General features: G+C 45.4%; 1 protein-coding gene across 1 annotated transcript; it reads left to right on the plus strand.

Annotated features, from left to right (window-relative positions):
* The first annotated feature begins 7,833 nt into the window (after window positions 1-7,833).
* ARL5A (ARF like GTPase 5A) lies at window positions 7,834-226,261 on the plus strand. Its single transcript, XM_078681746.1, has 6 exons — window positions 7,834-8,154; window positions 83,731-83,791; window positions 155,204-155,351; window positions 168,560-168,643; window positions 198,719-198,870; window positions 224,306-226,261. Exons 1-6 carry the CDS (start codon window positions 8,109-8,111, stop codon window positions 224,352-224,354), a joined length of 540 nt encoding a protein of 179 aa, XP_078537872.1. The 5' UTR covers window positions 7,834-8,108; the 3' UTR covers window positions 224,355-226,261.
* The last annotated feature ends 62,097 nt before the right edge of the window (window positions 226,262-288,358 follow it).

Below are 288,358 nucleotides of genomic sequence, written 5' to 3' on the forward strand. Positions count from 1 at the left end.
GTTCTGAACGTAATCCTAACAGAGTAACATAAAAGAGAGCTGAACCTGATGAAGACAAAGACATTGTGAAAATTATGATCAATGATTCAGTTGAGGATACTGAAAGTGAAACCGATGACAGTGCAGATGAAACTGCATTAAGAAAAAGCTCAAGGAAAAGAGCTTGGAGAGTGGAGCATACACAGTAGAGCCAAAGACTAAGAAAATCTGTAAAGGAGATAATTGGCCTAAAGAAACTGGTGGATTGAAATGTAAACTAGTGAACAGAGCAAAAGAACCAGAAGAGCAAGTGAATGAGATCACTAGCCAGAAAGAAACACTGGGAAAGAAAATAGAAATTTCCAAAGACCAAAAAGAGTAAGGCAACCAAACCAGAAGTATAAATCACCTGAGTGGACATATATTGTCCTACCACACATTGTTGAAGTTAATAGCAGCAAAAAAACCTGTACTAACCAAAGACGATTGGGAAAACTGAGTAAAGAAGTCAACTTAGGGAAAAGAGATAGGTGCTCAAAGTATATGATAATAAGTAAAAATTCTGAAGTCCTGTGAGACGGGTATTGTAGATATAGAAGAGGTCAGAGTTGATATAAGGTCGAAGAAAACCTGTTAGAAAAACTAACCATAGTGTAATTTAGAATAGAATTGACATAAGGTCGAAGAAAACCTGTTAGTGAATTGAGTGGTGTATAACTCATAAGGGACGCTAGGTCGAAGAAATTGTGTTAGAGTAAAATGGCTATCAGTAATCATAAAACAAAATGTTCTATTTTTAGAAAATGGTGTAGATGCTGCTCTATATACATGGGATTATTGATAATATTATGGGTAATTTTAGCTATTGTTCTTCCTTTCCAAGATAGTTTAACGAAATTGAAACCAAATGTGAGTTTAAATAAGCCAAGTGAGAAAGAAAAAGTTCATGAGATTCATGTGTATAAACCAGAGGTGCATCAGGATAAGTCAATCAGTGACTACACAAAGAATACATTTTCAAAGTTATTACTTGAGTATATTAAAACTATGAATGTTGATGATTGTTATGTTTGTGTAAAATTGCCAGCATCAGTGTCAGAAGGGGTGACCTATCACCACCTTCCTCTCACATATGGAGTGACTTGTAGTGTAATTGCAAGTTTGTTTTATCAGACTGGGAAATTGGAATATCATTATTCCAATGTAGATGAAATGTTTGCAAAATTAAAAATTGACAGTGCATTGAACAAAAGGAAACCTGCAAAAGAGATGGGGGAGTATTTCTTAGAATTAGATGAGTTGACACATGAATATGCTTTTAATAATAATTTGACATGTAAAATGAGAATTGAAGAGAAAACATTTCTGAATATGGTTGAAGAAAGAAGGGTTGCTTATAAACGAAGTGAGAAAGTAAAACATGCAATATCTAAATACTGGAAATTTAATGATGAGAATCTTGATGATAAAAATGTGAATGTGGCTATAAATATAGATACTCCAATGTTAGGGGGGAATGTTGTATTAGAAGAGACAATACTATGTATGATAATTATTTTGTGGGTGCAAGTTAATGTAAAGACACCTATAGAATTATAGGGGGTTGGGGATTTAAAGGAGGAGACGATCCTGTTTTTCCGGGAATATATTTCATCTGTGGGAATAGAGCTTACTATAGGTTACCTGACCATTGGTATGTCACCTGTTATGTGGGCTTGGTCTTTCCTAAAAATGTTCATGTAGATAGAGTTACTAATGGAAAGCATGAGATAGGTAAAGTCTTAAGTCGAAAAAGAAGAGAGAGTGTGATGGAAATAACAGGTGTCGTCTTCGGAGCACTGATACCAGCAGTGGGGATTTCGTTTAATGCAAATAGAATACGAAAATTGTCCACAATAGTTGATCGTTTGTCAACAGACACCGCAGGAGGATTCCTGATGGTTGATACTGAAATGGATGCTATGAGAGCTATGGTAATGCAAAATCGACTTGCCCTTGATATAATTTTAGCAAAAGAGGGAGGAGTCTGTGGAATATTAAAAGTGCAACATTGTTGTACTTATATTCCAGATAAAAGTCAAAATCTTGAGAAGTATATTACAAATATTACAGATTTACATAGAGAAATTGAACCACTGGAGGTGGAAGGTGTTCTCGAAAATTTGGGTAAAAGTTTTTCGGCAATTAAGCATTGGTTCCAAGAAATAGGTACTTCAATTATAGGTAAAATATTAATTACAATAACAATTTTAGTGGTAGGGATTTTCCTGATAAGATTATGCTGTATATGCAAAGGTAGGAGGGATTTTAGAAAGGCAATAAAAAAGACAATTCAAGAACGAAATGCAAGGGAAAGAGAAAAGAATGAAATAGAAATGGAAGAAATTAGAGAGAAGATTTTCAAAGAAACCAAGGAGAAAGTTACTAGAGTGTAGATTGTACTAATATGAAGAATTCGAAACATGTTCTGCTAAATTTTTCAAACTTTTGAGAGATGTTTGGTGATAAAATCACCAGATGAGGGTATTGATGGAGCAAGGTGGCAAAACAAAATTTTGTGTACCCCTTGTAAAGTCAATGTTCCATAACGTTAACAGTTACTAATGGTGTGTTGTGGTGAAATAATCAACAATAGTATAAGATGCACACAAATACACACGTGGGAATACTAATTTTGCTTGCATGAAGTAATATAATTAACTAATTTGTTTTGTTATTGTGATGTGAACTAATGCACAGCTTAAATATAAATTAGCGCAACATTAAATGTGCTTATTGTACACGTTATTGTGCCAGAAAGTCGTCGGATATGTAAGTATGAAACGCATTTATGTGGCTTACTTGCTAGGTAATAACTAATGGGGAAACATTAGTACGGTGGGAGGTAAACAGAAAGGCTTTAGTTCCATATTTAACATGAATTTGTGTTTGTTTCTATGATAGTTCCAAAAGTGGCCTCTGAGGCCTAGTAAAAACATGGCTGCTCTGGTAAACTGCGAGCAAATGCTGGACTGCGCAGGCGCGCCTAAAGCCTGCAAGTGAGAGTGAACTGCCTGTGCTCAGATGGGAAGTTCAAGGCTACAGTGCTCTGGAAGTCAGGATGATTGCCAAAACATGGACACTCGAGTGTTCTGAACGTGGGAAAGAAACGTAAAGTTACCAGTCAAGGAAGTGACTAGGCCACAGACTGTCCTAAACAATACCCTTTTATTAATTTGCTGATTCACCGTGAATATGATGTTGTAACGGTGAGGAGATGCTCACCCACCCCAAATGTGTCCAATCAGAACCCGAGTTGGTGATGTTAGATACTTTTTAGATAGATTAAGTTAGGAAATTAGTGTATAAAACCCCCTGATTTTGCTAAGAGGGGGGTCGCTCTTTCGATTTCATCTCGAAGTGCTGTCGGATTGCAGATCGATTCCTGGATGTAAGATACTTTGATTTATTTCTTGTTCTCTTTGCAGGACTGGAGGATAAGATGAGGGCGTTAGGGATGTTAGGAGAGAATTAATTTGGAACTATCTATTTTTTGCTAAACTTTCAACTGATTTCTAAAATAAATGACTATTTTCTGAGCTCTAAATAAAATGATATTTCTGAAATAAAGTTAAAGATTTTTACTGAATAAAGATTAATTAGTGCCTAAATGTCAGACATACTAAAAGTTTGCTTTTAATAAAAATTAGGAAAATGGAAAATTAAAGCTGGTCTTGTAATTTTTCCTACGCCTGATGTTCTTTCTAGCAGATCCATTGCCACTATGGTGGTGTTTCTGAATAAAATTCATGTTTGTTAAAACCATGGTAAATTGCTTAAAACTATAGATGTAAATAAATGACTAGTTCAATAGGTTTAGACACTCCGCCAATGTTACAGCATTACTCCTTTGTATTTCACCAATCCCTGAAGTCGAATTAAATGAGCAGAGAAAGTGTGCAGTGTTATGGGCCCCACTGGTGAATGAATGCATGTCCGGATATTTCAGGGAAATGGTGATGCTGATTTAGAATTTATTTTTGGAGTTCCGCTGTAGCACCTTCATGCACTATGTGTCCCTACCGGAAGCGCAGCGGACGAGCGCAGCGGGCGCGACGATTGTGCGCCGAATGCGCGCCTAAGGCAAGCCCGTCTGCGCCCGTCCGCGGCCGGTTGGGGCCTGGGACCTGTCATTCTGCTCAATTTACATCTTTTGCCCCTAGGGACTTGACCGCTCTACACACATTCTGGCCGCTGGAATCTTCCACTTACTCAAGATTACATCAATTAGGCATCTTTCAAGCCCGCAGCTCTTTTCCAGAGATTCGATTTGTCCCGTCTTCCCTCATCCCCGAGCACACAACCTCCTCCCTTCGTTCTAAACCCCTGTCTGTTCAAGTATCGGCCGATATGGAATTAGCAGTTACATACCTCAACACCAGGTCGATAGTCAGCCACCAATCTGATATATGCCACCTTCTGGACTTAGACCGACCCGATATTCTACTTCTAACGGAGACCTGGCTGACTGAGGACTCCCCCCCTGATATCCTTGCAGCTATCCCACCTGGGTATTATACACTCCAAGCCAACCGGCCAGCTGGGAAATCCGGTGGTGGCGTAGCCGCCATTATCAAACTCCCCCTTAGGTTCACTGCCCTCTCCCTACTCACTATTTCCCAGGTTGACTGCCTGGGAATTAGACTCGAATCCTCGGTATCTTCCCTCACCTGTGTCCTGGTGTACCGCCCTCCCCAACCTATGCCCAATTTCCCCTTGCTCTTCGGCGACCTACTCTCCCAGCTCACAATTAACAACTCCAAACTTTTGGTCCTGGGAGACTTCAACTATTGGCCGTCAGACGTACACGAAAGCTCTCACTCCCTGGCTTTCACAGACCTTTTAAGTGGGCTCAATGGCCTTCAACACATCCATATGGCCACTCATCTTAAGGGCCACATCTTAGATCAGGTTTGGACCTATAACCTTGAAATTAAGTCCCTTGTGATCTCACCTTGCCACTGGTCGGACCATTCCTTAATCTCCTTTCGTCTCCTGGTCCCCCCACCGCCCCCCGTATCCGAGGCCCTGGCCTCGTGGCCCGCAACTGGAACAAAGCAGACCTTGACTTATTTCTCACCTCTCTAACATCCTCGATTTTGCCCAGTCCCGGCTCCATCGACTCCCAGGAAACAGCACTTGTCAAATGGCTGGAATCCGCCAGCGACAAGGTCGCCTCCTTTAAGCTAGTTAGAACTAAACGTCCTCATGACGCACACCGATGGTTTTCCGACAGCCTTAAATCCTTAAAACTGGGACTCCGCCAAGCCGAGCGCCGCTGGCGTAGACACTACGACCCCTCGGAAAAATTACAATTATTAAAACTAGCTGGAGAATACAAACAGGCAATTTCAGCTGCCAAAACTGCCTACTTCTCCACAAAAATTCTTAACTCTGCGCAAAAATCTAAAGAAATTTTTGCCATTGTGGAGGAGCTTTCACACCCGGACAGGGTGACCATCAAACCCCTTCCATCTCAGGCACTATGTGACTCCCTCAATCAATTTTTCACAGATAAAATTAGCAAAATTAAAAACAGCATCTCCTTTGGGCCGCCCATGATGTCCCCCACAGACACTACCCCCTTTTTCAACCCTCACTCCCTGACCCAGCTCCCCCCTATACTAGAAGGAGACTTTCTTTCTTTGCTCAACGAAGTCTCATCTGGCTCCCCCACGGATTGTTGCCCTCCGTTGATCCTCCGTGCTGCCTTTTCGGCCTGCCCCTCCTCTGGCCCTTCTGAAATACTCCCTCCTACTCGGCGAGGTCCCCGGCCAGTTTAAGAACGCTGAGGTGGTTCCCATTTTTAAAAAACCCAACGCTGACCCGGCCGTCATGGGTAACTTCCGCCCCATTTCTCTTCTTCCTTATCTAAGCAAGATACTCGAATCACATGTAACCAGAGTCCTCAGTTCTTTCATTGAAGAGTCCAAATTCCTAGACCCTCAGCAAGCAGGGTTTAGACCTGCCCATTCTACGGAGGCGGTTATCCTCTCTGTCATGGAGGAACTCCGTAGAGGTGCCGACTCCAACACCAGTCAAGCCCTGATCCTCCTGGATCTGTCGGCGGCCTTTGACACGGTCGACCATACTATCTTAGTCGACCGTGTCAAGGAGGCGGGCATTAGTGGGACGGCCCTTAATTGGGTACACTCATTCTTGACGAACCGCCACCAATCTGTCCGACTTTCTCAGTTTTCGGCGGATAGGATGAAGCTTACCTGCGGTGTCAAGCAGGGTTCGTCCCTGTCACCACTTTTATTTAACTTGTACCTTGCCCCCCTGATCCGCTCCCTCCAGGGAAGGAATGTCACTGCATTTAACTATGCAGACGACATTCAGCTTGTTTTCAATCTCGACCCCTCCGACGATGCGATTCAGGACTTTCAGTCTACCCTCTGCCATATCAGTAATTGGATGAGTGCTCACCACCTTAAACTTAACCCCGACAAGACGGAGCTTGTTCTTGTCGGAGGCCCATCCAATCCCTGGAACTCCTCCTTTTGGCCCCTTTCCCTTGGCCCCTCTCCTTGTCCCGTGGACAAGGTGAAAAGTCTGGGAGTTTATATTTCCCATGATCTTTCAATGAAGCATCAGGTCAGTGCCACTGTTTCTTCCTGTTTTTTCCAGCTAAGGAAGCTCCGGAAAATAGCCCATTTTCTGACCACCGAAGCCCTTACTTTGGCACTGTTGGCATTAGTCATCTCTCGGATTGACTATGCCAATGCCCTATATGCAGGCATCCCACAATATCAAATTAACAGATTACAATTGGTACAGAATCAGGCAGCCCGCCTGATTTATCACCAACCCAAACATCACCACGTCCGCCCCCTGCTTAAAGACCTCCATTGGCTCCCTGTATCGGAGCGCTGCAAGTTCAAACTAGGCTGCCTGACCTATAAATCTCTGGCTGGCATCGGCCCTTCCTTTATCTCCTCTCTTTTATATCCTTATGTCCCCTCCAGGCACCTCCGATCCTCTAACCATGCGCTTCTTCAGATTCCTAGGTTTAAGCGCAAAAAACATGGAGGTCTCAGATTTTCCTTCCTGGCTTCCTCATTTTGGAACTCACTCCCATTAGAACGCAGACTCTCCCCCTCCTACCCTCACTTTAGGTCTCTTCTCAAAACTCACCTCTTCCGTTGTATTTACACATAGGCACTTTGCCCTTTCCTGTTGTGCCTCTCCCCCCAGCGCCAAGAAACCGTCCGGTGTTAGTTGCCCTCTACAAGAATTTTTTACATTACATTACTTTACATTACTATGTGGCTCATAGTCCTCCACCAGGTCCCCAACGAGCGTCTTCTGATATCTCCTGTCCTGCACACTGTCTCCACATAAGCAAAGTGTCCCAAGAAAAGCTAAGGGAGATTGGACAACCTATTTGGAAATAGCACCTTTCCGATATACATTACAACTACTGACAGACTTTATCGGCCCTTCGAACAAGTAACTATGTGCATCATTAAATCACCCCCTGTAACGACGGCCACGATAGCACTTCTTTGTAGAGCTTTTCGGTAGCGTGAAAGTTAAAGATCGAAGAGGCTCTCTTGGAACCTGAACATCTCATCATCTCATTTTTTAATGGTAATGCCTTAAGCAGTGACGTCTACAATGCATTTTTACTTCACAACAGTCTTAGTTCAACTAATAGCATTTTTAAAAATATGTTTATACGCGGCAAGACACTGCTGCTTCGGTAATTATCAGCTTATGCTTTATTTACCATACCCGTTATCGTACAAAAATACTGTCGTTACCAATGAAATGTATTTTTTCTATGTCTATCCTTAGGTGGCTTGCGCTTCCGGGTTCATGTCTTGTGGTTGCGTCATGGAGACGTCAGATTTGGGGGCCGTCGCGCCGGGTTTGGTAGTTTGCTACAGCTGGTGAGGGATGGGGCAGCGGGGGATGTGAGCAGGGCCCAGGCCTGAAGGGAGCCATGTCTGCGCTGCGGCCACGGACCAGCTGAGCGCGTCGCTCAGTGTCAGGCCGCCCAGCGCATGCCGAGGAAGTGACCGCAGCCACAGGGGCAGACAAACCAGGCAGCGGATACGTGCAACGGAGCAGCATACTCCTCCAGCATGGGCATCCTGTTCACCAAGATATGGAGGCTCTTCAACCACCAGGGTGAGCTTGCTCAGTGTCTGCAGCCACTGTCCTAGGTTGCAGAGAGCTTCGTCTGCAGAGGGTGCGAGAGAGAGGTAGAATGGGAGTCAGCTGTAAGTGCCACTGGATAGACTGCAGGGCTTGGCCCGTGGTCCTACTGTCCCTTCTTCCGGGGTGCTGATCTTACGTGTTGTCACCTATAGTGCGTTGTGTCCATCTTTGTCGCTTACGAGGACAGTCTGTGTCGCTGTGAGGTGTAGGAAGATAATTTTGGCACATGCAAGAACAATTCATCTTTTACAAGGGTTTTAAAATGTATATATGTGTACCACTTAATAATATACAAAACTCTGCAAGTTCCCCTTGCATGCATAACTCGTTTTGAATATAAGCATTTCGCACAGTGCGCTTTTACTGGTTGCAAAATTGACCTTAATTCCTATAAATCACCAATTTGCTTTGCGTACCGTACTTCGCAGGTGTACATCTAAGTGGATGCAAATGAGTACGGTCCCCCCAGATGCACTAATGATCCAGTGAATCCACCAATCAGCTACTCTCAGAGTGAGATACCTTACAGACCCCTCAGTATCATTTTACAAAATATATCAGCAAAACTCATACTTTAAGCTCTGGCTGCCAACCATCACTGCGATACACTGGTATCCCTTCCCCACCGAGGGTTATGAATTGCAGGCCACACTCTTGCCAGGCGTTGAAGCTCCACTGGGGAACTGGTTTCCTTAGGCACACACCTGTGGTACCTAATCCTATAAAACCTATTTTACAGAGGACCTTTATTCTTCGTCCCCTTAAATCCTCTGACCCCCCCCCCGCCTACCAACCTGCTGAACTTCCCTACCTGCAAGGCTGAGCCTAAAGTAATATACATATCTGGCAAGGGCATTGTAAACGTGTCAATAACGTTTTTTTCTTCCAGCTGCCTCCTCTTAGCCTAACTAACCTTTTGTGAGGTAACTAGCGTGGGCAACATTTTTTGGGTCAACCAGCTACTACACTGTGCAATGCCACCCCAACACGCCCCCAGTTTTGACGCCAAATTATGCAAAAGCGTTGCATAATTTGGCGTCAACACTGGGGGCGTGTTGGGGTGGCATTGCACAGCGTAGTAGCTAGTTTCCTGGTAACATAAATAGTATTGTCGCCATTTTTTGTGGTGGATGTTTCATGTCAGTGAATGCATGATCCCAAAACCAAGGTGTTGGACTGCCTTATCTCTTACTCCCCCTCAGGTGCTCCTCTCACCAATCTCAGCCTCCAACTCTTCTCCCCCACATACCGCTCTCTACCCCTTTTTTTATTTTTTTAATTTTTTTTTTTTTTAATTATTTATCTTTTCACTCTGTAAATATGTGATCTATACTTGTCCAAGCCGAATCGCTGGTAAAATGGAATCCTGAGAAAATCTACTATTTGCGTATATATATGTATATGGAGATAACTCTAACCACTAGTATATGTAGTAGACCTTTGTACTCACTACCATTCCTATGTGATTCTTAGAGTTTATCCATTTGTATCTCTTCCTTGAGTGACTTTACAACTTGTACATTTGCAATTTTTAGGTTTCGACCTGGCCGGAGCACTGCGAAGCAGTGCCCCGCCCAGGCGAAAGCTTTTGTTTACAGTATGGGGGACTTGAATTCGCCCCTTCTTCCATTGGCTAGCTCCATAAATGGAGGCTAGCCATTGGAAGAGAGTGGCTGTCAATCACGCTTTCCCCGTGAAAACGCGATTCGGGGGCGTTTCCGTGTCTTTTTTTAAGTACCGCCCTCTCCTCTTCCCATTGGCTGGAATTTTACCTTCCAGTCAATGGGAAGGGGAGAGGGCGAAAAACACGCCCCCGAATCCCTACAGCACTCCCATCCCACCCCCGTCCATTCATTCCCCTGTCCTCGCCCTCCCTCTCTCCCTTGTTTTTATTAGTCGTCTCTCTCCCGCCCGCCCACTGTCCGTGCCTCCTCCCTCCCGCCCGCCGTCCGTGTTCGATGCTGTCAGGGGAAGTCAGCGGAAAGTGTAAATGTAGTTTGTATTTGTAGTTTGTATTTGTACTCAAACACAAGTATAAACATGTATCGCGACATATGACAAATAATAACAATACGCTGTTACGATGTTATGATTGCTAAAACAGTCTTAAGATGGCCGCCGGAGGTGGGGCTCCGTGTCGCCCCGGTGTCTGGTGTCACAGGCCCCGCCCCCATGGCTGCCGCTGGACTGCATGGAATGCAGGAGATGGCGGCGGCGCAGCGGGCCACGGGCGGCTGGAGCGGCGTCAGAAAAGCTAGCCGGGGAGCACCTGGGGTGGAGGCGCAACTGGAGCCCACTGCCGACTCCTAACGGAGAGAAAAGGTCCGCACCGTGGAAGAGGTGGCGGCAAGGGACTAGTGCACTGGACTCGGGGACTGGAACCGCCAGCCTGCAGAGGCGACATGTACTTCTTGAGCGGGTGTCCCAAGCGGCTACTGTGCCCGCTAAGGAGCGTGGAGCAGCCTTTCCAGCTGCAGCCCAACCCGCAGCGCGCGCTCTGTGCCGTGATCTCCAGCAGCCAGCTGAGCGTCTGGAGCAGCCGGGTGAGTAGACAGTTCCGGTGTACACGCTCTACCTCTTTAGTGTCATTTGTAGGATTTGACGTTCGTTTTATATTCCCTTGCTGTGGCACAAAATGTCATCCAGTTTAACGTTCTGTTGTTACATTCAAGGTCGAACATTTTTGTGATGCTAGATGAACCTTATTGCAACTATGCAATAGTTACCAAGTAGAACATCGCCATATAGGTATTGGCACGCAGGGACATGTTATGTATAGCTACATAAGATGGACAATGGGTTCGTTGTAGCCGGATGTATTGTTCACATAGTATTGAGGGCATGTGTCAGTGTCTCAGATGGGCATCTGTGTACAAGCTGGGGTATTACTGTATAGCGCATGCAGGCGTAAGAGACAATGGCCATAGTGAAAACAAATGTGCGTGCTGTAAGCAAGCGCTAGATCTGAGTACCATGCTCCTTGTCATCTTTGCCTGTGACCAGGCCACGTTGTGGGTTGCCTTTTCTGTGCACGTGAGTGCTGTTTCGTTTGCTTGCAGTGTGAGGAACTGGATTTTTTAAATGTAAACTGTGCTTTCGCTAGTCTAAGCAGACGAATGCCACTTGTTTACTTTGCTTCACACGTCATGTGCCTGCAGTTTGACATACACTTTTTATTTGCATTTTTTATTTTCATAAGTAAATGCAATTTGGTCGTGATATGGCCTTAAACATATTCTGGAAATAACTATATTTGAACGCTGCCAGTTAAATTATGTGTACATTGATTCAATTGGAAGAAAGTGTTTATAGAAAGGGAGCATGGAATCCGAGAGAACTGACTTTTAACACATTTACAGAAGTGTGGCTGGGAGAGAAAGGTCTGCGTGATTTGCCATTTATTTATACACCCACTTCCTTTGTTTGACACTTTACTTGAAGTTTGAGAGTTGCACTGAATTTATTAGTGGATTCTGCGTGCTTCATCGTACCAGCAAGTGAAATGGAGGGCGTGGTTAAGGATCATCAATGTTTATTGATAGAAATGACGATTCACTTGTGCATACCAAGCTATCGAGATTGCGTCTAGGCCCAGAAGCCCAACCAGAGTTCATTAAAGGAAGGGTATAGCCTTCAGTGGCTTCATTAAGGTGGCATTTGTTGAAACTTATAAGAGCGGTGGTAGGCACTTTCAAGTAATTGGACCTTCCTGACTCCTTCATTCCACTCTTGCGCAACAGTGGAATCTGGGCTCTCATTACTGAGTAATGTTAGAGGGGTACATATATGAGGGCCGGTATTAATGGATCTTACAGCTTAGGTACTCTGTAAACTCAAACTCAAACTTTGCATTATGCGTGTCAGTTCAGATCTATTTTGTTCCACAATCTGTTGAAAGTGGATGTCTTAATCACCATTGGATATGGGACTGTATATTACGTTTGCCCTAGAGCAACGGGACTCACACTTTTTGTACATAAATACAAATTTTGTCATTTACAATGCCAATAGCTCTAACTTTTCTAAAGGCGAAACCGTTGCTTTGTAAATGCTTGTTTCTATTTGTATCTCTTCCCTGTGTGACTTTACAACTTCTACATTTTACATTTGCAATTTTTTTTCCTGTTTGTATCTTTTATGTAACTCATGTAATCCTAAGTTCTTATGTATCGCAACTGGTTCTTTTGTAAAGCGCTCTGACACCTTCGGGTAATGAACTACGACCAGCGATTGTGATTCTGAGCAAAAAAGTGTGTATTTGAAGCCGCACTGACAAGTCTTTGGATATTGTATCCATTCTGTTTGTACATACTATGTTTGGAGATTTAAAAAAAATGAATACAATACTATTGTCTCTACAAAAGAAACAAACTCCTTATAAAGTCGTCCTAGTTTGGACAATCTCTTGAACCTTACCCGAGTCTGCAAAATGGTGAAATAGATGATTGAAAGTCTTGCTGAGAATTTTATTATCTTCATATTTTTTTCTTCTAACCGCCGTTAACAGGGGTGTTCTTTTGAAGTGAGCATGTACGTCCTTAAGTTGTTTGTAGTTCTTTTTCCCCTGTGCCTAATTTGGTTTCATTTTGTTTGTTCTTTCTAGCCATTTTGTGTATCTTAAATTCCTCTTGGAGTAGTTTAGGGAGACATGAGTTTACGTTCACACACACACACACACACAAAGAGCTTCAGTTTCCCAAGTTTGGCAGAGTTATCTGATGAAAGAAAAATCCCTCCATGTTCCTATGGGTTGTGTCTCCCTCAAAATATAATGTAAAGTACTTCAATTGTGGTCCTATCGACCGTGATGTAATCGATTCTGGAATAACTCTGGTGTAGGGGGGAACAAAGTACATTCTCGCCTCAGAATTGAACAGCCTTAATAAATCTATCTTGGTGCGTACTTTGCACAGTACATTTTCTTGTGTGATCTGGAGAATCGAAATTCGCAGGAGTAATATTTGTCCATTGTTTATTCATAAGAATATTATAATCTTCCACAAGAAGGATACCTGTGTCACTAGGAATATCCACTATTTATTCATTCAGTGTCACTCAAATCTCTGACATCAGAAGTCAGGGCATAGATATGATTATGTTCAAATTCACCTAATGTTTGAGTAGCCTTGTAATGAGCTGCATACTTTGAGTCTCCCTGACTTTATCACCTCAAGTATGAAGCGATTGGGAAGCGGTTATTGCATTTTTTTTTCTTTCTGAGTTATGGTGAGCAGGTTATATCACGTATCCACTGTTTTATCAAACAATTTGCTTCTCCATTCCCAACTTTGTTTCTCGGAAAAACATACTATCACCTTTCAATTTATGACTAAGAATCTTCTTCTTTTCTCTGGACTGTTTTAACAGTGGCATTGAGTGATAGTTTTTTAATATTATCCATGCATTGTGTATGGGGTTGGGTCCTCAGAATGGCACAACAGTCCCAATAATCTATCTAGTATATCAGAACATGCCCATTTTCAAAGAGCACACCCACTTTGGAATCCATTTGAGTGCCTTTTTACGCTTGGTCAGTTAAAATCTTTGTGCCTCCGATCCGCTTTTCTACTGCCTTCAAAATTAGAATCTCGGGGTGGAATTTTAACATGTTTTTTTGCTGTCAACAATTGTTGTGGCCTAACTAATCCTGAAACGCTTTTGCAGTGCCTTATAATACATACATTAACATGATTATAAATCATAGCTCCACTCTTCTTGGGTGTTATGCTTTCAACATGGGGCAATGTTATACCGTCTGTGATATTGTTTGTGAGCTGTAGCTAAATTAACACAGGGCTGCAAAATGAACTTTTAAAATTTCAGGTAAGGAGATGTGATGGCAAGCTATCCATTAAAACACTTTTTAAAACTCGATTGGTCTTCCACTGTATTAAACTAATTCACATCACAGGCACTCCATCTTTACCAGATCTTTACTCCAAAGAAGTCTAGGCATTGTTGTGTGCATTAGTCTGTAAGCCGTTCAGGATAGTGTCCCGGTACATGGCTATAGGGTGTTTGTGCAGTCCAAGACTATCTTCCCAATGTAGTGCAATGCTTTCCGCCTGTATTCATGTGAGGAGAGATTGCTTCCAGTGTACAAATGGAGAGGATTCGGGTGATTTCGACAAACGAGTAATGAGACGTTTGGTGTCAGTAATCCCAGGTCTAGGAAACCGGAGGTAACTTTGTGTTTCTTGTCTCTGCGGTAGAGCCACAAGAGACTTGTTTGCCATTTGTGTAGTGCGTGATGCCTTGTGCAGGTTGGCAGTCTAGACAAGACACCTCGCCAGTAACGGAGAGATGGGCACTCCCATAGCAAGTGGTGCAGGTCCGCGTCTACCAAGCGACATCCGGGACATGCAGCATTTATACTGTGAAAGTAGTGAATGATATGGGCAAGGGTGAGGTAGGCCTTGTATACAATGTAGACTTGGATAACCAAAATCAAACGTTTTGCGGAATGTATGTGAGGCTTTCCAACAGAGCAGCCCATTTCTTGCCCGTGCCGGGGCGTGCCAATTCGCCCTCCCAGTGCCAGTGCAGGGCCGCAAGGCGTACCGCTGTGTGTGTTCGCTCTGACTCCTCAAACCAGTGTATTAAGCGTCGGCCAGGTCCCATAACATGCAGGTACTGTATGGTGAGATGAGTTGTATGCTCTTGTGTCATGTCCCCCCATATATTTGCCAATTACGTGAGTAGTGAGTTGTACAGTAAGAATGGTAAACCTGTGTCCTCCCTTAGCATCTCATATCGGATGAGAGCACTGTCTTGGTAGAGATCTCCCAAGGTATGTAGACCAGCTGCATGGCAAGTTGCTAGCTCTCGCGATAAGCTGAAGTTGCGGCTTCTAGGCGTACCTAATAGCGCTAGTGCCGGCGCATAAGGGGTTTACTTACTGTGTGAGATAAAGACTCTGGTGTTAGCAGAAGTATGCCACTCCAAGCAGCACTGAGTCAGGCGTTTTTGTGTGGGTACATGGGTGGAACAGGTGAAGGATCCTGGGCAACAATCAGACTGGTGATGTCGTGGCAGTGCTTGCTAGCAGTAGGCCAGTTACCCATTCAGCTTCCCATTGGAGTTGGGAAGGAAGGCATTATTGTTCTAAGTTCTGTAGAGCAAGCCCGCCCTGATTCGTGGATAAGAGGTGCTTCTCAAGTGCCAGCCTCTATCCTTATTGTTCCAGATGATTTCCCTTATGTGGTTTTCAAAAGAGCAAAGAAATGATGTTGGGAGATAAAGGGGTAAGTTAGCAAAGTAGTATAAGAGGTGGTGGAGAATCACCATTTTTAGGAGGGCTACACATCCCATCACCGATGGGGGTAATGTCCGCCAATAGGTCATCTGGGATCTTGGAGATGTGACCGCACGTATAAAGTTGCCATCAAGTAGGTCTGTTGGTGAATAATCTACTTGTATACCGAAATGCATTTCGCTGCCATGGTATGTGTATGCTGCTAAGGGAGAAGTCTGGGTTTGGCAACTCTGGTGTAAAGGAGGACAGACATGATTTTGCCTAATTACCTGTTAAACTGGACAGGGCAGTGAAGTGGTTGAGTGTCAGATTGATCATATCAGGGATGGTGTGCACGTCTCTGAGACATAATAGAAAATTGTCAGTCTAAAGGGAGATCCCATGAATGCCATCTTCTAGAGGAATGTCCCAGCCCCCACTTTGATTCCTATTGGCAATTGTGAGTGGTTCTGTTGCCAGGGAAATTGAGTAGTGGGGATAGTGGGCGGAGTTGGTGTTGGAAATGGCCCTTTTTGCAGGGTTATTCCCAAAGTTTTGCTTTTTCCTCCTATTTTTCCCTGACCTGTTTGTGTTGGTTTTAGTACTCTGGGCACTTTACCACTGCTATTCAGTCTGAAGTGCATATGCTCTCTGTGTAAACTGTGTTATGGGTTGGTATTTCCATGATTGTCTTATTTGATTTATGTGTCGGTCCCTAGTAAAGTGCACTGCGAGTGTCGGGGCCTATAAATCAAATGCTGTTGGTGGGCTACAGCACTGGATTGTGCCACCCATGCAAATAGCCCGTAAAGTGTAACTCTGGCCTGCTCTTGCAGAGCCTGTGTGCAGCCTGAGGATGCCATGTCGACTTGGGGAGTGCCCACGCCTGCCAGTCCCTAAACCTTCCCTTTTCTACATGTGAGTCACCCCTCAGGTAGGCCCAAGTTACCCCCATGGGCAGGGTGCATTGTATGTGAAAGGTAGGACATGCCCTAGTGTGTGTGGCATGTCCTAATAGTGAACTACAGCCTACTTAGTTTTTCACTATTGCAAGGCTACCTGTTCCCCATAGGCCAGAGTTGACAGTTTGATTATAACCTCCTTTAATCCTAACTGACTCAGGGAACATGGTAGAAATTCGAGTTTAGTATGCCTGAACTCAGAATGATAAAATACATCTTTTAGTGAAGATGGTTTTAACATTCTGTGTTTGAAAACACCACTTTTAGAAAGTACGTATGTTCTTACCTAACCATCCAGCCTGCCTCTGCTAGCTTGTCTATTGTCTATCACTCTATCTGGTTTGTGAGTGACGGGGTCTGGGGGAGACTCCAGGAGACAGGGTGAGTCAGCACGGGGCTGAATAGACATATCTGCACATAGATGGGTGGGAGGAGTCACACCTGGGTTTGAATAGGGCTGTGCCTGCCTTCCACAATGCTGGCTCCACCTTCTGTGGTGTGTCTGATGACCCTGGCCTACACTGACAAAGGAAGAAGGGGCCCACTGGCAGAATGCCCCCAGAACTGGTTTGAACTATGTACAGGACCCTCTGCCTTCAGTGGACAAAGGATTTGCAGGTATAAATATTGGGGCCCAGATCCCAGAACTTTAGATTACTTCTGAACTAAGGAACCTGCCAGGAAGAAGGACCGGGAAAGCTGGAGGAGGAGTGTAGGAAGGTGGATACCTGACTATGGTTACCCCAGATTTTTTGCCTTGTGTTTAGCTGGTTTTTCGACTTAGCCTGGGGCCCTGACTAGCAGGATCCCAGGCCAACTATCTGCTCTCTCTATAAAATGGACTCCATGTACCTTAGGTACATACCTAATTGTATATTGGGTCACCTTACGAGCCCCTGTATAGTGTACTATAGGTACCCAGGGCATAGGTGCATCCAAGGCCTACCAGGGGCTGCAGCACATCTTTTGCCAACCCTGGCTGGCCATCCAAACTGACACAACTGGCTGATCACTCAGCTGGGGCAAGGTCGTGTAATCACCCCTTGCTTAGATATAGTATACCTATGTCTAACCTTCTATCTGGACACATATACATCTATAAGTCACTCCTATGGCAGGCCTTAACAATCCTGAAGGCAGAGTGCGTGGTTTTATGTGAGATGGTGCTCTAGCATGAGCTGAGCCTGTCTGCAACTTTCGGAACCATGTCCTTATAGCTGTTGCAGGATATTGCCATACCATATACTCTTAAGTGCATTATGTACCTCGGGGTCAGATGCTAACTTTGGTTTGGCTTTATCAAAACATGTCGTGTAAGGTGTCATACGCTTTGGAATACTACCCCCATCGCCAATTCTGGCGATGGGGGTAGCATTCCACCCTTTTAGAGGGAGAAGACATGTTGCTTCCATTAATCCCGGTTAAAGTTAACCAGAGCCTCAGCATCACAAAATGGATGCTGCTGCCACAGACACAAGTCTGACCTCCTGCTGCTGGGAGTCCTTCCAGCGAGGGAGGCTTGGACAATAGGTTTCTGTCACAGGGAGATGCTAGCACCACCCCAGACAGGCGATGGTGTATTGGGGCAGGGAGGGCTGAATGAAAGGAGACACTGCCTGGGGCACACAAGGTGTCCCATGCATAGGCCAGTTCAAACCGGTGCTGGGGCACTCCAGCCCCAGCTCTGGCGCGAAACTGGACAAAGGGAAAGGGGTGTATAGGTAGGAGCTGAGTCCCAAGACTTTAGATAATCCTGACTGAAACTCTGATACGAAACTCTGGACCCTTCGACATCCTACTCGACGTAGAAGACTGAAGAATCTCCCTTGTGGTCAAGGAGTGACCACCCTGTGCAAGCAGGCACCATCAAGCGCTCAACGGTTTGCTTTGTCGTTGCTCCCGCCGGAGTTCGAACACAGAGCCTGACAAGAACCGGACTTCCAGACATCCAACAGCCCGATCCACAGTCACAGCAAAGCTGAGACCCATGGAGGCGACGAGCGACGTGGGACCGGCCTTCTTGGAAAGCCAGCATCGCTTTCCGTGCAACTTCTGAGTTACCCTCGAAGTTGTGCATTGGGGATTGAGAAACCCCAGCCCCGAGCACCAACTGCACCGAAGATCACCTCTCCACACTCACTGAGTGCTACGTGGGGCCCTTTTGCATTTTACTGCTCGACGCGTCTGTCCGGTCACTTGCCCGTTGACTAGTGGCCTCTGCGACGACGAAACCTTGAATTTCCAACGCTGGTCTGGTTGCTCGAGACTGGTCCTTGCTCCCCTGAAAAGGAGCAGCCCATCAGACCTTGCTGGTCTGATCCAGAAGCCATCTTCGATTCCTGGGTGGGTTGCATTTGCAGAGGCCTGTTGATTCTGAATCGAGAACCGACACCGCCAACAGCGAGAGCCTTCGTGGGACAGTCCGTGCCCAGCTCCTGGTCGTCGTCGACACCTCCGGGTCCACGTGGCAGCAGAGACAAGCTTCGCGACATCACCTGATTGCTCCCCGACATCGCCTGGTTCCTTCCTGGTTCCATCCTGGTCACTGGCTAGTGACCCAGACTCTGTCCCCTCTGCTTTCAGGTACTTTTCATCCTTGATCCGCCCTTGGATCCAACCGGACTCTTCTCTCCTGGTCGCCTGCAGCATCTTTACTCCAAGGCTCCATAGAACTACACGACGAAACCCGACACACTTTGACACCTATGCACCCGCTTCCTGTAGGTGAGGTAACGAGAGTACTGCGGTGCTCCTGTAAAGGTTTAAACTCCTAGTGTCCTAGTCTCAAGTGGTTAGCTTCTAGTCCAGTCGGAAGACTCCTAAAACTTTAACTTTCTAACTTTACACACCCATTGACTTCTATGTGTGCACGCGTGTGCATTTAGACACTGCACCCGCATCCCGTGGGCCTCCTGCTCCCTAACTATTGTTAGTCCAGTGTAGACCCAGCGATTCCCAAGGCCCTAGGCCTTACCATTGTTCGTGACGTGGTTCTTATACCACTATTTTAGTATATGGTTTAGTGGGCCACCAGGGCCTATCCATATTTGTGCAACTTTTATATGCCATATTAAGTTACTTGTTATGCGCTTGTGCTTCTGTGCTCATAAAGAGTTCAGGGGATTGATTTAGAAATAAATACATGTATATTTTGAATATATAACCGGTGTGGTGTCCTTTTCATTTGGTATTATAAGGATTGCATATGGTAAAACAGCTGGCTTCACATGCCCTCTTGAGTTTAGCCTAAGACTGCTTTTGTCCATGCTACCCTTAGGATAGCTGGTCTATAAGGTTGACTTACAACCATCACCATAAGGGTTGTTTGGACTGGTGCAAGGTGCTCACTAGAATAGTGAACATCATATACCAGGCCAACTTCTCACAAGGAGTACTGCCCCTATGCTGCCTGTTGAGGGGTTGGCCTGCAGTGGTTGCTTCTGTCTTGGGTAGGGAAAGGTGGACTGTGCTTTTATCATACTGCTGTTAAAGTTTTCTCCAAGGGCTTGAAGTAGAGCTTGCCTCCTGTTGGAAGTCTCAGGGATAGAAAAGACTTTGGAGAACACTTTTGGGATCAAGAAGACTGCCAAGAAGAAGAGCTGGAGAAGCTGTGAGGAGGAACTACCACTTTGCTGAGTGCTTTGCTGGGTTGGCATGCAGTGGCTGCTTCTGTCTTGGGCAGTAAAAGGACTGGACAGAACTTTCTGCAATCTACTTTTGTGAGTGTCTCCAAGGGCTTGAGGTAGAGCTTGCACCCTGTTCAAGAAGTCTCAGGAACAGCAAAGACTTTAAGCTCGACGATGTCTATGACGCTGCTGCCGACTCCGTGTCCTGAGGACGCCGCAGAGGGCACCGCTGCAACGCCGCACTGTGACCCTGGTCTCAGACAATGCCTGCTGATGCCACCACTGAGCCGCTGCTCGCATCGTGACCTGAGGGCGCCGCACCGCTGTACTTCACACCGCAGCACCCGACGCCTGCGGACGCCAGTGCTACTGACTTCACCAGAGAGGAGTTCGATCTGCAACACGTGTGACTTTGAGGGCCCGACGACTCCTGCACCGACCTCCGGGAACCGACGCCTGCGGATTCCGTTTTTTCGGAAGCTCAACGAGAGGTCATCGAAGCCTCATTTCTGAAAGGTATTGTTTGTGGGTCTTCCCGACAGCGTAGCTGCCCACGACGCCGCGGTCCGGCAGAACTGTTTGGTCACGACGCCGTGATAGCCTAGGACAGAGCTATCGACATCAAGGAACTGTGTTTCAACGTTATTTTGACAACTGAAGATATTTAAGTACTGTATGGTGGATTTTTACCGTTCTGGTCTTGTTTTAATTATATAAAAATATTGGATATTTTTCTAAACTAGTGTGGTGTCCTTTTGTAGTTCTTACACTGTATTACTGTTGGTTATGTGCAAATGCTTTACACACTGCCTCTAAGATAAGCCTGACTGCTCGTGCCAAGCTACCAAGAGGGTGAGCAGGGGTTATCTTAGGAGTGTAACTCCATTATCCTGACTAGGAAGAAGTGTCCCTTCTTGGACAAAGGTGCAAGCCCTTGCAACCAGAGACCCCCATTTCTAACAGTTGGCCTAACGGCTAGGGCGGTCGCCCTCTAATCTGGGGAACCTGGTCCGAGTCTCGGCAATGATGCTGAATATCCTGTGTTTCTGGGCAAATCACTTTATCTCCCCGTGCCTATCAAAAATGAAGGTGTCCTCATGTAATGCAACTGGTGCTATGTAAAGCACTCTGATACCCGATACCGGGTAAAGTTCACGCTATATAAAACTCCATAAAAATACATTTAAAAAACCTTGGCAGATATCTTTGTATATGTGGACCGGGTCCAAAATGCTACAGCCTGTCTTGACCCTGACCAGTGGTTGGGTATATAGTAGCTTACCCATTCAGAGAAGGCATTCTCCTACCTGTAACTTAGCAGCTGGTTGAACAAGAAGGCCCACTCTAGGGAATCAACGGCCTTCTCAAGGTCAAATACCATTCATCCTGTCCTGGGCCAATGCGGCGGGAAATATTTCGAGACACAGAAAAGTGGTCGCAAGTTTAATGAGGTGTTATGTGCTTGAACGAACCCATCTGGTCTGGGAGAACCAGTGTGTGGTCAGTGGGCTCTAATCAGTCTGCAAGGCTTTTGGCTAGGACTTTATTGTCCATGTTGAGTAAAGCCAGAGGCCTATATGATATCAACATGGTTAGGTCTCTGGCTGGTTTAGGGCGGGAGATAAGCAATGCTTCATGTTGTGATGCTGGGAGTTAGGAGGCTGAAAGAGTCTTCTCCTATAGAGTTTGTAGAGTGGGAGCGATGAGTGGGACGTTAGCTTTATGGAATTTGGCTGGCAGGTCATCTGGATATATTTTACGTTGGGTGTAAAGTAGTGTAGTCAGCAGCGGAACACAGTGCCAAGATAGGTTTACTTTGCTGGTCTTGGCGGATAAACCATGCCAATAACTGGCCAGGTTGATCGGAAGTGGCATGTGTTTGAGCTGAGTGGGCCGCTTAATTAAGACATTGCAGTCTCTCTAATAGTAAAGCATGTTCAAGATGTTTAACTGCTAATTGGCGAAGTTTGGCTAGGATGTGCGCCACTTGGATTTCACAGTCAATTGTGCATTCAATGTGGGAAATGCTATAGTCAAGGTGACGGAGCATGTTCTGTTGTGTCCCCAGACAGTGGCCCCTAATTGTCACCTCAAACGCGTCCCATTCAATCTACCTAGTGGAGGCTGTATTAGAGTTTTGTTTGAAGTAGTCGGCAATGGCGGTACCAAGTGAGGTGCTGAAGGGGGCGGTCTTCCAACACCTTCGTCTGCAGACGCCAAATGAGGATGGCAGTACGATGTGCATCCCATGCGAGTTGTACTTATCAGGGGTTGTGGTCTGAGTGGGTATGACCTACATAGTGGGGTGGACGGATGGAAGCAAATTGTCAGAGCCAAGCAGCCAGTCAACCCGGACATGTAGGTTATGTGGTGGAGAGAAATGCTCTCATGTTTTCATTGTGTAAACAGCAAATGTCCATAAAGTGCCAGTACTGGAGCCAGTCACGCAATGATTTCTAAGCGTTGGAGGTGGCTTGCGTGCCGAGTGCACGTCTGACTGCCCCTTCCGCCAGCCCGCCGTGTTCTCCTTCTCTCTTCTTTAAAATGAATTGGCTGAAACCAAACTTCTTTCTTTGATTAGTGTTTGGTTAATTCTTTATTCAGTGTGTGTCTCAAATACGCAATCTATGTAAAATGATACACTGCAGAGTCCCGCTCTATCCACAGATCCTGCTGTCAGCATGTGACGGTGTCGCACGGAAAGCCATTTGAATAGTAGCTAACAAACCTAGACTTCAGGAGCAATCAATATAAGTACAGACTTCTCTGCCTGCATCTCATTTATGCTAAAATGATTTTGTTTTCGTTTGGCAAGGCATTGAACGGCATAGGGGCAGCAGATATTTCTCCATCTTATGTGGCTCTAGTGACACGCTGCTCCATGCGCTGATGAAAAGGGTGAATGCTGTTTTCCCACTTGCACAGCCTTTGTCAGACTCATTCACCAGTGCAGTCTACATAACCTAAGGAAAAAAATAGAGCGCGATGCAGAGTCTATAGGGATTGAGAGGGTCTGTACCAAGATTTTTAGAAGAATGCCAGACTGCATTGTCTTCAGTGAAGCCGTCTGCATTTAAAAAGCCAAATCTAAAATGTTGGCATTTGTGTCGCTTTATTAGAACTGCTTTCTGAGGTCTCCGCTTGTTTGATAGTGAAACCTATGCCCCTGTTCGCGACGGTTCTCCTTCCGTCTGTGTACATGTCCATCCATCTGTTGACTGATTCTCATAAACACCTATTTGCCCATTCTCACTACCAGAGAGGGTTTTAGCACTTTATAAATGTTTGTTGTTCATAAGAAATGTAGCTGTCGTGAATTCATTTAATTAAGCATCTTGCACTATTTAGCAGTTCAGGTAGTGCTGCCCAACCATTTCCTTTGGAAACTTTCTTAATCAACTGAAATCTAAATAGAACTATTGTTGTCAGTTACAGTTAAATAACACTTTAATTTGTAGGTAAACACAGTAAGGATGACAAAAATGTGCATAATAGTGCTTGTATTCTAAGACTAACAACATTTCAGAGAAGATCTTTCTAAAAAGGATAAATGGCGTGTCCAATCAAATCCAATTTATACTGCAACATATTTTCTATTCAGTAGTTATTGGGACAATCTCACGCTAACATGATGTGTTGTTCCCATTAGCCTTGCTGCATTTCTTCCATGATGTTCGTTGCTTGTTGAGCCCCAAAGGGAACCTGTAAATGATAGTGATGTGTTCGCTGACAAGACAATGTGGTTTACTGTGTCCTGTAATGTGAAAGAGTATCCTTTGGTGTGAATTACCAATTGAAAAAATATCCGTTAATAAGTTAAGGGGCACATCTTACTAATGAAACACATTTTTATCTCCTCTATTCCTAGGGGATTTGGCTTTGTGTGCTAATAGTACAGGTGTCTGTAATTTCCACGTTTACAGCCTCATTTAGCTATGAGATAGTTTGTGTGCAGAAACAGATGAGGAGATGGTGGCAGTGTTGTTCTTTTTAGGTAAAAGCCTTCCCAGATAGCGCAGATGTCTTGTTGCAAAAACATATTGGGGATATGATCAATGCTCTCCTGAGAATGCATTTCGCCTTTTGCTTATTGGCTTTGTGTTTTGTCACTCACATTTGCTTGCTTTCTATTTGCTGGCTTTATTTGTTTTAGTCTGTACATGTTGTCTTTGTTCCTCCTGTGGAACATAGCCTGTTTACCATCTTCCTCATTAACTCCTTCTATTCTTCCATGAGTGCTCGTGCTTATGGATTTTTTTTATGTTTTTGTGTTTTTGAAGCACTTCATAAGTAAGCATGCGTTTTCCAGCCAATGTTTGTTGTGTGCTTTCCTCCTCCTACAAAGTCCTGTTTCTCCTGTGTTCTTGTTTTGCCAGCTGCGCTTCTCCTGCCCGCCCTAGCTGCATTTTCCTACACCCGCTCTCATGTTCTGATTTTTTTCCCACTCTCCTGTCACACTCCACCGCCCTTCCCTAAGATTAAAGTTATCTTCCGTTTTAATTTGATTATGCTTTTTTAAAGCATTACCACGATATTGACTTTGCCAAAAGGTCTTAGACACAACCAAAGCTTGTTTTATTTAGCCACTGTTTGGTGAAGTGGTATTTCCAGCACCATTGATGCTGCTTGTTACTCTCCCAAACAAGGTTTACCAATCTGTACTTCCAGGTGACAGTGCCAAGTAACTAACACTCACACTTCTACTCTGAGGTGAACATACATAAATAATCATGTATGGCTGATGAGCGCTTTTTACAGCACATGTGCAAACATTGGAACAAGTTTGAGCAAACGCCCAACCTCCAATGCTCGGAGGTAGTCGTCTTCCATGTCTGTTTTATGCAGACAACGTCCTTTGAATGAGCAAGACTAATCTAGCTTCACAGCATCCATTGAACTCTGTCTGCTGTCTATTAAATGACCTAGTACTAGTAAACCCTGGTAAAACTAAAGTCATGATTCTGGGAAACAAAATAAAGAAGCCCATTATCTGGGACCTTAGCGGCAGCCGAGTGCCAAGGGAAGCTGAATACAACTTCTTGGGCCTGCTCATCAACAACAAGGCATGTTCTTACCTGTTAGATCTGGCATCTTTTTGTGTGTTTCCCTGTCTTATTGCTTTCTGACCTCCCGGGTTTTGACTCTGTTTTTGCTGGTTTAGTGTCTCTGCTCACTTTCACACTGCTGTTCAATGTTAAAGTGCAAGCACTTCTGTCTAAATTGTATTCTAGATTGGTGTTTCCATGATCTGCATGTTTGATTTACTAGTAAAGTGCACTGAGAGTGCCAGGGCCTGTAAATTAAATGCTGCTAGTGGGTCTGCAAAAGAACAAGTGATCGACAGAATGTAGAACAATGCCATACATTCACCCAAAACAGAGATCTGGGCCTAACTCCTTTGTTGTATTGCTCCCCATGCCATTGCAGTTGAATCCAGCCATATGCAAATCAGTCTTGACCCTGTGCCCATTGGGAACAGTCCATCCCGAACTGCCAGGCCAGGTCCTCCCTGGACTGTAAACAAGCATCCTAGGACCGGTTTCAGTGTTTCACCCCTCATCAGCCAGGATAGCTTGACTCCAGTGGCATGGAGAGCACGGGACCCACGTCTGGGCATAGCCATCCCACTCGGGGTGACGAATGCAAAAAGAGCAATTGATGGACAGAATGTAGAACAATATCATCCATTTACCCCAGTACAGAGATCTGGGCCTGCAGCACAAGTTTTGCACCCACACAAGCAGCCTGTAAAGAATCCTCAGACCTGCCACTGCAGTGTCTGTGCGCAGTTTGTAACTGCCCTGTCGACCTTGCAAGAGCACCTGCTTGCCAAGCCCTTATGCTCCCTTTTCAAAACACACGTCACCCCTAAGGTAGGCCCAAGGCACCCATAGATGTGCTGTATATGTTAAAGGTAGGACATGTACTGGTGTGTGACATGTCCTGTAGTGAATTACTGTGTATTTTGTTTTTCACTATGGAAAGGTTACCTGCCCCATAGGATAGAATGGGAGTTTACATATAACCTCTTATAAGCATAACTTCCCATTGGGACCAGATAGGGAAATGGAGTTTAGTATGCCTGGATCAGAATGTAAAAATGCACCTTTTAGTAAAGATGATTTTTATGTTCTGTGTTTGTAAATACCACTTTTAGAAGGTAGGTATTTTCTTACTTAGCCATCCTGTGTGCCTCTGCTGGGCTTGTGTATTGACTGTCTGGCTTTGGAGTGACAGGGGCTAGAGATGTGCATTCTCTTCAGACAGCCACTGGGGGGTCGAGTGTGTCCTGCCTTTCGTGCATGAGTCAGGGGTGGGCTGAATAGACCTAGGCTGCATTTAGAGCAGTGGACAGGATATTTCCTTGCACCTGAATGAGCCTGGTCTGCCTTAGACAATACTGTCTCCTCCTCTTTCCGGGAAGCTGTGCCAGTGAGGACCAAACTGGATTGGACTAGGTACAGACACTCTCAGCCTAAGAGAACAAAGAGAAACTGAGTATAAATATTGGGGCCCAGACCCCAGAACTTTAGTACTCGCTGGAATCAAGGAAACCTGCCAGGAAAAAGAGGTGCCAGGAGGAGCACAGCCCCTTTGCTGTGTTGTTGCTTTGTTGGGTTGGTCTGCAGTTGCTGCTTCTGCCCTGGGCAGTGAAAGGACTGGACTGAACTTTCTAAACTTGTTGCTGAGTATCTCCATGGGCTTGAAGTAGAGCTTGCCTCCTGTTCTGAAGTCTCAGGGACCGCAAAGACTTCATCGCCTCTGGAACCGTGGTTTCAGTTGCCATAGAGGGGAGGGGGGGGGGGGGAGAGCAACCTTCACTGGCTCCTTGTCCTGAAGGCACCGCTGCATCTCTCACCGCATCCCTGGTCTCACCGATGATGACCGCCGCCATTGAGCCGCTGCTTGCACCATGACCTGTGGGTACCGCCTCACTTCACTTTGCTGCGTTGGTCTCGCTGTTGCTGCCTGCTGACTTCGACACCTGTGACCGCATCTTGCCTTGGGGGGCACAGCTCGTAGTCTCACAACGCACCACCCGGTTCCACACCGCAGTCGGACCGACCAACGCCAGCTCCCTGCAACCTGGTACAAAAGGGGGTGGTGATGGACGGAGCATCTGAACCAATCAAGCACTCACACCCAGTCAACAGATCTGGGTTTAATCCATCACCGTTCTTTAGCCCACTCTGCCACCCCAGTTCAGACATGGCCATATGCAAATCAGTCTGACCCTGTGCCTCATGGGAACAGTCCAGCCCGACCTGCCAAGCCATGCCGTCCCTGGACCGGAAACAAGCGTTCGAGGCATGTGGGCTGCTGAATTTATATCTATGCATAGATCGCCGCCTAGTGTTGGGTCCGGATGATTGCACATTGTTGTCGTGGAAGAGTCTTCGAAGTATCACGAGATAGGTGGCTTCTCCCCTGGACTACAGTGCGCATGGGCATCCCCTTCATGCTCAGATTGTTTTTTTCCGCCATTGGGTTCGGATGTACTTCTTGACTCACATTCGGAAACTTATCAAAGTTGCTTTTTTCGAGGCCAAAAGGCCTTAGGGGCGTCGGTATTGTCTTTCGTTCGGTGCCTTTTACCTTCCAGTTCTTTGAACTCGACGTCGGAAGACTTTTGACTTCGGCGCCACAGGCCCATCGACGATCGACGATGGAACGGAGCCCGTTGCAACTCGAAATATCCCCACATCGACGTACACCCGGTGTGCAACAAATGTCTCCCACCGGACCACGACGAGGCCAGCTGCATGGCCTGTTAAAAATTTCGATCCAAGAAAACTCTCCGTCTTCGGCGTGCTGCACGACAGTCGGCGCGGGAATCGGCACCGGACCCGGAAAACATCTTCGGTGGCGACGACGAAGACACTGTTCATGCAGAGTATCCGGAGCACTCTGATCCCGCTTCGGAGCCCGACTCCACCAACAACGAGGACGAGGAAGACCTCTACGTCCATGATGAAGACATCGTCGAGGTAGGGGACGACGTACAACCTACCGGAGCCGTCGACGACGACTCAGGTGGAGACCTAAGCCCAACCGCAGTTGCGGGGGCCCATAAAGACTCTTCCACGGCTCAGGTCGAGGCATCGCCGGCAGACCTTAGCCAAGATCTTCAACACCGTTCTCTAGTCCCGCTTCCGGGCCCGACTAAGAACATTTCCAAAGAGCCATTGGTCGATAGGCCCCACTCGGTGGAGATATCGAAAGAGAAACCAAAGGAAGCGAAATCGAAACCGAAACTGGTTAAAACACCCGTTGGCTCGAAGACTTCGGAACCTTCCAAGTCAAAGAGTGCGCTCAACACCTCAGGGTCGAAAGGGGGCGTCGAGCCGAAGATCGGATCGACTACGCCTGTGTCTGCTGTGAAGCGCGTCACGCTCCCGTCGACGTCGACTTCCAGCTCCAAAGATGGCGGCTCTTCCAAGGGACTCGAGGCCCAGCGGTCCATCGACCCCAAATTGAAGGAGCCGATGTTGGTCAAGGCCTTCGACCCGAAGCATAAAGTCGGATCGAAACACCCAGCCGCGTCGCAGCACGAAGGCGTTCCTGCAAAGCAACAACGGCTCGAATCGACGCACGGCCTCAAATGCGCTGAATCGTCGAAGTCGGTCGACTTGAAGAAACCGCCTCCGTCGAAAACCGCCAGTCCGTCGCCGATGCTCACGGCGCCGATTTAAAGTTCGGACTACACCCGACGGCGCGGCCTAAAACTGCTTAACATACTCTGACTACCGACTCTGCCAAGTCGACGTCCGGTGCCGCGACCACTCAGCCTCGGTCGGAAGACGTTGTATTCCAGCCACTGTCCACGACAACCAATCAAAACTCTACATCGACGCCGAATCAGGTCGACTCACTGTTTACCAGCGTAAAGTGAGGCCTGAGGCGCCTATGGAACATTATAGAATACCTCTGAAGAAAAAGAGGGACTCTTCTACCTCTCCTGTTCTTTTTGAGCCCACACCGTCATATGATCAGGGCTATACCTACTCTCCCACATATGCCACTGAGGATATGGAGGGGGGAGACAATAAGGACCAGTTCAATTATACCATGGATGCTGATCCAGATGAGTCCCAGACTTGGGCTGATTCTGTGGACCCTGACCCTCATGCCACTCCTGATACTCTTTCATTTGCTGTTAAGACTTCGCCTACTGAAGATACTGCTTCTTTCAACGCACTACTTGAGAGGGCAGCGCTTAACCATGACGTGGATATGCACACTGACCCCGTGGAGGAGGACTTTCTTTTTGATACATTCTCCACATCAGATAGGTCTATGAAAACTCTGCCTATGCTCAAAGGTGTGCTCAAACATGCCAGTGACATTTTTAAAGAGCCCACTAAAGCAAGGGTGGTGAACCCCCGAATTGAAAAAAAGTGCCGGCCTGCGCCCGTGGACCCTACCTACATCAAGGGCCAACTCCCGCTGGACTCCTTAGTGGTGGCTAATGCTCGCAAACGAGCAAACTCTCAGACGACTGGTGATGCTCCTCCTCCGGACAAAAAATCAAAGATCTTAGAAGCCTCTGGGAAACGTGTGGCAGCTCAAGCTGCTAATATTTGGAGGATCTCCAATACACAAGCCCTGTTAGCAAGATATGACAGGGCACACTATGACACGTTAGAGCAGCTCATGCAACACCTGCCTGATACTTATAAGGAGGGGGCAGAAATGCTTATACAGGAGGGGAAGTTGATCTCCAACGCGTCCATTAAGTGCGCGTTACATGCAGCCAACACAGCAGCAAGAGCCATAAACACTAGCGTTATGCTCCGGAGGCATGCCTGGCTCCGTATCTCTTGTTTTAAGGCTGAAATCCAGACTACTCTACTCAATCAGTCAGTTAACCCTAACTTCCTGTTCGTTCCAGAGGTCGACACCACTCTTGAGAAGATTAAGAAGGACACTGAAACTGCGAAATCCATGGGAGCTCTGCAGTCTCAGCAGTTCAGGGGCGGTTCCTTTCGTCGCTCCGGTAACAGGGGAGCTTCTAGAGGACAAGCGTCACAACAAGCACAGTACACCAAAAGTGGCACACAAACCACCTATAACAAGAACAATAGGGGTGGATATCGTGGAAACAGCACCAAGGGCAGAGGACGTGGAAATAATAATGCCAGATCCTCTGCCGCTAACAAGCAGTGACGCCTTGTCATTGCCCCCCGACCATATAACACCCGTCGGGGGGGAGACTCCAACAGTTCCTGCCAGTCTGGGAAAGCATTACCACGGACAGGTGGGTGAGACAACTTGTACAACACGGTTACTGTCTAGAACTAACCTTCACTCCACCCAACATTCCTCCAAGGCACCGTCCTATGTCCGCCGAGCACATGCACTTATTGCAGCAGGAAGTCTGTCCATGCTGCAAAAAGGGGCCATAGGACTCGTGCCTTTGGAACAACATGGACAAGGGGTGTATTCACTGTACTTCTTAGTCCCCAAAAAGGACGGGTCTCTCAGGCCCATTCTCGACCTGAGGCCTCTAAACGTACACATCCTGTCAGAACACTTTCACATGCTAACATTACAGCAGGTTCTCCCGTTGCTCAGTCAAGGAGATTTCTTAGCAACCCTGGATCTAAAGGATGCATACTTCCACATTCCCATTCACCCCAGTCACAGGAAATACCTCAGGTTCACCATCAACAACCAGCATTACCAGTTCAAGGTCTTGCCTTTCGGGTTCACTACAGCCCCCAGGGTGTTCACGAAGTGCTTAGCGACTGTGGCCGCGCATCTTCGGAGACAACACATCCATGTCTACCCGTATCTAGACGACTGGCTGGTGCAAGCAAAGTCGGCCCAGCAGTGTGCCAAACACGTCACGCACAATCCACCTCTTGCACAGTCTAGGATTTTTGCTCAATTACCAAAAGTCCCACCTTCAGCCCGCACAGGTACAACAATACCTAGGTGCGCAATAAACACGCTCGCTGCCACAGCGCAGCCAAACTCCGCGAGGGTCAACAGCATACACGTGCTGATTAAAAAATTCAAGCCACAACGCTCACTCCCGGCGCAGGTGTTCATGCAACTGATAGGCATGATGGCCTCCTGCATCTTTGTAGTCCAGCACGCGAGGCTACACATGCGTCCGCTTCAGGAATGCTTGGCACGCCAGTGGAACCAGGCTCAGGGGCACTTGAAAGACCTAGTGTTGGTGACCGGTCGTGCATACAACTCTCTGCATTGGTGGAACACACAAAACCTTTGCAGGGGCCGACCGTTCCAAGAGCCTGTACCACAGATAGTGCTGACAACGGACGCATCTCTCCAGGGCTGGGGAGCGCATGTCCTCCATTATACAGTGCAGGGACTATGGTCACCGCAACAGCAGAAGATGCACATCAACCTACTGGAACTGATGGCGATCTTCATGGCAATGAAGGCGTTCAAGTTGCATCTCTGCAACAAAGTCGTGCTGATCCGGACGGACAACATGACTGCAATGTATTACATCCAGAAACAGGGGGGGACACACTCTCCACAATTGTCGCACCTGGCACAGTGCATGTGGAAGTGGGCCATTCAGAGGAACATGTTTCTCATGGCGGAACACCTCCCAGGCAGGGACAACCAGATAGCGGACCTGCTCAGCAGGCACAGCCATCAGATGCACGAGTGGGAGATTCATCCCTCAGTGCTCCACCCATATTTCCAGCAGTGGGGTCATCCAGAGATCGACCTATTCGCCCCTCCCGAAAACGCAAAATGCCGCACCTTCGCCGCCTGGTTCCCACACCCACACCCGCATTCTCAGGGCAATGCGATATGGATGAACTGGTCGAACAGATTTGCGTACGCCTTTCCTCCAGCACCACTGATACCGCTGGTGGCACGCAAACTGAGACAACACTCCATGACGCTCATCCTGGTTGCTCCAACGTGGGCACGGCAGGCGTGGTACACCACGTTCCTAGAACTTTCCGTGGTTCCACACCAACGCCTTCGTCTCACTCCCAGTCTCCTCACGCAGAGCCATGGCGACATTCAGCACCCAGATCCGCAGCAGTTGAGCCTTGCAATATGGCTCCTAAGGTCATAGAGTTTGGCTACCTGAACCTGCCTCCTGACTGCATGGACATCATAAAGGAGGCTAGGCGACCTACCACCAGGGCCTGCTACGCGGCAAAATGGAAGCGTTTTGTTATCTATTGCTCCAATCATAACATAAATCCACTTGATGCTTCCACACAGAACATCATAGGTTACTTGCTGCACCTATACAAGTGTAACCTAGCGTATAGTTACATCAGGATACATTTAGCTGCAATGGCGGCTTATCTTCAAAATAGACAGCATCTGTCCCTTTTCAGAGTGCCAGCCATTAAAGCTTTCATTGAGGGATTGAAAAGGGTCATTCCTCCAAGACACCCGCCTTCGCCTGTCTGGAACCTCAACATAGTCCTCACCAGGCTCATGGGCCCACCATTTGAACCTCTTCACTTTGTGAGATACAATTTCTCACGTGGAAGGTGGCTTTTCTGGTGGCAATTACGTCGCTACGACGCGTTAGCGAGCTGCAAGCCCTTACTATTCAGGAACCTTTCATCCAAATTCATGCTAATAGGGTTGTGCTGCGCACCAACCCTAAATTTATGCCCAAGGTAGTGTCACAGTTCCACATTAACCAGACTATTGAACTACCTGTATTCTTCCCAAATCCTGATTCAGTAGCTGACAGAGCACTACACACACTTGATGTTAAACGAGCTCTGCTGTATTACATCGACAGGACTAAAGATTTCAGGAAAACTAAACAACTGTTTGCTGCCTTCTCTCCACAACACAAGGGCAACCCAATCTCTAAATCAGGTATAGCCAGATGGATTGTTTAGTGCATCCAAATCTGTTATCTAAAGGCTAAACGCACATTAACCATCCCCCCAAGAGCACATTCCACACGCAAGTTGGGGGCATCCATGGCTTTCCTAGGAAACATTCCTCTAGAGGACATATGTAGAGCAGCCACATGGACCACCATACACACATTCACCAAACACTACTGCGTGGATGGCAATCGAAACAGCAAGCTGCTGTAGGTCAGGCTGTTCTCAGGACTCTCTTTCAGACTGCTGCAGCTGGCATGGGCACCCGCCGCTAAGGAGGGTACTACTATTTATTCTATGCATAGATATAAATTCAGCAGCCCACATGCCTCGAACGGAATATGCTACTTACCAGTATGCATCTGTTCTTGGCATGTAGGGTTGCTGACATTTATATCGCCCGCCCTCCTCCCCGGTGCCTGTCGCAGCTGTAGCTCTCAGAATGTATTCACTTATTCTCATGCATGGTCATCACTTACTTTGTCACACTCCATCTCTGCCACAATGGCGAAAAACAATCTGAGCATGGAGGGGATGCCCATGCGCACTGTAGTCCAGGGGAGGAGCCACCTATCTCGTGATACTTCGAAGACTCTTCCAGAACAACAATGTGCAATCATCCGGACCCAACACTAGGCAGCGATCTATGCATAGATATAAATGTTAGCAGCCCTACATGCCAAGAACAGATGCATACTGGTAAGTAGCATATTCCTTCCGAGGACCGGTTTCTGGCATTTCAGCCGTCTTCAGCTATGCTTGCTTGAATTCAGTGGCAAAGTGAGCAAGGGACTCACGTCTGAGCATACCCTGCCAACTTATTGCGAACATGGCGAACAAAGTGGTACAAAAGGGGCCACTGGATTCAAGATAGCCTGGCTGATGAGGATTATGAATCCGAAACCGGTCCCAGGATGCTTGTTTCCGGTCCAGGGAAGACATGGCTTGGCAGTTCGGGCTGGACTGTTCCCATGAGGCACAGGGTCAGACTGATTTGCATATGGCCATGTCTGAACTGGGGTGGCAGAGTGGGCTAAAGAACGGTGATGGATTAAACCCAGATCTGTTGACTGGGTGTGAGTGTTTGATTGGTTCAGATGCTCCGTCCATCACCACCCCCTTTTGTACCAGGTTGCAGGGAGCTGGCGTCGGTCGGTCCGACTGAGGTGTGGGACTGGGTGGTGCGTTGTGAGACTACGAGCTGTGCCCCCCAAGGCAAGATGTCTGAACTGGGGTGGCTGAGTGAGCTAAAGAATGGTGATGGATTAAACCCAGATCAGTTGACTGGGGGTGAGTGTTTGATTTGCTCAAACGCTCCGTCCATCATCCCCTTTTGTATCGCTTTGTTCGCCCTAAGTGTGGCAGGGTATCACGGCCGGACTGAGAACAGAAACCGGCCCTGGCAAACTGCTCAGCTGACCCCCCCTGGGGTCAGGGGGAGTGCAGCTGAGCAGTTTCCGACGGCCGGTTTCGGCCGATTTTGTTACCAAGGGCTGACATTGCCGACCCCGGGTAACAAAAACGGCCCCCCAGGGACCCAAAACCGGCCCCCACCCTAGCGGCCTACCGGGGAAACGCCCGGTGCCCGCTATAGCCAGTCCGGCCCTGCAGGGTATGCTCAGACGTGAGTCCCTTGCTCACTTGGCCACTGGATTCAAGATAGCTTGGCTGATGAGGATTATGAATCCGAAACCGTTCCCAGGATGTTTGTTTCCGGTCCAGGGAAGACATGGCTTGGCAGTTCGGACTGGACTGTTCCCATGAGGCACAGGGTCAGACTGATTTGCATATGGCCATGTCTGAACTGGGGTGGCTGAGTGAGCTAAAGAATGGTGATGGATTAAACCCAGATCAGTTGACTGGAGGTGAGTGTTTGATTTGATCAAACGCTCCGTCCATCTTCCCCTTTTGTATCGCTTTGTTCGCCCTAAGTGTGGCAGGGTATGCTCAGACGTGAGTCCCTTGCTCACTTGGCCACTGGATTCAATATAGCCTGGCTGATGAGGATTATGAATCCGAAACCGGTCCCAGGATGCTTGTTTCTGGTCCAGGGAAGACATGGCTTGGCAGTTCGGGCTGGACTGTTCCCATGAGGCACAGGGTCAGACTGATTTGCATATGGCCATGTCTGAACTGGGGTGGCTGAGTGAGCTAAAGAATGGTGATGGATTAAACCCAGATCAGTTGACTGGAGGTGAGTGTTTGATTTGATCAAACGCTCCGTCCATCTTCCCCTTTTGTATAGCTCCCTGCAACCGGCACTGTCGCCTGCACCGTGATCTGTCAGCGCCGCAACGGGCACCGCCATCACTCCGCACCGCAACCCTCGTCTCACCGATGCCGCTGGACGTCTTTCACCAAGCCGCTGCCTGGACCGTGACTTGAGGGTACCGCACCGCTCCTCTTCACACCTCCACCGCAATGGCTGCCATGACCGACTCGCACCAACGTGATCGGCCACAACGAAAAGGTACTGTTTATGAGTCTGCTTACACCTCGACCGACGTTGTCAGAGGAAACAGTTGGATTCTGTTATTTTCATTATCGCGTTAGCACCGGACAGAGCTACAGACTCCAAGGAACCTCATTTTTAAGTTTATTCTTGCAAAGTGCATTTTTTTAAGTACTGTATGTTGCATTCTTATCGTTTTGGTCTTGTTTTAAATATATAAAGTATCAGATATTTTTCTAAACTGGTGTGGTGTCCTTTTGTAGTATTTTCACTGTATTGCTGTTGGTTATGTACAAATGCTTTACACACTGCTTCTGAGATAAGCCTGCATGCTTGAGCCAAGCAAGGTTATTTTAGTAGTGTAACTCCCTTACCTGTACTAGGAAGAAGAGTCCCTACTTGGACAATGGTGCAAACCTTTGCCAACTAGAGACCCCCATTTCTAACATTACACCACTAACGATGCATAAAAAATAAATCCTTGTCCCCGCTTTTCGCATTCTGCACACTCTAGAAACAATTACCAGGGCCTACAGTGGCTCCTGTGCTTAAAGTGATCCAGTAGAAATTACGCCCTACGCTTGCCTATAATACAGAAGCTCTGAGGGGAAGAAAGAGGAGAAATTGTTGACAATTTAACTCCAATAACTTTAAAAGTGTAGTTCATCTACCACATTATTCCTCCCCGGCACAACTCCGATTAGAATTTGGCTTAGGTAATGGTGCAATCAATCGTTCGCAGAGGTGCGTCCTCGAAATTGTGCATCAAAGTTTATCAAGCTCAGATGGTTGCGCTAGATCACTTGCTCAGGTGTGAAATTGAGACCTCAGGGGAGAAAATGTATATAAGCCGCTACCTACGTGCGTATTAGCTGATCTGCAAGCAGAAGGGCTATTGAATAACCCGTCACCTTTGACACTTTAAAAAAAACTTCTTTCCAGGAAAATCTGTATATTGTCACTGCTGGAAGACCAGCAGGAATTGTCAAAAAGTGCCCCCGCTTAACAGCTATTTGGTCCGCACCAGTCACGTTTATTTGAAAATGCCTTTAGGGAAAAATACAAAGCATAAACTTTTGTTACACCGCCTAGGAGGTCTTCCAACTCTAGATCGAACTCCAAAATGGCGTAATCCCAATATCTTGCAGCATTGTAGACTCAGATGTTATTTAAAGGAATCTATAGAGCACATTATGTGTGCCTGTTCCGCATCTACTCAAGAGAAAGGAGTATGGTTAAAAAAACAGTTCAAAATCAGATGGGGCTCAACTCGTGAAGACAGCCAGTTGTAGCCAAAATTCAAGTTGTGAACATTGAGCGCTCACTTTAAGTTCATGAACCTGGAAAAAAGTTTGGGTAAGCATGAAGCAAATTAATTACTCTGGTGTTCATCGTGTCTTTTTAACATGCATATTTATGAAGTTTTTGATTTAGTGTGTTGTATGCAGTGGTTTTAATTGACTGCCATAAATAACTACATTTGTAATTTTAATTTTATTTAGCTTGCTTACGAGCACTGAAAACAAAAGGCCTCGATGAAACAGTGCCATAGAGGGCTGTGTACATGTCCACATGCATCTATTCCAAGTACCACTTGATGGAGTGCCAATCTTTAGCAGCAAGTTAGTTGTCCTACCGATAATAGAAATTGCCTCAAATTTAATGGGCAACATGTTTTATCACATGCCAACAATACATTCAAGCTTAAAATGCCGCTTCACAACAAATGAGTGCAGTGCCCATCATTTTGAGGGCACAAAGCCGTGCTCTGAGGCAAACTCTTAGTATGCACATAAAATGTAGAAATACCACACAGCTATGTATGACCATGGATTATTGAAGGTGGGTACGCTGTACATTCGGCAGTGGCTCTTATCTGCGTGGACCTGCGGCAGACAGCAGTTGAAATTCAATTAGTCCTGCTTTTTCAGTGACTTGTTCGCCATAAGCACATGAGAATGCGACACTGAGAGCACATGCAGCTGGGAAGTGGAGATGTGCTTCTTTTGCGGGGGACACCATTTATCTAATGCACCCCTTTGCCTGCTGCTTCCGCATGGAATGATTATGCTGAACCTGACAGTAAAGTATGCTAAATGCTGTTATTCATTATTATAATAAGCCCTACACCGAACAGTGACCTTGTGGGCAGAGGTCAGTTGCGATGCAGCTTGGAAAAAGCCATTAGCTTAATGGTATTGCAATTGCATTTTTCAAGCTCAACCTAACCCTGAAAAGACATTGAAGCGCTTAAGGTAGAACGGTATACTACGGGGATGACCAGTTTCCTAATTCAATGCATACTATGCTGTGGGCTGATCCAAAATGTAATTGGCACTTCGTCAAAGAACTAGGTAATATTGTTTATTGCAAGTTAAAACTGTCATGCCATATCACAAATCTGTCCCACTCTTGACCTCCCTACAAAAGTTGCAGAAGTTTACAGTTTGTTGTTTGTATCCCCTTGAAGAGCAAGACGTTCAATAAACAGATGACTTGTTTATTGCATGTAAACTGGCATATCATTTACAGTGCTGCGTAAGTTACAACTTTGGCATAACTCTACAAGGGGTGCTTTTCTACACAAGGGTGGCACGGGTGACCTTGTTCAGTGCACCAGTAATGAATGTGAAAGACAAGTTATTGTAGCCCGCAAACAATACTCAATGTGTAATTGATATAGTGATATTGCTTTTAGGTTACTAACAATCCCATAAAGGGATTGGGGCACTGTGGTAACAGCAACAAATCATATTTCGTTATTCACAGTATCACACACATTGTACTAAGAAAAATGAACACTTAAGTCAAAGTATTACTACAGGAACATCTAAACATCAGTACATCTAAAACAACTACACAGAATATTATAAAAACAGCAATGAGAGATATTATCAATAACTGGGTATAAAATGAACATTGGTAGAATGTCATTAAAATTTCAGTTAGAGCCTAACACCCTAATGCCTACATCTATTCACTATACTATGAGAGCATGAAAAGCACAGCAACTTGCAGGCTAGAATTTCTTGGGGAGAAAAGACGACTGCATACCTTGTTGACAGCAAAGTCAATCTTTATCATTGAAAGCATGAAGACCTTGTACACTGCGAAGGGCAAATACCCACTGTGGTAGCAGTCAGTCGGTCTTCCTCTGGGACTTAGCTTTATCAACTTCGGTCTCTGGCGAGATGTATCCTCTGTGAAGTGTGCTGGGAGCAGGTGTGACCCTCTCTAGTATCAACGGTGATAATCTGGGCGAAGGGCCTCTCCTGACAAGTGCCCAAGTAGCCGAACTTATTTCCTACATTTGATCAGAAATTTGAATTTCTGACATAAGTTTAGGAGTGTCTGGCATGCATTATGTACATCAAGGTATGCATCCCAGACGTTTCCTTATGAAAAAGCAAGGTGAAAGGCTGCCTATTCAGACTACATTATTTTGGTAATATGTCTGTATGTGTTCCTATTTAACCTTGATATGGTGAGGAGGAGACAATTGACCCAGACGAATTTTGCAGGAGATGCTGTAGCTATGTCGTTAATCGAAGAACTTGACAATATCACAGATCCTAATATGATAAGGTCTGGCAACCTGTGTAAAAAGGCAGACATGACAATGATTCTGCAGAAATCAGGGAATACGGTTGTATCCATTGTCTAAGTTGAGGAAGATGGCAAATTCCATGGACTAAGATGAAGTCGACCTTAGCGACTTTGTCAACAGTCACAGTTCTAAGTAAATTATTGGTCCTGCTCCCAACACCACCCAGCTTGAGATTACTACTTTATGAGCAATAGGGGTCAGCAAGTGACAGCTCAGAGGCACTAAGTGCATGCATAACATGTCTTATCAAATAAAACATGTGATCTTTACTTGTCTTGAATCCTCTTGTTACCTTACAACTGAAGTGGAATTCAATGGATGAACAGAAGACTGCAGGGGAGTGTGCTACCATAATGCATTTCCCGTCATTAGGCGCATATGTCGAATGGCCTATTGGGTAGGTTGCAGAAGGGGTGATTTCTTACTGGTAAGCACATTTATATTGTGTAAAATATGAAGCCCATGAGTAGGCACGCACACCTACTACTACTACTACTCCTCCTCCTCCTCCTCTTCCTGGCTACCATCTCAAATAGCATCTCCAATGTGTCCACCAGTACTTCCACCACCGTGTTGACCCTACCTCAACTCCCAACTCCTCTTGGGTTCAGTCAATAGATACATTTGGAGCCCACGTCCTTCTATAGGTGCATGCATGCATGATCATTGCTCTTTTTGGCACAACCAAAGTTCTACAAGTCGAGACCTGCTGGCTTTGCCAATGTTTGTTGTTTGTAGCTGCTTTTAGAGTGTATCTTGACCTATAGACTTTCTTCCTTTTTTAAGTTTCAGACTTTTTATTAGGATGCATTGAGGCAGCAGAAACACAGATGCAGAAATGGACAGCTATGCAGATACACAAACACAATACAGAGTTGACAAATACCATGACCGTTAAAGATGAGTAACACTTAAATTGGAAAACTAAGTTAAAAGTTCCTATTTTCAAAATTCCAGTAGAAATCTTTTGTTCGAGCGCATAGCAAAAACAAGTGGACAGATTCACACCAAAGACGGCAAGAAGTTGGGGTACAGTCCACCATGAAATCCTTTAGTGGTCTTTTCTGAAATAATAAATACAAATAAATAGAGCTATTCTGACAGATTATTTAAAGAAGCGAAATTTGGATGATCAATCAAATGAGTTGCTAAAACCCCAAACGTCATTTCAGTTTGGAGAGTCCTGTACTATTTAATACTTTTTGCTTTAGTGACCATTGTAAGATTTGATAACCAGCTGGCTCAATTCCAGACTATGTTTCCTAGCAAAAACTACTGAGGCATGGGAGGTAAAAGCGAGAACACACCAACTTTAATTAAAACAGTTCTCCTCCTTGTGGGATGAATATGCCTTTTTGTCCACCAGCAAAACATTTAAAATAAAGATGTTACTCATGGGCAGGTAAGAGGTGCAGGTGAATGGGGGTTATTGATGGCACACCTCCGCCACAGGCAGGACAATGGCACTAAATAGGAACAGGAAAACTGATTCTCTCTGTTAAAACAATAGACTAAAGTTATGAAGTTTCAGAGCATGGATGGTGCTAGAGATCCGGTACTTCGTACTTCATGAACAAACATTGATGGGTGCAAAGGTCTGATCGTCAAATGATAATGTAAGGTTGTAGAAATAACCTCTGTAGCTAGATATCCTTGAACAAAAAAAGATGAAATGCAGCTGAACTTACCACTAATACTTGCCCTCATAGTTATTAGTTGTATTTAAAATGCCGTGGTTCTACTTTTGCCTTTCAAATGCCCTTACATATGTTACATACAGAAAAAATGAATTTTTATCCAGTTTTACCCAAATGATGCTAAAAAGAACAACTATTTGAAGAGTCATTGATGTTGTCGATGTCAATGGTGAAGTGTCACCTATGGCATTATTTATGAAGGTATGAGAAGTACACAGGTCAGGTCGTGTTTGCCTAGTTTACCATGACTTCGAAATTTCAGTTTTTGTTTAGTAATTTCAGCATTCTCGCCTTTCATGCAAGCGAGAAAATGAAGAAAGTGGCAATGCCTCCAACCCACCTGCACCGTAGATGATGAGAATAGCAACCATAGTAATGCTTCAATATTCTTTCGAAATCTTTAAATTACCATGGCTTGATATTCTTTCCAAAAGGTAGGCCTGTTATTTATCACTCAATTAACATAACAACTGATTACCATAAGACTTCATGTTACAAGGATACCACTTTCACAGTCCTAGGCTTTCCGTCTAAAAACCCTTATCATTGGGTGCAGGACCCCAATTGGTTTATTTAAGAGTCAAGACTACAACTCCTAGAATGTGCTGATTTATAAAAAGGTGAGTCGAGTACTAGACTAAGTGTTGTTGAGTAACCCTACTAATGATTATGCTTTGAAAAAGTCTTTCAGCATACATTTAATTCATACCTTGGTAAAAAAAAAAATGTATTTATTGAACAGCAGAGCGTTTATTCAGCTTCATAAATGTTTGCTATTGATACCCATATTAAGGCAAGATGGCGCTCGCACGGTCGGCTGTGTGAGCTGGCGTTCTCTCTGTAGTAATTGAGTCCACGCTTGTAGGAGGTTCTCAAGTAGATTTATTGAGCAGTTAGATTATGACAGGTAGAAGCTCAATAGGAGACCCCACCAGGAGCATCCATCTGGGTGCTCAGCCCATCCAACTGTCACTGCCTAGGCAGAACACCAACATTCTGACAGCTGCACTTATGAACATTCCATTGGTGGTAGAAAGGCATCACATTGAGAATAGCAGGATATTACATATCCCCTTATACAAAAAAACAAAAGCTAGAAACAGCATATAAGAACCAGAGAAGTAAAAGTAAGCAAAGTAAGCAAAAGCAGTAAAGAAACAGCGAAAATAGAACACCCGCAAAGCAAAGTAGCAAGAGAAGTAAGGAAACTCACCACAGCAAAAGAAATCAAGATTAAGAATAGAAGAATGGAATCAAACATATAGACCATCCCCTCTTCTTACACAACAGCAGAAAAGAATAGAAGAACGCACAAAGACATCTCCAAAACACACCTACTGGCCAGAACAGGAATGAATGAAGACTGAAAATTAGAAATTATAGAACACAGAAAAGCAGAAAAGGAAGAATAAAACAGAAAAGAAGATGAGGAATAATTAGGGAGAAACCTCATCAAAACACCATTAACCTTAAACAAAATACAAATTAATAATGCAAAGGTAACAGTGTGAGAAAAATTAATTAAAATACAATGAAAACAGAACATATTTAGCTATAAATGCATGAAAGCACTAAAATATAAATATAACGTAAGCTAAATATGAAAATAAGACAAATCTCAAACGTTGTGCACCATTTTAGAAACAGAACTTACTGGCGTTGTAAGTATTAAGACAAAACTGTGTGGAAAAACCACGTTGTGCACATTCTAAAATGCTAATTAACTAGCAAGTATGAGTAAAACTCCTGATAAGAGATGTAAAAGACTTTAAACTTTTCATAAATTCTTTCAATCTGGAATGAAAAGACACAGTATGGGTGGGAACCCATGTTACATAAAGGGAATTGCACCCTAATACAACTCCAAAATAGGAAGTGAAATACAAAATTAAGTATGAGTAGGAACCCATTACAATAATGTCAAGGGAGTGTATCCCAAGCATAAATCCTCGGAAGGAAACAAAATTCGCACCTACAAAATTTATGTGGGGTCCATGTGTGGACAACTAATATGGTGCTGTTAGAAACTAAAAGGACTATAATCCTTAGCAAAACACAGATAAACAAAAATTGATGAGATCTGTGTATAGACACTAGATGTGCAATTATAATCTAAAGGGAGTATAACCCTATGCGAAATACAGATAATAAAACTAGTGAGGTCTGTGTATGAATAACTGATGTGCACTATTGCAAACAAAAGGAACTAAAATCCTACGTAACACAGAAACAAAATTTTAGCGAGGTCTGTGTGTGCAAATGGAACCTAAAGGGACATACAGGGACCCTTAGTAAACAAGAACAACTTGCCCTCTCAAAATGACATGTAAAACAATGTGCACTATGAAAGAACACTACAAGGACAAATATATCTTCATGAGAGTAAGTACATAGAAACAATATTTTACCACGCTATAATACAATATTTTATGCTAAACCTAACTTACCAAAGTGGCATTAAACATGAACCTAGTAGGTATAGAAGGTACTAAACATGAACTTAGTAGGTTTAGAGTTGCCAATAATTAAGTTGATGTATGTGACATATAGGAATAAATCTTATTCAATTTGGCAATAGGTCACTAGATGGCAGTACAATAGTAAATAGAGGGATAAAAACAATAGCCAAAATAGATGCACGAAGGAACTGTGACTCTTTTTCATCAACTCGAGAATAAAAGATGAGTCTGAAAGTTTATTTTTCATTTCCCTGAACGGAGAAAAAAAAACAAAAGACTCCAGCATTTAAGAATGATGAACATAGTACCTTATTCGTACGGCAAAATGATTTCAGGTTGACATTATCAAGATGAGGGGTGTTAAGGTCCCGAACATAACACTGCTGAGATGTCTTGTACTTTTGTGATGATGAGCCGTCGAGAACAAAACTTTATTGATAGCTGAACATATGCCCAAAGAACACCGTGGTAGAACAATAAATCTTCACAGTGTTTCCCCGTGCCTGCTAACAAAATATAATTAAAATAATGAAGAGAATACTCCTCCACCTCCGGTGTTTCCAAAACATACTCAGTGTCTTTAGAAAATGTTGTTTTGACGTGGAAGTCACAGCCGTGGAAAACATCACAGGAATGTTTGGACAAAATTTTATAATCAAAATGGAGGCACGTGTAGTGACGCATAACCGGATGGCTCACGGCGTTTCCTTACATTTAGAATATCGGAAGAATCAGCAGGGAAAACAGCACAGGACGTCACAGGAGCCTCACCAAGGACAACAGGTGAGTGCGCACGCAGTAGAAAGCATGCGCTGCATTTTAAAATGGAAAGACAGTTGAACTTCCGATGTAGGGGCAAAATTGTTGATTAAAACTAAAATGTACTTACAAAATTTCGCCGAGTCTTCCTGAAGTCAAAAGCAAGCAATAGATTGACATGTGTGAGGGTCCCTACTGTGAAGATATGTATAGCGCTGTCTCTCACACAAAGTCGGGTAAACACAAACCTTCCCAATAAAGTATAGTTCAATGTACCAGGTCGCAGGTACTGCCATCTAGGTAGGTGCTGACAAGAAAATCCATAACACACTCCTTCATCAGGCAGTATGTAAAATTGTGAACTCAGACTCACCGGAAATTATGTGAACTAAGTCCTGCAAACTCTCTTGAAGTAAAAACATTGCATCAGAGCCCCAAAGACTTAACAGTTGTCAGGTTGAGGGCTGAAATAATCATCCAAAACAGTAGAAAGGCAGCCAGATAGATAGGCAGGTTGGCACTGATGCAGCAGACAGTCAACGATGCAGGGCTTCAGATGTGGGTGTTAGAAAGCCTGACAAAAAGAAAGGCTTGCTCACCAGACCCTCCAGACGCTTAAACAACTGGCAAACTGCTGTGGGCGATCGGTAGCAGGTCACTGGTGGGGTCACGATACCAGTTGGGGTACCTTGATTAAATTTCAGAAAATCTTGTGCCATTAACTTGCTTGTAGTCCTGTAGAGGTGACAGAAGTAGGTTCTTTCAGTATCGTCGCCAAAATAATGTGCCCACCAGGAGCATCCATCTGGGTGCTCAGCCCATCCAACTGTCACTGCCTAGGCAGAACACCAACATTCTGACAGCTGCACTTATGAACATTCCATTGGTGGTAGAAAGGCATCACATTGAGAATAGCAGGATATTACACTCTCACACAGACATCTCACCCGAGTTGTGATAGCATCCCAGGCGGCTTCTCCAGCTACTGTGTTTCGCTAAAAAAGGAGAAGATCTGAGGGAGAATATGGCTTCAATATATCGACTGACATGCTCAGATTAATTACCTGTTTACCGAGCTCTGGTTCCAGCAGTGGACATTGGCTGTTTCGCTCTACTACGTGGTGTGTGGTTTCGACCCTCCAGTGTTTCCACGTCGACGGCTGCAGCATGGCGCCAAAGGTCATTTCCAAAGCTGCATTAGCGGTGAGAGCGCGTTCCACGGCAGCTGCGGCCGCGGCATCCTTGAACGGCCGAGAGGCAGGGAGCGATTCAGGGAGCATTCACGAAGGGCGACCGGAGCAGCGAGGAAATGACCGGTTCGGCTCGCACTGGCACGAATTTCAACGGAAGTACGAAGACAGTACCTGCCTTATTTAATCAGGTAAACGCTAAGTCAAAAAACCCTGCTGTAGCAGCTAACCAAGCTCCTGAGGGCTCGCTGAAGGCTACTGAGGTGGAGACAGGGGGAGCACCGGCGATTCTGATTCCTGTGTCTGCATGTGTTGGCAATGATGGTAGTGTCCCCCTGACCCCCCCCCCCCACACCGCCCCCCCTTACAGGATAAAGGAAGATGTCTGTGGTGCCTGGACAGGGGACCTTGGTAGATAGCTTGGCGCAAAGCCCTCAGAGAGGATTCCAGTACCGACTTAAGTAACTCGGTGAATTGCATTCTGGGAAATGCAGTCCAGTCAGGAAATGAAGTGCTAGGCTTGGTATGCACGCCTGTAGCCAGTACACTTGTGGATAAATTAAGTGATATTACTAGTCAGGGTACTGACATTGCTAACCAGCTTTGCAAGGAACTTGAAGGCGAAATTTTTTTTTCTCTCTCAGAGCATACTGGGTCATCTCTGGATGGGGACGAGCTTGAACCTGACTGGACGGATGATGGTAGCTATAAAGGGGATTGGCGTCAGAATGATATCTTGAGCGGTGGTCTGGGCCCCCGGCATCCCCGGACAGTTCGAAAAGTGGACAGGCAGAAAACTCTGGGTCCTGTGAGAGAGGACTCCGAGACGTGCGGACTCTCATTTATGGATAATCCCCTAACCGATGGTTGTGACTCAGGGGAGGGCAAGTTAGTGGCAGTAACCACAACGCAGCTTCAAGAATCTGATCTACCACCCTCTGAGATCACGCTTACGCTTATTTATCAAACGATTATTGCGCATCGGGAGGAGTCACGCCAAGAGAATGTCCACACTCAAGGGGTCTGCCGTAGAGTCCAGAATTCCATCCGGAGAGTTGCAAAAACATGCACGGAAATAGCAGCTAGAATCGGGGAAGCGGAGGAAAGGATTTCCAACCTCGAAGATGCTCCTGCTGCGTAGAAGAGGGCAACTGATTTGATTGGGGCACAGAAAGAGAACATATTATGGAAATTAACTGACTTGGAAAACAGAGCGAGAAGTAATAATCTTAGGATTTTAGGGGTTCCAGAAGGCTGTGAAGGGGAAGACGTGAGACAATTCGTGGTGGAGCTTTTCCGAGAGGCATTTCCGGAAATTTTACAGTGGGACTGGCAGTTGGAGGTCCTTCGTGCTCATCGATTTCCTTTCAAACAGCGGCAAAAGACTGGGGATAAGCCCCGCGCAATCCTGATATGTCTCAATAACTTTTTAGCAAGGGAAAAGTTATATGATTTAGCAAGGCCGGATAGGAAAAGGCGTGCTAAGGGCTGTGATTTTTTTTGTTCGGCCGGATTTTTGCCCAGCAACAGTGGAGCGGAGGTGGCAGCCCGGCCAGCTGATCGCCCCCTTTCAGGCGAAAGGGGCACACAGGCTTTTTTAGTTTTCCCTTTTAAGTTGAAAGTTATTCAGCAAGGGCAGACACATTTTTTTTCGTCTGGGATACAGGCCAAGGAATTCCTTTCTACGATATAATTTCTGTAGTGGTATTGGGAGTAGCCGCCTTGGGGTGCTTAGTGTTTTTTAGGCAGAGCGGTAGGGTGAAGGGGCAAACACTAGTAGGATGATTGGATAATAATCCTCATGGTTTCTTTTTTGCTTTTTCTTTTTCTTTTCTGTCAAATCTTTTTTTAGTAGCTAGTGCACTTGTCTTTAGCCCTCCCTCTTTTTTCTCTCTTTTTGCTTTGACTGGGTGAAGGAACCCGTGTGGAAGTGGGTTACCAGCTCTTTCCATCACAAGGACATTAGTCCTATTGCCACATAAGGGTGTTGTAAGGGATGGGGTCTTGAAGGGGGGGGTGGGGCTGTTTGGGTGGGTGGGTAGGGGTAGGGAGGGGGGTTGCTGTTGGGGTGGTGAGGTAGGGACAAGGTTAAGCAGGGTTATGAAAGTCTGCACAAATGGCATTGAAGTTTGATCAAAATGATTATATGTTTATTTTTGATGCATTGGAAAGATTGGGAAAGTCACAAAGTAGGTCGAGCATGGATTGTTTAGATGGGGCAGGATAAACTTACTATAGGCACATGGAATGTATGTGGTCTCAATGATGCTACGAAGCGGGCCCTACTCTCTAAAATTGTAAAAACTATGCATCTTGACATTTTATGCATACAGGAGACGCACATACCTTGGGGGAGGCGGGATAGTCTGAAGCTGCCGGGGTTTGATTTAATAGTATGCTCTAAACAGTCCTCAATGATAAGAGGAGTGGCTATTCTTATGAAGCGGGGAGTAGGGGCCTGCAAAAAGGTCCGGGAAGATCGAATGGGGAGGTGGGCCATTGCTGAATTGTTATTTGGCGGTAGGTTATTAACGGTATGTACTGTCTATAGCTCTAACATAGATGATCCTGAGGTGGTTAAGCACTTACATGTTGAATTAGCTACTTGGCCTAGTCCACTCCTTTTATGTGGGGACATGAACATTAACATAGTAAGTGATTTTAATCTTGCAAAGGATGCTAATTATGTTGGTAGGAAGCCAAAAGTGTTTAATGCACTTCAGACTCTACTTCAAGAGCATGGGGCTATAGATATATGGTTTTTGAAAATAAATTGGATGATGGATACACATACTACTAGGCCCCTCACAATAAATACGTCGGGTTAGATTATGTTTTTCTCTCAGAGCAGGTGGCTGCTGTTTCTTCTATTATTTTCTCCTCCGCGGATCCTATCGGATCATAATCCATTGATAGCTGACTGCCCGTGGCCGCGGATTAGAAAACCTCCACGTGAGTGGACATTTGAAAGAATCTTATTATTTGATTAAGCTTATTGTGCTCCTATTAGGAAATGGATAGTCGAATTTTTGAATATTAATAGGGGCACTGCAATAGATCAGACCGTTTGGGACACTTTGAAAGCGGGTCTGCGTGGAGAGACCAAAAGCTTTTCCTCATACAGGTGGAAGACAGAGCAAGAGCAGATTAAGAGTCGAATGAAGGAGCTAAGGGATGCAGAAGTAAAACTCGCTCTTAAAATTAAGCATGGTTATAATATAGAGTCCGGTCAACAGGAGGTTGCAATAATCAAAGCCAGACTTTTGGAGTCTTTTGGACAGGACCTTGCCACAAAGTATCTTCAATATCGCACAGCGATGTTTGAGTTTGGCGAGAATTCTGGCAGGGGTCTTGCCAAGAGACTCCACCAGCGAAGTGTGCAGAGTCGTGTCATAAAAATTCAAGATCAAATGGGGGTAGTGCATGACACTCAGGAGGGCATAAATGAAGTGTTTTTAAATTACTATACCAACATGTATAAGGAGGATATTCTGAGGCCTCAGACAGAGATAGAAGCGGAGGAATTTTTTTCTGGGGTTGATACTCCCAAGCTGTCACAGGAGCAGTGTGAATTTTTGGTGGCTCCTATTCAATGGGATGAGGTGGAGCTTGCGGTGAAGTCCTTAGCTAATGGTAAGGCCTATGGCCCAGATGCCGTGCCTCTTGAGACTTATAAGACATTTTTGGGTGAGATTCGGCGGGACTTGCTGCTTAAAGTACTTAGGGCTGCGCAGAAGGGTATAGTGCCGGAATCTTGGCCAGACACAATTATAGTTTTGTTCAACAAGAAGGGCAAACCTGAGCTGCTGCCATCATCTTTTCGACCAATTTCACTAATAAATAGTGATTCTAAAATCTATTCGAAGATTGTGGCAGCCAGGCTAGCTCAGGTGATCATCCCCTTGGTCTCTTTGCGCCAGCACAGATTTATTCCGGACGGGACACGGCAGATCATGTTAGACGTGTCATAGCGTTATTAGATTGGGCACAGGTCATCCTGTTGGACGCTGAGAAGGCGTTCAACAGGGTCTCCTGGGGGATCTTGTGGGCCGTGCTCCAGTGGAAGGGATTCAGCACTGAATTTGTTCAGGTGATTCAGGTGTTGTATTCCTCCCCAAAAGCTGCACTTCGTATCTCTGGCCAACAGACTAGTTCTTTTTCTATAAGTAGGGGCACGCGGCAAGGGTGCCCGTGTTCACCCCTGCTGTTTGCCCTATATATTGATCCATTCCTGAGTAAGATAGAGGGTAACCAGGGCATAGCACCGATAAGGGCTGGCGATACTACGTATCGTACCTTAGCATACGCAGACGATATAGTCGTCTTAACATCTGATGTTTCTTCTGCATTTAGTGCGCTGAAGGTTTCGGCTGAGCAATTTGGGGCAGTGTCAGGGTACAAGTTAAATCTATCCAAAACGCAGGTAGTTCAGACACCTGATATGCCATTGTCAGATGCTCTAGTTGTCACAGAAGTCATGTATCTAGGGGTCCGAATAACTGCTGCAGTTGAAACCATTCCGGATTTAAACATCCTTCCGGTGGTAGACGCGGTTAATACTAAATTAGAGCAGTTAGACCATCTTCACCTTTCCCTTTATGGACGATGCAGTGTCCTTAAAATGTTAGTACTCCCAAAGTTTTTATATTTATTTAGGATGATTCCTTTAGAATTATCTCAAAGTAATTTGATTAAGGCGGATAGGATTTGTTATAGGTTTTTGTGGGGATATAGGCGCTCTTGCCGGGCAGCTAAGTGGATGTGCCTTCCCCGGGATCGTGGTGGCTGGTCAGTTCCAAATTTAGTATTGTATTACTGGGCAGTGATGGGTCAGTCGCTGGGAGTACCACTACTTGGAGATAAGGCTGTGGTGCCATTATGCAACCGTCCGACTATTTTTGAAATAGGCTTAGGTGCTGAGGCAAAGGGTATCCTGCTGGAGGTGCTGGAACCAAGTTATTATAAAAGAACTAGATTCAAGGTCGTTATAGCTATGTTTGCCATCTGGCAGAAAATAAGGCGAAAACTATGTATCCCTAATCTCAATATATATACCCCTTTTAAAACTGCTCGACTTCTGCCTGGTATATTTCAGGATCAAACAATGTTTAGATGGCAAGCGCAGGGAGTGCGGGTGATAGGGGATTTATTTGGGGATGGGCAATTGTTACCTTATGTTTTTATAAAGGACAAATTTCAGTTGTTATCACGTGATTTTTTAAAATATCTTCAGATTCAAAGCTTTCTTCATGAATACCTGAAGGGTGCACCCTCCATGTTAGACAAACTGCCTAGTATAGAATTCTTTTTTTTAATCAGTATTTACTGTCTGTTCTCCCTGATGATTTGCTGGCCCAAAGCACTAAATGGAAAGGTAAGCTTGGAAAGACAGGCATCGACTTAACACGAGGGCTGGAGCTTGCCAGTGAGGTGTTGGTTTCTGGAACCCTCAGAACCCAAAGCTATATGGCAATGCTGGATTTATATTATACACCGGCAAAAATTTCAAAATGGGGCAGTAGAAAGGGAGATTCTTGTGCAAGGTGTGGGCTATTTGCAGCTGATGTTATTCACATGTTTCATTCTTGCCCATCCCTTTCTGGTTTCTTGGCAGATATCGAGTGTTTTATTAATACTACGCTCAAGATTAGGTGTGCTCGAACTGGTGATATTTGGCTTTGATTCTGGGAATAATGAAGATGTTAGAAATACACAACATATATCAGCTTTTCTGTTTATAGCTATGTCCCAGATCCAGTTGTGTATAACTTCTCAATGGTTGTCCTCTAAAGCTCCCACCTTTACGAACTGGAGAGCTAGATTACTAGCTATCCATAGGCTTGAATTTTCAGTTTTCTCTTTAAAGAGTAGGAGGAGGAGGGATATGGCATCTAGGGTTTGGGCACTGGTTGAAGACTGGTTAATTGAAATGATAGAATATTTTATTTATGTTTCTCCATGCTCATTATTATTTTACTTGTTTTGAGAATTAGTATCTTTGTGCCTTTTTCCCGTTTCCTTTATATTCTTGCTTCGTCTTCCTTCAAGAAATGATCTTAATATTGATTGTTGTAATGAATTTAAACTTATTTTTTGATGTATTCCTGCCATGACTGCATTGCTTGGATGCAAATTTCTGTCCATAAAAAAAAAAAAAGAAAAAAAATTATACCCATATTAAATAGATGCAAATTGGACCAATATGTAAACCATAACTCAGAAACTTTGCTTATTGGTGTATGACATCAACCCCAACAGAATAATGACTATTATGAATTTTGTACCTGGAAGAATTTTGTAATTCTTCAAAAATATTTCTGTTTCAAGGTATAATGTCCATAATTGTACCTATTCTAATCAAAAGTCATAGGCAAGACAATATACCATTAGGTTAGCCTCACTATTGTATACCACAATTGTTGGTGAACACAGGCTCAGGGAGGACTATGACGAATGGAGAACAGGCAGGGAACAAAGGGGATATACTCAACAGGTCCTTCTCAAGCAAGAACTCTGCTCATTAGGACATATACCAGGGGGTGCGCACCAAGCTCCAAGGTGGCAGAAAAGGCCAAGGGCTTGGAGAGGAAAGTAGAGCATTGCACATCGTGGGTTGAGGCAGATTGCTGGGAAGTAGCGGTGAGGGAACAACAGAATGTCAGCAAGTTGAATCCATACTTGTACCAACATGATACGTCACTTTCGGACCTGGGTAATGCATGCGCTCACTGCTGTGCTATAGTGAGTGGAAGCTTCCCCTCATGTTACTCTGCCAAAGGGGTTGTTTTTTGTGTGTTTTTTTTGCACCTTGTAGTCACAACAGTGAGATTTCTAGTTTTCCCTTGCCCTGAATGTTAATATGTTGAATTTACCCTGACCAAGACTTGGAACATCTGATCACTTACCCCTAATTGTTTCTGGGAAATCAGCCACATAGTGATTAATTGTGACTGTGCTATTAACCTCAAACTTATAAAGGATAAACGTTGAAGTTTATTTGTTTGATGTGCCGTAATTAAATTAATAAAGAAAAATAATAAAACGAATTAATCGAAAAGTTTTTAAGGGCTAGTGTTAGAATTACTATCTGGCTAAAGGTAGGGCCATTCAATGAAAAATTTATTATTGTCGTTGGTGGGGTTTGGGTTCAGGTTTAGGGTTTGGGACAGCAATAATTGTAGGGAGGGTGTGTTTTTTTTCTTTTCTTTTGAAAATTAAAGTAGTTTATTTGATATAATTATTTGCATTATATTAAACATTGATTAATGTTTGACACATGATTAGCATTAGGGGTACCATAGGCTTCAAAAACGCATTTAAAATGATGTAGAAGGACTGGACTGAATTTTCTATGTATTTAGTGTATTGTATAATTACTGCCTCAGGCTCTGTTGGCCTCTGTCTTAGTGCGGTCCTTATTTTATACTGCACTGTAAAAATATGGACCAGTTCCCTGATTGTCCTACTGTACTGTACTGTCAGCACTGTGTTCTGTGTAATACCCTGTACACATTTTTACATGTATTTTTAAATATGATCATGCGACTATATGGCATAAAATATCTTGTAACCTATTATACTTTGTGGTTGCGAGTTCTTTTAATTGACTATATTCAGTATGAGTACGTGAGTGAATAATAGATCATGCAGGAGTTGGAGGGCTTTGTCAGACAGCACACCACTCTGGAACCCAAGGTAAGTGATAAATCCAGTGGTTACTGGTTATTGTTGGTATTGGGTCAAGCCTTGTTCTCTCAAGCAGACTATTCCATGCAGTTAGTCCAGTGACTTTGTGATTAATTACAATTATTATCTGTTAGGTACGATCATTAGTTGGATAAGCTGGGGTGTTCTCATGGAGATGGCTGGCTAGAGCAGATTATGCAGGACATGACTTTGTAAGAAGGAAAGGTTGTGATCTTTAGAAGATGAGGTGTGGCAATTTGCACAAATACAATACCAGATTATGGTAAATGTTCACATGATTTACAGTAGACTGTAATCAGGGGAGGAGGCATGCAGAGGAGCTCAAGTAAGGAAAGGGTCTTTCAAACAAAAAAGGGAGAGAAGATAATCCAACGTTTTAAGTCCAGGTCAAAATTTTCATTCTTGGTTTTAGGCACATATAGTAGACTTTTGAGAAAGCCTGCTTTGAAGATTCAAAACTGTAGAAAGAAATACTAATATTTACATGTAAGATAGTGTTATATTAGGCTCTTTTGATAGGCCCTTGAATCAGGTGAACAGCCAGTCCACTGCTAGGCTGTGGCTAGACCACTGCTTCTGCATAGACCGTTGAATAGCTATAGGGTTGGAAATGTGAAGTAATGGCTAGACACATATAAGAAATATCTAGAGCTTTAGGCTGTAGAATGACGCAGTAATCTCATGATCAGAGCAACGTGAGAAAATATACCGGGTAAATAATGCAAACATGTAATCCAAACACTTAAATGAGATTCTGCAAATGAGCCATGTCTTCTGATGTTTACCCTTAAAACTAACCTCACAGATGGCTAAGTACAAAAGTAAAGTATTTGGATGCCCCTAGTTTATCATGGTACAAAATGGAGTATAGTTTCCCAGACAGTAACAATGTATTGCCTACTTCCCTGGAGCTGGAGGGGTGAAACCTAGACACTAAAGTGACCAAGAAGAGACCAGGCTACCTTAAGAATTCCAGTGACAACTTTTGTTTAACAAAGGGCTGCAGATTAGTCTACATGAGCACTGCCAGTTGGTGGATGGCAAGGATAAGCAGTGTGCTGCAGTTTGTTTTTCAACATTAGAATGTTTCTATGTCAGGTCTGTCTTTGTCAATCCCTGATTACTGTTTCAGGAAGTATGACGAAAGCAAGGCACTGAGATCTCACGCTTTTTTGTGCTCGTGTATGGGGTGATCCTGCTTGCAGCCAGCCCCTGTGCTTTAATGAGAAACATGGCTTTGGGCAAAGGATGTTTTTGGAGGAGAGTCTAAGAAAACAATAGAAGTCCCGATCTACTACAAGGCCCAAGTAGGGAAAGGAGCAATTCATGCAGAGGACAAGGCATGCCTTTTGATGTAAAAGGTTTCATTTCTACAACCAGGAGTGAAATAATTTGCATGGACCTGTGCAGGTAAATGTGCTACATGGGTACTGTACGTGGAGAGGCAGAATACTTTATGCATTACCAACTCTTTGTGAATGACCTCTTCATGTTAATTCTGATCAGTAGCTGCCTCCCTGCCTCACCTGACTACATGGACTTTATTCGGGGGGAACACTTATACTAGTTGAACTTCAGCACCTATAGATTGGGGTTGCTGGCATTTTTAAGTTCCTCTTTTGTAAACTGACAGGTGAAAGGTGGCTGTAGCTACTGATCGTCCAGAGCCAGCTTGTTTATTGCTGGTAGCGCAGAAGATAGCACCACAAGTTAATAAACCTCCTGCACAGATATGCATGTAGCAACTAACGCCAAGATCATACAGTTTCACGTTGACTCCACTGGAAGGCTGAGGATATTTTAATATTCAACATATTTTTAGGATTGTCATAAAATGTCAGACATGTAGAGCGGGGTAGAAGGAAGATATATAATTCTATGCTTTATTTGAGGATTTTGCATTTATTTTAATTTTATTTATTTTGAAAGTTTTATATAACGCGAACAAGATCTTTGCAGATATCAGAGCGCTTTACAAAGCAGGGAATACCAAACCAGAGAATGTATACGTGAGGGAGCATAATAGTACAGGTAAATCAATAATGCAAGTAAATAGTCGGGTAAGTGAAACAATAATACAGGTACAACACATATTCATAGGGATCTAGCAGAATAATACAGGAAAAACACATAGTCGTCGGGATCGAGCTGGGTAATATAGATCGGTGCAGATACTTTACAGATCCAAGTTAAAAGCTCAAGTGTATTTGGCCATGAGAAGAGCTTTTACTTCTTTCTTAAAAAGTGTGATTGAGGAGATGGGCCTTGTTTCAGGAGGGAGTGAGTTCCAGATCCTGGGTGCCATTCCTGAGAAAGAGTGCTTATACGTTTTTTCCTTCCTGAATCTTCGAGGTTTTAGCAGCAGATTGTTTGTGCCTCTAGTGTATCTAGAGCCGCCAGAGATTGACAGCTTCTGAGTGAGGTATCCGGGAGAGCTCAGGTGTACAGCCTTGTGTGTCATGCAGGCGATTTTCAGATGTATTCTGGCTTCAAAAGGCAGCCAGTTCAGGGATTTCAAGTCAGGGGAGATATGCAAGTGTTTTTTTGACCCAGTGATGAGTCTCGCTGCAGCGTTTAAAGAGGCTCTTAGGGGTGCAGTAGTGGTTAACGGGAGACCGCAGAGGGCGATGCTGCCGTATTCAATTCGCGGGATTACTAGTGCTTGTACTGCAGTTTGGAAGTCTTTGGCTGGTAGGAAGGGTTTAAGTTTCCTCAGGGTATTGATTTGGAAGTTCGCACCCTTAGTAGCCTTGCTGATATGATGCTGCATGTTGAGATTGGAGTCGAGAGTTATGCCTAGAGATTTTGCTGAGTCCACGATGGTGGGTAGGACATTGAGTGCAGTTAGCTGTTTAAGCCACGTTTGAGTGGTAGAGATCTTCGCGGGAGGTGAGATCAAAAGTAACTCTGTTTTCAGAGCATTGAGTTTGAGATGATTATTGGCAAGCCAGGCTTGGGTGCTTCTGATCGTTGAGTTCAGGAGTAAAATGTCGTTGGGAGATTGTAGTTTGAGATATAATTGGGTGTCATCTGCGTACATGTGAAAAAGTACATTGGATGCTTGTAACAAGGTGGTGAGGGGTTCCATAACTAGGTTGAACAAAGTTGGTGATAGGGAGGATCCTTGGGGGACACCTAACGAAACAGGTATTTGCGAGGACATCAGGTTGTTACTCTTGAATTTCTGCGACCTGTTGTGTAAGAAGGACGTGAACCACTTGAGAACAGTCCCAGATAGACCCATTCTTGTGTTCAAAAGTTCGAGTAAGTTCTCATGTTTAACAGTGTTGAATGCTGATGAGAGATCAAGAAGGATGAGGAGGCAGGTATCATTTACTTTTATGCAGCTGCCAAGTGTTGTCTTTCAATCTCTGAAGTACCTCTTGCAGCCTCTCAAGACGTCTCCTGTCTGAATAGGACTAGCATTACTAACATTAGCACCCTTGTGAGATCTGCCAGCATTTAATCAATAAGGTTGTGGAAAGGTTTTTCTGCAGAGGACAGACACCCAAAAGCTCAATTCCTTGTACCTTGCTTGTTTTGATAGTTGAGACACTGTGCTGCTTCATCTTTGTCTGCTGCAGAAGTCGCAGGTCTATGTCTATGTGAATGGGTGTAAAGAAACGTCTATTAGTTGTCTGGCCAGCGTGATTGATGGGTCCACATTCGCCCTTCACTGGGAACAAAACACTCCATCGTAGCGCTTGACTCTCTCAAGGTAGAAAAATAAAAGTACATTTATCACTCGCTCACTCTCACACACCCTTCAATGCTATGCAGTAATTTACAATTGTACATAAGGCGACCCCCATAAAAGGGTCAAGATCAGCCGCTTGAAAAAACCCATAATTATAGGAGTAAATCTAATAATCCAATATAACCATATCTGAATGCACTTATCTGATAGAGACTTCTAACCACAGATTTCTTACTTTAGAATTATCCCCAGGGATCAGAGTGAATCCGAAAAGGTTTTTTGAACAGTACCCCTGCGTTGCCGGTAAGTGGCGTCGTTCGGCTCAATGTGATGTTGCCCAAGCCAGAAGTGATGTGCGCAGTGCCTATATATGCGCCACCCGAGCACGCTGACGTCCACTCTTTTCTTTACGCGCCTGTCAGCGCAGGTCCAGGAAGAGCTACTCCTTGCTCATTTTTGTACTAATTCTTTTCAATGTTTTGTCAAAGCTTTGTGAGGTTTTTTCCTCCTGGTGTGGTAGGAAATGCCATCAAAGAAGGCCAGCTCCATTCCCTGTGCCGCTTTATCAACACTAGATGTTAGTGACGCACCCACACCTTGAGTGCCTCTGGTGCTTCGAGCGTGACTACGATTCAAAGGCCTGCTCCAATTGCTGTGCCATGCACCCAAAGGCCTAAAGGGAGCAATCCCTCAAGCTCCTGGTGGCTCGACATGTGACACCACAAGGTTACAGATCCTGGTCGAGCGGAAAGCCCCAGGAGTTGTCGAAGAATCAGAGAAGCTTGTTGCACTCAAACTCGTTGACTCACTCGGGTAAGTCCTGACATAAGAAGAAAAGAAGTCGAATCATGCTTTGTCTTCACCTAGTCTGTCTGCAGACAAAACGAGGAAGCGTCACTTAAGGCCTGGCTCAGTGGTTGAACCAACACCTGGGTTGGCTCTGAGCCTCCGTGAGTTTCTGGGAGCCGGAGCGACCCGCGTCCAACTTAAAAAGTTCTCTGAGGCTATGCACCTCATATTTGGGCGGCCTGTCCACTGCGGGTTTGGGAGGGGCCCCTACTGGGTACATGCCAGGGGCTCTGGTGCCAGTCGGGCCTCTGGGATCAACAGACCGCTCCAAATCGGTGGCAGTCTTGCCCTGCCAACCTTTCCCGGCACTGATCATGAGGCTAACGCGCCTACCCTGCCGCAATCCCCATCTACATCCCTGACACGGAGGGATGTCGCTCGATGCTGACTCCGGTGCCACCTGGAATCATGCCATCCGGGCCGAAGCCCCATTTCTATGGGCTAGGACTCGAGGAACAGTGGGTGGGGATCGCTGGTCCCTTAATACCAGCCTTATGACTCCTTGGACTGGGGTAGGGATCTGGCTGAAAGCAGTGGATTGGACACTTCTCCACATACAGGTATGCTTTCTCCCTCTACCATGGCTACGGAGGAGGGAGTGTTATTGGCAGTGTTGGTGCACGGGGCGGCTCAGGTCCTGGACCTTAGCTTGCCCTAGGTGGCAGTCGAGACTAATGTCTTGACTGAAGAGCTTCAGCCAGGAGTGTCCCCTTCTAAACCACGTCTCCTATTCAACAAAGTACTTAATGATATACTGCTTGGGACCTAGCCTGCGCCCAGCACATGGGCTCCCTTGAACATTACAATTGCCTGCCGCCTCTGCCCTGCTCTAGGGGACCCAAAATTCCTCATGGAGCGCACTACTGGAGAGCTTGGTGGTCCAAGCCCTCACTTCATATGTAAATCCTGGCACATTCCCAACCACGGTGCCGAATTGGGAATCCAAGAGGCTAGACAGTTTTGGTAAGAAAAATATTTCTTCCATCAGCCTGGCATTTCTGTCAGTGAACATTTCATGCCATTTGGACGGTTATTCCAATGCTCTGGGGGATACGGTTGCGCAGGTGTTGCCTACAGTCCCGGAGGAGGCCCATGCTCTACTCTCCCAGGCTGTTGATGATGAAAGGGATGCAGCTATGTTCACCAATGGATGTGCACTAGACACCACCTACTCACTAGGCAGAGCGATTTCGTCGACAGAGGACCTGCGATGCAACTCCTGGTTGAGGACAATAGTTTTTTCTGAGGATGTCCAGTCCTCACTCATGGACATGCCCTTTTATGGCTCCCGACCCTTTCGTGACCAGGTGGATTTGGATGATGTAGTGCTTTAAGGGCAGCAGGGTTACGACCAGGTCCTTGGAACTTTCTATGGCCCCTCGTCACCCTCAATCCGCCATTCGTTCCTTTTGTGGCCATGGAAGGGGTGTGCAACCACGTCCTTACCTGCACAGCCGCACACACGTTTTTCAACCTCGGTGTGGCAATGGACGCGATTCTTATTGGCCCCGTGGGTCGGGTAGCCAGCGATCAGGTCAGCCCACAGCTTTCAAACTTTTCTAGTCTGCCAGTTTATCACCATGGGCCCCCAGCGGGCGGCAGGATTCACCATCACCTGCTCCGCGGGCGGCCCATAACATCGGGCGGATGGATTTTGCAGATTGTCCGAAGGGGCTTCTCCCGCCACTTAGAGACTACCCCTCCCTCTATCAGCCTGTTGTAAGTGGGTGGCATGGAGGACTACCTAACCCTTCTCCACCAGGAAGTGATGCCTCTTTTGGCCAAAGGTGCCATAAAGGGAGTGCTGATGCTAGATGTTTCTGCTACATACTGGTGCCCAAGAAGGACAGAGGCCTTTGTCCTATCCTCAAACTGCATGCTTTAAATTTCTTTCTCGAGAAGGAGAAATTAAAGATGCTCACTGTTGCTCAGGCCCTGTCTGCCCTAAATCCGGGAGACTGGATGGTAGCATTTGACTTGCAGGGTGTGCATTACCACATTCCTGTCCTGCTAGGCCACATGCATTCCCTGCAGTTCACAATGGGCTACGAGCACTTTCAGGTTGCTGTGCTCCCTTTTTGCCTCACCTGGTCCCTCAGGTGTTCAGCAAGGTAATGACTGTGGTTGCAGCTTGTCTGCAGAGATCAGAGGTGCCAGTCTTTCCCTATCTCGACGACTGGTTGTTGAAGGCGGGCTCGCCCCAGTCTGTCTCCCACCTGCAGACTACGGAGGAACGCCTGCATTTGCTGGGATTCACTATCAAAGGGTTAAAAGTAACACCTGACTCCCTTTCAGACGCTCCATTTCAGCAGAATTGTGCTGGAGGTCGGTGCAGTTTCGGGCTTGTCCTCCTGAACGGTGAGTCCAGGATATTCAGGCTGATACCAATGTTTTAGCCTCTATCCTGGATTTCAGTGTGAGTGACTCTGTGGCTGCTGGGCCTTATGGCCTCCTGCATCCTTCTTGTGACTTACGCCTGTTGGCACATGTCGGCTGTGAAGTGGGACCTGAAGTTCCAGTGGGGTCCACATCAGGGGAATCTCTTCAACATGGTACAGATCTCGGATTGAACTGCAAAGGATCTGCAGTGGTAGCTTATGAACCGCAGTAGGTGCCGGCAGCAGACCCCTCTCCTGTCCCCAACCAGATCAGACAGTAGTGACAGATGCATCACTTCTGGGATGGGGAAGCCATCTGGGAAAGGTGGAGATCAGAGCGCTCCACTTCTACCTGTTGGAGCTCCGAGCGATTGGATTGGCATTAAACTCCTTTCTACTCTCTATCCAGGGAAGGCTAGTGCCAGTGTTAACGGAAAACACCACTGCCATGTGGTACTGCAACACACAGGGTGGCTTGGGGTCATGAACCCTTCGTCAAGAGGCCCTGCATCTCCGGACATGGACGGAACAGCAGGGCTTAACCCTGGTGGTTTAACAACTGGCAGGCTTTCTTAGCACCAGAGCGAACAAACTTAGTTGCAGATGCTTCACACATAACAAATGGCGGCTCCATCCGGAGGTTGTGCAAGGTCTCTTTCAGAAGAAGGGAGAGCCTTGGTTAGATCCATTCACCACCCACGCAAATGTCAGCAGTTCTGTGCACTGAAGTTTCGAAGGTGGCTCTTGCTCAGAGACGCTTTTTGTCTTGAATGGAGCTCAGGCCTCCTGTACCCCTTTCTACCCATACCACTCCTGCCCAGAGTTCTCACTAAGAATCAGAAACGACTGGGCACAAGTCATCCTTGTGGCTCCAGGTTGGGCATGGAAAGTCTGGTATCCCAAGCTGTTGAGCATGGCCATCGGTCCTCCGATCAGGCTGCCCTTTTGGGAGGATCTTCTTTCGCAGCTCTGCCTTCTTGCGTGGAAATTGAGCGACTACAGCTGACAGCTTTTGACCTTTCTCCCGAAGTCTATGACATTTTGGCTGCCAAGTGTCCCTTCACCAAGACGATTTACACCTGCTGTTGATCAAAATGTTTTGCATGGTGAACAGAAAGAAAAATTGATCCCCTTTCTGCCCCCATTCTCAGGTTCTCCTTTTCAATCTTTCTCTTGCATGTCAGGGCTCTGGTATTTCATCTTTTCGGGGGTTGCCTGACCAGTCATCCTTCTTCAAATCCGCTATTGCACATAGGTTTCTAAAAGTTTTACTACATTTGTTTTAACCTTCGACCTTTATTATGCCCCAGTGGGACCTCAATCGCATCCTCTCTTTGCTTATGTGGGCTCCCTTTGAGCCCCTGCACAATTGTCCTTTCTGGCTCCTTACCATTAAGAAGGCCTTCCTGTTGGCAATGACATCTGCCTGGAGGGTCGGTGAGCTTCAGGCCTTTTCACCCAAGCCTTATCTGAACATCTACCCAGACAACCTGGTGCTTTGTACGAGAGCTTCCTTTCTCCCGAAAGTGGTCACTCCTGTTCATGTAGGCTAGTCCATCAGCCTACATTTTACGCTCCACCTCATCCCTCCAAAGAAGAGGAGCGACTTCACCGCCTGGACCCAAAAAGGGCGTTGTCATTCTATCTTGATCACACATGAGAGTTCTGGATGGACGACCAGCTCTTCATGGGGTATGTCGGAGCGATGAAAAGCAGGCCGTACAGAAGAGTACCATCTCATGATGGACTGTGCTCTGTATGCATTGACTAAGAAGCAACCCCCCACCCCCACCAGGGTTTGCTTGCTCATTCCACCAGTGCTAAAGCTGGAACCACTGCATTAGCTCATGGAGTTCCAGTCGTGGGCATCTGCCAGGCAGCAATGTGAGCTTCCTTGCACCCATTTACCAAACACTGCTGCCCGGACAGTCCGGTCCATAAGGATGGGCATGTTTCCTGTTTAGTCCTGCAGGATGTCCTCATGTGAAGTTGGTCCGCAGACACACCTTTTGGGGAGGTATTGCTTGGATATCTAGTCTAAGGTAGGAAATGTATTGCTAGAAGTCTCTATCAGATGAAAAAGTTGTAAACTTCACAAGAAAAGCGGATTTGCTCTGATTGATCAGCACATCATTAAATGTCTCTTTACATATACATGAACAGTATCATACAACTTAATTATCGAGTGCAACTCCGGTGTACAATGCTTATCCGCCTCAAGCATTAACTTTAGACAACCTGCCCATCGCTGGTAATGCAGAGTATCTATCCCAACAAATCAAAAGACACCATTGCACATCTCATTCAGTCTCTGTATTCCTTGCGCATTAAGCACCAATATTATCAATCCAAGGATTTGTTTCTCCTTGCTCCGCACAAGTATTCCTTTTTCAATCCAATGAAGCCTCGTGGTGTAGATAAACTTAAGACTTTATTTCATAAAATCCAATGCTTCACAGCCGACGCGCGTTTCGCCCCCTGCGGGCTTCCTCAAGGCTGTAAGTCATATATCAAAAAAGTTAAAATTACAATCAATTTAAGAAAACTATGATTTCTTATTCATCATAGTTCAATCAATTTAACATCACAATTTCTTTTACAAACACCCGTGTATACTACTAAAGTGACCACCAAGCAAAATTCTTTTGTTGATACATGTATAGCAAATGTATCCACAAAAACATGACTCATATGTCTTATCCTGTTTTAAATGTCGCAGCCTACATCCTTGCTGCCACATTCAACCCAAGACATTTTAAAGAGGACAGCCACCACGCGTCATCACCAACATTGGACCCAAGTATAATGCGGCCCTTCTGCGTGCATTAAAAAAAAATGAAAGAAAGGGGATCCCTGCTCACCACAAACAACCATGTCTCAGATCACAGTAGGACACTAGTTGTGAATCCCAAAAGTGCTATGGATATATCTTAATACGCTCACCAATTATCAGTATGATCAGCACTGCGTAGTCAACATCTATATATTCAGGTATCCTATGATATCAGGAAGTATAAGAAAAGTTCCAAATATATCTACATTTTCCATATTCTTTTCAGTCTCTATGTTTGTATGTTAGTCCTCTTCTTGATTTCTTACCTTGTAGTAACTTATTTTTCTTTTGAAACAAAGGGCCAGCAAAGCATGTCACAGTCAGTGTCTTTTTATTTCAATATCGGAGCCATGATACGTTCCATCTAGTAGAAAACGGATCTTATATCAGTATTATGATATAACCTGCAAATATTAACTATTGAGTCCTCTTTTATAACTCTAGCCACAAACGATATCTAACGCCACACAATCACCCGTCTTTTTATATCAGTGAGCCCATTATTAAGTAATTATTACGTTTTGTAACAGGGCTGCACATGGTTGATACTCGTTTCTAACAATTTTAAGCGAAGATGCCATTACTAGCCCAGTCATTACATTAACCAAGCCTTATTTCACTCGAGAAATCTTATACTATTCTGCAACTTATTCGGCAGCGTTTATATATCCTGTCACAATGTTTCTATAAATAAATGCATCCCCCATCCACTTGAGGAAGTACATATGTTAGTTGTATTTCCCAAATTGTAAACAGCTTAAGTCCCCGGTGCCCTGATTTATAATTAACCTATTCTCACACTTACCGAGAGACGCCGGAATTGAATCCTACGCGTTCTTCCACGGTCTGATTCCCTCCGTTTCTCTTCCCGTATCGCGTGAGTTGGAAACAGACACGCTTATTAGTGACCACGCGTAAGGAGCAACTGAGCGCAAATAGGGACTAACCTCTATTGGTCTCCTCTTGATGCTATTGAAACGTGGCGGCCATGTTAATATGGTAAAGATAGCGCTATATCTTAATTCAAAAAGTATTGTCTATATGTACAACCATCGTAAATGCACTATTATTTTAAGTCTCCCCAAATGTAATCATATTAATATTGAATAGTCATGACACCAGATGGCTGTCCCCACAATATTTCGAAGCACCCATCTACAAGACAAATAGCATTTTCATTCGTATTTCTAACATATCATAGCATTTGCACCATTTTTGCTGAACATTCAATTTTTTTTACCTTGATATATTGTTACTCATGCACAATGGCTAAGACATTTAGTTAGCACTGTGATTGAAGCCAAAAGGTTACATTATATATTATTTTCCTCTTAAGCCTACCCTGTACATCGTATCTGGCTGTTGATGTATGTTGATATTCACAAGTTATTCTTATCATTACTATTTCTGACTTGTTATTTCCATATTGGACTGCCTGATGTTGTATTCGCAATGTAACAGATTTTCTGTTTGGAGAACATGTATTACCCAATTTACAGGAACTCAAAAATCTCTTTGTCAATATTTACACCTAATTCCACAGCCCGAAGTGAAATAATCCATTTGCTTTCCATGCGTCGTAGTCTGAGGGTTCTATTACCACCTCTTAGCCTGCTGCTGCTACATCAATGCCATGGAAGCCTATTTGATGCAATTCATTGGGTGCATGTTTCACATTAAAATGTACTGCAAAAGGATATTGTGTATTATTGTTCCGTGTGGCACGGATATGTTCCTGTACCCTTTCCTTTAAAGGCCTTGTTGTACTGCCTATATAAATTTGATTGCATACACATTTTAGGCAATAGACTGTATGTGTAGTGTTACAGTTTATGAAAAAGTTACTTAACTTCGATAATGCCTTATCTGGTAGAGACAATATCAGCAGATTGGCTTTCCACTTTCAAGGACCTAGTTTTCCACAACAGTGGTCAGTGTACTTAATGGCTTTGTGCTTCTGGCGTTGAAAGTAACTGCCATCAGCACACTAGTGTGGCGCTAATATAGGCATTGTGCATGTTACATTGTTCGTGCAGGGGTACTGTTCAAGAAAAGTTGCGGATCCAGTCTGACGCCTGGGGATAATTCTAAGGTAAGTAGTCTGCGGCTAGATAGTCTCTACCAGATACGTCTTTACCGAAGATAAGTAGCTTGTTCATTAATGTTAATAAAGCATATGCACTTTTGATCAACAGAAACTGCCTGCATGTTATTTCAATTAAGCATTTACAAAATGAACTCTGTGTGCTGTTCATATATTTTCAACCATTGGAAACGCAATCAAAAACAACCCCTAGAGGGCATCAGATGGTGTTCACAAAACACGTAACCCTTAACTTTGCCCCTAGAGGGCATTGTATAGCATGTATCTTACTTTGAACACCTTGAGGCCACAATAATTGCTGCCATAATATTAGCTCCCTGGGAGTGCAGCACTTTCTAGATGTAGAGCAGCAGCTCCAGCCTGGAGAGTGTTCAAGAAACTAAGGGAATCCTGAGCTTATCCTTCTTTACTTAACCCTTCCAAATTAGGGTCCGTACTTTACAGATAGAGCTTTGGAGCCTCCTCGGGGGAGCTGCGACACTTTTGCAACTCCTCAGAACCTTCTTTTCCTTTTAGGTCGAGCCCTGAGGCAGCATGCAAGCACTGCTCTGGGGTTGATCTGTGGTAGTAGAGTACGGGGGAGAAGCCACACCCACTCCCCCGCCCACTTTTTCATTGGCTTGTGTCTTGGTCCTTTCCAAATGCTGCCTTCTGATTGGTTTATAGGCTGTTAGTCCCTCCTTATGATGAGCATGTCATCACTTGTATACTTCCATGGCTACTAGCCCCTTTACTTCTTGTTGTATGAGCACTATTTTCTTCCTGTGGCCCCCCGATGTCTCTCCCGCCCCCCTACTCTCATTGTTTGTGCCCTCTCGCTCCCCTGCCCCCCACTGCACTCCCGTTTGCAATGCAATAGGTCTTGCGTAAATGCGAGTCCTATTGCATTGCAAATGCTTGTTTAGTGGTGGCCTCGCCGTCCTGGGGCTGCCACAACAGCAGTAATCAGTAAGCTTTTGCCAGCCCCACAGGGCATTACGGAGTGCTCCCTTGCAGAGCGCGTGAAAGATTGATTAGCGGGTCCAGCTGCTTCCTTTGTTGCTCTGCGAGGTTTGTCCTTTTTTTTCTTTCAAATTCTTTTTGGGGGCGGGGTGCTGTGTCCCTCCGAGCACCCCACGTGCCTATTTTGTTGAGGGCTCCCTGCATGCCCGCCACTCTTCGTTCTGCTGTGGGAGCTGGCAACCTTGTTATCCCATGCTCACTTCTGCGGGTAGGGTGCTTGTCCTGGTGGCAGCCTCCTGCTAACCTCAGACACTGACGCGGGAAAGACTTGCCACTGATGGGGGAGTGCAAGGGCACTCCCCCCCCCCCCCCCCCCCCCCCCCCCAATGTCGTCCTCTCTGCTTGGGTTCGGAGTTGGAGATCCCAACTCCCGTACCTCTCTATGGGGAGGGGGGGTAGCACAACTGCGCTCCTCTGTCCCTTTTGACAGACTTGGGGGCCGAGTTGGTGATCCTCTAACCCCCCCCTCCCTCTCCCCCCTCCAATCGATAAATCGGCCTGGGGTCCCCAGGCCTCCTGAGCTCTGTGGAGGGGGTCCAACGCATGCCTCCCTCCTAGGGCTTGAAAATCTAAACAGTACTCCTCATGGCAACCCACTGGGCCCTGACCCACCCTGGTACGTTAGGTTGATTTCCTCCATTTTGGGCTCATTATGCTCCCTGTGGTGAGCCCTAGCCACCTGGAGCACCTTCCATAGGCCTTCTGGCTTGTGATCTGACCAACTTTGCAGGGTGCTGGTTTCACTGTCTCTCTACACCAGCCTTTCTCCTTTCTCTCCTCTGTGGATTCTCACCTCCTTGGCACAGAAGTTCAATCTTTTCCCCACATTAGACCTCATGGAATGTAAGGAGACCAGTGTCCCTGGTCCTGGGTAGAGCCTCCTTGGGTCTAGGGGCAACTATAGTCAGAGTCCTTGGTCCAGATGGATGTCAGGGGAGTTCCTCCTTCCAGTTGTCTATGGCTGTCTCCTCCAGTCCCAGTGTCCATCAGAAAGTCCCAACCAAGAGAGAGCTCTTCCCCCTTGCGCAAGACTTTTTAAGTGGAGGCGGAGGTTCCAGAAGTGAGACGCCTCTGGCCTGTCCTGGGGTGCCACATCACCTCTTCGCCCCTGTCCCAGCCCTCCTACATGACCTGCTGGGACATTTCAAAATGGTATCACCCAGGAGTCAATAGTCATATCTGCTCTGGGGGCCTCAGCTCTGCCCATCGCTGAGATCACTGCCAGGGCCCTTTCAGGCAAATCTTCAAAGGGAGCCTCTGGGATCCCTCCTTTGTTCAGTGGGCTTGGGCTGGCCTATACCTGGTACAGTGTGACAGCTGATTGACTGATGCAGATCCTTCATCCCCCACACCCCTTTCCACCTCAGGAGCTGAATGAAGCACTGTTAATTACTCCCTTTATGTGGGAAGGCCTTTGTTCCTGCTGCTAGAGAAACATTTAATTAACTTAGCCTAGCAGGGTCTGAGCCTGAGCTGATCCATAGAAATATGACCATCCTGAGTGACCCTTAAGCTGTACAGATATCTTTTTGGTACTCGCAAAATTGATTTTCCCGCACAGGTTACACCCAGTTTGATATGTCACTGGTCTTTTTAGGCTATAGGAAAGCGAAACTGCACTCATCTAAGGCCACCTATCCCATTTGTGTATAATGGATTGCCACTGCAGACAAGACAGTCAATCACACTGACTTTAACTATGAGTGTACACTGACATTATGAGGCCTACCCCAGATCAATATCCAATCCTGCAGAGTCCCCTTTGTGCCAGGTAACCTGTGCGCAGTGAATTGGCTGTGCACAACTGGCGTCTCCCATGCGCAGTATCACACGTGTTCACGTGTAACCAGCCAAGTGCCCCTTCCCTTCACTTAAAAGGCAGATACTAGTGGTAAAAATGCATAGTCCATATACCATGCGTATGCCAAGGGTGAGTCATAGGTTGTGAGGCTCACCCACATGAAAAAGGTATCATACTAGCTGGTAAAAAAGCTGAATAAATCCAGGAGGATTTGATGGGAAGAATCTATTTAAACTATTTTCTTTAAATTAATTTATCCAAATGTGGAAGAGAATGCTGCAATGTCTTAGGCGGTACAAAAGGGGGTGGTGATGGACGGGGCATCTGAATCAATCAAAAACTCACACCTAGTCAAAAGTTCTGGGTTTAATCCATCACTGTTCTTTAGCCCACTCTGCCACCCCAGTTCAGACATGGCTATATGCAAATCAGTCTGACCCTGTGCCTCATGGGAACAGTCCAGCCCGAACTGCCAAGCCATGTCTTCCCTGGACCGGAAACAAGCTTCTGAAGACCGGTTTCTGGCATTCCAGCCGTCTGGGTGTGAGTGTTTGATTGATTCAGATGCTCCGTCCATCACCCCCCCCTTTTGTACCGCTTTTGGCTGCCATAAGTGTGGCAGGGTATGCTCAGACGTGAGTCCCTTGCTCTGGTCCCACTTCATCTGGCACCCTCTCGTTAAGTTTAGAGTTCTTTCCGTTATCATACAAGAGTCCATGGCCCAGATGCATGAAAGGAAAATCTGGTCGCAAAGGGGCAGATTCTCAGAATCTGCCCCTTTGCGACCGGTATTTATGCATTTGGGATGCCTGATCCCAAATGCAAAACTCGCAATTTAAGGAATCTTTAAATTGAGGTTCCTTAAATTGCGATTGCATTTAAGGAATCCCAAATTGAGATTCCTTAAATGCAATGCAACAAAGTAAAAAAATTAGCAATTTCTCTAATAGGGGGAGCAAATTACCATGAAGTTGAACTTCATGGTAATTTGCAAAAACTTTGAAAAATGAACTTTTGTGCATTTTTCAAAGTTTCATGTTGCGCACACACATGCCCTTAGGGCATGTGTGTACGCAACATATGTGCACAGATTAATTTCAGGGGCGCAAATTGAGAATGTCTTCCCATTCATTCTTATGGGCCTCTAGGCCCATAGGAATGGGGAGGTATTCCTTAATTGCGAATTTGCGAGTCGCGATTAAGGAATATTAAGAAATCGCAATTTTTTTTGCGATTTCTTCATGCATAGCATTTTGCTATTCCTTATTAGCGAATCCTTATTTTTCGCTAATAAGGAATCGCAAAATGGATGCTTGATGCATCTGGGGGCATGTCTCTCTCTCAGTCCTGGAGTGTCGGAGTGGTCTTCGCCCTCCCAGTGTCGTGCTATATTTCATTTTGCGATCATCATCCCCAACGTGGCCCATATTCGCTGTTTCTGGTTTTGGTCTGTCTAATCCCAAATTGTTAGGCTGCATTATTTGTCTTAATTTCTCGTAAGTGTCTTTGCAGGACTGCAAAGAAGACTTCTTAAGATTATTTTTGATTGCTCCGGGGTCCACGCACATGGGCGGGACTATTCACTAGATTATGACTATAACAGAGATACCCCTACTACAGAACTGGAGTTACAGGTAAGAAACTACTCCATATTGCTTCATTCCATGTAGTCTGTAAGCAGCCTGTCTTCTAATGGAGAATCTTCCGGGGGATTGCTCCCCGTCGGGATGGCCATCTTTAGTGTTTGTTTAACTTGTAGGTATCTAAAGGCTTCAGTTAGGGCCATTGCGTACTTGGACTGCAACTCCTCAAAAGGTATGACTCCCCCCTGTCTCCATATCTCCCCTATCGCCGAGATGCTGGTATAACCCTTCTTCCCCATGAGTAACCTGTCCATTCTGTATGCTGGTTCATCATGTAATCAGTGGACCCATCAATTTTATTACCGCCAACAGGGCTGCCCAGTAATATATTTCGAGATGCGCTAGTGCGAAGCCCAGTCCTACCATCCGTGTGTCAGTTTCGATGCTGCTATCCGCAGAGGTTTTCCATCCCTTAGTAAGTCTCGTACTTCTCCTTCAACAGTTTGGAAGTATGTTTGGGAAACTGGGAACGGTGTGTTTTGTTAAGTGTACGGGAAGCAAGGGAGTGCCATCATTTTATAAAGTGCTTGGCCCAGCAACGATAATGGTAACTTTCTCCATAGTTGGGCATCGCTCCGGAGGCGGATCCGCTGGGCTTGCATAATCTGGGCGTAAAATACCTCAGAGTGAGATATCATAAATATGCTGAGGTAATAAAATCCCTCTCTCGTCACGGTCACTTCGCATCCCTCAGGAAAAGCCAGGGAATGATCTTTTAGTATGTATATGATGGACTTAGACAAATTTATTGAGTATACCCTGATTGTTCTCCTAGGTTCTTGAGAATCGACATGAATCTGGATATGGAGTGTTGTGGGGAGGCGACATACAGCAGGATATCGTCTCCGTATAATAATATGCGATCTTCACATCCTTCCACCCAGCGCAGACCCCATATCAGATGGTCTCCTCTAATCCACACTACCAGTGGCTCGATAACTAATGCGAATAGAAGCAGAGATAAGGGGCATCCCTGCTGAGTCCCCCTCCGCAGCTTAAACACAGTGGAGGTTCTGCCATTTACCACTACTTGTGCCGTGGGTCCCAAATACAGGAGCTTTCTCCATGCCTGATGCATTGGGCCGAGCCCCATCTTTTCCAACACGGCAAATGGGTATGTCCACTCCACTGTGCAGAATGCCATGCGTGCGTTGAGGGACAGAATCGCCGCCTCTTCGTATCTTTCCGATCAAGTACCCCAAAAAGGCGGCGCAGGTTTAGCGCCGTATTTCTTCCCGGCATTAAGCCCGATCTGGTGGATCCAGTGTGAGACATGCCAAATAACCCTCAGGATTTTGGCATTTAGGAGTGAGATGGGCGGTACGAGGAACAACGTTCAGCCAGTTTGCCTGGATTGGGTATGATCGTTATTGTGCTCCGTGGCAGGTGCCCTCTGGACACACTAGTACATTTGTACTAGTGTATGGTGCCACTTGGGATGTCACTACTTTGTTCAATTCAATTGTGACACCGTTTGGGCCCATAGCCTTTCCGGACTGGATAGCTCTGATGGCAGAGGATATTTCTTCAGTCGTAATATCATTATCTAAGTCTGATTTGGCAACTGGGGTGAGGTTCAGGAGTGGGAGATCCGCCAGTATGGCTCTAGCCTCTTCCACTGTGACCGTTGGGATCTCTGTATAGATGGAGGCGTAGTATTGTGAAAATAAAATCCACAATTTCTTGTGGGTCATTCAGAATCTCTCCTGAATCAGTGGTGATTGTGCGCACCCATCTGCTCGCCCCCTCTCCTCTCTCTCTTGCCAGGTAAAGAGCTTCCCAGCGTTATCCCTGCGCTCATATATTCTATCTCTAGATTCTTTTAGTTTGGCTCTAGACCTTTCTGTCGCCAGCTCTCGGTACTCCAGTCTTTTTAATTGCAAGGTATGTGCCATCTCTCTGTTTGGGCTATCGATCAGCTGGTTTTACAACTGCAGTATGGCCCCCTCCCTCTCCTCTATGGCCACACTTCTCCCCTTTTTGTGCCCTACCATGAGACAGAGACCTTCCCCCTTTATAACTGCCTTATATGCTTCCCACAGGACCCATGCCGAAGCCACCGAGCCCTCATTCCTTCAAAATAATGTTTTGTGGCTTGGGATAGACCTTTTCGGATTTTGGGCACTTTTTAAGCACCATGTATTCAGAGATCTGCCATGTCGGATACTGCGAGTGCCTGTCGAATAGCAAGACCAAATGGGGGAGTGATCCAATATACCTCTAGCCAACTGGTGTGTGTCTCCAAAATGACAGACCCTGTCAGCGTGTGACATTATAGAGTCAATGGGGGAATGGCTATTATGTGCTCCTGAGAAGTATGTAAATTGCTTATCCTGCGGATTTTGCGTACACCATACATCTGCCAGGCCCATTGCATCCAAAGTCAGACAGCGGCAAGTGGCGCCTAGACTCCGATCTGGGAGGGAGCCTGTAGTGAAGATCGTCCAAAGTCGTATTTAAGTCCCCACCGAGGAGAAGTTCACCATCAGGCATTCTAAGGCGAATTGCACTATTATGCAGTGCCGGTGGTATGTATACCGGAACTGTTAATCAACCTCCCCTCTGCCAGTTACTGCAGCAAATCTACCATCTGTCACTTTCTTTTCCACAATGAAGGGGAACTGCTTCCTTATCAGCACCCCCACCCCTCTAGACACTGTAGTGAATCCAGCATGCACAGCTAAAGTGTATCCCCATCTGTCTAGTGCCCTACATCTGGCTGGTGGCGCTTAATATACTGGAGCACCAGGCCTCTTTTCAGCTTATCCCCCAACCCATTAACATTCCACGAGAGAAGCCTCAACTGGTGCGTGGTAACGTTGTCACTCATCCCTGTGTTTACGATACATCTTCTGTCTGGCTCTTCCAACTGTGTAGGCTAGGTAGGTATTCCTGGAGGAGGTCACACTTTTATTCAGCCACAACTTTGGTGGTATTTCTACATATATTTGCGGCCTACATAAAGTGTTGCTAGTTGTCTCAGTATAAAGGGCCACTCGTGACATCACCTTCTGACAAACCTGAATTCCTACCGTTCTGCAATTAAAGTAATTTAAAACTGAATAATCCCCCCTCCCGGCCTACATGCATCTCGGGCTTAAAACTACCTGTGTTTCCAACTCTGCAGAGCACCTGTCGTCCCTTCCAGGCCCTAACTTGGGGGCAGTGTACCAGCCTCTCCTGCTTCCCCTTCCCTCCTTTCACTAAGAATATGAAAAGCTGGGCACAACTTTACTTGATTAGGGCATATATCTTCAGGTGAGCCTTTTACTACTTGATAAAGAGTATCTATTTTCGTCCCCGGCTCTGCTCGTAGAGTCTTGAATTTCAGCGTCACGATCTCAAAGTTCACTTGTTTATCATGTCCATATCCTCTCTGATCTCCTGTACCGTTGCTTCAGTTGCCAATGTGTTCATGGAGGTTATCAGGAGTGTTCTTTATTTCCTGGCTCAGATGCAAATGGATTCCCTTAGCTTTGGGTTGCATCTGTTTTGTTAACGCCTCCCGGTTCCATTATTCTCCCATGACCTCTGCCTCTCCTCTCTTTGGCATTTGGGTCTCCGACTCTTCTCCTGCCCTCTAGCCACTCCCATGCTTCCTCTTTGGTATCAAAGAACCAGACTTTCCCTTCTGCTTCAACCCTTACCTTTGCCGGAAGTAGCATTGTATATTTTATGTTTCTCTCCCCCAGAGCTTTCTTTACTTCCAGAAAGTTACATTTCTGTCTCTGATCCTTTAGTGTGAAATCTGGGAAAAATGTGAATACACTATTCTCACATCGCATTGGCGGTGCGCTTCGCGCTGTTTAAAGGATTACGGAAATTGAAGACACGTGCCAGTATCGGTCTCAGAGGTGCCCCAGGCCTCGGTTCCACCCCCCCCCCCAACCCCCTGGAACTCGTTGGGCATGTTCTATTAAAAAATATTTGGAGATGTTTTTGGGCTGGAGCGATTAAGTCGTCAACAAATTGGTCTGCCGCTGGTCCCTCGGCTTGTTCTGGTACTCCTATGATTCTGACGTTGTTGTGTCTAGACCTCCTTTCGTAGTCGTCCAGTTTGGCTTCCATTTCTCTGCTTCTTTCGGAGAGTTCTTTAACTTGTTGTTTAAGAGTAGCCGTGTCTCGCTGTACATCAGCTGTCTTTTCCTCCACTTCCGTTACTCTCAAGCTCATTTTCCGGAGGTCTGCACTGATCAGGGTCTCCTCTGTGGTGACAGAGTCAATTATAGATTCCAGTGAAGTCTGTACTCTGTTTAAGGCCACCATTATGTCTTGCAGTGTTATACTTTCTGTGGAGGCTAGTTCCAAGGCGCTAGCTGTGGCTCCTGTGCTTATATTTGTTTCCGCTTCGGTCTGTTTTGTCGAGGCGTATTTGTCCAGCTTAGCTTGATGAGTGCTTCACCCTCCTTTGCCGCCTTACATGGTGGCAAAGATGCAGGTGTTACTGAAGTGCAACGATTACTGTTGTTCTGTCCCCTCTGGGTTCTTCCGCCGCCTGCCTGTTTGTGCCTTGGGGCACTATGCGGCCTGTCAGGTGCCCCTCGGTGGGACCAAGATGGGGAGCCTGGTGGACCTCCGTCCAACGCTCCGGTGCAGCTCTCTTTATCAAAATGCAAACAGATTCTCAGAGTTTCTGAACTATGGTAGTGGATGTTCACTTTGACTGGCGTCTCTCCCTCGGGGGTGCTTTTGGCTGGTCAGTGTCCAGCTGGAGAGGCAGAGTCACCCCCCCACCCCCCCCCTGCTTCTTGTGACCATGCTTGAACTGTTCAGATCTCTGTCTGACCAGGGGGTATAGTGCACTTCTTCAGCCTTCCCTACTGGCCCCTTCTGTCACTACTGTTGCTGTGGGGACAGTCGCTTCCCCCTTAAATTAATTACATTATGCTTCTTCCAGAGTGTATGCAGGCCTTACTGAAACGTAGCTGGTTGCCACTTGCTGTTTGGGTCTCTCAACCCGGTGGATCAGCTTCTGTTGATAGCTTCCTCGCCCTTAGTAAATCATCTTTATCTCCCCTGCCTCTTTTTGCCGTTATTGATGAAAGGCTCTTTCTCTCTGAGGTGTCCGCCTCTATTGCCCTAGCCCCGGCTGACGTTAGTCTCGATCTGAGAGCTGTGTCGGATTACATGCCTGTGCCCGGCTGTAGCATCACTTTCTTCTTCTCCACCGCCTCGCCGGCCTACGACCTCCTCCCCCTAACCCCCACCAACCCACCACCCCTCGTTCGGTGCCCCCAGCTTACCTGCGTCCTGTAGGGGGTCCAACGCCGTCTTTTGTTTCAGGGGGGTGGGGCCTGCGCTACCTCTGCGTCTCCCGCTCCCCTCTGCGCCGGGTCTCCGAACTCTAGTCCCCCGGCTGATGGCCACTGAGCAGGCCTCACTATGGATCTCGTCGCTCGCTTCACCCAGAGGCTCATTTCCCCAGCCCCTGCACTCTGGAAGCTTCGCACGTTCTGCGATGTCTCCTCTTGTTGGCCCAGCATGGATATTTTGTTCAGATTTAGCAATTAGAGGGTTTGGGGAACTGGAGTTTCCCTAACTATCTGCCTTCTTGCGTCGCCGCTGTTCACGCCCCCATAGATCTGGCACCCTCTTTAAAGATTGGAATGATCACCGCTCCTCTCCATGAATTAGGTAGAGGAGCACCTTTCATGATTGAGTTGGACAGGATATTTATATATGGGTCCCACATCTCGATCTTGAAGCACTACAGGTTGCTGGGGATAGAATCTAACCCTGGTGCTTTCCCTGGTTTCAAATACAGGATTGCATCCTTAAGGGAAAAAGTAATGGAATCAGGCATCACAGAGTTTGCAATGATCTGCAAATAAGCTCCAGCTCCTAAAGGCAGCTGTACTGCAGAGGATGTAGAGTAAAGGTCATTGAAGTGTTTAACCCAGATCTGTGGTTGTATATAGTGGGCAGTTGGTAGTTCGGGCTTCCAGGCAACTGTGAGCAATTATATCCCAAAAGGAGAAAACATCCTTCCTTTTGAAAGCTTCCAACAAGTCCTTCCACTTTTGCTCATCCCAGCTCTTTTTTTGTTGTTCTCTATCACTGTATACAAGAGCTTTGACACATGAATCGGCTGGGGCAAGAAGAGCTAATGGCATCCAGCAGACTGGGTTTGACCTGCCTACAACCTTTGGAAAACAAGGGGGGGGGATTCAGAAGTGGCTTGTTTTGAATTGCCAGCTCCCACCACCACCACCTCAGAGACTACACCGAGCGGTGAAGAAGTGGGTATGTATATTGCTAATAGTGGTATTAGCACTATCAATGTCCTCATAGGGGTAGAGGACTTGATCAAAAAGATTGTAAATAGAAGCAAGTTGTGTTGGGCAAGAGTAGATTTTTGGCTCCTTAAGAGCCCTCCTTGGCTTAGCAACAGTTACATCCCCAGGTAGCCTAATCTGGTCCAGAATCCCATACAGCCCTTCTATCTAACTGAAGAGGGTTGTGATTGCTTTTGGGCCTAACAATGACACAAAAGTCCGCCAACCAACTCCATAGGTCGGTGGATACCAATATGTAATCGATGCTGCTTTTGGCAGGGCCCCTACTAAACGTGATCGCTCTAGCCTGATCGGAATCTGTCCTTCCGATGTATGCCCGTACCCCATGAGCAGTTGTTATGTTATGTTAAACTTTATTTGTAGAGCGCACGTACACCAGGTTGGTTTCTTGGCGCCTTTCTAAGGGAATTGTACTAAGGTGTGACTAATATGCCAGTTTGAATAGCCAAGTTTTCAGGAGTCTGCGGAAAATCATGAGGTCAGTGCAGGATCTGATCTCCAGAGGCAGGGAGTTCCAGAATTTGGGGCCTATGGTGGCAAACCTCGTCCCCCCGGCACGTTTTAACATGAAGGGGGGTATGAGCAGGAGATGCAGGTGGGCAGATCGCAGGTTACGGGCAGGGATGTATCTACTGTTCAGGCTGTTGATGAATTTTGGGTTTTTACTGTTTAGGGATTTAAGGATGATACATCCCATCTTAAAGGCGCATCTCTGGGTTATTGGGAGCCAGTGCAGTTTTTTCAGCAGAGGGGTGATGTGTTGGCGCCTGTTACCTTGAAGGATCAATCTTGCCGCCTGGTTTTGAACCATTTGAAGGCGGTTGGTGAGGTAGGCCGTAATGCCAAGGTAGAGGGAGTTGGTATAGTCTATGCGGGATATTACCATCGCGAGGACTGCCTGTATTTTTGCTTTCTGATTAAGGAACCTGCTAATTTTCCTTAACTGGAAACAGCAAGTTGAGATCACAGATCCAATTTGATTTTTCATGGTCAGGTCGTTGATTACGACCCCCAATGTTTTGGCAGATATAGAGGGGACGGGGGATGGTCCCAGTTCTTTAGGCCAGAAGTGGGTGCTCCAGGGGTTCGATGGGCCGCCTGTGAGGATGACTTCCGTTTTGTCCGGATTAAGTTCTAAACAGGCCATTTGTGTGGCCCCTGCAGAGCGTGTTTTAAACAAGGATGCTACATTGCACAGTTCAAACCGCACACAGGGGGCTAATTTCCTTCCTTTCACTAGGGTAGGGCCCATGACACACTAGCTTGCCTTTTTTACCAGATTCAGTGGCCTGCCTGTGGAGGTATGTTTTCTTATCCTGTCTGTAAAACCATTTAGCTTGCCAGTGTACAAAATAATCATTATTATTGAGATTAAGGCTAAAATGCCACTAAAGGTAGCCACTAGAGCACCCTATGTATCACTGCATCTTGCACACAATGTTTCAGACATTGCCAACTATCACCATGAAGCAAAAGAGAATGCTTTGCTGCAGGTTTTTTTCCCTCTCGGTCAAAAATAATTTGCAATACTAGCTGTCCGAAACTTACAGTTGATAGGACATAAAGGGCTGAAATATCAGATGGGCTTTAGGTGAGGAGGTGGTGTGGTTGACGTGCCATAAGAGACGGTGTGTGTGGGTGGGTGAGTGAGAGTGATATTTGCATGCCCAATATATGGCTAGCACCTCTTTAGTGTGCCCCGTCCTCCATTGAACAGCCTCACAGGGTGGATAAGTCTTTGTGTCAGTCAGACAAACACCTTTCCTGCTGTGGCCTATAGGCCATTAAGGTGTAGAAAAAAACTTAAAAGTATTATTTTTGTTCTGGCTCGCTTAAGAGGTAGCACCCCAACTTAAGAATGCTGTGTTGTGCCTCAAACTCTGCCTGTGTTCATGTGTACTTCACCCCTCTGGTCCTCTGCCCCTTAAAATCTTTTGATCAGGGACGTTCAAATATGCCTCTGGGTTTGTTTTTCATCTTTTTTTCAGGATGTAAACCGCAAACTCGGTGCAAGGGCAGTGGTGCAGTTTAATCACACTGGTTCCATTATGCATAAGTGAGATTAATTTGTTTGCGATGGTAAGATGAATTGATTTGTCTAGAAACACTGGATATTACGTTGATACTAGGACTCGAACAGAGTTCCCAGTTTCAAGTTCCGCAGCGCTGGCTGTACGCCACGTCCTTTCCCTGTGAGTGTGCCAGTTATAACCGTCTTCATATTACGTGCACCAAGAGAAACCTTCCTTTCTGCTACTGTTTTTTAAAAAGCTTTCACTTGTTGCACACAGAGGCCCTGCACACTGGGAAGAGAAGGGTGTGTGCGTGCACCCTACCAGGAACATAGACCCTGCAAGATCTTTCTGGCTTTGCCTAACTGATCTAAACCTTGAGAAACAACAGTGCATCCTCAACCTTTCATTCTTTGGAAACTTGTTGTTTTGAACCCCCACTTACAAAGAGATGTTAGCTTATGAAATCAGATGCTAAAGTGCTAGGTGTATTAGGCCTTTAGAAAATTAAAACAAATATTGGATACTTCAGTTTAGGTCCTAGATAGCTGTTGCAATCAAACCAGGATTCATATATGCCCCAGCAGTAACACCAGTAGGTTTTGCCTTCAGATATATCCTTCCAGAGAAAGAGGAGGTCAACGGACAAAAATGGCTGCAGTCATGTCCCTCTTTTGGAGGCAAAGGCTCACTTGTCTCCTCTAGCAGTTACTCTAGTAGAGTGGAATCATCTCAAACCATTTTCAGGAATGGCAAAAAATCACAAAAGGCAGATGGGTTCTCAGTCTTGTGCAAACAGATTTTCTCTCAGACCATACATCCCCTGACGTCATCTCAATGCTAACAGTCCAGATTAGAATAGGTCACCATCCTTCTAGAGAAGGAAGCTATGGAAAAGATCGCTAACTCCCAAATAGTACAAATAATTTGCCTACTCCTTTCTGATTAAAAGCTGGACCAAAGCAGGTATATTGAACCATCTTGGAACTAAGAATGCCCAAGAAATGACTAGAAAAGGCAACATTCTGCACATTGGCCTTACATCAATTGCATCCTCCGGTCCTATTAAGGAAAGCAGATGTGTGCTATAGACTTATAGTATCCTTATTCCTGCATCCTAGTATCTCCAAAGCATCAGAAATTCCTGTGAATCATTGTAGGAAGTAACCATTATCAATGCAAAGTGCCTTACTGTGCAAAGGCCCTTCTCTAAGGGCATGGCAGTCATAGAAGCTCATCTAAAAATAAAGTTTTGTTTGCTTGCATTTATATGATCGCACCTCTGCTCCACAACAGTCTCTTCAGCAAAACCACATCCTTCAAGGTCTAGATTGATGAGTCAGTCATGTTACCTCCACGTTGGATCCAGTTCAATCCATCCAGTAGTTTTGAGTGATTGTGGACGAAATACGTATCTATATGAAATGTTGCCTTTCTCTTCTAATGTCTCTGAATCCAACTACTTGCCAAGTATTCTCTTCAGGGTCCAATGGCCTTCTGCTTTTTTCTGGCTCTACATTTTTGTTTTCACGTGTGTCTAGAAGACCACTGATGCAAAAGTGGAGATACGGACTCACTGTTCCTCATGATGTGATACAGTTTTTTCCTTGGTGATGTCACCTGAAATACCTGTTGCAAGCAGTGCCTTTTTATCTAGAGTTTCAGCAAAAGGCATTTCTAACCGATTCTTCCTTGTAAGGTTAGGAAGACAAAGGTGTCATCTTCAGGTGGGATATTGTGGTTTCAAACAAAGTTGAAAACAAATATCTAATTAGGGAAACCATAAGTATACCCTAAACGAGACAGTACTACATTGATTCTTCTGTGTCTGACGGTTTACAAAAATAGACCTCTCTGCTGAGGCAGAGAGTACTTGGAGAAGAGTACTGGCAATTTAGTGGTATCGGCCATGGATGAAGAGGAATTTCTTTGGATCGACTACTTAGGATATTTTCTGTATGCCTTTTCGCCAATGCCCTTATATCGTCTGCCATCTTCAAGTCTCCTGAGTTAGTATCACCTTTGTATAACTGGAATGGCCCCATCAATGGTGGTTCACTGATCTTGAACTATTAGGACAACTTCTTTACAGATTCTGGGCCAGTTCCTGCTCCCAACGGTCCATAGTTGAGCTTGGTGGCCTGGTTTGTGAATTCATTCATTATGAACAATTGAACTTTCCTCTGGAGTGTATGGACATTCTTAAAGAAGCCAAGTGCCCATCTACCAGGGCTTCCTCCTGCCTGTGGTGGAAGAGCTTCTCAATTGGTGCATATCAAAGAACATTGATCCAACCAAGTGTGAAGAAAACTTTGTACTCCCTTATGTTTAGTAATCTGGCCTAGTCAGGTTGCATTTTTCTTCCTTAAAGAAGCAATGTGTAGCCTTTGCTTGTAGAAACTGTCCTACGCAAACCAACTTTACTTAGAGTCTCAGTGCAGAAGTTCTTTCCTCCTGTCAGATAGTTGTGAGACCTTCCCTCTCTAAGAACATAAGGTAGTCCTTTAGAAGTAGTGGGTTCTTCATTCTGGATGATCCAGAAGCTCTCCCTCCAACATCTCCTTGAAGGATGCTCTCCTTGTAGGAAATTTCTTATGCACCTTGTATAAATGTGCTTAGTACTAACTATCCGAGATCCTCACATATCCCTGTATGTATTTTACCATTACCTAGGGCGCCTACTAATAAAGGTAATTTTTTTTAATTAACTCTAACATTTTATTAATACTATATGGATCCCAGCTTTATCCTGGCATAACTTTTTTTTATTTTTATATGAAGAACCAACTCGCAGAATAAGCATGAGTACGCCCTGTTGGTGGTATCTTACCAGGGTAGGGGAAGATAGCAGATATTGAAGCAGACTTGTCGGTTAGACTTCCTCATCCAGAAAAGCTGAATTTACCATTTGATCCTAGGATATGAAAGTAAAACTCATCCTTTTCTTTGCAATGTACCCATTGTGTTTTTTACTTAACTTTTACATATCATTTCTGAATTTCGTAAGTTGGATTCTGCCCACCACTCAAATTGCAAACTGTGGTATTGAGTGTCCTACAGGAGTTGGTGCAAGGATGTAATTAAGGAGCCAGTTGTGATGTAATGTGTAGCACATAGGTGCTATGTAATTAATTGATGAGATTGAATGTATCCCCAAAGTATTGATTGTTGTTTATATAGTTTGTGGAGGTGTCTCTTAGATCACGCTGATCAGCAGTTGTCATCTTTACACTAATGAGTTTTTACATTAATCAAATAATCTGACCACATGTCTCCGTGGTGAACTTCTCTGTACTTCAAAGGGTAAATAACAAGCATTTGCAGTGCAATAGGTCTTGTGTTTACACGAGTTTAAGCTGTTGGCATTGTAAATGACAATGCCTATTATTTTTGTTTTTTAAAACGTAAATAAAAGGCATTGTCATTTACAGTGCCAATACCTTAAACTCGCGTAAATGCGAGACCTATCGCATTGCAAATACTTAAGTTTAAAACTGAGCGCAGCGCCGCTTCAAGGACACCGCGCTCAGTTTATTATTATTTTTTTACTTTTAACACTGAGCGCCGTGTCATTAAAGTGAGCGCCGTGTTAAAGTAAAAAAAATAAAGAAAGAAACCGAATGCGGTGTCCTTGATGCAGCGCCGCGCTCAGTTTTACAGTTAAAAAAAAAAAGAAACTGAGTGCGGTGTCCCTGAAGCGGGCACCGCGTTCACTATAAAAGTGTTTTTTTAAAAATAATTAAAGAGAGCGCGGTGTCCCAGAAGTTGATGTCACGCTCAGTATTAAATGTAATTAAATAAATAAACTGAGCGCCGTGTCCCTAAAGCAGACGCCTTGCTCAGGATACAAATCCCCTCCAAAAAATAGCAGCCACCATTGTCCCCATAAGTGCCCATAAGCAAAATAGTACTCACCCCCTACACGGAGCCATGTAAAAGATCCAGTCGTCATGGGCAGTCACAAATGGACTATGAGACGAAATGGTATGCAGTTCCTAGAGTGGGAGGAGGAGGGAGAGGGGAAAGATAGGTCTTTCTTCATGATGCCCTCCCACACCCCGAGAGGTGTCAAGCTTCATCATTGGGCGTTGCTCCTCATCGGGCCGGCGCTGCAATGACCGAGGGGCTCACCGTAAACGGGGCTCTTTGCCGGAGATCTTTTTTTAAGAAGCCGTAGGGTGCGTGTGGGTAAGAGGACAAGGGAAGAGTGGTGCACGTGAAGTGAGTCTTAAAATAAGTCTGGATCAGTCCTATTCACACGTGATTTTTAATGATTCAGGTAGATCTAGCCTAATTAAAAAATATATGGACGCCCTATGGGGATATAATGTTCCTAATGGGCAGTCTCAGTGTGTATGGTCGACATGTTTCGTGCCTTGTCGCTTAGGGAGCGTCATGTGGCACTTCTTCAGGACCTATGTGATCGTGTGGTGCACAACTAATAGCAGGCTCCTATTGTTTGGGATGGTAGCCTGGCGTGTAGCCCTAGTAGATCTGTACTGGGCAGTTGAAGACCCTTAGTACGTGATCTACAGCATGACGGGGTGTACTAGAGCACACTCTTGCTCCAATCGGCTGGGTGGACGGCAACTTGCTTGTATCCTACCCTCGCTCTGTGTCCCCATCACAAATGGAGGCAGAGCGGTAACAAGGATGGACTAACAAGCCTCATTATCAATCGGAAACCAGCATTTACCAAGGACAATGACACCAGCCAATGCAAAATCTGGGAGGGGAGTAGGCGAGGCTTCCACAGCATACTCGACTACTGCATGCCTCGCAGAGCGAGCAGCGCCTGTGCGCTGTAGCTAGGCTCAACCTAAAAATGTCGGCCACCTTCGAGAGGGAATGTGTAGCTTTCCTGAGATTGATTTGCAAATGACTGATCTCTCTGGAGGGCCAACGTGGTTAAAAATATAATCAATTTGAGTGGAATGCGGATCAAGTAATTTACCAGGGGCTGGAATTAGCTCAAGCATTAGACCGACTGCTTCTTTTCAATCAGCATATGATTTTTTTAATCTGAGAGATTCCGCTTATTGTTTAATAATTGCTTTTAATTCATTTAAAGTAATGATTAATAGGGCACGTATTAAACTGGTAAATATAACAGGATTTTTGTTGCACTGAGGAACCTTACACCAGAATTACAAAAATAAAACGAATTTTGAGGGGAGTTCAGTATGATGTCTAACACAGCTAAAGATAAATGCAGGGTGGTATGGGCTTAAGCTAAGTGCTAGGAGATGCCGCTTTTGTAGTGTAACAATTAAAACACTGGCACATGTAGTATTAAACTGGAACTTATTAAAAACTCTGATATTAATTTGTACCCCTCTTTCCATTACAGTATTTAGTGCAAAAATCAATTTGATATATTTAATTGGTCTGATGAATATGCATTGAATCTACTTATTGATATCTGTAATGTTTTAAATTAGCCGTCTTGACTTTGTGGCTGGTCTAACTTTTCTGGAAAGAATTGTATCTCTTTAACCCCTTCGATGCTCATGACGGAACGGTTCCGTCATGAGCGTCGGTTGAGCTGTGCTCATGACGGAACGGTTCCGTCATGAGCCCGTTGGCTCATTAGAACCTTCAGCACAGCGCGAAAATTCACGCCGCGCTGAAGGTGTTAAATCACATTTGTTTCTGTGGAATGATTTTTAGAGTGTAATTTTGCAAAGATTTGTTTTGAAACGCACCATAGGAAATACAAAATAGAAAATATATTTGTTATGTACGGCTTTTTTTTTACAGCTTTATTTCACCTTTTTCATCAAACACATTGTGTGTGTTTTATAGGTTTTATTTTGCAAACTATTATGTAGCATTTATGCAGATGTGCAAAATGTAGATTGCTATTTATTAGAACTGTGTGCGGAGGGGCCATGACTTATTAGACTAAGCCTCCAGTCATGACGCCCCTCCCTCAAAGATGGTAAGAAATAACATTTTATAGTCTGCACATCTGCGTACTTAGTTTATACTTGGGAATTAGTCACGTACGATTGTTTTACAAAAGGTATTTAACCAAAACCAAGGTGCAAGGGGTTAAAATTGTGCAGTATGGTAAAATCACATTTAAAATACCTTGTGACTTTGAGGAGAGTGTGAAATAATTCTTACGTGGAACATATCGGGCATTAAAAGGCGTTTTCCCTGTGCATTTTGCTATTCTGTGGTATTAAACTTCAATTTGACCATTGCATAGTAGTATGAAACGTGAATCTGTGTTTATTAGTATAATTGCTCTAAACAAAGTGTTATTGGGCCATATTTATTTCCACTGGGACGGCGTAAATATATATAAATATATGCTTACAATGAATTTCATCCACTTTATCTGTATGATGTAACTGAATTGTACATTTTTTGTTTCAGAGCACAAAGTAATCATTGTTGGCCTGGATAATGCAGGGAAAACGACAATTCTTTATCAGTTGTAAGTATACCTTTTTTGTGTATGTTTTCGATTCCGTAAGAAAAAGATTGTTCATGGTTCAAAAGTTAATCCTTTATAACTTATAAAACAAGCATTCTAATGAGTATGTGTGGTGTTTTTCCTTTTTTCATCCCCAGGATGAAAACATGGAAGCATTATTTTTAATATAGTTGAATGCATTACATTGAAAACATAACAAACTGCAAGGGGTAACAACATTTATTTGTCATAAATAATATCGAATTGACATCTATGTTTTATATTCAGAGCTCCGATAAGATTCTAGCCTAAACTGTCGGAAAAGAATATAACAGACAAATACATAGCATCCGCCGGGGTTTGACCATTTATTTACAATGTTAATTTCCATAGTCTCAAGTTTTAAAGGTAAAACACTCTTAAAATTGCATATTTTTTCTCTAAACATAGGTATAAAATCAGGCAGAGAGAATTGCCCCGCACATTCTGGGGTGAAATTGGCTCCCAACATACTTCTGTCCCTGCATCATACTGTGTCAATTCCTATGTCAGGATCGAAGAAGAGGATCGTGCTTTCTTCTTTGCTTTAATCAAATATTTAACAACACAGCAACCATTAAAGCACAACAATACTTTTCCCATAATAGTTTGATAGTCCTTCTTCAATGCCCATGACCAGGCTCCAACAGAGTCCTATAGGAACCCACTGGGATGCAATATTACATACAAATACTGTATCTAGGGAACAGGACTAGCTATAAAAATAGTTAAAGAGCTTTTTTTTAATAGTTACTAAAAATCTAGTTCGGTGGGGGAAGTCAAATGTTTTCTAGATAATACAGAAAAGTAACTTTTATCAGAATGCCAAATTGATCTGTGTGTATCCGCTTTCTGGTTGCTAACATTTCACCTTTGTTCGACCAGATGTCTGTCCCTGAGTTTGTTGGAGGAACAGGGACTGCCTTCAACTGGATTTTAGTGTTTGATATGGGAGGGCTCTAGGATAACATAGTATGTTTCTCACACATCCCCCAAGCCCTCAGAGCCCAAGTTTAGTGTGGTTGAAGACTTTGGCCATCTTGAAAATGCCCTAAGGGAGTCTGGTTAGCCCAGGAACACTACCCTATTGACTAGTGCTTCCGGGCACCAACTGCATAACACTTCTGGACGTGTGGAAGATCAGAGGAGGAGTGAACCTGCTGTATGAGACCTGAGAAGGGCCTAGGATCGGGGTCTGCTCTCTGCCTCTCACAGGACAAAGAAATAGACTCCAGTGGTCATAAGACGGATCTCTTGTAAAGCTACAGTACAAGCAGCTAATGTTACAGCATTGCTGTAAAGGGCGGTCCATATAGGTGTAACGCCACCTTGAATGGCAAAAAGACTAGGTAGTGGAGAAAATTGCAGGAAGTAAAAGATGTTTTTCTCGAAGAAGTCTTTCTTGTCACGAGGTAAAGTGACTTCTTATCTTGGAGATAATGCGCATGGGCATCGACTCTATTGTATGGTTGTTTTCATTCTGCCATTGGGTTCGGACGTGAGTGCCTGAGCTCCGGGTAGAGACCGTTTCGGACTCCTTTCGGTTTACTATTCACACTTAACCTTGTCGGTATTGTTATCAAGTGCGTTCCCACCTTTGCATTTCGAAATCGGAAAACTATCACCTGTCGGATTGACATGCTCGAACAACGGTCTTTGGGCCTTGCCCTTCCAGGACTATTTTTCTCTCTCCTTTGGCTTCGCCATAGAATGCCCTGCTATTGGAACAGACGCCATTCCGTTTCTGCCTGAGGTGCCATGCCACGTACCCACGGATCAACCTTCACCTGGTCTGCAGCCTGTGTTTGTCTCTGGAGCACAGGAAAGAGGACTACGAGGCCTGCTGATCATTTAGGTCGAAGAAGACTCTTCAAGACCGAAGGGCACATTGCAGTATGATGCACCAGAGAGAGGTAGACAACATGTCTGACATCTTCAGACACCAGGATGTCGAGGAAGTGGAGGAGTTATTCCACAAGACCTCTGTGGCCTAGGCCAAGGATTTTTCCATCAAAGACTCTGAATTAGAAATGGACCTCACATTGCTGAATGTTTCACTGGGTCAGCTTACTGTGGGTACTGAAGTCCCCACCCTACCACCTAAAAAATATTCTGCTGCGGCCGAACATAAGGGTCCCTGGCTATGACTGCCAACAGGCCATGGTTGATACCGAAAATCCTATTCAGATGGCAAGCCCTCCGGGCAATGAGCTAAAAAACGGTGTTGGATCTAGCCCTGATCTCTTGACTGGGTGAGAGCACTCTGCTTAATTCAGAGACTCTGTCCATCACCACCCCTTGTTGTAAATAATTTTGTCCACCCTAAGCGTGGAAGGGTATACTCAGATGTGAGTCCCTTGCTCATTGCACCATCAGGATTCAAGCAAGCCGGGCCGAAGACGCCTGAAATGGCAGAAACCGGTCCCCGGAAGCTTGTTTCCTTCCCAGTGTAAGAATTGGCTTTTGTAGTCTGGTCTGCCCTGTTCCCATGATGCACTGGGCCAGGGACAGACTAATTTGCATACAGCCAGGTTCTGAAACTGGGATGGTGCAATGAGCTAAAAAACGGTGTTGGATCTAGCCCTGATCTCTTGACTGGGTGAGAGCACTCTGCTTAATTCAGAGACTCTGTCCATCACCACCCCTTGTTGTAAATAATTTTGTCCACCCTAAGCGTGGAAGGGTATACTCAGATGTGAGTCCCTTGCTCATTGCACCATCAGGATTCAAGCAAGCCGGGCCGAAGACGCCTGAAATGGCAGAAACCGGTCCCCGGAAGCTTGTTTCCTTCCCAGTGTAAGAATTGGCTTTTGTAGTCTGGTCTGCCCTGTTCCCATGATGCACTGGGCCAGGGACAGACTAATTTGCATACAGCCAGGTTCTGAAACTGGGATGGTGCAATGAGCTAAAAAACGGTGTTGGATCTAGCCCTGATCTCTTGACTGGGTGAGAGCACTCTGCTTAATTCAGAGACTCTGTCCATCACCACCCCTTGTTGTAAATAAGCCCTCCGGCTTGGCACTAAAACTTCAGCCAAATACGACCACTTTGGTGCCCAGCTCCATCTTTGGCATCAACCACTTTAGCGCCCAGCTGCATCTTAATCATCGACCACTTTTGCACCAAAAATAAAATCCACCTCTGTTCCGAATATTTAGAGACCGGCACCGAGATCTGACCCTGGTACTCCAATGGAGCCTATTCTCCACAGGAGAAACTGTGTCTGTCAAAGGCAAATCCAAATACAGCCTCACACTGGGCGCATTCGTTTCAAGACTGTGATTTCGGTGCCACCTCTGTCCAAGCGCCAACTCTGCTTCGAAGAGGCTAATGATCTGCCAGTGCCAACCAAGAAGCGGAAGACTGACACGGCCATTAGTCCCTTGCACCCTCCTACACCATCTTCTCCTCCACCTTCACCCTTTATTCCACCACCTTCACCCTTCACACCTTTCATGCACCACAACCCCCTTGATGCTTGGTCGGACTTGAACATTTACCCTCAAGTGGACATTGATCCTGACTTGTACCTTGCTAGGCCATCTCCTCCTGATGACACCACCTCTTATCAGGAGCTTATTGACAGGGCTGCAAATTATCATCAGGTACCACTTTATAATGAGCCTATCGAGGAGGATTTCCTTTTCAAAACCTTTCCCACAACACATAGGGCTACACAATATCTCCCTATGCTCAAGGGTATGCTACAACATACCAAAAATATTTTTAAAGATCCTTCACAAGCCTGTATCATCACTCCCTAGGTCAATAAATATATAAAGCCTCGAACCCTATGTATATTAGAGGGCAGATTTCACCAGACTCCCTGGTTGTCTCCAACGCCCGTAACAGGGCTAATTCCAAGGCTACGAGTGACGCTCCACCTCCTGACAAGGAGAGTAAGCATATTGATGCGGCTGGTAAGAGAGAAGCAGCACAGTTTGAGTCTGCCAATCACTGGCATATTGCTAATACCATGGAGTTATCGGCCAGGATACAATCGTGCCCACTGGGATGAAAAGGGGGAACTTCCCCAACACCTCTCGGAAGAGCATCAAAAGAGAGGGCAGGAGCTTGTAACGGAGGGCAAGCTTATCTCTATCACGTCCATTCTGCAGACACTGCTGTTAAGGATATTAACACTAGTGATTTGTTGCTCCACCATGCCTGGCTGTGCATATCTGGCTTTAAGCAGAGGTCCAACAGATCCTCTTAAGTGTCCCCTTTGATAAGAAACACCTTTTAGGTCCACAGGTTGACCAGACCGTTGAGAAAATGAATAAGGACACAGAAGTTGCCAAGTCCATGGATGCACTACAAACACCAAGTTCCTGTGACTTCTTTCGCCACTCACCCTCTAGGGCGGGTGCAAAAACATCTTCTGATGCCTCTTCCTCCTACTATTGAGGCCAGAGACACCACTCCTCTCCGCGAGGCTAATACAGGGACAAAAACTCGGAGTAGAGTCAATGGTGCTTCCCCACATTGTGCTGCACCCGCCGCAGTGACTCCCTCCTCCCCCAAAGATCATTCCACACCTGTCGGAGGGGGGGGCGATTGCAACAGTTTCTCCCCACGTGGCCATCCAGAACATCGAATCAGTGCCGTTGGACACAATCCAACATTGTCTGAAGCTAATCACCACACCTCCAAACATTCAATCTCGCACTCCCAGGCTCTCTCTAGAACACCAAACTTTACTAAAACGGGAAGTTCAATCTCTTTTACTCAAGGGAGCTATAGAACAGTCCTTCTACAACATCAGGGGTCAGGAGTATACTCTGTGTACTTCCTAATCCCCAACAAGGGCGAATCTTAGATCTACGGCCCTTAAATAATTACATCCTGTCAGAGCATTTCCATATGGTCTCTCTCCAAGACGTGATCCAACTTCTCCGGCAAGGCGACTTTCTATCAGCTCTAGACTTAAAAGATGCCTACTTTCACATTCCAATACATCTGTTCCATCGCAAATACCTAAGATTTGTAATAGGCACACATTACCAATTCAAATTCCTCCTATTCAGAGTGACTACTGCACCTCCAGAATTCACCAAATGCCTAGCAGTGGTAGCAGCATATTTACACAGACAAAACAACCATGTCTTCCCATATTTCGGCAAGTGGCTTTTCGAAGCTAGCACTCTTCCTCTGTATCAACAAAACACTCAAGATACCATACACCTGCTCCATCAGCTAGGCTTCAACATCAGTTTCCAGTAATCCCATCTTCAGCCTTTACAGATCCAACTGTATCTGAGGGCTAACCTAAACACACAGCTAGGACTAGCGCTTCCCAATACAGCAAGAATCCAAAATTTTCAAACGCTGCTACCCCGTTTCCAATGTAATCAACAGCTAACAGTAAGAACTATTATGCACCTACGGGGTATGATGGCCTCGTGCATCGCCATATTGCCACATGCATCCGCTTCAGGAATGTCTAGCACGACAGTGGTCTTAGTCGCATGGTCTATTAGAAGATCTAGTGTTGATAGACTCTGCACTCCTCGCTCTTTGCAGTGGTGGAACACAAACAACCTGTTAAAAGGGCAACCTTTTCTCGACCCTGTTCCCCACGTCATCCTGACAACAGACACATCACTGACCTGCTGAGGTGCTCCCTTACATAATCTCACAATCCCTTGTCTCTAGGACACCAAACCCCAGGGTCTCCACATCCGCTACCTAGAACTTCAAGCTGTTCACCTAGTATTTAAAGCGTTCCTCTTTCACCTGATTGGCAAGGTTGTCTTGGTCTGGACGGACAATATAACAACCATATACTATGTATAAAAACGGGGTTGGGGACACATTCTCTACAGTTATTATGCGTATTTCATACCCTTTGGCTTTGGGCTCTACATCACAACATTGATCTATTAGCAGAACACCTCCCGGTAACAGACAACGATTTTGCCGACCTCCTCACAGGATGTGGCAACAAGTCCATGAGGGGGATGTCCACCCCAAAGTCCTCCTCCCTTACTTCCACAAGAGGGGGTTTCCACAAATAGATATGATTGAAACCGCAGACAACACAAAATGCCCTGACTTTGTCTCCATATTACGTCACCCTGTATCCAAGGGCTATGCTATATGGATGAATTGTTCAGGGACGTTGTTTGCCTATGCTTTTCTGCCTCTTCCTCTTCTTGCGCTTCCTGTTTCGAAGCTCAAGCAAACATCCCTCACACTCCTACTAGTGACTCCCATATGGGCCCGGTAGTCCGGGTTCACAACAATACTCGAACTAGCAGTAGTTCCCCACGATAAGCTTCCCCTCAAACCAGACCATCTCACTCAGAACCATGGAGAAATGGGGCACCAAATCCCAGGGAACTCAACCTAACGATTTGGCTCCTGAGATCATAGAATTCAGTTATTTCAGTCTCCTACCTGAATCTATGACCATTCTCAAAGAATCTTGTAGGGCTGTTACTAGAGCATGCTATGCAGCGAAATGGAAAACATTCATCTGTTATTGTCATAATAAGATTGTCATTCCATCTAATGCTACAATACAAACCATTGTTATTTTATCTTCTATACCTGCAACTCTCTGGTCTTGCTTTCACATCAATATGGTTACATCTGGCTGCAGTGGCTGTATATCTGCAAACTAGACTACTCCTGTATTTGTTCAAAGTGCCAGTCATTAAAGTCTTTATAGCAGGTCTTAAGAGAGTGATTTCACCCTGGGTTCCCCCTGCACCTACCTGGAATCTTAACATTGTTCTCACAAGACTTATGGGTCCACCATTTGAACTACAATATAACTTCTCCCTTCAATTTCTATCTTGGAAGGTCGCCTTTTCAATTGCTATCGCCTCAATCAGACGTTTTAGTGAGTTCCACGCACTTACCTGAGAAGACCCGTTCTTCCGGCTCCACAGAGGTAGGGTGGTCCTTCTTACCAACCCAAAAATTCTTCCAAAGGTGGTCTCTCATTTCCACCTTAATCATTTGAGCTACCTGTGTTCTTTCCTCAACCAGACTCTTTTGCGGGAAAGGCCCACCATACATTAGATTCTAAAAGAGCTCTTATGTACTACATTGACAAAATTAAAGACTTTCATTAAACCAAACAGCTCTTTATTGCTTTTTCGCCACTCATAAAAGAACGCCCGGCATTGCCAGGTGGATAGTTAAATTAATTCAGACAAGTTATGTTAAAGCCAAAAGGACGTTACCTATACCCCCTACAGCACATTCTACTCACAAAATAGGGGCTTCCATGTCTTTCCTGGGCAATATCCCACTAGCTAATATATGTAAAGCAGCTACATGGTCCACACCACACACTTTCATAACTAGGCATTATTGTGTGGATGATCTAGCATGCCAACAAGCTAATGTAGGTCAAGCACTGCTATGCACACTTTTCCAAACAACTGCAACACCCAAAGTTTAGCCACCACTTTTGGAGGGTACTGCCTTCGTTAGGATTATGTTACTTTTAAGCATCTGTTCTTGGCATGTAGTGCTGTAGATTCACATGCGCCCACTCTCCTCCCCGGACACCAGTGGCCGTTGCAGTTCCTTTACGGTTGCATACACATGGACATCTCTTTACTGACACTTACATATACTCCATTCTCACCCGCCTTGGGGGAAACATTCTAAGAATGGAGTTGATGCCCATGCGTATTATCTCCAAGAGGAGGAGTCCCTTTACCTCTTGCCTCGAAATACTTTTTTCAAAGAAAAACAACTTGCACATATCCAGACCCAGCACTAGAGGGCAGGAATATGCAAAGCATGTGAATCTACAGCACTACATGCTAAGAACAGATGCTTACAGGGTAAGTACCATCATCCTTTTGTTTACATTGTACATGGAAATGAAGCATGCAGTGTAGGTGGTGTACCCTCATACCCTGAAAAACTTGGTATTGCTACTGATAGTTTAGCACACTCTAGTGACATTTGCCAACCCTTTGTGAAGCATTAGATGGATTGGGTAGCGAAGTTTACTGCAGTGCGTTAAAACTGTCAGCAGTGCATCTTCAACTTATCAAAATTATCAGGTGCTCAGAGACATATCTTAGACGAATAGTCATTTATAGGTCTCGCCTGGCGTTACAGCGCACACGCGTTGCTCCCTTTGCTAGGGCTTCTTGGAATCGATACGATTTCGGAAGGGGACTTGAAGCCCCGACCCTCTTTTCCATTGCCTCACGTCATCGTTTATGTTAAACGCTGGCGCGTGAATGGAAATCCGGCTTTTTTGTTACCCCCCTGTCCACTTTTAGGATGGCCCATCTGGACAGGCCGAAGCCATCGTTGTTTGGCTTGACGTGTGAGGATTCGGTTTATGGCAAACACTAGCTCGTGAATGGAAATTGCTTCAATTGAGCACGCATGCCCACTTTCACTTTTAAAGTGCAGCCAGGCAATGCGGCCGTTTGTATGTGTGTCGCATTTAAATGCGCATGGGATGTTATGGTGTGCACTTCTGTTCACTCGCGTGTGCTTGTGTGGCGCGATGCTTATAATGGCGCCACTCCCTCATGTTTTGTTTTTCCAACTGTGCGCAGCGCCTGCTTAATGGGGGTCGCACTAAAACTTTTTAAAATGCTCCTTCTCTGTCTGCAGCGGCCTCTCCTTCCTGCGGCTCAGCATGGGTACGGCTCACCTTCTGTATGTCCATGGTGTGCACTTCTGTCCACTCGTGTCTGTGTGCGTGTGGTCCTGGTTAAATATGGATGTGTGTGAGTGTGAAATGTACATCTAACTGTACGTGTTCAAGTATTTTGCTTGGTATGGGTGTTTTCATGTGCCTTTTCTCTGAGTTTATAGGTGTAGGCTTTCGGGAAGTCTGTGTGTGTGAGTGGATCAGGGATTCTGTACAGATATCTATAACTGTGGGCTTTTGTGTACTTTGCATTTTGCCTTGTGAGTTTGCGAATCGTGTGTGCGGTGGGGGTGAAAATGGTTTTGCGTGAGTCTCGACATGACGTCAAATGTCTTCTTGTATGTTTGTATCTTGTCGATGTCTCTGTCTCTGTATGTGTGTGTATTCATGCCTGTCTGTTTAGTGTGTGTTCGTGATTTTATATATGTGAGTGCATGAGCCTCCCTGCTCTACAGTCCGCGCGCAGGTTGCCCGAGTCCTTTGGGCCGGCTCCGTGCACCTTTCAGGCTCCTGGCCGGGTTTGCCTTGCCTCCATGTAACCAAAGCCAGCATGTTGTGAGCTGGGAGTCTCCTGGGCTGCCTCCCAACCTCACACGGCGAATCTGCCTCCCACTCCCTAACTTCAGGCTTTACAACTAAAACTCTCCACAACATCGCCCGCGAGAGAGCCCCCCAAAAAGTGCACCCTGAGAACCAATCCTGTATGTGTGTGTGTGTGTGTGTGTGTGTGTGTGTATATATATATATATATCACTTGACCTTGTGACACTTCGTACTGCTTTGCGCAACATATATATAATACTACTAATATTGTGTCTTTCTGCACAACGCAGGATCAATTTAGTATATGGTATATCTCCTTACGCACGTGATAATACATATGATCAAGTGCCGCAAGACAGTATGTCTATAATTGATTAGCAGCACTGTTTCTGGATTTATCCAATTAGTTTACTTGTCATACGCAATGATCTAGTATTTTTACTATGTCTATCATGTATTCATTATTGATACCCAATGAAAATGTAGTATTCATTTGCACTTGCACTTTAAAATCTGCTTCCGCCCTCAAAGGCGCCATGTGACCAAGGCCTCGTGTAGGCCGAAACGTTATGCTGTCTGTTGCAGAATAAAATTTACTCACAGATCAACTTGGGTCTCCAGTTTCTTGGCGGTAGCGGTGGGAGTCGAACCTGTGAGCTGTTGCTGCCTACGGAACCTGTGCTTATATATATATATATATATATATATATATATATATATATATATATATATATATATATATATATATATATATATATATATATATATATATATATATATTTTTCAATTATTTATTTATTGGCTAGCCTCTTACAAATTCATATTCTAAGTTACAGGTCTGTTATCAGATATTGTTTAACGATATAGTTGATTATATCAGAGTCACAGAATCTATGTAGTAGAACACCTTGGCTCTATTCAGGCACTTGCCCTTAATTCAGCCATGGATATGTTACAAATACTCTTATGTTGTCGTTACATGACTGTCTCAGACCTGTTGACGTTGCACATCATTGTAAAGTTATTTAGGCTTGCTTTTAAATTAAATTAATTTGTTATATTTAAAAATATATATATTTTTGAAAATTTACAAATGGGTTGTAAGTATTGAATTTAACTTAATGCTCCCCTTTTTAGGTCTCGCTGGCGTTGCAGCGCAAAGCGCTGCCGCCAACGAGACTTATAGTCACCTTGCTAGGTCCAAAGGGAGTCAGAGCTGTGCACGAGCCGCTCCAGACCTGGGCACGAGCCGACTCAGGCCTGTGAACTCGCGGGAACGCCAACGTGCACGTTCACGGCGTCACGCGTCTCTTCCGAGGCGCGCTCCAGGCCGACTTGCGGTGTGCGTGCTCCAGCGTTTCTGTGGCCGGAGGTAGACGGCATGTGGTAAGTGAGGGCCGGGGGGCATTTGTTTGCTTGTTTTATGCTGCTGTCGAAGCACATCTGTGCCTTTCTGCTCATTTTGAAGTGCAGCTTTGAGAAGTCATTTAAGCACACCAATGAATGTTTGCCTTTGAGGACGGAGCACAGCTGCGAGTGGCTGCCGCTGCTGAAGTCCGCATTTGAGTTTGTGTTGTCGTCACACTGTACCCGTTAGCTTATGCTGTTCTTGTTCTAAATGTGTGCTTCCAGTTGGACAGGCTTCTCCTCTTGGGCTTCTCTTGTTGTCTCCAAGCCTCTGCAGCGGTCGGCGTGATATGTGGAGGGAAAGAGAAGAAGAGGACGTCAGTACTCAGAATGGAGAAGAAAAGGCGCGCGAGAGATAAAGAGGGCCGTTCAGGGCCCACGGTGGCAGGGCGAGGGGCCGTCTCATGCGCCGACGGGACCAAAAGTGCGGGAGGGGGCGCTGCTGACTTCCGGTGGGGGCCCAGGGGAATGAAATGGCTGTTTGTTCCATGAAGGGGGATGAATGCATCGGGGAGACTATGCTGCGATTGTATGGAGGCAGACACTGCGACGTGAACGCAACTGTCTCCCTCATAACACACCTCTATCGCTCACGCTGTCTCCAGCCCTCCTCTCAGCCCCCAAGCTCTGTACACAAGAGACGGTGATTAAATGCAGACACTCTCGTGAACTCAGCCCTCGCAGCAGAGAGAGGTCGGCACTCAGACTCGCACGCTCTCAAAAATCTACATTTACTAATACTTATCCATGCTGTCCAAATTTTACCAATTTGTGTATACCGCTACTTCTGCTTGTTTTGCGTGCAACTGGCATAGCGCTCAATTGGCCATAAGACCGGCATCTCCGCGCTTTTGTTTGTCCGGGAATAACATCTGTGCTGTGTTTGCGGTAGGAAACCTTTCTCGTGCTCGCTTCGCCTGTCCTCTGTGTTTGGGCTGACATTTGACTCATTGGTGCCTCTAACATGCCTGCAGGGTGGGTCTCCATGCATTGTCCCGCTATTTTCTTCGTCCATCTTTGTTTCATGGGTGTTGCACATCTACACAGCAATTGCAGCAGAATATCACGCTATCGCCACCGTGATCAATATCTGTGTTATTTCACGCCCAAGATTACAGTAGTGACACGAGTACAGGGAAATACGTATTTGTTTTTGCTTGCTTGTGTTTTTGTTTTTTTTAAGTGACTAGGAAGCGGTAGGAACCGCAGACTGACAGCCTGCGCAAACAGAGGAAACTCTCTGTCACACACGCATGACTCATGTGCACTAAAATAGTTTTTAGCGCTACCTCCTGAAAAGGGCAAATCGTTAATTTAGCACAGCAAAGTGGCACGGAAAGCTACGTGCATTATTGATTTTTTTGTTGTTTTTGTAAACGCTCATGGAGTTAAAACTAAGCACTTGAAATAAATATCAAATGCATTCAGCAATGAGTCTCTTTGTGCATAAGCATCGAGTAAGCCGTTGGTACTCGTTTCTTGACCTGGGTAGGGTGAAGATGTAGGTCGGTCTTGTCAAGGCTAGTTCGACCTCTGGCATGTGATGTCAGCCCTCTCCATCGGACAATGGTGCACCCTTTCTCTTCCAGTAACTCGTTACAGCTTTTTACACTCTCATGAGCCCCTTTTCCGTTGTGTTCCCTTCTCTCTTCTACTATTCCTGTGCCCTCTCACACATGCAGGCTATGTGTCCCCGTCCTGTCACTGTCTCTTCCCTTTCTCTCTGCTTGCGACCCTCTCTTCAGTCGTCCCCCATGTCAGACCGCTCTCATTATCCCATTATAACTGTTTCCTCCATATTCATCTCCCACTCCCTTCCCCACTGTCTTCCCCTTCCTTCATTGCTGTCGTCCCCTCTCCTTCTCTCTCTTTCCATATTACCTTCCCACTTGTCGTTTCTCTATCTGCCCGCCATCTCCCCGCCCCAACTTTCCAATTCTCTCATTTCACTCTCTTTCTCTCTCTATCCTATTCTCCACACCATGTCGTCTATGTGTCTCTCTTACCGCCTCTTCTCGTTTCTTTTCCATCCTCTAGTTTCACTTCTCTCTCTTGCTCCGTTTATTTTTTTCCCACTATCTCTTCTCTCCTTTCTGCTCTCACTATTTCTTCTCTCTTTTCTACTCTCTCTCCTCTTCCACCTCTTTTTCGTACTTGTTGTTTGCCTCACATTCTCCTCTTCCCCCTCCCACGACTCGCTCTTAGTTTCACTTCTCTTTCCTTTCTTGCATTTCTCGTTCTCTCACTTTTTTCTTAGTAGTTAACCTTCTTTTGGGCCTTATCTCTCAGTCGTCTCTAGTCTGTTAATCCCTCACCCTCAATCCCCCACCCCCTCACACACCCCCTAACACACCCCCTCACACACCCCCTCACCCACCCCCACACACCCCCTCACCCACCCCCACACACCCCCTCACCCACCCCCACACACCCCTTCACCCACCCCCACACACCCCTTCACCCACCCCCACACACCCCCTCATCCTCACCCTCACACACCCCCTCACACACCCCCTCACTCACCCACCCTCACACAACACAGCACAACAAAACACAGCACAACAAAACACAGCACAACAAAACACAGCACAACAAAACACAGCATAGCATAATAAAACACAACATAGCATAGCATAACAAAACATACCATAACAAAACATAGCATAGCAAAGCATAGCATAGCAAAACACAACAAAACATATCATAACAAAACACAGCATAAAAAACAAAGCATAGGATAGCAAAACTAAACATAGCGTAGCATAACAAAACACAGCATAAAAAACAAAGCATAGGATAGCAAAACTAAACATAGCATAACAAAACAGCATAGGATAGCAAAACAAAACATAGCATAACATAACAAAACATAGCATAACAAAACACAACAACACATAGCATAACAAAACATCATAGCTTAACAAAACATAGCATAGCAAAAAAAGCATAGAATAATAAAACACAACAAAACATAGCATAGCATAACAAAACGATTATAGCATAACAAAACATAGCATAGCAAAACACAGCATAACAAAACAGCATAACAAAACGCAGCATAACAAAACGCAGCATAACAAAACACAGCATAGCATAACATAACAAATCAAAGCACAAAACATAGCATAACAAAACATAGGATAGCAAAACACAACATAGCATAGCATACAGCATCACTCCGCAGCACCACAGCATCACTCAGGGGCACCACACCCTCACCATGTGCTACCACTGCATCACTGCACTGAACTCCACAGCATCACTCGTTCGCCATCACAACATCACTCAGCGCCACCACAGCATCAATCTGTGCAACCATTCAACAGCACCTGGTTCAAATATGTTCTCTCAATGTTTCAAGCTTTATTACAAATGTAACAAAAAGATGTTAATATTTCACTTCTGTTCTTAGATTTTCGTCACAATAAAATACACTGAACATAATCTTCACAAATGTAATTCACAAAAGTTTAAGGTATTGCCATTATAAATTACAATAGCTTTTATTTAAGTATTAATTCTTTAAAAAAATGTAAAGCCATTGTTATTTGTAATATCAATACATCCAAGTCACGTAAATACAACACATATTGCATTACAAATGCTATAGGTGTCACATTTGCAAAAGTTAAAACTATTGGCATTGTCAATGACAAAGCTATTACTTTTGCTATTTTCAAAACCAACGCAAATACAAAATTTGTCTTTTACAATACCAAAAGCTCAAACTTTCTTAATGCGAGACCTATTGCATTGCAAATGCTTGTTTGCACATATATTTCTTCTATATTCATTGCACACTGTTACCAGCTCTTGTACCATTGGTTACACATCATTGAAAATGGTGGTCCGGTGATCAAGATCGCGGAGGCGATCGAAACGCGTCTGAGGCGGCCACTTGTCTGTTTTATTTGGTGAATAAATTCACGATCCATTCTTAAAGAAACCAGCCTTTGTACCTTCTTGGGGGTCATCCTGCTGTGGTCTGAGCCTGCGACCTCCCTCCGTGGATTTGGAGGGTCAGGACTTTTCTTTTATATATTTATATATATATATATATATATATATATATATATCTATATATAGATAAATATATATAGATATATATATCTATATATATATTTATATATATATATCCACTCTCTCTCCGCCACGGCTTCCGCTATATATATATATATATATATATATATATATATATATATATATATATATATATATATATATATATATATTTATATCCACTCTCTCTCCGCCACGGCTTCCGCTATATATATATATATATACATATATATATATATATCCATCTTTATATATTTATATTCACATATTTGTTTATGCATGTTTAGATGCATATATTTATAAACTTAAGTTTGGTGTGGTTTAAAGTCTGTATTTAAAATATATTTGCGGGTATATGTGTATATATATATATATATATATATATATCCCAAGCTTCCAAACACCAGCCGGTTGCACTCGTGGGCGGGTGCACGCCAAACGGGGGTGTGCCCGTTACACAATGTTCTTTACACACATCCAAGGATCATACAATCCACAAAGGAAAGCAGCACTCGCAGGGGGTTGTTCCAAACCAATTTATTCGTGGCGGAACAAACAGCAACGACGCGTTTCGCCGTAGGGCTTTGTCAAGTTATGAGAGAAGCAGAGACGCGCAAGAACTTAATAGTTGCCAGAATGCCATAAAGAGCAAAAAAGGACTGCATGATTTTTAGGACAAAAACGGCAGCCATCTTGGAACGTATATACATTCAATTAGATGCGCATATGTTGCTATACAATAGCAATTTACAACTATGCCATTACTCGCCCATGGATCTAATATAAAATCCAGACATGATATAGCCCTGTATGGGCAAAAGCAATCCTACTGACATCCTCAATACAGATAAAGGCTGATGTTAGTTTGCACCACAGAAAGGAGAGTAGGTCTTATTATGAAGCATATGCCGGACCCCTGATCTAATTACACAATCATTATAAGCACAAATGCTTAGGGGTGCTTAATGAGCATAAACACTCTCCAAATTAACAAAAGTGAAACACTTTGATTACGCCCTCAGATGGGCATGGGTGCTTGGCCTGCAAAACAAGTCCAATGACATCTCTGCAAACAACATCTATTAGCTAAGTTAAATATTCAAAAAGGAAGAAAACAGTCACAGTTTAGAATTCAAAGAATACATACAATGAATCATCATATAGAGTCAGAAAGGCACAAATATGAAAACATGATGCACGACATATTATAGTAAAGAACAGACAAACTAGATGCATTAATACGTTTGTACACGGGTCCTATCCCAGATGTACTGATAGCTCTTCATGCATATTCAAACCCCTATATATATATATATATATATATATATATATATATATATATATATCACACTGGATGGCTCGTTTTTCTCCCCAGCCGGCGCTGCAAATGTGGTCGCGGTATTCCTGCGGACGAGCCCGCCCGCTAATTAATTCAAACCAAGGATTCCTTCATCAAAGGATATCGTGGAGTCGCGACACAATCCAAGGATAATCCACCAGGTTTACTTGAAATCCGTTTTTATTTTCAATCCATATGTGTCAAAATAAGGCAAAAACCAACGCGTTTCGACAGCCTCCGCTGTCTTGGTCATATATATATATGATTCTTCTAGCCCCTCAGCTTGGCAATTGAAGTCACGGCACAGCAACAGGTAAATTTGAACAAAAGTTTATTTACACACCATGTGCAAAAATAGTAGTGCAACGATTAGGACGGCCTACGCGTTTCGGCTACTACAAGCCTTCTACTGGACCATATATATAATATACATATATATATACACACATGTGGAACTTAACATTTGTGTTGTTTTGGTGTACACTATTTGAACTTGTTATCATGTATGCATGCTTGGTTGATATGGTATATATACCTACACTGTACTAATAACTCACATTACACTACCAACAACATCAAACAACAACCAACACACTACTCTTATCCTCATCACTAACAGTCCTTCTGCATCACACTACTCTTCTCCTACTCCAACTCCTACAATCTCCCTCACAGTGCTCTTCTGCACTTCTCTACTTCCTTATACCTAATGCTAATAAAATAATCTTACCTTGCTTCAACCTCATACTATTCTTCTACATCTCACACTCCTTTCATATCACACCTACTGCTCTTCTACTACTCTATCCTTCCTTATGCATCATACTGCTCTCCACACTTTTCAACATTCAAAACAACACTAAACTCCTCCACACTTTCTTCATTCTCCCTATTTACTCTCCCCGCACACCTTTCTTCATCATAGTATTCTACTCCTCACTATACTTCATTAACCCTTATGCTATTCTTCTAATCATTCTACTTCCCAAATCTTAAACACTGCTCCTCTCCTACTATAGTATGCTTTAAACTACTACACAGCTAACAAAAACAATTCTAACAACATAAAATCACAACATATCACAAACATACACTAATTAATACAAAGCTATAAAACAATACCATTCGCAAAGCAAATTGCTTTAACTTAAACAAAGGCGAGACCTATTGCATTTTCAGTGCGTGTTTATTGAACGGCTTGATGGTTTGCTTTGATCAGAGCAACGTCGTAGTGCTTTCCTAACAGATCTTGGATTTCTAAACCGAATCAGGACAGGACAGTAGCGACAAGGGACTGATGTGATGGGTTGGCACCAGGAGAAATAACCAAAAGCATTAAGTTATCAGGGACTGTGGCACATGACATGGGGCATGTGTTTGTTAGAGTTAATTGGCCCTGCTATTTACTGCAATATGCCATTTCACCTCTTCCCTAGTTGGAGCTTACGTTGCAGGTCTTGGCTGAATGTCTGTGGCAGGCAAATTACGATAGGCTTTAGGCTTTCACAATATCACTGCTATATCTGAGGTGCTGCTGAGAGAGTGGAGTTAACCAGCTACCACCAAGAAGTCTTGCTTACAGTATGAACTGGCAGTGTGCCTCAATTCTCTAACAGGTTTGAATTGTGCTGCTATATATGTGTGTGTATGCTGCTGAACTCCTACAACTACAAAACAGCACGTGCCACAACTATCAGCTGCTGGGCAGCCTACCTCGTCCACATACCCTCTTTCTCCTAATTCATGCCCCTGAGATTTGCTTAACTGGGCCCTGTCACACTTTCAGTGACCATGATCTCAACCCCTCGCCCCAGTTCACAAGGGAGTAGAAACACAGGTCTTAGCCACAGGCGGGTGCACCCAAACTGTTCCTGGCTGTCTGTCTAAAAAAATAACAGCAGGCATTATAGGGCAGGCCCGGCCCCCCTCTATCTCTAGCTCTATTTCTGGGCACCATTCCCACTACAACTGCTGCACCAGTGATAGCTACGTCCCTGTGCCCCTCTCTATTGTGGATACGGGCAACACTTTTCACCTGGCCTGCTCATAAACTCCCATTTTGCAGTGATTTCCAGAGCCCAGACCAGAACAACAAGCATTTGCAATGCAATAGGTCTCGGGTTAATTAAGTTTGAGCTATTGGCATTGCTAAATATTGCAACACCAACTGTAATATTCCATGCAGCACAAAAGCAGTGATGAATGTGTGAACAGGTGGCCGTGTTTGCCCGTGCATGTGTGTGTGTGTGACACATTGTGCACGGATCCATGTGTGCGCGTTTGGATGTGTGTGTTGGCTTGAAAGCGTGTATGCCTCGTGTGTGCATGGATCCACGTGGCATATCTAAACAAACTTTTACGTGTTTCTGTGTGGCATTGAGTGTGCGTTTTTATGTAGCCGAATGGAACCATGTGCAATTGTGTGGGCTGCGTGAGTGCCTATATATGTGTTTATGCATCTGTGGGCTTATATTTGTGTTTGCTTGTGTACTTGCATGGCAATATAGAAATGTGTTATTGTGTAGGTGCGTGCATGTGTGTGCGGTCTTATATGTGCCCTGGTGTATTTGAATGTCTGTGCTTTTATGTGCGTGTGTTTCGATGTGCGTGCTTATATGTGCCCTGGTGTATTTGCGTGTCTGCATGTATGTGCTTCGATGTGTGCGTGCTTATATGTGCCCTGGTGTATTTGCGTGTCTGTACTTTTATGTGCTTGTGTTTCGATGTGTGCATGTGTCTTCATGCTTATATGTGCCCTGGTGTATTTGCGTGTCTGTGCTTTTATGTGCTTGTGTTTCAATGTGTGCATGTGTGTTCATGCTTATATGTGCCCTGGTGTATTTGCGTGTCTGTGCTTTTATGTGATTGTGTTTCGATGTGTGTGGGATTTTGTACACGGCTGTACCAGAGCAATGGCATTAACTAAAGACATCTTGCTTTTTAACAACGGTTTCTACTGGGGAGACAGAATAACAATATGTGGGTAGTCTCAGAATGTCTATATATATATATATATATATATATATATATATCTGCACAACCCCCACCCCACCCCTCAAAACTGGCCTTTGCTTTCAAAGGTCGGGTGAATGCATTGAGGCCGCAGTGATTTGCATGCCCTGCCTTGTAACTCGCTCTGCCCAAAACAAACGTGCCGAGAGCCTGAACTTTCAGTTTAGCAGATACAAGCAGTTTTGTCACACCACCTTGTCAACAGAGCAGTCGATCCATGCCCCCCAGCCTCCCTCCCTCCCACGGCGTGAGAATGTGCCGACGCTATCAGGGGCCGGCACCATCGTCTGCACTACAAAGGCAACGCCTTGCTCGTCACTAATCTGCAAAAGGTCAATATTTAGCAGGCCTACATCTCAGCACAAGGCGGAGGAAATGAAAGTTTGGTGGGATCTCGTGCTGAGAGACGCGCGGCTTTGTGTAAGAAAGGAGTTGATGTTCACTGATGTAATGTTAGATAATGTCAGATTTGCCTTTCATGCATCTGAAAAAAATTCTCACTCTACAGCCTAATGGCAAATTAGCAGTTGTGCTCTTAAGTGCCACAATGTTTAGTTTCTTCGTTTGCAGTTGTCTTAACTTCAGATTCTTTGATATCTTCTGTTAAATTGCTTCTTTTGTGTGATACTCATTTCGTTCCCTATTTTTTGCATTCTCCCTAGCTGAGAGGTGGGTGGGTATTGATGCCTTAATTTTTAACGTAAGAAAAGCTATTTAAACACGACTTCATCGGTGAAGAAATTCTTCTGTTATGGTGTTCTTCATAGTAGTTTATTATTTACAGTTTTTAACCAGTTCCGGAAATTATATGCAAAAAGAAGCGTTGTTTTGTGTTTCTAATTATGGTTCCATCCTGGAAATCAGATTGCCACACCCAGTGCAGAAATAGTCCACAAGCCTGTACAATTTTGTTTGTAAAAGTCTCCAGAGCATAGCCAAATAAACACCTTGACCAGGAGAAAAAAGGCAACAGAGTCCGCTACCACGAAACCATTGCCACAGAGAATTACTAATTCTGGTATAACATTGGGAGAAAGGGGGCACCGCCATCCATGTAAATCATTCGCTAGCAAAGTAAACCGGTCTTGAGAAATGCTAAAAAAATCTGATGCTGATGAAGAAAGAAAACAAGTGGCTGATCGGACCTGTCATTCAGCAGGCCCCTCCAGACACACAGACCTCACCCCGCCCACATGACTGTGTGGTTGGGTGGCACATCGAACAATCAGTGGGGCTGTTGAGCACAATGTGTGAATACCTCCGTAAACACAATAAACCCCGTGCCATCCACCGAACAGCTGCTCCATAAGAGGATTTGTGAATGCTGAAAAGGACATTGACAGACTGCAAATGAAACGTGGAACACCACACTTGCCCCTCTATTTATCTTTGGGATTGGGAGAAGGAAGCGGGAAGAAATGAGGTGCTTCACTCCCCTAGATCCGTAGCACGAGCAGGAGGCGGGGCACACGAGTACATGGAGGACACGGTTTCAGATTTATGTTTGATCTCGAGCAGTGGTGGGGGCAGGCAAATGCGTAGCAAGACTTAAGGAGACGGATAGTAAACAGAACCGCAAGAGAGAGAGAGCAGGAAAGAGTCAAGAGAGCGAAGCGGACCGCGCTTGTGCAACTAATTAAATAAATAAAGAAGCGCATCCGAAGCAGACCGCGCTTGTGCAACTAATTCAATAAATGAACAAGCGCATCCAAAGAGGACCGCACTTGTGCAACTAATCACATAAATAAATAAACAAGCGCATCCGAAGCGGACCGTGCTTGTGCAATTTAGTAAAGAAATAAATAAACAAGCACGAAACATATGCACTTTGGAAAAAAAAGAGCACAAGCCCCACGCGCCTTGAGCCAAGGTAAACCTGAACAAAAGAAGGGAATGCATCCCACACGAAAGGTGCAGGCATGCAATAGTAACAAAAACAAGCTCACGCGCCGCGCGCCTCTCTGCAGACTCCCCCTGCATTCCAGAGAGGCGCGCGACGCGATCCGCTCTGCATTGCCATGCTGTGGAGACAAGACCTGGCCGCGGGCACAACGTTATCCTATGGAAAAACGCTGCGCGCGGCCAGGTCTTGTCTCACTTCGGCGTTCTCAGATTGCTGAGACGCCGACTATAGTTCTCTGGCGAGAACGCGCTTTCAGCGCGTTACTAGCCGAGACCTAAAAACGACGGTGGAAACACTGGAAAGCTGACGCTCTTTTTGCACATTCAGTATTCATGACTAGAGATGGGTGAGCCAGCATATTAACGGAGTAAGCGGATCCAGTGCCGAGCCAAGGGGCTGGCTTGCATCTAAGAACGTATGCACTTGCTGAACCATAAAAATATTTGGCGTGCAAATCGTGAAACAATCATCATGTGTAAATATGATAAAGTCTCTTCAAAATTGGTAAAAAAACAAAGTGTAAGCCCTCAACATGTGGAAGTGTTTCATCTTAGTACATCAAATTGTGTCATGGAATTGAGAAGTATTTATAACAAGCATTGGCATAGCCAATAGGTCTCGCTTTTGGGACCTTATAAGTATTTAGTTATGCAGCACATATCCTTGGTGCAACAACATCAACTGTTGATTGGCTAAACACTTATAAGGTCCAAAAAGTGAGACATATTGGCTATGCTAATGCTTGTAAGAGGTTGGAAGCAAGGAGTGGCAGATGCTAAGGGAACTGCACCAGAACATATGCTTAGACACTAACCGGGGTGCACTGAAATACCTACTCCTTTTCTTTGTGCTCGTTCCCCCACACAAACGAAAATGAGAAATGCTCCATGAGAGGGCTGAAGGCTTTAAAGCAGACTAGAGCATAGTTGGTCACGTCCTTCGAGCAGTACAGGTAGAGCAAAGGATGCGAACAGCAGTTAGTCATATACACTCTTCTCCATTGACTGAGAACGTCTGGAACAGCGGAGTATGTTACAGTCCATTATTTAACCCCTCCCATCTTCCCCCGGTGGATGTCCAAATATCGTCTCAACACTAGCATGGAAAGGCTTTTGCCACCCCTCCTACTAAAACTCTGAACCAGAAGGTAATCATCCCAACTGGATTATATTGTTTTTTAATCCTTTTATTCTGATCCTCCTCCTCTTTTAATTATCCTGACAAACAAACTGGACATTTCTCAAAAAGGCTTAAGAGAAACATGTCTGGTATTTGCAATCTTTGTTTTTCTGTGCAAGGAACACCTTAATGAAACTATTCCAGTCACTACCCAAGGAGAACATACATGAATCGATTGTTAAAAGGGAACGTAGCCTGGGTGGCTGCCCACACCACAAAATCTCTAACCATGGGAATTGGCGGAATCTAACAATTCATGGCAAAAAAAGCCAGAAGATGGCCAGTTCTTAGTGCCCGAGGACCTCATCTATGTAGGGGAAACATTAACCATCATGTCAGTCACCTATGAAAGCATTAATTTTGGATATTTGAATTGTAAGCCTGCCTTACTTAAAGGCATAGTGCCAACTATTGTGTGACGCCGTACTGCCCATCTGCCCATTTCAGACGCTGCTACACAAAAAACATTGACCATTTAAGTGACAACCATTTTAAGAAATGCTCTTTTAAATATTTAAGTGTCTATGCGAAATACCTATTAAATTACTATTAAGCTCAGTTAAAAACCACTGATTGAGAAGAAAAACGTTTGACATCAAGTAGTAATCACAGTAGCTACAGCCTCCTTCCAACAGGTTGTATTATAACACCCGGTTATCAGGCGACAGTGTTTACACCAAACACATTAACAAAATAACACAATACAATACTTTGCATAATGTTTGATTTAATCTCAGGAACAGCTAGTGAACGGAAGCAGTACTGAGAGAATCCAGCACATAAGCAGCCAGGCTGGGGCAGAGGCAGCACAATCTTACCTTATGCACAGTCAGAGGAATCCATCATCCCGAAGTAGACGTGCCAGGGAAGGAAAGCGGCTGCATCAATGATAAACTAAGCGCACAGGCAGCAACGGGAGGCAGATATCCACCCCTTTACAGCATAGAAAGCTGCATCATGTTCAGCTCAGGAGTCCACTCAGTAGCCAAAGTCTGTCCCTTCACTCTCATGCTGGAGCCCCACCTTGCAGGTCAGAAATATCTGCTTCAAAAGTCAGAAGGAAGCAGACACCCAGACTGGCAACTGAAAACCTGTAGCCTAATTCGATAAACAACAAGCTTTGGCCGCGCAACAAGGAAGACGTGTTCTCCTTCTTATCTCCTCTTGTCCTCTACTCCAAAACAAGCATTTGCAATGCAATAGGTCTCGCATTAGGAAAGTTTGAGCTATTGGCATTGTAAATGACACTTTGTTTTATTTATGTGTTGGTTTTGAAAATAGATACATTAATAGCAATGTCATTTACAATGCCAATAGCTTCGTTTGTTGCTCGTCCCAACTATTCTTCCATGTCTGATTAATAAAGAGATCTGTTTCTTTCTTAACTCTCATGTACATTATCTACTGCTCCTTCTCATAAGATGACCTGAGTGTCTGCGCGCTGGAGGCCTCCGCCTACCCTTCCTGCAGTTTCGCTTGCACTTTCTCCGCCGCACCAGTCCCTTTTCTATGTCGGCGCTGCACTGAAGGACACAGTCAGCGGCCGGATCTGACGTCACCTCCCCGGGCGCCGCAGCTTGCAGCCTTAGTGTGAGCACCGGGGCAGGGCCACGAACTTGGTGCCACGTCAGGGCTAAAGCTGGGGCGGCGGAACACCGACATGAACCCGGCACACCACGAGCATCCGTGAGAACAGCAGCCGCAGCCGCAGCTATGGAAGCCCGCTACAATCTGAAGAGCCCCGGTAAGGATAAGCAAAGCCCCTCCCTCTCGCTCATTGTGAGCCTGGCAGAGGGCAGCTGCCCGTGTCACCCAACCACCGTGTCTGTGTTTGGGGGGGGGGGGGAGGAGGGCAGAGGGCGGCGGCGGCGTGTGTATGCGTGCGTGTCTGTGTGTGTGCAGGGGGGTGGGGGGCGGCAGCGTGTGTATGTGTGCGCGCGCCTGTGTTTGTGTGTGTGTGTGTGTGTGTGTGCGTGCATGCAGAGGGGTGGGGGCTGGCTGTGTCTGTGTGTGTGCGCCGTTAATGCATGCGAGCGAAGTGAAAGCAGGGCCTGTGAGTTTGTCTGCGCAAGCGCTGCTCAGAAGCGCGCTCCCGCGGTCAAAACTGAGACTGCAAAAGCGCGCGTCTGACTCGTGTCTACATTCCCCAAAACGGCTGACAATAGTTGTCGAAGCAGCCACAATCAATGCTTCGCATTGAATGCAGGTCTGCTCGACCTAAAAACGTGGTTGGTGTAATTTGCTCTTATATCCACTAGTCCAGCTTTTGCCCGGAAGTGCGGTGGCCAAGGGCACTAATTGAGTCGATCAATCACGTGCACCAACACTCATACAGCAGACATGCAACACACATCTGGTATGTACTAGATCATCCATTGTTTTATATTGTGGGCATGCATGTCTATATTTGCTGGCAGATTGGTGACATGTTACTCGTTGTATTTTTAAATTTACAAGTGGCTAAGCCATTGTGCAACATGGCTTCTAGCGTGAACTCTCTAACGTGTCAGCGATAGTTACAGTATGTGCACGTGTTGTTTTTGTGTGCATATATAATGCTGTTATGCTGTCATATAATTATAATTACACTTGCTACGCGATTCTCGTAGCTGTTCAGATCCCGGGAGGAGCGTACACCTTTAATCACACACTGCTAAGGAAGCAATTGAAACAGAAAAAAACATTTAGGACCTGCAGGTAGAATACGGCATGTGAATGAGGCTCACAGCACCGTTGCGTAGCTCGTTTTTAGTCTAGTAATTGCTAAGCTCTGTACTTGGAAAGAAAACCTTACTTCGTCAAGGTGGAGTGCCCGCTGTCACACCTACTTCGGTCTCCTCGGGATCGCGATGATACCAGTGTGGGGAAAATGACATTGTTTTGAAGGTGAGTCCCGCTGGAAACTCTTGGGGCGGGGATCACGTCCACATGTGGGCGCTTGTGCGGGTAACGCGACACGTTGGTGTGTGAGTGGTGCTGTACGTTGATTTTCCATATGAGAAAAGGCAGCATGTGTCCCCAATACGACGGGGGCTGCATCTACATAGGAACGAGTTTGCGTGTGACGCAAATCGGTAAATATTCAGTCATCAGTGAGGATTAAACTGAACGTCTGTGCAAACGGCTTTTATATTAAATAAATAAAGGTGTGATTAACACGGAATAACAACGGCTTGCAATTGATTGCTATTATGAAATCGATTGTCCGTGAAAATAATGTATAAATACGGCATTGAGTAATATACTGAAGTGCAGTGATCTGACCATTGGAAAAGAAAAAAGAAGACGAACAAGAGCTACCAACGACAATCGCTCACTAGAGCCACACACAAGTGACTCACCCTCCGACATGCCACTGGAAGGATTTGCAGCTCTCGCCAATCTGACAAGAAAAGAAAACAAGCCGCGAGCATGCGCATCCTTAAAACGGAAGTTCGGGAGCGTTACGCCTGTCGTGGGGCGGGACTTCCGTTTTCCGCGAAGCCCGCGCCCATGGAGTTGATGCCCCGCCGTGGCTGCAGAAGTCAGGAGTGGCGGCGATGCGGTGAGTGGGGCTTAGTTGTAAGGGTGGCGGTGTGTGTGTGGGGGGGCGGTGTGTGTGTGGGGGGGAGGTGTGTGTGTGGGGGGGAGGGTAGAGGGTGGCGGCGGCGGCGTGTGTGTGCGTGTCTGTGTGTGTGCAGGGGGGCGGCAGCGTGTGTATGTGTGCGCGCGCCTGTGTGTGTGTGCGTGCGTGCAGAGGGGTGGGGGCTGGCTGTGTCTGTGTGTGTGCGCCGTTAATGCATGCGAGTGCGAGCGAAAGCAGGGGCTGTGAGTTCATCTGCCCAAGCGCGGCTCAGAAGCGCGCTACCGCGGTCAAAACTGAGACTGCAAAAGCGCGCGTCTGACTGTTGTCTACATTCCCCAAAACGGCTCACAATAGTTGTCGAAGCAGACACAATCAATGCTTCGCATTGAATGCAGGTCTGCTCGACCTAAAAAGGGGTTACAGGGTGAAGTTACAGTACAATACACACTGCTTCCTCTATACCTGCTGCACCGTAAAAATGCACTGGGCTGGCCCACTCACACCTCAAGTCAAAAAGTGATTTCCAGAGGTGCTCTGGTGAGAGCACAACTCTAATGTGGTGCAGAGAACAAACATCCACCTACCAACACAGGACATCATTGAACCAGAAACAGTAATGTTTCTGCATAGACTACCTGCTGTGATGTTTGGTCCAAAAATGCTTAAAGATGCCTCCTGCTCTGGGCTGAAAGCTCCCCATGTTGGTGCGAGCACTGTGCCACGGAGATTGTGTCTGCAGACAATGCCAGCCACCTTGCCCTTCCTGTGCACAGCAGACACCATTTAACAGGTCGCTTTCACCACAAAGTGAGCAATTTTGTATGTGTCATAGTAGACCATGCACTAAGAGGGTCACTGTCCTGTCATTTCAATCCCTTCCATGGAAAAGAGGGAAATAAGAGAAAAAAACACCATCACTTATCTGGCTGGTGAGCAACGGAGAAAAACAAAGTGGTGGGGGTTTCCTGCTTTGTTTAATGATGGACTAAAACTTTTGATTGGTGTAAGGTCTTGTGCCTTCCTTGTTTTTCCTGTTTCCTAAGTTCCAAGTTCCCAGTTCTCGGGAAATGTAGTTTGCAGGTTTATGGTAATGAAAAGCTGCTAAATTGAAAAAACTAATTGGAAGCATTATCCTCCCCTCGCGGTTATGTCATGGAATTATCTGCATGCAGTATGTCAGATAAGGTGAGAGAGTAAATCACAGTTGGAAATAAATAGTAGCCCACCTTGCTAACATAAATGGTTATTGTTGAAAGTCATAGTTGACTGTTTTGGTATAAGCTAGATTAGATAGGTGTGTGTCCTACTCTAGGTGAATGTGAATTTGGCTGCTTTATGAGCAACTCCTGGCCACTGATTGCACAACCAGCATCAAGAACAGTCTGACCTGATGTTGATTTATTCATTGTAAGCTTGGTGTTATTTTGTGGCCCATGACTTCTTCTCTACATGAGTCTCTACTCCGTGCAGTACAGGCACACTGTGTGGTCTGCCTTTGAATAACCATTCCTACCTGGTTCTACCTGTCTGTCAACTAAGAAGTTCTGTTCTGATTGTGAATTGCCTTTAATTGGCTTGTTCTTCAGTTTCCATGGTGTTTACTTCCAAAAAGTTGGTTTTTCATCTCAATGTCCCTTCAAGAAAGCTGAATTCATCAATTTTCTCAAACTCTTTGAGTAATTTTGGCATGCTCATCAAAGCACTCACACGTCATTGCATTGAATACCTTAAAAGAATAACAGAATGGCTAAATCCATAAATGCTGCCTGTGTCTCTGAGATAGTTAATACATCTAATCCTAATTCTGAACATGCTCATCTCAATATACGCTGTTTCAGTGGCTCCTCTGGTTGCAATGCCTTAAGATTGCTTTCCCAAAAAACCATAACCTCCAACCTCACCACGTATTGCTGATCTTTATAGCTTCTTTCTCAGTCCATGTTGATGAGAGCAAACTTGCATTGATTACGCAGCTCTCTCTGACCCCTATAGAGTCATCCTGCACATTCAATGGGAACAGTTAATTTAGGGGAAAACAGGCTATATTTAGAGGTCTGAAGAGTGGCTTGGTTTATCAGGAGGTTTCCCTGACTGACAAGACTCCTTTTGTCACAGACCTCGACTGGTAAGCCACCCCTCGCAGTATGAAGTGCATAGAGAGCTTTAACGTTTGAAAGAAGCTGCATTCATCAGTGGCAGGGGTCAAATGTGATGTTTCCCCTAGATGTACCGGTCTGTACAACTTCCTAATTTGTTATGTAGTCTAAAGTGGCTCTCTTTCGGCTTTTTGATTTGATGTGGATTTGTAGAGCGCAAATTGCTGCCCTGAGGCGTCCAAGCGCAACGAGGACGCACCGTCTTACAGTTAGAGCTCTTTGGAAAAGGAGCACATTTTCTTGGATGCATAGTGACGAATCATCAGTTTTTCACTCTTGCTCTTTGCCAGGCTAACCCTACTTCTTTATCTAAGTGTACAATTTGATGCATGTTGATGGACTTCCAAAGAGAAGAGTCCCCAGCTCAAATGTGAAAGGAATCGCCTGCTGGTACGGCAGAGGCTCTTTAAACAAGCCTCTTCATATTTTGTTATGCCCTCAGTAATACTTGGATTTGTATAGCACGGCTGATCACCTGTAAGGGTCTCTAGGCGCTGCCCATAGACATGGGGAGATTAAGTATTTGCCCAGAATCACAAGATGTTGACCTGACGCCGAGACTCAAACCTGAATCACCAGTTCCGAAGTCAGCAGTGTTGTCGTGTAGTTCCTATAAATCTAAATAGGATCTGCACGTTTAAACAACATAAACTGTGGGATTGGTGTCCAGACAGTTTCCACACCCCCCCACCAGGTACGTTAGCCTGTATACCGGCTAGCTCACAGTGCCACTGTAGACTCCTCTTACCAAGGAGAGACTAGTTTTTGGCAACTGTCGAACATGACAACTCTGTCCCACCAGGGATCGTGAAACTGTACAGTACTTTTCGCTCAGTCACTCGTGCTCACTTTGTCTCAGAGAGATACACAGAATAAACTGTGGGGACGTTGTCAATAAGCATTTATTGAGCCAGCATCATTCCAGTGTAAAATAAATGTGCTGAAACAACCATAAGACAGAAACAGAGTCCTACCATAGTGTTAAAACAGTGAATACAGGCAGGTGTAAAAATAATAATGCCTAAGTGTACCTAGCATGTATGTGGGCGTAAAGCCAAGGATCCCCCTAGGATGAAGCCAACCCCATTACCTGAAGTGAGCGACTATGGGACCCCGTCTTGGTCTCAAGATGGACACCCCGCGAGGGATGTACGACCACTGCGAGCTAGACTGTCTGCATGCAGGAACCTCAGCGTCTCGCAACAGTGTGTTAGCATGGAAGTCTTTCTCCTCTGCCTGCCTCAGCATAGATATGGTGTTTATATACCCAAGCAGGTACCCTTAGGGCTTCTACCTTGCTGTGTCATGTCGGTCGAGGATGACGAAACGGATGACCCTTGTACATGGTTATTATACAGAAGATGGTAGTCCTGCTGTGATTCTGAGAATCCTCATGCATAATAAATGAGGCTAGTTTTGGGAGAAAAGCACACTACATTTATTTAGTACCTTAACTAGGTAAAAGGTCAGTACCAAAAAAACGTTTTGTAGTGTAATGGCAGGAGAAATATAGGTCAAAGGTTGGGTGACTACCTAAGCCTATATTGGGGCACATTTACGAATCATAACAGTGCCAGAAGCTGAGGTCATGGCCTTGAGTGTATCAATAATTAAATGGCTCGTCATGGCTCCTCGTGTTTTTCATCCAGGGATACTGCCACCACAAAAGACTGCTGAAACGGATGTTTGGTGAAAATATTGAAACGTGAGCACTGACTTTTTTTTCTTGTATGGGCCCTTGTGAAACCACACCTCCCATCTTTGTCTTCTGCTACATTTGACAAGTCTGATTCTTTCTGCATCTCGTGAGACCCACACTCTGCAAGGTGCAATATGACACGTACCAATTGATCATAAGATAAAGCAGTATAGGCTGGTAGGTACCTTCCCTGCCCCCAGTTTAACACAGTAGAAAACAAGCATTGGCAAAGTCAATAGGTCTCAACAGTGCCGAGCTATTGTCAATGTCTTTGAACTATGTTGTCTAGCAGCACATTTGCTGTTATGCATATCTCAAAGTTATTGAAAATAGCGCTATGATCTGACCAGCACAGGCCACATCATATTGCTTTTTTAGGTCTCTCCTGGGCAGCACTTGTGCAGTCGCTTCGTGACGTGTTGTATTAAAAATATTGTCTTTAAGTTCCACATATTTCCCACCTATGTTTTTAATTGGCGCCTTTCTGCTGTTGTAACATCTCATGAGGACTGCCCCTGCTACATGTAACATTACTCGATATGTTTTGTGTACAGTTTGTCAGCATTGTTTTGTTAATCGCTTATTTGTAGCTGGTGTTGCAGGCACGACAGCTACACACTTCCTGGACACATTGTTCGTATAATTGGAGTTACGTTGTTTGTGTAATTGCGGTTGTGTTTTTAATTGGTTTGTGTTGCTGAACATGCAAGCCAACATTCTATGTTTTTGTTGCCATCTTTAACCATGGCGGCCGCACGCCTTTTTATTGTTGTGCATGGCTCGGCCAACTCTATTTTTGTCCCATTCATTTTTTTTCTTGCACTTCATCTTAAACAATAGTGGCCGCGTGCCTTTTTTTTTGTTGTGTGCGGCTCGCCCTTAAATTTAGTTGTTTATTTATTTGTTGGATTTGTAGAGCGCATGGCTGTCCGAGGGCTTCCCAGCGCTAAGGAGAATTCTGACAGTGAAGAGTTAAGCCAACGCTTATTTATTGTGAAAAAAAGCCAGGTTTTCACATTTTTCCTGAAAGAAATTTTGTTTGGTGCAGCTTGGATTCCCAGTGGGAAGGCATTCCACAGCTTGGGTGTCAGATGGGTGAAAGATCTACCGCCATATCTGTCTCTTTTAATTCTGTTGTCTTAAGGAGCTGTTGCTGGGAAGATCTGAGGTTTCTAGTTGGGGTGTACCTAGATATCAGGTACCTTAGTTTTTCGGGCCCAGAGTTATTGATAGCTTTACGAACTATGCAGAGAGTTTTAAACTTCACTATATACTTGATAGGCAGTTAATGGAGCTGTTTAAGTGCTTCCTTAGCAGAGATGCGGTTGGGGATTTTTAACAGGAGTGTGACAGACGCATTCTGTACCACTTCCAGCCTCCTAGTGACATATTTAGGTGAACCCAGATAAAGCGAGTTTCCATAGTCCACACGTGAGATGAGGATAGATTGGATCACCGTTTTCCTCAGATGCCCAGGGATTACGTCAATGAGGTCCCTTAACGTTTTATGAAGGGAAAAACATGTCCCTGAGAGCTTTCTGGATTGACAATCCAGTGTTGGGGAGTCTTCCAGCCAAATTCCAAGTTTTTTTTATAGCTGGTCTAGGGATAGGAGGATCTCTCATACATTTGGGCCAATGTATCAGGGGTGAGTGGATGCCCGAATGTCCAAGCAGCATGAGCTCCGTTTCCCACTGTTCAGCTTCAAACAGCTGTTGGACATCCAACTCACCACTTTCTCCAGACAAGTGGGTAGTTGGTTATTGCTAAAGTCTGAACCGGTACAAAAATACACCACTAGATGGGTGTCATCGGCGTATGACACCACTGATATTCCATATCCCTGCACCACCTAATCCAGCTGACCGACATAAATATTAAAAAGTCGGACTGAGGGATGAGCCCTGCGGGACACCACATGTAGTAGGGAGGTGCTCAGAGACGCAGTCCCCTTTCATCACCTGGAAGGATCTATTCTCCAGGAAGGAGGCAAGCTTTTTTCCAAGGTTTTTCCCCGAATTCCTACTTCCCCTAATCTCACTTTTAAGATAGAGTGATCTACAGTGTCAAAGGCGGAGCTGAGGTCCAGCAGGAGGATGGCGGCAGACCAACCCTCATCAAGTGTTGATTTTAGCTCCTCAGTGACTGTCAGTAGAGGTGACTCAGTACTGTATGTGGCTCGAAAACCCATCTGGGTAGGATGGAAGGTGCCATTAGACTCCAGGAAGTTAGACAGAGAATGGTTGACATGCTGCTCCAATGTAAGGTATTGGTACGTCGCTGCTTCCAGGCAGCTCCAGCTCCCTGGAGACTGGCGGAAGTGGGGAGCTCATCGCGCGCAGTTCCTTGTGCAGGCGACTGCCTGCACTAGGTATTATCAGTTTTAGTGTTAACTCTGGCTGAGCTCTATCACAGCACAGTGGGATAGGCAGACGGACCACAATGCACGGCAACTGCTTAGTAAGCTGTTAACACCTTTTGCAAGCATCTGATGGGCAGCAGCTGCTAATTGGCGGGCTGTCAGCTGTATGTTCTGTTTCTTTTGCTGCATTGCTCTGCTTTAAGGGGATTCTTAGCGAGACTCGCATGCTTAATCTTGAACAATGACGGCAGCGCGCCTTTCTTTTGTTGTGCGTGGCTCGCCTTTCAATGTGAGGTGCTGGTATGTTGCTACTTCCAGGCAGATCCAACTCTCTGGAGACTGGCGGAGGCAGGTATCTCACCACTAGCAGTTCCTTTGCATGCGACTGTCTGTACTAGGCATGCTCAGTGTCCTCCTTCCATCCTCCATTTTCTCTCCCAGCAGCTGTATCAAGTAATTGCCATTCAAGCAGCAGGAGCTGGGAGCATTCGCCTCCTTCCCGGCTTTTCCTCAGTAGACCAGCACTTTCATAGCAACAGTCATCACAAAAATACATATTAGGACCTTTCTGGTTTCCTAGGGACTTTGATTTCTTTACACACCATTCCTCTAGAGAACATGGGAGTTAATTACTCGCCCCATGCCATTCTGCCCAGCCCTTCACCCATCCCACAACACTGCTTGTCCACCCCACTACCACCCCTCCAAACGCAAAAGTAAATGTTTTTCAACAGTCGGCTTCTTTTTTGTTCTGATTACATCTTCTCTATGGAATGTGCGACTGCAGGCACTTTTAATAACTGCTTTACGTGTCTCGTGTTTAACGGTGGAAAACTGTAGCAGTTACAATCCACCACTCCCTGACTGAATTCTGTACCTACTGACCGGAGCACTAGCTAATTACCACTTCTAACGCTGTTCCTTCGCAGTGCTCACCGCAGGGACACCCACATGTATTTAGAATCTGGCATTTTAGACCGCGATGACTTGGCGGACATTCCTATTCTGTCACTTCTTTTCAAACTACTATGCCAAGCACTGCACTAGCAGTCTTGTTTTAAGGCTACAGCCCAAATAATTCCCAGGTCCAATATTTCGAGGCCGGTCTAACACATGAAAAACAATACTCCCGTATTTAGCGGATTCACAAAAAAAACCCAAAGGGCTCAATAACATTAAGCATTCGTACCAAGAACCATTAAAGTAGTCAATCTGTAAAAGATAGTTTCCTGGGCGTTCCTCAAACTGCGGTCAAGTAATGACAGTTCATGCCAAGATTTTTAAATGCGATAACCTGCGTAATAAAACGACCACACACCTCGGAACAAACATTACAAAATTTCATCCTGCTTGTTTCTACTTCAACATAAAAAAAAAGTTGCTTTCTCTAGTTGATATCTAATATCCTATGATTTTTCACTCAGCAAAATAGAATCGCAGAAACTTCCCTCCCAAAACTGACTGGTCCTCCACACCCATATTTTGTTTATTCATTCATCGCTTTGGGCTCTCATCTTATTTCCCTAGCACAAAAAAGCCAACTGCGCATCATCCTTTTCGTTCATATTACAATTGTCCTCAAATTCCTCCTCATTATTTAGTGTCAAATCTTTCCTTTTAATTGAAATAAACCACACATCTGAAAAAAGGCTTAGTCATAACTCCCACCAGGTGCTGTATAGCTGCCAAAAGAACACTTCACATGTGATCGCTTCAACCAGCACTGGGTGTCAGGCAACAGCACACTGCATTTGGGGACATGCAGTTGTTCATTTCATCCTAATAATGTAATTGCAGACTTAAAAGAAATAAGTGGCACAGCTGTACATTAGGCCCACAACAAAGAACTCTACTTCCAGGATTGCTCTATTTATAAGTATCTATTTGCAGTTTTATATAGAGGCTACTTGACTTGTGGATGTCAGACCACCTTACAATAATAGCACTAGGAATGTACCACCAATAAGTGTATAATGTAAGGCTTTTACCAGCTAAATTTCAAGGTCCTACGTACCGCAATAGCGCTATGTAAACATGATCACTCCATTGCAAATCAACCCTTTTTTTATAAAGTTGTAATTTTTAACGCCAGCAGCGCTAACTTTCACAAAGGCGATATCAATTGCATTGCAAATGCTTGTTGTATGTGAGGAGAAGCGGGAAATTGAACTGAAAATGGGGGGGTGAAACAGATTCTGCATCGGCTCAACACCCTCTGATTCTTGGCAAATCACTTACTCTTTCCCCCTGTCTACAACAACGAATGTGTTATTGTGTAATGTATCTTTTCGACATGGAGGAGCAGTGGAGTGAGTGTCTCCTTAAGCTCGCTCGGGCATCTCTGGGATGCTGCTGCTTTCTTGAGCCGATGTACATCATACAACATCAACGAGAAAAAATGAGGAAGGGTTTACATGTAAAATGTCTATACCGTGCGAGATGACTCGCTGATGAACACTTCAGCTTTCTATAGTTCACCATATTGTATCTCAGAAAGATCATCTCACCTTTAAATATACCCTGGTAGTTTAATTCAGTAGGGTTAAACTAGATAATAGTGCCAAGAGGCATGCACTACACTGAGAAACTGCGGGAATATGGTATGATGTGCTACTTTTTTTTTTTTTAAGGTGTTCAGGTGCACACTGTACAGCCATTCAAAATATTTCATACTACAAACTAATTGACCAAATGTAAGTCATGTTGCATGAAGAAATGTTTCCTGGAGTGCACAGCAGATGGCGAAAATAATCACTAAAAGAAGCCCAAGCGTCTTCCTTTCACAAACAGATGTTATTGTTTGCTTTAGAAATAGGCTTCCCAGGTAAACACTGGCATCTTTGGGGTACTAATAACTGATTGAACCCCAACTTGCCATATCCAGAATGTTAAATAAATCACACACACCCTATACAACGCATGCTTATGTCATGATTAAAAATGCAAGGTTGTTTTGAGATGTTGCAGGCCCTTAACGATTGAGATTAAATCATCCGCATTCCTGGATTTCTTAAAGTTTGTCGGCAGAGAAGGAGGAGGCGAAGCAGTGCACTTTCCAACACCAAGGGAGCAGTGGAGTGAATGTCTCTTTAAGCTCGCTTGGGCTCCTCTGGAATGCTGCTGCTTTCGTGAGCCAATGTGCATCAGACAGCGTCAACAAGCCGCAATGAGGGAGGGGGTGGCCCAGCAAATGGGTTAAGATGAGAACAGAAACTGAGGTCCGAGCGAGTGAAAACATGTGCGCTCGTGTTAATTGCAGTTAAACAAAGACACAAGTAGTTCCTAAAATGAATTGTAAATTGTGAGAAGTGGATGGATAGTAGTAATTAGTCCACGCTCTCTGGGAGGGCTAAACGCAGAAAGAGGCATGACGCATGCGTTCCACGGACAAATGGGGAAAAAGAATATGAGAGCGACGATGGAGCCACCAAGTGAGAAGCCTATGGGCGGCCTGAAGCCCACAAAGTATATACAACATGTCTCTTTGAGGCGGCGCATTAGTTATCTAGAAACGAGACCTAAAAAACCTTTGTATCGTTCGTCCTCTCTACCAGGAAGAAAACAGTAACACGTCTCCCTGCAGCTCTTGATTTGGAGCTACACCCACTGCCCGTCCTTCTCTCACTCTCTGAAATCATAAGTTATTGTAGCTGGTAGTCATAGAGATTGTATGGCTATTAAGAGTTCTGCTATTGCATGTAAAATATTCTACACTGAAAAATGCAGCTCTGACAATGGAGAAATGCCGCTGCCCCCGTAGCTACAGAGGCATGTAGTAAATAAGAAGCGTATAAGCAAATACACATTTATGTTAAGTTTGCCAAGCTGAATTCTATACTAACATAATTTGGTGATACCAGTCATCGTTTCAATCGTGCTTTTTCAGTTTTTTGAAGAAATCTCCATCCCCATGGAAAACACTTTACATCTTGGCCCTTTATCAAAGCAATGCCTACATCTAGCCGGTGTAACTGATTTATTTCAGGCACACAGTTCACAAATCTGCCAAGCCATTGCTTGTTCGGCAGTAACCTCACCACTACATGAACCATCACTGGACAGTAAGTAGTGTCTCTCTATTGTATTCTGCCTCGTGTTAGCCCTGTTCGACAACTTGTTGTGCAGATATTTATTTGCTGGTCCAAATGGTGAGTAAATGTCAATGACAATCCTGGTAGAAGTCGACGGAGGATGCAGGTAGACTGAGCCCCCCCCCCACTACATTTAGAGAGGGGACGACGTCCCTCGTTGATCAATTCTGAAGGAGGCTCGCAGGTGTTGGTGCTGTCAGTAAATGCCTTTGTTTACAACATCGCATTCAATGTAATGTGCCCTCGGGTGTTTTAACACTTCTTACACCTAACAGCATAATCTACTTCAAAGTGAAAGACACAGGAGGGGGTTATCTTTGATTACAAAAGGCCACTCATGTATTTTAAAATGTTGACACTTTGCACCATTATGTATTGATTTGTAGACAACCGAGGTGGTTAATAAAAATAAAACCGAAATCAGAAATGTTCTGTTGGCGTTTTAGTGTGATTCCATTTTTGTTATTTTTGCAACACGCACATTAGTCTCTTTTTGAGTAGCCTGATAAAATTAACACATGGTCAAAACAATGACATTCCGTCACTTAATTTTAATGTATCACAAATAAATGCTTGTGCCTTCATGCCTCATGTTATCAATCATCAGCCATAATCAGCTTTTAAACTGCAAAAGGAGATTGACATTTTGGAACAGGAACTGTCTAAAATAGAAGTCACGGATCAAATAACAAAAATGAGGACAGCCATGATGAATCGACTTAGCAAAGAAGAAGAAGTTATAAAGAAGAGAAAGGCCTTCAAGTTTGAGAGAGACCGGGTGGATTACTTGAACGGCCAAGTTTTCACATTTGCTCATAGATATGAAGCTGTTAAAGCCAGTGCAAGAGGCAATAAAACAACTCAGCATGCATCCAGTACTATGATGGTGCCAGCAGCTTCATTTTCGGACCTAAGTTCGGCGGCAGAGAGCGATCCAGAGGCAGACCCAACCAGGGATGCAAACTTGGGGTTTACAAAACTATCCCTGGCTCAAGAGGTCAATTGCCTATGCCAGGACCGCCAAGAAACATTGAGGTCCCACAAGCCCAACAGAGCAAAAGACAATGGGCAAATTTCAAACGGTGGGAACGGAGGAAATGCCATGCCCGGAACTCCAGGCGGATGCAATCAGGGAAAACAAGGCCATTGGAAGCGATTTCAAAAAAAGACTGCAAAGAAATCGAACCAAAATCTGTAATCAATCTTACAGACCTAAAGGTAACTACTGGTGAAACTGCTGTCCTGAATTTAGGGCTATCATACTGCCCACCTTGTAACATGAAATATGCGGATACAAGGATGGACATATACAGATTTACCCGCAAGTTAAAATTAAATAAATTCTTCGAACTACATCCAAAGAAGAAAAACCAACCGGATATTATGCCCAGTCCAGCAATGGATAATAGTGAAAACCAGGCCATCTTTGAAACAATTTGGGAATTACAAAATGAAGGGTCCAGCCAAATTGCGACCACCGCTGCCCAAGCCTCAAATATCCAACAAATTACACCTTTCAAAGCCAAATCAACATTCCAACCAGTCATGGTCCACGACAACCTGGATACTTTCCAAGAAATAGTGGTGCAAGACGTTAAACTATATACCGCCACCAACAAAAGAAAGCTTTTTTATCAGCAAACAAAACAGGTGTTATAAACAACTAATCAGCAAGTTGCAAACCAACCATGACATTATCGTAAAACAAGCCGATATGGGCGGTAATGTAGTATTGTGGCCAAGATAGATGTATTTGAAAGAGGCAGAAATCCATTTAGGTGATCCCACCTGTTACCGCAGAAGCAACATCCAAATAGTGAAAGCCACATGGGTGGACCAATACCAAAAATTACAGGCATGGAAAAGTGCGGGCCTTCTATCAAATGACGAGTTTCGCTATTTAAAGAAAGAACATCCAGTAATTCCATCTTTACATCTAATTCCCAAAATTCACAAGAGGATCGACATACCACTGGGTCGGCCAATAATCTCGGCTATCAACCGCTCCATGGAGCATGTATCAAAATACATTGACTTCTTTCTTCAGGGCTATGTCAAGTCTTTGGACCCGTATGTAAAGGATTCATTTGATTTCCTGAGTAAAATTTAGCGTTTTACTTGGGGTCCGGACATGCTATTGATGACTCTTGATGTTTCATCTTTATATACCTCGATAAGACATTGTGACGGACTCAAGGCCTTAGAATTATATCTTAATAAGTGCCCCCCGAATTCGACAGCGCACAACAAAATGCTATTGGACATGACTAGGATGTGCCTGGAGCAAAACTTCTTCATTTTCAATGGGGTCATCTACCAGCAGGTCAGAGGTGTGGCGATGGGGGCTTGCTTCTCCCCCAGCTACGCGTGTTTACACGTGGGGCTGTGGGAGGAGCAGGTCCTCTTTTGCCAACACCGAGAATTTACTACCAACAATGTTTTACTGTAGCTGCGGTATATAGATGATTTGTTTCTTGTTTGGAGGGGGACTGTTGAAAGTGCTAAGGCCTTTGTAGAAGTAATTAACAAGAATACCATCAATTTTAATTTTACTTCCAATATCAGTCTAAGGTCCGTATGTTTTCTAGATGTGGAGGTATTCGTTGAAAACAACAGTTTGTCAATCAGGTTGTATAGGAAGCCAAGGGCTGGCAATACAATATTGCATGCCAGCAGTTACCATCCCGCACATCTGATCCGGAGCATTCCCTTCGGAGAAATGCTTCGGATCAGAAGGATCTGCAGCACGGAAGCCGAATGCGCAGCTGCGCAGGATGCTTGCAGATTACGTTTTCTGGCCAGGGGCTATTCGAATACTAGCTTAGTGAAAGCTATCCAACGGACCAAGTCTATTACCAGACAAGAGGCTTTAGTTCCCAGGGACAGGGCCAGTATAAAGGTTGACCAATTAGGGGACAAGGCTCCGGAAATTTCTTCCCGTGTTATACTGACCTACAATTGCCAGCATGGAGAATTAAGAAAGATCATATATAAGAATTGGAATCTTGTCCAAAGTGACCCTGTCATTGGACATAAAGTGAGCAATAAGCCCTTGCTCACTTTTCGTAAATCACCCTCCATGTCTAAGGCCCTGGTCAGGAACACTATAGAGCCTAAACCTTCAAGCACTTGGTTGTTACTTAAAAAAGGTTTTAAGACATGTCCCCAATGCAAAGCCTGCCGCTATGGCAGCAATAGGACACACTACAAAAGCCCTTTTCGACAGGAACCTATTGCCATCACTAAGAGGTTGACCTGCAAAACGGAATATGCCATCTATGTGTTGGAGTGTCCGTGTGGGCTACAATATGTGGGCAGCACTAGGCTTCCCGCTCACAAACGGATACTCCAACATATACGGGCTATTTCGGGACACAACCAAAACTACCCGGTTGCCAGGCACTTTGAAGCCAAACATCTAGGCATTCCTGATCAGCTTCAGTATTTTATCATAGATGCAGTAGAGGTATCAAGGAGGGGAGGTGACCGTGAGGCCAAACTCCGTCCCCTTGAGACCAGGTATATACTGGAGTTAATACAAAGAATCCGAATGGACTGAATGACAGGGAAGATTTACATACCTGCATTTAGGATTCTCAGGAAATCATTGTTGACCTGTCCGGATAATGTACAGAGTAGACTGGTTTTAGCTAATTTTAACGATAGGTGGTTGCTCATATAGATGAATCTTTTGAAATTTTGACATATTTGTAAATGTTTGGAATTTGTACTGTCTAATACTTTTTTGCACTTTACTATTGCACTTTTGCACATAACTTTTTATGCACTTTAGATCCTTGAGCAGACTATTTTCAGTGACAGGCCCACTTGGGCGTCATGTGCTTAGCAATCATTCACATTGAAACAAATGTATTATTGCAAGTGAGCAGGGTTAGGTTCTTTTCACTGTAAATTATGTTTACGACTTGCTTGCAACAAGATGGAGGGCATATGGCATATTTGTTTAAACTTGTACAGCATATTGCTAGAACTGATTGAAAAATTTCCCTGCATAGGTGGATTTACCACTATGGTTATATAGGAAACTTCAGCAATATGCCGCCACCTAGGATTACCTGTGTATCCTGGATTTTAAACTTTTTAAATTAAGTTTACTATTGTACAGGTGGTTTTAACAAGTGATAACATATGTAATTAATTTCTTATGCATTGTTCCGACCATCGCGATTTTTGCACAGTATTTTTTCTATGCCCATTGCTAATTGATTTGCACTGTCACTTTAAATAGTCTGTTTGTGGGCTGGCAGTTTGTCATGTGATCAAGCCTCCTTGGAGGCGAAACGCGTCATGGCGGCAGCGCTGGCAATCATGGAATAAAAGTCACTTTCTTGCACCAGCTACTATCGGGTTCACTCTTCGTCAATTTGGATGCTTTGCTGTGGCAGTCTGCAGTGTGGCGATATATATATAGATAGATAGATAGATAGATAGATAGATAGATAGATAGATAGATAGATAGAGATATATATATATATATCCAAGTCCAGGTCCAAGTACGAGTAAATAAACCTTCGTTATAACCTATTCTACCTGTGTGCCGCTTCTTTTGAGTGGAAAAAAAAAAAATATATATATATATATATATTTGCCCTCGAAGAAGGAAACCTGGTCACACCTGAAAACTCAACTAGTAGCCTTTTAATTCATGGAAAAAACAAACGGGTTGCGGCACTGTCCAACATGTTTTGTTCCTCCTGGAACTTCTTCACAGGTAAGCCTCGCTCCAGGACCCATTGCACATCACACCCCAGTTCGATGTTTTGGAGATTCATTTGCTAGCCTCTAGTGGCTTTCTTTTAAGGAATCACTTCCGTTTTAAATGAATTCTGGGACTTTTGGTTGTGCTTTGGTCCGCAGTATTTTGATTTTCAGTCCGACAATTCACATATTCATTTTGGTGTTTCACTCGGTATGTCTCTTTCTATGATGATATTGTACGCTTTCACACTTTCTCGGACTTTTTGATCAAATTACTGCCAGTAATTAACCCTCCAGTGGGTGGAGCGTGATAGTGTTTGTCATTTCGGCGTTGGTTTTTCCGTGTAAGCTGAATTCGGGCAGTGAGTTTTCACGGGTCAGCTTGCGTTTGAAGCCGATTCCAGAACCAATACCGAGGTGTGGTCCCCGGCGGCGCCAATCTCCCTTTTCAGTGATCAGTCAGTCATCAGTCATCAGTCATCAGTGATGTCACTGACCATGTCATGAATGATGTAATATGTGACATCATCAGCAGTGGATTGCGGGTGCGCGATATATAGTTAGTGCAACTAACTATATATGGAATTTCAATGGTTTTGTGTGGGTAAAATAAGGTTTTTAAAATGCTAATTCCTAACGATATATGGTCTATAACCTATGGTTTTTTCAGTGAATTTTCAAGGTTTTGTAAATGCTAATTCCTAACGATATATGGTCTATAACCTATGGTTTTTTCAGTGAATTTTCAAGGTTTTGTAAATGCTAATTCCTAACTATATATGGTCTATAACCTATGGTTTTTTCAGTGAATTTTCAAGGTTTTGTAAATGCTAATTCCTAACTATATATGGTCTATAACCTATGGTTTTTTCAGTGAATTTCAATGGTTTTTTAATAGCAAATATCATAAGCTGTCGAATGTCAAGTACGTGGTAAGTAAAAACATTTTCGTGTTTATGCACACTGATCTGCTTTGAATGCTGCCCCCCCCCCTCATTTCTATTAGGAGTACTCTCTCTTTGCAGATAGTGAAAGGTAGTTAACGCAGGCCTTTGCCCCCGTTGTAATACGTCGTGCCTGCTTCTCTCTCCATTTGATTGATTGTTATCCAAGCATTTACTGTTTTAGAATTGGTTCTCTTTGATTCATTCTCTATTTACAAACAAACACAGAGTCGCAATACTCTGTTTAGTCTTTGAAGATAACGAAAAATCGTGTAAAAAAACAAAAGGAATCGAGCAAAATCAGTAGGCCACTAATGGGATCTCTTTTTGACCTCGCTAAAATATAAACATTAGGAACAACCCCTCATGACAAATACGAAACTAGTGAGATGAACTGAACTCCACACCATGATGGCTGCAATACAGCTCGGCTCCGCCACCCACCCCGCCCAAAATAACGATAAAGAGCGGCTGCCATGATTGCTCGCGGAATGGCCACGACGGAGCTACGAAATGGTGGTGCTCTCATGCTAACCCCAGCTTCAGTCTGAAACATCCAGAAACACTGTAGACTACCAATTCGATCAGTTCCGGTAGCGCCCCAATGTAACCCGGTAGAGAAGAACTAGCCCTCCCCTCTTTGACTGATGGTTCTTGTTGCCTGTCCCTTCTGTTGTCATTTAACAGAACTATTTAGCCTGCTGAAAGGGGTTGTGTTCCGACCGCTGGTTGGTGGAGACATTTCGACTATATTCTGGACCTGCGTTGTCGCGTAATGCGTCATATGACGCGCCGCGTGAGCGCATCCGGAAGTCATCCGGGGCGCGACGCGCAGCGCGTAACGTAAGCATAACAGGTCATGTGACTTGTTAATAAAACTTTTCATTGGTTCATTTTACTTTTCTTATTCTAATGATGAAAGGCTTGGTCATATGACCTAAAAATTACGCTTTTTATTACTTCCGAACATTATTTTTTCTTAAATATATGTTATAATGTTCCAGGCTAATGTACTTTCCCGGAAAATTTACAACTGTCCTGCAAGTAAAATATATTCTTTTTTCGAGAAAAAGGGCGTTTCTTCGTCCCATGACGGAGCCGTTGAGCAAAAGAGGGTCGACCTGCTGTCTTAGTCGCCAATACGCCTGAATATGAGATTCTTATCGATCACTTTGTTGCAGGAGTAGAAAACACAACAGCCCTTGACCATTTATCTTTACTGCGTTCCTGCGTATTATACCTTTTACCCTTCATGTAATTGGTCTGCTTTATTTCACTTGCCTTTTAATGATTCTAAAACAGTGACTATTATTAAAAACTTTACCAATGTATATACTACTACCATGTTTTCTTTTAAAAACCTTTATTGTGAAAATTTCATTATACAAATACGAGCCTATAACCACGTGGGCCGGCCACGGAGCAAACTGTAACCGTATATGATGAGTAGACATTTACACTGTAGAGGAACGTAACGGGCGGGCCGTTAGGTTGCAAGAACTAAGGTGTCTAACAGTTGCGGAATCGGTGGACGTACATTTTATAATTAAAATACGGCAGGGCCAGTTACAATAAAATTATCTAGATATACATTTGCGGGCAAGTACCATGGGTGACGTTAATTCGAACTTTCAATAGTACAGTAATCAATAACACATCAGAACTTAATATCAATAGGGATGTCGAAATATTCAATCAATTCTCGTCCCCGCCCGCCATGTGCTTCAAAACTGCATACGTATCTCGTGATTTCAAGGTTCTGCAACCAGTACACAACAAGGAGTTACGAGTCCCATTTATTCCGGCGCCATTTTGGGCGAGGACGGGCAGGTCCAGGATATAGTCAAAATGTCTCTACCAACCATCGACTATGATGATGTTCATATGCTGTATTTATTAGAGTAACACTCATCTGTCCACATGAAATTAATTTGCCACAATCTAAACATGTCATTTTAATCTTTCCAAAGTTCTTCTAAATATTTGGGTCCGTTTCCCTTGCCTCTGATGCTGTCAGTGCCACTTCTTTGATGAATGTACTGGCAGGTCGGGGGTTCTCCTCCAAATCTCTTTTATGCAGCACTATAATTAATTGGTGCCACCTCTCCATATGACGATGCATGGTATAGTTACCATAACTATATTTTTTTTCGGTTCCTCTGGAGAGTACATCGTGGCAGATGAAGCGTGTAACGTACCGGGCATTTACCTTTTTTTGCATGTAGAGGAAAGGAAAAAAAAATCGAGCGTCCGAGTTCTAAGGTGTCCCAGGGCCATTTTAGTGGACCAGGCCCAAATCCAAAGAACAGGCCGCCATTTTGAGAGTCCTGTTGCAGCCGCCTGTCGCTGTAGCATCAAGAGCGGCCGAAACTCAGCTGAATGGCAACTGAAACGGTAAAGGGGCGCCCCACTACAGCAGACGAGCCTCCACCTAGGAAGGCCCGTTCACGCCGCCTCCCCCCCCCCTTCGGGCACCCTACGCCGTTATTCGAAGCAGTATTGTAGGATGGCCACACCAGTGCGGCAACTTGCTAGACATCACCTCGGTGGTAACCGAATCTCAGCGCCTTGTGGTGTCTTCTATTCAGAAAATATTGTTGCGCTGCCTTTGGCCCCATTCGCACATCGGTCCGCTACTGACGCCATCTCACAGGCTAATGGGGCGCCCCACGCCGAGTTTCAGCATTGTAGGATGGCCACACCAGTACAGCAACTTGCTAGACATCACCTCGGTGCCATCCGGATCTTGGCATCTCAGCGCCTTGTGGTGTCTTCTAGTCAGAAAATATTGATGCGCTGCCTTTGGCCCCATTCGCACATCGGTCCGCTACTGACACCATCTCACAGGCCAACAGGGCGCCCCACGCCGACTTTCAGCATTGTAGGATGGCCACACCAGTGCCACAACTTGCTAGACACCACCTCGGTGCCATCCGGATCTTGGCATCTCAGCGCCTTGTGGTGTCTTCTATTCAGAAAATATTGTTGCGCTGCCTTTGGCCCCATTCGCACATCGGTCCGCTACTGACGCCATCTCACAGGCCAACGGGGCGCCCCACGCCGACTTTCAACATTGTAGGATGGCCACACCAGTGCGGCAACTTACTAGACACCACCTCGGTGCCATCCGGATCTTGGCGCGTTGTGCTGCCTTCGGCCTATTCGCACATCGGTCCGCTACTGACGCGAACTCACAGGCCAACGGGGCGCCCCACGCCGACTTTCAGCATTGTAGGATGGCCACACCAGTGCTGCAACTTGCTGGACACCACCTCGGTGCCATCCGGATCTTGGCGCGTTGTGTTGCCTTCGGCCTATTCGCACATCGGTCCGCTACTGACGCCGCCTCACGTGCCAACGTATTTTCTCCGCATTTTATACCCTATGCCGCATAACAGGTCATGTGACTTGTTTATAAAACTTTTCATTGGTTCATTTTACTTTTGGTTTCCTAATGATGGAAGGCTTGATCATATGACCTAAAAATAACACTTTTCATTGGATGAAAACTTTTTTTTTTTCCAAACGATGAAAGCCCCACCTTGTTTCTGGATGTTTCAGACTGAAGCTGGCGTCACCATGAAAGCACCACCATCTCGTGGCTCCGTCGTGGTCATTCCGCGAGCAATCATGGCAGCCGCTCCCCACCAGAAGCCTGCAGGAGTCGGGGGCCCCCAAAACTTTTGTTGAATCCTCAAGGCGGAGGGGACGCTTTCGAGAATGGGGTCCAAGACCTAGCAGACAAGCGTCCGATTTCCAAGGTGTCCCAGGGCCATTTCAGTGGACCAGGCCCAAAAAGGAAAGAGCCTGCCGCCATTTTGAGAGTCCTGTGACAGCCGCCTATCGCTGCACCGCAAGAGTGGGCGCAACTCAGCTGAATTGCGGCTTTTGACACAGTGGACCAAAAGCGGACGGAATGGCAACTGAAACGGTAAAGGGGCGCCCCACTACAACAGACGAGACTCCACCTGGAGAGGCCCGTTCACGCCGCCTCTTGTCCCCCCCCCCCCCCCCCCCCCCCCCCGGGGCGCCCCACGCCGTTATTCGGAGCAGCATTGTAGGATACCAAAACCAGTGCGGCAACTTACTGGACATCACCTTGGTGCCATCGTTCTGCTGCCTTGGAACTATTCGCACAACAGTTTGCTACTGATGACCCACCCCCCGCGACGCCCCACGCCGGATGCCGAAATCAGTGCGGCACCCAGGCAACATCACCTGGGTGCCGTCCAGAAATCTGGACGTTGTGCTGCGTTGGGACTATTCGCACAGCCGACCGCTACTTCGTTGTTTTTCCCTAAAAATGTTTAAATGTTTTTACTGTTTTTGTTTTGTTGTATATATTTATAAGTTATTAAAGTTTTATAATCTTACTACTTTGTTGGAGTGCTATATATTTTTAATGTGACACATAATTGTAAAAACTTTGATGTACAAAGAGTCATCCCTGGAATCTTCCGCTTCAGGCTCGGTCCCCTCCCCAATCACAATACAGGATGGTTTTCAGATAGTAGGAACGCGTGTGCTGTGACGGATCTCATCGAGTGTGGGCCTTGATCTACTATAACTCCTTTGAAGAGGGGTGATTCTTTACAGCTGGGGCCATAAACTACATCTGCAGGGCTAGCTGATAGCCTAGGACCGGCCTGGACAATCGGACACAGAGGAAAAGGAGTGTCAGAGGGTGCGGTAGTGAATAGGGCGAAAGGGAGGTGTCGGGCGGGCACAGGGTGTGATTCTCAGGGAAGAGCAGCGCAGATGGGGGGAGGTTTATTACCCATGCATAAGACAGAGAGCGGGGGTGACCAGTGCCTGGGGGAGATGCTTGCGAGGGTGGGGAGCCATGCTAAGGATCGACAGCGTGCAGAGAGTGGGTCTGGTCAAGGCATCTAAAATGACTGCCGTGCACGACAAAAGTGTGGCATTTGAAAAAAGGCAAGATGGCGCAGACAATGTTTTTCAACACTTCCTGATTTCCTTCGAATCGAACGTTAACAGACGTTGGGGCATATTACCAAAGTTAAGCGATATTTATCCCTAACGATGCTTAGCAACGAATTTTTTACCGCTAAGCATCGTCAGAAATTATCGCAGATAAACCTTGCTATTATCAAGGTTTATCGCAAATGCGATAAAAAACAACCGCAATGCATTAATATCGCTGAAAACTCCGCGATATTCATGCATTACCGAGCTAATGCTCTTAGCCATGTTATCCACCTCCCATTGGATAACATGGCTAAGAACTGCTCAGGGCAGGTGGTAGCTTTTGGAGTTATTCGCGCTTAGCGCGAATATCTCCAAAAGTTGGTAATAGGAGATAGCGATGTTAGCGACTGTTTCCAGTCGCTAACATCTTGGCATGCCCACTTTGCATGTCATTAGTGATAAATATCACTGACATGCAAAGTGGGGCCCAAGATGGTCGCTATCTCCTACTAGGGGTCGCTAACTGGTGTTAGCAACAGCTAGGTAATACAGAGATAATTTTATATCCGCGAAGCGGAGCGCTGTTACAGATATATATCTTTTTTTGAACGTTAATTTCTCAAAATCCACTGAAGCACATATATTGAGACCTAGCAAAGGCACATCGAGCTACCAGTCCCTACAATTTTGCCAAGTTTCGTGCAAATCCATTCAGCCGTTCGATTATTACCTCCACATCAAACCTAAGAGGTCAAGGAGGATCTACTATGCCCCCTTATGGTCATTTGCCCCTTCGCTTTGGCCTCCTCTTGTCTCTCGATCCTACCGAGAGACAAGATGGCGGCCGCTACGGACTGTTTGCAATGTTTACAGACGCCGGAGAACCAATCAGCTTCGCAAAGCTCCGTTACGCGAAAAGTACGCGAAGCGGAGCGCTGTTACAGATATATATCTTTTTTTGAACGTTAATTTCTCAAAATCCACTGGAGCACATATATTGAGACCTAGCAAAGGCACATCGGGCTACCAGTCCCTACAATTTTGCCAAGTTTCGTGCAAATCCATTCAGCCGTTCGATTATTATTATTTTATTTTTTTTTGCCCCGCGGGGCCCTTTTAAAACCTCCACATCAAACCTAGAGGGTCAGGGAGGATCTACTATGCCCCCTTATGGTCATTTGCCCCTTCGCTTTGGCCTCCTCTTGTCTCTCGATCCTACCGAGAGACAAGATGGCGGCCGCTACGGACTGTTTGGAATGTTTACAGACGCCGGAGAACCAATCAGCTTCGCTTCACAAAGCTCCGTAACGCGTAAAGTCCGCGAACCGGAGCGCTGCCTGGTCCGCTGTTACAGATATATATCTTTTTTTGAACGTTAATTTCTCAAAATCCACTGAAGCACATATATTGAGACCTAGCAAAGGCACATCGGGCTACCAGTCCCTACAATTTTGCCAAGTTTCGTGGAAATCCATTCAGCCGTTCGGCCTAAAAGTGAGGCCAACCGCCCTATGGAAAACTCAATGTTAAAAACACGTTTTGGGACGCCCCTTTTTTCTCGGCCCCCCCTTGACGAACCCCCCCCAAATTTCCAGGGGCTGCTCAGAAACAAAATGTTCCATTTTCCCGAAAATTTCAGCCAATTCCGTCCACAAACGCCAAAGTTATTAGACATAGAATTTTCTAAAATCCCATAGGGAAAAAATCCTAACTATATATACCTACTGGCGACCGCCAGTAGGTAATATATATATATATATATATATATATATATATATATATATATATATATATATATATATATATATATATATATATGTATGTATGTGTGTATATATATATATATATATATATATATATATATATATATATATATATATATATGTATTTGCTCACAGTCCTTTGATCCCAAAAGACAAAGAGGTCGCACTCTTGCAGTTTTCCTTAAGCACAATTAATTTATTCTTGAATCCATTTCTTTTAGTTTAGGGAACAGGCGATTAACCAACGCGTTTTTTTAAAGCCTTATTTCTTGATCACGGTCGATTTCTCAGTAGCTACCTCGTTTTTTTTGTAGTTAAAAAATTATTACATCATTTCGTGTTCAACTAAACACGCACACACACAGATTTTTGGGATATGTAGTCCCACCGGGTGTTACATCTGATTGTCACAGTCTTAGATAAAAAGTGCAATTGATATACAAAACGGAACCATTAATACACCCTTTTAAAATGCCCAAGCTTTTGGTGTGGTTATGTTCGATAGCTCGATAATTTGCTACTTACAAATGAACCCTAGTTTTTTATTCTGTGTCCGTACCTGAAAAAAACGTTGTCTTTCACAAACCACCAGTGGGACTAGTTTAGTTATGTTTTTATTATTCATTATCATATTTCTTTGACCCTCAAATGGGTAGTTCATATCCGTATTACGTTGGGGCCCATTAAAGGTTTCCACTCTTTCTGCTCGGATTTTAAATACTTCATCATGGTTCATCTGATGTTGTTTTAGCTGTGAACAGTTCTTGTACAGTTTCTAACATTTTCGGGAGGTTTAAAGATGTATATATAGCTCTTCTGATTGATTTAACCCAAATGGAAACATACTTCTGAAATTTAAAATATGACGAGATTCTTTCTGCCGCAATATTTTTTCTCTGTTTCCTCCTCGTTCATTTATAGGTACAGTTTCGATGCCACGAAAATTCAAGGTCTTCCAATCTCCGTTGTGGTGTAGCTCCATATGTTTAGCCACAGCATTATTCCTGTCCTTTTTTTTAATTTTTTTTTTTAGGAACTTTATTCACAGCTGTCATATCTGCGTTTATACGTACATCATATCCAACTTTGCAACAGCCGTTTTTTTCATTTACACCCCTCATGCATTCCTCCCCAACATGTTCTAATATCATTCAAGAATTACAACCATAAGATGCCTATATCTTGTCATACAAATCTGTCATTTCTATATCGTGGTGAGGTAACGTAGCAATTACTAAAACAACCAAACACCCTCCCGCCTCCCCCCTCCCTCTCCCAACCTTGAATTGGTAGTCTCCTGGCTGCCCCGATGTAATAATCTGCTTAATGGGAAATCAATCATCGGGTCCCTCCGGTATCGTAGGCGCTGATGAATGCTGACGCATGGGGTGTTCCTATATGTGGCGGTTGCCGTCGTGTGTGTTTGGGCGTCCTGTTAACCCTCGCTCATTATTCCTGTCCTTGTTTACTGAACCCCTGGACTCCGCGAACACCACAACACAAGAATCCACTACGCCGCCAGCACCCTCTTGGCACGCAACGGCGGCCGAAACCTCACCTGCTTCCAGGCTACCCCGAAACGGACCCTTCTCCTGCTGCACCTGCAGCTTCACCTGCGACAGAACCACCAAACCTCCAAGAACTGGACCCAACCACCTCCGCTGCATACTCCTCAACACCCGCTCCGCATGCAAACATGCGATCGAACTCTGGGATCTGATCGACTCCTCCGCCCCAGGCGTGGCCTTCCTGACCGAGACCTGGTGGAACGACTCCTCGGCGCCCGACATCGACATAGCCATCCCGGACGGCTACAAGATCACCCGCAGGGATCGTTTCAACGGAATCAGAGGAGGAATAGCCATCGTCCACAAGTCCACCCTCAAGGTCACCACCCACGCAGACGACCCCCTCAACACCGCCGAACACCTGCACTTCCGGATCCACACCAACCCCTACACCACCCTCAGAGGAACACTCATCTACAGACCCCCCCGGACCCCAGGCTCAGTTCAGCGACTCCATCGCCGACCTCGCCAGCACCCACACTTTTGCCTCCATGGACTACATCCTCCTCGGGGACCTGAACTTCCACCCCGAGAACAATAACGACGTCAACTCCGCCACCCTGATCGACAACCTCGCCAACAACAACGCACACGACAGCAAAAGAGCTCTAAAGCATCATAAAGGAACTCTCCAACCCCAGCACCAACACCAACGACATCCAGCCCTGACAAGAACTGTGCGACGCACTAGTCATCTTCTTCCACCGCAAGATCGCTGACACCCAAGACAGCTTCAACACCACGACTGCCCCTACCACGCCAGTCGCCACCTCCCCAGCGAACGCCACCAGTGCCAACCGTGTGACATCCTGGGCCAACGTCAACGATGACGAGACACTTAAGGTCATGAACTCCATCCACTCAGGATCTCCGTCAGACCCGTGCCCACACCACATATTCAACAAAGCAGACGCAGCCATCGCACCCCAACTACGGGAGGTCATCAACCTCTCCTTCGAAACAGCGATATTCCCGGAAAGCTGGAAGCACGCAGAAATCAACGCCTTCCTCAAGAAGCCCAAAGCGGACCCCAAGGACCTCAAGAACTTCCGGCCCATCTCCCTGCTCCCGTTCCCGGCAAAGGTCATCGAGAAAATTGACAACATGCAATTGGCCCGCCACCTGAAAGACAACAACATCTTAGACCCGTCTCAGTCCGGATTCAGATGCAACCACAGCACCGGGACAGCCCTCATCACCGCCACAGATGACATCAAGCGCCAACTAGACAACGGCGCAACATCAGCCCTCATCCTCCTGGACCTATCACCCGCCTTCAACACGGTTTGCCATCTTACTCTAAAAAAACGCCTCCTAGAAGCCGGAATCCAAGAGAAGGCCCTTGACTGGACCACCTCCTTCCTCTCAGGCAGAACCCAGAGAGTACTCCTCCGACCCTTCCGTTCCGAAGCCACCAACATCATATGCGGCGTCCCCCAGAGCTCATCCCTCAGCCCGACGCTGTTCAACATCTACATGGCCCCCCTCGCACAAGTGGCCCGCCATCACAACCTCAACATCATCTCCTACACCGATGACACCCAACTCATCCTCTCCCTCACCAAGGACCCACTCACCGCCAAAACCAACTTCGACAACGGAATGAAGGCCATCGCCGACTGGATGAGGAGCAGCCGGCTAAAGCTGATCTCGGACAAGACGGAGATCCTCATCCTCTGACCCATCCCCTCTGCCTGGGACGACTCCTGGTGGCTGACCTCAATGGGATCAGCACCAACACCCACCGATCGTGCACGCAACCTAGGTTTCACCCTCGACTCCTCCCTCTCCATGTCTAAACAGGTCAACGCCGTCTCCTCCTCCTGCTACAACACCCTCCGCATGCTCCACAGGATCTACAAGTGGCTCCCGACCGAAACAAGAAGAACGGTGACACATGCCCTCGTCAGCAGCAGACTGGACTACGGCAACGCGCTCTACGCAGGAATCCCAGCCAAACACATATGATGACTACAATGCATCCAAAACGCCTCCGCCCGACTGATCATCAACGTACCCCGCCGCAGCCACATCACCCCCCCCTCCTGAGAATCCTACACTGGCTCCCCGTCGACAAGAGGATCACCTTCAAGCTCCACGCACACAAAGCACTCCACAACGCTGGACCAGCCTACCTGAACAACAGACTCAGCTTCCCCACCCGCCAGCTCCGCTCCGCCAGCCTCGCCCTCGCAGCTGTCCCCCGCATCCAAGGTACAACCTCCAGCAGCAGATCCTTCTCCTACCTCGCCGCCAAGACCTGGAACACCCTCCCTACCCACAAACGACAGACCCAAGACCTACTCGCTTTCAGAAGACACCTCAAGACCTGGCTCTTCGAACAGTAGCATCTCCCCCATCCCCTCAGCACCTTGAGACCCTCACGGGTAAGTAGCACGCTTTACAAGTACTCTGATTGATTGATTGATTGATTGACTGTGGCCGGTACATGTTCGTTTTTTAAGTTCGCAAATGGTGCTGCCCACATATTTTAATTCGCATGGACACTCCATTATGTACACTATGCATTGACTTTTACAGGTTATTAACTCTCGAATCCTCCAAGATTTTTCATCGGCCATTTAGATCTCTGTCATTGGTTTTGCAATCTGACACACTTTACAGCAATGGCATTTTACAAAGCCCTTTGTTTTCAACCAAGATTCCTTTTTGTGTTTTCCTTTTAGGTGACTATGCACTAGTCAGTCCTTAAGGTTTCTGGTTCTGCGATATGTGATGGTAGGATGATTTCCCATTATTTTACCCATCGTTCCATTAAGCTGTAAGATTTTCCAAGAGGGTGGTCTGAAGCCACGCCCCTTTTTACACCATGCAGCAAACGCAGCTTCTTGTGCTCTGCTGGTGGAGAGATGAGGTCCTTTTGTGTCCTGAGGACCTCGGGACACAAGTGAACTTCATCCTCCGAGCAGCAGCGCGCCAGAAGCCTCATTTGTAGCGTGGTGTAAAAAGGGGCTTAGCCTCAGAACACCTCTCTGCAACGCAGCTCTGTGGCGCTTACTGGAGGTACCTGGTGGGCTAGTTGTCCCCCAGGGACCCTTAGGATGCAAGAGGACATAACCCCCCAACTTACTACACACTGGTTCAGGAAGGGGGCGAGACCTGATATAACAAGTGTGCAAACACGCCCCCTGGTGCCAGGGAGCGAGTTTGGCGAGTGCTGGGCAAAGGGGGTGTGGCCTGCTCTTTGAACTTAACAATGCTGCTATGTGGGACTTACTGGCGGTAATAGGAGGGGTAGTTGGCCCCCAAGGATGTCCTTGGGGGCCAACTACCCTCAGTAAGTCCCGCACAGTGGGATTGCTTAGACTTCTTCTGAGACCATGACCCCTTTCCCCAACATTCTGCAAGCGCGCCTCCTAGCAGACTACGGGATTGGGGGTGAAGTCCAATTTACTCCTGAGGGACTTTGTGGGGCCAAGAAGCCCTACTGGTACCTCCTGTAAGCCCTACGCACCGGAATCCCTGACCGCTGGACGGAGGCCCAGCAATCTTTCTCCACCACTCTGCAAATGCGACTACTAGTTAAAGAAGTGTTTGCAATGTAATAGGTTTCGCATTTTTGAAAATTAGAGCTATTGGCGTTGTAAATGCAAAAGTTTTTTACTAATGTATTTTGGAGTGGAGTGAAATTATGTGGATAGAAAGTATGTGGTATTAATTGTATAGGAATTATGTAGAGTGGGAATATGTGTTATGGAGAGTAATTATGTGGTATGGTAGTCTGTGTTGTGGACTGGTAACCTCAGGTTTAGTTTTCCTCGTTTCCATAGAAGCTCAACTATGAACTTAGTGAGACAAAAAAAGATGGAATCACTGAGGAGCACTTGTGGAACTAGTCAGAGGTATGAGCAGGGCCACTGGAATTATGTGACTGTGGCTGCACCGACTTTTGCACAGTTATACATTTTCTGCATTACCCACATAGTTCCTCATCTGCACCCTAATCTGCAGATTTTAACAAAAAAAGCCTTGTTTCTAGCTGAAACGGGTCAAACGTTCCCAAAAATGCAGCAACAATTATTACAGCGTGGCGGAAGACCCTATGCAAACCTAGAATGGTCACCTGTTACTTATTGCTAAATGTGGGTGTTAAATTAGTACTAATGGTGTACAAGCCACTCTTGCTTCCCTCTGCGCCTCTCTTGCCTCTTTCTGCATTTCTGTTGCTTCTTTATACTGGTTTCTTTCTTTTTCTGCACTTCTCTTGACCTCATTCTGCAAATATCTTGTACTTTCTGCACCTCTCTTCCCTTTTTCTGCACGTCTGTTGCCTCTTTTGGCACCTCATTTGCTTCTTTCTGCACTCGTCTTCCCTCTTTCTGTACCTTTCCTGCCTGTTTTTGCATCTCACTTGTCTCTTTCTGTACTTTTCTTGCTTCTTTCTGCACTTTTCTTGCTTCTTTCAGGAATCCTCTTGCCTCTTTTCTACACTTATCTTGCCTGTTTCTGCACCTCTCTTGCCTCTTTTCGCACCTCTGTTGGCTCTTTTTGCACCTCACTTGCTCCTTTCCACACTTCTCTTGCTTCTTTCTGCACCCCTGTTGCTTCTTTCTGCACTTTCCATTCTTCTTTCTGCACCTGTCTTGCTTCTTTCTGCACCTGTCTTGCCTTTTCCTGCACCTCTCTTCCCTCTTTCTGCACGTCTTTTGCCTCTTTATGCACCTCATTTGCTTCTTTCTGCACCTCATTTGTTTCTTTCTGCACTCGCCTTTCCTCTTTCTGTACCTTTCCTGCCTGTTTTTGCTTCTCACTTGCCTCTTTCTGCACTTTTCTTGCTTCTTTCTACATCTCTGTTGCTTTTTTTCAGCAAATCTCTTGCCTCTTTGTGCACTTCTCTTGCCTGTTTCTGTACCCCTCTTGCCTCTTTTTGCACCTCTGTTGGCTCTTTTTGCACCTCTCTTGGCTCTCTCTGCACCTCACGGCTCCTTTCTACACTTCTCTTGCCTCTTTCAACACCCCTGTTGCTTCATTCTGCACTTTCCATGCTTCTTTCTGCACCTGTCTTGCTTCTTTTTGCACCCCTGTTGTCTCTTTATGTACCTCTTTGGCCTCTTTCTGCAATTTTCTTGCCTCTTTCTGCACCTCTCTTGCCTCTTTCTGCACCTCTCTTGCCTCTTTCTGCACCTCACTTGCCTCTTTCTGCACCTCTGTTGCTTTTTTTCTGCAGATCTCTTGCCTCTTTTCTTTTTCTGCACCTCTCTTGCTTCTTTCTGCACCGCTGTTCCCTCTTTCTGCACCTTTCATGCCTGTTTCTACATCTCTCTTGCCTCTTTATGTACCTCTTTTGCCTCTTTCAGCACCACTGTTGCTTCTTTTTGCATTTCACTTGCCTCCTTCTGCACCTCTTAGAGGTAGTTTTAATCCCCCTGCCCTTTTATGTACCAGGACCATACAGGGAAGGTTTAGTCATCAATGGAGCGCACACCGCTAGCCCCTCCTCCGGATCGCCCCTCGGGACTCTGGTACTTGTAGTTCTTTAGTGGATCACCCAGGTGGGTGCAAGTCGGTACTTGTTGGACTGATGAATCTCTAGACCCGATACATGTCCCGGGTTACAGGGAAGGTCATGCCAATCACAGGGGTACCCCAACGCATAGTGTACCCTAGTGTATGCAGGTGTTTTCACTGTATTGTAAGTGTCTTTCGACATAGCACTGGCTCTGGCCCTGATTAGTCAGTCAGTTACCACCAGTACCCGTCAGCAAAAAGTTGGGGGCACAGGATGACTTTGCAACTAGGCCTCTTTCTGCTCCTCTGTTGGTTCTTTGTGCACATCTCTTCCTTCTTTCTGCACCTTTCTCCGTCTTTCTGAACTTCTATTGCCACTTTCTGCATTTATCTTGCTTTTTCCTCTGCACATATCCTACCTCTGTAGGCATAGTTAGAAATTAGCATTTAAAAAACCTTTGAAATTCACTGAAAAAACCATAGGTTTCAAGGACATTATAGTTAGAAATTAGCATTTAAAAAACCTTATAAATTCACTGAAAAACCCACAGGTTTCAGGGACGTTCTAGTTAGTTGGACATTTCACTCGTACAAAACCAGAGAAATTCGGCTGTTATTGTTAGTTCAGCTAACTATAACTCGCACCCCCGAATGCACTGCTGATGACATCTCATATTACATCATTCCTGACGTGGTCAGGGACATCATTGATGACCTCTCAAATGACCTCTCAAATGACATCACTGATGACATCACTGACATCATCCACATGATAATCTGATGCACCTCCTCACACCCCAATATAACCTTTGATGCACGCACTCTAAAATACAGACTACCATTTTTGAAAGCATAGACACACCAACACCAGTTACTACATACTCACTCACTGATTCCTAGGTCTACACACACATCCACTCATTCACCCATACAGTCACTCCTACATGCAACCACTCATCAATACAGCACTATCATATGCACTTATACACCTATACAGTCACTCACTGACACTCACCCATAGAGTTACTCACACACCTTGTCAGTCATGTAAAGAATCCATCACACTCCCATGTACTCACCTATACAGTTATACACACACCACCTCACCTATTCATACAGATGCTAACACATACTTAATCTTATACAATCACTGACACAAGCACACACTCATTCATAAAGCCACTCTCTCTATCACTCACTCACATATAGTCATTTATATATTCCAACACTCACATATACTGCCTTTCACATCTTTAGTTACTCACACATATACCACTGAGACATCCATTCACTCACCAACACAGCCATACGCATACTCACTCACCCATACAGCCCTACACAGATACACTCTTGAACCCATACACCCACTCTTGATCCCATTGAATCACCCACTCACACATGTGGAGTGGTGTGGCTCACTGGTTAGAGGCGGCAGACCTGTAAGCAGAGGACGGCCCGGGACCAGGGTTCGATTCCCGACGCGGCAGGGTCGTGGACCAGGGTCAGCTGGCTCGATAATTCTCGCCTCGGTGCCTACTCCAGTCAGGGACCACACTCGGCAACTCTGGGCATTAGCTTGCCTCATCTTCACAACGGCCCCCCAGACCGCCGGGGATGCTTGGTCGCACCTTAGAGATACCCATTAGGGACCATCTCTCAGGGTGAGCCAGGACGGGTTCCCCAGCGGTCGAAGCGCGGAGATACTCCTCCGGGAGTTGATTCTAGCGCTATATAAACCCACAATTAATTAATTAATTAATTAATTAATCTATGCACAGTCACACACCCCCTAGCCACCCTCCCACACAAACACTCGGTCACCATACAAATACTCAGGCAACCAATCAATAACCCATAAAGCTACTCACCAACCCATGCAACAGCTTACACAACAACAACAGACAGACTGATACAGACATTCACACAGTTTAGTCACTAACCCACGCATTGGGTAAGATCTATTTAATCACACACTTATACAGTCAGTCATGCACCTACTAAATCCTCCATCCAGACACTTATACACCCACTCATTCGTCAATACACCCTGGCATATATATATATATATAAAACATATTTCAACTTTATAGAAACACAGTCACTGGATCATCTCATCAGTGATGTCATCCGTGATGTCATCAGTGATGTCATCAGTGAGGTCACTGATCATGTCATGAATGATGTAATATTTGACCTCATCAGCAGTGCATTGGGGGGGTGCGAGTTCCAGTTAGCTGAACTAACTATAACTGCTGAATTGCTCTGGTTTTGTACGATTGAAATGTCCAACTAACTATAACGTCCCTAAAACCTGTTTTTTTCAGTGAATATATATATGTAGTCACTGCTCTTTATTTACTGCGAATACAATGTAGTGACCTGTAAAATCAGTGCATTCAATTAATCCCTACTGTATCTTTAAACGATCTCATTCCTTCAGTCGTCTCTTCTCTACATACTTTACTTGGTTCAGCTAATCCTCATTTTTGTATTTATCTAACGTAGAGTCTGTAAAGTGCTCTGTCACCTAGCAATACCCAGGTAGCACTATAAGTAAAAAAATAACCAAAATATCCCTGACACCAACTTCTTGAGTTCCAAATATAAAACAATATTCCAGTTCCTTATTTTATTTATTTGCACATAAGGTACGTAAATATCTCAGTTACTTAATACTACGGATGTGATCAAATGTTTAATAGCACCAGGATTATGTTTTAAATGTAGTCTTATTGTCTTAAACATTCACTGCTTTGCATTCACAGATCAGGAACCCACCTTTACATTTAGTTTACAGTGACAATACAGTATATATGCATGTTTATGTTCATATATAAGGACAGTAGCTCGGATTTGACTGTACAGTAAGCAAGTTCCCTTTTAAATGAGGTTTGTTAGCTTTGTGACAACACTTCCTATGACCTCATACAACATATCATCACTTAAGATTGCCTACGCTGATGCTACCCCCACTGTTTTATTTAGGACTTGTGCTCTGAATTGAGAATGTAACTTATCTCTACTGATTTGTTGGTAAAAGATTGAAAGATGAAATAGTACGTGTCAGAAGTTGGCCTGCTATATGCTGTCCACTAACTAAAGTGGGCACCTTGCAGCAGTCCAAACAACCCTTATGGTGATTTAAGAGGTCAAAGATCATCTTAGAAAGCTATCCAAGTGGTGGCTGTGGAGAGCAGCCTTCAGGCTTAGTCTTGAAGGAATGTTAAGCAGCTTGTTTTACCAGAATGCAACCTTACAGTATTGGTTAAATGAAAGGAGAACCACACATCAGTTATAAACATTTGTAGTTATTAATATAACACTATCTAGTACGACACAGTACACTTAGATATTCCCAAAGCACACAATACTTAAGGAAAGACATGACAGTAAATGGCACTAATACACATTGGGGCCCTAGGGGGTGACCAAACGATATACTAAGTAAGTGGTATAAGAACCACGACTCGAGTCAAGACAGTGTCGAGAGGAAGTAGAATTGCTGGGACCCCAAGGAACCAGCCAAGGTGAGTTGATAGGGACACCACGGAGTGCGTGTGCAGTGTGGGAACACGACCGAGTACTCCGTACAAATATATGGGGAAAATTGCAGTTGAAGTTTTAGAGTTTAAGGACCCTTCCCGGTGGACTTCGAAGAAACCCTGTGGAAGAAAGAAGGATGGAGAGCCACCCCACCCGTGGATACCGAGGTACCCAAGTTACCTATACCATGGAAGCCAGGTGCATAGGTCTGAAGAGGCTTCGGAAACCGCTGTCAAACCCAATCAAGGACTTCGAAGAAGAGCCGCTGCTGGAAGGTAGAAAAGTGTCTGTTGGAATCCACATGTGGATACTTGTCAAGGAGTACCTTAAAGCAGAGGGGACAGAGTCTGGATCTCTTGGGAGTGATCAGGGGTTCGGTAGACGAATGCCCACTGATGTCGGGTGCTTCAGGTTGGTTGATGGAGTCCTTGACTCTACAGCTGCGGCGACCTGGAGATGTTAAGGATAAACAGGAGCCGGATGCGAGCTGTCTCACGAAGGATGTCGATTGCTGAGGGGGTCTGTTTCCGGTGGGAGCACCAACAAGCCTTGGCAACAGCAACCCAGGCAGAAGGTCAAGTATGTGTACGATTTGGACCAGCAAGGCCCAGGGGACTCACCACAGGCGAGCCTGGAGCAGCCAGGGGAGCCCAAGAAAAGCAAAATTGACCCTCAATTGGACCCACAGGCCAATTTACTATTTTCTAAAGTATCAGGTGTCGCGGAGGACCTCAAGCGATTTCACGAAACAGCCCACAGAGCGCTCAGTGTGAGGAGATCGAAGTTCTTGGTAGGAAATGGTGCCAGAGGTTGGGGCTACTCGGAGCCCAAAGCACTTGTTCAGGAAATGCCAACAAGCACATGCAAATACTCGCGGTGCATAGGGGTTCGGGTATTGCAGCCCCCACGACGGATACTGCCTCAGACTCTGTAAGAGGACTGCTAGGGCCTCGAGGGACGTAGAGACCCATCTCCTGTGTTGCTGGACCATGCGGAGTCCGTAGGAGCTCGGGATCAGCAGACTTGTCAGCAGTGTTGAGGTGCCTGCGAATGCAGGGGAGTGACTCTTTCACTCCAAGGGAGATTATCTTCGGTTGTCCTTGATGCTCCACAGTTCCTACACGGATCCTGTATGGTGCCCGGGCACAGACGATGCAGCAGACTGAGTAGGAGACAAAGTCTGGCCCAAACGAAGTCCAGCGAAATCCTGAGTGTCCAGACAGTCGAAGTGCAGTGGTTTCTTGTTCAGTATCTTGTCCACGTCGAATCTTAGGTCCTACAGCCAGGTAAGCCCTTAAATACCCACGGGAGAGGGTTGGAAAGATTCAGAGGACCCTCCCAGGGGAGGGTCTGGACAGTGAGGAGGTTACTCCCATGTCCTTTGTCCAATTTCGCACCAGAGCGGGAGCCAATGACTCCCAGGACTGGTTTGTACTGGACTATGCACAGGGACACCAAATGTGCACCTCATGCAGACTTTCAGTCAAGAGCACCCACCCAGCCCTCATACACTCCATCCTGTCTGGGAGGTGGTCACACCTCCCTGTGACTGGTTGCCATTTGTCCTGCCTTCCTCTGCTCGAGCTTGGCTCACCAGCAGGATGACGGAAATGTGTCTCAGGTCAGCAGCAACCATTTTGTTCTGTCCGGGACTAGAAGGCTGGTACCGGGAACATCAGGGACCCCATTAAGCTCACTTCTGAGAGGTGGAATCCTACCTCCCACACCGAGTACCGGTGTGGGGGTATGATTCCAACATGTTTGATACCAAACATGATGGGGTTTGGATCAGCCATTTTAGAATTGGTCATCACATGGTTGCATAATGCCCTTCTATGTTAGGCTGCATTACTGACAACCCGGGAGAATAGACTCCGAAGGCTGCAGGGGTGGCCTGCTCGTGCAGAGGAACCCTCTCACTTAGAACCAACTACCCTGCCCTCAGGATTGTAAAGGCCTGCTATAGGGGTGACTTATAGGTTTTATGTGCAGTGACCCTTCGATATAGTAAACCTATATTTTTAGTAAGTGGTGCATGCACCAACTTACACAGGCTGCAATGTCAGGCCTGTAGTTCCATTTTGCCTGGTCTCTCATGGGTGGCATAATACATGCTGCAACCCATGGGAGACCTCTGGGCTACCTAGGCTCTGGGTACATGTGTACCATATACTAGGGACTGTCAAGGGTACCCCAGTATCCAATCTGGAGTGTACCTAAGAACATAACATTACATTTTAAGGAGAAACCAGATAGACTGGAATGCTGATTAGCAGGATCTCAGTCAGACTAGTCAAAAACAGCATCACATCAAGCAAAAAGTGGGGATAACCATAAGAAGCAGATCCTACTTTCCTACAGTACAGCAGTGAACAGATTATTCATCACTAATGCACATCCACATTTGCACTAATTGGCAGTATTTATAGGGGCCAATTACTGGCATATTAACCAGCGTTGGTGATCAAAGTTAGATTAGATCTAAAGACCAATTTCCAAATAGCTGGGTTCTTCTGAAGGAATATTCGAACAATAGTGGCAAATTGAGTTTCAAAGAGCGTTGTGCCAGGAAAACTGATAAATACTGGAATTATTTAAAGACTACTCGGCAACGTTTCTGTCCAGTGACATCGAAACACAAATTCTGGAATTTTGTGTGCTACCCAGGAACGTTTTGGGAGGTACTGTGACAAATAGTACATCGTATAGCACGAAAGTCCAGTAACTTTGACAAATTTAAAGGATGTAAAGCAATTTTACCTGGGGTCTTAGCACACTTTGTAGTTTTCCATAATGCCCCAGTTACCATACTTTACAAGTTTCCGTAAACCATCATCTAGCACACTCTGCTCAGCAAGCTGTCACAATGACCTTTCATTGCAGACTTATAATTCCATAATAGTACTGTAGGGAAATTCGCTGGCAGGATTATTCATTTCTGCGATTTAAATTAAAAAGTACAAACTTTCACATTTTGATTTCTGGGAAGTTTTTTCAGGGTAAGGTGTATCTTTGTGAGCTGCATGACCTGGCTCTCCTTTATGCAGAAAATGTAAAAGCCCTGATAGACTGCACTTCCGCTGTTGCCTTAAAGTTTTTAAATTATTCCCTGCTGTCCACCTGAGATCGAAAAAAGCTGTCAGGCTAGCCAGCACGGAGCGAGCCAAGGCACCATATTATAGAAGAGCTCATGTGCCAAAGTTCTGTTATGCAGGCCTCCACCCAAATCGAATATCAAATTTCTAGTGTTGCAAAATAGATAAATAAACACAGTACAAATCCATATACCATGAGCATCCCCACTATCTCCGGTAACAGATCCCGCTATGCCCCAGTTAGCACACCTTGCACTTTCCATAATGCTCCAGCAAGCACACTGACATTTTTGGCAATTCCAGGTAGCACAATTTGCTATTTTCTAAAGTATGCCAACTTCACATTTTCCGTATGTTTGCAGTCCACTAACTTTGCATTTTTTCACAGTACCGCCATCTATCTCTATGCCTACTTTACTATTTCCATAATTTCCCTGTTTTCGTTAATATCCCAGCCAGCTTACGTTGCTGTTTTCCAAACTGTAGAATACTCTTTTTGGCACAGAACACCATTATTGCCTGACTTAGGCAGTGACTCATAGGGTAAAGCCAAACCACTTCATTGGATTCATACTTTGAGGTGTTTATCCGTCCCTGCATTGTCCTGCCTGGTCTGATCACCACCAAGAAGGCCTCTGCATTGGCAAGACCAGCCACTTCATACCAAGCACAGTGCTAAAACCTGGAAGGAAGGAGGAGCAAAAATTCTGTCTTTCCCTTTTCTTTCTCTCATACTCTTCCAAGCTGCTCTGCTCATTGGCAACCATCCAATTGGTTCTACTCTTGCTTCCAGTGGGGACTTAAGCGTGCCGCTCTCTTTTGAAGATTGAAATCTGGCATTGAAGGTTATCTGCCATCAATTCCGCAGACCCTGTGATCCTGAAATCTTTATGCTTTGTACAGTTAATCCTTCAGGAAACTAGTGTTGGGAAAGTAGTTGGTAGGAGAAGAATTAGTCAGTACAGCATCTTCCTCCTTCGATTTAAAACAGAAGTAATACTTGCTAAATGTAACACTGACAAAAAATAAAGATGTTAGGCTCACCTTGCAAGCAGCTTTTTAGGGTACCATGAGCAACATTTGCTTACGTGCTACACATTGAGGTCTGCTGCTGTAGTTCAGCACTCCAGGTTTAAGGCTCATTGAAGAGCTTATTGTTAGTGACCCTTCTTGCGCATACCAGAGTTATTGCATCTAAAATACCTGAGCTGTAGTTCCTACCCGTTTCTGGGAGGCCCGGGAGCAGGTGTGTTTTTTTCCGGGGTTGAGTGCGTGGAGAGTGTTGGCATCGTAGCAGAGTCTGGCGTCGTGGTGTTCGTGGGGACCAGGGGTTCTGGCGCTGGGTGCGGTCCAGGCACGGACGGACGCAGACGGGCTTGCCTTAGGCGCCCCTTTGGCCGCCATAAATGGAGAGGTGGGAGGGAGGTACAGCTGGGAGGTGAGAGTGGGGTGGCCAATGGGGACGAGGGGGCGGGGACGCATCGGCGGGAACCGGGGATGGGAGGGGGTGGTGAGCGAGAGCGGAGGTCAGGGAACAGTGGGGGCAAAAACGATGTACAGTTAAAGTGGCACAAATAATACAGAGCGAAACCGTAACAATCAGGAAAAGAACCAAAAAAGACCCAAAGATGGGCAGAGCCTTAGCGGGCTTGGAACCCTGGCAGGAGCTGGCTGGGAGCACTGGCGCCGAGCAGGAGGAGCTGCGCCAGGAGGCAGGGAGAAGTATAACTTGCATCTCCATAGATTTCAGATATCAGTGATGTATATGTGGTGTCATAAGCAAGGCATCCCAGTGGTGCAAGATATGTTTAGATCCGTTGCATATAAAAGGTGAATTTCAAGATTTTTTTTAAAAAAAAACTATATATATATATATATATATATATATATATATATATATATATATATATTCCAGCTCATGAACCGTTTCATTCAGGAAATGAAAAAGCGCACTCCAGGGGTAAAGCAGCAAAGTTTATTCAGCCCACAAACACTCGTGCAACAGACGCGTTTCGGACGTCAAGTCCTTCGTCAGTGTTTACACAGTTTACACTCTTGCGGCAACATATAAAGAATACCAACAAGTTAGAAAACGGGCATCACCCATAGAGCGCTAGTGCGGTGGCCATTTTGAAATGGTTAAATACCCATTTTTAAACAACAAACCAATATTGTTCAGCAGAGGAGCTTCAATTCTCCCTATTTCTCTATATTGCCGTGTATCGGCAAATCACCGCATTGCTAACATTATTACCCAAAGGTTCCGTTTACAATGAGACAAGAGCAGGGCCTTTTTGCATGTATCATTTGCAGGAATTTTTCATATGTCAGATAAGAACTAACAATAATCATCTCCATGATTCCTAAACATGCATATTTGTGTCTTTCGCTTACCTATAGTAAGAACTATTATCCAAGACATATCCAAAATTGAGCCGTGTATCGGCATATCACCACATCAACCAGTGCAAAATTTATAGCATCATTTTTCGCTATCATCACTTACAAAGTTATAATCATCTTCTCAGAATCATGATCAGAGAAGCTCAAAAATTTCGAATTAAATACAGATATATCACATATATATCACATAATAAGCTGTTTCAGAGTAGAAATCACATCAGCATTGTAAAGAATCCTGTACATATTATTTACAACAACCAGTTCACATTCATCAGTTTGTGCAAATTATTTCATTTTCCAGCTAAGTGTCTCATTTTCCCAGGTGAACCATAAGTTCCTCCCCACTGTTGAGACCCATAGGTTGTTTGGTCTGCATGTCAACGATGTATCGCGACTCCAGTCTTCTAAGACTCAGTAATCTGTCCCCTCCTCTAGGATGCAGGGGGATATGGTCCAAACCGAAGTACTGCAATAGCTCCCTATTGCTTTGATGGGCCAGTGCAAAGTGTCGAGCCACGGGATATGCCATGTCTTTATTCACTATAGCTCGTTGGTGCTCAAGGATCCGCATTTTGACATTTTTGATAGTACTCCCAATGTATTGGAGTCCACAGGGACAGGTTAGACAATAAACAACATAGGGGGTGGTACATGTGATAAATTGTCTGATATTTTTTACTTTGGACACCCCTGGTATTTTATAAAATAATACTCGTTTGCTATTCTCACATGCACGGCACTTCCCGCACGGGAAAAAACCTTTCATGTCTTTGAGGGTTGCACTCACTTTTGGTTTAACAGGTGTGAGATGGCTGTTAACTATTGTATCCTTAATGGATCTAAGTTTCCTGAATGTCACCAGTGGTTTCATCGGGACATCCTTTCCTATTACAGGATCAGTATGTAAGATATGCCAGTTTTTTGTCATAATCCTCCTAAGGACATTAGCCTGATCAGAAAAGGTAGTGATCATCCGAAACGTATTTTTCATATTTGGTAGAGAGTCTTGCTCTTTCTTATTCTCAAAAAGATGTTTTCTTGGAGTCTTAGCTACCTTTTTGTAGATCTTGTCTAGGTCTGTGTGGTCATAACCCCTTATGGCAAACCTTGCAACACAGTCCTGAGCTTCTTTTCTGAAATCACTGTCCTGTGTACAATTTCGCCTCAGCCTTAGTAACTCCCCATAGGGGATACTTCGAATGAGACTGGGAGGATGGCTGCTGGAGGCGTGCAATATACTATTCCCCGCCGTAGGTTTCCTATATAGGGTTGTTTCTAGCTTATCACCATTTACAAAAACTCTTAGGTCTAAATAGTGTACCTCTGAAACGCTGATGTCAGCTGTGAATCTCAGATTGAGGTCATTTTTATTCAGATTCTCAACAAATGCCATAGCCTGTGTGGTGGAGCCCCGCCACACAAGAAACAAATCGTCTATATATCGACGCCATACCACTACGTGATCTGCCCACTTTTGACTGGTCCCTGCCAGGGCCACCTGCTCCTCCCACCAGCCGACGAAAAGATTTGCGTAGCTGGGGGCGAAGCAGGTTCCCATAGCAGTCCCAGACACTTGTTTAAACATTTCAGTACCAAACAGAAATATGTTGTTCGTAAGACAGAACTCTAAACACTCTATTAACATGGTATTATGTTCCATGTATTTTGCCGACCTTTTTTGCAAAAAATATCTGACTGCCTCTATACCTTGTTGATGTCTAATACTAGTATAGAGGCTTGTGATGTCTAGAGTGATCAGAACATATGTGGTATCCCAAATCATAGGTTCAATTTGTTCGAGAAAATGTTTTGTATCCCTCACATAGGATTTGAGTTCAACAACAAAACTCGCTAGGAAGGAGTCAATATAAATCGACAGTTTTTCTGTAAGTCCTCCCTTAGAAGATACAATCGGTCTTCCCGGTGGGCACTCCAAATCTTTATGAACCTTTGGTAGGTGGTAGAATGTGGGTGTGACAGGTTCGGTGTTACGTAAAAATAAATTCGTTTGTATCCAGCATCATTTTATTACGCCATTTGTTTAACAGATCACTATAGGCTTGAATGCTGAGCTGATATTCAGTTTTGTCACTTCTTCGATAGTTCTCCTCCATTCTTAATTGTCGGAGAGACTCTCCACAGTACTGTTCTCTTGTAAAAAGGACAACATTGCCCCCTTTGTCGGAAGGTTTTATAATTGTCTCATCCATTTTTGCCATGTTCATAAGTGCATCCGATTGTCCTCTGCTGAGATTGTTCTTCATCTTGCAGTTCTTATTTTTTGTTGCTGGTAGAGTCCTCAATTTTATGAGGTCATGTATCATCGCCTCAGAGAAAGTGTCGATGGCGTCATAGGGCATCTGGGGATTAAATTGGGAGGGGGCACGAAAGCTAGTTACAGGTGATTGTTGTTCTATTCCTCTGTTTCCTATTGTTGATGGTGATGCTGGGGTCGCCTCATCCCCAAGTTCATCCAGGATATTAGCTGTCATCAGATCTCTTACCGAAAGTACATCTGTGGATTGCAATTCCACTTTCTTGGAGGTTCTCTTCACTTCTCCAATGGAAGGTTTAAGTTTGTGGAATTTGTGTAACTTGATCTTCCTTGTCAGTTTAAAGAGATCGATGCGTGTCTGGGTATATTCAATTTTCTTATTGGGACAGAATGTTAATCCTAGTTGTAATATCTCTTCTTCTGTCTCCGTCAATTTGTTCTTCGTCAAGTTGATGATGGTTAGATTTTCTCCATCATTCACCATCTGTTGCCCTGCTTCTTGCGGGTATTGTAGTTGCTTGTTTTTGCCTTACCTCTTCCTCTTCCCCTTCCAGCCCCCTCTTCGGGTTCTCCGTCGTCCTCTGGTGGTTTGACTTTGCCCCCTCTTAACCAGGTCTTCCGGATCAGGTCGAATTCCCGATGAAAAGGATTCTCGGTAATTTCATTCGTTACCTCTGGTCTTTCATCACCCGTTTGATCATCATCCGTCACACTGGATTCGGAGGTGGCTGGTTCCACCGGTGGAGGAGTATTCCTCTTCTTTTTCATTGCAGCTCTTGGTGCGTCAAATTTTTTAGAGAAAGTCAGGATCCTCCCAAGGGCGTAGTCTCGCTCATCGCGTTGGAATTTTTCTTGTTTTCTCTGTCTGATTTTGGCTTCGTATTTCAAGAGTCGTTTCTTCATCTCTACTCTCAATTGTTCCTGTTTTGTCTGATCCGTATCTTTCGCAATTTCCTTTTCAACCAGGGCAATTTCTTCTAATGCTTTTGCCCGGTCACTCCAGGCAAATTTTACTAATAGGTCCAACTGTGCTTTACATGACGCAGCTATTATATAAAACTAGATCTATGTAAAACTCCACTTTAATCTTTGTTTGAATTTTTGTGTTTTTTTTTTTTTTTTAAAGTGAAGTAGTATCTTATTGCAATTTATCTGCTGCCAAACCCTGCCACACACAGCCTTCCATTTTGCACAGCAGAGGTTTGGCTGAAGCACCTGCTCTTTGGCCAGTCCCTGCGCCCCATCCCCACATGTGGCCAACCTCCTGCAACCGAACAACACCCTACAGTCCCCTGATCCACATTAGCTTTTTTTTAAAATTATTTTTCTGCCACTTCCACCAAACCAAAGAGGACTTGGCTGGCTCCCTCGGAAGTGCTGCGACCTAACAATCTTTTTAAATTTTGGCCCAATGGGTTAGGCTATGTCTACCCGGCCCCTTATATTTTTTCAAATTAATCTTTGGGACTTTGGGACCGAGTTTCTGAGTTGTGTAATGGTGGCTGCAACATTTGACTTCATGTTGCGGCCAGCCAGTCCATGTGTCCAGGTCTGCTCCACGGAATCCGATTGATGCTTATAAGGGTCCACCTCCAAATGTCACAAACCCTCCTGTACAATCACACAGAGGTTTTGAGCCATTAGGTGAGGGATAAAAAGAACAGAGAAGGGAAAAGGAAGGGTCAGCTGGGAAAGGGATGTACCTGAAACGACAAAACATATACTTAGAATTACTCTAGTGAAAACAGTCTACTTTCATATGGTCTCACTAAAATAACACCTAAGTACCTTATGGTATGAAAGTAAACAGCCTTGGCGAAAACTCCTCAATCACCTTCTGCCACTTCTATGAAGCCTATTGGAACACAAACACAGGTCAGGGAAAAAGCACAACCTCTTGAACACATAGACCACATAAATCATACTCCTGTATTCAGCATACCATGACAGAAGGCAACAGTCAACAGTCAGTGCACGGTAGCGTGTAGATTCAACCACCACCGCGCTCCGCGGACTGTTAGCCGCAAAACCAGTTTTTTATCCAGAATACAGGGTAGAACCCTTCGATGCTCTGCTAGAAGTTACTTCACTCCCATTGAGGATAGAACGGCAACGCGGGTCTGTTAACCACCGCTCCGCTCACTTAGAAGAAAAACAAAACACGACGTAGCATAAAGCCCGCCCGTAAATAGTTAGGCGCTCCCCGCTGTTCCGATCCTACCTAGATCAAGGGTCACGGAGACTCCGACTTTGCTCAATCCAAGATAGCCGACATGGCGGCGGCAATGCGTCTCCAAACGATTCCCGGAAACCCGCAACCAACACGAATTACACGCAACAGGAAGCGTGTTTGGGTTGTACAAATACTCCCCTTCACCGGGGAGTCTGGGAGTTGTAGTCCTAAACTCCCGTTCCGTTTCAATGTCATTCCTCCTAGCGTTTGCACCCATGAGTGTTCAGCCATGCAGGCTCAACCTGGAATTTCCTGACACCGTGCTCTCAGTCCCATATGCCCGTCTCAGTCTGGCGGGAACAGCCAGTCAGAATAATTTATTCTGAATTTGGTACTGCTGAACTATTGCTGCACTAGATATTGCTATTATTTAACTGTAACTTCTCAAAAGCGGCTGCACAGATTTAAACCAAATTACAACAAGCATGCTTTCTGACTAAGATCTAGTAGCTTTCTGACAAAGTTGGTTTAATTCTGTTCAGCCACTATTTCTGTGTCATTGTCTGGACTTCCCTATGGAAACTATATGGGAAAAAGTGCTTTGGGATCCCCCTTTCACTGAGCACCACATTGATGGATTCTTCCAAAACTTTCAAAGAGGGAGCTGAGGTAGACAAACTCTTCCCCCAAAGTAATTACTAAAACAAAAACCTTTCTTCCTACTTTTTGGCACTATTATGTATTATACTAAATACAAATGGAGAATCTTTGACTTTATAAACATACAGAACAGTCACGGACACATTAGCAGTATTGTGCTTCACATTCAACAGGAGAAACGTACATGAGAAAATGGAGTAAGGGAAGAGATTAGATGGAAGTGTAATTTGAATATTAAGGTATACTCTGCCTCAAGGATATCAAAGTGGAAGGACCTAACAGTAATTATACAATACATTTATGAAAGAAGTTAATGTGCTCAAATTAAGGAGATCCCTGCAAATGGATTATTGACACTGCAAATTATGAAATTTAACATTCGATCTTTTTTTGAGTACCATGCACCTTGAAAGTAGCATTCTGGTTCTTCTTGAGTGGATCTTTGGTTTGCATGTGTCCATAGTCTCTTTTCAATCTTGTTGTTTTCCGTGTTTCTCCATGTAGAAATACCTGTGACATAAAGTCTGACTTAGTCTGCTTCTACTGATTTCAGTGCCCTTACGACAGATGTGGGCTCGTAGGTGGGGCATGTAGGGGATCTGTCCTCCCACCCATTCTTTCCTCTCCTTTGAGGATCATTGGTTCTTCACAAACATTGCTCCATCAGTCCACAACTATGAATGCTAGTCCAGTCGAAATACTTAAATATGAAGTCCAGTGTACTTTCAAGGCAGTGCAGAGTAGAACCTGCACCCTCTGTCGAATTATTTGAATGTTTCCCAGTTGTAAATGAGTAGATTGATGTCCTCCTAAGACAACACGCCTGTAATTCAGGATGGGTACTTCTGTGGACTAACTTTGAGAAAAGGGACTTTGCAGGGGTCTATCTTTTGTAGTTAAGACTTTCACATGTTTATCTGTGCTAAGTGTGCGACTGACAGGTACTAGTTTATACCCGCTGAAGTACTAGAGATCCTTTCCCAATAAGAATATGGCTTAAAGCATGTTCTTCATTCGTTAAGGAAAACTTTGGGTATGGTTTGACTTTTTGCACCCACAGAATGCAGTGGACATTTTTAAGGAATGTAATTACCCAGGAGTAGGGAACACATTAATGTTTTCGCTTCCGACCGTCTGAGAGTTTTTCTTTGCCAGATCCAGTGGATAAGGCATTGGCACTGCCATACAGTCTCTATATGGTTCTAGTGACTTATAAGTAAGTTCCCTTGAAGCCATTGTTAAGAGGCAGGTTTTGATGATTATTAAATGGACACAGCACCTCTAGGAATTGTATTCCTTGAAATCAAAAGCCAATAAGTTTCCTGACCGGCTGTTTCTAAAACATAGCCCGGGCAATTTCACCTTATTACAGTAAACAGGAAAACTATGAGCTGCTATTGGAACACTGATGACCGCAAAGTCTGCTATATCTGGGTGAAACAGGACTTCTCAAACGGAAACAGGATCCTGTCTGATCCTCCCAGCTCAAATGTTATGAACCTGCTGAAATCTGCCACTGATTTGTCTTGTTTACAATTCTGGTTCCACAGAAAGCAACGGAAGCCAGTATTGAAATACATGTGGAAGAACTTGCAATGCTAAAAAAAACGTGCTCGTATTTAAGATCAAACAATAGGAAAGCTGCTTGGCAAACGTATGCAAATGACAAACCATGGAACTTTAAATGCAATCTGTGTTGTTTTTAGTACTGTTAAAAACAATGCTGTTACATTTTTTTAAACGCATTGCCATTTACAATGCCAATAGCTCCAAAACGCACAGTTGCGAGGCCTATTGCATTTTAAATGCTTGTTTTCAGTGTTATTTCTTGATCATGGAAGTTTCTCTGAACCTTCTCCTTTATGACAGTATCTCTTACGGTGATATGCTTCTTTCGCAGCTCAATGAATGAAGTTGTGCACACATCTCCTACGATAGGAAGTAATGTGGAAGAAATAGTGGTGAATAATACTCGATTTCTAATGTGGGACATTGGAGGACAAGAATCTCTTCGGTCTTCTTGGAATACGTATTATACAAATACTGAGGTACTGTTTCCTTTTTAATCTTTTGCTCTGCGCTTATTCAACCAGAAATAATATGTCATAAGTAATATCTTTTTAGCTACAATTTAAAGACTCACGACTGTTAGCTTGTAATCAGTCTAAAATGCAAGTGGCTCTGGTGAGAATCAAGTAGGTTTCATGACAATAGCAATCTAATTATTGTTATGGAAGTAGGTTAGTCTTGGCACCACATGTAGAATATTTGCACCTTCAGAAATCTCAGATTTGGATTTAGCAGTAACCACTCATTGTTTTTATTTTTTTCATGTCTATATACCAGGTAACCAGTTGTAGAAAGGAATGTTTATTTGAGAATTTCATGTGCAAATGAAATAAAAGTGCACATTCATTATTTGAAAGGATGATCATGTAGCTTTCATGGCCATGTGGTGTGTTTTAGACTTATGACAATTGAGCAGTTTCAAATTTAAGACACTGTTGAATTCGGATCCTAAAACCTTGAAAACTGAAGATAAGGATCAAAATATATAATTTCATTGTCATGCAAGATGTATGCAACTCCGCTTGTGACATAAATGTCACTACACTCAGAAATGTTAAAAGAACTTCTATTTGATAGAGATTTATAGCAGCAGATTCATTACCGTAGAATTCCCCAGACGTCAGACTGGATCTGGAAGATTTTTTGTGAGCAGTACCCCTGCGGTAGGTTGCGCCAATCAGGTTTGTGTCTGTCATTGTCCATTCCGGAAATACATCACTGTACCTATCTAGGCACTACTCAGGCACATTGACAAAAGTTTTTTTCTTTCCATGCCTGTCAGCGCTGATCCAGAAAAGAGCTGCCCCTGTCATTTTTTGACAGGCTTTTTACAACGTTTGTGTCTGCTATTATTGAGGAATGTCTTAGCCCGTTGGCTTTTAAGCCCTGTGGTGCCTGTCACAGACCAATGTTTGTGAGGGACCCGCACAACGTTTGTCTGTGGTGTCTGATGAGTGATCACAACACTAATGCATGTTCTGATTTCCTGGCCATGGCTCCGAAGGCTTTGACGGAATGATCCTTGAAGCTGTTAGTAGCCTGGCATGCGACTATGGAGGTAGACATTCCGGTCGAGGGGAAGGTCCTGGGATCGTTTGCTGAACACAAAGTCCTCCTCGTCCCATTCAAAGTCTTCGGAACACTCGGGGAGCAGGCACAAAAAGATGATCAAGAAGCTCTCTTCGACTTCTCTTCAACCGTCGGCTGACGAGAGGAGGGAGCCTTGGCATTCTAGATCACTTTCCCCAGAACTTGCGCCTGTGCCAAACTCCTTGCCTCCTTGAATTTCTGAAGGTGGAGGAATCTCAGCCAAATTGAAAGAGTTCTATGAAGCCATGCGCCTCATATTAGGGTGGCCTGTCCCCATTGACGCGCCTTCGGTCTTGTGAGGTCAAAAGGGGCCCCATTTGGTTCCGGGGCACCATAGGTCAATTCCTTGACCCGTCTGTCGGTCGTACCATCTCGACCTTCCCTGGTGCCGGTCCAGTGTGCCTGACACGGCCCGCGCCATCCCCATGGTCATCCCGGACATCGACACTGAGTCGGAGGGGCATCGCCCGACTCAGACGCTGGCAGAAGGCTTGCCTCCTTGATCGGACCATGAGCCTTATTTTTATCTGACAGGCCTCGGGGAAGACTGGAAGGGTCACTGGACACATTAGAATATCAGCCCTATGAGGAAGAACGGAGTGTGGACTGGTGTGAGGATCTGGTTGAGGCCAGCATCCTTTAGACTTCTCCAGATGCTGGTCTGCTTTTTCCCCCTACCGTGGCTACCAGGAAGGGAGCTTCTTACGCACTTGTGGTGCAGAGGGTGACTGAGGTCCTTGACCTTCAGCTACCCAATGTGGCTGTCGAGTCTAATCTCTTGACAAAGGTGCTGCAACCTGGAGTCTCCAGGCTCGAACCCTTACTCCCATACATTGACAGCCTCAATGATGTCCTGTTGGTCCCAACCCAGCACAGAGGCTCCTGTGAATAGGATGATTGCCCACCGCCATCGCCCTACTCCTTGGGACCAAAATGTCCTCACGCAACACCCTACTCCTGAGAGCCTGGTGGCCCAAGCCTCCACCTCCCAAGTTGCTTTTCCTACTGCTCTCCTGGTTCGGGAATCCAAGAGGCTGGAAGAAGATGTTTTCTTCCGACAGCCTGGCATTGCAGTCCGTGAACACCGCATGCCTTTGGACCATTATTCCCACACTTTGTGGGATATGGTTGCGCAAGTACTGCCACAGGTCCCACAGGAGGCCCGAGCTGTACTCTCCCAAGCTGTCACTGATAGGAGAGACGTGTCAAAGTTCACTTTTCAGTGCAGACTTGACTGGCTGGGTAGAGCTGTTTCCACTACAGTGGACCTTAGGCGCCACGCCTGGCTGAGGATGACTGACTTTTTGAGGGATGTCCAAGCTTTCCTTATGGACAAGCCCTTCCATGGCACCCGTCTCTTCGGAAAAAAGGCAGATTCGGTGCTCAAGTGCTTTAAGGATTCTTGTGCTGCGGCCAGGTCCTTATGCCTCTCTACTATGCCACATCCACTTCAATTTACATTTCACTAAATTCGTGGCTACAGATGGGGGTTCCAGCCATGCCAATTCTCGTCCAGCCACCTCACCTGGCGCCCGATCCTCTGTGTGGCTGAGGGCGCAGTACCCACAGACCTCGTGGTTGCAGTGGCCAGCAATCTGGTCAGTCTGCCAACCCACCCGCCCCAACTCCCGCTGCATCAGCTTCCAAACCCTCCTAGTCTGCCCCTTTACCACCTTGGGCACCCAGTTGGAGGCAGGATTTGCGATCACCTGCCCCATAACATCAGAAAAGATTGTCCAACGGGGCTACTCCCTCCCCTTTGAGGCTACCTCTCCCCCCAAGCCATCCTTTTACGACCAGCTGACAGAGGATCATCTGTTCCTTCTCCGCAAAGAAATCTCAGCTCTCTTGGCCAACAGAGCCATAGAGAGGTTTCTGGTGCCAGAAGAAGGCTGTAGTTGTTGTTCTTGTTACTTTTTGGTTTCCAAACAGAACAAGGGTCTTCGCCCTGTCCTCTATCTCAGACCTTGCAACTCTTCCTCAAAAGGAGAAATTCAAAATGCTACGTTAGCTCAGGTCTTGTCTTCCCTGAACAAGCACTTGCAGTTCACTGTGCTTCCTTTTCGCCTTACCAGCACCCTTTGTTCACCAAGGTGATGGTGATGGTTGCAACTCATCTGCGGAGGTCAGAGGTGCCAGTCTTTCCTAACCTCGACGACTGGCTGCTGAAGGAGGGCTTGCTCCAGGCTGTCGTCTTCCACCTTAGAACTACGGCGAACCTCCTGCACTCGCAGGGGTTCACCATCAACAAGCCGAAGTCACACCTGACTCCCTCTCAGACGCTCCCTTTCATAGGAGCTGTTCTGAACTCTGTGCAGTTTCAAGCTTATCCTCCCTAGCGGCAAGTTTAGTATATTCTGTCTGTGATACTGATATTTTAACCTCTAGCCTGGGTTTCGTTGAGACTGACTCTGGGGCTGCTCGGGCCTCATGGTCTCCTACATCCTGCCAGTGACACATGCCAGATGGCATATGTGGGCACTGCAGTGTGATTTGAAGTTCCAGTGGGCGCAGTATCAGGGGAATCTCTTTGACTGGCCTAGATCTCAGAGACAACTGCTAACGATCTGCAGTGGTGGCTCACAAACTGCGACTGGGTCAGAGGCAGAACCCTCTCCCTTCTCCAACAAAATCTCACAGTTGTGACAGATGCGCCACTCCTGGGATGGGACGGCCATCTGGAAGATATGGGGATCAGAGGAATCTGATCTCCAGCGAAATCCGGAGTCAACATCAACATGCTGGATCTCTGTGCGATCCGACTGGCATTAAAACTCTTTCTACCCTCTATCAAAGGGAGGCTGGTACAAGTGTTAATGGACAGTACCACCTCCATGACGTACTGCAACAAACAAGGATGGGTGGGGTTGTGAACCCTTTGTCAAGAGGCCCTGCTCCTCTGGACATGGCTGGAATGGCAGGGCATCTCTCTGGGTTGTTCAAGATTTGTAAGGTTTTCTGAACGCCAGAGCGATCAAACTCAGACAAAGATGCCTAGCAGATCATGTATGGTGCCTCCATCCGGAGGTGGTGGAAGGTCTCTTTCAGCAGTGGGGAGAACCTGGATTAGATCTGTTTGCCACTGCCAAGAACCCGCAATGTTGGACAGTTTTGTGCGCCGTAGTTTTCAATGCAGCACTCGCTTAGAGACACTTTTCACCTTGAGTGGAGCTCAGGCCTCCTAAATGCCTTTCTGCCCGTACCACTCTTTCCCAGAGTTCAAAAGAAGATCGGGAACAACCGAGCCCAAGTCATCCTTGTGGCTCCGGGCTGGGCTCGGAGAGCCTGGTATCCCAAGCTTCTGAGCATGACCATCGACCCTCCGATTAGGCTACCCCTTTGGGAGGATCTTCTGTCACAGTAGATGGGAGGGTTCTCCACCCAAATCTGTCCACTCTCCACCTTCTTGTGTGGAGATTGAGCGGTGACAGTTGACAGTTTTCAACATTACTCCCAAATTCTGTTATGTCATCTTGGCAGGTAGGCATCCTTTTACCAAGATGGTGTTCATCTGCTCTTGGAAACGTTTGTGGCATGGTGTGTAGAAAAATCTTTTGATCCCTTTCTGCCCCTCTTTCTGAGGTTCTGGTTTTCGTTCTTTTTCTTGCCCAGCTGGGGGGCTATCTCTCTTCTATTTCTGCTCTCATCTGGTTGCCCGATCAACCCTCTTTGTTCAAGTCCCCTATTGTACATAGGTTCCTCAAGGGCCTTACTCCTCTCTTCCGTCCTTAAGCAGTCATTATGCCTCAGTGGGACCTTAACTTGGTTTTAACTTTTTTAATGTACGCTCCTTTTGAGCCTCTGAACAAATGTCCCTTCCAGCTTCTCACCTTGAAAACAGCCTTCCTTGTGGCAATTACATCTGCCTGCAGAATAAGTGAACTGCTGGTCTTATCATCGAAACTGCTTTACCTCGGTCTATCCTGACAAAGTGGTGCTTCGCACAAGGGCCTCCTTTCTGCCAAAAGTGGTCACCCATTTCAAGTAGGCCAATGTTCTCACCTTGCCTACCTTTAATGCTCCTCCATATCCCACTAAGGAAGAGGAGCTACTCAACCGCCTGGACCCAAAAAGAGGTTGTTGTCCTACCTTGACCGCACACACGAGTTCTGGGTGGACGATTAATTCTTCATGGGGTATGTTGCTGCAATGAAAGATTGGGCTGTGCAGAAGCGGACCATCTCCAGATGACCAAGAAGCATCCTCCTGAAGGTTTGCAGGCTTGTTCTACCAGAATTAAAGTGGTCACCACTGCGTTAGCACGGAGTTCCGGTCCTGGATATCTACACAGAGCAATTTGGGTTTTCCTGCCCTTGTTCACCAAACATTACTGTCTGGACAGTCAGGTCGGCAGGGCTAGGCACTTTGCCTGTTCATTCCTGCAGACGTTTCTTGTTTGAAATTGGTTCACAGACACTCCTCCGGAAATGGTTTAGATTGGGTATCTGTTCTTAGGTAAGGAATTTGTAGCTACAAGGCTCTATCAGATGAACAAGTTACTTACCTTCGGTAACACCTTTTCTGGTAGAGACTATATCTAGCCGCAGATTCCTTACCAACCAACCCACCCATCCTCCCCGCTCTACCAGCGAATTTCTAGGGATTGGAATGACCCGTTTCACAGCCCTAGGTGTGACACACCAGTGGTCAGTGTTCTGGATAGCTCCGCTCTTCTGGTGTGGAAAGTTGTTAAAAGTAACTGATGTCATTGCGCCTAGGTAGCTCCTATGTAAGTACTGTGATGCCATTTTTGGTGCAAACCATTCCAACGACCGAGCAGAGCCTATCAACACCGCCTACCAGCACTCTGGGGTACTGCTCACAAAACATCTTCCGGATCCAGTCTGTCGCCTGGGGAAATTCTAAGGTAAGGAATCTGCAGCTACAAATAATCTCTACTAGATAAAGTGTTACCGAAGGCAAGAAACTTGTTCTTCTCAATCAATTTTTCAGCAGTTTATATGACACCCTTAATGACCAAAATGTGATGAGCCTTCCTTCAAAAACTTGATGGTGAAAAGTTAAGTTTACTTTTCCACTGGTAGAGCATGGGATCCTTGTGAATGTCATAACAGTTATTGTGGTAAGATATGTGCAGTATCATCTGTAGAATATTTTTGTACTTTACCTTTGTGAAGACCCCTCTGAGACTACAACTGAAACAAAATGGTTCTTTTGCTGCTTAAATCTTTTTTGGATTCACATACTGGTCATTATTCTGCCATCTAGTGGTTGGGTCCAGATTGGTAGTTTTTTTTCCTCTTGTCCTTCTCTTGGGTATCCTCTACCATTTGGTGCCATGCACATTCTCATGTGTAATCAGATATATATATATACACTTGAAAGCCCCTCTTCATGAAACCAGATTGTTTTTTTGTTTTTTTCCTCGGGCGGACCTCGACCAGATGGGTTGGAGAATGCGTAACTGAAGAGAGTGGGGCATTGAGGATGGAGCATACCCCCTTTAGGTTAGCTTGTCCAGAAGAACAGACACAAGGTGTGTAACTTTTGTCTGCCAAAGTATCACAGTTCAGAGGAGTGTGAAGCGTTTGTGGAGTTCCTGCTCAACAAATTGAAGAGCAGGGAGAAACAAAGGTGCGCACACTGTGCCGTGACACAGTGGCATTATAAACAACCCTCCCTAAAGGACTGGGGCAGGCTAGCGATGAGGACAATATTGAGGACACTGATCTGATACAGAGGAAATATCCAAAGCCAGGGAGGTCATTACCAAGGCTAAAAAAGAGGAGGTGCCTCGGAGGATTGGCAACTGAATATGTGCCAAGTAACACCACAGGGGCGTAGCTATGGGACTGAGCCAAGACCCTTGGACTCATAAGTCCTCAACGGCGCAGTCGACAGTCCAAGGGAAGCCTAAGCACAAGGTGCAATATCGAAAGACACAGTCAGCAGTAAACCCTCAGAACAGGCCTCAACTCTGAAAGGGAAGGGAGGAGGTGGCCAAGAAAAGGAGGCTTCAGTGGCAAAAAGAAATTCACTGGTTACACCAAACAAACAGTGCTTGAGACTGACAAGAGAAAGTGCTATCTGAAAGTCATAGAGCTGTTGAGAAGGAAGATGTTGTCTTAGGAGTCCCTCAAGGGATTACGGAGCCCCTTAAGGACTGAGAAGAGGAAGAGCTTGTGGAATTGTAACCTCCAAGAATGCCACAGTCTTGATAAGATGAGGAAAAGATCTTCTTTGAGGAGAACCAAGAGGAAGGTCATCTGGAGCATGGCTTCTTCTAAGACCCAGAAACATCAAAGGGGTGGGCGCCAGGACCTAGACAATGATTCACCAGAGGAGGAGGTCGACACTTACCCCTGAAGGCCCTTGCCTGCGGATTACATTGTGATCTTCAACCTTCTAAGAGGGCAGTGGAAACCTTTGGGTGTGCACCTGAAGAAAGAATAAATAGACTGATGCTTCCTGCTATGAACTAGCAGAAGAAATTCCAGTCCCTACTAATTCTATCAAGTATCTTGGATCAGGGAGGAAAGCCAAAGCATTGATGCCCAGACTGTAGAAGTACAAACAGTCTTCCCTGACCCCATCTACATAAAGGGTAATTCTGCTGCAGACTCTTATCTACACAACTGCGAGAAAGATAGCCATGGGCACTACAACAAAGTGAACAAAAAGTTTAGAGATGATGGGATGCAAGATGAAGAGAGCAGTCACCACTGAATAATGTATATCAGTTTCCAATACGCTGCTCAATAGATAATGGCCATCAGTAGTGGAAAGAGATCAGGAGTTAATGCAAAGCCTTCCTGAACAAATGCGGTGATACAAGAGAGAAAAAAACATCTTTAATAGCTGACTGAAGTTCCACTGAATGCAGCAGACACAGCAGCAGAAAGATATGCTCTGGCACCACCCTAAGGAGACATGCCTGGCTGAAGGTGTGAGCTGTTAAAGCAAAAGGTTTAGGTCTCTGTAATAAACAGGCCTTTTACTAGAGAAAACATCTTCTGAATGGCAGTGAATGAGGCACTCCAGAGGATGAAGTTGGACAAAGATACGGTAAAAGACATTTTGAGAAGGGGGGCCCCTACAGTTTAGAGAGGCATGCTGGAGAGGAACCACAAGGCAGCAAGAGAATCCTCACAAATGAGCAGGGGTGGGACACAGCCCACCATCTCACACACCACCTTAACAGCACAGACCAGTGCATAGAGCACTGCACCACATTGGCAATACCCCACTACAGTGCACTAGTCCAAGCGGTCATATACTACGTTGGTCAGGACTGGCAAACAAGTGACTTGCCGAAGGAGGCCCACCCACCTACAGCACTAGTTGGGGCAGAATCTGATAGTTCTTTTAAGAATGAAGAGCAATTGCCTCCAGCAAATGGGTAGTCGACGCGATACAACAATGGTATTATAAAGAACCTGTGCACAGATTGCCAACAAGGAACAATCAGTCTGCCTCTAATAAGAGGTCCAAGACCTTCTAAACAAGCACACAATAGAAGGTTCCAAAAAAGATCAGCCAGGGAGTCTACTCCTTTTACTTTGTCGTGCCAAAACCGAACAAGACACCAATCCATCCTGGACCTTCTTGAACAGATTTATAAAAAGAAAAGGCTCAAGATGGCTGCAATACAAGAAATCAGCCTGGTCCTGTGAAGAGGGGGGATTACATGGTGTCCTTAATCTCAGAGACGCTTACCTTCACCTGCTGATGGCCGTGGGCAAAGTAAATAGGCATTTGAGGGTTCTTCCTCTAGGGGTAAAACCAGCACCAGGTGTTTTCACAAAGTGACTTGCAGTGGTGACAGCACACTTTAGGAGGCTAGGTATACATGTGTACCCCTACCTGGACAATTGACTGATGAAGCTGCTCACATGATGGCAGGGAATTATACAGTTAGTCAGGAAAAGGTTTCACAGATTGACATTCTCCTAGAACAAAGAAAAGTTGTCTCCATTTCCAGAGAGATAACACATTCTTGGGAGCAAGTCTAAATTCAACAGTAGCCAAGGCATTCCTCATACAAAAGAGGGTCCGTTTATTGACACAGCATACTTACTTCTCCTAGAGGTTCTGACCATGTCATGTGTGCTGAAACTAATGGGATTGATTGCATCATGAATAACCCTTATAGCTTAGGCCAATCTCCAGGAGAGCAAAACAGGAACGGGTCCAAAATCAATGCACATAAGAAACAGGAATATCTAGTAGTTGTCAGAGGGAAATTTTCAGAGAAATAATATGGCGGAACTCAGAAAACGTTGCACTAGGCAGTGCCTTCAATTCAGAAGCTTCTTTGATCATCATTTCTACCAACTGCCACACATGGGTTGGGGAGGTCACATGGGAAAGCAGAGCATCAAGGTGTATATGGCGCCCGGTAAAGCAGTAAAATACATAAATGTGCTGGAGGAAAAACAGTCTTTCTAGCTCCTAATGCCTTCCAGACACTCTTCAGGGCAAAAACCGTACAATCCAGATTGACAACACAACCAAAATGTTCTTTCTGGACAACCAGGAAGGAACAAACTTAGTAGCCAATTAGCTACTGGACGTTCAAAGCTGAGAAATAGATCGGTTAAGCAGGCAGGTCGCACAAATGCGAACCAAAGCAACTAATTGAAATGTTTACCAGGAATGGAGCTCACTAGAAGTAGATCAGTTTAAATATATCAGTTTGCAACTTACGAAAAAGCTAAAATACCAAGAATTGCCTCCAGATATCCATACTACCTATCCCGACCAAATTTACTTTCAATAGATTGGTCAGAGCAATTTCCATATGTATTTTCCCCCATCCCTCTTATCCTGTTAGTGTTCAACAGAGATACAGGCAGGCACACATGCCTCTTAATTTTGATAGCCCTTTAACAGTCTAGCCAAACATGGTTTACGACCTAGTGTAGGTGGGTAAAGGCAGGGTGATTTCACTTATTTGCCTTCCAGGACCTGCTATCAAATCCTCAGTTTCTCCCAAGTCAATTTGTCTCCCACCTCAACCAGGTTATCCAAATACTTTCCTTTTTCCAGCTACCAAAGACTCAAGCAGGAAGGGCTCTACAGTTAGGAGGGCGGTTATTATCTGCAAGAAACAAGATAAGTCAGGAAGGGGAGCCAATTTTGTATTTGCTTTACAACAGCAGTTAAAGGCTTGCCAGTCACCAGTGGGATTATTGTAAGGTGGATAGTGTAAACAATCCAAACATGTTATGTTATAGGTCAGCTGGAGTGCCGGTGGTGATGAGATAACAGAGACTGCTCTCCACAAGGAAAAAGGGAGCCACATTGGAGTTAATAATCAACCTTTCACTAAGTGACATCTGCATGGCAGCCACGGTTATCAGTGCATACTTTCACAAAACAGTATTGTGTGGACATTCCAGCTAACAAGAAAGGGCAGATGGGACAAAAAGTACTAAATGCCTGTACACAAATGTACTCTCATTTTAACTCAGATACCCAAGAAGGGAGAATATTGCTACAGGATGTATGCAAAGCATGTAAATCCAGAAAATATTTGTCGCTAAATGAAAATTACTGTATCTGTAGGATTAGCTTCCAGCTTAAAGAATTTATTGGATTCAGATGTGACTTCCCAAATCCCCAGATATTAGATTTGAAACCGAGACGTATAGTTAGTATGTAGAAAGAAATAAGAAGCCGAAATAAGGGTTCAAGTTGCCCAGGGAAAAAAGAATCTGAAGATGGTGACCATGCTGAGGGGCTTCTGTGGTATACTTCTCAAGCCATATAGGGATAGAGATAGCCCTTAATGGTCGAAGATGCCCTACGTTACCCCAGAAAAATAAGACTACAAAGAGACAATTCCGGATCCAACCACTCGATGGCGGGATAATGTACAGCATTTGTGATGGAAATGTTCCCTTTGTGCAGGGTCACCCCATACTTTTGCCTTCAGTTGCCGAACTCGTTTTTGTGTTGACTGATCAGTTGGGGTGCCTATATAAACTGCTAACCAGTGGTAAAGTGCTTGTGCCCTCCCGATCAAACATGTTAAGATTCATATATATTAGCACATTTACATTGAATATCAGTCCCAAGTATATGGTAAATGAAATGCTACCTCTCTGCTGCATAACTCATTGTGCCACCCACTAAAGTAGCACTCTACTGCCCCTACAGCCTCGGTGCGCGGTTTTAAACTACCATTTCAGCCTGGCAAAATAACCAGTTGTTACTCTAATTAAAGCCATAAAGGAACCTACCCTTTTGAGTCCTTTGCAGTTCATCTGTTTTGGCTTAAGTGAATCAAATTGTGTCGAATTATGTATGCAATAAAGAATTTAGTGGAACAAAAATATGATAATTGAGCATGCTTTTCAGATATAGTGTGTATACTGTAATATATAATCCACCATACTGCGGCTTCCTTTTCTATTTTTTTAAAGTTGTAATGGCGACATGCAGAAAGGAACACCCCAATGCATGAAACATTACCACATGAACATCATTTTCAATGTTTTTTTAATAACTCAGATCGCTCGTTTACAACATCTGTCCCCCTGGTTACCTTGTCAGTCCCCAGCATCAATGTATAAAGCATTGTAGACCAGGATTCCAGATAATCTGGTAGCTTGTTATTCATCCAGCCCATTTTTTTTCCTAGTTTCCTCTGCAGTTGGCCATTGCAAGAGATCCTTTTTCTAAGAGGCCATAGCACTAAATAGCAATACAGCGTTTTGCCAGCAATATACATTTATATTTGATTCTCTATTTCTTAAGCGCTAAGCGCAATATTAAGAGGACCATGCCTAATTGACATTTCAATGGGTAATTTCAAATTATCACACAGTTTATCACAGTTTGCCAGTACAGTTGCAATTGGTCACAGGCCCATATTGTGTGAAGAAAATCAGCTCTTCCCTCTTCGCGTTTGGGGTATTCTGACAGTCTTTCTGAGTAAATTCTAAATAAAAGGTTTCAATAAGTGCGCCATAAAAAAGTTAAGTATATTAATTGTGAACCGCCCATTACTAGAGATCAGTTGAGCATGTGCTAAAGTTTGGTTCCACTACCCATCTATCAACTGTGTCTCCCAGTTATTTAACCCAGACTTGCCAAACCAGCAACACAATTTTTTTTATCAGCTCTCAACACCTTATAAAGCAGTGGCACTGCATGAGTGATCTCTAGGAGCTCAGTTAGGACTGCAGAAGTTTAGGGAGTTGCAGAAAAACACAACCATTTGGTCCATTTCAGCCAAGCCATGGGACATGTAGCTATGACTGTGAATCTGCATGTGTTTATTATTATTTGGTTGACACAATTTGCTGAAGATGCAGCTGGAGGTTGAAATCATTACTTTTGTTCCTGTATATTGTCTAGTTAGTTAGACTAAATTAAAATACTAGATTTTAATGACTCTTTATGCCTACTGTGGGATGATGTAAAAATTCTAAATATTGCTGTCTTGAAGAGATGCTCTGTTTTTCTGTTCCTTTATCAGACTTGGGCTCCTGTATTATGCTGCATTCAGAAGCTGGTGAAATGTTCTTCTCCGTCCACACCACCTCTGATCCTAAAGCAAGATGGACTTAGGTTAAAACTGCCAATCTTTCCTGTGAGACTATATTTCTGGATTATCCATTTGTCTCAAAGGCTCTCCACCAAATAATCAACCAGGCACACTCTAAGATCCATCTGTTGGATCCAGATTGCTTAAATATGTATGCTGGCAATTTTACATCAAGTTCTGCCAAATGACAGTCGTTGCTTTTAAGTTAATCTCAAAGCCCAACTTTTCTGATATTTTCCTCCCCCCAGTATTCCTTCTTGATGTCTGTGTCCTGGGTACATCTAAGAAGCTACTTTGAGATCTGATTCCTACCTGGCCTATATCATCACAGTTGATTACTACTGATACTTAGATGGCTGTGATTTGCTCCATGATGACAGTATCACACGATAACAAATCCCTGCCTTTTGGAGAAATCAGAGCTTAACAAATGCTGTTTATTTCATGCCTCAAAGAATGTATAGTACAGTGAATTTGTTGTGCAGTTTGTTGCTTTTATAACTTTAGGTATTGAAGCTCTTATATTAAGAGTTGTGGGATTACTTACATAGACTCCAAAAGCACTAACCTTTCTTTTTCTAGTTTGTTATAGTTGTTGTAGACAGCACCGATCGTGAGAGAATTTCTGTGACGCGAGAAGAGCTGTATAAGATGTTAGCACATGAGGTGAGTTATTTTGCTCTTTAAATTTTGATCAGATGTTCTTTTTCATTGGTGAGCTAGTATTGGGTATATTCTTTTTGCTTTGTTAAATTTTGTGCATAATAGTTCATAATAGATTGATGGTCGCACTTAAATGTTGTATTGTATTCTCAACAAAGTAACCTTTGGTACCCATAATTTAGGTTCTAATGTTTTCTTCTAATGGCATTGAGCCTGCACTTCAGCCTTACTTTAACATCCCTACATCCCTATCCCTCCCATGTGTTACCAAAGGTCATGATGTTGGTTGCAGCCAATCCTCGTTTGCCGGGGCGTACACATACTCCAGTACCTTGATGATTAACTATTGAAGCCAGACTTGCCGCAGTCAGTCGCAGACCACCTAGAAACAACAGTCACCCTGCTATCATCCCTTGGGTTTTCCACCGAAATTCCACCTGCAACATATACACAGGATTTCCGGAATAAGAGCTATCCTGGACAAGGTTGCATGTGAGGCCTTTCCATCTCCAAATTGAATCTGGCATATTCAGCTTATGATTTGAGCCTTTTCGGCTGTCATTGGATCTTGTGTGAAAGGTTCTGAGACTTCTTCGTCTCATGCATCCTGATGTTCCCAATGGCATATGTGAGCTCTAGAGAGGTTGCAGCACAGCGGCAGGCCATTCTCCCTGCCAATCCAGAGCTCACCGTATTGACGGATGCATCATCCCTGGACTGGGGCAGTCACTTGGGAAAAGTGTAGATCGGGGGCTTTTGGTCCCCAGTGGAATTGAGGTGCAACATGGAGCTTCAAGCTATGCGGTTTGTTCTGAAGCCTTTGTGCCATGTGGTACTGCAGTAACAATACCGCTGTTTGGTCGTTGGCTCTGTGGCAAAAATCGCTGCAGTGTTGGATATGACACAACATCTAAAGGGTATGTCTAAAGGCTCATCATTTACCAGGCTTGTTAAATGCCCGAGTGGATGAACTCGAGCTACCCCAGGACGTACCCACGGCCCTTTCGCCTGCCTCTCCTGCAAGTTCAACTGCTTCAGGACTCTCACCAACCCCACCCCCCCACACATACTTCCGACTCCAATCGCCTAAAGTGCATCTTGCTCAATACCCGCTCGGTCCACAGACACGCTACAGAACTCTGGGACCTAATCGACACAACGTCACCTGACATCGCCTTCCTCACAGAAACATGGATGAACACATCATCAGCACCCGACATCGCCATAGCCATACCGGACGCGTACAAGATTATCCGAAAAGACCGCATCAATCAAACAGGAGGAGGCATCGCCATCATCCACAGAAACACCATCAAAATCACAACCAGCTCCGACGACAATCTTACAACCGCCGAACATCTCCACTTTCAGATCCACACCGACCCCAGGACCACACTTAGAGGCACCCTCATCTACAGGCCTCCAGGCTCCCGCACTCTATTCAGCGAGGACATCACGGACTTCGTCAGCCCACACGCCCTCGCCTCCGAGAACTATATTCTTCTAGGAGACCTCAACTACCACCTTGAAAACAAACACGACAGCAACACCACCACCCTTCTGGACAACCTGGCCAATCTCGGACTCAAACAACTTGTTGACACCCCCACCCATATAGCCGGACATACGCTCGACCCAATCTTCACCTCCAGCAAGCACATCTCCTTCGATCGCACCACAGCTCTCCATTGGACGGACCACAACTGTGTTCACTTCAGCTACAAAAGCACCCTGACCCACAACCGTCCACATCCTATTTCTCGGAGAAACTGGAACAAAATCACCACCGACCAACTCCTCACATCACTCAACCAAAACCCTCCCACCCTCTCAATGGACCCAGACCAAGCGGCTACCAACCTCAAGCAATGGATTACCCACAGTGCTGACGAATTAGCACCCCTGAAAAAGCACCAGATGAAATCAGCCAGCAAAAAGGCCCCCTGGTTCAATGATGAACTTATAAAATCCAAGAAACTATGCCGCACCCTGGAGAAGATATGGAGAAAAAACCCAACTTCAGACAACATGGCCTCCCTCAAGACAGCCACTCGCAAACACCACCAACTAATTCGCTCCGCCAAGAAATCAGCATTCAAGGATCGTCTCGACAACAACACTCATAACAGCAAGGAACTCTTCAACATCGTCAAAGAATTCACCAACCCTAACGACATCACTCCCACCCAAGACCTCTGCGACGCGTTATCCTCCTTTTTCTACAACAAAATCGCCGACATCCACAATAGCTTCGAGAATCCTCCCAGCGATCAACCCTCTCCACCCCCCTCAGATCCTACTCCGCCAACTAACAACCTCAACGCCTGGAACCCAATCATCACTGAAGACACCATTCGCCTCATGAACTCAATCCACTCTGGCTCGCCTTCTGACCCCTGCCCCCACCACATCTTCAACAAAGCTGACTCCATCATCGCACCCCATCTCCGCGATGTCATCAACTGTTCTTTCAACTCCGCCACCTTCCCAGATAGCTGGAAACACGCCGAACTCAGCGCCCTTCTGAAGAAACCCACAGCAGACCCTTCTGAACTTAAAAATTACCGACTCATATCCCTCCTCCCATTCCCGGCCAAAGTCATAGAGAAAGCCGTCAACAGCCAGCTCTCCGCCTTCCTTGAATCCAACAAATCCCTTGATCCATCTCAATCCGGGTTTCGAGCCAAACATAGCACCGAAACCGCCCTCATTGCAGCGACTGACGACATCCGATCACTCCTGGACAACGGAGAAACAGTGGCCCTCATCCTACTTGACCTTTCCGCCGCTTTCGACACAGTCTGCCACAACACCCTTATACATCGCCTCAGCAACATCGGAATACAAGGAAAAGCCCTGGACTGGATCATCTCATTCCTCGCTGGAAGAACTCAAAGAGTCCGACTTCCCCCATTCTACTCAGAGACCACCGATGTCCTCTGCGGCGTACCTCAAGGATCCTCACTCAGCCCCACCCTCTTCAACGTCTACATGAGTCCTCTCGCCTCCATCGCGCGTCTACACAACCTAAACATCATCTCTTACGCCGATGACACCCAACTAATCCTTTCCCTCACCAGAGACACCAACACCGCCAAAACCAATCTTCACAAAGGCATGAAAGAAGTAGCCGAATGGATGAAACAGAGCCGTCTAAAGCTCAACTCGGACAAAACGGAGGTGCTCATCCTAGGATCCTCCCCCTCAGCTTGGGACGACTCTTGGTGGCCTTCCGCTCTGGGCACAGCACCCACACCCACAGACCATGCACGTAACCTTGGCTTCATCCTAGACTCCTCCCTCTCGATGTCCAGACAAGTCAATGCCGTCTTGTCCTCCTGTTTCAACGTACTTCGCATTCTCAAAAAGATCTTCCGCTGGATCCCCCTCGAAACAAGAAAGACTGTCACCCACGCTCTGGTCACGAGTCGACTGGATTATGGTAACACACTTTACGCCGGAATCACAACAAAACTACAGAAAAAACTCCAGCGCATCCAAAACGCGTCAGCTAGACTCATACTAGACATCCCGCGCCAAGATCACATCACCGGACATCTAAAAGACCTCCACTGGCTTCCCGTCAGCAAAAGAATTACATTCCGCCTTCTCACCCACGCACACAAGACCCTCTACAATCTAGGACCCGAATGCCTCAACACTCGACTGTCCTTCTACAAACCCACCCGTCAACTAAGATCGTCCAATCAAGCCCTCGCCGCAGTCCCGCGTATACGGAAATCCACCATGGGTGGCAGATCCTTCTCCTTCGTGGCTGCCAAGACCTGGAACTCACTCCCCACCCACCGCCGTCTTACTCAGAACCACATCTCCTTCAGAAAAGAGCTCAAAACCTGGCTATTCGACAAATAATGTACCCCTCCACCTAGCGCCTTGAGACCCTCTGGGTGAGTAGTGCGCTATACAAATGCCTGAACTTGAACTTGATGTCATCTTGTGCTCTCTGCATCCATAGGTCATTCAAGGTATCTTCGTCCTGGGAGGTGTCTTTGGTAGACCTTTTTACCACTGCTGAGAACATGTAGTGTGATGATTTACGACATGCTAGAGTGTTAGCCTCACAGTCTCAAGGGAGATGCATTCCGCCTGGGACTCCGGTCTTCTGTAAACCTTTCTACGTCTGTCCTGAATTCTGAAGACAGTCAAGAAGGGCTGAACTCAACTCATCCTGATAGTCCCGGATTGGGTCGGGAGAGTTTTCTGCTCCTTTCTTGCTGAGCCTAAGCATTTGCTCCTGCTCTGAGAGGACCTCATGTCTTGGCAACAAGACCAAATTCTGCTCTGAATCTCCACAAAGTACGCCTCCATTCATTGAGGTTGAATGGCCTCATTTCAGTGGGATTTGATCTGCTGGAAAAGTGGATCTTATCCTTGTGGCTTGGTGCACATCAACAAACCCGTGTATTTTTGTTGTTGTGCGAGTTTGTCGACTGTTGTAGACCCTGTCTGGTTGACCCTCTTCAGGCCAAGCTGTCTGATGTTCTGATAGTTTAGTTACTCCCCTGGCAATGCTTTGCTGTGGGAACCACTAATTCTCCAGTATTAGGGGTGTCTTTCATAGATTCACATGCCTGAATCATTCCCCGTCGTCGGAGTGGGAGTCCCACGGTACATAAAAAAGCAATAATATGCTATAAATACATAGTAAATACCAATAAAAAACAAACCAGGAAGTAAAGTAGCCAAAGCTACAGTAGAAAAAACTTCTACACCTATGACTATCCTAGTCATTTTGTATAGTCCAAAATACAGCCAATCAGGCGCCAGCACCCACCAGAAGGTTCTCCCCAGAAACTCAGGCTCTCAGATTTTCTACCGCACGTTGTGTGAAGGGAGTCTCCCTGAGCTCTGCTCAGTTTTTTTCTCTTTCTGGTGAATGGTGAATATCTCTTTGGCCCCCAAGTGGAGGAAGCCTTGCAGACAATTAAAAAGGATACGGAAACAGCGAAATCCTTAGGCAGCCTCCAATTCCGCAAGCCGCCCTTTCGAGGAGCGAGAGGACGGGGATCGTCCTCCAACAGAGGTCTTTTCTTCAAGGATGTCTACAAAGAAATCTCTGTTTAGAGCCTGTGATTCTTGTGGTAAGCTTCGGCTTTTTAAAGAGGACCCCCACAAGAAATGTATTTATTGCCTGTACCCAGATCACCAAGTCAAGGACTGTAAGATCTGCAGGACTTTTCCTCAGAAGACTCTCAGAGACAGAGAGGGTTGGTTGCTTTTGTGGCTACAAAAGCTTAAGGATTCTGATAATCCTGTGTCTGAGGTTGGCAGTATAGCCTCTGGTTCCACTTCAGCGTTCCACTTCAGCGTCTAGAAAGAGGCCTGCGTCTGAGGTATTGCCATCTCCTGGAGCTTAGGTTGCTAAAAAACATCAACCTTCTAAGGGATCCGACAAGCCATGCACCTCTAACGCTAATCCCACAGGGGAGGGCTCTTCTGCACCTCAAAAGCGGTCCACCAAAAGATTGTCTCAGGCAGTTGATAAAATTTCACCTCAGACTGTTTCTGTATCGTCGACGACGCCATCTTCTGTCTCATCGTCGATGAAGACCTCCGTCGATTCTACATCTACGACTGCCTTATAAAGGCCAGTTCTCGCGAGGTTGCACATTATCATCTACAACAGTGTCTACACCTGTTTCAGTCTCTGGGTCTGTCCGTCAACCTCGACAAATCCCAAATGAAACCTTCTCAAAGACGAGCTTTCTTAGGAGCAACATTGGACACCCAAAAGCTCCAAGCCTTTGTCTCGGAGGAAAGGCAAATGAAGATCAAACACATGGCGCAGAATCTGCTATCAAGAAGATTAGTTTCAGTTCGACTGTACAAGTCTTTTCTGGGGATGATATCTTGTATCCCATTAATACCTAACTGCTGCCTCAGGATGAGACCGCTCCAGGAGGAACTGAGCCTACAGTGGCTACAGGTCTCCGGCACCTTCGAAGATCTCATCAGGATTACACCGCTCATGCGGAATTCTCTCCTCTGGTGGACACAAAAGCGACATCTCCAGAAGGGGTGCGCATTTCAAGAGGCACCAAGCCTTACCATCACTACAGATGCGTCTCTAGAGGGCTGGGGAGCGCATCTTCAAGGCCTCACAATCAGTGGCAAGTGGACTGCTCAACAAAGGCGGTGGCACATCAACCGTCTGAAACTGAGAGCCATTTCTCCTGCACTCAAGGCGTTTTGTGCAATCATTCAGGATTCCAATGTGTTGGTGAGAACAGACAACACAACAAGCATGCACTACGTCAACAAGCAGGGAGGAACACGATCACTTCTCCTGTCCCAAGAAGCACAAGACCTATGTGCATGGGCTTTAAAGCACAACATAAATCTTCAAGCAGTGCATGTTCCGGGAACAGAGAACGTCCTGGCAGACGCACTCAGCAGGACGACGGTCTCCACTCACGAGTGGGAACTGCATCAGCAGACAGTGGAGCGCATCTTTCACCTGTGGGGTCGGCCAAACCTAGACCTATTTGCAACAAAGACCAACAGCAAATGCCAATTCTTCGCATACTGGCATCCCCAACAGAACTCTCGGGGGAATGTGTTTTCGATAGATTGGTCTCTGACATTTGCGTACGCTTTTCCACCGATTCCACTAGTCCCCAAGGTCCTGCGGAAAATGAAGAGGGAACCATGCCGACTGATTCTAATTGCTCCCAGATGGCCACGCCAGTATTGGTTTACAGAGCTCATTCTTCTGTCGGAGTGCGAACCGATTCAGCTGAATCCAATCCCGAACCTACTCAGCATTCAGAACGGACAGGTGTACCATCCGGATCCAGCATCATTGAAATTAGCGGCCTGGCGCCTGAGTACCGTGAGTTCGCCCACCTAAACATCCCTGAAGACTGCAAAGAGGTTCTGGCCAAGGCAAGGGCGCCCACTACCATAAAGACATAGTCTTAAATGGAAGCGTTTTTGCATCTGGTGTCGCTCAACCGGGGTTCACCCTTTTCAGCAAAGCCGGAGGAGATTCTGCCTTTCTTCCTGCAATTAGCAAGATCAGTCCTATCTCACGCAACCTTGAAGGTCTTTCTGGCTGCGATCTCAAGGTATCGACAGGATGGGAATAATTCCCTTTATTCTGCGAGGATTATACAACAATTCTTTAAGGGCCTTTTTAGAATGTTCCCTTCAGTACGCCGTCCACCTCCGGCGTGGCATCTAAATGTGGTCCTGGCACAACTCATGCGTCACCCATTCAAACCCATCCACAAGGCAGACCTGAAATATCTCTTGTGGAAGGTATCATTGCTGCTGGCTTTAACGTCCTCCAGGAGAGTCCGTGATATTCAGGCGTTCACTGTTCACCATCCTTTCCTGCAGTTTACAAGTGACTCTGCAATGCTCCGCACTAATCCGAAGTATATCCCCAAGGTACCTTCGGATTTTCACCTCAACGACGAACCGATAGTTCTAAAGTCATTCTTTCCTAACCCGCAAACACCGGCGGAAAGAGCGTTGCATACGCTGGACGTCAAAAGGTGTCTTAAATTTTATCTGCAGAGAACATCCGCTTTGCGCAGTTCTGACCAACTATTCATCACCTATGGTTCAATTCGTAAGGGGCAGGCAGTTTCAAAACAGACTATTGCAAGATGGATATCTTCTGCCATTGCCTTTTGCCATTCACAAGGAGGACGACTGTTGCAAGCAGCTCCTAGAGCGCACTCTACAAGAGCAATGTCGTCATCTACGGCTTTATTTGCTGGAGTTCCCCTTCAGCAGATCTGCAGGGCGGCTACTTGGGCCAGTCGCCATACATTTACCAGACATTATTATCTGTAGGCAACCAGCGAAGCTGATACTTCTGTGGGCCGAGCAGTGCTACGGAATCTTTTCAACTAAGGTGAGCCTCTGTTTCCCACCTCCTTTTACTGCTGTCAGACGCTTCCTATGTTCTATTTATTACACATGCTTGCATGATTGCACTCTGCTATGCTTAAAATGATATGTGTATTCTCAGTTTGCACTGTTGTATGCCTTATACGCTGACAAGCTTGACTACAATTGGCGTCTGCCTAGCACAGATGTACTGCTAACTACTCTTATTCAGGCATGTGAATCTATGAAAGACACCCCTAATACTGGAGAAGAACAATAGTTACTTACCTGTAATCTGTGGTTCTCCAGTATTGGTGTCTTTCATAGATTCACATGCAACCCGCCCACCTCCCCTCAGAGGCTTTTAGGCTATATTGGTTTACCTTCACTCCTTGCGAGAATCTGAGAGCCTGAGCCTCTGGAGAGAACCTTCTGGTGGGTGCTGGCGCCTGATTGGCTGTATTTTGGACTATACAAAATGACTATGTTAGTCATAGGTGTGGAAGTTTTTTTCTACTATAGCTTTGGCTACTTTACTTCCTGGTTTGTTTTTTATTGGTATTTACTATGTATTTATAGCATATTATTGCTTTTTTATGTACTGTGGGACTCCCACTCCGACGACGGGGAATTATTCAGGCATGTGAATCTATGAAAGACACCAATACTGGAGAACTACAGATAAGTAACTATTGTTCATGTTCTTCATTGTCCCCTTTACCTCTCTGTTTTTGCATGACTAACCTAGGTTATTCAGATCACCGCCTTCCTATGCCCATTATTTTACTCCAATGGGACCTTAAGTTGTTCCTCACATCTTTCATGTGCATACACTTTGAGCTAACGCAACGTTTCTCTCTGACATTGCTAACCATTCAAATTGTATTCCTCATTGTAGCTGCTGCTGTGCGACGGGTCAATTAGCTACCAGCTCTGTCAATGCACCTTCCATATACCTCCTTTTCAACTGAGAAATTGGTGCTTCAATCTTGTGCTTTTTTTTGGAAAAGGCGGTGTTGCCCTTCCACATATGACCGCATATAACACACTCTGACTTTTTTGCTCAACCACACCCTTATAAGGAGGAGAGGCTTCACGAGTTGAATCCAAAAAGAGGAATTAATATTTAGGTCTGTCCTACTAGTCAGCACATTCTGTTGGTGAAAAAAACGATTGTCCGATTACAGTGGGCTTAGATCCTGCCCATTGCTTACTATTCATTAGCTTTAATGTCATTCTGATTTACTTGCTTTTTATTTATTAGCTGGTGTGGGCTTTCTTTCCACTTCTGTTTGTCCTTCCCCTGGAGTGTGGATGCATTACTTATATCCTTCCACTGCTTGCTTTAAAAGCACTACTGTTTTCTTTTGAGTTAAGCACTCCATGAGAGTGCATGTCCAGCTCTCTGTCATATACTTCTCTCCCCTGGCCGCTCTCCGTGTTGCTCTTTCGCCTGTGTTCTTCCCTCCCATCCCTCCACGTTGCTCTCACCCTTGTGTACTTCTCCTCTGCATTGTTTTCTTGCTCGTGTCTTTGTCCCTTGCCTGCCCCGTGTTGTTCTCGCTTGTTGCTGCTCCCTGCTACTCGTGCCCTCCGTGTTGCTTCCTGCTACCCATGGCATATGTTGCTTCCTGCTACCCTCACCCTCTGTGTTGCTTCTCGCTACCCATGTGCTGCGTCATAGCACTGAGGGCCACTAAGTGGGTGACCGCTGAGTGGCTATCTGCTTTGCTGTTGCTTTGGAGGGAAAGGTGATCTCTGAAACATACTTTGTTTAGGTAGATAATCCGGTGCTTAAAAAACTGCTATGACCTGGCCGAAAAGGAATGTCTTGAGCGCCTTCAGGCACATTCCCCATCGGAAAGACTGTCACTATAGCACTGGCTAGGGGCGTTCCATTGTTTGATATTTGCCCGGATCCTACAAGGGCATCTGTTCACACCATCACCAGATAGTACTGTCTTGACAGTCAAGTCCACAGGGTGGCAATTCCACCCCACGCCCAGTCCTGCAGGAATCTGCGATTAGAAGAATCCATCAAAGAAACATTTTACCTAACCTCACAGGCTTATTTCCTCTGTGCTCTCTGGTCTGTAAATTGGACATTTAGGGTTCTAGAAAGGTATCCAGTTAGATTTCATACAGGGCCACTGTAGCAGACTGACCCAATGTGTTGAGTGGCTAAGAAAAACAGACAGTGCTCAAGGGTGGTGCCTAAATAGGGCTCTGAGTTGTATTTTATGTAGGCAGTGTGGTTACCACAGAGTCAGGTGGCATCACCTATCTGCCTGTGGCAGAAATGACTAAAAACGTTCCGGATACAGTCTTGTGTGTGTGTCTGTATTCGAAAGGTGAGGAATCTGGAGTTTGAGTATCTACAAGTAACTGCATTAGTGAAGGTAAATTACTTTTTCTTTTACTCCACAGTAAAAACAAAAGCGATATGTTCGAGGCATGTGGGCTGCTAAATTCATATCTTTTGCATAGATCGCCGCCTAGTGTTGGGTCCGGATGATCGCACATTGTTGTCCTGGAAGAGTCTTCGAAGTATCCTGAGATAGGTGGCTCCTCCCCTGGACTACAGTGCGCATGGGCATCGGCTCCATCCCCAGATTGTTTTTTTCCGCCATTGGGTTCGGATGCGGTCTCGACGTCTCTCTGTCGGAACCGAGAAAACTCGCTTCTTTAAGGCCAAAAGGCCTTCGTTTCATTACGTCGGTATTGTTTGCGTACGGTCTCGAGTTCTTCCGTCTCTTTGAGTCGGAATCTGCGGAGTCGTATCACTCTTCGGACATCGAGGCCTTCTCATCGCAGCACGACCACAACTTTTCAACATGGAGCGGAGCCCGTTTAAATACTGTCCCGTCTGTGGGTCCAAATACCCACATATCGACGTGCACCCGGTCTGTAACAAATGCCTCTCGCCAGACCATAACGAGGACAACTGCATGGCCTGCTCCAGATTCAGGTCGAAGAAGACGCTCAAGCTTCGGCGCGCGGTGCGCCTCGAGGCCCGGCAGGCGGCCCCGGCACCAGATAACATCTTCGGCGACCCGGAAGAAGAGGGCATAGGCCATCATCTTGAAATCTCACCGCCCGCGACGGAGGTCGAGGCCGATCCCGAAGACAACGACGGGGTCGTGGATCAAGACCTTGAATACGTCGACGAGGTAGGGGACGCCGAAGAAGTTTATGGGGCCGCGGAAGATAGCTCAGGGGATGAGCTATGCCCCGAAAGTTACGCGGATCAGGCTCGGGTCACGGGATCGCCACTCGGCCTTACCCAAGACCCTGCACCGCAAGCCACGGCCCCGCCTTCAGGCCCGGCCACGGACATACTTGCTACGCAGCCCGTATCGAAACCGAAACTGAAAGCATCAGTATCGACTACGCCTAAAATGGCCGACCCGAAATCGAAACCGAAACTACCGGATTCGAGTGCACCTAAGATGGCGGTCGTTCCACCAAAAACACCAAAGCCTGCTACCTCATCGGCTCCGTCGGCCTCCGGTCCACAGAAGTCGAAGAAAACTGTCGATTCGACAGTGCCGAAGTCATCGGCGGAGGAGGCATCCTCTAAGAAGGTCGTCCGGCACGGGTCGACCGGGGCGACGCTGGCAAAGTCCACAAAAGTCGCCGACAAGCATTCAGTGCCGACTGGGACGCCGTTAGTCGGACGCATGATTGAGACGGAGTCTGCAAAATCCCACGGATCGAAGAGCGGAGGCTCAACACATAGGTCCAAAGACTCTGTGTCTACGGATGCAGCATCGACGTCTAAGATTCAAAAGGGACCACAAGACGTCGGAACCGAAGGCAAGGTGAGAGCTTCCTCGTCGGCGCCAAGTGCCGCTGTGAGTGACGCATCTCTCATCGCTACTTCACTCCAAAGAATTCGGGATAAGGCCTCTGCGACGTCGGCTCCGGCGCCGTCGCACCAGAAGCCGATGGAAATGCCTGCGAAGCCTGCTGGCAAGCTTCTATTCATTCTGCCGCCGAAGGAGGCACCAAAGGCCTTTGCGCCAAAGACGGCGCCAAAGACATCGGACTCTTCCACGTCTACTGGAATATTGGGTCGACAACTCGACTCAGGAGACGATTCTGAGCGTTTTATCGACGCGGACACGGGCAAGTTGACCCTTTACAAGCGGAAGATCACTTCCCAACCAGTGGACTCCTATGTTATCCCACTGAAGAAGAAAAGGCCTGCACAGGACGTTCCAGCCCTGGTTAAACCTATCCAGCCTCCTCCTAGAAGGAGTCCAACACCTTCCCCCGACCACTCTGGGGGAGAGGACTATGGACAAGATGACCAGTACACTTTCCCCATCAATGACCCCGATGCACAACAGGATTCCTATGACGACATAGGTGACCAGGGAATCCAACATGTGGGGCAAGACCCACAGCCTTTCAGTGCACGTGCATCCCCAACAGAGGACTCTGCAGGATTTCATGCACTCATTGAACGGGCAGCTGCTAATCATGATGTGGACATGCATGCTGACCCAGTGGAGGAAGATTTTCTATTTGACACTTTTTCAGTCTCTGAAAGGACAGTCAAGACACTTCTTATGCTCAAAGGTGTCCTTAAGCATGCTGCGGAAATCTTTAAAGAGCCTACCAGGGCAAGAGTGGTCAATCCACGCATCGAGAAGAAATACAGACCAGCACCTGCAGACCCTGCATACATTCGGGGACAGTTGCCACTAGACTCTCTTGTAGTCGCAAATGCCCGCAAACGGGCAAACTCCCAGACAACGGGTGAAGCTCCTCCCCCAGACAAGGAGTCTAAAGTGCTTGAGGCAGGGGGCAAAGGAGTAGCTGCGCAGGCTGCCAATTTCTGGCGTATTGCGAACACACAGGCGCTATTGGCACGTTATGATAGGGCGCATTACGACACCCTAGAGCAACTTTTACAACACCTGCCTACGCAGTTTCAAGAGGGTACCAAACTGCTTATAGAGGAGGGAAAACTCACCTCCAACGCAGCAATAAAGTGTGCACTTGATGCCGCAGACACAGCAGCTAGGGCTATTAACACTAGCGTCATGCTAAGACGACAAGCGTGGCTACGCATATCAGGGTTTAAACCAGACATTCAAACAACCATACTCAACCAGCCCGTCAATCCTGATAGACTGTTTGGTCCTGATGTTGACACCACCCTCGAAAAGATTAAGAAAGACAACGAAACAGCTATGGGGGCCCTTCAGTCACAACAATTCCGGGGCAACACTTTTCGTCGCTCAGGTGCACGTGGAGTCACCCGAGGTCAGATGGGTCAACAATCACAGTTCAATAGAGGTGGAGCACAGTCCTCGTACCCCAAGCAGAATAAAGGGGGTTATCGAGGAAACAGCACCAGAGGACGTGGCAGAGGAAACAACAACTCCCGTTCCTCTGCCCCAAACAAACAGTGACTCTCTGTCACTGCCCCCGACCATTTAACACCTGTCGGGGGGAGACTCCAGCAGTTCCTGCCAGTCTGGACAAACATCACCACAGACAGGTGGGTACGACAACTTGTCCAGTACGGTTATTGTCTAGAGTTAAAGTCCACTCCACCCAACATTCCACCAAGGCAACGGCCTATGTCCGCAGAGCACTTGCACTTATTGCAGCAAGAAGTAGTGGTGATGCTGCAAAAAGGCGCAATCGAGCTAGTGCCAGTGGAGGAGGAAGGCACAGGGGTCTATTCCCTGTACTTCCTTATTCCAAAGAAGGACGGATCTCTCAGACCCATTCTAGATCTGCGTCCCCTCAACCTGTATATACTATCAGAACATTTCCATATGCTTATACTGCAACAGATTCTTCCCTTGCTGAACCAAGGGGACTTCTTGGCAACCGTAGACCTCAAGGATGCTTATTTCCACATACCACTACACCCGTCCCACAGAAAGTATCTCAGGTTCACTATCCAAGGCAGGCATTATCAGTTCAAAGTCCTACCCTTCGGAGTGACCACCGCCCCAAGAGTGTTTACCAAGTGTCTGGCGACGGTAGCGGCGCACCTCAGGAGGCAGAACATCCATGTCTACCCCTACCTAGACGACTGGCTCGTTCAAGCCAAGTCGGAACAACAGTGCGCCGCGGACATGTCGACTACCATTCACCTCCTTCACAATCTGGGCTTCTCGCTGAACTACCCAAAGTCGCACCTTCAACCAGCACATGTGCGGCAGTTTCTGGGTGCGACGATAAATACCCTGACTGCCATGGCTCAGCCAAACAAGGTCAGGATAGACAGCATGCAGTCTCTAATCCAAAGGTTCAGACCACAATACTCGCTTCCAGAGAGAGTGTTCATGCAGTTGATTGGCATGATGGCCTCCTGCATCTTTATAGTCCCTCACGCAAGGTTACATATGCGTCCGCTCCAGGAGTGCTTAGCAAATCAGTGGACACAGGCTCAGGGACAATTGACAGACCTAGTGTTGGTTACCAGTCGGGCGTACAACTCTCTGCATTGGTGGAATCCACACAACCTTTGCAAGGGCCGACTGTTCCAAGAGCCAGTGCCACAGATTATCCTGACAACGGACGCATCTCTCCAGGGATGGGGAGCTCATCTGCTCACTTATACAGTGCAGGGACTATGGACGACGCAGCAACAGAAGATGCACATCAACTATCTGGAACTGATGGCAATCTTCATGGCGCTCAAGTCCTTCAATGTACATCTGTGCAACAAGGTAGTGTTAGTCCGGACGGACAACATGACAGCGATGTACTACATTCAAAAGCAGGGAGGCACCCACTCGCCGCAGCTGTCTCATCTGGCTCCGAGCATGTGGAAGTGGGCCATTCAGAGGAACATTTTCCTCATGGCAGAACACCTCCCGGGCAAGGACAATCAGATGGCGGATCTGCTCAGCAGATACAGCCATCAAATGCACGAGTGGGAGTTACATCCATCAGTACTCCGCCCGTACTTCCAGCAGTGGGGTCATCCGGAGATAGACCTGTTTGCCACAAACGAAAACGCAAAATGCCAACACTTTGCCGCCAGGTTCCCTCACCCACAGTCGCAGGGGAATGCGATATGGATGAACTGGTCAGGCAAATTTCCGTACGCTTTTCCACCAGCACCTCTGATACCGCTGGTGGCAAGAAAACTAAGGCAGCACTCGATGACACTCATCCTAGTTGCTCCAACGTGGGCACGCCAAGCATGGTACACCACGTTTCTGGAACTCTCGGTGGTGCCGCATCAAACACTGCGCCTAACGCCCAGGCTTTTGACGCAGAACCATGGAGACATTCAGCATCCAGATCCGCAACAGCTCAACCTGGCGATCTGGCTCCTGAAGTCCTAGAGTTTGGCTACCTTCACCTACCTCTAGAATGCATGGACATCATCAAGGAGGCAAGGAAGCCGACTACCAGAGCATGCTATGCTGCAAAATGGAAGCGTTTCGTCCTTCACTGTACAGCCAATAACATAAACCCGCTAGATGCATCTATCCCTAACATCATTTGCTATCTGTTACATCTTTACAAGTGCAATCTAGCCTACACTTCCATTCGGATACATCTATCCGCCATAGCAGCTTATCTTCAGAACAGGCAACATCTCTCTGTCTTCAGAGTGCCTGCCATTAAAGCCTTCCTTGAAGGTCTGAAACGAGTCATTCCCCCAAGAACACCGCCAGCTCCGGTGTGGAACCTCAATGTGGTCCTCACCAGGCTGATGGGACCACCTTTTGAGCCACTGCACTCGTGTGAACTCCAGTTCCTAACATGGAAAGTGGCTTTCCTTATTGCTATCACTTCACTGAGACGTGTCAGTGAGCTGCAAGCGCTCACAATCCAAGAACCATTCATACAAATTCATCCAAATAGGGTGGTACTACGTACTAACCCCAAATTCCTTCCGAAGGTGGTGTCACAGTTTCATCTCAACCAAACTATTGACTTGCCTGCATTCTTCCAAAACCCACAAACGGTGGCGGAAAAAATGCTCCATACTTTGGACGTTAGGAGGGCGTTGATGTACTATATTGATAGGACACAACACTTTAGGAAAACAAAACAACTTTTTGTTGCCTTCTCGCCACAGCACAAGGGCAACCCTATTTCCAAAGCAGGAATAGCCAGATGGATTGTTAAGTGCATCCAAATCTGCTATCAAAAGGCTAAACGCACCTTAACAATACCCCCAAGGGCGCACTCCACACGCAAATTGGGGGCATCCATGGCTTTCCTGGGGAACATTCCTTTAGAAGACATTTGCAGAGCAGCCACATGGGTTACACCACATACCTTTACAAAACACTACTGTGTTGATGTGCATTCCAAGCAGCAAGCAGCTGTTGGACAGGCTGTTCTCAAGACACTTTTTCAGGTTTCTGCAGCTGGCACGGGCAACCGCCGCTAATGGAGGGACTGCTATATATTCTATGCAAAAGATATGAATTTAGCAGCCCACATGCCTCGAACTGAATATGCTACTTACAAGTATGCATCTGTTCTTGGCATGTAGGGCTGCTAACATTCATATCGCCCACCCTCCTCCCCGGTGCCTGTCGCAGCTGCAGACATACTCTTGCATTCAATCATTAGCATGGACATCCTTTACACTTTTCACTCCATCTCTGCCACAATGGCTAAAAACAATCTGGGGATGGAGCCGATGCCCATGCGCACTGTAGTCCAGGGGAGGAGCCACCTATCTCAGGATACTTCGAAGACTCTTCCAGGACAACAATGTGCGATCATCCGGACCCAACACTAGGCGGCGATCTATGCAAAAGATATGAATGTTAGCAGCCCTACATGCCAAGAACAGATGCATACTTGTAAGTAGCATATTCAATTTGTTGGGACTTTTCAATATATTGTGTTCTAGCTACATTAGTTCTCCTAAATTAATAATATTTTTTTGTTTTTTATGTTTTTGTGTGCTGTCCTAGTATATCTGAGCTTGCTCTTTTTCTGCCTCCTTCGTTGAACGCCTCTGCATTCGATTAAAGTTTGCAAAATATGAGAAATATATTTTTAATGTGTGAAGAAACAAGTTTACACTAACCATACAAAATTCATTCTTCTCTCAATAACATTATTAGGCATATTACTTTATCCATTAGATAAGTCACTTTTGTGTTGTTGATCACTGGTCATAAAAGCAATACACCATAAGGAATAGTTTTGAGGTTGTCAGGCTCCGTACTATCAGGCTGTATATCTCCAGTGTTACTGAATTATTCTGTATTACTTGAGCCTCATTTCCAATAAGGGAACAGGTGTAGGTATGCATACTTTATTACAAGTCATGGGCTGTTAAAAAAAAATTGTCATCACTGATGAAGGGTCGGAATACACAAGTTTTGGTGTTTAAACATTTGTCGTGTGAGATTAAAAACCCAGGGTAAATAACCCCCAATACACTGCACAATTCCCCTACTTCTCTAATCCACCCATACTACATTTACTGGAGGATTTCTAGATATGAATTCATATTAAGCATTAGGCATTGCTAATTGCCTTGACTCTTGTATAGTTAGAATTTTTTCCCAAGAATCAGTAGCTCGTAACACAGGCATAGCAGCTGCACCATATGTGCAAGTGTCCTTGACATCAATAAGAGGTTTCTGACAGCTGACAGCATCAGTAGTGCAAGTTGTGCTGACACAAAAGCACACACATTTACATGATTTCTCAAACGTAGAAGAGATAGAACAGATGCTGCATGTAAAGCAGCACTACCTGGTTCACTATGTGCAATTTGGTTGACATCTGTGTGAGTAGAGAGGAGGGTGACTTAATGAGTGATCTCCTGGTACAGAGAAGACCCATACTAACAGTTCTCTGAAGTAGGCACTTTGTAGCCTGAGCTGAGTGTAACTTTCACCATACTAACAGTTCTCTGAAGTAGGTACATTGCAGCCTGAGCTGCGTGTAACTTTCAGGCTCTTATCCTGGTTAAATGGCTCAGTGCTCTAATGCTATTATTTAAGGGATAGTTTTGTAACCTGCAGGTTACAAGTTCCAGTCTGGGTGAAGCCATGCAAAGAATTATATGCTGGATGCAAATAGTTTCATATAACCTGCAATTCATCATTTTGAACTCTTATATGTTTTAGCCTAAGTAAGTAAAAGCAATTCGGTTCAGAAAAACAGTTCAGTTATTGTGGGCTGTTCAGTGCCATAACTGTGAACACACAAAAACAGCTGCCTCCTTGCTTACATCCATCCACACACACACACACACACACCCTCTACATACTTCATATTAAGAAATTGAGACTGTAAGATGCTTTCCTATCTTGGTTTATATCTTAGCAGCTTGTGAGGTGACCTGCACAGCTCCCTTGAAGGCTGCAGCTTAGCACATCACAATTAGAGTATATGTTAGTTCAACTGCATAACTCAACAGCATAACTTGCCAGTATGTGTACTTGCCTAGGCACAACACATCAGGAATTCAGGTGGATTCAGAGGAACCGGAGTGGAAGCACTTGTTTGATGAAAAATAACTGTCACAAGCAGAACCTGGCTGCCGGTTTGTGTCCCTGTCACCCTCCTCTTACCTTGCCGTGTCTCTAATCCTCACTCCTCTTTCCCTCCTCCACTCTCTCTCTACTTTTCCTGCTCCTACTCCCCCATTCCCCGGAATATCTCCCCTTGCCTGCTTTCACCACCTAGCCCCCTGTCCTTTTGTGCCCTTTGACTAAGCACTCCTTCTCCCCTTTTTGTGGAAAGATCCAAGTTATATACACTGGAGTCTCAGAATACCCGCTGAGAGAGTCCACAGCGCCAAGGGAGCCACTCACAATTGAGGTATGGTATGGCACCCCTTGCCAAAGCACTCCCTCTCCCCTTTTTGGGGAAGGATCCAGTAAATAAGTCTTGGAGTCTCAGAGACCCTCTGAGAGAGTCCACTGCGCTTAGGGAGCCTCTCGCAACAGAGATGTGGAAATGATACCACTCCCCCTGGGATCACAGCTTCTGGACTTTGGGCGCAGCTTTGACTTGCCTACCGGTTTGTGTCCCTGTCACCCTCCCCCCTCCTCTTGCCATGCCGTGTCTCTAACCCTCCCCTCCCCTTTCCCTCCTCCACTCTCTGTCTACTATCCCGGCTTTTACCACCCTCCACTCCCCCGAAGATCACCCCTTGACAGCTTTTTCCCCTACCTATATGTTCCTTTCTGTTTGTCTCAGCCTTACTTGTAACTAAAATTGCCTTGCTCTAATAACTGTGTAACCTTTGTAAAGCTGTAACCTGCAATTTATTGTCTGATACCCATGTAAAGCGCTCTGATACCTCCGGGTCTAGCCAGCGCTATATAAAACCTTTTAAATAAATAAATAAATAAAATAAATAAATATATGCCAGTTCTGTGCACTAATGGCCAGCAATGCGCAGGCGGAGAAATAGGAAGGCAGCAAATGGAACATGGAGTGGCTTCGGCAAACTCCTGCACCACAAATGAGCATGATAAACTGCTGTGCCAAGCTCCTCCCCACCCCATGTTGGTAGACACATGCCGCTGCATGCTCACAAGCCCATAAATGATTTGGGTCTGGCCCTCGGCAGCAAACCTGGGGCACACTCAAGGTTGTGCAACACCATTTGACATGTGGTCTCCATTCCTGACAAAAATCGCCGACACCTACAGAGAGCCCCCTTTCCTTGTTCATTTGGTCCTCTTTCAAGTCAGCATTGACCTTTTTTGGTTGGTGCATCTCCTCATCTCACATCAACTTGTAATTCTAAATCTCCTCTTCAGATATTTTCCCCATTAGCCCCCTCTCCCCTTACCAGATGCCAGTGAGCAGCATGCCAGGCTGCCACTACCACGCTAGATTTCACAAGCACCCTAGTCTTCTGACCAGCGGCACACCCTCCCATGACTATCTGCGATTTGCAGTGAAAGACATAGCAGCACTAATTATGACTGAAGATGGATAATGCGTCTGCCTCTACTGACCTCTCAATTGGATCACTGATCTGCGTGTTCTTGGAGACCCTCTTGCATTTAGCTTTTGTTTTCCCTTCTTCCAATCATTGTGGTGATCCTGAGTGGTAGAATGCTCCTGCACCGCTTTCTCTAATGTGGTGTAATGCTTTGACTCTCCACCTGAATGCTTAATGTACTAAGGGACGGGAGTCTAATCAAGTTTGTGGAGGGTAGATCCCTTGTCTCTCCCTAGAGATTTCACTGATTTAACAGTGATGCTGTGGGGCCTTAACTGAACATCTTCAGTGGTGGATCCTTGGCTTTTTATATTGACTATACTGTTGTCTCCCGTGTCTCCCGTGTCCCCAGAGCTTCTTGATCACGGGCAACCAGGCCAGGAGATTGGTGCTGAGGTCAGGTGTGCCTTGCATCAGTCTGTGATGACTTGCCCTTGACCCAGGGGATGCTTTTAAGAGGAGAGATAGGGGTTTGGGAAACCCAATCTTCACCTTTCACCCAAGAGTGGGGCAGGCTTCCATGTGCTATCTTAAGATAAATAGGAAGGGATTGGCAATAGGTGAACCCCCACAGTGTGGCTAAGCTCTTATGACTGTCTACAGAATGCATGCTTTATCTATGTTGCCATAGGTTCTAGCACAGTGGTGGCAGTGACAATGCCTCACATCCGTGGAAGATTTGAGCCAGTGCTGGCTACCACTCTTCTCTCCAATCTAATTGCTGAGTAACACCTGTGACTGTGGGTCCCTTCCTTGCTGCTGGCCACCCATATTCAGCAAGACAGACCGAGGTGTCAACATACCATCTGGTCTGGACAAAGATGCAACAGCCCTGATTTGATTCAGTTGTCTGCACAGGGATTAATGCTTGACCCTGAGCACCCATCAATATTTTTCATCCCCACCTGCTGTGTAGTCAGTAACCCTGTGACCTCACCAGCTTAAAGTGTGGAGTGACTCTCTGCTTGTGGGTATGTCACGGTGTTGCTCAAATCCAAAACCATCACATCACGGTACTCTCCAAAGATCCACAACCCCAGCTACAGCTGAAATGTGAGTATCCAGGAGGAAGTAGGTGATTTGCAGATTCTTATATCGGGGTTAATCCTCTATGTGGCAAAGGAAGAAATTGTGAAGGTAACCAGGAAATGCCTGATCACATCTCAGTATTCCACTATGTCAACCAAGTCCAATCTGGCCAAAAGGAGCATTGAAGTAGTTACCACCTTCTGTAATGAGAATATTATCTAATAATAGGTTCCCACTCAAAATTTTATTTTAAGATTAGAAACATCCAACATGACCAAAGTTCATGTGTGGAAGCAGTCCATATCCTGGGACTGAGTGGTCCAGATTTGGACAACAAGGGTCAGTCTTTGGGTACCTGGGGCTTTCTGGAATCCAAAGCCTTGGCATTGTAGAAAATACCTCTCCAGCAGAAACAAGGAAGAAACATCACTGTGCATGTGAACTTGAATAGTACTTGAACATTACTTTGTCCTTTCACTCATGTGGCACGTTTTTACTGCTTGAATAGTTTCTTTTATGCATCAGTATGTTAGAAGCTCTTCCCTCACTATGGGCTCTATAATTAGTGGTAGGATGCAGTGTAAACTTTGGGCTATTAGTGTAGCTCCATTTGGACAGCACGTAAAGGGAAAGGTTGATGAATACTTATCTGTAAATGCTTTACGTTTTGATATTCAACTGGCTCACCCCTTTATTTCCTACGGGGTATAGCCTAATTTACTTGGGGATATATTATCCACTTGTTTCAGCTATTTATTGGAATATCCAGTATTCTACCTCACCTCTCGTGGGTACTATTTAGGGTTGGTAATCAGAAATTACATGATTTAAATGTATGTTCCTGTACTTACAGGGTCTGTTTTCTGAACATTTAAGTTAGTGTTAATGATAATCAGCTGGACCAGGCTAGAAAAATTCCCTGGTTAAACTATGTTAGAAAACAACTAAATGACTTGAACCAACCAGAGTTTTATGTTAAGCCAGAGTCCATGTGTTCCATATCCAGAAAAGACCTGCAAATCACTTGAACCAACCAGAGTTTTATGTTAAGCCAGAGTCCATGTGTTCCATATCCAGAAAAGACCTGAAAATGTTATGCTTGAACCATTTCGAGTCCCTTAGAATTGCAGTGGAAATTAATAAAATATCTGTGATCCAGCACCAATTGACCCTGGCTAGCAATCGCATCCAACCCTACCTAGTCTGGTGTTTAGGGGATATGATAGATACATCTTGACTAGGTTTAGGTTTGATAGCTTCCATTACTTGGTACCATTTCCAGCTGTAAATGACTGGTCCAGGGATCTTTGCCTCTGCCCATGCGATAATCTTTCTTTACAAACAGCATTGCACGTGATCCTTTTTTGTAAATTTTATGCTATGGAACATGCAAGATGGATTTCGCCCTATTTGAAGCAGGGAGCATGGCGGCAAAGCCGTCCGGCTTTCCTATACTTACAAATACTGGATAATGTGTATTACATTGGTATTATGACTGCCTTTTTAAAAAGTATTCTGAGGAAAAGGAAATCTATAACTTGCTAGTTTCTTTAAAAAAAACACCAAATCAAATTATGCACTGATGGGACTGCTGTTTATTCATGGAATATTTTTTAAACTGTATATTCTGTATGAATTTGTCTTTTTAACTGTTGCCTTTATGATTTTATCAATTTTCTAAAATCGAATAAAGCATTTTCTTTTTCTGATAATCAGTTGTTGATGCTGACATTGTACTCCTTCTGCAAGAGGCACACCAATTATGAGTTGCACCCATGATTTTCTATTGAAGATGTCTGCTTCTGAAGTATCCTTACTCTTTCTTTCTCAAGAATGTGGGAATGGTGATGTTAGTTGGAATATAATGTTGAACATAGGGAAACAGAGTACAGATTTCTTGGTTTACCAGGTTCTCAGAGTTTGAAGTCTGCCTCAGTGGTCACCACATTTTCCCTACATGAGACAAAATACTTTTTCCAACAAACCTTTCAAAAAAGGTCTGAATTCAAAGATGTTCCTCTCTAGCATGTTTCTGGTAACTGTGCAGAGATTGATCTCTTATATTTTGGTTTAAAATAAGTAAGCCTGGGCGGAGTTTGCGGAACTCCGCGAAGTGCAAAAAAACCTTCGCTCTGCAGAGCTCCGTGAGCGGCAGAGTTCCATAGATAAATACAGTTTGCAGTGATTTTCAGTTCCAGGTGCTTATCCGCACTGTGCAATCATCACGAACGGCACCAAGCACAGCACAAGCGGGCGCTGCTTCTTGTCTGCCACTCAAGTAGATTTTTACTTGAGCGGCAGCTTTCTCAACGCGATCGGATAGTTTCTCAACGTGAGCGGTCGCGAGCATACTCGACCACTCTCAATGAGAAATCTGACCGCCCTCGTTGAGAAATCTCTCCGAGAGGTTGATTTTCCACGCTCGTGCTTGCCAACTTGATGTTGACAATCACGCACGAGGAAAAATCTTGCCGGGAGGTTGATTTTCCTCACTCGCGCTCGCCAACTTGATGTTTACTAACGTGAGCGAGTCTGCGAACTCTCCGTAATGCGGAGTTCGGAAAACTCCACAAACTCCGCGAGCAGAGCGGTGTTCACCGCCCAGACTTAGTTTAGAGATCGGGTTCCAAAATATAAAAACAAGGATTTCACTGATTTATACAAATCGGTTCAATTAGGAATCTAACTGTTAAATGTATCCAAATTTCTTAATACTCACATTTCATCCTCCATTAAATCCCCTAGGATTTTTCATTGCCGTTTTTTGCCCTTCAAGGTTCATATCAAGAAAAACTGCATGCATTGTTGATTCAGCTCAACTTTGAAATTCTGGTCGAGAAGGCAAGCACTCGCCTTGTCAAACATTGCTCACTGCTCTAGTTCTGACCGATTCCAATCCAAATATTTCTTAGCAAAGTAGCTCTGCTAATCATCTGCTTAAAAAAATTCAAGCACCTCTCCCTATGAAAACATTTATCTACACGGCACTCTAGTTTACCTGTCTGCTTTGTCTCTAAGTTTACCATATGTGGTAGTCGGTCACCTCTAGCAACATATCTCTGGCCAAACTTGAAATCCAGAAGACTTGTACTGAACACACACCAACATACTTTCAGCATACAGACCAAGACTCTAGAATGTCCTGCATTTGCACCTGAGACTTGCTTCCTCAGTACTGAAATTCAGGAGAGGTATCAAAATCCCCCTCTTCATAACTTTCCCACCATCCTAGGCTGTTTCCCTTTCTTCTTCACACCACTCATTGCTTCTTTTCGTCCGTATTTGTAGCATTTGTTGTTATGTTTTAAAATGGTAAATGTTCTGCAAGTCTTGTTTGTACTTTACTGGCTACGTATCATGTTAATTTGTAAACAATTCTGCCACTGTTTGGGGATAGGCTAGGTGTGCGATTTTTAAATGCCGTGTTTGTGATGAGGCTGTTGATCCCTGCATCTTTCACCTCATTCGAACAAGCACAGATATTTATATTCTTTATTAAAATGCTAAATACTGTATTTTTGTAGCGTGTAATGCAAACTATCCTAGCTGTTGTAACAGAAAGTTTCAATTCAATTAAGAACACAGAGGCAAGCATTATGCTGTTCTTTCGTCACTTTATTAACAGTAGCCATTTAGAGAACAACATAAGACTTAATTTCCTATAAATCAACCTTAGGGAAAAAGTCAACAGTTCAGCAATAGGCAATGTCCAATCTGTTGAGGCAAAGGCTCCTTAGTAGTCCCTTGTTGTTGTTGCCGCCTCTTCTTTCTTCCTGCAACTGCATACGGATAATGGCATCTTAATTCCTGTTTTGACCCATCAGATCCTAGAGGAAAATGAACAGAGATGTTTGAAACTGGAACCTAAATGTTCCTCACATAACAGATCCAACAGACATCCGCATTGTTACAGTAATCAACGAGAACCATACACTTGTAACTATCAAAGCAAGTAAGGTATACCCTCCTTAATGTAAATCTTTCTCATTCTAGGGAGGGAGAATACAATGACAAGTGGGTTAATACTCGCCTCCATGTCCTTAAAAGAATTTAAACTTTGTTACGATAGCTAGGACATTTTTCATTCTGTGTCCGGACCGGAGGCGAGGATTACGCTGATTTGAAGCTTATCAAGAACTAGCAAAACAATACGAGGGAGTGGTTTGAAATAAAAGCTCTTAACACCTTGGCTGCTAGAGCTATTTTCCTCCTGCGCTGGGCCATAATGGAAATGGGTGTGTTCATGACGAGCTCAGCTCGTCATGAGCACATGAGCGGTGTACCTCATGACGAGCTGAGCTCGTCATGAGCACGGAAGGGGTTAAAGGTCGAATCTGAACACCAGTCCACTGCATTGAGGATCTCCTCTAGGCGGGCCCCAAGGGAGAACGCCTTCAGTGCCATAGCTCCTCTCGCCGAGTGAGCTCCAAACATCTTGGTATCAATGCCAGCTTCCTGCATGGCCCACCGGACCCATCTGGCTATGGTAGATGAAGAGACCGCCATGAAAGGTTACCTTAAGGCGATCAGCATTTGCCTCTCTCCATCGGGGCGCATGTCCATCCTCATAGCTTCAGAACTCTTTATACACCACACAACATACAGCTTTTGGAAATCTGGACAGAAGGATAATTAACTAGTCTAAAATTATGTTTTGTAGGCCTTGAAATATGGAAAGTGACCCCCCTCTGGGGGGAATACTCTACCCGTTCTGCCTAGTGCTCTGACATTTGAGACACGCTTGCATGAAACCAGTCATCGAAGAGTAGCTAACTTGGCCGATAGCTCCTTCCGGGGGTGGTATTTATTGGAGTTCTTATAAGTTAAGAACCTTGTTTACTACCTACAAAATAGAGTAGCTGGGTTTGTAAGGAAGAGAAAGGGGAATGCCTCGCTAGAGCTTTTGCACCAAATGGTGCTCCCTCACCGTATGATTACCGACCAGTGACGGACTAGCTGAGATCGACTTGAAGCTATTGATGGATCTATATGCAAGTCCCTCTGATGCCAAAGAAGCAAGGAAATTCAAGATGTGGACGTTTTCTGCCCCCACGGGATCCAAACATCGATGACACCAGCCCAACCATCAAGCCCAAGCTGATCTATAAAGCTTGATGGTGCTATCTGCCATGCCTTGCAAAGGAGGAACACAGCCGGTCTCGAAAGATCTGGGACTTTCCAACGTTCCCTGTAGTCCTCCATTCCATAAGAGGCTGAGAACCTCCAGCACTAGATGATGGGGATTCCCCTCCAGGTCCTTGAGGAGATCTGGAATGAGGGATAGAAGAATTGGAAAATCCCCCAAAAATTCCAGAAGACCTGGATACCTGACTTGCAATTTTGAAGTCAGTGTCACTTGGACGATATCTGTCTCCTCTCTTCTTACTTGAGCTGAGAGGTGTATGCTTGTCACATACGGGGGAAGGCATAACCTCGCTCCCATTGCCAGTTGTGGAGGAAAGTGTCTGTGGCACCAACTGAAATAGTTCAGGAGTTGGTGGTTCAGGTGGGATAGAAAGAGATTCACTGTGAATGGGCCCAATCTGTTTTAGAGGGCTTGGAACACCAATGAATATAAACACCAGAGGCTCACATCTTAAAGGTGGCATGAGTGCCAACCAGCTACTTGACTGGCTTCCCCCAGTAGATGTTCTGCCAACACAGAGATCAGGCTCTCCAGGTAGTAGTCCTAGAAATTGCGGGCCAGATCAGACAGATTCTTGGATCGAGTACCTCCGAGGGGGTTTATACAGTGAAATGCTGCTACATTGTACCTCTTGTGGATGAGACAGCACTGTGCTCTGTCCAGCACCGGACCACGAACGATCCTGCCAAGAGTTCAAGGCAATTGATGTGCATGGATCTTTTTTGATAATGCCATTTTCCTTCTGTGGAGAAATCCCCACATCTCACCCCCAGCCCGAGCCTCTGGCGTCAGACGGTATGACCAGTTCCGGAAGGGAGCCAAATATCTCCTGACCCTTTAATATGAGCCAGCCGCCATTGAATCTCCTCTCGAGTTTCTTCCAACAAGGGAACCATCTGGGAGTATTTGAGACCCTTCCTGAGATGAAAGGCTTTCAACTGTTGGTGGGCATGATAATGAAGGGGCTGCGCAAAAAGAGACTGGATGGAGGACGACAGAACCTCCACCACCCTTGTTATCTAGCGAAGGGAGGTGAAAGGTTTGGTCTCCAGATGGTGCAGTTTGTGTTTGATCTTGGTCATCTTCCGGTTGGGAGGACTAAGGGTGGCTCCGTGCAAGTCCACCACAAAACCCAGGAACACCAGCGACTGAAAGGGTACAAGAACAGACTTCTGTAGATTTATGATGAAACCAAGGGACTCCAGGAGAGTGACTACCGTCTGGAGATGCAGCAAGAGGTTCCGAGGGCATTAATCCATAAGGAGAATGTCATCTAAATAGATGAGGAGATGAACACCACAGGCCCTTAGGAACTTTTCCCCTGGGTGATTTACCTTGGTGAAGGACCACATGACCATCGATCGACCAAAAGGGAGAGTGGGGAACTCTAATGTATCCCCCACCTTTGAAACTGGAGGAAGTGGCGGTGGGGAGGGAAGATCGCAATGGTTAGGTAGACGTCCATGAGATCTGCACGCACCATCCAATCTTTGGGGAGGACATCCCGTAACAGATGGATATCCTCCATCTTGAAGTGGTGGTAAAGCAACCACTTGTTAAATTCCTTCAGGTTGATCATTGGCCTTTGGCCGCCATCCCATTTGTCCAGTGCAAAAAGATTGCTTAAAAAGCCCCTGGACGAGAGGAGATATGCACTATTGCCCCTTTGCGGAGTAGCTCAGATACGTCTATATCCACTAGGTCAGCATTTGCAAGAGAGAAAACCATGGGAATAGGGGGCTTTTCCTGGAAAGGGAGCATAGAACTCTATGTGGAATCCTTCTATTGTCTCAAGGACCCATGCATCGGAGATAAGGACCTCCAAAGTGTGAACGAAACCCTGAAGTCTGCTCACCAGACGGTGCTGAGGAAAAGGATGAATACTCACCTTGAGTGGCTCGTTGGTTGCAACCTCCTCTTTGCCCTCTAGCACCCCGGTGATGGGGGTAGCCTTTGATGGGATAAAAGATTCCGAACTTTGAGGCGTCCTGATACTGTCCCCTCCTGGTGCCATATTCTCTGCCAGAGGATGGGTGTTGGGCACAGCCAGCCGAATGCCCCCTGCTTCAGCCAGCCCCATCAAAACCTGGGCTTTGTCCACATAATTAAAGGTTTGCACATACCCGAATCCCAGATGAACGGTTCACCGAAGAACCCCTCCTTGGGCACTGGGGCCTGCCTCAGATGTGGCGAGGTCCCCAAATATGAGGTCACACTTGATGAGGATGGAACAGCGCCTCTCCATATAGATGGCGCAGTTTGCTTTACCCAGGAAAATAATGGCCCGTAGGTCCCTAATGGACAGGACCTCAGGGGAAATCAGAGTCCCAGAAGGCTTGTTATCTTACGCTATATCTAAGATAAGGGTCAAGGGGCCTGAGATATCGAAGAGATCCCTCTACCAAGCCCGCCAGGACCGGTTGATCCCCTTCTTGGGATCGTGCATGCACTTCTCCAGGAAGGTAGCCATGCGCTGTTCGACGTTTGGTGCGAGTGCCACTTTGTCCCCCAGAGATGGATGTGGGCATTCCGCCCACAGGCAGTTGATGATCTCCCTATCCAGCAGTTTATGAAGCCACCCCACAGCGTAGGAAGTGATCTTATCTGCGGGGGCCCATTTTGAGGAGAGGGGGTGCATTAAGTGCTCTGGGTCCAGCATATCCGTGGAAGCCTGGGGGGCATCACCATTTGGCACATCTTATGCGGTCTTATACTCCGCATCCGAGCCGGAAGGTGAATCTGAACCCTGTGGGGGTGTGGGCAGGCAGAAGGGGAAAGAGGTCCACAAAGGTTGTGTCCCCGAAGACCCGGGTCCTGGGGGGGGGGGGCCAGAGACCAACGCGGAGTGTGGATCATGAAGGCCCGCTTTAGCCTGTCAAATGCTTCTAGATCGATGCCTGATGCAGGGTTCCTCTTGCACTTGTGGAGTCGTGTGGATGAATAGGCCCTCCCGGAGGTATAAGAGGCATAAGCCCTAGAGTTTCTTCCCTCACAGGTAGGGGTTTAAAGTAGCATGCTGCAATAGTTGCCTCTTCAGGGGGCTACCTCCTGCAAGACCACTTTTTGAATAAAAGTGTCCACGTCCCCACAGAAGTAGTGCAATAGAGCATTCCTGACAAGGTTGAGAAAGGGGTAAGGTTACCAATCACATTGAACAATGGGGCAGACACAGGCAAGAGTATAAATGCTGGAATCTCCAGCCAGTAATTGTTTAAAAAGAATTTCTTTTTTTTAACAAGTTTGGGATCTCCCAGCCCAGTAATGCAGCCCAGAGCCCATAACGGGGGGCTAGGCCCTGCAGGACACACACACACCAACAAAACTACACTGGGTAATTAGATTTGCTTGGGCCTGTGTCTGATCATTTAAATGAATAGAAATACACTAAGCTCTGAGAATAACGACCCTTTTGAGGGAACAATTGCTCCAGGTGCATGTGGCACAAAGACACAGAAGCAGATAACCCGGGCTGCCATGCTGGTTCAGGAGAATAGAAGTTGTGTGCCAGCGAGATACGCTGAGCATGTGAATTAGTTGCGGATTCGCTTAGTGGTCATAGGACCACATCGCAATGGCCCCAGGTGCCGAAGCACGTTCTCAGTAGTGACAGCAACCACGGAGGAGTGACTAGATTTCCCACAGCATAGCAAATTAATAAAACTCTACACATGGCCTTATTCATTCATTACCGTCCTAATCTGTGTTATTCTGTGCCAAGAGGCCGGAGGCTGCTGAAACGGAGGAGGAGAAGGAGGAGAAGGAGGAGGAGGAGGAGGAGGAGGAGGAGGAGGAGGAGGAGGAGGACTGTGTCCCTAAGGGTTATGGGAAATGAAGTATTTTGTTGTTCTCTATATGACTGCTGTTAATAAAGTAAAGAAAGAATAGCTTAATTCTTGACCTCTGGTCCTGACAAAGAATACATACATTTTAACAAGGATTGACACATTTTTCACTTGCCCTTGTATAGGTGTGCCTTCACAGCAAAAAATGTTTGCAACAATGTGGAAGTGTTCACATGGTGGAGAAGTATATTCCCTATATTTGAAAACCTTTGTTTTCTGCAAAGAAAAAATGTGTCCCTTTAAGACAACCTCTTTGTATAATAAATATATTTTTGCAGGACCTGAAAAAAGCAGGTTTGCTGGTTTTTGCAAACAAACAAGATGTGAAAGAATGCATGACTGTAGCTGAAATCTCTCAGTATCTAAAGCTAACTTCGGTTAAAGATCATCAGTGGCACATACAGGCCTGCTGCGCCCTTACTGGGGAAGGGTAAGATCTTGGTTTTCTTACATACCTTTTGATTTATATTATTTAGTTCACGTAAAATGCAACTTATTCAAAAGTAAATTGTCTGTGAGCCTTTGCCTAGGACATCTTCTACAATTGTTTTTGCTTTTATGATTTTGCTCAGAATTATATTTCTTTAGTTTATGTTTATTTACAATAAATCCTACTTTATGTTTGTCTTGAATAAGTATCAGTTATTCTGCAAGACAGAAAATCATCAGTGTTCTCTTCAAATATCGAATTTTTAAGTGTTTCAGCTGTTCCTCGTCGTAGAAGCTTCCCTGGTGTCGCACAATATCTGTCAGAATTTTAGAACAGGATGACCGAGCAGCAAATACTATTCAGTTTGTGTCATTCGCATCTCCAAATGTATTCCACTTATGCCAGGGTTGTCATTTTTCTTCCTGTACCTCAAAGAAGTGTTGATCCAGAGCTCCCTCACTAATAACCGTTTCCTCGATATCCAGGATGTGTGGTGGCATGCCTTTATACAAATACCTTTTGATTTCAGGTTATGGTTTCTTAGAAGAAGAACCCTAACTTCCTCTTAGTTTAATTGGACTAGGTCCAAACTTCATTTGAGGGAACCTGGTCTACGAGGAAGTGTCATTAGCAAAACAAAAAGTTCATACTATCTTTCTTCAGACATTGTTTTCTACAAAGGAACAACATATGTCAGATTAATTTCAGCCTATCCACGCAAAAGGCTTTAACACAGGGATCTCCAACATTTTCTGTAACAAAAGCTACTCATGTTCAATGAAAATCATCCCGAGCTACTAATACTAGTGATGTAAAAGTGAGCACCCCATCCTGGTGTCAGTAGTGATAACATTGGTGCATTAGACAGCGTTTCCAGCAGTAATGTAAAAAAGGCTTTGAGAATTTGAACTGAAATATTACATAGGTAGTACATACAAACCATAGCTGCAATACACCGGTCACCAAGGTATAAATGGGAGTAATACCTCTCTCTAATTCCAATAATAGCTTTAAGCACATTTTGAAAATGCACCTTTTTTCTGCAGACATCCGCTCGAGTTGTGTAAAAACATACACACATTTTTGTTTTGCATACATGCTTCATTTTAGTATACTTGTAATATTTCAACCAAGCAAAAGCTTGGGTAGTCGTAGGATAGGCTGCACACAAAAGAGCTTCTCACAGGTATCTGGAGAGCTACTGGTTGGAGACACCTGCTCTAACAGGTAGCCATAACAAATCTCTTTCCCAAATCATTGCACAGCATCAAAGCTTTTTGCTATGCCCATATGGAAATGAGAGAACGCCTCTTGAAATTACATCTGCACTACATGAATACTGGCGATCTCTGTATTACAGAAGGGTCCGCGCAAACATCTGTGGCCCTTTCTTTTTTTTTTTTTTAAATATGTTTATTGCGGAAAACATAGAGAACATGAACAGGCAAAACCTCCCAAGCATTGAGAGGTAAAATTAGCAATATGCAACATTCAGGATTGTACACAGCCTCGTGGCCCACATCCCGGAGGCCGGGCGGCGTAATGTCAGTGAATGGCACAGATATAATCATAGTCGTTTGCATACTGTACACGTGCATCTCCAGTGTCCGCTGGCTTTCACGTATTTCCCCTCCTACGTCCTCCATGGAGCCCTACTCCCATCCCTCTGGATAGATACATTTTGTAATAAAAACACAGTCCAACACACAACAAACGAACCCCCCCCCCCCCATACGTGGCATCAGTAATAGAGTACGTGCTATAGCCAGGTCATCCATTCAAGGCCCAATAAGGTGCAGACATCACATTTATTAGCGATCCTCTGGGAATCCAGACAAATCACAGGGTTATACGATAGGGAACATTAGTGCGCGCCCAACAGGGCATTACTCCGGACCAGGTCCCTCCATCTCGCCTCCCACCGCCTCCCCCTCGGATCCAGACCCCTCAGGGGTGAACAATTCGGCACTAGTGGCATCCGAGTCATCATCCGGCAACCCCTCTGCACACATCAACCTCCAAGCTAGCAAGTCTTCCTGGAGCCTTTCATCGCGGCGCGTGCGCTGCATATGCGTCTCCTCAGCCAGGGACCACTCCCTAACATCTTTAAGCCACAGGGAGACCTCGGGGGCCCTCCGCCCCATCCAAATAATGGCCACCCGCCGCCTTGCTAACACCAGTAACCACTGTAGAAACTTGTAAGACAAATTCCTCCGTTTAGGCTTGGACACCAGGGCCAAGAGACAATGAAGCGGATCCAGGGCAATCCGGAGGCTCGTGACACGGCCAATATGGTCCACCACCTCGCTCCAAAAGCTACCGACCTGCGGACACTCCCAAGCCAGATGGAAGAATCCAGCTCTCTCCGCCCAACACCTAGGACAGCTGTCCTACCTATCCACCGAGATGCGATTCAAGGAGACTGGGGCCATGTATGTGCGATGCACAAAATTAAAGTGGATCAACTTGAACCGTGCATTACACAAGACTTTCCGGGTCAGGAGCCCAATACGTTTGCGCTGTCCCGGCTCCAGAGTCATCCCCAGGTCCGCTTCCCAGGCCGCCCAGGACGGTGCGATCTGCGGGGTCGAATCCCGTCGCATGGCCGAGTACAATAAAGAGATCAGCCGCTTCCCTCTCCCACAGGAAAGGAGGATATTGAGGGTGTGAGTCAGTGGAGGCGCCTCTGGGAACTGAGGCCAGGTCGTCCGTGCCACCTCCTGGAGTCCCCTGTAGTGCATGTATTGTCCCCTGCTCAGGTCAAAGGCCTCCGTGGCTCGCTGAAAAGACACGAAGGAGTCATCTGGGTACAGGTCCGCCAGAGTCTCACATCCGCCGTCTCGCCATTCCCGGAAGGACACATTTGCCTCCATCCGCAGCACCGGGGCCAAGATCCACACCGGCAGCTCCCTATGAAAGGGGGCCCGCCACAAAACTTTCTCCACAAATCGCTGCCAGACTCCCGCTGCGTGGCGCACCACATAGGGCAGGTCCTCGTCCGCTCCCCTTCCCTGCATCAAAGCCACTCGTAAAGTCTTCTTGTCCGCCCTGCCTGCCAGTAGCTGCAGCTCCCAGTTATCTGTATCCGCGAACCACCTCGCGGCGGGTAGGAGCTGCGCTGCATAATAATAAAGGTCAAACCTGGGGGCCTCCAGGCCTCCCTCCTCCCAGCTCCGGACCACAGTATGTAGGGCAACTCTACTACGCCCGCCCGCCCAGAGTAGAGATGTGAGCAGCGAGTTGAGCGTTCGAAAAATTCGCGGGGGGAGCGGGCATAGGATATTTTGCAGGATGTACAACATCCTGGGCAACATCACCATCTTAGCAACCGCTAACCGCCCCATAAGGGAGAGAGGAAGTGTATTCCAGAAGGACACAGACTGGTGCAGGGAGCGGAGCACCCATTCAGCATTGCGGGCCAGCAGGAGGTCGTCCGACGAAGCCACCTGAATGCCGAGATATCGGAACGCCTCCAGCTCCCACCGCAGCCCCAGGCACGGGAGGCTCACATTCGGATCGGTAGTACATCCCGCCAGCGGGAAGATCAAAGACTTCCCAGGGTTAATGCGCAGCCCGGAGGCCGCGCCAAAGCGGTCCAGCAGCCGCATCAAAGCGGGAAGCGAGTCGCTTGGGGAGGTCAAATAGAACAGAGCATCGTCTGCATAGAGGGAGATCACATTCACAGTATCGCCCACCTTAATGCCCCATTGCGCCATCTCAGCACGAACGGAGACCGCCAGAGGTTCTATTGCCAGGGCAAATAGGAGCAGTGACAGGGGGCACCCCTGACGGGTGCCCCTACCCAAGGACCACTCCTCGGAGCGGGCCGAACTAAGCCAAACCCTAGCCCAGGGCGCCCCGTAGAGCACTCGGATCCAATTGCAGAACACTGGCCCTAACCCCGCCATCCGGAGCACCTCCAAGAGATACCCCCAGCTGACCGTGTCAAAGGCCTTAGCCAGGTCAATTGACACCAGTATGTGGGGATCCTCCCTCCCACGCACCTCGTGGAGGATATGAGTCAGGCGCCGCAAGTTCATCGCAGTATTGCGACCAGGGATAAACCCACACTGGTCTTGATGGACCAAGTGTGCCATCTGTGGGGCTAGGCGAGTGGCTAATAGTCTGGTGAGGATCTTAACGTCGGTATTGATCAGAGTGATAGGTCGGAACGCCGCGGGATCGCAGCTGCTGTGGCCCTTTCTTTAGTACCAGAGTGCACCCGGCACAGAAAACTGGTTCACACACCTGTTGCGCCAATGAGGCACTTCTGATACTACAAAACACACAAGATTATGGACGGAATGTTGCACATTGGCAAAACATTCACCCCCAGTCACATATCTGGGTTTAATCCATTGTTTTTTTGCTCACCCCACCACCCCAGTTCAGACATGGCCATAGGCAAATCAATCTTGACCCTGTGCCTCATGGGAACAGTCCAGTCCGAACTGCAAAGCCATGTCTTCCCTCGACCGGAATCGAGCATCCTAGGACCGGTTTCTGGCTTTCAGCCGTCATCAGCCAGGATAGCTTGACTCCAGTGGCGTAGTGAGCACGGGACCCACGTCTGGGCATGCCCTTTCCACATAGGGTGAACAGCAAAACACACAAGATGATGGACGGAATGTTGCACATCTTGTGTATTTTACTTCTGATACTAACCCTGATGTCTTCCTTTATCCCTTGCCAAAGACTGCAGTTTATTGGCATGTCCTGGACTCCTTGAATTGGGCAATTATTTTCTTTCATGGAAAGAGAGCAGAACCTCTTGACAATTAGTGATTCCTTTTCAGCTAATGGGAAAATTGTGAGCAATTAAGTTCTTCTATCTTCAGAGCTTGATGGGCATATGTATTTTCCTAGTCCAGCAAATGCAGTTAAGGATGAGGCTGCTTCAGTGTTGTCTCATATGTAAGTAGAACCAAGTCTGCACCACATTTACAATGTTATATTGTTTTTTAGGTCTCGCTGGCGAAGCGCTGCATCCAGCGAAAGACCTTATGTTGTGTTTAAGTGGATAAGTGAAGTGAATGGGTGCACTACCACCTGGTATTCGACAATAGGAAAGGAAATCCTACCCAAGCTCCAGTGCCCTGAGCTTGGGTAGAATATCGGCAAGTTGCTTATGAGAACCTACTTCCGGAGTAACGTTTTGCTCCGGCCACCCCTGTCGGCCCATGACGGTTTCTCTAGGGGTCTACTTTTACCCCAGTGAATGTCAACTAGGGTTCTAACCGCCCCTGGGAATTCATTTCATATTTTCGAATACCAGGTGGTAGTGCACCTATTCACTTCACCTATCCACGGTCCTGAAGAAGTGCCAATCGACCCGTTGGGGGCTAACTCAGGCACGAAACATGTCGACCTCGCATACTTAGATTGCCCCTTAGGAACATTATAAATCCCTACAGGGTCACACACTTGTTTTTACCTAGGCTTGAGCTACCTCTTCCATTAAAATGTACTGCAAAGGACTGCCCTAGACCCATTGTATCTTACCTCACTGTGTACTACCCAGCTCCCTCAACCGCATACACCAAACTGCTTCATACTCAAAAGATCCCCGATAAAGAGTCCCGGTTTCGGGAGCCCGTCAGGCATTGCAGCGCCGGCCCGACGAGGGGCACCCGCCCTATGAGGAAGCATGACACCTCTCGGGGTGTGTGAGGGCAGCACGTTGAAAGACCTGTCTTTCCCCTTGACCTTAACACCCCCCCCCCCCCCCTGTCACATAGGAACTGCACCCCTTCCTTAAACACGTGTCTCATTCGGGAGCTCGTGTGCAGGACCTCATAGCCTAGCTCTCAGTCCCTCCCTTTTGGTTTAAAAAAAAAAAAGTGGAAGGAACAAGAACAGTACTACTTCCACCCCTTGCCGGCTGCAAAGACAAGAGATTCATCTCAATTGATCTGATCAAACCACACTATGTGGCTGATACTCAACAGAATGCCGAGTGGGCTCCAGGGTAGCAACAGATCTCTTCTCGCTACCATACGGGAAGTTCGGATGGAAAGATTATTTAAGTTTGAAGATTCCACTCCACGAAGTGGAGTTACCAACAATGGAATGCAAATAGTACCTGTTGAAATTGAACAATATCAAACTATAAATGAAACACAGATCTCAATTCGGCCTAACACCCGCATGTATGTGAATATGTCTTGAACGGAGGCATCAGCCAGTTCCACAAAACCTGCCGAGCTACTAAAGATAGATTGGACTGTGCCTGGTTAGATCATTGATTTTTACGATTTCTCATCGAATCCAAGTGAACCCAAGTTACCGCCTCCGCCTGTTGTCCACAAACAACGAATTTGTGATTTCTACCTTTGGCTGAAAAACACGTACTTTGTTTTTTCCTGGCTACAGCTCTGGATTGCAATCGGTCTACTGTTCCTGGTCCTTTGGATTGGTATAGTGACTGTCTTTTTCTTGCTACTGAATGGACATTATCTCCCAGAACGCTCTGCAGTATAACATGTGAACTTGGTCTTGAAACCGCATGCATCATCACACCGTGAACAGAGGAAGCTGCCCTTCGTGAATATTACAGCAGTTCCAGTTCCTGAAGAATAGCATGGGATAGTGTTTCTTATGATGTGTATGGTCCTACTGAACTATTAAGAATATCCCATTTATTTACAAATTATCTTAGTGATACCATTACCTCTAGTACTCTCTCTGATTGGGATATTGAAACTATGCATACTATGCTATCTGATTTAGAACAATTTGCAGCATTTTCAAATGATTCATGAATTGTATGATGGTACATCTAATTTTGACACCATGTTTTGTTACGAACACTATGGTCACCATTGTTTACACAAAGAAAGTATCCCACGTAATGTTTTTGCTTACCATCAATGGGAATATTGCTCAACACCACCAAAAGGTAGGTTAACCACATTTGCACAAAGTTTGCTTATTTTTCTGGGTTTAACACTTCAGACCCGACCTTGTATTACTATAGGCTTGCACCTACACCTGCCAAGAAAAATATATGCTCAATAACACTAGCTGATATACTCTGCTTCCTTTATTTCTCAACTGTCTTTACAGTGTTTTGGCTTTTGGAGGGATACTATAGACACAAAATCTGTGTGGGGGGTACTAAAGATTGCCAAGTTCAGGGAATTGAGGCCTTATTTCAAGCCTGCCTCATACCACGTCAATGATTTTCCTGAACGAAACAGTGCAAAAGACTTCCTGTCTTGGGTTACCCAAGATCAAGGACTTGAACTCCCCTCTGATTCCCTCACTTACACACTTTGATTGATGACAAAATTATACACAACACAGTGAGGATACATAGATGCTATGCTACATGATGGTCCGTACAGTTCATCTGACCCCAATTGGAAGGAATGGTTGGTTTTGTCTATCAACACAAAGGGGTGTCAATAAAGATTCAGAGGTACCTCCGAAGGTATCCATAGGCCAGATCAGCGCTATGTTCAATCCGAACACTCTGGGTGGTGACATCTTTCAGTGTTGGGAAGTTATGCATAGAATGGCTAAAGACCTTCACACTGTCCCAGGTGAAACAACACTTATCCCTTCTCTCAGATGATGTAGAGCTTGGGAGTCTTTTGTTATGTCCCCAGAAGGCACGTCGGAAGCGTTTTTTGTATGCTATTTATAACTAGCTATGGAAAATCCCTCAGCAAGAGGTTGCTGAGAGACTACGTGAGATTGATAGGGTTAACCTAGAAAAGGCTTTGGCAGTGGTTGACAATGGTATGACCGCACTATCATCTAGAAAGTATTCACTGGTCAACATTGTGTCTTCTGCTGTAGATGTAATGGAACAGGATTTGCCTAGTCTAAAACATGGACAATCGCAATTGTGATCCATTCTCCTATTTAGCCGGACGCTACACTCATTGCATTCTGGCCATGTGCCTTGGCGTTACATCAACAGTACGACGCTGTTCTCTGTATACAATCTAACAGACAGACAGACTGATGCTAATGGCACGAAGAGATGCAAAATATAGCATGTTGCACATAAAAAATCGGACCAAATCCCTTTCACAGTGACTGAGTCACCTTCCACAGAATGGGTAACCCATTGCTATATTACACTTTCAGTCACAACATTCACATTTCAATACTGTCTCCAGTATCACCAGGTAGACCGATATGAAGGGCTCGGAGAAGGATACATACATGAGTACTGGGAATTACCGTACAGATTTCGATGTAGGAATGGGGACACTGAAGTTGTTCCTCAGCGGTTCAAACTGTGAAAGTGCTTTAAGTGCTTCCTTAGTTTGCAAAGAAATGTTGCTTCATGGAGCCTGTAATGCTTTCGTGGCTAACTTGTCCTGTCACTTGAATGGTTCCCCAGCTGCAGTGATTCATCTGGTGTTCGAGCTGCTCTCGAATGAGAGCTATTTTATGCTGAATGATCAAGGTGGTTGTTGGATGTTACCAGGCATCAGAAATGTAGTCACAGTTAGTTCCAGGGTTACTTGTTGTATGCAAGTATTGTTTCCACCGACCCACACAGTTAGGGAGGCAACGCTGTGGCCTTCATTGAATGTTCCCTTTCTACAGTTTGATTCTCTGAGTAGACGAAAGCCATGCTTTTGCTGAAGCATGTGTCCTTAACCTCAGCCTGAGAGACTTTTGATCTTCAGGTTGCAAGGTCTTCACCTGAGATACGGGCACTAGTCCAAACTGCTTCATTTTGGGGAAATGGTTCATCATATATTTAACATGTCTGATACGAGGGTGATCATGCAACTATTTAAACGTATAGGTTTCGGGGCTATTGAGCACCTTTCTAACCATCTTCTGAGTTATTGCAGCATTCATAGACTCCGTACTTGTAAGCTTTTTTGGAGGGCTTCCGCTGGTCCTACTACTTGTAGTGGGTATCCTGGTTTTAATTTTCTTGCTACGCAATGGACGGCCCAGTTCATCGAGAGATGGCAAAAGCACTTCTGGTGCGACTGTCGTGAACGCATGGTTCTCCATCTGGGCACACCTCAGCTTCAGGAGCTAAGCGAACATGGATTCCTTTTCTTTAGACCATTCTGGGTTGACTGCATCTTGCCTGTGTTCTGCTGCCTATTCTGCGGATCCGAATGTGTGTTGGACATATGTCTGACCCTTCCATCATTTGCGCCACTGGACATAAACGTACTACTGGACCCCTCAAAGGCCCACGTGCATCAGTGTCCTCAGCATATTCCCATGTTGATGACGGCATTCTTAGAGCTTCCACTGGATGCTCCAGCTCCTGTCCGAACAATCAACAGCTCTGCAACAGGCTCACAGGTATCGAGTGCTTCCTCAGCGGCTGCTGTGGGAACTGAAGAAAATCACCTTTGCTCCATTGACCTGCTAGAAGAGGTGTTACAGGGACCCTCGTCTGCGAATGCGAGTGACAGTGATATTTCGTCTCTCACGCAGGACACATAAACATTTGGTTCTCCGTGTGATAAGAACAATTCTGCCTTTTTCCAAAACGACCAAATTGGAAGGAACAACATTGTTTTATTTTATTTTTTTTTTGGCTCTCACTGAGCACCATGGTTTTTGATGTGCTTAGTTGGTCTGATCATATATTGACTCTTTAGAGGACTTTTTAGAATTTTAATAGCATTCTTTTTACATATATACCATGTTTTTAGATATTTTTAGACACTGTTTTTTATGGCAATGTTTTTATGCTTTTTAGCAGGCATGCTTTTAGCATTAGTTGACCTTATCAGCCTGTAAGGCGTCCGTCTGAACCAAAAATTCTTGGGAGAAATCAGAGGCCTCACGCACCGGTGCCGTGCACATGGCTTCCAAAAGGACGTTAAAAGCTTTTTTGCATGCCCCTGTCCAGATCACATGACGTTGCTGCTTCTTGGAAGTCTGCTCTGTCAAGGGGGCAACAATGGTGCCATATCCCTCGATTAATCTGCTGTTATAACCAGTGAGGCCTAAAAAGACTCTCACTTCTGTCTGGGTCCTGGAGGTTCCCAAGCCAGGATGATGTCAATTTTGGCCTCCACCTTGCCGCCCCCTACTTGGTGTCAATTAGACTACAGATCCCTGCCCTATCTGGCACTTGCTGGCCTTCAAAGTCAGCCCTGCGCTCTTTAGAGACCAAAGCACTTCCTCTAGTTTGTTTAAGTGGTCCTCCCAACTGGAGCTGAAGACCTCCATGTTGTCTGGGTTGGTGGCACTGAAGTTCTCCAACCTGCTTGACTATCCTCTGGAAGGTGGCAGGGGCGTTCTACAAACCAAAAGGCATGACCTGGAACTGGAAGCGCCCTTTTGGTGTTGAGAATGCTGACTTTTCTTTAGCCCCCTCGTTCAAGGCAACCTGCCAGTACCTAGATGTTAAGTCAAACGTGCTGAGGTACTTGGCAGCTCCAAGCCAATCTATGAGCTCATCAGCTCTGGGGATTGGGTGTGCGTCAGTCCTGGTGACTGAATTGAGCTCACTGTAGTTCCAAGGCAAAACCGGCAGGAGGATAGAGGGTTTAAGAGCTAGATCCGCCCTCCATTCGTAAACTGAACAAACATCCCTAATTAATGGGTAAAGGATCTAGCAAAAGGGTAGGATTGGCTTTCCAGACCAAACTTGATAGGAAATGCCTGCAGGAAAGAAAAAACAAATTCTTGAGTCCCCTCACTCACCAGGGTTTCCCCACAGTGACATGCTTCATCATTGGGGCCATCTCAGCCCTCTACGGGCTGAGGCGTGCTGCGACTTGCGATATTACGTAGGAGCACTTGATGGAAGACTATGTGTAGTGCAGAAGTATGGTGGAGTGGGTTAGGTGAATTAAAAATACCTTCCTAGTGGGCGAGAATAATTTATTGTAACTCCTAGATCGGTATAACTAAAAACGGGGTGATACCAGGGATCCTAACTGTAATGGGTTAGTGATTCTGGGTATCTGTCAACACATTTCGAGCGTCCCCCAAGCTCTTCCTCAGGACCACACAGGGACCAACCCCTTGTTTGCCACTCCTACATTAACCTAAATGTGGTACTATAAACATAATAAATACAAAGGTGAAAAAATGCTGCAACTAATAAAGCATGCGTTAATTACATACATACGCTCAAGGCTTGTCACGTAGTATTTTGGATGGAGCAAGATTGTGCCCCATGGACCGTGGGGGGCAAGGTACTCCTGAACCCTTTGTCCGTGATGTGAGTGCCTCGCGGGATAATACCTAGAGAAGTCTCCCCACCGGACCGCATCCAAAATACTAGTATCAACATCATTGGTACACCATTTAGTGTGTCCGGGGGTAAGGGAGAATAAAGAGGCACACTGCCCCAGCAACTGGTGGCAGTCTGTTTATCTAGGGTCCGTGTAGGGGAGAGGCTGACACCCTCCACTAATCCATTCTGCCCCTTGGCAGATAGGAAGTTGGGGAGAGGTTCACTCTCTTCCACCAACTCATTAGTAACCAGGTGCATGGTAATCCCAGAACTCTAAAAGGGGGGCTTGAGGCAGTTCACATGCAGGACCCTCAAAGGTTTCCTCGTAGTTTTGAGGTCCTCACTCTTGCACTCTTTCACCTCCTGAGGCCCAGACCGGTAGTCTTGGAAGGTCCGGGGCTCTACTGGCACCAATATCCACTCTTTTTGGCCAGTCTGAAACTCAACCAGAGTGGTATTCTGGTTGTACCATTTACACCGGGGAGGGAGATCTGACTCCAGGCTCCCAGGCTCGGGGTCACTAGACTAGCGAAACCCCAACCGACTCACCTCCCCCCCCCCCCCCACCCCACTCCCGCCACCCAACAAAACGGGACTCACCGGAATGGAAGACTCCTGAAACCGATGACGATCGCATCGCTTGCAGAAAACGTCCCTCGCTTGGTACCTCAGGACTTTCACCACAAAGGAACCCAGCAAGCACTACAGGATCAGCGTCGCGTCTGACTCCCGAGAAAACACTTAACAACCCCCCTGGCCAGCCGAGTGCCCAATTTGAGACACGGACGTTGAGACCAAAATCGGAGTGATCTCTGCTCCGCTCTGCCATGGAGCAGCGTCACCAAGGTAGGATGACTGATCTTAAAATTGCTGCTAATGCACCTCTAACTGTGAGTTCTAGGGCTCGCTGAGCTTCAGGGCCCCAAGCGTCTTCAACCGAGGCCTCACACTCCCTCCAACTAACTAGAGGTGACCCGGGAGACGCAGCAGCTACACGCAAGTCCTGCAAGAAGCCCAGCTCCACTACAAGATGGCTGATCACTAACTTCTGGGTGATCGATCCGCCTCGTTTCTAGAGTTCTGAACCTTTAATCTTTAATCGCTGCATGGGGGCACCATGATATAGGATCCCCTCTGCCCGCATACTAAACAGATCTCATTTAATCAGCGTCCAGGTCACTCTGAGACCCCTCCGTTCAGTCGAGTCTGCCTGGCCTCAAGATGGCCGATCCCCGGCTCCCTTTGACCAGCAACTAATCAACTAAATAAGAAATACCTACCCATCCAACAGCGACAAGGGTCTCCTTTTAAAGGGATACCTAGAGCCTACTGCCCCTAACAAATTGAAGATAGTGATAGTAGCCCGTTGTCCTAAACGGAGCCACACTCTCCCATTAGTCCTTGCCTGGACCTAAGATGGCCTACCCTTGAGCCTCGAAGATCTGAACCTAAACCAAGACAGAATTCCCCCCGCCCCCCATAAAAGTATCGAAGTACCGTGTTGCTGCGCTTGCCCACCCTCACTAGCACAGTGCTCACTGCCCTACCAAAGGATTGAACTACATCCCGACCTTCCCCCTCTGAGGTGACCCATCAACGAAACGGAAAAAGAAAATTATTCACATATCGAGAGCTCCAGGGGGACCAGAATTTCTTAATGACAAAGACCAGGTCACCTCAATATAACAATAAAAAGACTACAACGTAGTCACATTAACCTAATCTCCTGCTCACTGACACTGATTACTGTTACCTCCCTTTTGGCACCTACTTTCAACTCACACTCTACTGACCTGTCCTATCTCTTTAACTTCCTTAACATTCCTCCAGTTGCACAGTCCCCCTCCCTGTTGAATTCACAATGGCTCCAGACATGCCCACCCAACCAAACTCTATTGACCCACATGAAACCTCACAGCGCGAACGCATACACTATCAACTCCCCCCTCAACCTCTTCCCCAAAGCTTGACAAAATTCCAAGCAGAAACTTATCAGACAGCACAGAGAAACCCTATTTACTGACATATACCATTGCTCCTCCAAAGGTCTGATTAAGATGGACTTAATCTTTCACACTGAGAGACCAGAAGACTTGGATCACCACTCTCAGATCACAACTCTACATCTCCAAAACCTCAACCACCCCACATAGCTGTAAACTAACTTCCTCGCTCCCTCATCGTTCGTCAACGAGAGGGATCACGTCCGTAACCATCTCCCAACCGGCACTATCCTTATTCAAGCTAACAATGAGCACCTTGAGGCTTTCGACTCTCACTTCTCCACACTCCATTCTGCTCTCCCCACCTGCCTCGACCTGACCCAACCCACCTCCCACTTACAGCCAACCGGCCCCATCAGGAAACACAAACTACCTCCATCCCAGCCCTCGTCTCCCCCCTCCCAGAAGTCACCTCTCAACACAGCACCTCCACAAAGCGTGCCCTCCAACTCTATAAGGAAAGCTTAAATCCACGTCCTAATTGGAACCACCCACCTCATTCCCACGACCACGCTCTGCCGACATTTAATCACACTAGCTCTCACCAGATCTCAGAAATTCCAATTTGTTTTGTTTCTCAATACAACTCAACCCCCCCCACCCCCCCCCCTCCCAGATCACAAAAAATGACCATAGGTCCCTCACACGGAGCAATAGACAACATGTCATAAACTCGACCTGTTCCACTCAGGGTGACTCCTCCCAAGATGCCTCCACCCTTACTCTTGACTCCTTGGCGCAGCGTCTCGCTTCTCTAGAAAGCCAGATAGATTTGATTGCCCGGGGCTTGACCGAAATCTTCGCCAATCTAGATGAGACCCGCAGGCCTCAACAATCCCCGCCCTGGATACCCCCCCCCCCCCCCACCCCCCAACACCAACCACTGTAAGTGCCCTACCTGGCCCATAGCATCCCCCGTGACCCGGGTACAGAGACTCTCAAGAACAGATATGGAAGGCCGGCCTCTAAATTCCCAAGGAAAACAGACCTACCCACTAGGGCCCAGAGACACTTAAATACCAATATCGAGCCTCTGTCCTCAAGACCCACCAGCTCCGTAGCGGCAATGTCTGACAAAGAAGTGGCCGATCTAGCCTCCTCATATGATGCACCTCCCACTGACTCCCCTAAATTCAAGATCCAAGTGATCACTGACTTCCGGAAAGACCTTCCTTGCACAAAACCCCCTAGACCGCCCTTCCTCACCTCGCTACCTAGGGCGGCCAAGGAAATAAATAACCCAAACACCAAAGAGCTCTCCACAAACTACTTGCTCATCAACTGCATCTATGCATGCAACTGAATTAGCAGAAGCCATACTCTCGCAAAACATTGACATTACGTTCCTCACAGAGACCTGGCTCAACGAACTCTACTCCCCCTGCCTAGACATGCTTGTGCCACCAGGCTTCTCCATTAATAACAAAGACAGAAAAGACCAACGAAGGGGAGGGGTAGCTATCATTCATAAAGACAACAATGCCATCAAGGAAATATTATCCTGTCAATACAACTCTTTTGAATGCCTTACAGCCAACATGAAGACCAAAGATAATGGAACTTTGCTCTGTCACCTTCTTTATCATCCACCAGGCAACACCTCCGCATTTGGGGAACATTTATCTGACCTGCTCGCTCACTGTGCACTCGGAGATGCCAACAATCTAATTCTTGGCGACCTTAACCTACGGTGGAATGAAGCTAACAACCCGTTAATTCAAACGCTATCCAAGCTCCTCTGTGGCAACAATTTAACCCAACATTGCACGGAGGAGACGCAGTACAAAGGAGCGGTCCTGGATGCCATCATTGCTCAAAGAGACACAATTACAATCAACTACATACTCCCCGTGGACTGGTCAGACCACCACATGATCTTATTTCATATCAACCAACAAATTCTATCTCAAACACCTACGCAAACCCCCCCCCAAATGGACCAGAAACCTCTCCCAGGTTCCCATAGCAGTCCTTGAAGAAAGGATAAGTTCCCTTCTTCCAAGCTCCAACGACCACCTCTCCACAAGCGAACTCACCGAGCATTACAAAGCAAAGCTAGTGGCAATGCTTGATCAGCTAGCGCCTCTAAAGCCGAAAAAAAAACGAGTCATCCCGTCCAGGTCATGGTTCAACTCTGACCTCAATACTGAATTGAGAAAGCTAAGAGCCAAAGAAAGAAGCTGGGCCCTCAATATCTCTCCCTCTACCAACTCATGGCTAAGCTTCCGCCCCATGCAAGAATCGGAGATAATCACGCTGATTGCCACCTCCAAACCCTCAGCCCATATTTTAGATCCCATTCCACCCCTACTGACTAAAAAACTGTAGCGCTACCTAGCACCGCTTTGGTGCATGATCATAAATATGATCATGAAATATGAAAAATTGAGTTGTTCCAGACTGCCTTAAAGTGAGACAAGTCACTCCCTTGGTGAAAAAATCCGGCCTCGACACTACGGAGCTGAAAAACTTCAGACCTGTCTCAAACCTCCCCCTTCTGTCCAAAATCTTAGAAAAATGCATACTCCAACAACTAACCCAACACCTGGACAACATCAACCTCCTGGACTTCCATCAATCAGGCTTCAGAAAAGGGTGTAGCACAGAAACCGCAATCCTCAACATCATTGACGATATCCATAAATCACTTGACTCTGACCAATGCTGCCTCCTCATTCTCCTCGACCTCTCTGCAGCATTCGATACGGTAGATCATGATCTTCTCAGGGCGCTCCAAGAAAGAGCCGGTCTTGGCGAAGTGGTCCTCCAATGGTTCTCCTCCTTCCTGCACAATCGCACTCAAAAAATAAAAACCTTCGCCTCGGACCTCAATCCAGTCACCAAGGGAGTACCTCAAGGCTCAGTGCTATCCCCGCAACTCTTCAACATCTACATGGAACCTCTCACCAAACTACTCAAAACAGCCAACATTCATTTCCATCTCTGTGCTGACGACACTCAGATATATCTGGAAACCACCTCCCTAAGAGACATTCAAAGACTCAATGAAGTACTGAGAGATGTTTAACACTGGCTGTCATGCAACCACCTCAAACTAAACCCTGACAAGACCGAGACTCTCCTCATTTCGAATAAAGAAGAAAACCCCCAAATTGCTGAATGGCTAAAGACTGTCGATGCGCTCAAGGGGAATCTGACACTGGCAGACTGTCAAATCATTAGGCATCACTCTAGACCTGAAACTGAGCATGACCGAACACATCAAGAACTCGGCCAAGATCGCCTTCCTGAATCTCAAACTTCTGAAGAAGATAAAACCTTTCATTCCGCCAAATGACCTCAAACCGGCCACACAAACCCTGGTATTGTCAAGACTGGACTTTGGGAATGCAGTCCTCTCAGGAATACCAAAATCCCATCTGGCTCCCATCAAAACAACGCTGCATGCGGCAGCCAGAATGATCACAGGCATCAAGAAATTCGACCAAATTACCCCTGCACTCAGGGAACTCAAGTGGCTTCTAGTCGAAATGCGGATCAGCTTCAGAACAGCCTGTCTCACACATAAAGCCCTGCAAACCGGAATATCTGGCAAAAAAACTCAAAAAGCCGGTCAGGCCAGGAAGCTCAGAAGCTCAAACTCCCTACTACTCATCCCACCAACAACTCAAAAACAAAAAACTGCGGCTCGATCCTTCGCCGGAAGCGCTCCAAAAATCTGGAACTCTATCCCCCCACACATCAGAACCACTACCTCTTTTGTAAAATTCAAAAACCAACTCAAAATCCTGTTCCTCAACCACTCCCTAGGGAATCAATAGGATCAATAGCCTCAGGTGCGCTGTGCTTGTGACGGAGCGGTTCCGTCACGGCCCCGCCCGCTCAATGGAACGTCCAGCGCAGGCGCGGAATCCGCGCTGCGCAGGCGCGCCGTGACGGAACCGCTCCGTCACCAGCACAGCGTGACCGAGGCTGGTGACGGAGCGGTTCCGTCACCAGCATGGGAGGGGTTAAATAAAATAATATTTTTTGTTTATAGACATGAATAAATATTCTTGAATAGGAGGCATGTGTTGATTGTCAATTTTGATTACCATAACTTTTCAGTGCTTGGATCTAACGTTAAAAAGGGAATTTGTTTTTTAGATTGCCTGATATACCATGTCCCTTTTGGCTAAAGAGGGTGACTTATTTTTTAGAGTAGCTTCCAGGTTCTCCTGGGCCAGCTTCTGGAAGCTGGCTGTCTGGTTGTAGAACTCCAGGATGTAGCTGACTACATCCTGGGGTGGCTTTTTGGGAGCTTGCTCCCAGCCTTCCTTTACCAAACTGAGGTTCTCTCACAGGGTGTCCATATAGATGTTCAAAATGGCTGGAGTCAACCCCCTTCTGTGGAACCTCTCTGTAGATGAACAAAAGACATGGCAGGAGGACGTCCCACTTATGCCTCATTGGTACGGGTAGACCCATGATCATGGCTTTAAGGGTATGGATGAACCTTTAAACTAACCCATTAGTTTAGGGGTGGTAAGAAGTGGTGAACTTATAGGTCACCCCACACTCCTTCCACATGGAATTGATGTAGTTGGAGATGAAGTTGGAACCCCGATCAGATAAATTCTTGGTGAAACCCACACAGGTGAATATCCCCATCAGTGCCCTGGCCACCACAGGCCAAGTCACTGTCCTGAAAGCTATAGCTTTCGGGTGGCATGGACCAACAACACCAGAACAAATGTGTTGCCCATGGCTGCCTTGGGATCCAGAGGCCCCACATTGTTGATGCCAACCAGCTCAAAAGGGGAGCTTACTCCAGTGAAAAGTTGAAGGGGAGTATGCCCTCCATACCCCCTGCCCCCTCCCCTCTCCCCTGACTTGCCACTCGCCTGGCAGGTAGGACAGGACCTACAGAACGCATTTGAGATCTTCCTCATTTGGGGCCAATAGAAGCGGATGACAAGCTTGTGAAAGGTCTTGTCTTGCCCCAAATGACCGGCCAGTGGCACATCATGAGCCAGACCCAGTAGGAAGGCCCTGAAGCACCAGAACACTAATTGCACCAGCCTCTGGAGCCTTAGGCTCACTATTCAGAAGATAATTCTTTCAGTAGATCAGGTACTGGCCAGAGGCGTCACCAGCTGCCTTGGCCTTAGCCTGCTGCGGAAGACCCACAAGAGTAAGGCACTCCTTGCAGAACTCTTCTGTGGAGTGGCCCTCTTCCTGCTGCCAGTTGGTCAGCTGATTCATACAAAAACAATGGCTCCTGTGGACAATTACTCAAAAGATATGGTAATATTAATGCACGATGGCAATGTGGGTGATTTGGAATACGACGAAAGGCAAGTAAGTGGTATATGCACTGGAAGAATATATTTAGATACCAGCAAAGATAAATACTGATCTTACATATATAAACAATTTACACATTTATGTACACTTAAACAAATTGAAAACAGATATATTGTTCCCAAGGGAATAGTTACCAGCAAAAAAAAAACACATTTACAGAAAATCATAATGAAAAAAGAGTGACATAGGGTTTCTAATGTGAATTCATTTTTTTGCGAAAGAAAGAGGCGACCTATTAGTTAATTTCAAATTAAATATTCAAGTTGTCCAATAATGACAACTTAAGAGAACGGTCTGCTTCTTTGCGAGTTGTCGACGACGTTTCGACCTTATATGGATAAAAGGTCTCTTCAGGACTGACTGTATGTGGGGCACCTACAAAAGTGATATTAAAAAATTAGGCGTGTGGACCATCGCATAATTAAGGATCTAAGTAAAAAGCAGAGCAGTCTCTGTAGGACGGTTATGTAGGACGGTTTTGAAATACCTGCTCAATATTGGTAAGATATGCACCCGATAGCCGTGACACCGTGAAGTGAGTGAATGAAAGCAACTTACAGAGATCCCAGCCGGGACCTAATTATAATAAGAAGGACAATTTGGAGGGTTAATAACTGAGAATGTTTAGGTTGTAAGACATGAATTGGTACACGGGTATAGCAATCTGAACTCACCCCTGTAATGACTAGATGCGGTGTACTCGTAATAGAATGATTCTCTAGCGATTCCTGGAGCTTGTCTGAGGTTCAGAAATACCGGTCAATGCAAACGTAGAGCCTATAATCATGTCCGCATTCTACATTAAAATACCCCAATCAACTGTGTTCAGAGACGGTACTGACCTCTGAGCACTTGATGGTGCTACAAATGAAGCAATTCTAAATGACGACGATGTGGCCAAGGTGTGTTAGGGCTCAGAAGATGCTGGCTCTGTAATTATTATTTTTTTTTTTTAAACCTTTATTGTGCATGAAAAGAACAAATACGGGCCCACAACCGTCGGGTCGGACACAACACTGTAAAGCACAAATGCAAGTAAAACAGTTCCCCAGCGGCATCAGGTAAGTTAGCAACAATCAATGGATATTACACTGAAGAGACGCATGGCGCCGGGGAGAAGGAGCAATGAAGGTTAAATTTTAAAGTTTTCTGGTCTAAATAAAATCAATAAAGAATAAGAACAAAGGAATACTGAGCCCGTACAATAGCTTCACTACATGAGCAGGCGGCACCAATACTAAAAACAACAATGGAGGTGAATACAGCGGACAAAATGGCGGTATAAAGAAAACTACAAGAGCAGCAACCAGGATTCACGTACCCCCAACTGTGCCACCCCCCCCACTAACCCCTATCGCGGACCCAGCAAAGAAACAGGTAAAGAAAGCGCAGAAAAATAGAAAATAAGGCCCATAGAAACTAAATGACAAAAACTAAATCCCTCCCCCCACCCTACAGCAACGCGGAGGCTACGGCCTACCCCCCCCCCGGCAGAGTGTCTGTCGCCCACTAAAGAACCCGAAATATAGACGAGAAAGGAAAGAAAGAAAAAAGGAAAAATGGAAAGACAAAGGAAGAAAAAGCCCTAACAGCAGAGAGAAAGGGAGTGAGAAAAGAATAAACTAATCCACTACTCCCAGAAAAAGGAAAGGTGAGGAGGAGCCCACCCACTATCGGATCTCCCGGACATCCCAGCCATATACACCATCTACGCCACATGCAACAGTAAATTTGGAAGACATAAAACAAAAAGAGGGTCAGAATCTGTTACACCCAGAACCCCGGGCCAGCACACAACCCCCCGCCAATACATCAGGAAGAATAAAGAACCGGACATATCAAATAAATCGTAGGCAGGGAAAGTCAGCACCTGAAACGCAAGCAACACAGAAAAATGCAGTTCAGTCCGGGTCTCCGCCAGCCGATCAAACAAAACCAATGAGGAAAGAACCGTCAGCCCTGTCCTGAACGTCCAAATTTCTCCAGGCATGGCCACCACTGCGAGCACTCCCCAGGCAGAACAAAGGAGCAAGATGGCCGCCCCGACAAGGAAGAAGCAGAGGAGGAGGAAATGAGCGCCCCCAGGCAACCACAAGTTCAGCGTCCAAACCGATGAACACCCCTTCCAACGCAGAACAAGAGTCACTCCACCACCGTAGAAACGAGGCTCCAGAGGCAAATACGACGAGGGAGGCCAACAATTGGAAGGTCAATAAGCTGAGCCTCGGTAGCGATTGCGCAGGCATAATCACAGTGTTCAAAGTGGAGGGAAACCTTGTAATCAGAGGTCCATCAATAACGAAACACACAACATTGTTGCCAGGGACACATCGCACCTCCGCCCCCTCATTCTGTAACATTGTATCCGCATCAGAAGTAGTCGGAGGCAGCAGGGGGCCAGCCAGCCCCTGTCTCGGCACGCCAGGTAAAGCACCCTCCATCTTCAATATCAGCGCTCGGATGTTTCGACGCCATGTCGCCCCTAAGTCAGCAAGGGCAACCAGGATATCACCATTAGTCAGGCCGCTTTGCGACCTTAGCCGGCCCGCACTATTCAGCGGTACCCCCGGATCAGCTTCTATCACGGGGACCGGCAGGACAACACAAAGCCGGGACAAGGAAGCAGCCATCTCCCCGTCACAGAAGGCAGGCGCAGTTGTCACCCCGTCAGAGAGCCCAAAATAGAGGGAGGGGGGTCATGCGGTTACCGTAGGAAAACAGACGTTCGAACCATCAGTGAGAACGCGGCCCACAGCGGGGGGGGGGGCCGCGCAGGACGAGAGTCTCCTCGCTTCGTGCAAATACGGGCAGTCCACAGTAGAGAAGGCGCCCCAAGATGGAGTCCGTGCCGTTTGCGAATAGTGCAGCGGAGGGAAGCGCCGAGGGAAGGGCTCCAGACGCGTCAAGAAACACTCCGTAGGCAGAGGAATGCCCACCACACTGGAAGGATTCACTCCCTCCGCCGCCGTAGCCGGTCACGCTCCCGCAGCCAACGGCACCGTCCAGCGGTGGCGAGCAGTAGAGGTCTCCCAGGCAGTCTCGGATGTCAACAAACGTTGCGAGGGTTGCTTCAAAACAGCTGGCGGAGACCGTAAAAGAACGCATTCGGCAGCAGCGCGTTCATGTCTCCGTTGCAGCACGGTGCAAGTAAGGATAAAGTCAGGATATCAAAGCGAAGTCAGATGGCTCGCGGAGCCGGGAGCCTACACGTCCGTCCCGTCCGCCATCTTGGCTCCAACCACCTGGCTCTGTAATTTAATATATGAGACAGTGTCAATTTAAACTGCTCGGATTGTAATTTCAGTCGCATTTTGGAGGAGACCCACTTATGGGCAATCTTACCTTAAGTTTAACTTGCGCATTCCGGACAATCCTGAGATTACTAACGGCGTCTGCACAGTGGCAGGGCGTGCCGAACGATAATGCGGTGAGCTTCAGAATGGCTGAGAAGCTAATGAAGACTCTGTACTCAATTACGACTTCTACCGCGAGCGCGTGAACATAGAAAAAATACTAACTATCCCTCATGTGTACGTACACACCAAACTAACGTTATAAATATACAAAAAGGCATATCGTTTTGTAAATGTATTGGCGGCTCAATTGGGAATTGTCGTATAAATTAATTAAACAAACTGGAAAATGGCCTGTAGAAGAATTGAACCCGTGTGCTGGTACTCATGTCATGTTCCAAAAGGAAGGCAGCGTTTAGTCCCATGAGCTACTCGATCAGTTAAGCCTAAAGGTTCCTAATCCCGGAGTACTCTTAGAGAGAGAGCAATCTAATTCTGTGCATACTGAGAAAAAACTATTCTTGGGGCTATGTATAATTACCTCGGCATAATGCCGACAACAGAGACAATATTCAATAGAGAGCAACTTCTGTATGGACAGTTACAATTAATACACACCTGAAAAACATGGCTCGGTACATGCAAAACTTCTTAAGGCATTACAATATTTTGTCATATGTTAATCATGTGCATAGTCCTATACATACAATTGCCTGGGCATTTAGACAACAGATGTTATATCCATCATGAATGTGCATATTAAAATCACAGTGACCCACGACAATAACAATGTTGACATAATATCTTATGGACATTTGTTCAGGTATATAATAGAAACACATAGTATGAGGCAGATGTGAAACGGATAAGGATGTCAAACATTCAGTGAGGTGACGAACCCTCGCCACTCCTCTGCCGAATTTAATCCCTCCTCAATTGAGTTTATGCGATCTATCCATCGGCACTCTAATCTTTGTAGTATCTGAGACAAATCCCCTCCTCCTATTGGTATCTGTGCCTTATCGATGACTTGCCATGTTAGTTGGTCTGCCGTGTGTGATTTTTCTTGATAATGTTGTACCAAAGGAGCGTTCAAAACAGAGTTCCTAATTCTACTCCGATGTTGCCCTATGCGTGCCTTAATCGCCTGCTGGGTCTGTCCAATATGGGGCAATCCGCAAGGGCATAAAATGCAGTACACTATATTTTTAGTGTTACAGTTTGCAAAGAATTCCAAACTGTATTTTACATTTTTTAGTTCAAAAGTTTTCGTGTTGGTAGTGAATGCACATGCAACACAGTTAACACATTTATAGTTGCCATGTACACTTGGGAGCTCCCATAATGTCTGTTGTGTTCCCATGCTGTTTCTGGTTTCCTCTAAGGAAGACCTAATTAGATGATCCTTTATGTTTTTTCCTCTCTTGTATGCAAACATTGGAGCCCCAATGCTAGGTTCGATGTTTGAGATTATCTGCCAGTTCTTATTAATTAGTTTACGCACTTTATTAGTATGTATTCCAAAAGTGGTTACACAAATTAACTTGTCCAGCTTCTTCTTTTCCTTTAGACTCAATAGACTGTCTCTTGGGCAAAACCACGCCCTTTTCATTGAATTTTTTTAGTAATTTTCTGGGGTACCCTCTACTCAACAGTTTATTTTTTAAGATCTCTGCTTCTCTCATATAATCCCGCTTTTTGTAACGGTTACGACGCAGTCTTAAAAACTAGCGGTACGGTAGTCCATCCTTTAGAGCTCACGGATGGTGACTACGATATGTGAGGAGAGTATTTCGTTCAGTTGGTTTTCTATGTAGTGATGTATAAAGAATACCTTCTTCATGTAGAATGGTTAGGTCTAGGAAAGGGATATTCGACTTGTCAATATTTGCAGTAAATTTCAAGCTGAGGCAGGATTCCCAGTTCAGCCACATCTTCCCCTGTAGGTACCAAGGCGTCCATCTCAGGTTCCAGCTCCTCCTGGAGCATGAGAATTTCAGTAGCGGATTTCCTGCGCCCCTTGGCCTTTCTCTTTTTGGAAGATACAGCCGTTCTTCAAGCCTTCTGACCACCCTCTCGAGCTGCCATGGACCTTGTGGTCAGGCACACCCACTCAGGCAACCCCATCATCTCCAAATGTGACCTAAGATCCACCCTCTAGCACTGGTTAGCAGTTGTAAAGTGCCCAAAATCCTAAAGCCAGCAAAAATGAAGTTAACAAAACAGGTCAGAAGGTAAAGCGTCCGGGGAAACCACTCAAGGATGCCAAGTCTAACATAATTGCAAAGATAATGCCGAGTATATAAGTTGCAAGATAGATATCTACATCCTAAAGCAACAATGACGGAAGCCGTTGGAGCTAACCTGTCGGGAATACATGACAAAAGATTACCATTGACCTAAAATAATATGCCAAATCCGCTCAGAGACCAAGAACACTGCTTCAGCATTTTGCACTCTGTCAGAGGACATTTAGAAAAAAGCTGCCTTGCAGTACACTCAAACAGTTAACGAATAATACATTACAGCTATAACTAGATCATACACAATCGCATGTAGTAAAACATAATCTGAAGGCTTGGCCATACAAAGGGAGGTTTAATAGCCTACTCTTGGGGGATCTGGTTTCACTAGTCACACCCATCTCCAAAAGGAAAGAAAGTAAAACACGCATCAACAAAGTCAATAGATCTTACCTATAATAGAGCTATTGGCTTTGCCAGTGTATTTTAGCCATGTTTTACAGCAGCACGGCTGCTGTTCAGCATGGTAAAAAGTTAGTGGTATAAAGCGGAGTGGCAAAGAGTGGAGTTGAGTCGAGGGGTGTAGAGTGGATAGAGTAGAATGTAGTAGTGTGTAAGACTGGAGGGGCGTAGAGTAAAGTGTTGTGGAGTAGCGTAGTGTAAAGTGCCATGGAGTGGTGTAAAGTGGATTAAAGTGGCATTGAGCGTGGTAGAGTGGCCTAGTGTGAAGTGGCATAGAGTGGAGTGTGATACAATGTTGTGGGGTAGAGTTTCGTACAGTATGGTGGAGGGGCATAGAGTGTTGTAGTTTGGAGTATACATTGTACAGGTAAATAACTTGTTTCGTTCAGTTAATCACAGGGTGCTCGTTAGAAGGCTTCTCTGCAATTCTGAGTGGGAGACAAAGCAGATCTAAGGATGTATATCATGAAATAGGTTGAGTCTGAGACTAAGAGAAAGCAAGATATGAGGGAGAATACATGGGGAGGAGGAAGAACTTGCTAGAGGCTGAAACTAGAGGGAGAGGTGGAGCTGGCACTGAAAAGAGTGATGGGATGGAATGGGGAAGGATGTGAGAGCAGTGTGGGTTAGAGAATAGTTAGGTGAAGTGACGACTAGGGGATTAGGGCAGAGGAGAAGCCAGGTGGTTCAGAGTACTCTGCTAAAAATAACCGCTAGACATGGATAAAGAGTGGAAAGCTAAGACAGACGAGGTTTGTATCAGTCTAGGGCACAAAAAGTAAAATGTCCTGCCTGAGGCGGGCATCAACTGTTTTGCTTACTGCTTGCATTATATAACCTTCCATTCCGTCTTTTTTCTCTTATGCCTCTAAATGTACTGTTGTAAATGTATCAGTTACTTAAACAATAGCATTTATATGCTAACTTTTACCTTTTTTCCAGCCTTTGTCAAGGATTGGAATGGATGATGTCAAGACTCCGGATCAGATGACCACTGATTACCTCTTTGGAAAGACACTACAAAATAAAAACCCGTATCTTTCATTCCCCTGGCAGTTGCATTCTTACCAAATGGTGTATCTAACGGAATTTGATCAAAGCATTTGTGCTAACACAAAGACCAGTAACAATTTAGACAATTGCTTTGAATAAAAAGTTGAAAATCCGAGGTTCAACCACGATATACTTGCTCGGAACATTGCTCTTATAAACTGGGATTATTTGTATCTTGTTTTCTGTTCAATCTGCCCGGCGATATGTATTATTTGGTAAGTATTAAAGAGAGAGGACATTTTTAAATCTATTTTACCATTCTAAATCCCCATTAGGTGAGTTTCTTTTTAAACTCCGTAAACAAATCAGTGATGCAGGTATTGACGGACCAGTATTTTTAACAGATGGCAAACATGTTACAAACACAAAAAATCCTGTACATAATGTATTTCTGTATGTATTGTATGAATGCATGTATGTTTGTTTGGAGGAATATTGCCTTGATGAATAATGACAATACCCTGCTAACGTCTTTGCAAGGGTGTTGTACTCGCAGAGCGGTTAGCAGAGTGGTAGTAATGTAAAAAGGGGAAAATGCCTTAAAATAAACTTCATTGTAGTAAAATGTTTTCAAACATAGCATTATTTTAGACCTGTATATCCTCAGCAACAATCATCATCATCATCATTAGTTGCTTGCTTTAACGTGGTGCCGTCTGAGTCTAAATCAATATTCACTTTCTTGAAAGTGAATAAGTTCTACCTGAAAACTGGAAGGAATATATCAAATTGTGTTGTTTCGCTTTGTAGGTGTTTACTGAAATACCTTCGTTTGAGCTGACCCTCGGCAGAGATAAAACCTTCCATTTTATTTTCATGTTGTCTATGCAAATTGTAGACTGAATAGTCTGTAGACTACTTATCACAACTGAAAAAGAAAAAATTCCTGGCAGTTAATTTCCCTCCGTATTTCATATTTATGCAACACACATGTAGCCCCAGTTTCTGAAAACTGATGTTTGTTCATTAATTTTAAAGTATTACATTTTATTGACACACCTATTTAAGACGGATATAATTTACCTCTTGAATTCCCCAAGAATATAAAATAACACCTTATATTGCTCAGTTTTTTTCTACATTTTTGACTTTATTAACTGTTCCAAGAAAATAAAGGTTGCTCGAATGTCAGAGGCCTCATATTTGCTAGGGCATTCGAGATGTCAGCAGGAAAGAAACCAAAGGTCGTGGTCGTTTTAATCCTAAATCCGCTCATAAAACTTTATTTTTGCATGTTTTGTAACTCACCTGGATGCTGCCAATATTGACACCAGTGTGCATTAGCCTTCCACAGATTATAGAATCTGCCTTCACTTTAGCATTTGCACATGCGTGTAAGCTAAGCACAATACTGTATACCATAGATAGATCGGTTTGCCAGCTGCCATGATCTTTTGTGGTGCTAGATAGTGAAGATTAAGCGACTGTCATACTTGACCGTATGCCTTTTACTGAATATCTCGCTTGCATGACATTCATTAAGTGATAGTTTAGTGTGCCAGGAGAAAAATAATAGCTATTTTAAAAATTAAAGAATTGAAAGTCCCCAATTTAAAAAAAAAATACAAGGTAGTTCTGTTAATGTGTGTATAATTGAGTGTGTCGTCTACATGAAACTGTATAATGATTCATACATTCACCTTCATGCACTTAAAATATCAGTGTTGTACATGAACCTGAATATTGCAAAATGTAAATATATATCGTCAGAAGTAACTGCAACATTTTATGCCCAAGGTTGTTTACGCAGCAGTTACAAAAACATAAATGTGTAAATTATGTGAGTAAACTTTGAAACTACTTTTTAATCACAAATAAAATAAAATATTTACGAAAACGTAAAAATTATTTAATGGTATTGTTAGAGGTGATGTATTTTTTAGTACATTAGTTTTGGTGTAATCAGTTTTTTTCCTCTATGCTAATTGAAAGAAATATACTGAATGCATTCAGTTTGCTGTTTGGCTTAGTCATTGGCTCCTGAGGTAGAAATTGTTGGGACGAATTCTGTGGTGAAATTGATCACACAGCAAGAAGTAGATAGAATTTTCACACAAACTCCTTACACTCCATCACAGAGGGGTAGATAGAATTTTCACACAAACTCCTTGCACTCCATCACAGAGGGGTGTAGGAGAAAGGACGTGCTTAAAATGTAATGTGTGGAAAGTGAAGTGACCATGAATTGTAGTTGAGACACCTTCATTGTCTGTATGCATGTGACTTTCTCTATCTTACAGTGGTAATTGTAGGATTGGATAACACCGGAAATGCAGATTGCTGATTCTGAAGCTGATGTTTTAAGCAGTGTAGCTGTCACACAAGGACACCAGTAGACCATAACCAGGTTAGGCTCATGCTCGGTGCTGCTCTATGCCTATTCCCTTGTCTGTATGCCATTCAACCCCTGTGTTCCCCTTTACCCAGACACCTCTCGTCTCCCATTAGTCCTATGCAGAGTTTCTGCAACAGTGCAGAGAGAGTGGGGCTCACCCCCTGCACACCACTGCATGACGTCAGATATTTCTGCTGAGGCTCTTTTAAAAAAAAATAAAAAATGATTTGCTTTTACTTGGTGCAGATAGTCCTCTATATTGGTCTAGGTGATACCTAAAATATATATAAATGCTGACAGGTTAAAGTATTTTCAAATGACCCGTCATTTGGATCAGAAGACGCTGCCCCAGGAGAGGTGAGAAGACTCCTACATCGAAGACGAGACAGTCACCCCAGCACAGTGGTCCATGAGTACCGAGACCCCTCTCCTAACCAAACCCAAACAAAAGGCTCCGGTAACACCTTTGCCCTCTGCTCAGGTCGACACTGGCAACACATTTCAGACGTCCCACCCTCGGACCCGGCTATGAAACCGAAAGAAAAGACTTCCGGCTCGGGCTCGAGCCTAGCCCATTCCGGTGCCGACAAGTCACCTTCGGCACTGAAGCCCAAAACTAAAGCTGTGCCACACCCTTCTTCGTCTGCACCGAAAACAGCTTCGACGCCAAAGCCCTCGGCGTCGAAACAAACAAAGGACAAGCATTCGGAGCCGAAACAGGTTAAACAATAACCTTCGGAGACGAAAAAGGTCTCGGAGCCACAGACTCGTATACCGAAAGCTAAAGAATCCAAGACCCCACAGAAATCTTCAGAGACAAAGTCAAAAGAACATTCTGACCCTAAGTCTTTGGCACCGAAAAAGGACATTGTACCCAGCAATAGTCTGTACCAGATTTTTCGAATCCAAAGCCAAAAACACTACACATTGACCCATAAACCGGTAAGGTTGTCGCCAAGCCTCCTAAATAGAGGAAACTGGACACTTAAGAAGACTCTGAAATACCCATTAAACGGAAGGAAATTGGGCACTAATACTTCTCCACCTCCCTCTCCTTCTGATTTTAATTTGTTAATTTCTTCAGCACACTCCGCACAACATACATTTTCCCCTCAACCACAGGATGATGAAGATGATTATACTGATGGGGATGGGAACGGAGATCCAGATAGGAATGAAGACGCACATACCATCCCACATGATACAGATCCTTGGGATGATTACAATGCTGATCCCGATCCACACAATGACCCGAACCTCTATCCCTCTAGGTCATCACCACCAGACGACAATATTGGGTTTGCACAACTAATTAATAGGGCTGCTCAATGTGACGGGGTACAATTATACTCTGATCCTTTAGAGGAAGTCTTTCTATTGGAATCATTTGCACCCTCACAAAAGTCCACACACCCTGCCAATGCTAAAAGACATGCTAAAATATGCACCAGAAGTGTTTAAAGACCCCTTCAGAGCCAGGATTCTTAACACAAGGGTGGACAAAAAATATAAGGCAGCTCCCAATGACCCAGTGTACATCAAAGGTCAGGTCCCTTTAGATTCTCTTGTGGTGTCTAATGCATGCAAGAGGGCTCTTTCAGAAAGCACAGGAGACACCCCTCCTCCTGATAAGGAATCAAAACTCATCCGGGAAATGTATCGCGTCACAGGCTGCAAATCATTGGCGGATTGCCAATGCCCAAGCTTTGTTGGCCAGATATGATAGAGCTCACTATGATGAGCTTGAAAAGCTTATGCAACATCCTCCTGACCAATATAACAAACATTGAAAATGCAATAGGTCTCACCTTTGATTAAGTTAACACCATTTGCCTTGCTAATGGTATTGTATAGCAAAGCAAATGGCTTTAACTTAATGAAAGGCGAGACCTATTGCATTTTTAATGCTTGTTTTTATGTTATTTACCTCTCCGTCTCTGATGAGTGAATAAAAAAGGGAGGAAAAGCGCATACGTAATTTTGCCGGCCCACGCATAGCATACATAGTGATACATGCGCTCGTCTACAAAATGATGTGGCGGCAGCAGCCACATCATAGCGCTTTTTTTTTCTCTCCCTACAGCATCGCTATACCGGTTGACAAGCCAATACGTCCTAAAAGTGAGATCCATTGGCTTTGCAAGTGCTTGTTTTTGAAACTGCATGTGAAGAATGGGGACAGAAACAGCTGGAAGTGCTCATTACTGACAGGCATTTTATGTCACAAAGCGCTGGACTAAAAACCACAGCGCCCACCACGGATTCATCAACACCAGTACAATTTATATTGTTTATTTCAACAGCTTGACATTTCCAAGGGGCATCAAGAGAGCTACTCAAAATTGTGTGCAGTATAAATATTGTAATTCATTCGTATGTGTTGTAAATATAAAATACGTGCTTATAACAACCAGGAAGCCTCTCTTGGCGAGAGCAGCGTATGCGCCGAGACAAGCCTGCAGCGAGGTGAGTGAACAGGTGCCTCTTTTATTGTTGCGTTACTGTTTTTAGGAACAAGTGGTTCAGGATGTCTTATGTTCAGAAGAAAAGCTATTAAGGCCGGGGGGATGAGAAGCGAGAGGGAGCTGGAAAAGCTACACCCACCAGGCAACGAGGACGTGTACAACCTTGGTATGGTGAACCAATCCCCCTTCACACCCACATGCCTCTGTGCCGCAGCCTGACGCACCCCCCTAACAAAGGTCTGTCCCTTGACTCTACCGATAGCGCATCCCCACTAATCTATCCAACCTCCAGGCTGCCATGGAAACTGAAACTGTTTGGTAAGTCATCCCTGGTCTGATGTAAGTCATGCTGTGCCAGACTGATGACAGACTGACAGCAATGGAAGTGGAGGACTACTGAGGGCAAGCTGCCACAGGCATGCACTGTCATCACTTTACACTGATGGTTGATGTAACTCTGTATGAATCTCTGTCCACGTGCCCTTTCTGGATCAGAGCTTGCACCTTGGCAGCTCCCACCAGCTGTCTGTCTCTGTCATCATTCAGAAGATTAAACCTTCACAGCCCAGCACAGCATCCTAAATGAGAACTCCAGAACTGGATATAACAGCACAAGGTTATAATATTACAGATGAGCATCCAAAGATGCTCCCGATGTGCCGACCAGAACTGAATGTGAGGCTCCAGTTGTGGCCTACTGAACTGTGTATAGTACTGTATACATTGCTTCCCTTGTGGGTAGCATAACACGTACAGTCAGTCTCCTGATGTGGCCTTCACAGCTGCCTATAATAATCCAGACCTAGCCTCTAAGACGCCCACTCTAGATGTGGGCTCCAGAACGGAGTGCAATACTCCAGATGTCATTTCCAGAACCCAACTCAAAGATTGTGTCTTCATTTAAAAAAACAAAACCAAAAAACGGATGTGATCTGTGCACATGTGGAACAAAAATCCCCTGAATCTGGCTGTGGTGTCCAGCCCTCCCTTCTGAAGGGCAATACAACCTTTTCAAATGAAGCGAATGCCTTGAGTCCCTGCCAGATCCTGCCCTCTTGCCTTGGTGCTTCCTATGTCGGAGATCTGCGTAAATTTTCCTTAATGCCTCCTCAAGCATGGCGAAAGCGAACCGTGCTTCTGGGAATTAAATAATTAAATACACAAACGTGGCCAAAACGGACCACGCTTATGCGATTGAATAATATTGAACATCGAGGGGTGGGGGGCCGAAGCAGGAGAGGCTGTCCGAGCGGCCATTATGAGCGTGTGGATGACGCTGCAAACGAAAAGAAAAGAGTGCATACTGTCCTTTAAAGGAAAGTGTGTAAATCCGCCTGTAAAAGATCCAGTCCCGGTGGGCGGGGCCAAACGCAGACAGGGTGATAACCAGGAGGGACTAAAAAGCCTACTGGACAATCAGTACACCCCGTTTTGCATAATTGGTGACATCGAATGACACACACCAATGAAAATTATGTCCGGAACTAAAAGTGAACTTTGCATACCGTATTGATTCCAAAAAGCCTCGCATGGCGAGAGCAGCATATGCGCTGCTATTGCCAGGCGAGACCTAAAATCAAAGGTAATGACTTTATACAGGAGGGCCAATTAATAACCAACACATCTATCAAATGTGCACTCGATACGGCTGATACAGCATCTCGTGCTGTTAATACCAGCGTTTTACTATGCAGGCACGCTTGGCTCTGAATCTCCGGATTCAAGCAGGAGGTGCAATCAACTATTCTTAATCAGCCTTTTGACCAAGAGCATCTTTTTGGGCCCACAGACGATACATCTTTAGAGAAGATGAAAAAGGATACTGACACTGCCAAATCAATGGGGGCCTTGCAATTACCTTCCCCTAGAGGTTCATTTTGTCACTCCTTTTACAGGGCAGCTCCAAAACTACTGTCTCAGAACATCCCTCTTCGTCATATAAAAGTCCCAATCACACTACCTCCTCCAAAGGATATTTTCGAGGAGGGTACAGACGTAACAACGGTAAGGGAAGAGGTCACGGTAACAATACCTGCAACTCCCCTACCACCAAGCGGTGACTTCCCTTCACTCCCTCCCCTCTCCCCCCCTCGCCCCCCCCCCCCCACCATCATCCCACTCCTGTCGAGGCGCGTCTCTCACAGTTCCTACCTGTCTGGTATTCCATCACAACAGACAAGTGGGTAAGACAAATTATCCAGTATGGGTATTGCCTGGAACTCACCTCCACTCCCCCAAATATCCCTCCCAAACAACATCCAATGTCCTCGGAACATCTGACTCTTCTCAAACAGGAGGTTCTCTCTCTATTACAAAAACATTCAAGAAAACAAGTCCCTTTGCCTCATCTAGGCACGGGGGTTTACTTCCTCTATTTTCCAATTCCAAAAATGGACAGCTCTCTCAGGACTTCAGACTGTTAAACCTCTACATTCAGTCAGACCACTTCCACATGGTCACTCTCCAACAGGTGCTCCCACTGCTTCAACATGGCGACTTTCTCTCCACTCTGGATTTGAAGGACTCCTACTTTCATATTGTTTGCGCTTTACAAATACTGGACATTTAGATATATTCCCATTCACCTCGCTCACAGAACTATCTCAGGTTTGTGGTAGACGGTAAACACTACCAATTCAAAGTCCTCCCGTTCGGGGGGGCTACAGCACCCAGAGTCTTCACCAAGTGCCTCGCAGTAGTGGCGGCTCACTTACGAAGACAACATATTCACGTGTTCCCTTATCTGGACGACTGGTTCATAAAAGCCAAGTCACGCAGCAGCTGTGTGCAACACACACACAGAACAATCCAGTTGCTTCACCACTTAGGATTTACGGTAAACCTCACCAAATCCCATCTCCAACCGTCCAGCACACAACAATATCTAGGAGCTACAATAGACACCTCAAAAGCTCTAGCCTACCCCAACCCAGTCAGGATAAGCAACATGCAAGCTCTAATATCAAAATTTCAGCCTCAAGACTCATTACAAGCTTGAGTGTTCATGCAGCTAATCGGGATGAAGTCCTCTTGCAGTCTTATCGTCCCTTATGCAAGACTCCAAATGCGTCACTTACAGAAGTGTTTGGCACGTCAGTGGAACCAGGCTCAAGATCAGCCAACAGATCTGGTGTTTGGTGGACTGCTGCACACATCGCGCTCTGCAGTGGTGGAACACACAAAACCTTTCCACAGATAGTGCTAACAACAGACTCATTGCTCACCGGCTTGCCAGCTGATCTTTAAAACCATACGATTCAGGGCATGTGGACCCCTCAACAATAACAATTCCACATAAATTACCTGGAATTGTTGGCAGTTTTCCTAGTGTTAAGATCCTTTCAACTCCATCTAGTAGGCAAAGCTGTACTGGTCCGTACAGACAACATGACAGCAATGTACTACATACAAAAACGAGGGGACACACACTCTCTGCAGCTTTCACACCTAGCTCAAAGCATATGGAGATGGGCCATTCCGCAAAACATATAACTCCTTGCCGAACACCTCCCAGGAGTACACAATCAGATTGCAGATCGGCTTAGTTGTCAAAGACAGCAGATCCACGAATGTCAACTTCATCCTCAAGTTCTTCTTCCATTCTTTCACTTGTGGGGAAACCCAGAAATAGATTTGTTCGCCACACACCAAAATGCAAAATGCCCAAGCTACGCGTCCAGGTATCCACACTCATTGTCCAAAGGCAATGCGCTATGGATGAACTGGTCAGTCAAATTTGCTTACGCTTTTACGCCTCTCCCGCTCATTCCGTTAATGGTGCAGAAACTCAAACAGCATTCCCTCACAATGATCCTGGTTGCTCCAACCTGGGCCCGACAACCATGATTCACACCCCTCTTGAAACTATCAACAGTTCTGCATCAAAAGCTACGCCTCTCACCCAAGCTTCTTGCTCAGAACCATGGAGAGATAAGGCATCCAGATCCCAGTCAACTCAACCTTGCTATCTGGCACCTGAAGTCTTAGAGTTTGGCTACCTCAATCTCCTGCCAGACTGCATGAACAACATTATAGAGGCTAGATGTCCTACCACCAGAACATGCTAAACAGCAAAGTGGAAACTATTTGTAATTTACTGTACAAATAACAAAATCAATCCACTAGATGCTTCTATTCAGAACATTATCTGTTATCTCTTGCACCTACAACAATGTAACCTAGCATATACATCTATAAGACTACATCTTGCTTCAATAGCAGCTTTTCTCCAAAATAGACAATACTTGTCTTTTTATTTCGAGTACCCGCTATCAAAGCATTTATGGAAGGACTTCAAAGAATAATTCTAACCAGAGTTCCACCCTCTCTGGAATCTAAATATTGTCATTACCAGACTCATGAGTCCCCCATTTGAACCTCTGCACAAATACGAATTACAGTTCCTCACTTGGAAAGTAGCCTTCCTAGTTGCTATCACATCTCTTAGAATAGTTAATGAACTCCAGGCATTAATCATACAAGAACAATTTGTGCAAATCCATCATAACAAAGTGGTTCTTCGAACTAACCCTAAATTGTTACCTAAAGTCGTTTCTGCCTTCCCCCTTAACCAGTCTGTTGAACTCCCAGTTGTTTTACCCTCTACCAGACTCAGTGTCAGAATGAGCTCTTCACACGCTAGACGTTAAAAGAGAAATACTCTACTACATTGAAAGAACAAAATCCTTTAAGACTAAACAACTCTTTGTGGCTTTCTCCCCACCTCATAAGGGCAATCCCATTTCGAAAGCGGGGATTGCAAGGTGGATTGTTAAATGCATCCAAATATGCTATCATAAACCCAAACACACATTAACCATTCTCCCTAGAGCTCATTCCACACGTAAACTAGGGGCTTCTATGGCATTCTTAGGGAACATTCCCCTAGATGACATCTGCAAAGCAGCAACTTTCTCAACAACGCACACTTTCACAAAACACTATTGTGTAGATGTGCAAGCAAAACAACAAGCTAGTGTGGGCCAGGCTGTATTAAGAACACTTTTTCAGACCACTGCAGCAGATATAGGTAGCAACCGCTAAGGAGATAACTGCTGTATAATCTATGCACAAGTATATGATCTACAGCTCATATGCCTCGAACGGAAATGCTACTTACCAGTATGCATCTGTTCTTGGCATGGAGCTGTATATTCATATACGCTCACCAGCCTCCCCGTCTTCCTCTATCTGTTGCAGTACTATCTTACTTAGATACATCATACATGGACATCTCTTTCTATTTCTTATTAACCCCATCATAACCCTTCATGATGGAAACAATCTTGAGATGGAGTCGATGCCCATGCGCACTATCACCCTAAGGAGGTGCAAAGTATAAACATCCAAGCCCAACGCCAGATGGCGATCTATGCACAAGTATATGAATCTACAGCTCTACATGCCAAGAACAGATGCATACTGGTAAGTAGCATTTTCCCTCTTGAGAGTTGTCCATCATGCCCCTTATTCATACAGTTGTACTGGGGGTACATCATTCTATAACATGTATACATAATATGTTAATAGGGCAGTCATTTTGTTAACAGAGAAAACTGTTTCGAATATCTGATTAGAAACCGATGTAGCTAACATTCCTATTTGTATACATGTGCTGGATACTCTGGTATATGATGAGTACCAGTGGAATTCCACTAATAATAGATACAGGTTCTTTTGATGAAGAGGCTAATGATCTGCAAGGCATGGTGGGTCTCCAGTATAGTAGATTTATCAGGATGGGGCAATACAAGTTGTTAGAGAGCTACATTGCTCATTGTAAGTTTTCAGAGTAGCAGCAGTGTCACGATGGAGAGTATTTGAATGAAGGTTAGATGGAAATCCTAAGCAAGCTCCAAGGAATGGCCGAATCTGGTCTCTGCAGCAAGATTGCTATTGATAAATCAATGGTCCACACTATGGATCATCATAGTATTTTGAAATCTCCTAGTCAGCTGTGACTACATTTTAGGCATTGGATATCAATGGATCCCCAGAACATACTAACACGGAAATGGTAACCCCACCCCAGCACAACAATGGCTAAATGTGAGCAGGGAAGAGGACCTATGACCTCACCCATCTGTCTAATTCTCATTTGAAATGGACTTCTTCGCCTAGCATTCCTTTCATAACAAAATTGATCTGTTTTACATTTCAAAGTTTGTGTTGGATACATTGGAGCACTGCACGCCCGTATAACACAGCATAAACATGCAAGATAGTTGGCTATCACATCAGTATGTATCTCCAATCACTCGTCACATGCTAACATCCAAAATACTAATTAAACCAGACATTCTCCACACATACAGCACAGTCAAATACCTGTATATCAATGTACTCACAGCTGCACACACCTCTAATCACAAAGCTTATACAACACTAAAAAAGTACAAATTAAGGGGGTGTCTGTACTCCAGCATGACAGCCACAACCTAAATCAGCTCTGAGCCATCTGCCCTAAAGCCTTCCGATTCCTGCCTCAATATCCCTCTATCCTGCCAATCAGATAGCAGGACATTAGAATAAACTTCTCTGGGTGCCCTATCTTCCTGTGGGGATGGTGGACGGAGAGGAGCTACAGCACCGCAGATGCTGGGCATGGCCTACACAGCGTGCATATCCCTGATTGCCTTGGATGAGCTGCCTTTGGGCATCACCTGGTGTGTGGAAGGCCAGCAGAGCTACAAAGAGGAGTCTGGCTGGATTGGTTTGTGACGGTGACAGTGGAATCTTCTGGTGGCTCTTTGCTGCAGTGACAGTGTCCTGGGCACTGTGGGAGATGGAGGAGGTGACTGGCTTCCTCGTGCGCACAGCCCGGCCAAATGCCATGCATCTTACGTTAGAATAACGCATTTCCGGTAATTTTCCCGCAATGCCTGTGATTATCACGCAAAAGAACCATCTCCTGAAGTGTGTTCTAGTTTCTCGCTTTGCTGGGACAGACATATACAAGCTGAGCTCTGAGTACTGTTCTTTCAAAGGCCACACGAAGGCGCTAGTGTGCAACGGGAGGTATAGGATTCTCAATATCTTATGACGTGGAAATATCCTACTATCAAAAACTCATATCCAAGCAAAACGAACTTCAGAGATTTGAAGACCGAAACACAAAACCACACATCCACCTAAATAATGTAAAAAAGGCACCCCCTGCTTATCATAGTATCAAACAGATGTGGATGTCCAGCCGCAAAACAAAGCTTCTAAATACATGTCAAAATCGGAGTCAGTTTAAACGGCAGTAAAAGAGGGGCCTAATTTGAGAACTGTACAAGGAGAAGGAGGCGGGACGAGATGTGGCCTAGTGACCATACCTGTCTATTTTAGAACCGTAGAAGAGGGCTCGAATCCCAGCCTCGGCTAAACATTCTGTGATTCTGAGCAAGCCATCTCACTTGTGCTAAAGAAGGACTTCTCTGATTATCATGTACAGCGGCCTGGGTCAATTCACGCATTATGGACGTGTCACTACACGATAAGGACATCATTTCTAAAATGTATCCCTTGACGTAGATGCAACTGTCTTATTCCACTTGCAATAAAGTGTCATTCATGGAAAAGGTGTGGTGCAGCGGCCAGGACAGCTGACTCCAGATCACGGGGCTAACGGTTTGATCGCCGGAGGCAGGTAAGCCCAGCACCATATGACTGGGCAATAGCTTGCTTATTCTTTCCGATGGCCTCCAGCGCCTTTGGGGTAATTGTTTGAGCTTAACAAATACCGCATTATTACAAGGCTTGAAATATCACACAAACGCACTATATGCCTCATTCTTCAACTTTTTGTGTATTCTTAATGCCAAAAATTATTCTATTTAACGCCTGTTTGGCGGATTGATTACATTTTTTTGAGCTTACAAATTATCTTGGACTGATTTTGCCGGTCAAGCTACAGACTGTCATTGCTTTGTGATCACATCCGTGTGGTATCTGGATTGGATTTCACTTGTGCTAGTGATGTGTATCTCGCCAGCGTTTTCACAACATTTTGATCTTCGGCATGCATTATCTTTCATTTTTCGTTATCATGGCATTTGCTGTTTACCTTTGAAATTCCGATTGCCATCCCCGTGCTGATGCTTCGAAGCAACGCGCGCAGACATTTCCTTGCAGTTCTTCTGTGACGCGCTTGAGCTTGGAACTTTACTCTCGGAAGCCTCGTTTCTACTGGCAACGTCATTTCCCGATGTACGTGACTGAACGTGCTGCCATTTTGGATTGGGATGCAATTTCAAGAATCGGCTATATTTATTGTCTTTAAACAGTGTTTTATCCACATTTGTGCGTAACTTTCTTCAACGGTGATACGCACACCTACATTTTCAGTTTTTCTTTTCATTGTGCTGTCATGAATTCGGAAACTTTCGGCAATCTTCAGTGATACACACACTAAGAATCCTTGTGTGTTTCTTATCAACGGTGATACACACACCTAATCAACATTACTGGTATATCAACAACATTTATATAATTATTAGACATATCTCCATGATTATTATTTTGAGTTTTCCATCATTTTAGAGTGTGTTTTTAATTATATTTATATTTCCAGGAACAAAACACATCAATTTTTTTTTATGAATGTCTTCCCAAATTATTCCGGCGCCACCATTTTTCTTAAAGAATCCTGGTCAACCATGCATGCTATGGGAGCATTGGAAGGAAACATATGAGACTTACTTGGAAGCTATTGGTGGTGATGTCTATGTTCCAAAAAGAAAATTGGCTATTTTAAAACAATTTTTGGGTCTTGAGGGAAGAAATGTATTGAAAACATTACCACTGATGGAAACGGTACGTGTGGAAACTATTATTGATAGTGAGTCTTCTGGTGATAGTAATGTGGATGTGTATGAACTTGCTATAAAGGCTTTAGAAGATAATTTTGGTAAAAAAGTTAGTGTGGTTGTCGAAAGACACAAATTTTTCTCACGTGCACAATCTTCTGGTGAATCCATTGAGCAATATGTAGCGAGTTTAAGAATGTTAGTAGTCACGTGTAAGTTTAATACCATGAGAGACGATATTATAAGAGATCAATTGATTAATAGAATGTCAGATCTCGGAATACAGGATAAACTTCTTGATTTAAAGACCCCACTTTAGAAAAAACCTTGTCAGTTGCCAAGAGAATGGAAAATACTTCCAGGTACATGAAAGAACTCAATGGTGTTTCCAAAAAAGTTGTGCAAGATAATGAATCTGTTCATTTTGTGAATAAAACTCAGAAGAAGAGTTTTCAGAAAACTTTTACGGATAGTAAACAAGATGTTTTCAAACCTAAATCCAAATATTGTTTTAGATGTGGTAGTCCAAAGCATACCGCTGATGCGAATTTTTGTCCTGCCATTAAAACTAGGTGTCATAAATGTAAAAAACTAGGACATTTTGCAAGATGGTGTAAGTCATCTGGTCCGTCTCAGAGTGCAGTCAATTTGGTTGACGATTTTGATCATGGGGTGGACATAGATTATAATGATGACATTGCTGAGGATGATGACTTTGAAGTCATGATAATTGAACAAGAACAAGTTTTGGAATGCGATGTAGATAAACATGAGGGTTATCATCCTCCTAAATGCAACATCAAGATAAGGGGCAAGCATGTACAAGTATGGGCGGATTCTTGTTCTCCGTTTACCATAATTGACAAATTCACGTGGGAAAGTATAGGAGGAAAGTTGGAGGAATTACAATCAACAGATGTACTTCCAAAAGGTTATTGTGGTGTAAAATTACCTATAATTGGATTTATTGAAACAGAATTGTTATTTTGTGGTAGGAAAACTATAGTAAAACTGTATATAGTTCATAAAGGCAAGTCTCTGTTGGGGTGGAAAGATCAAAGAGCTCTTGGTATTATTTTAAATCCAAATCACCCTTTACAGGTACTAGCTGTGTCTTCTGGTGATACCTCCAAATGGTATACCAAATTTCCTGAGTTATTCAGTGAAAAATTGGGCTGCCTTAAAAAATTCAAGCACAAGATCATTCTTAAAGAGGATGCTGTTCCCAAAGTACATAAAGTTAGAAATGTGCCTTTTGTTTTAAGAAACAAATTGAAAGAAGAACTACATAGACTTTGCAATGCAGGGGTGATTGAACCCATCGAGGTGTCGGATTGGTTAAATCCGATTGTTTTAGCTAAAAAACCTAATGGCAAGATTAGGATGTGCACCGATTTAAGGGATGTGAATGATAAAAATTTGGGTTGACCGCCATCCCCTTCCCCGGATAAATGAGTTATTGGCCACTGTGAAAGGAGGTACACATTTTACTACCTTGGATCTATCAAATGCGTACCACCAAATCTTATTGCATGAAGACTCCAAACATGTTACATCTTTTATTACTCCTGAAGGAGCTTTTCAATTTATACGCATGCCTTTTGGGTTGGCGTCCGCTTCGGCTTTATTTCAAAGGGTGATGCAGTTGGTTCTGTCTGGTTTAGATAAAGTGGTAGTATTCCAGGACGATGTTTTAGTTTGGGGAGAAAATGAATCCGATCATGATTGTAATCTAGAAAAAGTTCTCAAGAAACTAGTGGATGCTGGTTTGACAGTGGCTAGGGAAAAATGCAAATTTGGCATGAGGGAGGTTGAGTATCTTGGTCACACCTTATCCAATGAGGGTGTCAAACCCAAACAAAATTTGGTAGAAGCGATTGAAAAAGCACCGGCTCCAAAGGATAAGGACCAGTTAAGGTTGTTTCTTGGCCTTGCCGAATATTATTCTACGTTTGTAGATCATTTTTCAGACAGAGTGTATGAACTTAGGAAATTGATGAAGAAAGGGGTAAAATTTGAATGGTCTGTTGCTTGTCAACAAAGTTTTGACTCCATCAAGAAATGTATTGCAAACGCTGTCTCTCTGAAACCTTTTGATCCTGCTGATCAAATTATTGTCTCTACGGATGCCAGTAACTATGGTTTGGTTGCTGTACTTATTCATACATGATGGTGTTGAAAGAGTTGTAGCTTTTGCGTCTCGCACGTTGAAGGGTGCGGAACTCACTTATTCTACAATTGAGAGGGAAGCTCTAGCCTGTTGGTGGGGCGTGCAGTATTTCAGAATGTTTGTATGGGGAAATCATTTTCAATTGCATACAGATCATAAACCATTGATTGATCTTTTTTCTACAAAGGGAGCAAGCAAAGCTACTCCAAGGATAGCTAAATGGTTGTATCGCCTTCAGGAATATGTGTTTGACACTAAATATATTCCTGGGGCAAAGAATATAAATGCTGATTGTGTATCAAGGTTACCTTTGGATGTTGGACAAGATTTTAAGGAGGAGGATTGGATTGTACCTGAGGTGGAGGATGTATGCAGTGCCATTAGTCTAGCAGATTGGAAAAAGGCTTTAGATGAAGATGAAGTTTTAGGGAAAGTAAGAGATGTTTTGTGTGATGAACAAGGTTGGAGAGCACATAAGGACTTGTTGCCATTCAAGTTAGTATGGTCTGAATTAAACGTCATTGATGATTTACTCAGGAGAGGGGATAGGTTGGTAGTGTCGGTTAGTTTAAGAGAAAGGTTGTTAAAGATTTTGCATGAGGGACATGGAGGCATGTCTGCTTTGAAAAGTAAGTGTGGGGAGAATTTCTGGTGGGCAGGCATGGATATTCAAATAGAGCGTTTTGTCCGTGATTGCATTGCGTGCGCATGTAGTGACAAGACTCATTGTTCTAGGGAGACTGAAATTGTGTCATCCTCATTGCCCAAGGGTCCCTCGGAGAAGTTAGCGATAGACATTTGTGGTCCTTTTGATATTCTGGGTGTATCAGAGAGATTTGCAATAGTCATGATTGACTATTTTTCTAAGTGGCCTGAGGTTGCTTTTGTGAAGGAGATTAAATCTCGTAATGTGATTTCTTTCTGTGAGGACATTTTTAGAAGAGAAGGGTGTCCAGCTGAAATTATCACGGATAATGGGCCACAATTTATTTCAGTAGAGTTTAAGTCCTTTTTGGGTAGATGGGCTATAAAGCACAGCACCACTCCTCTTTATCATCCATGGGGTAATGGTCTTGTTGAACGCTTCAATAGAGTGTTAGTGGAATGTGTTCAGTTGGCATGCACCAATGGGGAACCTTGGAGGGATCATGTTAGGAACATGTTGTGGTCGTATCGCACAACACCACATTCTGTAACTAAAGAAACACCTTTTTCTCTTCTCAAGGGAAGGGTTCCTTGTTCTCAAGCTGTGCCAGCATGGATGAACAGAGCTGGTAAACATGAGGTAGATTTAGGAAAATTACGAGAGAGAGTACAGAAGTATCAAAAGGATTATTGTGATCGCCACAATAAGAACATTGTCATGCCAAGCGTGTCTTTACTCAAGGCATGTTTGTCAGAGTGTTTGTGGGTGATAAATCCAGGAAGGGTTGGTCGAAATGGTCATCTCCAAAAAAAGTGGTTTGTGTAAAGGGGAACAGTGTGATGTTCGATGACGGAAATTGGTGGAATACAAGAAAAATGTCATTGTGTTCTGATACTGAGTTAAAAGTATTTGCAGGATCTCATCAAAGAGCGTGTTCTAATTTTGGTGGAATGCTTGACAAAAAGGAATCATCTGCTCACGCTCGTTATGTTTCCAATACCTTGATTAGAAGATCTTCAGAACGTTGTCATGTAAGACCTAAAAGATTTGATGACTATGTGTGTGCATAGTAATATTTCTTTATTGTAAAAAGGTTTTATTAGTTTGTTTATTTATTTTATTTATTTTAAGAAGGGAGATGTGTTATATTTACATGCAAGTTTGTTTCCTTATGATTTGTGTAGAACATGTAGAATCTTGGGGTTACTAGGTTACTGGGAGCTGGAGGGTTGGAATGAGTTTCCAAGCCTATGTGGGAAGGTGAAGCTGTGTCCCAGAGGCCCCTGATCTATGACAATAAAACTACCTATACAACAACAATATCTTTGGTGATTCTTCAAAACTCATGGAAATGTCACACATAAGCAAACTGAAAACCTGGGTAATGTGTGGGCAGTCGGACTCCCGTTGGGGGCCGTGCTGCTGGAGGGTGACGGGGTCCAGGAGCTGGCCTAACTCGTGATGCCCAAGAAGGGAGGTGAGCCTACTGCAGCCCTGGAGAAGGTGAGCGAGAGGGGCTGAGATAGGGAAACATCCAGGGCCTAAGGGTGTCTTCTTGAGGAGCCTGCAAAGGAGGGGTAGTAGATGGCTGTATTGAGGCCTTCTGATGCCTGGCTGGGCTGCTGGAGACCATCCAGACCATCCTGTAGGTGGATTTCAAACCTCTCTGCTCCCCTGGTGGAACGTCTAACCGGGTGCACAGGTGCTGAAACTGGATTTCTCCCTCATGTCGCCCAAATCTCGACAGCGGGATAGACAGTCTGGGGCACCCAGCCACCTTCATTGAGCTCCCAGCTGGCCCAGCGTGACAGCTCGTGCCACCCTGAGTCCTCCCAGGGCTGGTGGGCCACAAAGGTTAGAATTCCAATCCGATCTACTGCCCTAAGGATAGCACCATGGTCAAAGATAAGATGCCTCTACAAGACAAACAAAGAGCAGCAATCAAGTTAACGCACCAGCCAGTAAGGTCCGATGGGGCTGAAGCCAGAGGCCGAGTGCAGAGTGCTAAGTCGGACATGAACAAAATTATTACTGCCATTGATCAGTCGCAAGATGTCTTGGGTGCCAAAATTGGGTTAGTGGGAGCTGATGTCATGCTCTTGCGGCAAGATCTGTGCAGTGGAAAGAATAACGGAAACCTAGGAGAGAGTGATGGAAGTGGTGACCTCTGTGTCAGTAATGCAAAAAACAATATCAAAGCTCTTTTCCTTAACCAAAGAGTTGCCTGCAAGAGTCAAAGATGTGAAGGGGAGGGTCAGACAGAAAAACCTCTGCCTACTTGCATTTCCAGAGGGCTGCGAAGGGTCATCCCGGAGTCATTCATGGATTAGTTGTATTATACCGACGTACACATACTCTTGGTTTGTTGTGGAATGGGTGCACCAGACCCTGGTCCCACGGCCAACCTTGGGATGCCCCGCCAGGCCTTTTTTCATCTGCATCCCTCACTATCATGATGGGGGTGGCACGCTCACATCCAGGGCACCCTGTTGTAACTGTTTCACAAAATACTGCTCTGATCGGACTAACCAAAGATGGTGCAGCAGCAACGCAAATCCGTCATGGAAGCAAAGAGGAAATTATGAGAACTTTACATCGGCTACGTGCTACTCTACCCTGCCAAACTTATGGTTGTATACCTAGCTCAGACTTTTTTCTTTGACTCCCCCAAAGTGGTCTTTCAGTGGACAGATGAAAAGGCCCCTGTGTAGCAGAGTATGCCACCCCGCTGTTTGCTGACCAGCCCATAGGGAAGGGGACCTGAGCATTTCCACAGCGGTTCTGTAACCACTGCCAACCTAGGAGCTAATCCTGCTACTGGTGGAGAAACAGACTAGACCACTCTTCGTGGCATGGAACGGGCACCTTGAAGTGGCCGTAGTATACCCGTCGACTTAGGCGATCAACAATAACTTAGCAGCGTCGCATTCACCACAGTCTTCAGCAACATGATTCTCTGATGGGATGAGGGTGCGAGGAGATGGAATCCCTCTCATTTGGCCCGAAACTGAGCTCTTTCTTGTAGCGATATCTGTGGCAGATGGAGAAGGAGCCATGAGAAAACCACTTGTACACCTCCGCGATCTTTGTGCCTCTGTGTCTGAATGACGGCGTTTCCTGCGCTGCAGGTCGAACACTGGTCTTGAATGATTCGTTGGGATGGGCTCCTGTTGTTGCTGGCGGCACCGTTGTGCGGTGTGCATTACCTGCCCTGTGAAAGATGCTTCACGTTGTCGAAGCATAGCGTGGGAGTGGGTATGGGTAGTTTGTGTCTTCTTTACTTTTTATAATGTTGCCACTCACTCGATCTTCTTGGGGCAGTGCTTCCCACTCCGATGCAGGACTCCTACTGAGCCCAGATGGCTGATCATAACACAAGTGTTCAGATTGCTCAGATTCGTATAATGATTTAGAGAGTAAATGACCTCCTTGATGAGATTAAACGAACAGCTGTCCTTAAGGCTGCAAAGAGGCTGAAGGTGAATATCTTCTTCAAAAGTACACATGAAGACAGAGCATCACACATCCATCTAGCAATCTAGCACTGCATAAAGAGAACATTTACCTTAGCTGCATCATGTTCACAAAACCACTGTCCATCAAGAGACACAATCTAATACCTTACAAAGGAACACATTAACCTAGCACTCTAAACTTAACTCTCACAGCCAAAGTACTTTAATGAACTAAGTCTTTGAAGTATTCAACAGCACTTGATTCCAACAGCTGCTTACCACAAACGCATCTGGAGTGCAATTGGCATGCTTACTGATTGTGAGAGATGTAAGCTATCTTGTGCAACCGTCTTGTTTCACCAATCTTAAACTCACAACTCATTAAATAGAATGCATGTACATATCCTAATGGATTCCCAGTCCTTCTATTGACCACACATATCCACAGTCTGTAGATAAGGCAGAGAACATTCAAATGGACAATTCTACCTGAAGATTCATCACTCCCACTGGCACCAGAATTACCTGGAAAACTTTCCTCCATAGCTCTTCCCGGGCATTAGGGGGCACCAGCTCCGTTCAATGCTGGAAATTACACCCCTTTCATGTCGCAGACTCCATAAAGCACTCCCACCATCATACCAATGTCCATTTCCTTTTTTCACGCCTTTCGACGTGGTTCTAGAGCTAGCTTTTTAACACATTTTCTTCTGCTAGTGCAACAATGTGTCCTAAATGGTCTGAGTGAAAAATATCCATTACTGATGCACACACCATGAGTCTGTGGTGCATCGGTTCTGATCAAGGTGCACAATCCTGCAAGTTGTGTCACAGTATGAACTCTAAAACCATTAAAGAACAGGAAAATAATTGGTTTATTGCCAAGGCCAGTGACTACAGAGGCATCATAAGTATAAGCCCTGTTCCAAGTCTCTGGCGTCGTCTGAGTCGAGGTTCTTCCACAAGAAACACACAAAAGAGCAGGCACAGCTGCAAACACAAGAAAGAAGGTAGGCGCAAATATCCCCTTTGGAGTCATCAGAGCCAGCGTTGTTTTGAGGAACCATTGCTACAGGATCCGGCACCGGTGGAGATCCCTGTACCGGCACAACAGCCCTCTGTTTCAGATCCCCAGCTTTACTTGGACTTTCCAATGACGGACCACAAGACTAAGTTTGAGGTCTTCCAATGGGCTATGGCACTTCCTGGAGCACCTTTGTGCCCCCATTGAACCTTTGGGGATGATGTCTGCCTTCTGGGTGACAGGTGTTCCCATGATACCTTTTGCCCCCCTCCCCCCCTTTCCTTTGTGGACTGCTCTCCTGGCATAACCATTGGCTCTGACACCGTTTCCACATGGCCTTCTCCCCCTGTGGTGCCAATGACCCAGATTGTAGTCCTGACACCATTGTTGCTGACACTGCCTCCAGAGCAAACCATTGCCAGCTCTCAAACCTGACACCTGTCTTAGGTCCAGAAGGGAGGCATATTGTCTTATAGAGGAAAAACAAACTTGTGAGTACCCCTTTCTGTATGATCTATGTTGCACAGACTAAGATCAAGAAAATCCTCAAGAGCCTTTGCAGGACTTCCAAGTCATGACAGAGGCTAGTAGAATTGGCACCTTTTATAAAACCCCGCGTCGAAGATTTTTAGTGGATATTTTAAAGGAGTCAAAAATTTACCATGCTAAAACTGCCTTATTATTCCTCCAAAGAGCAACCGAGATGCGCACTCTGTGTTCTATTTTGAGGTTTTTTTAAATTGTGGTCAGACTAAGAAATACCAGGGGATAATGTAGGATGAAATGAACAAATTGCTCCCTCCTTCTGTTTAATGTCTGTAAATAAGAATTCCCTTTTTTTTAACATGTGTTTTTAATAGTGTAATGATCAGAGTAACAATGTAAATGACTATATGTTGATTTGTAATGCATTGTGTAGTTTTTATGATGGTTTTTAACCATTGAAATAAATAAAGAACTGAACTGAACTGAATTGGCACCTCCCCAGAGCTGAAAGTTCTGTATCTCTCAACATGAAAAATGCTTCCCAGGCTGGGGGGCGTGTTTTTCATGCTGATTGCTTTTCTAGAGGTCAAGCCTCCCCACCATGTCCTTGACACAGACCTGTTTGGACTCAGCAGAACCCCTTCCCTTGGGATCACCCCCCTATCACTCCATAGTTAGAAAGGCAACTAGCCTTCTGGAATTACCTCTACCTACAACGGAAACTAAATCTAACCGTTTTCTGTCTACACCTCAGAGCTTCTTCTTCCATTTAATGAGGCTCTCCTAGACCTACCAGCTACATTGTCCAAACAGTCCTCTTCGCCTGCCGTCAATAGGTCCATTGCCAGGAGGTATAGTTCTGATCCGGGTGACCCCTTATTTTTGTCAGAGCAACCTTCCATGGAATAGATAAATACTTCTACTGGTAGATTCCTCACCTTTTTAACAATCCCAGAAAGACATCATAGACCGCCCACCCTGGCACAGTGATGCCAGTTCTATTTTTTCTGTGCCTTTTTGGATCTGGAGCTTGCTCTTTTAGGGTTGTGTGAACTTTTTCCACACAGAAATTGTGAGGGCCACATGTCCATTACCAACCTCTATTCTATATGCCTCTTGTGCTTGGGGTTGGGCCATGACTCTAGGTCCTGCAAGTCGTGCCATAGCATGCACACCAAGGCAATTAAATAACAGGAGGCTAAAACTGTTCATTGCTATGGCCCCAAATGAGAGGAGAGGCCGACGTCTCTCAAAGTCACGTTCACATTCATCCAGTAAGTGGAAAAAGCATGAGAAATATAAGAACAGCAAAAATAAGTCTCCTCAACGTCCTCTGTCTCCCTCAGGATCTTTATCCTCTGAGCTAGAATTGGAGGATTTGCCAGCTCCAACTGGTGGGTCATCTTAGACACCACAACCGGAGCAGACCCTGGAGCCAACCAGTCCCCCCTCCTGCTTATCCAGGCTTTTTGGTGCCTGGTACTGACCCAGTAGTGTTTCTTAATGTTATGTTTAACATTTTTGAACGGCGATGGCTCCCTTTACAGCTCCTTCTGCCCCATGAAGCTGTATAGCATGCAAATGTTTATGCCTCTGTGGCCATGTCTGAGGCATCTTGCACTCTTCTGGTTCCTCCTTTTACATCGGAAAAAGGTAAGCTGCTCCATCTCTGCCTCCATGGCTGCCTCCACCACATAGACCGCAGACGCCACCTCCTCTGCTGCCAACCCCAGACTCCATGCCTCCGGCACTACTTTTCGCTGAAATCAAAAGTCCAGGAGGGAGGCCCAGATCCTTTTGGTGGAAGAGCAGTACCAGCAGAAACACAAGGCCTACGGCCAAAGGATTCATGAGCTCTTCAACTCTGATTCTGATCCTCAGAATCTCTGGATTGTGGAGCAACTGGCTCATTTGGTGTGAATTGTAGGAAACTAGTATCTCCTGCTTATGGTTACCCCCACTTTTTGCTTTTGTCACACTGTTTTTGGCTTAGTCTGACTGGGATCCTGCTATCCAGGACTCCTATAAATTGCAATGCATGTACTTTAGGTACACTCCAGATTGGCCTCCCATGGGCTGCAGCATGTATTATGCCACCCATGAAAGGCCATCCAAATTGACAAGACAGGACTGCTACTGCAGACTGTGTAAGATGGTGCTTGCACCATGAGCAGAGCCCCTCTGCAGCCTTCAGAGACCATTCTCTGGGGTTGTTGTGATGCAGCCAGACATATATGTCTAAGTGCATTATAACCTCACAGTAAATGCTAACTTTAAAACGGCTGCTAGGAAACCTGTTGTGTTTGGCGTCAAACACCTTGGATTTATTTATTTATTTATTTTAAAGGTTTTATATAGCGCTGGCTAGACCCGGAGGTATCGGACAATAAATTGCAGGTTACAGCTTTACAAAGGTTACACAGTTATTAGAGCAAGGCAATTTTAGTTACAAGTAAGGTTGAGACAAACAGAAAGGAACATATAGGTAGGGGAAAAATCTGTCAAGGGGAGATATTCCGGGGAGTGGGGGGGTAAAAGCCGGGGAAGTAGACCTCCACACCAGTAACTGGTGTGGAGGTATGATTCCACCCTTCTAGAGGGACATATGTGGGTCACAGTTATACCCGGTACCAACTTTCTCGATCTGGGCAGCACAAAATAGATGCTGCCAGCCACAAACATGGGTCTGCCCTCCTGCTGCTGAGCCAAGCTTGCGCAGAGGAAGGTATGACCATAGGCATCCTGTCACAGGGAGCTGTAACCACCTCCCAGACAGGATTTAGTGTATTGGGGCTGGGTGGGTGCACTCTCCGTGTGCCAGAAAGTCCGCACTGGTGTCCCTGTGCGTAGTCCGGCTCAAACCAGTTCTAGGAGCCATTGGCTCCTGCTCTGGTTTGAAACTAGACAAAGGACATGGGTGTAGCCACCCCTCTGTCCTGCCCCTCCCACAGGAGGGTCCACAGAATCTATCCAACCCCTTCCCATGGGTATAAAGTGGGTTACCTGATCACAGACTTTAGATTTTACCTGGACAAGATTCTGCTAAGAAGAAACCAAGTACTTTGACTGCATGCACGAGACTGCACGACTGAAGAATCTCCCTTGGAGTAAAGGAGTTTCTCCCCTGCAAAAGCAGGCACCTACACGCATCTACCCGGTTTGCTTCTCCCAAGCTCCTGGGCTCTCTGAAGATTTCAGCCTTAGTCGATCTGCCCTCTCAGCAATTCTGAAACCAGTATCCCTCGTGGGGACCGTGCAACCAGAACCCCTGTGTACCGCGTGGTTTTGCAGTTGTATATGCTTAGTGAGGATTCCTGAGCCTGTGCTTTGGACTCCGTGTAGTCCTGATCCCGAGCAGTATTTGCACTGAAGATTTTCGTCCCCCACTCCACGAGTATCCTGTGGGCTGGTCCTTTGCATACTTGCTTGAGGTCTCCTGGCGATCCCTGGTCCGTTGTCCTGTGGGTCCTGGCGAGGGTCACCTTGTGAATTCTTGGGCTTACCTGGTTGCTCCAGACATGCCATGCCTCTCCATTGCTTGGAGAGTCCCCAGTACCTTGCTGGTCCTCACCGTAAGCTGTTTCCTCTGACCGTGTGAGTTGCAGTTGCCAAGGCTTGTTAGTGCTCCAGCCAGACATCAACCCCTCAGCTCTCGACATCCTTCGTGGGACAGCTCACCTACGGATTTTAGTAGTCCTAGACGTCTCCTGGTCTCTGTGGCTGCAGAGTCAAACAACCCTTCTTTGCACCTGAAGCACCTGACATTGGTGAGCATTCGACTACCGAGCCCCTGGTCACCAGAAGTGACCCAGACTCTGTCCCCTCTGCTTTCAGGTTCTTCTCACATTGAATCCAGGCTTGGATTCCACTGGACACTCTTCGCCTTCCTGGCAGCAGTACTTCTTTGCAGCTCTCCATTGAAGACGACAAAGGTTTTCAACACCACTTGACACCTATGCACCGGGCTCCTCTGGGATAGGTAACACTGGTGTCTCGATATTCTGATAAAACAAGTTGCTTTACATTCCTTCAAGATTAAGCCTGAAGGCTGCTCTTCATAGCTACCACTAGGATAGCTTTCAATAAAGGTTATCTTTGACCTCATACATGATAAGGGTCATGTGGACTGGTACAAGGGGCCCACTTTAATTACTGGACAGCATATACCAACCCACCTTCTCACATGAATAACCTCTGCCAGTGGTTTGGCTACTGAGCTGGAGATGTATTTTCCTTCAGGCACTCCAACCCCAGAAGGCAAGTCTTTCCACTCCTTGGTGAAGAAGGCCATAGAAGTACTGGATTTGAGGCTACCTACAGAGAATGTCAAAACCAATGTCCTCATAGAGGTCTTCCTGCCCTCAGCACTGACTTTGGAGCCTGTTCCTTTTTTCAGTGATGACCTGCTGGAACCAGTCATGATGGTGTGGGAGGAGAGGCCTGCTTAAACCCCAGCAGTGAATAGGCTAGTGACGAAATGCTATTGGCCAGCCCTAGGGGATCCTTCCTTCCTGTCGTCTCATCTGTCTCCAAAGAGCCTGGTCATCCAAGCTTCTTGCTGTGCAGGTTCAAGTATCAGGGAGTTTTCCTGTCTACTCCTTCAACAGAATTGAATCATATTAAGACTTGGGGCCAAGAACATCTTTTCCACTTTCATTATTGCACTGATCGCCCTGAATCCCATCTGCCTCATAGTGAGATACACCCACACCATATGGAAAATGGCCCAATTAGTTGCTCCTCATGTCCCAGATGACATAAAGGTGCACTTCTCTGAGGCTACCACAGAGGGACACAATGCCTAAAACATACCATCGAATCTTTTTCAACCGCTTCAGTGGTGGTCAATCATCTTGCCTGGCTTTACATAGTTTTCCAGGCCACTCTTCTGGATCTTCCTTATGATGGCTTGTGTTTATTCAGTGCTAAAACACAGAGCCCTAGAATGCTTCAAGGCTACTGCCAGATCCTTGGGTCTCCAGCAGCCTCAAAGAAATGGCATTCTACTTCATCAGGGTTTAGTTTTCACAAGTGGCAGTCCCTCAAGTGACAGGCACAACAGCTCCAAAACTCTCTAGTCAGGCAGTGTAGAGGTAGAGCCACATGCAAAGGCTGTGTGGATATCTTCATCAAGGCTCCTTCCACCTCCTCCTCCTCCTCATGCCCTGCACCGCAAGGAAAGCAGCACTCGTTTGTTTCTCCAAGCACATCTCACATCTCGAGCCTTTGGGAAGTGGAGTGTCTTCCTGGCTACCAGTCTGGAAGGCAATTACTTCTGACCAGTGGGTCCTTCAGATAATAGAAAGGAGGTATACACTACTCTTCTTCCTACAGGTTCCTTCTGCCCACCAACCCCCTGCCAGAACACCATCTTGAAACAAGAGGTGGCAGTGCTCCTGTTGAAAGGAGAGGTGTAGTGGGTGCCAGAGCAGGAGATGCAGTCAACAGCAACTCTACTGTTCCACCTGGGTTTTTCTGTAAACAGACTCTTATCTCACCTGTAGCCCTCTCAACATCTCCTGTTCATAGGGTTCGTACTGGAAACTACCCTTCTCCATGATTTACCTCCTCCATAGATGATCCACAACATCTGGTGATGGTCCCATCCTTCATGAAAGGAGCCAGTGTTCTAATCCTGAGGGTCTTTTGCCTGCTATGTGTGCTAGCTTTACGTATCGTACTGCTCATGTATGCACTTTGTTACAGGAGGGCTCTGCATTGGTTCCAACTCAAAGGAAATATGTCAGATACCATCGTGGTCTCCCAGGAAGCTGCGGCAGATGTGGTTTGGTGGTGGAACAAGGTAGGCCTTCACAGAGAGATGCCCTTCAGTCCTCTTCCAGCTGTGGCCACAGTAGTAATGGATGCCTCCAATGTAATTTTAATCTCATTTATATAGCACTTACTACCCCTGTAAGATGGGGAGCACATCTGGAGATGAAGTGTTTCTGGCCTCCAGAGGAACAGGTGATGCATATCACACTTCTAGAGCTGTTAGTTATTTGGCTGGCACTCAAGGCTTTCCTCCCATCCATCCAAGGTCTGTCTGTCCAGATCTTGACAGATAATATCCAATGTGGTGTATGAACAAACAAAGGAGAGTAGGTGTCTAGAGGCATTGAGGTTCTGAACTTGTGCACACCATCAACGGATTTGGTTATCAGACAGTCACCTGGTGGGGTCTCTGAATGTTATGACCAACAGCTTGAGCTGGTGTTGTATGCCAACCACAAGTGGTGTCTTCTGCCAAAAGTAGCCTTGGACATCTGTGCCAAGCGGGTATGTTAGACCTGACATTTCCACCGGGTTTATGCCCCGACTTTTTGCTTTTTATACTCCTGCATTTGACCATGTTTTTGTTGGGTTTAGGACTCTAGCACTGATCAATAGTGGCAAGTGCCCAAAGTGCATATGCTATTTGTGTAAATTGTTATTATGGATTGCTGTTTCCAGGATTAGCTTATTTGATTTACTACTAAGTCCCTTGTACAGTGCACTGTATGCCCTGAGGGTCTGTAAATCAAATGCTGCCAGTGGACCTACAGCACTCATTGTGCCACCCACACAAGCAGCCTTGCAAAGGTTACTCAGACCAGCCACTGCAGTGTCTGCACGCAGTCTCTACTGCCATGTGGACCAGGCAAATGTGCCCACTTGCAAAGTCCTAACCTTCCTTTTTATTACATGTGAGTCACCCCTAATGTCGGCCCAGGTACCCCTGTGGGCAGGGTGCAGTGTATGTGAGAGGAATGACATGTCCTGGTGTCTCTGACATGTCATGATAGTGAACTACAGTGTAATTTGTTTTTCACAATGGAAAGGCTATCTGTCCCATAGGATAGAATGGGATTTTATGTATAACTTCTTATTTGTATATCTTCCCATTGGGACAAGGTAGGCATATGGAGTCTAACTAGTATGCATGAATCTTTTAGTAAAGGTGATTTTTAATTGTGTGTTTGAAAATACCACTTTTAAAAAGTGGGTATTTTCTTGCTTAGCCATTCTGGGTGCCTCTGCTGGTTTGTGGACTGACTGGCTTTGGAATGACAGGGGCTGGGGGTGTGCATTCTCTCAGACAACCTCGGCGGGCGGTTTGATGTGTGTCCTGCCTTTCCTGAATGAGTCAGGGCTGGGCTGAATAGACCAGAGCTGCATTTAGACTAGGAGGAGAAGATTTCTAAGCACCTGAATAGGACTGGTCTGCCTTTGACAATGCTGTCTCCACCTCCTGCCGGGAAGCTGGACCAGAGAGGGCAGAACTGGCTTTGACTGAGCACAGAGCCTCTCTGCCGCCAGAGAACAAGGAGAAATGGAATATAAATAATGGGACCCATACCCCAGAACCTTAGAATACTTTTGGACTCGAGGAACCTCTTTTTTGAATGTCCGAGGCTGAGGGATTATTGAGGTGGAATCGAACTGGCCTTTAACGATATCTTTTGCAGAGAGATCAATTTGAATACAGTTCTTGCTGCTGAGGCGGCCGCATAGAGGGCTGTTATTTTATTTGATCTTGATTGCCAGAAGTGAAATTTGCATAAAATGGAGGAATCCTTTACCCCCGAATGTGGAAGATTGGGTTAGGGCAGCTATTAAAGTTGCACGCTTTGACCAGGGAGCGGAAAAGGGGATCATCCCTTATTTTTGGTCAGATTTTATGAAATGGAGTAATTCTCTGGGTATCGACTATCCAGTCCAATGATTATACCAAGGCACCAACAAAGATGTTGGTTTGGAAAGGTACCCAGATCAGGGTGAATGCAGTGGCCGCAGTGGTGGATAGTGTGATGGAGCGGCTCTGTAAAGTATTGCAGACGCTTTCTGGTGATATGAGGATTAAAAAAAAAAAGAGGAACCTCTGCCAAGGAGAAGAGCTAGGAGAGCTGAAGGAGAAGTACTGCCCCTTTGCTTTGTGCTGTTTGGGGTTGGCCTTCAGCGGCTGTTGCTGCCAAGGAGAGGATAATACTTTGCTGTGTATCCTGCTTGAAGAAGATCTCCAAGGGCTTGAAGTAGAGCTTGCCTCCTGTTCTGATGTTTCAGGGACACACAGACTTCACTACCAGCTCCCCTGAACTGCCTTGCTGGGAGTTCTGACCTGTCAAGAGGTACCTGTTGCTGTGTTGGGCCTCTGGAGGTTGTTCCTGCTGTTGGGGACTGGAAAAGAGACGCAACTGCGAGTAGCGTGATGCATCCGCAACTGTTTCCGACGCATCGTGGCTCTGCTGAAGAAATTTCCATGCATTGCCATTGTGCTGCTGAGGAAACTAACGCAGTGACTGCCCGCGGCTAGAGAAATTGCTGCACGCCGAATCACATGCAACGATCTACGAAGTCCAAGATCACCGCACCGATTCGAACACAGGCCGTGCTGTGCATCTGCAAGAATCAACACATCGGTGGACCGCAGCGGAAGAAACCAACACAGCGCCGTTGCCACCACCACCGCTTCGAGAACCGACGCATCCCGATCCCAGGTCGCCAAGTCTACAAAAACACCGGGCCGTAGTAAGAAACAGACGCATCACCTTCCTGCTCAGTAAGAAACTGATGCATCACCTCGCCTTCAGTAAGGAACCAATGCATCACCTCCCGTGCATGGCATTAAGGAACCGATACATCACCTCACCTGAAGTAAGGAACCAATGCATCACCTTCCTTGGGTGTAAGGAACCAACGCATCACCTTCCTTGCAGCTGTTTTTTGTTTAGGATTGTGATGCTTCCAAGGTACTTTGTGTTGAAAGTGTTGCATCTATAGTTTGCCATGGACAGAACTGTTTTTACCTTCTAAGAAGTACATTTTGATTACTGTATTGTGGATATTTGTCATTTTGGTCTTGTTTGGTTTAGATAAGTTACTTATTTTTCTAAACTGGTGTGGTGTCCATTTGTAGTGTTTTCATGTTGTTGTTTGTGTGCACAAATGCTTTACGCACTGCTTCTGAGATAAGCCTGTCTGCTTGTGCCAAGCTACCAAGGGGGTGAGCAGGGGTTATTTTAGAAGTGTATCCCACTTACCCTGACTAGAAAGAAGGATCCCCACTTGGACAAAGGTGCAACCCGTTGCCAACTAGAGACCCCCATTTCTAACAGGCACTAGTCAGGTGGACTTGTTTCGCCTCATCTGAAAAGGTTTAATGCCAGCAGTACTGTGCCCTCTAGTATCCGTTGAGGGTACCCTCGAGGCATGCTTTTCAGTTAAGGATGAACTTTCAGCTGCACCATGATTTCCCTCCAAACCCTTGCTTTCTTGTGTTTTTGAGGAAGATTTGTCAAGACTGTGCCAATGCCATTTTAATTGTCCCAGATTGGCCAAGGAAGGTGAGGTATGTAGACCATCTGCACTTCATTTTTCCCAAGCTTTCAAAATGAACTGGTTTTGGTTTCTGTTTCCATGGTACCCAACAAAAAGCTGATCATCCATTCTGATGGCCTTGGTACAGTCAAAGTAAAAACTTACTGCTCACAGAGGACCCCCACGGTGCAGCACCTCCTCATTCCTGGAAAGGTTCAGAGGAAAGAAGGTTGGAAGGGGGATGCACTCGCCCAAATAAAAGGGAATTACCACTTTAGGGGGGAAAGCATCTCCGGTTTGTAACACTGTCTTGTCATGGAAAAAGGATGTGAATGGTGGACTTACAATAAATTAGCTCAAATTGAGACCCGGTCAAAAAAGTCAACAGAAGGTTAAGGTCCCACTGGGGCACAACAAAAGGGGGTGGAGAGTACAGATTGCTCAACCTTTTTGGGAAGCTCATTGCAATGGGGTATCTAAACAAGGGTGATTTGTTTGGGAGTCTGGGGAATGCTGACAAAACAGCCAAGTACTCTTTTACTGTGCTCATAGCACACACACTCTGAGCCAGCGAGACGTTGTCTGTGCACCATGATAAGAAACTGCTACAACTCCCCAAATACATACATGAAAGGAACTTAGATGTCCATATTCAATCTCCAATCATGAAGGTGGAGGTCCAATGTTCCTTCTGTGTTCAGTCCTCACTAATTCCCTTTGAAGGCACCAAACTATTCAGAGGGATGGCAGTCTCAGCCTTGGAAGATTTTAATGCAGGTTCTGCCAGGGTCCGTTCCCTTGTTCTGCAGCACCAAACTTGAGAAGATCCGGGGTGTTGAAAGTTTTGTGAAAAGGACTCCTTTTCTGCCAACCCAGGCAGCCCTCACTCACCCAGTCACAGAACCACATCCTACAACAATACATGGAGTTGTGAAAGAGTAGAGGACTTCCAGCCACACAGTCATTCACTTCCTCCACCTTGTCTATTTTGCTAGCTATTGCACAGAAGCAATTCTAGTTCTCCCTTATCGGCTCATGTGAGGCTGATGGAAAGGCTGAGTTTCTTTTTTCCACAGCCCTGGAAGGCCATACCTTCAGGCCACATGGTCTTACACATTGTACCCCATCATTCCAGCAGTCCTGTCCCTCGATTCCTTCCTCCACCCCGGTCAGACCTTTTGCAAGAACACTGCTTCCTTCTTTACAAAGAAGTGCCAACCTTCCTTCAGAAAAGAGAAATGGAGTTCGTTCCAGAGCAGTAGATTGGTCTTGGTTGCTATTACCAGTTCTTCCTCGTTCCAAAGGACAACTGTGGTCATTGTTGGATCATGGACCCCACGATCTTGAATATCATCTTCTGCAAGGAGAAGTTCAAGATGCTGTCACTTGCACGGGTTGTGCTGGCACTTGAACAAATAGACTTGATGGTTTTACTCAACTTACAAGGCGTGTATTTCAATATACCAACCGTGACGTCCCATAGGATGATCCTGAGCTTTATAGTGGTTTTGACTCACTACCTATTTGCAGGCCTTCCTTTTGGGCTGACATCGACACCACAAGACTTCACAAAGGTGATTGCAGTTGTAGTGTCTCATCTCAGAGAATTTGTTTTTCCCTACCTGAACTACTGACTTCTGAGGGCCAGGACTCCAGTGATTGTGTGGTCACATCTGCAGTCTACAGCTCCCTGCTGCATGACTTGGGTTTTTCTATCAGTGTGCCCAAAATCTCACCTGGAGTCCTCATAGCACCTCCTTTTCATAGGGATCCTTCTCGATACTACATTAGGCTGAGCTTTTCGACCAGAGTGGAAAGAATTAGACTTTTATGTGCTGTTTCCCCTATTCCAGGAAGGATACCGGATTTCAGTCCTGTGTGACTTTTGCCTCCTAGGTCTGCTGGCTTTTTGCATTCTACTGTTCACGCGTACGAGCTGGCACGTGAGGGCTCTCCATTGATGCCTTTGCAGACAGTGTTTCCAGCACTATGGCGAACTCACAACCTCCTCTGTGGTTCCCAGGGATGCTGCGTTGTAGCTTGCTTAGTGGGATGTGGAGGAGAACCATTGCAGAGGGCTGTCCTTGTAAACTCCCTGCAGCTGTGGCCACAGTTGTGACAGATGACTCCACTCTGGGGTGCTCATCTGGTGGAACTGGAGATCAGCGGCCTTTGATCTCAAAATGATCAGAGTATTTACCATAGTACACAAAAAGATGATTGACGGAATAGTGAACTTTGTCAAATAGTCATCCCCCAGTCACAGATCTGGGGCAAATCCATTGTTTTTTTTGCTCACCATGCTACTTCAGTTTGAACCCAGTCACATGCAAATCAGTCTTGACACTGCTCCCCATGGGAACATTCCAGTCCAAACTCCCAGGCCAACTCCTCCCTTGACCATAAAACAAGCATTTTGGGGCTTGTTTTGGTGTATCACCCCTCATCAGCCAGGCTAGCTTGAATCCAGTGACTCAGTGAGCACAGGACGCACGCCTGGGCATACCCTTCCCACTAAGTGAGACTATAGCAACACAAAAAGAGGGTGGACAGAATGCTGAACATTGTTAAACATTCACCCCCCAGTCGCAGATGTGGGTTAAATTAATAGTTTTTTTTGCTCACCATGCCTCCCCAGTTAGAACCCGGCCATATGTAAATCAGTCTTCACGTCAGTCTGCTCGAACTGAGGGCAATTCTAGCATTCAAGGCATTTTTCCCTTCCCGTCATGGTCAGTCAATCCAGATCTTAACCTACAATAAAACTAATGTGGAATGTCAGTGAGCAGGGAAAAGTAGGGTCCCAGGCTCTCTGCCGAGAAGCCCAGTGAATCTGGTCATGTACACAGCCATGGATTGTGTCTAGTGGTGAATCATCTGGCAGCCTCCAAATACTAGAGCTGAGAAGCTGCGTCAGTGTCACCTTGTCGACTACAAGTAGTGTCTCCACCCGTAGGTTCTAAAGACATATGGGGTGTGTCCTGCGTGGATGTCTTCGCCACTTGTTTCAAGTCGCATTGCCCAAAGTTTTGTATCTACCAGCATCTGATGAGAGGCGCATTAGGCGACATGTTTTGGTTGGAACTTTTCTCTACATTATGTGTTTCTTCCCATACCCTTCATTCCTCAGGTTCTGAAGAAGGTCTGCCAAGGCTGGGGCCCAAGTCATCATAGTGTCTTCTGACTGGCTGAGAAGCGTGTGGTATGCAGACTAACTGCACCTCTCTCTGTGTCGTTGCTTCGCTGTTTTCTCAGACTGGACCTCCTTTGCCAGTCAGGAAGAAAAGCTCTTCACCCACATCTCCAGAACCTACACCTTCATGCATGGATATTGAGTGGGGACATTTGAATGCATTTCAGCTACCTCTTGATATAGTGAATGTGATCTTATCTGCTTGTCTCTTTCACCAAATCGGTTTACTCTGGTTGGTGGCTCAGTTTTATTACTTGGTTCTCGGATCACTAGATTGACTACTTGAATGCGCGACATCCTCCAGTGTGTGCTTTCCTTTGCTCAGGGTGGCTGTGATGTACGTACGGTGAAGAGATATAGTGGTCTTGTCTACTTTCCTCTGTCTACTAGATCAACTGTCCATTTTCAAATTCCCCATTATTTGGAATTTCTTGAAAGGTCTGGCCCAAAAGTTCCCTGACTCTTCCTTTGTTCTGGAACAGTGTGGTATTAAAACCTGGTTCTCCCTTTTTTTAATTGCGCCCCGTTTGAGCCTCTTCATTATTGTTCAGTACGACTTAAAACAAACACTTTTTAGGTCTCGCCTGAGACAACGCATACGCTTTCTCTTCGAGACATTTAGTAAGTGGCTTTTAAAAGTGCCACCAGAGGCTTTTGCTGGCCTACAGCTTGCGTTCACGAGCTTGTGCACGTGCACAGCTGCCATCTGTGTTTTTATTGCTGTAATAAGGCTCACCTGCTTGCACTACCCTCTCCATCCTGTTCAGCTTCATTTGTGTCTTCTAGCTGTGAATCATGCTCCTCTGCTCGCACTCCCCCTCCCTTCTCCCCTCCTCATCGTCAGTTTCATTTGTGTCTTCTATCACTGTGAATGCTCCTGCTTCCATCAGGTACGCACACCATCAGTCGTCCGTGAACGCTTTCACCAGGCACACACACCACCAGCCGTCAGTGCACGCTTCCACCAGGCACACACCACTAGCCGTCAGTGCACGCTTCCACCAGGCACACACCACAAGCCGTCAGTGCACGCTTCCACCAGGCACACACACCACCATCCGTCAGTGCACGCTTCCACCAGGCACACACACCACCAGCCGTCAGTGCACGCTTCCACCAGGCATACACACCACCAGCCGTTAGTGCACGCTTCCACCAGGCACACACACCACCAACCGTCAGTGCACGCTTCCACCAGGCACACACCACCAGCCGTCAGTGCACGCTTCAACTAGGCATACACACCACCAGCCATCAGTGCATGATTCCACTAGGCACACACACCACCAGCCGTCAGTGCACAATTCCACCAGGCACACAGACCACCAGCCCTCGGTGCACGATTCCACCAGGCACACAGACCACCAGCCGTCAGTACACGCTTCCACCAGGTACACACACCACCAGCCGTCAGTGCACGGTTCCTACCAGGCACACACACCACCAGCCATCAGTGCACGCTTCCACCAGGCATACACACCACCAGCCGTTAGTGCACACTTCCACCAGGCACACACACCACCAACCGTCAGTGCACGCTTCCACCAGGCACACACCACCAGCCGTCAGTGCACGCTTCAACTAGGCATACACACCACCAGCCATCAGTGCATGATTCCACTAGGCACACACACCACCAGCCGTCAGTGCACAATTCCACCAGGCACACAGACCACCAGCCGTCAGTGCACGATTCCACCGGGCACACAGACCACCAGCCGTCAGTACACGCTTCCACCAGGTACACACACCACCAGCCATCAGTGCACGCTTCCACCAGGCACACACACCGCTAGCCGTCAGTGCACGCTTCCACCAGGCACACACACCACCATCCGTCAGTGCACGCTTCAACCAGGCACACACACCACCAGCCGTCAGTGCACGCTTCTACCTGGCACACACACTACCAATCAATCAATCAATCAAAGCATTTGTATAGCGCACTACTCACCCGGAGGGTCTCAAGGCGCTAGGGGATGGGGGGGGTCTGCTACTGTTCGAACAGCCAGGTCTTGAGCTGCTTCCTGAAGGCGAGATGGTCCTGGGTCAGGCGGAGGTGGGTCGGGAGGGAGTTCCAAGTCTTGGCGGAGAGGTAGGAGAAGGATCTTCCCCCTGTGGTGGCTCTTCGGATGCGGGGGACGGCGGCGAGGGCGTGGCCGGTCGATCGAAGCTGGCGTTTGGGAGCATAGAAGTTGAGGCGGCTGTTGAGGTATCCAGCTGTCACACACTACCAGTTGTCGGTGCACGCTTCCACCAGGCACACACACACCACCAGCCGTCGGTGCACGCTTTCACCGGGCACACACACCACCTGCCGTCAGTGCACGCGTTCACCAGGCACACACACCACCAGCCGTCAGTGCACGCTTCCACCGGGCACACACACCACCAGCCATCAGTGCACGCTTCCACCAGGCACACCACCACCAGCCGTCAGTGCACGCTTTCACCAGGCACACACACCATCAGCCATCAATGCACGCTTCAACCAGGCACACACACCACCAGCCGTCAGTGCACGATTCCACCAGGCACACAGACCACCAGCCGTCAGTACACGCTTCCACCAGGTACACACACCACCAGCCGTCAGTGCACGCTTCCACCAGGCACACACACCACCAGCCGTCAGTGCACGCTTCCACCAGGCACACACACCACCAACCGTCAGTGCACGCTTCTACCAGGCACACACCACCAGCCGTCAGTGCACGCTTCAACTAGGCATACACACCACCAGCCATCAGTGCATGATTCCACTAGGCACACACATCACCAGCCGTCAGTGCACAATTCCACCAGGCACACAGACCACCAGCCGTCAGTGCACGATTCCACCAGGCACACACAGCACTAGCCGTCAGTGCACGCTTCCACCAGGCACACACACCACCATCCGTCAGTGCACGCTTCAACCAGGCACACACACCACCAGCCGGCAGTGCACGCTTCTACCTGGCACACACACTACCAGCCGTCACACACTACCAGTTGTCGGTGCACGCTTCCACCAGGCACACACCACCAGCTGTCAGTGCATGCTTTCACCAGGCACACACACACCACCAGCCGTCGGTGCACGCTTTCACCGTGCACACACACCACCTGCCGTCAGTGCACGCGTTCACCAGGCACACACACCACCAGCCGTCAGTGCACGCTTCCACCGGGCACACACACCACCAGCCATCAGTGCACGCTTCCACCAGGCACACCACCACCAGCCGTCAGTGCACACTTTCACCAGGCGCGCACACCATCAGCCATCAATGCACGCTTCAACCAGGCACACACACCACCAGCCGTTAGTGCACGCTTCCACCAGGCACACACACCACCAGCCGTTGGTGCACACTTCCACCAGGCACACACACCACCAGCCGTCAGTGCACGCTTTCACCAGGCACACACACCACCAGCCGTCAGTGCAGCAGGCAGGCTCTTCTCAGAGTTTCCTAGTAAATATGTGTTTGATGCCAGGGAAGGAGTGGGTCGAGTTTCCTTAAACCATGCTGAGTATGCAGGTGCAGTGCATGAACTCCTGTGTGAGTGAGTCATGCTGCCTGGGGCTCACTCACTCCACACTTGTAAATTGCACCTGCACCAGGCTTTTTCTCATTTGCAAAGTTCGGCGCATGCGCACAGCTAGGCAGCCCCCACACCCCCGGGAATGACTGCTTCCTACAACCAGAATGGAAACAACATTCAGAGCAATGAAAACAAGTTCATTTGATGCAAAGAACTGTTAACAAAAACCATGTCCAGTTATTGTAGATCTGGCAACTTAAACAAAACAGCACCAAAAAACAAACCAGCATTGGCATAGCCATTAGGTCTCACTTTTGGACCCTATAAGTATTTAGTTATGCAGCAGAATATCCTTGGTGCAACAACACCAACTATTGCATGGCTAAACACTTATAAGGTCCGAAATGCAAGACCTATTGGCTATGCCACTGCTTGTTCCTGTTGCTATCGTATCTGCTAGGCATGTTATTGAGTTGCAAACACTGTGTCAGACTCCTATTTACCACTTTCTATCCTGACAACTTGGTACCAGAGCTGCTTTCCTCCCGAAAGTGGTGGCCCCTTTCTATCTTGGTCAATATATTACACAGGTATCTTTTTATTCCCCCACTCAACCCTACCATGGAAGAGGAGAGGTGGGCCCTAAATGAGTGGCAAGTTTTGACATTGTCCGCACATAGAACTTCCTCCGGCCTTTCCAACTGACACTAGTGTATTCACATAGGCACTTTCATGTAAGAAAAAGATTCTTAACACTTGTAGAGTCATCCAGGGATTCACAATATCTCTTCATCTTCAACCTTTACATGGTGATGCTTTGTGTTCTACTGACAGATAACAGTATAAAGATTCTTAGGAACTTGCAAGGTTGGATCCAGGAGTTCCTGGAAATAAACATTGGAACGGCCCCAACTATGATTGTTTGGGACACATTAAAAGTGGGTATTCGGGGTGAGACTCGTAGGTTTTCAATAGGGAAAAACAAGAAGGAAACATTGTTAATTTGGGACCTCCAGGAAAAACTAAAGAAAGCAGAAATGAAACTAGTCCAAATGGTTAACATTGGAACAGAGACTGAGAATGTTCAAAATGAAGTAATTCTTACAAAGGCGGAAATAGGGGCAGTATTCGCAGAAAAAAACGCAGCTAAGTGGGCGACAATGCGTGAAAAAAACTACGAGTGTAGCGACTGTATTGGTCATCATCTTGCCATTAAAACCAGGCAGCAATCCACAAGCAGCGAGATACATGCAATTAAACTGGCAACAGGGACAGAGACCAATGATCCTATGGTAATACAAACGGGTATCAAGAATTCTACGCTGAACTATATACTGAAGAGAACAATAGGGTAGCTGAATCAGGAGAAATTGAGATCACCAATTACATGAAAGAGGCAGACCTAAAACAGCTTACCCCTGATAGCCGTGAGCAGCTGGATGTTACTCCGACCTGGGATGATATCACAGAAGCCCTAGCCAGTCTACCAGACGGGAAAGCCACAGGAATTAATGGCATTCCTGTGGAGTTTAATAAAACCTTTGCTCCTCAAATAAAATCCATCTTTACTGACGTAGTAATCCCCATTTTTAACAGGGTTCCCCCTCCTGCGTCCTGGTCCAATGCCAAAATCTCCATATTCCAGACAAATCACCTTTAGAGATGGGTTCATACAGATCAATTACACTTATAAACTGTGACTCTAAAATCTTCTCTAAAATACTAGCAATCAGAATATCCTCTGTAGTTGAGTCCCTAGTTTCAGAATGGCAACACGATTTCAATCCGAAGAAAGGCACCACGGAACATGTCAGGCGGGCCCTCACATTATTTGACGCAGCACAGGTAGCAGAAGACCCGATGTCATTAATACTACTAGATGCCGAAAAAGCATTTGACCGGTTCTCCTGGCGGTTCCTGTGGGGTGTCATGAGTAGGATGGGCTTTGGGCCAAAACTTACACAGGCTGTACAGGCTTTATATCAAAGTCCGACGGCCTGTGTGTCAATTAATGGGAGGCTTACAGAGCAATTCAACATCTCCTGGGGTACCAGGCAGGGCTGTCCTTGCTCCCCCCTGCTTTTTGCCCTCTACATAGACCCACTAGTCAAGAAAATCGAAAGGAACCCCTCTATTATGGCAGTAAGCAGGCAGGGTAGCGACACCAAACTCATGGCTTATGCTTACGACCTGGCCATAACTACCCCTGATCCCGAGAGTGCCATTCTGGCACTGGAAATGGAGGCACAAAATTTTGGGAAAATCTCGGGGTATGCACTGAATAAAAAGAAAACTCAAATAATAACTGACAAAGAAATTACCTGGACCGATAGCCGGATAGTCCCGAAGGCTAAATACCTGGGGGTAACCAGAACTGCTAATATTGATTATATTGGAACCGAGAACCTATCCCCTCTAGCAGCAGAAACAAAGAAAGCCATTAAACAAATTGACAACTTGCACCTGATTCTTGTTGGTAGGTGCAATGCAATTGAAATGACCTATTTCCTGAAATTGCTATACTTTTTCTGTACCATACCACTGGAATTCAGTAAAACTAAGTTACAGAAATTTCAGCAAATATTCCCACAATTTATTTGGGCCTACTCACAACCTAGGCAGGCTCTAAAGCAATTGTCTCTCCCCAGGGAGCGGGGTGGTTGGGCTTTCCCCAACATTGTGTTGTACTACTGGGCTTCAGTCCTGCAGTACAGTACTGAACTGTTGAAGGAACACTCCCTCTCTCCTCCATCCGGGCTTCCTTCACCATTTCAGCTCTTACTGGGCGAGGAGTCTCGTGGCTTTATTTTCAGGCAGGTATCCTTTGGATATTACAAACAAGTTAGATTTAAGACACTGATGAAATCCTTTAAGGTCTTTCGCAATATTCACAGAACATTTGGGTTGGGAAGATTTAATTACTACTCTCCTATCAGTGCAAATTGTAATCTCCCCGCCATCTTTGGTAGGTCCTATTTATTAGACTGGTATAACGCTGGTATCATGAAACTAGGGGACCTAATTACCAGCAAAGGAGTTAAATCCTTTACAGATCTGCAAAACAAACATGGCCTGAAAGACCAAGATGCTTTCAAATATTTTATTATACATTCTCTCCCAAAAGGTTGGGGGAACTGCAGGGTTCGCAGAAATAGAACTCATCAAAACGTTACGGGATCTTGCGACTCCTCGGATAGGTCTTATATACTATACATTAAACAGCCAAACTCCAGACGATCTACCGAGAATAGCGGACAAGTGTAACACTAATCTGGAGGTCCCGCACAGCACGTTTTATAACGCACCTGAACTTTCCCAAAGCATCTTACGGTCAGCCAAACTGCAGGCACAACACTTTAAAACCATCTTCTTTTTATACATTACCCCCAGCAAAATCGCTAAATGGGGAGCCGGCAAGGGGATACTGTGTCCTTGGTGCTCGGAGCTTGGCTCCGACTCGGTACACATGTTTGCTACCTGCCAAAAACTCACTCCAGTTCTCCTTAAAGTGCAGGACTTTCTGGGAAAAGTCACCTCTCAGGTCACAGTGCTGACACCCACAGTCATTTTGCTGGGGACTCAGATGGAAACCAATAGGAACAAAGGGAGAGCACTAATCTTGGTCGCAATGGCAGTATGGAGGATCTGTGTTGCTTCGGCATGGTTGGATGTCGATCCCCCACCGTTCTCCCAATGGTTGACTGGGCTAGTTGCGACCTACCAACTAGAAAAAGCTGTTTATGCTAAGAAAGGGCGCAAGAAGGGGCTTGACATTTGGGGACCTCTCACTACATGGTTGAAACACCCGGGCTAGGCCGGATCATGCTCTCTTCCCTTTTGTTCTCTTTTGGCTTCTACTTTCTCCTTTCTTTCATCTCGGACCTTTCCTCGCCATTTCTTTTTTTCTTTTTTCCTCTTTCTCCTTCTTTTTGGTATCTTTTCTTACTTGGTGATCATGTACCGAATATACCCTTGTTTTCTTTTTCTTTTTTCTTCTTTAGTGCTAACTATCTTGCTTTTTCATTCATTTTTTTTACTCTTCGTGTCCTTGAAACGTAAATTTATAATTGTGGGGGGTGGGGGGTGGGGAGTGGGGGGTGGGAGCTGAAAATTCACCAATTAGACTATGGTATACAACTCTCCTTGAAATTCTCCTCTGCCCAAGACAGAATCCCTGTTACCTGTTATTTGCCTAAAACAACAAAGCATATACAGTACAAACCTGGCTCAGTGGCGCCTGGGGAAGGATTCAGGTGAGGAATCTGCAGATAGAGTGTGCACCTTAAATATCATTACCTAAGCTAAGTCATTTTTAGGTTTCGACCTGGCGAGGGCACTAGTGCCCCGCCCAGGGCGAAAACTTTTGTCAACAGTATGGATGTTCGGACCGCCTCTGTTTCCCATTGGCTAGCTCCATAAATGGACGCTAGCCATTGGCAAACAGAGGCGTCCGTTATCCTGCGAGGCGTCTCGTGGGCGTTTCTGGAGAATTTTTCTCATCCGGCCCCTTTTGTCTCGTCAGTGCGGCGGTGGGCGGGGTTAATTTTTTTTTTTTTTTTTCCGTGTTGTTTTCATCTTTTCAGGAGTGCCTTCAGCCGGATTGGTGTTGTTTATATTTGCGTTCAGGTAAGATGCATATTGTTTACATTTTTTTAATTGTGTGTCTAGTTGCTGCCCCGCTGTAATAATTTATTTTGCAAGTAACTTCTATTGAAAGTGTAGTCTGGTTGTTGCTGCTGCGTGGAGTGCCCGGAGGGGGGAGACGACGAGGGCTTCAGAGCGCAGCGTTATGTGGGGCTTCGCAGAACCGCCGAAGGAATTACTCCCGTACCCTCCCGCTCGCCACACGAAAGTGGGCCGTGACGGGCGGTGGCAGGCACACACGGTCTTGCGCTGCGGTCCCTGGAACTTCGGCTGGGGTCTGACTGCATTCGACGGCAGAGGAGCTGCAAAATGGTGCCCGGAGGTTGGTGAAAGCGATACCAACAAGATGCGGCGGTCTTGCGGAGTTGTGGATTCCAAACCTGTGAGCTGTGGCATGCGAGAGGGACACCTGCAGAGACATGGGCAGTATGGTAGGAGTGCAAAAATAGAGTGGCGCACAGACTTGCATGAGCGCCGTGTAGTGTGATCTGCGCCCTTCCCCCGTCTGCTCTGTTGAGACCCTGGAGGTGTGCGGACTGTGTGAGTTGGAGGAGTGCGGACTGGGCTACGCTGCTGGCATCAAGGCGCAGGGACTGAGGGGCCAACTGCAGGGACTCGTAGACACCTGTCGGAAGCTGCGCATATGAGGGGGCACAGAGAAACACGCAGTCTGATGCGGGAGCCTGGAGGCTGAGATGCAGTGGGACTGTGTGGGCTGCGCATGGAGTATACCGACAAGAGGAGGAGTACCTGAAAGACCGCCGATATCATTGCAGGGGCACGGTAGTGGGGTGCTTCACAGCGCGCTGTCCCACGTGTTTTGTGCCCTTCCCTCTATACAATACTGAGGCTCTGGCACTGTGCTGACTGCAAGAGGTGTCTTCATGCAGTTTGTGAATCTACTGTTGGAATTTGGGCATACGAATTGTGGATTCGACTGCCCGCACCTGGAGAATGAATCGGCGCTGGACTGAACGGGGCAGCACGTAGTCACACAGTGGCGTTTTTAGCCAGGCACAGGGAGTTCATACAGTAGCTGAGGTGGTGTGTGGTAACGCTACAGAGCTTCCATGTGCCACTGAGGTGTGCCCCGCTTCGAGGCGCTTTAAGAGACACAACGCATGCGGGACAGATATATCTAGAGTTGTGACACCTCTGAGGTGGTCTGGGATGGTAGGATGTGGGTCAATTCTGCTTAAATATTGGTATGGAGCTCTGCCTCTGGGCCGTGCAACTCCAAGATAAGGGAGTCGTGGGCACCTGCCACTCAGTGTTGCGTTACTTACTGAGCGAGGCTTGTCAAGAGATCAGTTTTGAGATTCTGAAGACGTGCGAGTCGTTTAGTTCTGTGAATCCGGTGGGAAATGGTTTGATTGAACACGTGTACCTCCCCCTTCCCTCGGCACACACAGGGTTGTTTAAGATGCTCTGGGATGTGTACCGATGAGTCCTCGGGGATGGACAAGGTGAGGACTACTCTCGAGTACGAATGCAGGCGGATCCACTCAGCCTTTCATCATTCCAAGGTCGATAAAATGAGCACTGTGAAGGGGTTAACAATAAACCTCTGTTATTAAGCAACAAAGACAACCCATTTGTCTCTTGGGTGCCATGCACTCTTATAAAGAGGGTGGGGTTGAAAATCGTCATGATCCTTGCGTGTGAACCTGCACCAAAAGGGTTATCTCTCCAGCGAAACACAATTTAGTCCATGTATTCTAAAATAAAAATAAAAATGTGCTTACTGTGAAAGAAAGGTAAGTTCGGTCCTTTAAATAGCAAGTTTAATATTAAACCAATTCAATGGTACTTATGTTATCACCTTGCAAGGACGTGGAGCTAATTCGCACCTGTGACGCATTAAGTGGCTACAGATATCTTTGTAGTGATAAGTTAATCCACTGAGCTTTCTCAATAGGATTTGAACGTGTCACCAGCAGGTTAAAACACATAGATCTACAGCCGGTGCATCCTGAGGTGCTTTCATCTGTGCCACTCGGGGTGTTTGCTCTTTCACCTTATATATCTAAAGCGCCCTTTCTCTTGGTATAAAATCGATGGTGAGGTTTATTGCGTTTTTCAAGCTATTAGTATTGTAATATCAATGCCTTGTATTTATGTTTTAAAAACCCAAAACATAAATATAAGGCATTGCCATTTACAATGCCAATAGCTCAAAATCATTTGAATGCAAGACCTATTTCAATGCAAATGCCGAGGTGGGCACCACACCACAGGAGCCCACCTCGGAGCTTCAAAGTGGGTGCATGGAGTGAGGCACCATCCGTGCCATTGTTTGAAGAGGGGGAACATTTAGTCCCTTTTCTACAGGCAAATCGACAGGGCATACCTTTGCGATCAAACTTTTTTAGGTTTCGACCTGGCGAAAAGCTGCGCAAGCAGCGGTTCGCGCAGGCGAAAACGTTTGTTAGAGTATTGTGGCTTGGGCACCGCCTCACTCTCCCATTGGCTAGCTCCATAAATGGAGGCTAGCCATTGGAAGAGTGATCTGTCCATCAAAGCCGAAGGAGATTGGTAGGCGTTCCTGGCATTTTTTCCCTCTCCGCCCCTTTGTGAACGTCATTCCGGCCAAACGCGCCCCCGAATCCGGAAATTTCACTCCCTTGCGGCCGCCATTTTGCTGCTCGAGCTGCGTCTAACAGGACATGAGGTAAGCCTCTGCCCCCCTGTTTGTGCCTCATTACTTGTTGCCCCGCTGTCCGTGTCTTTTTCCCGCCCCAGTGTCTTGGTATTTAAGTACCCTAGACGAAACCTAAAAAGTCAGAAGCTCGGTTTCGTTTGCAGAAAGGAGCTGACATAATGTTTGACTCAGGCCGTCATCAAGCGAACTAAGCGTAACTGGGTTTTCTCTGTGGCTCTTAAATATTCTTTCTTCGATTTTATTGGCAGCCAATTTCTCCAGCGTCTATGGTCTTCGATTGTTGTAGTCCACTTTTTATGCGCCTTAACCATTAAGTTCTGTAGTGTTTCTTTTCTGTCTATTGTTTATATCGGCCTCCTTGTTAAAGCCTATGTTTTGCTACTCTTTTAAGCCGTGGGTATGCATTTTATTCCATCCGTGGTGTCTATGGAGTTTTGTTCCCTCACAAGTGTTCGAGTGTTATTCCTCTGCATGTTTCATTGCGTCGTTTTGTACCCCCACCCTGACCACCACTGGCATGTGAAAACTCACTGCCTCGTAAAGTGCCATATAATTACACCGTTGTCTTAAGAAGCTCGTAGCTAGCTGCTAGGTTTTAGGAGAAGACAGATTGACGTCCTGCCAAGTTTCAACAGAGAAGGCTCGAGCGAGCTGGGGGAGGGGTGCTATTTCTCCTAGGCATTCCTTCCCGTAGACTGTTGTATTTGCTTTCCACCGGTTCATGACATAGTTTGAAACCTGAGCTTGGGTTTTATACAAGGGAACTGGAATATAAATCCACCACCTGTGTTTTCTCGGTAATGTTTTTTCAAGCTGTGCGGCCCCGTTGGCTTGTTTCACCTTAACTGTGCATACTATGCTTTAAAGGCTGCACATGGCAATATCTGTATGCATGGGGGTCTTGTTTAAGAAGGCAAGTTGGTTTCAGTCTTTTCTTTCCTTGTGTCTGTAAGAGGGTGAAACGTTAGTCTAGGTTGAATCCAAATCGCATCCAGATGTGAATAGTTTCCCACTTGATTTGTAGCTCGCAGAAGTGTCCATCAACTCACCGCGTCAGCACTAAATATATATATTTTTTTAATACTAAGACACGACCAGGAAGAATTAGTGAATACAGTGTTTTAGGCACAGGCTTGGAAAATGTAGCAGTTAAGTAGGAGTGTTTAATTGGAAAGATTTGCAGTTTGGCATGTGAAACCTCGCATTTTCAGAGTTTCTCATTTGAATATAGTGGTGTTGTCACAAAAAAAATAGTGATTACCCTCACAAGTTAGGACGTTTGCGCTGATAATATTTACGAAAGGTTATCAATTTATGGACACTTAAGATATAACATTAAAAGTTACCGAAAATGTCCTGCACCAGCAGAGCATTACTCACACAAATATTGTCTGGAAAGGGTGCCTTTGGAAAAATCGAACACAGGGAGCCAAGTAATTTGTGCCATGTGCTGTCCTATTGCAGACATTACTAGCACCCACATATAATATTTCTCTGTGGATGAAGTGCTTAAGCGAGTACCGTGCCTAAATGGAAAGCCACTTTTCCATATCCAACCCACAAAATAACTGTGACACATCATACAGAATGGAAGGAATTTCGTCATAGCTTTCAAGTTCTGCACTTGAGGATTTGAAAAAGTATTGATGTGACATTGAAAAATGAGTGTACAAGAACCTTGACGGCTTTGGCAGTGTGCAATCTCACCAGGGAAGGAATATCTTTTCACTGTTAGGCCTTGTGAAGAGATCAGGCTAACTGATTTAGACCTCCTAGAGGCAGTAGATGTCATATGGACTTTTGGATTCAAAGCAGGATACAAGCAAAACTGCACAGAAACAACATGCCTCCTTTCATGTTTTTTTTTTGTCGCCTTGTGAATGTGATGTCCTGGAATACAGCTGGTAGGACCTTACTGCTGTGGCACGTGTGCGGAACTGGTCCCTACCAGCACTAAATACCGCTAGTTGCCACCATATTGTAATTCATGACAGAAGGCCATGAGGCAGCTCACAGTGAAGGATATGCATGTGCTGGACATGCTAAAAAGTTGCCTAGGTTCACATACATAACTGGAACTCTCATTTGCTCTTTGGACTACTTGTCGGCATGGCTGGCACTGCACTCAGATACTGGCTTCAGAGGTTTGCCACACGTTCAGCTACCAGAATTCCCACCAACATTGGACAGGCTGAAGCTAGTGATGACCACACTGGGTGTTTATAAACTGAATTTACACTGAAGAGATACCGAGCCTCGGTTTTCATGCAGGCATGGCCACTCCCACATACAAGTTATCTTCAACACCTAAATTTTGGCTAGTAACAGGTCTACACACCTAGCTGTTGTATTAAAGTAACTTAAAATAGATGAAGAGACTTGTAAAGCACGACTACTCACCAGTAATGTTCTCAAGGTGGTTGGGGGGGGAGGGATGGGGGGGTGGCTGCTGATCTTTCGCAGGCACTTTTGTTCAGTTAAATAGCCAGGTCTTGAGGTCCTTCTTGAATGGGGGCTGTGACTGTGATTGCCTTAGGTGGAGAAGCAGGGTGTTACAGGTCTCCCCTGGCCGTGGTCTTGCGGACATGTGGGATGGCAGCAAGGGCCAGATGTGTCACATAAGGCTCATTAACACTTCAGGGGTTCCCTTAGTACTGCAAGCAAATTAGGTGATAATCCACATTGTCAGAGACTTGATGGGTAGGTAGTTTACTAGTAGCCAGGTCTTGAGAAAGAGAAGCGTTTGTACTATATCCAGGACAGTGTAAGAGAGATTCAAAGTGTCTCCTGAAAGCACCATCAACAAGTCTGTTTAAGGAAGGCACATTATTTAGCTCTAAGTTACTGGAATGCTGACTGTAGGGGAGGGTTTGATAGTTCTGATTGTGAAAATCAGATCAATACAATTGATAAAGCAGTGGACAATGAATAACATGTGAAAAGACCTGTTGTCCTCCAATGGAAGCCAGTGAGAGTGCAGAAGGGGGTAAGGAAGCTGAATCGAGGAGCTTCTAGAGTAAGTTAAACCACCAGCCTCTCCCACTCGCCTCCTAATGCATGGTGATCAATTACTTGACCCGGCCTATTATTGCTAGATGGTGACTGTATTGTTCAGGAGTATGTACTACCAACTTTAAACCTGTCCGTACCTCCGGCCCTGCTGTTTATTATCTGGTGGTATGTTGCGTTGATTGTTAAAAACCTGGCTGTATTTCAACAGAGGTTTTCAAAATGTTATAATTGGTAAGCCTTTAATCAGATGTGCTCTCTGTTTCAATATGGCACTGTCAGTGGTGTGGTCACGTATAGATTGTGTTCATACATGGTAGTGGGAATGAGAGCTGCAGAAAGACTAAAGTTGAAGAGTGGAGGGAGCACACTGCCTGGCATATTAGTGCACTGTGATAAATCCAGTGCATGATAACGTTCAGTTTAGCTGAAAGTTTTAGTAGTCACCATTGTTGGTTCAGCCAGTGCTGTGTATTTCTATTCATGGTTGTGAAGTTGGTACATAAAATATATTATAGAATGCACAAAATGACACAGTTGTGCACATGCTTGTTGCTTACTGCGTTGGGAAGTTAAAGTTTGCCAATAGTCACAAGACCCGAGAGAGGAAGAGGGGCTTGAAAGAAATCTGGCGGAACTTTAAAGTCTTAGAAGATGGCCCTCCGAGTGATCCGTCGCGCTATGAAATACCAAAATTTAACCAGAGAAGAAAAAAAAAATTTGTTATCTGTGCAAATGTGTATAGAAAAAAATGGGCATTATTTATGTAGGCGACTCAAAACTACAAAGCGGCATTGCTCTGTGTGAAAGTTTCTAGGAGAAGTTTTCGAAGGAATGGGCAAGGGGTTAGTTTCTAGAATGTCTGCTGGGTTGATGGCGTAGATAGATGTGTAGCAGTCCTTATGAATGTTAGTGTTAATATAGAGCATTGTTGCAAATCGAAATGCTAACAACTCCGGACATGCAGAAGAGCAAGGTAAGTGTGTTTGAGAGTCGTGTATGTATGTAACTTGCTTGTTGACTAGGAAAGTCTAAGAAATGGACTGGAATGCACAGGATAATTGCGTTGTCTAGCTTTTGGCAATTTCAGAGTTGGCAGTTCATTGTGGTGTAGGAACTTGACTGTTCAGTGTGGCGTTTTGTCCTGTTAAGATGTAGCAGAGTGGGTACATCATGGTGACTTAATACTGCCAACTGCTTACCAGTACCTGGCAAGTCTCTGCCCTTGCTGTTACTGTGTTGGATGGAACAGTCCTATGTCATGTAAAGTGCTCTGATACCGCCGGGTCTAGCCAGTGCTATATAAAACTTTTAAAATAAATAAAATAAAAACAGTAATGTCATTGAGTTGTAATCTTTTGTATGGCGAGTGCATGGCGAGTGCTCCCTTATGGTTGACTGAAGGCTTACTGCATAGATATCTCCCGCCACCCCCTTGCATGTCAAGCTCTAACAGACTGTTTCTCAAGTCGAAATTGGTTTAGACCAACTAATCTAATTCCTTTAATTTGGCTCTCCAGGTACCCATTCTTTAACCTAGTCTACAGTTTAACCTTACATGCACGGTGATGCATTACACCAATGTTCAAAATCAGTTTATTCATCCACTACTCCCTGAAGGTAACTTAAATGGGCAGTAGTAGAATCCATACAGCCGGGGAAAGGCTTCTTCTAATTTTTCATCAGGTAGATATTTTTAAAGTCTGGTGAGCTAAGAATTTACTTGCTACTGATACTTTATTTTTTAGGTCTCACATACCACGTATCTTTTAGTTATCTGTAGGCGAAAGTCAATCACGGACCAGTACAAAAACCGTTAGTGGGCTTAGAGACCCTTTGGTTGAATGTATTGTTACTTGATATTAGCTCCCGTCTTATTTAATGCATTCACTGACTCTTCTTGTTTGGCTCTCCTGTGATAACCTCTTTACTATCTTTTTAGCTGACTTGTACCCTTCCACTGGTCACCTTAGGAAACACATTTTTTCCTTTTTGTTCAATCGCTCCCATCAGTGTGCATGTTTTTCTTTCTCTTCTGTGCTTCTCACTCCATACCCACCTTGCGCTACATGTTAGTCCCTCCTACCCACTCTCTCATTTGTGTGCTGCTTTTACTGTTCTAGCTGCCCCACTAATCCATGCGCCCCATGTTGCCCTCCACTTCATGTTTTTTTTTTAAACCGCAGTCTGCCACAGCACATGGTCCTATCATAATAATATTTTTAGGTTTCGCCTGTCGAAAGCTGCGCAAGCAGCGTTTCGCGCAGGCGAAATCTAATGTTTACAGTATGTGTGTGTTGTCCCGCCCTCTCTTTCCATTGGCTAGCTCCATAAATGGAGGCTAGCCATTGGAAGAGAGATCTGCTCGTCATTCTGCGAGCAGATTCGTGGGCTGCGATTTTTAGGCTTTCCGCCACGCCCTCGCTGTGCTTGCTCTCCTGGGTGTGTGTGTGGCTCTGGGTGGGTGTGTGTGGCTCTGGGTGTGTGTGTGTGTGGTAGTAATTGCTGTCTGCTGAGCTCGTCCAGTAGGGTACAATAGGTCTCACATTTGCGATAGATTAAGCTATTGGCAATGTAAATGACAATGCCATTTATTTATCTGTTTTCAAAACCAACAACTAAATAAAAAAAATTGTCATTTACAATGCCAATAGCTCTAACTTTTGCAAAGGCGAAACCATTGCATTGTAAATGCTTGTTTATTTGAGTTGAGTGAGTGGGTAAAATAGAATGAGGTTTATGGACATATTGCAGATTTTGCACTCACAAGTCCGAGAATCTTAAGAGGATTTAGAAAAAGTCTTAAGTTTAATGTCTTTAAAAAAAAACTAAATTATTAAATAAATTAGTCACTCTAAACCCCCAACCCTGTTTTTTCGGATTACACTAATGGTTGCTATACTTAAGAGGTAGCAACTCTTCGAGCATGTGGGTCAGAAATGTTCTGAAACCTAGTTTCCTTAAAGAAAATTTGGTCCAAATTACATGCCTCGCATAGTTCAGTGATTAGAAGCCAGTGTTTACTAGACCTCACGTTGCACAACATAGCTTAAAGAATCTTTGGAGGGTGGTTGTAGGACCCATTTGAACTTGTATAAGGGAACATTTTAATATGAGTTTTCTTTTTCAGGCAGGTCTTCGCACTTTCAGGAAAAGTGTAAAATGGTGAAAGTAAAGCAAGCATGTTGAGGGGCATACATAATGGTTCCAGTACCAGGCCTAACGGGAGGGCTTGAATTAGTTGCAACTGGTTGAAGGATAGGCGGCTTCGAAGGTAGCGCCTGTGGTGGGGGACTGGTGTAGGTGGGCTTCCCCTCGGACTGTTCCTGTTGCATATCTGTGGTGCAGTCATCAATAAATAGTTTTTGCAACCTCTGCACATGATGGACTGATGAACCACATTGATAGGGGAGGGCCTCCTCATCCAATGTATAGCCATGAGAAAATAAGGGCAGCTCGGGGAAAAGCTGACCAGTCGAAAGGGAGAAAGAGTAAAATTACAAGTTGAGATTAAAATAAGAGCAGGATTATTTACGAAATTACAAGATTGCAAAATGCCAAAAATGGGCGAAAAGAAGATATTGATCACACCAAAAAGAATTCAAAATTTCTAAAAGGGAAAAACTAGATATACATTTCATAAAGACAGGCACGGTGCCTAGTAGAGTCTGGTCACACAATTAAAATTGACATTTGGTGACGTAAGTAATATTAGAACAACTCAAAAGGGTTCGCAATCAAGTTTGTTTTGTCCTTGGATCCCATTATGTTTGTTTGCACTTTACTTCTTACTGAATAAATGATTTGTGAAACAATCGTGAGGAGAACTTGTCACAAATGGCCATAGAGAGTCAAGTGGGACTCTGCAGACTTGCCATATATTCTGATGCCGATCCCTAAATCGGCCTTTTCCGTGCTAGAATTTATTTTCCCCTCAGCACGGTCCTGTAGCTGATGTGTCCGAAGATGACCTACTAGCTTAATGGCCATTTAAAAAAAAAAAAGTTTGGTATGCAATCTAATGTCAAAATCCTGTATGGGTCATGGACTTTAAAAATAGCAATAGATGAACATACCATTTATATTTAAATGTGAGGTCTGTTTTATTGTTTATTAGTAGAATCACTCAAATTGCCCTTACTGCTAGGACTTGAGATAATTTTATTCTACAAAAAAGAGATTTATTGATGATCCTGAAAATTACCACCAATCAGCCTCAAAGACTGCAGACTAAGACTAAGCTACTCCTTGAAAAGTTAGATTTGAGGCTGCTGACTCAAAGAATGTATTCACTGTGACATGGGTGTACTGAAGAGAGAAAATATAATCAGAAAGGTATTCAAACTAAACACAACAGATGTCGGAACACATCAACAATTTAAGTGATAAGCAAACGGACAGTGAATGATTCCTGTTTCGTCTGTAAGACCCTATTGAGGCTGGAATATAATTATAATGTAACATTTGTTGTAGTAAGACTGAACTAATCAATGAACAGGGGAAAATAGCACAAGTTAGTCCTGCTAGACATAAAAATCCATTGCAAGTGAAAACACCAAGAAAATGCAGCAAGAATAGGGTTCAGAGCTGGCTTTTTGTAGGCATGAATTGTAAATTTAAGGACAGAGAGTTTTAGTAATAGAATGTAAACATGTCCTAGTAATTGTAGTGGAAAAAGAGAATGAAAGGAGTCCCCAAACTGCACAAAGCAGGGAAAAAAGATGTCACCTGAACAAGTAAATAAGTCCAAATACCTATTTATAACATATAGATGTATCTCTCCTAGTCACTGTATATTGGGTGGAGGAAGTACTCCAAGGTTGCCTAGTAAAGTGAATTATTTGTATTGAGGGGGGCATAATCTAGGAGAGTGATAACGCGGAACTGGTACCTTAGAAACAGTTCATGGTGTGGATAGAATATATAGTTTTAGGCTAGTTGATCAAAAGTTTCAATGACAAATAGATCACAGAACTGATGTTATGACAATAGTGCTTAACTACATGGGAGGGTACAGGTTGGACAATCCATTGGCTTTGGTGTGTGCCTGTTCCAGGGTACTTGTAAAGCAGAAGGTATCGTATTGGTCACGGATACAAGAATACATTAAACTGGGTCGACTTAAGAAGTTTCTTGTTGGTGGGAGCCCACCATTCTAAAAAATAAATTGAACATAAAAGGGTACACAGGGGACTGAGAGTCTTATCTTCCCATATTTAATTAATGTGGAGGAGGACTTGCACCCGGAGTGGGAACAACACCTATATGTGTCCTCCTATGGGAGGATGAATATCCTAATATGCCATGGGGAAAGGAAAAGTAGCACGTTCTAAGCAAAGTTTGACAAAATAGAACATGAGATTAGACATTTCAACTTCCCTTAAAAAGAATGATCAATTTTTTTAGGCAGAACTAGTCCGTCATTAACTCTTTATAAAGGGCAAAAAGACCACATATATCACAAGAGATCAAAATTATTATAAAAATGAATGCATCTTTACACACACGTGTAGGTTTGATAACGTCAAAACACGCATTAAACCAAATAAAACTATGAATCCAGATCCAGTCCCAGTCCCAGTCCCACTTGCATCTTCTCCACCAGTGAGTCAGACCTTTCGAGTATAGTAAGTGGCAACAATTAGGAATACGTACCAGAGGACATGTCCATACATGTACCTCCTCAGCTTCTTCAAAAAAAAAAAAAAAAAAAAAAGAAGTACAAAGATTCCAAATGCTAACGAACAAGAAATCAGCTGCAAACATAAACCTATCAGAAGGGGCAAAAACCCATACCGTGGATCCCTTGAAGGATGGGGTAAGAACATGGGCAGCATCAAAGAGCAAGAAGAGTTAGGCAGTCGCCGGATTGAAAAAAAAGATTATTAGAACCAAAGATGTCTACTGAAGTGGATATTTCTATCATCAATTTTTCAAATGTATATTCAACCGTTATGAAATAAATGTATTATGCAAGGTCCTCGGTTTCTGTCCTCCAGGCAATTGCAGTTTTATGCAAACACACATTGATATTTATTTTACAGATTAATGGGAAAAATCAAGCAGTATTTTAATAAGACCTCTCCCAATCAATAGTATTTCCAATTAATATTGCTTCTGACAATTCAATGAGGGGCATTCATTATAACAAATGCTCCTATCCATTAATGACAGAGACTCACCAACATGTTAACTTCTGATTTAAATGTTGAACTAGATATCCCTCCAAATCTCAATCTACAACCCAAATTGACATTCAACCCCATCCTAACATCAGACTACAGTGCATACATTGGTCACTAGAGACCTACGCTCCTTATAGAACTATGCAGTCAGAACAATTTACAGCTTGAGGAAAGAAAGGTCCCTATTTCACTTAAGAGGAATCCAGAAAGTGAAGCCAACTGGGAGGTGTGGGGTGGGTGAAACATTGTTATTGTGGATTGAATTGTCTCCCTAGCCAAGATACACAACTTGCAGGTGAGAAATCCTATACACTTCACAGCATTGATTCACAAAATAAACTCCGACAACTAGTATGAGTTATGACTAATAACAAACCTAGAGTACATGTACGTGTTCAATCCTTTCCCAACAGTACCCTGCATTTATGTTCTTCGAAGATCCACAAGTCTGACCCATTTTCGCTAGGGAGACGCACATTATTGGGCATATGTTCACCCTATGGAATGCATATCCGAATATATTGACTTTTACCCTGGTCCACAACTTGCCCTCTTAAATTCAAGACACTAAGTACTTGCTCAATAAACTTAGTGACATTCACTGGTCACCAGATCTCAAATTTGCTGTGCATTTACTATACACTAGCATTTCTAAAAATAATAGTGCCATAGAACACTTTCTAGCCAACAGGTATACAACTTTATACAAATACACTCCATATGATCACCTCAATAGTTGACAACAATGACTTCCTCCATAATAACTCGTATCAGCAACTGTAGGGTGATGGCCTTAGGTAAATGTTCCCCCCCATTATATGCAAATCCATACATGTGATGGTTTGAAGAGAGCAAACACAAGGAGATGATTGACGGAGCACTGAAACTTTTCAGACCCTCACCCCCAGTCACAGATCTTTCGCCACCCCAGTTCAGACCCAGCCATATGCAAATCTGTCTTTACCCTGTTCCTCATGGGAACAGTCCAACTCAAACTGCCAAGCCAGGTCTTTACTAGACCGGAAACAAGCAACCTGGGATTGGTTTCCGAGTAACACCTCTCATCAGCAAGGCTAGCTTGAATCTAGTGGCAAAGTGAGCAAGGGGACCACATCTGGGCATGCCCTGCCAATTTAGGGAGAACAAAGCCACTGGATTATACCTAGCCTGGCTGATGAGGGGTGTTACTCCGGACCCGGTCCCAGGATTCTTGTTCCCAGTCCAGGGCAGACCTGTATTGGCAGATTTAACTCCAATAGCTATACTGCATTCTGTCTCCAAAAAGCTAAGCACATAATCCTGAATACGAAGAAGGTAAAGTTTACAAAAAAAGAAACAGAGGAGTATTAGTAATGATTTCCTCGTCTTTATCACCCCCTATAGCCTATATAGCACACAGATGTTTAGGATTATATGCAGGCATCGGCATGTTGTTACTATTGACTCGGCATTGATTAGGATTTTGCCCCACAGGTTACATACAGAAGGGCAGGAAACATTTGAGACATTGTATGCCTTAGTTTCCAGATAACAAAACGTCCCCCTTTACTTCGCTTCCACAGCTCCCCAATGGTTTTTATAAATGCGGCATGTGCAACTTGTGCACCTTTGCGCTTGATAAAACCACCACCTTCAAATACAACAGCAGACTTTTCGGTATACAAAATTTCGCGAATCTTCGCACGAAATATGTGGTATATGTAATCCTGTGCAAGTGATTTCAGATATATGTGGGTAGTGCCGTCTGTCTGCTTAAGGAACGTATCCAGGAACATATTAGTCCATCAAAATCCAAGATGACCGCTCCCCCTTGGCTAAGTATTACAACACAATACACAGCTCCAACAAAAGCATTAGTGTCAGCGTTCATGCCCTAGCACTTGCCAATCCTCAGGGTGGCAGTAGGGCCGTGGATCTATGAAGAATGGAAGCCAGCAGGATAAGTAGACTTGGCGCTACTGACATAAGCCTTAGCACGACCGAGAGCTAAACTACTTCCTCCTTGATTAAAGATCAGTACAACTTAGTCATTTATTCTTCTTAGCATTTTAAATGGTGATAATGGACCACTTCCCCCTTGGGCTCGTGTAAGCAAGGTGTTGGAACCTGTAGTATACATTGATGATGAACTGTATGCTGTTTTTACGCAATGTGGTGCAAGAGCGATTTCAAGCCTTAATTAATATTTTTGAAGCCGCCTTTGCGTGACTTTGAATGGCTTAAAATATCTGGAGTATTGCAACACAGCAAAAATTGCTCCATTGCATTACTCTGCGCAAAGGAGGCATTCCATGGGCGTTGTGTGGGTGTTTCCACGCAACTCCCACGGTTTTTGACGCATTTCCAGATTTAACAAATCTGGAAATGCACCAAAAAGCTATGTCTCTCCAGAACAGGCGTAACAAGGATAAATGTTTTTTTCTTCTAGTTCTTTCCTCTTCCTATGTGTGCTGCTTTCTGCAGCACACATAAAAAGTGGAAAAAGCCTCTCAGGCTGTTTTTATGCAGGAAGTTGCCCCTTCCTGCACAAAACCAATCCTGCCTACAACACAGGTCCCCTTGCACCATGGTGCAAGGGTGCCTTCGTTGGCTCTGTGCTGTCAAAACAGTGCCAGATCAAGGGGAAAGGACAGGAATCTGGCATATTGGATAAATATGGTGCATTCCTGAGCTTTCCCTGTAGCGTAGGGCAGCGGAGCAAGGTGACTTGCTGTGCTGGACTACTCCACAAACTTCATATATATGGCCCTATTTCTTTATACTCAATTATTCTAAGTTAATACACATATTCGTCTACTCGATGCTATTATTTTCATTATTTTATCTTACTCACGTGCGCATGCGGGCTTAATCGTTATTGTATGCATGACTTTGTATTCATTCAATTGTGTATTCCTTTGATGAGAGGCTACGAACAAGGGCTCCTTCATATAAATGAACTTCTTTGCTTTGTACTCACCTGCGTGGCTCTCTTTCATTACAGGACCTTACTGTCTTTCATCTATGTTTCTCCTTCCTTTAGATAGATACATAGGACTACACTTATATCATTAACTTTTTTATAATTGCGAATACTATAAGCCGTCTTACAACACACAACAGAAGATCGAGGTCAACACCAGTTTCCCAATACTGAAAGACACCTTTCCAATATGGTGCCTTTCCATCCACCTTGATACTTAGTCAACTTCTCTTTCTAGCAACTACATTTAACTGGCGTCTGACCCCCTCAGCCTCAAACTATCACCATAAACTGCTCTATACACGTCCAGGTCTGTACCGATTTATTTGTCAAATCATCATCACGTTGAATTTTTCAACTGTTTTTAATAACTTCTTAAGTGCACCACGCGTTATTTCATTCTGAAGGTGCACTTTTACTTGCATATAGTCATTTAATTACTCAAACCAATCTGATTATTTCTCGTGGATGATTACTGCCTACTTTTCTATTGTTAATTTATCTGTCATAGAAAAGAAGCCCGCATTAATTTCTAGCCATATACATACTTACCTTATGCACTATTATTTATATTGAGGCTTATCATGGCCATGTTTTAGGACATTTTTGTTGTAGGTTGACTAGGATGTGAGATCTGGTCAGGCAGCAACCACAATCCTTGTCAGGGTGAGGAACAAGCCAACTAAACCTTTGGTAGCTTGCCACAGAGCAGTCAAGCTTATTTAAAGTAAAGTATTTGTGCAACAATTCAAACAGTAATAAAGTGATATGCGGTGAGGCTGCAGTGCATCGTCATCAAAGATCTGTCGATGTGGGCTTGCGATGCATAGTCCGGCGTCGAAGATGCATTGTGCAGTCAGGGTGATGCGTCAGTTCTACGGAGCTGCGTTGCGGAGTCAGGATCGAGACTGCTGGCAACAAGGGCTGCCAAGATCTCCACCAAGGATGTATCACGCAGCGGCAGTTCTGATGAGGTGGCGGGCTGCGATGCGGGTCTTTGCGACAGGGAAGATCCAGGCAGCGGTGACATGTCAGTTTTGCTCAGGATTGCGACAAGCAGCAAAAAAGATGCGTTGGTTCCATTGGATCAACAGAGGCTGTCAGGGCACATTAGGCCCACTTGCAAGGGTCCAGGACTGGGGTGGCATAACTTGGAAGGGTAGTCTCCTTGATGGCAGAGCCGAGGTGCTGGGGTCGAGGTTGTAGAAGCCTTCTGTCCTGAGACTCAAGTCCGGAGGCCTACCAACTAGTCCTTGGAGTCACTCTGTGTTCCTGATTTCAACAGATGCAGGTTCAATCCTTCTCACCAGGCCAGAGTACAGCAGGTCAGCACAGCAGGATAGTAGTTCTTAGAGCAGCAGTCCAGTAGAGTGGCAGTCCTTTGAACATCATGGCAGTCCTTCTTCCTGGCAGAGTATGTTCAGGTCCAGAAGTGTCCTGAATAGTTGGTGTCTGTGGTCCAATATTTATACCCAGTAGTGCCTTTGAAGTTGGGTGAAGCTTCTAGAGGTTCCCTTGGAAGTTCCCAGGCATCCTGCCTTCCCTATTCTGGCTCAAGACTAACTACATGGGGTATGCAACCCCTTTGTGTGGAGGCAAGGCACAGCCTTTTCAAGTGTAAGTAGGGCTCTACCTCCGCCCTTTCATCCTGCCAGTGATGGCCCATACAGGCACACCTACACTCTATATTGTATGTGGCTGTTTAGGAGGAATACATTAAGTCCAACTGCCAACTACACCCAGTCATGAGACCGAGAGACAGGCGGTAGGCAGTAAATGGCTAAGGCAGGAAAATGTCCGATTTCTAAAAGTGGCATTTGCAGAATTGTAATCAAAATCCAACTTTAACATGGCATAGGAATTTTCATTACAATTTCAAAGACACCTACGTGACCTGGTCACCTGGTCCCATTTGGAAACTACAGCTTAGTAAAGGTAATAAGGTAACTCCAATGTTATCCTAAGGGAGAGGAAGGTCTTGCAGTTGCAGTAGTCAAAACCAAATATCAGAGTTTTTCACTTACAGGACATGTAAAACTTTAAAGTACTTGCCCTACTTTTTAAATACATTGCACCCTGCCCCATGGGCTGTCGAGGGCATATCCTAGGGGTTATTTATATGTATTTAAAAAGGAATGTTTAGGCGTGGCAAAAGGGTGTATGTTGCCTGGTCGAAATGGCAGTAAAACTGCACAACCAGGGTGCAATGGCAGACCTGAGCCATGTCTAGAAGGCTACTTAAGTGGGTGGCACAATCCGTGCTAGTGGGCCCACTAGTAGCATTTCATTTATAGGCCCCGGGGCACAGGAAGAGCCACTTTACTGAGGACTTTCAAATAAATAAAAAATGCCAATTAGGTAAACGGCCAATTCTACCATGTTTTAAAGAGAGAGCACAAGCACTTTAGCACTTGTTAGCAGTGGTAAAGTGTGCAGAGTCTTAAAGTCAGCAAAAATTAGGTCAGCAAACAGGAAGGTTGAAAGCAAAAAGTTAGGGGGAACCGCGCCAAGGATGCCAGGTCTAACAATTATGTTTATATTCCAACCTTTATAAAGTCTTGGGGAGAAACCCCATTTCGGCCGTTCCTCTATATGGCTGTTTCTCTACCATGGACTCATGCGCTGTACTTTTACTCATCGCTCAAATTGTTGATGTGCTCCTGCCTCTGTTGTGTGTAATGTGGAAGAAAACTTATGTTGATACTACAGCACCCTTTTGGTAGCAGGGTGCTTGATGTTGTTGAGCACCAACAAACATGTGACAAAATATTAATTCTCCTCTGGCATCCCCGCTAACAAATAACAAAATAGTCTTAGTCACTCTGTTATACTTACAAACTTTTGTCTCCACATGTTTATCAAAGCTGCCATGTAAGTCCATGGGCCCGACGTTCTGAAAATGGCTGCTGCAGGTCCAAATAACACTACATCACATTGGAATAAGATCCCAATAACAAGCAGCCTCCCCCATCAATTGTAAACTGTATGCTTGCCTTTGATCCTGTACAGCGCTTCGCTGTCCGTTTGGCTAGGTTCCGGTATGCAAATACCACATGTATGCATTTATGCAAGTTATGTGGGAACCCCAAAGCATTTTTTGATTTCCATGACGTGGTTTCACAAAAAATACTTTAAAAAGTAAAGGGTGAAAAGGGGGAGACAATAGAGGATTTTTTTTAATAACATCTGGGGTACAAGAGAGCTGTGTACAGGCACCTACCGTATTTTGTCTATTTGTCAACAGGATGGTCATGTTTTAGATAACTATTGTGAGGAATGCAGCGTCATTAAATGAATAGCGATTTTGCATTTTCTGATGGTGATGTTCTCAGCGCTTGGACTCAGACAGGTCTGGTGACCCTTTTGATAGGTTTGCAGCATTTTAAATAGACGCGCATTACATTTAATAAAATCTGAACAAGTATATGGCTAGCCACATGGGAGCATCAAGCTTAAATTCATTCTTGATGACTCAAGCTGGAGACGTTACTGAGCTACATTGTGTAGCAGCATGGTTCAACGATATTGGGAAACTTGTATAGGAGTTACTACCAGAATGCCTGAGGTAGGTCCCCTGAGGGGCTTTGGTGTTAGGCATGGTAGATGAGCTCTGCAACCTACCATAGTAATAAAAGCATGCATGAAGAGTAGCTCCTGCACTGTGGCAAGTTTCAAACATATTGACTGATAACATTTAGCTGCGGTTTGAAATTCTCTTTTGAAGAGTGTTAAAGCGGCATCTCTACGCACCCACTGGTGTGGCGCATCTTAATTCATTTGGGTTTAATGGTATTGCACATGAGACATATTCTGTTTTGGATCTCAACATGGCCTAAGGCCCATACATGATCAGCTGACTTACAGTGGTTTGTTCAGATCTGCTGTATCCTGGCCAACCTAGATATTGGCATTTTTGGCAGACACAATTACTTATATTATGAGACAACCAAAGCTGAATGTGGAAAGGCTCTATGCGCAAGATTCTTAGTAATCGCCACAGTCAAATGCAGAAATATCAGATTGTGTACTCCAAGGAAGTGGGCAGCCACTCATACCCACAAAAACGGACCAGAGAATTCTGGTCCTACAACAGAAAACAGGTTTTCCTGAGCACTACTCAATGTGTATTATGCAATCAAAGTCCAATCCGTCTTCTCTCCACTCCGTTGTTTATTCTTGAGATAGAGATATTTTCATCACAGGTCACTATTCATCCTTCCTTCACACGCTAGAATGTTCTTCAAATAGCCAAAAAGGCCAACACATGTTTTGACTTCATCAGGGCTCTCAAATATCTCTCTATTCTAGACGTATACTGCTTAAAATATGGGTCGGGGGAGGTCTGGGTTCAGCCAACACTTCTGCCAATAGGTCAGTGGGCGCAGGTAGAGTGCATCATTTATGTACGGGACCCCTAGTTCCTCATGAACCGCCAAATTAGACTTACCACGAGGAACACACAGAAGCCGTTTCAGAAAATCGTTTTCCGATATTTGAAGGGATTCCCCCGCCATATAACCCCATATTTCGCTACCATATGAGGCGATGGCCAGGCTTCTAACCTGGTACACCTTCAGCATCGCTCCAGTGGGTTTTTCCCCAATTTGGACGCAAAATTAAAGATCGCTGCATTCACCCTCTGAACATCCCCCTTTTTTTTCCTAGCAATGGACTCCAGTTGAGCTTGTTATCAATGATGACCCCTAGGTATGAAAACACATTTGTGAGGGGGATTTTAGAGTCTCCTACTCTAAATTGAAAATTTTTCTTTACCGGCTGCCCCACCTGTATAACATACAATTTGGAGTTATTGATTGCCAGGTCCCTATCTGACATAAAGTCTGAAAAGGCGGTTAAGAGTGATTGTAAACCCCTTTCTCTCCTGGATATGAGAACGGCATCTTCCGCATATAACAGGTCGGGAATCCCTCGCCTACCTACCCTAGGACAATCAGCCCCTAAAACCTGTAAACGCTATCTAGTTCATTAATGTAAAAATTAAACAGGAAGGGAGCCAGTATACAGCCTTGCCGGACTCCCTTCTTTATGTTAAAATCCCTTGTGACACGCAGGTCTTGTGAAAACCTAACATTAGCTTTTGTTGACTTATGTAGATCCTCAAGAAAGTTTACAATGCTAGTCTTCACACCCATTGCCTTCATGGACTGCCATAGCTTATTCCTATTTACGCAATCAGAAGCCGAGGAAGGCAAGGTGGATGGGCCCTGAACGAGCAACTGTATATTTGCTCAAGATCAGGAAGAGGTTGAGGCACTGGGCAACTGTGGACCTTCCTTGTCGAAACCCGTATTGGCCTTCCGACAGTATCATATTATCCTCGGCCCAAGATGATAATCTTTGCAAAAGGACTCTACCCATCACTTTTACCACTGAATCTATGAGGGATATAGGTCTGTAACAGTTTGGACTGCCTATATCACCTTTTTTTAAAACAGGGACTATAGTGGAGGTGGCCCAAGACTAAGGGCATCCATACAGTGCCGCCGCATTAAAAACGGACTCCAGTATCGGGGCCCAGAAGGTAGGGTCTAACTTGAAGAGATCTGGGGGGATCCCATCAGGGCCCGGTGCCTTTCCAGTGGTTAGGCCTGTTATACCTAATAGGATCTCACCACTCTCAAATTTTAGTACCCTCTCCTGAGTACCATGATAGGTGCCTTGGTCTTGCACAGACGAACAATCAAACATAAGTTCGAAGTGGGTTTCCCACTTCTCCTCAGTTATATGGCAATCAAGTCCCCCCCTGTCCTGGGCAAACAGAGGTTTATTTACAACGCTCCAGAATTTCGCGCTGTTTCGGAGAGTGTCAGGGTCCAGCAGCTCCCTCCATGCCTCATCCTACAGGGATCTCTTTCGAGCCTCAAGGGCCAATTTATATTCCCTGCGGCAGGCCGAGACATCCGCCTACACTCTTAGTTTTAGTACCAAGGCTTCCCTGAGCCTCCTCGCTGCTTTGGAGCAATGAGTGTCGAACCATCGTGGACCAACCAGAGTTTGACCTTTTGCTGGGACAGATAACATCCCTGCAACCTTTTTAGTGATAATTTTAAAAGCGTCCGTTCCGTGGTACACACAGTTAGTTCATCAACACATACAATTTTAATTCCATCAGCGATTGATTCAGGGGTCACCTGCGACCACTTTAATCTGCGCATTCCATCAGTAAGTCTCATTGAACCTGGTTTTGGTACAGCTCCTATTTGTTCAACAAGGGGGCCTGTCACATAGAGTGTTATAGGCTTATGATCACTAAATTCACTCTCTGTGATCTTAAAGGAGCTTACTAGAGATTGTAAGGAAGATGCAATTAAAACATAGCCAATAAATTATCCCTTCCCATGTCCCTTAAACGTTGAAACAGTTAAAGTTGTACGAGGGTATAGCCATCGTTGTCATCAGATCAAAATCATTAACCAAAGCATTTATTAACTCTCCTTCAACAGTGTGTTCATAGTGGAAGCCATGCATACGAGGACAGCCCATGTCAGAGATACAAGATGTTAGTCGGTCGCCACAGGGGTGTATACTAAAATCGCCGGCAATCATGAGGCTGGATAGACTTTGACTTAGGGATTGGGTTAATACATCACCAAGGGCGATTACATTACTAGACCCATTCTGTGAGTCAACAGCGTTATAGAAATTAACCAATGTCAAACTAGTGACCCCTTTTTGTATCCTTAATACTTGAATTCCAGGGTGTGTATTTGGTACAGCCTGCACTTTACTTGTGGTTTTCACAGAAATGTAAATTACCAAACCATCTTTTGGTCTCCCCCTTAAAGAGGGTTTAGCTGGGACAAAAAACGCTTTATAGCCTTCCAGGAAGAAGTCGCAGTCTACTGACCAAGTCTCCTGTAGACAAATTATCAAAAATTGCTTTACATAAGCTATCCATTTAGGATCCTGAATCCTGGCCTCCAAACCTGTTATGTTCCAGGATAAAGAATTGTTTAAACAACCCCTAGGGGGCCCTGCCACTACAACCCTAATATCCTGTGGTACTGCGACACAAACAGAATCCCGCAGTCAATCACAGTCCTCCATGCCCGTCAAGGTGTCAAA

This window comes from Lissotriton helveticus, chromosome 3_1 (genome assembly GCF_964261635.1).
Source record: "Lissotriton helveticus chromosome 3_1, aLisHel1.1, whole genome shotgun sequence".
Taxonomy (NCBI): domain Eukaryota; kingdom Metazoa; phylum Chordata; class Amphibia; order Caudata; family Salamandridae; genus Lissotriton; species Lissotriton helveticus.

Excerpts from the sequence above, each read along its gene's own strand:
- ARL5A (XM_078681746.1), top strand. The coding sequence starts at position 8,109 with ATGGGCATCCTGTTCACCAAGATATGGAGGCTCTTCAACCACCAGG. Across the intron at positions 8,155-83,730 it reads GAGGCTCTTCAACCACCAGG|AGCACAAAGTAATCATTGTT; the intron begins GTGAGCTTGCTC and ends TTTTTGTTTCAG. Across the intron at positions 83,792-155,203 it reads ACGACAATTCTTTATCAGTT|CTCAATGAATGAAGTTGTGC; the intron begins GTAAGTATACCT and ends CTTCTTTCGCAG.